Here is a 235,862-nt window from a genome sequence, read left to right as displayed (position 1 = left end):
TACATGCCGAATCTCATTATTTTGAGAGAAATCAAGATCTGCAAACAAACAAATCATTCTTTTGAGCGAAGTCTTTTACATGGACTGGATTACAAATCGCATTGACTGATTCATTAGTGAATTTGACAGCAGCAGCACTAATTTAATGACCCAGGTGAAGCGAGTCAACAAATAACTGAATTGGGTCTTGTCCAACTCAAAATCAGTACAAATACGATCCTCAAAGCTCAAAATCTCATCTCTGATGACATGTGCACTGGCGCAAGGGCGGTACAATTTTCACATTTCCGGGGTTCTCGGAAGCAGAAGTCATCATAGTTGCGTAAACTTCTATAGTGGTGATCGGGAGACAACAGCAAATATATTTTTTGTGTTCCCATTTGCTCCAATAGCAAAAGAAAAAAATCCACAATAGAGTTTCCACGACCAAATAAAGGAAAAATATAGTGATTGATTACAGCAGTCAGAAAAGAGAAAGATGTGAAATTTACCATAGTTGTGCCGAATTCCGACACCTATTCGATTATAACCCCCATTTACACGACATATATATATATATATATATATATATATAAAAATAATAATAAAAAAATGGAAAAGTTTTTTTCTTTGTATAGATTAAGCTGTCAAAACAATCCCCTTCCACACAGATCCGCTACACCACACAAAAAAAAAAAAAAAAAAAAAAACTGTATTATGCTGCCAGGCCAGTAGTTGGCGATGTCACTTTGTAAAGAAAAACTATGCGCCTGCGCACATGTGCATTCTTTTACAGAGCACTCACGGCAAACGTGCACATTTATAAACTGAACACATTTAAACACGTACATGCCGTCACATTTTCAATGATCCGAGTTTTTATTGTTTACATGGAGACGATAACGGTATCGTTTTCAAAAACTTGCACTTTGAAACCTGTTTTCGAAAGTTTGTGTTTTCAGGCCCCCAAAATGCCGTTGTCGTGTAAATGAACGGCCAAAGTGTATAAAAAGTTTTTAGTTGAAAACAGTGATGTGTAAATAGCCCCCAGATACAGCTAGGTTTAGGATTAGGTTTGGGGGCGGGGTTAGGATTAGGCAATCAAGTAATTTGGCAGGGAGTTAAAATTTGGCACAACACCGTCACACCCTCAGCTGATTGGATGGTTGTGGTTTGCTATTGCTGTGATCTCCTGTTATTGACAGGTTGTCCCGCCCTCATGCCAGTAAACACATTATCAGAGAAGTGATATCAGGGAAGACATTTTGATTAAAGATTACGAGGACACATAAATTAAAAAAAAAAAAAAAATGAGATTCATGGATAATTTGATAAATACTGCATTATTCCATAAAAAATGCCCCTAAAATTGACAATGTCACTTCATATCAGAGATGAATGGACACATTTACAATAACGTACCACCCTTATTTGTCTTTCGCTAAATATAAGATTTTAAGAACAGAAATGAATCAAAAAGATAAATCATAATACCCGAGTCATGTGGTGTAGAAAGACTTTTCACATACTTTTATTTCCACAGTTCTCCTCTAACATTTTTTACATTATTTAAGAACAGACTGTTATACACAGATACTGAAGCAGGTCAAGGGAGGGGAGGTGAACAGAACAGAACCCAATACAAAATGGTCTACTCAAAGCACAACAAAATGTATGTGTATAAAATAACGTGGGAGTGTCGCGTGTGCGACGCCACCAACTCGATTTCTTGTTATTCTTTGTCTTTTAAATAGATTAATAAAAATACAATCTTTTCATGGACCGTGAGGAAACTGCGGAAATTAGAGGGATCTAAAGGCGTGATGATGGTTGGGCAGTTTTTCACAGAGGGCAAACGTGCCACAAGTTCTTTATTTTCTTCTTCTAAAACAAGTGGCCAGGTTTGAATCAACTGGACAGGGAAGAAAAAAAAATGGCACACGGCAACTACCACTGGCTACTTTTCACCATATATTTGAATACTCCACATGATCAACAACAGTACACATTGAGAGAAAAGAAAAGAAAGCTCTCTGCGAGCGCAGAGAGCGTGAGAACGCCTTCCGGATCTCAGCTGGTCTTCTCCTTGCTGTAGTGCTTTGAGGTTTGGGAACCTAGCGGGTTAAGTGGAGTGGGTTTTTCAAATCGGCGTTTAAAAAACAGGAAATGAACGTAAATAAAGTGACAACATCATGTAATGGTCGTAAGAGGAAACAAAGAGCAGCTTCTAGTGAAAATGGTAGCCCATGGCAAGAGACACGTATGGGGTCTGTCAGCTGGGATTTTTCCCCCCAGTTTAGAACGTCGGAGTTGTGAGCGAACTTCCTTGATTGGTTAAAAACCTGGTATGAATCAAAGACAACAGTCTCAGCACCAAGTTCCATTCCTTGTATTCCCACCTCACGAAAAGAGCTCACACACAAAGCTTCACTTATAAATATTTCAACTACAGACAACATTTTGCACTTTAACGCGAGTCCGCCCTCCGCCGATGATTCCAGAGCCGTACGCTCCTCTGAGAGGTGCGTCACTGACACCCGTCACTCAAACGGCGGAACAAAGGGAGACGTCGAGTTGCCTTCTAAATGTCCTGGGATTGGGAATGTCGGTGCGCCTTTTCTTTCTTTCATTCTTTCCTCTCGTTTCTTTTGATTTGAGATAGTGTTACTTGACGAGACCTGGTAAGGTTTGACAACCGCGGCAGGGTGTTGACCCCTCCCTCCCACGAACCCTCCCCCACCCCACCCCCCTCCAGCAGCGGGTCGGGGCGAGGTGCAGCACATCTGCGGTACCCTCTCGCCCAGACTTAAGCATTTCTTTGACTTGGATGATGGAGCCATGCACAGAATGCCCTGGGGGCTGCTGCCCAGCCCTGAATACTAGCGCTGGAGCACGTCCCTGTCATCTGTTGGCAGGGAAGTAGTTGGGGTCCAGGTAGTTGTAGCCTGTGCTCTGCGGTAAGCAGTAGTCTTTGTCCAGGAAGGTTTCGGCCTGGCAGACTGGCTCCAGTCTGTGTGTGGGCTTGTGGGTCTCGGTTTTGAACAAACTGAAGGGGCAAACAGAATGGTGTGTGGTTAGGACAAGACTGCTGTGCCAACATTCTAGTTAAAACTGAATAGGAACTTTTTGTGCACAAACTAAAAGAACTGTGCAAAGCCACCTTTGATTCTCCAATGGAATCGTAAATGGAAGAGATTTCCTGTGTCAAGAATTTCAAATAAAACATTCCTGAAAACAAGTCATTAAATAGATGAAGGACGAATAGTACCATCACTGCAGCACTGACCAGAACTCAATGGAGTCTTTCTTTCTTAAATGCTTAAATATCAGTTCACAACATTTTCAACACTCAGGTTTCACAAGTAAGACATTTTTTTCCATAGAGTATTGATTTTTAACATTAACTTACAAACCTTTAAAAAACAGTTTACTGTGAGTTCCAAGGTATATCGATGGTATGTGCTTTTGTTGAAGCCATACACTTGCATTATTTCAGCTTATTTTTAAAATAATCATGTTTGGAAAAACTACATTACCCATGAAGCTGTACAGAAAATTCCACCAATCATGAGTTGAGGCGAACAAATTGCGCCAAAAGAGCGAAACTGTAATCGAGTCTGTCCCTCTGTAGTCAATAAATTTACCCCTTAAAACTCATCTTTGATCACCAAAATTACATATTTAAGCATTTTGTCCTGTGAAAAAAAAATTCTTAATGCCTTAAAATAGCTTAAATGTAACTCTACACCCTTGCCTCATTTAATACACGCGGATCTATGAATATGATAATTAGCCCCGCCTCCACACATTCACACAAGCTCAGACGAGATCCACTTGGTCAACTTACTGAGGTAAACGCTGCACAATGGTATCGCTTTTTACAACGTCGGACACATAATGGTGATTAATATGATTAACGTTTTGCTTGACTATGTTATCAAACAGCTAATAATGTGTTGCTAACGTTACACAAACCATGTTCATATTCATGAGTCAGACAGCTGCCTTCTAACAATCAGTATCCTTAGAAACAATTTGAACTACTCAGAACGTCAGTGGAGAAAGGTATATAGTTCATCCTATCATCGTAATATGCATCATACACCCACCATAATGCTAAATCTAGCCACTTTTTCATATCAACAGAAAAATATGACGGGATAACCTTCATTTGAGACTCCCTTGCGCGGTCAATTAATGATATGCTAAAGCCCACCAGCACATTGACGTGATTGGTTACAAGGTAGTTTGTGACGTCAGAAACACCAGCAATTTCAAACCACGGGTTTGAGACTGTCTTTGGTTTACCGCAGTTTTAAAGAGAAAATACTGAGCAATGGTGTTGACTGATGAATTTGCACATGGTTTGTCTTAAATCATGTTAGAAACACCAGATAGACATATGAACAACATTAAAAACTTGATTTTCACCACAGGGGGACTTTAAGTTTATTGTAATATATACACAGATTTGCAATGCTTCATGGGATTGTAGTTTTTCCTCAATAAAGCCGTTAAGTACACAGACTTGTACCTTTGTCTTTTTGTCTGATTTTCAAATACTTTTTGCTTCAACTAAAAGTTTGTAATATTGTGATTCACCTTGTAGCTGGTTTGTTTGGTTCATGGCTTAAAACATTTTAATACTTCTGAAAACAATACCACTGAAAAAGTGGGAGGGCACTAATGCAATTTATAAGGCCCAAAAAATTCATAATCAGAATGATTAATAATTCTGTTCATTGAAAAAGCATATGCAGGCCAAAATGACTATTTACATGCACATCAAATTACGTTCAGGGTCTATATTTGGGTTGCAGCCATATTTCCAATACAATGTTTATACACATACGGGCACAGAGTCAACATAATTCTGAGAATGTGTGTTCCTCCTTAGCTATCGCATTGTGACTTTATACATTTAAATCCAATCCCACTGTGAGGTGCCTAAAGATCCCCAGCTCCATGTTTATTTAGTTAGGCTGTGACTTACCAGTCGGAGCAGGTACTGCAGAAGTCTATGGCGTTGTCCTGCGGGCAGTCCTGACAGTGCCACCGTACACCCTGGATGGGCTCCATGCCACACATGTCACACTGAGAAAGAATTACATGCAAACATGAAAAAAAAAAAAAAAAAAAAAAGTGCTGAACATGACAAAGAGTGACATTATGTTATTTTACAGTTAACTAACAGTCATAAAAGCCCTTGTTCTTCACGGCTCAGACTTGCATAAAAGAGAGATGGCTTTTACCGCTTGAAATAGTTCACTCATAAAAGAAATTTACTCATCCTCATGTTGTTTCCAAACCTGTACAACTTTCTTTCTCCGGTGGAACACAAGACAAGATATTGATTTTTTTTTTTTTGTCCAATGTTTCAGTATTCTTCAAAATATCTTTTGTTTTCCGCACAAGAAAGTAAGCCATGCAGGTTTGTAGGGCTGGGCAGTATGACAATATATATCGTTACCATGGTATAAAATGTCTATCGTTATAGATTTGGCTATATTGTGTATATCACCGTATGTAAATATATAGCATTATTGACACTTCAGAGTGATGAAATGCATGAATGAGAATATAAAGAGCGGGATGTGCTTGATGTTAAAAAGAGTTAAGCACAATATATCTTGAAAAGGAACTCTGGGCGGCGTTCTTGCTGACAGGCACACTGCCAAAGCACGTGCACTGCCTCTCTCAGAAGGCGATTGTGAATTTGGGACATGCTCGATGTTAGAAAGTGTTATTAAGCACAATAAGCAGTGAAAAAGAACTCAATGCAGTGCACGCACTGGCTGACACATTCATACAGTGAAGACTGCTATATTTTATTTTTTACATTTGATTATTACATTTCTGTACTAATTCTAACTAAATGTCAAACCTATTGTACCTAATTTTTTTTTTTTTTTAATTCATTTAATTCATATTCAGTCTATTGTTTGTAATTTGCTCCTTTTTTCTTATTTTTTAAAAACAGAAATGAGATAAAATAACACAAAATAACTATATCGTGACATTTTACCGTGAAATAAAATTTCTCATATTGTGAAATTTTGGTTATATCGCCCACCCCTACAGGTTTGTAACGACATGAGGGTGAAGTAAAAGAAAAAAATTCAACAGAAATTATATATAGACAGACTACTAAGTGTTATGTGTACCTTATAGCCAACGTGCTGCGTGAGAGCGCTCTCAGCCTGGATCTCCTGTAGTTTCTGTTTCTTGAGTTTCTTCAGCTCCATCAGCTCCTTGTACTCCGGCAGGTGTCTCAGCTCCATTGGCACCCCGTCCTCATCCTGAAACATCACAGCAGGGTCAGAATGGTACAACACTCTTCACCACATCAGCTGTCACTACTTCAAAAGCCTATTCACACAAAGAATTTTTAGCACAAAATCTAATCTCTACAAACTACTTCTCATAGAGTCTGAAATATAATAATGGATAACATTATATTTCGATGGTCCACTTTAGACATTCTACTAACTATAAATAACTTTGCGATTACATGTCAGCTAACATCTTAGGTGTTAGGGTTCGGGTTAGTAGAATACGCTGACATGTAGTTGCAAAGTTCCTTACTTATAGTCAGTAGAATGTCTGTTGGGGGACCATCAAAATAAAGTGTTAGCAGATATTAAGCAGACAGTCTAATAAAGTCCACAACTTAGTTGACATGTAGTTGCAAAGTTGGTTACAGTTAGTAGAATGTCTAAAGTGGACAATTGAAATAAAGTGTTACCTAATACTGTATGACACATTGTTTTTGTTATTTTTTAGGTCAGGTCGAGACTACATTTCCTGATCCTGTTTTCCCCTCATTTCTGGCTCTTATTAGAAACTTCTTTTGAACATTCTGACAAATCATTTGAAAATATTTACACTTCACTGTCAGTTAGTCACAACAGAGATAGTGTAAAATGAACTAGCATAAATAAAAATAGATATTGTATATAGACTACGAATATAGACTATGGTTCAAAAGTTTGGTGTCTGTGATATTTTTTTATGTTTTTGAAAGAAATCTTTTATTCTTATCAAGGCTGCATTTAATTAATCAAAAATGCATTAAAACAGTAATATTGTATTAAAAAAAAAATAGAGAAAAATGTTTTCTATTTTAATATATTTTAAAATGTAATTTATATCTGTGATACAAAGCTGAATTTTCAGCATCATTACTACAGTCTTCAATGTCACATTCTAACATTATGATTTGGGGCTCTAGAAATATTTCTTATCATAAATGTTGAAAACAGTTGCGCTGCTTAATATTTTTGTGGAAACTGACATTTCTTTGATGAATATAAAGTTTCAAAGAACATTTATTTAAATATATATATATATATATATATATATAAGTATCATAAATGTCTTTACTTTCACTTTTGATCCGTTTAATACGTCCTTGCTAAATTAAAAAAATAATAATAATAATAATTTGTGTCATTTTATTACTGCAGGTATGATCACTCTCTGTATAATCACCACAGTATACTAGGGGTGACCCTGAATAGTCGACGATTCGAAGCTTCGATAGGAGGAGCCTGATTCGACTACCAATCTCATAGTCGAATCTTCGTAGAGGTGTTATAAGACGAGATATGGGGGTGTTCAATATCTGATTTTACCAGTTTTCTCCCAATAAGTTAATATACAGCCTATTATGATAACGCTATAAATAAAAAATGTGAAAAGAAAGAATCTGTTAATAAATATTTTTTAATGTGTGTGAATAAATCCAACCACCCCTGTGACAGATTTAAGTTTCACTTTCCATGATCCGTGACCGACAGAGGAGCATCTTGGCGGCAGGGATTAAATCTTTAACAATGTCTGGGATAAGAAAATCTGAAGTGTAGAATTGGATGCACTTTGAAATGGTAAAAGATGATCCAAAAAAGTGCGGCGCGCTTCTGCTGGCCAACGTCAACGAGCTGACTAGCGCACTATTTGAAAAGACTCAAACGGACACAGGCAGATCGCGTGAAAGACTGGACTTTTTTTCCGATCAGGTAGGAGAAAAGTGATTTCAAAACATTTCAGCCGGTTCTAATTTGATTTTTGGATGCATGTTTAGCTAAAAAGACTGCCACTCCAGTTTAGCGTTTATTGTCTCTGCAGTTAAAAAGACAAAGTTGACAATTCTGGCCATACTTTCGTTATTTTAATAATTTCTTTAATTAAATTTTTTTTTATTGATCACTCTGGGTTATCTAATTTAACTATTTGTGGCTTGTGTTTTGAATATATGTTCCCCTGCACTTTAGGCATTTTGCCCTTGTGACTTGATTATGACTATTTCATTTTTTATTATTAATTTTATTTATTAGAACGGTATATTCTGTTCTAATTCAATTCTGTAAATAAATTTTTTATTGTTTTTCGGTGCATCAATGTTGCGCTGTAGAGTTAAAGCTTGCTCGCACAAGCAATTTAGCTGATTTAATTTGATTTGCCAACATGTGAAATTCATAGGCCTACATATCTGCAGTTATTTATATAGGCCTATATATTTTTAGGTTTATTAATCCAAAATGTTTTGAGTCATCCAAAATGACACCCCTACAGTATACAAATCAACATTTCAATGTGATAATGACAATTTAAATGGGTTTAGATTATTGAAAGGAAAAGCTTAATTCCCAGACTTTCCATGCAGCCTTCAGGGCTTGTGATGTCATGATTTGTAGTAAGTCTATATTTGGTGCATGGTGCAAGGTTCACGGATGCTTGGCAACACTCGACTGGTTATGTTTTCTGCAGGGTCCGCTGACCGGTGTCCGTAAAGGTTACATATCAGAGACAGAAAATGTCAAGCCACTGCAGTCAGTTCACAGTCGCTCAACACACAGTTCAGCCGAGGAGACGCAAACATCGAGTCGTCTCTAATGATTTTGGCAGCGGTGCTTGTCAAAAGCCAGCACATCATTATCAAATGATCAAACATCAAGCAAATCCCATCTGTGGAAATGCCAGTTTGCGGTCTTTAATGGATTTCCTGTTTGAAAAGGCCATCAAATGTTTGCCAGTGGGGGAGAAAGGAAGTCACTATGATGAAACAAATGGCTATAAACATGAAACATGGCTTTCAAAAAGCAAAAACCATTTTTCATTCATCGGTTTCTGGTATTTATTTTTACATTTTCAGCTTCTAAATCAATTTGCTTGAATATGATTAATAAAATGCTGACTTTTACTTGTTAAATCACACATGCATTTCTCTGATGATTAGTAACCCCATCAATAACAGCCCACCCTGAAGTGGGAGCTCTCAGATTTAGTTGGGAGTTGAACTGGGAGATCTTAACCAGGACTGACCGAATCATCCGCGCCATTATCCTGGAGGCTGTTGAAGAAGTGAGAACGTTCGTCCTCATCATCCATGTAGACGGGCGGCTCGTATGAGGTGAGGAACGTTGAGGGCCTGTACAGGTGTTTATTGAGGTGGTGCTGTCGCTTACTGGAGGCCTGCAATTACAGACAACATGCCGTGTCATTAAATAGGAACTAATAAAGCATTTTAAAATACACACACACACTACTGTTCAAAAGATTGGGATCAGAAGGATTTTTTTAATACTTATGTTCTGCAGCGATGCTTTAAATTGATCAAAAGTGACAGTTAAGACATCTTTAATGTCAAAAGATTGTTCTTTTAAACTTTATATTGATAAAAATTCTGAAAAAATGCATACATTGATAAGAAGAGAGGTTTCTTGAGCATGATGATTTTACAATAGACAATATTACTGTTTTTACTGTATTTTTGATCAAATAATTGCTGTGTTGCGCATAACAGACTTAAAAAAAAAAAAAAAAAAAAAAACCTTACTGAAGGTAGTGTATATATTATATTATATTATATTATATTATATTATATTATATATAAAAAGAACAATTTACCTTTTTGCTGTACATGCACACATTGGGTGTTCTGCCTGGTACTGGAATACCAGCTTTTGTCAGTTTTATGAAATATTTCTGTACCCTGCTAGCAACCTGTGAAGAAGAGGAACAAAGATTAGTGAAAAAGACAACTGGGTAAAAATCAAATTTAAGTCTTTTTAAGCCTGCAAAAATAAAATTAATACCGAATGAGCGTGGCAGGGCAATGTCTATGCTAAGATATTAAACCGTAAAATGATGGTAAAAACATGATTTACAGTTCAAATACAAATGATAAAACACATTTCAGCATTTAAACCATGATTTATGAAAAGGGATGAGTAAAAAGTATAAATTAAGATAGTAAGTTATTATATATTTTAAAGTAATATAATAATTGTTTCGATTTTTAGAATGCACATTAGCTGCTTGTCGATCCACCAGTTCAACTGTGTTTATGCTGCGTAAAAATATGGGTCGATTTTCGCTTTGGTCTGAACAAAAACAGCAGACAGGCTGATTGAAAATGCAAATCCATTCTCTGACAGTAAGGTGGCGCTTATGGAATTGCAGATATACAGTGTTGTGCTCATAAACGCTAATATTAAGCATTATACGGTGGTAAAATGAAATGAAAATTTCATCAAACTTGTCATTTGGAGACAGTCAGTTCAGAGATACATTCATATAAAAACACCTGCGCGGTGTTTTCATTTTGAAATGTGCAGCGCTCATATTTATTTAATGAAATCATAGCTTTTAATCATCACATTAAGCCATATCGCGATTCCTGTTATTCGTCCCCAAATTTAAGACCTCTTGAAATTATAACAAAGACTATAGAATAACACAAGATGCGTCACTCGATTATTATGAATGGGAGAAAGTGCAACGCGCAATATGGTGGAATAAGTCCCGCCTTCTAAATAAGAGCCAATCGCCAATTGGTAAAGTCATCACGTCACTGCAGCGGCCGTTAGAAGCTCCGGTTCCTATAGAAACAATTAGACACGCGCCTCCGAAATGAGACACAAGAGACGCGCATTTAGGATTGCGCATGCGCATTAGCTTTATCCAGCCTGGAAAATACCAGTTTTTGTCATGATTCGAGCGTTTAGAAACAAAATGTATGAGACAGTTGTTGTCAGATTTCATTGGTGATTTCAAATATGAAATTTAATCGAAAGCTTGGCAAAAAGCTTTGGAGAATTTGATGTTCCCCCATTCAAAGAGATAGGAGCTGCACTTGCATGCCCAAGAGGCGTTTCAAAGATGGCCACCAAGTGAAATGACTTGTCTTAAAGGGACTTTGATTTTAATTAAGACTTTTGTTATACCATTTAAGATATTTAAGACATTATGACCTTAAATTTGATAAAACTGAATTTAAGATGTTTTAAGACTTGTTAAAGACCCGCAGGAACACCATCACCATTAAATGGAGCTGTAAGGATATTTATTAGATGACTGCTTTACTGAGCAGTGAAAAGGTGACTAGAGACTAGAATGCCCATCAAAGCCAAGAGAAGATCATCTTCAGAGAGGATGACGGTGTAGAGCAGGTCCTGAAGACGCACCTGTTTGGCGGTTCTGTTGCCAAGTTCATCTGCGATCTTCTGCCAGCGTTTAGACTCAACCTCCTCTGGTGGGAACTTCAAAAGCAGCTGCTCCAACTTTTTCTACAAGATGTGAAGCCAAACTTTACAGCTCAAGAGCTACACAAAACTATATAGTAAAATGTACAATCTAGTATACAACAATTAGCTTCAGTCCACTAATTTGAATGGACGTAGCTTTCCAAGAGTGCTACAACTGTTGGGACACTACACTTTTCTCAGTTGTTTGTTCATTAAAGTTCATGTCCACTAAGAGCTCTTGGGTAGTTTCATACCTGCTCCTCAACGGTCCACAGCTGGTTGAAGGTGTCGGGTTTGTTCTGGTTGCACAGCCTCCCTCTGATCAACTGTACAAACACCATCAGTCAGAAAAGTTCAAAGCATTACATGAACATTCATGTTTTGATTTTAGGTTAAAATAAAACAGGATTTAAAAAAAAAAAAAAAAAAAAAAATGCACATTTTGCAATAAACTAGTTCTTAAATGAATAGTTTTATATTTCTTCATCATTTTTAAATCAATGATGTCATTCACAATGCTTCATGGGATTGTAGTTCTTTCCCCTCACTAAAACTGGCAAGTATTTGGTCTTGTACCTTTGTCTTTTTGTCTGATTTTCAAATACTTTTGTTTCAAATCAAAATTTGTAATGTTGTCATTCACCTCACAGCTGCTTGGTTTGGTTCACGGCTTATAACACTTTAATAATGACTTTTTTTAAAAAATCCCTATGGGAAAAATGAATGAAAAATACTTCCAGAACCAATGCTGCTGAAAAAGTGAGCGGGCACTGATGCACCTTATTGGCTTTTGGATTAGATAAGATGAGATCTGTTAAGAGACACTAATGGAAGTGCTTTATTCATAAAGTTAACATATATACACTTTCTATATCAAAGGGAAGAGAAAATGTATCCTACTGGTTTCCATAGATACCATCTTTTCTCTACATGGGCTGCATACATGAACATGGCCATACTGAACAAGAGATATGGAAAGAAATGACTGGTGTGAACCTGCAGACAAAGCTAGTTTGTCTGAATGCAGCACCACCATAAAGCAGACCAAGAAAAAAAAACAAAAAAAAAACATTGCGATACACTGTGTTTTTACAGTCATTTGTCATCAGCATGCTTGCGGTGCATTTAATGTTGAAATGTTAAAGCAGAATGAATATGGATGGAGATATTGTGCTCTCAGGGAAGATGTGCATGCAGAGCACATCCGAGTTCATGTCCTAAGGCTCAAGCACATATATAACAAGAAACAACGTCAAGTTAAATGTTAGGTCTTGATCTTATTATGTATCGGATGCAGCAGTGTGTGATGAAACATGGTGAAATTGTAGGTCATGGGGAAAAATGAGCAAAGCATAAAAGTGAATCTGTAAACCCATGTTTTCCTCTACAAAACACAACATGCAGGTTCATAGAGTCAAGACGGAAGTAAATGGTGACAGAATACAAATGACAGTAAGTACGAAGACTTAATCTGAGATTACCTGAGTTCTGCTACTGGACATGCTGTGTTCTGGACCGTCACTTGACGGCAGGGAGGAGGAGTAGACGGATGAGGAATCTCCCTCCTTCTTGGAATCCACAGGACTTTTTGGTCGAGCAGGCAACCCAACTACAGAAATACAATGAGCGTTTTAACTTTAGCACACTTCCTTGCATTTGCCATTGAACAGACAAACCCATATGTGATTACATTTTTGAGAAGTCGACAACAACCTTCATTTCCCTTACCAAATTACCAAAATCTCTATGACCTTATTTGCTGTTTTACATTTTTTTTTTTTTTTGAATGTTTCTATTTGTTGTACACAATGGAGGAAGGGGAAAATGTTTTTCATATATTAATCCAATAAAAAAAATAAATAAAAATAAAGCAGTTTTGATAAATATCAATCACCCTGACATTTACACTATCACCCGACAAAAATATAATATATGAACTTTATTATTTAATATTATTCAAGTCATTGTAGGTGTGAATTAGGGCTGCACGATCTAATTACGATTTATTATTTAGGGCTATTTAAAATTTTGGGGAAAAAAACTTCTTTGCTTCTTTGTAGGGCTGCACAATTTGGCCCAAAAAAGGTCTATTTCAATATGACTAAAATAATAATAAAAATAATAATAATAATAATAATAATGGTTTTATCATTATTATTAGTAGGGGTGTAACAGTACACAGAACTCTGATAAATTGACCAATGCTGCATGGTAAAATACAACGGCTGTTTTCAAACTTATTGGTTTGATTAACGCTGTCATTTTCTTTGCGTGTGAGAGTTCATTAACATGCGGTGACAATGAGATGCACAAAGCTCAATATTACGCTTTTCAAGAAATCATGGAAAGATGAGCGAGAAGGAGAAAAAGAGCCATCTACATCTGAGCCTACTTCACCTTTCCACAAGGAGACAGTGAGTGAAGCGGCACCTGAGGATTCCCATTTCCAGGACACTCATATTTCATCACTGCACTGAGACTAGTGAGGTAGTGAGACTTCCACAACACAAATCGGCACAATGCCAAATGATTTTGTCTTATAACAGATTAGACATCATTCAAAACTGTAAAGGGTCTGTTTTTATTTGTGTACACTCTACACTCACAATAAAAGCAAACCATTGTGCTTTTGTAAAATAAAGAAAACAAACCGAGGATGCCTGTTTTTGCCGTCCCGGTTTCCTTTCCGTGAAGCTTGTGGAGCGTGTCACAAAAATTAATCGAAACTCAGCGTATAGGCTACTAGCAAGCTCTTGCGTGCCATCTGAACTCTTGTTTCAGGTTGGTGCATAGATCGTCTCTTCTGCTCTTTTTCCTGTTGTGGTGGTTAGCAAACAGCGTTGCATTACTGCACGCGCCCCCTTCTGGATTGGAGTGTGGATCACCTGTGACTGACTGTATTAGTCGTCTGACTGTATGCACCGAACCGTGACGGTTCGGGACGAATGCATGTACGCTACACCCCTAATTACTACTAAATTATAATATTAAGAAATATTACTAGTGTAATATTTCACTGTAAAAATAGTGTATTTAAGAAAAACAATTATAGTTTTATTTTACAGTATATTCAATAATTTCACAATAAAACATTACTATAAAATTACAAAATTAATTTATAAAGTTTTAATTTCTTCATTTTCAAATGTTAAACCTTTCAACTTTTATGCTGGGAATTGTAAAGGATTTGATTATCACATTAATCCATATTACAATTTTGTTTTATTTTATTTTGATTAATCGTGCAGCCCATTTTTAATGTATTTTTGGGCCCACTAAGGTCTTCTATTACACATCCTACTCAATGGACCCGGGGCCCATCCATAAAAACAAAACAAAACAACAACAAAAAAAACGTGTACGCACAAAATCTTTTACAACTGGTACACACCTTTGTCAAAGATTAACTGCAACTGCCGTGTTTTACGCTTCTTGTCACAGAACTCCCTTTCAAAGTCGCCGCGGCCTGAGGTGTATTGGTCCCACGCAATGTCCGGGAGCTGGACCACTCTCTGGGGGCGGGGCAAACCCATTTCCACCTGTAACGAAAAAGATGATATAAAGCATTACATACCAGGATACAGGACTAAGTATAACAGCCATTTCAGACAAGAGCAATGGAAGGCCTGGAGGAAACTTTTGTACCTGTTTCTGCAGCTGGTCCACAAAGGCGATAGGGTCTGACAAGGCTTCCTTCTGATGCCGTGCCAGTGTCTCTAGGTCCAGGATGGCTTGGGTTCGCTGGGCCTCCAGTACACTGATGGTCTGGAGCAACCTCTGATAACTAACGTGTAAGGACAGAGGAGAAGCTTTGTACATTATTAACAGCTGATGCTATGCATCTAGCCATCAAACTTTCAGCAGTTATTCATACATTATTGAATTTTAGTACAGCACAACCACAAGCTGTTCTAAAGAAAGTCCCCATAAACGGTTCCCATAGAAATATATATTCCATAAATAGAAATATTTCCTGTTCGCCATAGGGTGGGTGGGTGATGACTGACAGCTTCATGCAGGAACCAGGCTTTGTGCTTCCACGGGGAGATAGATGAACTAGTTGTGCATCATGGAAAGCTCATGTTTAATTGTTTAACACTTTTAGGGAAAGATTTTTAAAATTCAAATTCTGATGGCCAACTTCAGGAGATCAAACTAAATATGAGCAGTGCATATTCCCCCCAGAAATAAAAAAATTAAAAATTAAACAGATCATTAACAACAAAGAATAACGAAATACTTCAATTAAATAATACAAAAACACTAGAATGGGTAACAGGATTGCAGATTTAGCCTTAAAAAGCCCTTATTCAGTAGATGCTAGCTAGCCTTTTATATAGAGTTATTGCTAGTCATTAATATATATTGTTAAAAATGTTTATTTTTACCAAATATCTTTGCCAACACTGATGTATGATTGTAATTGTTGGATATAGAGGCAGAACAAGCCAACAATCACTATTCTTCTGCACTAGGTTCATGTTACATAATAGTTGCCAAACAGTTCAAACAAAAAAGAAAAAACATAGAATTCTGTGCCTCTAAATATATGATTTTGGATTCAGAAGCTCACATCTGAAAGAGCTTTTCTAGATTCATCTGGTTAGTTATAAAGATGACGCTGGCTGAGCGCTACAGAGCTTTGACCTTTTCCCTGTGCGCCCTCAGGAAAATGGGATCCACAAATAGGAACACGAAAAAAAAAGCAAAGAGGAAAAAAAAGCAAATTAGACAAAGATGCTCTTCTCAGCGGGAGATTCTGTCTACTGCTTAGAAGTAATCTTATTCAGAAGCTCAACAGACCTTGTATAATCAATCTAGCCTAACATAGCATGAATGAAAACCAATTGTTGACAGCAAGCATTTAATCTCAAAAAGAATTCATTTAGAGGACTTGCTCCATTTGATTTGCCTTACTTGAGGGCAGCTGACTAGTTTTTCTACAATTTCCTTGCCATCTATTAACTTAGACTGCAGAGAAGCTGTTAACAGCCTCTCGATTCAGATGCACAATAAAGATAGGCATGTAGCACTGCAGGTTGAGGAAGGCAGCCAAGGATGGCAATAAGCACAAAACTGACATATGGCTGGCATTTCACTGCCACCTATGGGTCAACCATCTGAAAAGCATACTAGATCACTAATAACAGACAAAAACTAAACAAACATATAGTGATATGAGCTTCGTACTGTGCTATTTAACCTGTACTAAATAAGACTGGGATTCTGTACTAAAACTACTCTCAATAAACTTCCACACATCGTTCCAGCTTAGGAGCTAATATGAGGCACATATGAGTTTATTGTGTGTTTTGTGTTATCATGTCCTTGTTAGTGGTGCTTTAAGGAAATCATCACATATTTAGATTAAGAACAAACCTCCACATCAATGGAGACCTCAAATCTGATGCTAGTTGCAGAGTGCTACTTTTCTAAACGATCACACGACCATTTCGCCATACACTTACACTAACCAACCACCTTGCGACCATCAACTCTTTAGCAATGCCCTAGGAATAAACCAGCTATGCTTTGAAAAAAAACTCTGAACACTTAAGCAACAGCCTGGGTACCGCAATTCCCTGCCATTGTGGTGACCAGTTTTGCACAGACAAGCAACAACAGCAACAACCCTTATTTGATTATTCAAAAAAGTAAAAATCTTCATAAATATATCTATAATTTGAATTTATGTCAAGCACACAATAAATCCTAATTAAGGATGGAGGAGAACAAGTATCCCATATAGGAAAAGAGAATGATTTAATGTAACAACAAGAAATAAATAATTCAGACAGGCCTCATAAACTGATGCCATTCTCTTTTAATTTCTATTGACCGACAAGCCAATCCAGTTGGCTGCTCCTGATCCCTGCACTCACACTGTGAGACGGGCACACGCTGAATGAGCACAACCCAGGACAACCTGTCCACCAGCAGCAGGCTTCCCCTCGCTTATTACCTACCACCGTCATGGAGATTACAGCAGCTGTTGCTCATTTTCTGCTAGCACAGTCGACTATTACGCTACAGAAAACAAGTATGCAGAGTTAAGCAGGACAACACTAAGATGCTTATCTGGGACAACATTCCTGTCTTCAAATTACAAAGCACACTTTGAAAACTAAAAAAATCTAAATAAAAAACCTGCTGGGTTTTCACAACCACAGAAGTTAAAGCACAGCAGCATGCTACTACTTTTAAAGCAAAGCTCTATATTATAATAAGGAATTTGATGTATGAAGCTACAAAACACAATGAATCTGGAAAATAATTATTAAGACCTGAAAAGTAAAAGTAGTACTTTCCCTCTCAAAACCCACCAGTATGCCGCTAATGTGCTGAGAATGGTTACCAGAACATTACTATGCATCAGCGGTTTTCTGATTGGCTCTGGAGCTTTGCTATGTGGTTGCTAGGGTGTTGTAGGAGATCTCTTATTGGCTAAAGTCAAAAGATCCCACCATCTATAGATGTATGAATACTCTGGTTTTTTTGTGTTTTTTAGAAAGGATGAACTTGAGCAGGTAAATCTAAAGGTGCGGTCACATTTGCCACTGTTCTGCGAATTTTCACAATCAAAATCCAGTCATTTCAATAGGAATTCATGTGGGAAATTTGCATAAAGGTGAAAGATTTCCCCACTGAGATTCTGCGATGGGTTTGAATTGGTCATGCGGATTCGCCACGAAGACCAACAGAAAGCTGCTTGGTTTGAAAATGACTTGTGCGTGAGCTGTGCTTTATACATTGTTACACTACTGACAATAGATAATAGACCTTTCTTACCCACAAAATTTAGGAAAATGTTTGCTAACATGACCGCACCTCAAGCCTACAGGATTTGCCCATCATCCAGTTGGCTCCACAAACTGCAAGATTCATGTCTGTTGTGAAAATATGTAGTTTTAATTCTTCAGATCTAAAAAGTTTAGTACTTTGGATTTGGGGTTTGCGGTTTGCTCAAATCAGGAACAGTATGAGGAACAATAAACAACGGTGCTTCCATAGCAAACACCATAAATTAATTAAAACAAAAGGGCATAAAGACAAAGCACATCTTTGTTGACCACAATTATGAAAACAATGACTTGAATAGCATAAACCATACTCTTTGTTGTGTTTGAGTGCCAGGTGATCAGACTCAAAATAGTAGACATCTGGATCCTCCTCTTCCTCCTCATCTTCCTCAGCCTGAGCGGCCAGCAGCTCTTTGGTGGATCTCGACACTCTACTATCCGACACTCCGACCTCTCCACTGACGCCTGCTTTCTCTGAGAGTTCACTGTCTGCCTCGCTAGAAAGCCCCAGTGCATCATGGGGGGGGTCTTTATGGCTGGTGTCCTCCGAAAAAAGAGGAACCGGCATGGCCTCCTCCTTCAGCGAACCATTGTCTATGTGCGGGGAACTGGGTTTGGGGGAGCTGGCTCTGAGCCCACTACCAAAGGCAGCGCGGCGCGGTGAAGTCCTCAGGGTATATCGGTGTTCTTGAGGCTCTGTGAAGGAGGGGGGCTCTGTGGGCAGCTGGGAGGCAGCCAGCATCGCCATTTCTCCTGAGATATTCGAGCAGTTGTCAGAAGGGTCCTGTGGCTCGGCCTGAAAGCCACCATTGGTGCTCTCCTCTCTCGTGAGCTCGTCCTGAGCCTGCCCGGCGTCCCCCACGACATCCACCTCTACCTCCATCTCGGGTTCCTGGGACAGCACAGCCTCGGCAGCGTCCTCGGGTGTGCAATTCCTCTCACAGTCAATCTGAGGGCTGTCGGACTCATTGGCTTGCTTGGGATGAGGGGATCTACAAGGCACAATAGGGTCAGGGGATGAGGGCGCAGCCTGGCTGCCATTTAACAGTGAAGGACTGTTGTTGAGAGTTGCAGGGGAGGCACAAAGCTCCACGGGTAAGGCTGCAACTTCTGAGTCCTCCTTATGGAGTTCGACGAGGCCATTGGTGGCCTTGACGTTCTCACCAGCTTGTGGCGGAAGGATGATCTCCTCCACCCGGTTGTCCTCTGTCTGCTCCGCCTCTTTGTCGAGGCTGAGCTGAGGGGCCGTGGACGCGTTCGATTTGGCGCCTTCATCATTTTCCTTCGGTGCAGCGGGATCAGGGCTCTCCGGTTTGAGAGAATGTTCCTCCTCTACCCCCTGCGATTCACCTGAGCGAGGGCAGCGTTTGGCCCTCTTCAGGGCGGGGGAGGCTTCCGGCCCACCCCCGGCCCTCGGACGCTCGCAGTAGTCCGATTTGTCCGACTCGTCCTTCTCGGAGCTTGGCAAGCCCCGTTTTCCGTAGGCGGGCAAGGGCTCACCCTCCGACTTGCTCTCGGCTACCTTTCCAACCTGTGCTCCGGTTTGCTGGTGCTGTTGACAGTCCTGCTTCTTCTTGGGTGAGCGGGCTCTGGGCACAGGAGGCGGAGAGCTCTCTTCCGGCTGGGCGATGCTGCGGTTCCTGAGGGTTCGACCACAAAAGTTCTCATCCAATCCATTTATCCCCACTGATGATCTTGTGACGCGCGAAGAGCGGGACGCGGCCATACTATGGTGGGTGCCTACTGTCTCCTCATCGTGGTGCTCTCTCCTCAGCAGCAGAATGTGGGCACCTGAGGGACACAACGAGAATATAATTACAGACCAATCAGATTCACAGTTAAATGGGTCTGAGACTATTCTTACAGTTTATAATTAGATTTTTAATTGCCCTGCCAATGATACATTTTATTTTTAAGATATTTGTGTGTCAAAAATAGATTTTTAAAGGGATAGTTCACCCAAATATGAAAATTTGATGTTTATCTGCTTACCCCAGGGCATCTAAGATGTAGGTGACTTTGTTTCTTCAGTAGAACACAAATGATGATTTTTAACTCCAACTGTTGCCGTCTGTCAGTCGTATAATGCATTTCAATGGCAACACAATCTATAAGAGTCAAAAAAAACATGCACAGACAAATCCAAATTAAACCCTGCGGCTCGTGACGACACACTGATGCCCTAAGACACGAAACGATCGGTTTGTGCGAGAAATCGAACAGTATTTATATCATTTTTAACCTCAAAAACACCACAATGTCCAACTGGCTTGCACATCCGGTTGGTGAGGTCTGAACATGCTCTGACAACGGAAGTGATGTCTCGCACTCATTGAAGTATACGCGCGAGACATCACTTCCGTGATCAGAACGTGTTTTCAGACCTTACTAACCGGATGCTGAACGCAGTTGGACATAGTGGTGTTTTAGAGGTAAACAATTATATAAATACTGTTCGGTTTCTTGCACAAACCGATCGTTTCATGTCTTAGGACATCAATGTGTCGTCACGAGCCGCAGGGTTTAATTTGGATTTGTCTGTGCATGTTTTTTTTACTCTTATAGATAGTGTTGCCATTGACATGTATTATACGACTGACAGACCACAACAGTTGGAGTTAAAAATTATCATTTGTGTTCTACTGAAGAAACAAAGTCACCTACATCTTGGATGCCCTGGGGGTAAGCAGATAAACATCAAATTTTTTAATTTTTGGGTGAACTATCCCTTTAAGTTAGTTTAAGAAAAAGAGAAAAAAGTTTACAACCATTTATTGTGTTTTTAAACAAAAATACCCGGAAGTGTCCCAGCTATAAACATAACTTATGACAGCTTTGAATTCATAAACACATTTTTGCTGCAAACAGTAATCTGATTATAATTTTCAACTCATCATAACTAATGCTTCGGGGATGAGCACAAATCATTCTTGGTATTTCGGTAAAAGCTTCCATTTGTTAGCCAGTTAGATAATTTTATTTCAGTGTCATATTAAAAAAAATAAAATAAAATAAAAAAAACACATTAAGATTACCAAAACGATAATGGACTTTATGGACTAAAGAGCCAAATATGGAAAAATAAAGTAAAAGAAACATTTTAGCTGCAGTTTAAAGATGTGAGCTAAACTGTTTGCTGGATGTTCCTCCACAGTGCATCAACAGATTGAGATGGAGCAGGAAGAGCATAACTGATATGTCAAGAATTAGAGTACATTCATGGATTATCTAGAATGTTTCCAAACAAAAGTTCCACAGGAAAAGGAGACAGACATCTTTATTTATAGCCTTTTATGCAAGAGAAAAATATTAACTAGATCTCTGAAGAAAATATGTATGATGTTTGCCTGTGCAAAAGTGCTGCTATGCGATTCTTTAGTAGTTAAAGTCAAAAAGATCCTGTTCATGTCTCAAATCCATCTTTCAATGAAACAGGTCTACAGGTTTTTTTTTTTTTTTTTTTTTTGCTTCTGTAAAAAAAACAGAAAGCAAACAAACACACACAATAAACTAATAGAACAACCCTCAACAAAATGCAAAATTTGAGGTAACATTCATGTCTGTAGCACAAACAGTGATCTCTCTCAACTTCAGCAAAGGAAAATAATGGTTCTTTATAGGAAAATAAGGGACAGTATAAGGACACTCAAAATATTTGTACTGTACCACAGTGTATGTCACTTCAGTGATCTTGTTGCGTATGTGTATATATTTTTTTAAATTTATTTATATGAATTCCGGACATAAACACATTTGTTTTGCTTAACCTACTAATGTACAATTTAATTCTAAAAAGAATTATATTATATAGAGCTACACCAATGTCCTAGGCAGATAAAAATATCAATAAAAAGTCAAAACCTAGTTTATATCCTTGTATTCATAAAAAAACGAATATTCAAATATTCATTTATTTAAATGAAAATTAAGCAGAAAAACTTTTTTTAATCATTGTTTTTGTCCATTTCTGAACAAGCTTATGATTATCAAATATAGGCCTACACAACAAGCTTACATTATAACTTGAGATTTTCTTTTACAAGAAAATATTAAACAATGTGTGTAAACAAAAAACATACGAAACAAAATCATTTAGGCTGAAGAAGAGTGAACGTAAAAAAACACTAATAAACATTAATAAATCACACTGTGCCAGTTATCATGCACAACGTACATATACATTCAAGTCAGCATATGGTTATCATGTTTATATAGTTTCACATGTTCATCTTGATTAAAAAAAAAAAAAAAAAAAAAAAGAATATCCACATGCTCGGGTGAAAGTTGGCTCCTCAGTCTAATATCAATAAGACTGGGTCCAGAGAATTTGCGCTCCACCAACAGACGTTGCAGGAGCACAGATAATGGTGTGCTAAGCTAAGTTTCTTACCAGGCTTTGTGTTTTCTGTTCTTAAACCTGTCTCCCTTGACGAAACTTACAGGAAGCATATGTCTTGAGATCATTTTATCAAGTTATCTTCTCGGCTCAGTTGGGGTACAGCTGCGCTTACCTTTGGTGAATGCAGTGAACTATCTAAAAAATGAGGGAGAAACATTTTACACTTACTGAGCTACTTTTCCATTGTTTTTCTATGTAAACATGCTAGACGGACATGTTTGACTGTTGCGCTTGCGTGTAGTGTTGTCAAAAGTACCGGTACTGAAGTCAGTACTGAAATTTTGAAAATGTGACGATACCAGCATTTCTGTAGTACCCGCGAGTACCGAGTATCCGGGTATATTCGGTACCCACTGATAGGACTGTGCCAGTATTTACGTGAATATGATACGAGTGAAGCACAAAGCTTTGTTTAGCCTACAGAAGTAATGGTTAGCAAATAAATGTGACATTGCAGCCATTGAAACTTTTTGGTTCATGCCGAATGAGAGAGGTACGTGAGCCCATAAATTTAAGCTTTGTCAGGTTTGTATTCTGTTTTGCGAATCGCGATCTGGTCACCCGATTATCAGAGAATTTAACAATATTCCATTAGTTATTCCACTGAACATGGAATCTCTGTTTATTTTCCCAAATCTTCACTAACGCAGGGGATTATAAACGTTTCTTCCTTTCGTTCGCTTTTAGGCCTATTATATTCGCATTCTTTACTGTGGTAAAGTAGAAAAAACACTTGCACATCAATTTCTATTTAACACAGTTTGCGACTGTTATTAGGCGCATCAAGTTTACTTGTATAGCGCGTTTCACACACGCTGGTGATTTTTAGTTTCGCTTTCTCTGGCAGCGCAAAATCAAAGAAAGCCTAAATGTCTTGCCCCTGCGGAGGATAAAACTCGCTCTTCAGACCTTTTACAACAAGTGTCAGTTGCTTGTAACATCAGGAGATAACATGAAGATATTATTAAAAAGAAATGGTCTCTTTCCTGCTCGTGTCCCTCATCCCTCTCAAAGCGCAGAGCGGTAGGCTATATGACGCATCTTTGTGTGGAAATAAAAAAAACGAATGTTTTTTTTAAATAATATTTAACTTTCTTATTATTAAGGTTACCATTATTTACTGATATTCATTTCATAGTTTTACAGGCTGCAGTGTGTCATTTCACTGACGGAATAGCTAAAATAAACGCATGTCTATTACAAAATGGATGTTTGAGCATTTGTTTATTTTTTTTATATATTTCATAATATTTTTTCATTGCGGTATATATACACACACAAGCTCCAAATATTTATATGTATGATTACCATCATATTTTGATATATTTTTAAAATAGGCTAGTTAAATAAAATAGTAAAATAGTTCCAACAGATTTTCCTGTGGTACCGAAATTGGTACCGAGAACCGTAAAAATTGAATGGTTTTGGTACAGACTACTGGAATTTTGGTACCGTGACAACACTACTTGCGTTTTTTGCAGCATCCCACGCGTGACACAGCATTCTAAAAACACGGCGCTCAAGTTAAAAGACATACTGTTTTTATTTTATTTTTTTTCTTCTCTATTTAGCCTAACTTACAACAGTGATAGATGACTTGATCACATCTCCTCTCAGGTAGATTGCATGTTTTCTTGCGTGGCTGGATGTTGGGCCTCATGAATAATAATAATCAAGTTGTCTGCTTTCGCTTAAAACCTTTTTGCTGAAATCATTACGCAGACGGTGAAAGGGAATTGCCACTAGCGCAAGTCCGGCTCACTAGAAGTGGGAGTGACCAGTCGGCAGAGGATTCTGCTCAGGGGAAGCGTTTACGTATGGCATTCAGACAAAACGGGAAATAAACAGCTCATGATCGTTAGTTCTGTTGCTTGGAAAACAATGACAAAATTTGTATTTAGAAGATATAAGCATTCAAAACTTAGTCTCTCACTTCCGCCAATATGAATCAACGATTTTGATGACATCACGCTGCACTTCTCATCAGATTTTCTGTCCAATCAAATGTTCTGTAGAATCTAAAGCGTCCCGCCCCTACTTTATAAATAGACACTGAAGCTACGGCTAAAATCGGTCACTTGTTCACACATTTACTATTTTCTACATTTATTTTTTCTTTTCCGGTCCAGAGACACGATAGCACAGATCGGATGATATGCGCGAGTCAGCGCAGACCATAAAATGTATCGGACCCATTTGAATTCTGCACAAAATGCTATATTTTAAAGCGATATGGAGAAAATTAGGAGGAAACTGAGGCTTTACCGAGCTGTGATATAAATAAAATGCTATTGGGTATTTTTTTTAAAAAGGGGAGGAGCTGTTTGATATGTCCTGCCCTGTCTTCCAGTTTCAGTGGCAATTACATCAACACATTGAATAATGCTGCGCGTTCCAAGGCACTTCAGTGGGCCTTTAATGTGTGCAATTTCAAAGGAACATCTTTATCGTAAGTTCCTCTCTTGCTCTCACAATCTTTGGGTTCGGTAAAACAGAATCAAACATACACCAAAGGAAGAATAACAACCTACGGGCTGGCTATGATCTACTGTTACCTAATAGTCTATAAATATGTTTGATATTCAGATGTTATCTGAGAGTTTCCCACAAGCTATCAATCTACTTATCACACATGTGCTGGCTAGGCTTTCCCTAGTGCATTGCTAAAGCTGCAGATGTGAAGGGGGATGGTCTGTATTTAAGCTGCCTCTTATGTGAGCTATAAAAGTGCTTTCCAACAATGGCCACTCCAACACAAACCTTCATTCTTGAAAGACTGATCATGGGTATCTCAAATGAAGTAGTCAGTGCTCCACAGAAACCTTTTACCAGGGTCCAAAATTAACATTCATAAAGCACCAAAATATAAGTTGAACAAATTTACATGATGCAAGCTTAATTATAACAATCTGACTCTCACTGACAAGGTATACTTCCATTGTCCGTGTTCCGCTCGAGGTTTTGCAAAGTCTGAGTCATGTAATTTTCATCAGCAAGCACAGTCTGCTGATTTCTGCACACACATTTTTGTACTGACAATTTGACAACATTTCGTACTGTCAACAGTGCATGTGCAAATGATTTGAGTGCTTAAAAAGAAAGGTCCAAGCACCAAATGCATTCATCAACAGAGTATACTTTGAAAGGCTTGCACGCTCAACTATGCGAGACGGAGCGGAACGCGGGAAAACAAAGTATACCTGGGCCTTAAGTGTAGTTTTCCTCGGATTAAATTTTCCTTTTAAACATTTATCTATTTTTATTTTTATCCAAAAGTTTCCAAGTAATGAAATTTGTAAAGAGAAGCTCAAACGTGCTTGCTTGATGTGTGAGAACAAGCTGCATTGGTTCAAACCTCATTGGTTCTCGCAAGCACATTTGAGCTTCTGTTTACCATATTTAACGTGTTCTATGTATGTGCATTATTCAATGTTTATATATGAATAAATGCTTAAATCTGTTCATCAAACAAAGTAATGGATTACTTTTTCAATCTAATGAACTCAACACACTGAAGTTTTGGTGGAATGAACTTTCAATGGAGGGACAGAAATCTCTCAGGTTTCATTTACAATATCTTCAAAGATGATAAAATGTGTTTCAAAGATGAACAAAAGTTTTATGGGTTTGGACTATCTGGGTGAACTATCCCTTTAACTGTTTTAAATCTTCAATGATTATAATTTTTTTATTAGGGAAAAAAAAAAATAATAAAAAAAAAAAAAAAAAAAAAATTTACTGGTAAATTCTCTCAATTCACCAGCCATTGGCAGGCGTGGCAAAAAAGTTAATTTTGGAGCCCGGGTATGACTAATAAAGCAGTCAGTCTAAAGACCAGCGCTTACAGAACATGATAAATTGATATGGGACCAGTGAACTCCACAAAATCTGCAAGGTAGCAGCAAAAACACACCTCATTTCAGCTGGGGGCTTCACAGAACACTGAAGGGAGTGCTGGCTAGTACTATCGTCTGCATTACTCAATAATTAGTGTAGTACTAAAGTCAAATATAAGCTTAAAGTGTGAAAAATTAGATTACACCATATCAAATTTCTCAATTGCCTCCATTATGCTAAGGCCATGCAAGAAGATACGTCTAGTACATAGGCAGGGGGGAAAGGCCGTAATTTTAGATTTATTATAGCCAGAACACTGCCAAAAAGCCTGTCCTTGAAGGAGAAAACACAATTTCTGTAAAAACAGTGACACTGAAAAGAAACTGGTGTAGGATTTACTTTGAAACAATTTTCACTCTAAAATTGCTAGTAAAATTTGATCAAAGTAAAGTAACACATTAATATTTTGTAGAAAGACTGAAAAAGAATTTTCTTGGAAAGCAAACTCCAATAATCTTTTTTATTTACTACATAAAAAAAAAGAAAAGTTTACAGTGTAGATATTCCAAATTAAAAAGACCACACCAGCTCCTCCAGTCCACACAATCACTGCCATGTACAATTAGTGTGATCTGAATGACGAGAGAGAATAAGATTTTGCACTGCTGACATTAGTTTTGCTTGAGAAATGAGAGGCACCTGAGGAGAGTCTTACACGCACCCCTTATTCACACTCCACTGAAGCCTCCTGGTGAGTGTCTAATGTGATTTGACCATGCATATAAAAGACGAGACAGAAAACAGACAGATGGGGTGGTGTCAGGTCTGAATAAAAGCACTAAAATGGTTAGAAAACATCATTTTCCATTAGTACCCTTGTCAGTTTAACTACCAGATTCTATTTTGCTCTCTCTAGAAAGACTATAAAAGACCTGTTTCTGTACACAGCAAATCCAGACCAGTGGTTTCAGCTGGCACAAACACATACAGTCTAATAGATTTTTTATTTTTTTTGAAGAATGTTCATAGTCATTATGATCATAAAATGAGAGGGAAAAGCTCTTGCTCATGGAGGAGTCACTCACCAGTAATGTCATCATACACACTACAACCCTTCTGACATGACTCATTTGTGCATAATGAGGTTATCTGGGAACTCAAATATAGTAAGTGCAGGTTAGGCTGGCTCCTCCTGATATGCCTAATAAAGGAGTAAAACCCTAAATAACAGAGTATGATAAGTAATGTAACAGAGCACACTTCAAAGCATTTCGTTGTGTTAACATTAGAAAATTCACTAGTGGTTCTCAATCAGCAGGCCCCCAGCAAACTTCCAAGTGGGCCACAGAATGACTTAAAAATATAAGGATTAACTTAATTCAAATGCTCAACATACAAATCAAGATGTAAACTGAATTCATGCTTCTTGTTCCTTTCCCCTCCCCCTCAATAAATACTGGTTATAAACATACAGATTTAGAACTGTTTTAATACATTATATTTTCATTCTCTACTTTTATTTCTGTTTTTATTTTTATGCATGCTACATTTAATCTGCTGTAATTATTTTTATACATTTCTTTTTATGTAAAGCACTTTGAATTACCATTGTGTATAGGGCTGGGTATTGACAATTTTCATGATTTGATTCGATTTCTCTTCACATGCTTGCGATTCGATTCGATTCCGATTTTGATTCAATTCGATATCGATTATTTTGGATGTAGTATATCAGTTACAGTACATGGCAAATTTTCTAGAGGAAAAAAATCTCTCAACTAATGCTGTAAACTACACATTTGAGTCACATTTATTCAAACATGCATTAAATATTGAAGAACATTATAATGAATATGTAACGGTGCATAGCTATTATCAGAATGCTGCTTTCTAGAGTTCACTTTTCTAGCTGACTAATGAGTTTATGGTCACTGAATATGTTTTTCTGAGGTAAATGTGACGTTACGTGACACTGTTTACAAGCTGTTTTATTGACATCTTTCCGAGATAAAACACTGATTGAGCTATTACACAAGACATGATACGGATTTCGGTAAGTTGTACTGTATATTTTAACATACCTTCAGATGTTTAGTCATGTTTATTTCACGCTGTAACTGGTATTAAAGCGGAGGAGAGGATGTTCACATGCGCTCCGTGCTGCCGCTTTTCTTTAACTGAGGCGCTAAAGCTATCTGTTACGGCACATTAAACAGCGCCAAAACGGTATTTATTTTTTGAATCTCATAATAAGATGGATGTCAATTGAAATCTGAGACTTTGCTTTATATCAAAAGTAACAAAGCACAAAGATTATTGCAATTTATTGGATGGGAGGCGCGCTACATGTTCTGAATGTATGAAATGTGCTATATAAATAAACTTGCCTTGCCTAGTAAAATTTCACGGTTCTCGGTGGCAATTTCGGTAGCATAGCAAATTAATTAATTAATTAAATCAGTTTATTATTTACGATGATAATAATTATAAGTAAATGATACATAAAAACAGCATATAGCCTTTAAATGTTTACAAGTAAACATTGCTAATAAAAAGATCAACTGAAAAATTTGAAAAAAAAAAAAAATAAAAATACAATGAAGGACAAATAAATACACATTACATAGAACAAGTGGCACATCTATTAGTTTGCATTTGCACTCCAATACTTAAAGCACAACTATTTTGACATACAGTATCAGATTTTTTCATTTTAATGCAGCTGTAAATCCAGAAACTTTGCCTTGTACAGAGCAACAGGAAAACAATATTTTTATTCAAATTGTATATGGGTCTCCATAATCACTGAAGCTGCCAATAATTTAGGCTACATTCAGTGCCTGCTCACTGAGATCTACACTCCTGTGAAAACTCTCGCTATAAAAAAGCCACCTACACTGCACAGCGCTCAATAAATCTCTTATTTAAACATTGTAAATATAAACCTTTGACGCTCTTCACAGAGCGCTTACACAGATACACAGCCACCTATCAGCGGGTAGCGAATATACCCGGTACTCTGTACTGCAGAAATGCAGTATTGCAGAGTATTGTCACATTTTTTAAATTTCAGTACCAACTTCACTACCGACCGAAGTACCGGTACTTTTGACAACTGTACCCCTTTGTTATTATTTTTTTTTTTTTTAAGCTTTTACTTGAAAAAGCTGGTTGCCAACAAATGGCTAAATGGGACTACAGAAGTCGTCTGGCTCATTAAAAATCATCAAACCACTACTTTCAGGGAAAATGTTTTTTAAATAAAGACTAAAAACAGTTGTCAGAAGCTTAGAGGTGGTAATGCTGAAGTCTTGCAACTGTGGCATAGTTCATTTATAGCCTACGTCTAGCCTTTTACTTCTGGCGATGGTATTTAGGCTTCAAAATTCATAAAAGTTGTGTTCATTTGTGAAGATTATCATGAACAAAATGTGTAAGAATCAAACTTTTGATGGTCACAGAGCTTATTTTCTCCAAAAATCCAAAAGCAAATCCTTTTGGGTTTTTGTCGAGGGAACCGGGGTGATGCCAACTTCCAGATTGACCTACAAAAATACGTCATCAATGCAGCACTCTACATGGGGGAGCCTTTGAATATTGTGTTGGACAATATGATCAACTGCAACGTGGCAGGTTTATATATGTGGAGGCCGAATTGAAATTTATAAAAGTCACTGGTCACTATATGTTTGTGTGTTTGAAACATGAGGATGACTAAATAATAAATTGAGTCCCTTCAAACAGCACTTTCAGGCAAAACTTATAAAACTCTTCTGAATAAAATCAGCTAATTACAAATGGAGATCTCAGTTCTGACCTTGCTTGGTTTAAACAGAACCAGACTCCCTGGATTACAGGCAGCATTAGTTAACACTAAAGATGCACTGAAGAAATCACTCAGACCACAGCAGCCCATCTGTGCAGCGGATCTTATTGTTCTTATGACAGCCATTGGAGACGCTTCATGTCGTCTGGCATTGTCCAAATACAAAACTGAACAGTTAAAAGTAGAAAGAGTAGGTCACGCATTATGTATTCATCCTCATATTGTTCCAAACCAGCTGTTCATCTTTTTAGTAGGACACCATACAAGCATCATCATATTATACAACTTGTGCACTATATTCCAAATCTTCTTGGTTTGGACTTAAATTTAAGTCTGTTTTAAACTGCTCTACCTGTCTATGACACATCAATGACTTCAATGCTGGCACGGCACATAAATGCACAATTTTTGAATATGTACATGATTGTGAAGGAGATTTAAGGTCTTAACTCTTTAGTGAACTTAAAATTCAGTCTGTTCATCTTTATAAGAATTGGAAAATACTGCACAAAGCATATGGACTAGTTTTATTTATTCTTTTTTGGAGCTTGACAGTTGTGTCTCTGAACTGTCACTGTGTGGGCTAAAAAAAAAAAAAAAAAAAAAAGTTTTGGTGAAAAATAACAACATATAGGTTTTGAACAAAATGAGGGTGATATTTTTGGATTTCTTTATTACTTTAATATCATTATAAGTGAGTCAAGCACATGGACATTAGCTAAAATTGTACTGTAACTCAGTAAGATACAGGTATGTATTATGCGTCAAGCATAAAGAACTGTACATGGAAATACATTGCAATTCAATTTATGAATAATTCAAATTCGCATTTTTAGGGCTGCAACAACTAATTGATAAAGATCAATAACGTGAAGGATGTGAAATAACAATTTAGGAAAGAATGTATTCAAATCAATTATTATTATTATTATTTTTATTAAAATTATTACTTTTTCCGATTAAATGAATAACCAACAGATTAGAATCGAGACATTTTTTCGTACATCACACCTTGCCTAAACAAGAACACACACTACCTCAGTCATTGACAGGTGACAACAGAAACTCAAAGAGCTGGAACATCCCAGAGGAGTGAGATAAACGCCAACTGCCCTCAAACTTACTCACAGTTTTTATAGACATGAAATATGCGGCTGTCATTCTGCTCGCGCTCTGCGCCGCACGCGTCAAGAATTTGAAACTTCCTGAATAATCTTTCAGCTCGCGCGCGTGGCGAAGAACTTTAAATTGACACGTGCTCGCCAATGAACTATCACAAAACACCCCAGCTCAGTCCAAATGACAACGCAGAGAAAAGCACTCGCCCTCTGTGCAGCTCAGCATGTTTTCTAAATTGCTCGTCGCAGTGGTTTCAGAGAACCCAGTTTGGCTCAGTGACTAAAAATTGATAAAACCCTCATTTAAAACCTGTTCTCAGAATGAGATGTTTTCCTCAGAAACGGGTTTGCCTTCATAAACCGGACACGCTAACAAACAGTGACTTAAGCACTACTGTAGATTATTAACTCACCATTATTTATCTAGAACAGCCGTAAGAAGAACACATTATCTCCTTCAACTGCTTTTAACGGGCCTCTCCGGCAACACCGCATCCGCGGCTCGGCATGATGTGCCGCCTGGCTGTGCCTCCCAAAGCCCTGTGCAAGTTTCTCCAGTTCTGCTGATTTCTGAGCGGATCTCAACTCCTGAATTAGTCTTTAATGCAGCACGTTTACTTCATGCACTTAATAAAATATTTTTTAAAAACATGATTTTTAGACATAACTAACCGTTTAACTGAACAAAACAAATGTGTCCGCAGGGTTTTATTAGCTCACCTGCTAACTACTGCATTCACAGGAAGCACAATTACTTTCATTTTGCGCTATAAATAATAAAACACATTTATCGTGTAAACGGCCACGCAACAGCGAGAACAAACAATTCAGATTTTTTTTCCACAACTCATCCACTAATTAGCATTTTGGCTAGGAGCGCTAATGAAGATAATACACACTTTAGCATGCTAATGCTAACGAATTTGGCGCACCCTTTCTAACGCACATTCAAAACACTTGTTAACGAACGGAAAATGTGTTATTTCCCCGTGTCATATAAACGCAACCCACAGAGCAGATGATTAAATGACTTTTGAGGACAAAAGGCCTAAATGTTGAAGCTAACAGGCTAGCGTGTAACAGTGCATAGGAGCGGGGGCAGCGTGCACATACACAACTGATCAGCCGCAACAACTTTGCCCATCAAATCCGCTCGAACTGCTACAATCGGAGCGGTTCCTGCACCAGAGTCTGCTTTAACTTCTAGATAAACTCAGGGAATTGGACTTGAGTGACGGATAATTCAATGTAAAAGGGTTTATGAAGCTACAGAATTACACTTACCTCACTTCCGCAAATCGTTTGCTGCACATTCGGCAGCCGCCATGTTTTTTTTCTCTTTCGGTGCTGCTGTGAATGTGAATCCCACAATCCCGCTCACTGCGATACTGTACAGGACAGCAGCCGCGGCCCACACGCTTGCTGCTTTCATAATGACCGGCTCTCAAGAGCTCTGCTGTCAGCACCGATCTTACCGACCATTTCAGCCTGATGATGAGCAGCATATTGTACTGAAGAATGCACTATTCCTATATGTTATTGATCTGTCTACGAGGGAAAATAATGGCTAGATTGCACCAATGCTATTTAGGGCTCAGTAAACTACTTTAATTTCATGTCTGGCTGATGTCAATGAATTAAGTTCACAGTCAAAAGAATGCCTTGACCTGTAATATTTTTAAAGCATTTTCTACAAAGGGATTTTCGAAGTCCTAGTGCTTGGAGGTCCATGGAAATGTTTAGAGAAAATTACTGAATATATATATATATATATATATATATATATATATATATATATATATATATATATATATATATATAATCAAAAACCCTTCTGAATAAAATAAACAATAAATGAGTAAACAAATTATACATTTAAAATTACAGCAATAAGAATAGAGAAAATGAAATAATGTAACTTAATAGAAACTTCAGGAGCCCCTAAAAGGACATGGTGATGGAAAAAAATATGAGATGGGAGGCAAAAATATATTTCAATGCTTTTGCGTCCCTCCAAGAAACTTAGCGTTCCCTTGCCAAACTTTTTTTGCGAGCGAATGCAAAATTTCTTTGGGAAATGCAAACATTTGCAAGAGAATGAAAAAGGAGGGGCTCCATAGTACCTAAATATTTTCCAAATAATATTTACATATTTGTTTTTTTTTTTTTGTTTTTGTTTTTTAATTCAAAGAATTACATAGATGCCTTTTATACTTTAGAATAAGGGTCCCTCACACAAAGACCATATTTGGGGGTCTGTATCTAAAATATTTAAAACTCCTGTACAATATTGTGTGAATCATGCAAAACCTGCCAAAACAAGGTTATATGTCTCCCCAAAACCAACAGAAGAAAATAAGAAATTATCATGAATTTTTATTTTCTTTAAAATAAAGCATGAAAATCTAATTCTCCTTACTGTAATGAAAACAACGAAACGGTGAGTTACTACAACATATTTCAGTAACGAGAATCATGAGATTAATGGGAATTCAGAAAACCGCACAAATAAAACATCTAAATGCATTGTGAACTTTGCCACAAATGTGCTTAACTGTCATGAAAACAATGTCACAATTCCAAAAAAAAGTCCTAAACAGGCTTTATTTTCTTTATGCATAATAATCATTTATTATTTTTTCTTTGATTTTGGGGTGAAATACTACCCAGACAGGTTTTGTGAAATTTATCCATTCACATAGCAAATTAATTCATATTAATTTCTCACATTTCAGCTCATACGAATGATGACAGATATTGACAGCATAAGTTTTGGGTTTAATAGTAGCCACTCAGATACAGCTTTCATCTCTGCGGACAATTAATATTGAAAAACATCACATCCTTCTATACATTAAATAATGCCTTGAATGTACATGTGCGGCAGCAGGATTTAATTGATCTTATTTTTGTCCTTTCACATAGCATTTTTAAACAAGACAGCCATTGATGTGTTCAAATGTGCGCCTTATTGTTTGCATCTCCATGCAACCCACTGGGCACAGCTATGCAACACAAATAAAAACGAGGAATTGATTTTCTTGCCAGCATAATGTGCCACATCATTCCTATTAGCGTGCATTCTGCTTTGATTTAGCTTGTCAAATCATTTTCAAACAAAGAAAACATCCATGAATGCCAGAATAATCATACCCCTCTGGAATAAATAACATTTAGTGCAGGAACATGTGTTCTTTAAGTACTATTACATTCAAATACATATCGAACATCAGAGCTGAAGCATGCACCTTTTGAATCTACAGTACAGTGCAAAACAAAAAAAAAAAAATGTTCTTTCCTGAGACTACGTAGCATTTTAGTATCCCTTCATACCCAAAACATGAAGTTTTCATCCACTAAGACAACATATTCTTTCATTTTCTTAAGTGAGGCAGTACCTCAAAAATATGTACAGATGCAATGGAATTTTTCGGTGTACACAAATTATGGTCTATTTGGTTTGGGTGAAGCAAAATCTGTCATGAATGCAGCTGCACACAGAAATCAAATGCATTAATGGACTGTGAAAATGTGTCTTAAGTCTAATTGGTTTCTAGTGTCAAGAGGATGTGGATATGCACGATATATACAAATTTAAAGCACACCGGAGGATGTTTAATCCATCCGTCTGCTATAAAGAACAGTCATAAAGGGTATAGAGAGTGTGTATGATGAGGTGAAGCTGTAAGGTCCTTTGCTAGAATCCTTGAAAACAAAAGTGAAGTGCAAAATAAGTGTTTGTCGGTCCCCTTGCGGCCCAGCAGCATCTCAGCACAACTACACAGAGCGCGTCTCCACTTCGATCTTTTCCTCTGCTTGAGAACTCTCTGACTCCTGATGGTTGACGCTGGGCCGCACGGTCACCACCGGCCCTCCTCCGTGGATGGAATGGAGGAAGTTCCAGGTCTCTTCTGATATCTGACCTGAATCGGCACCTGTTAAACCATAAAATAAGCATCACTTTTTTTTTCTTTTTTTTTTGAGCAAAGGTGTTTAGTACTTGACACAAGTAAAGTAAGCACACTATTGTAGGGCTGCACGAATAATCATATTTTAATCGTGATCACAATTTAAATTTTAATTCATTAATTGGTGTTAGTTCACTCAAAAATGAAGATTCTGTAAACAGTTACTCACCCTCATGTCGTTCCAAACCCATAAGTCTTTCATTCATCTTCGAAACACAAATGAGAGATTTCTGTCCCTCCATTTTAAGTCTATTCATCCAAAATTCTGATGGTTCAAAACATTCATAAAGAGTTCGTAAAAGAAATCCATATCAATCTAATGGTTTAATGCAAGTCTTCTTAAGAGACATGATCGCTTAATCTGATGTACATGGAGCACACTAATTTGGTAACATTTTACAATCTCTCTATGAATGTTTTGAACTGTAGAGTACTGTGTGAACAGACTTTCAATGCAGGGACAGAAATCTCTCAGATTTCATTAAAAAATATCTTACGGGTCTTACAGGTTTGGAACGACATGAGAGTGAGTAAATGATGACAGAATTTAGATTTTTGGGTGAACTAACCCTTTAAGCATAATAGTTTTAACTACTGGTTTACTGGTTATTTATCCAGATTTTTTTTTTTTCCCCTCATTTCACATTTCTGTTATCTTGCATTTGTAACGAGTGTTTATGCTTGGGGTTGCCAGATTGGGGTTAATTCCTCCAATCAGAGCTCGGACACATTTTCTGGCTAGAGCTGTGAAATATAATAGTTTTTACGATACATTGTGATGCTGATATGAACGACTCTGCATCGATGCATAAAAAGAAAAGAATCGCTTTTTAAAAAAAAAAAAAATTATATAGGCCTATCATACATGTAAATAAAGTACCCTTATTATATTTTAATAAAAAAAAAAGTTGTGCACGCCCTTTGGAAGGAAAGCCTATTTTGATTTTGGTTCACACGAAAAGAATATGCATGAATGAGAAAAAAGTGCAGGACGTGTTAAAAAGAGTATAGGCCACGAAAAAGATCTCAATGCATTACTTGCACTTATTGAAACACACCCTAAACACAGTCGATTATGTCTTAGTGTGTAACATATTAGATCTGTACATTAGGTCTTAATATAATAAACCTGCTGCTGTCTGTCATTAATGTTAGTCAAACAACAAAAGAGGGAATTACTCACTGCTCTTGACTGAACCACTTTTGTAGCTAATAATTTATTTGTAATTAATATACTAAAGATTATGCAGTGATTATTTTTACATTGATTATCCAATTTCTTATTCGCTTCAGAATCGTCAAAAATCGATTCCAATTCTGGAATCAGATACTTGAGTTCAGGAATCGCATACTTATTATAAAATTAAAAAAAAAAAAGATTCCACTTATTGATTCCTGTGTGCGCATTTTAATGTGGTTTTAAACCATTCAAGCACAAGAAGACACAAAAGAGAACTAAATTCAGCACTCACACACCGTTTTCTGTGCTGGGCAATTCCAGAGCGCACGCACAAAAAGCCACCTCTCATATAGTGCACAAATACTGAATTGAGTTCTCTTTCGCGTCTTCTTGTGCTTGAATGTACAACGCATGCAAAATGCATGTGTAACAGTATATTGGATCCATGGAATCAGTCTTAAAGTGACAGCACCTGCTGCTGTCTGTGTCATTACTATTAATCAAAGAACAAAAGAAAAAAGAAAATCACTCACGTCTCTTGACTGAATAAATTTTGAAACTTTAATAAGGACTAATCTATATTTTATTTATAAAAAGAAAACTATGCCATGTTATTTTACATTTGATTTCAATTTCTGAACTTATATATTTAAACTGTATTTGTGCTATTTCTAAATTACTGACTGTATACTTGTCTTTAATAATGTTTCAAATTTATATTAGTAAATCTAGTTTATTAGTTAGTTGTTCTTTAGGCTTTAGTTGTTCATGGTATTCAGCTGCAACAGAAGGTTTTGTAAAAAGACTAAATATGTAAATATGTAAAAAGAATAAATATGTTTGATATCTAAATGTTTGACTTCATATCGGAATCAAAACTGGGAATTGATAAGAATCGTAATCGATAAGCAGAATCAGAACCGCAAAAATTCCAACAATACCCAACCCTAGAGTTAAGCGACCTCCATTGTGATATTCTGCTCAAATGAAAGTGTAATACAGTCACACTGTGTTTCTTTACAAGGCCACTTGCTATTGTGGTTGCTGAATAAAAGCACTTAACACAACCTTTGTGTCTTTTTGATGTTTTAACAAAAAAGCTTTTGAGAGAAGCTTCCTAAGGTTTTGTACCGAGTATGTTAATGTTTATGATAAATAAGGCAATAAGGCATATGAATTCACATTCTTTTTAAAATGTGAAAAGAAATGTGTCAAATGAGAGCAATCGTGATTAATAATCGCAATCATAACTTTTTAATCAAAATAATCGTGATTATCAGTTTAATCATTATCGTTTTTGTTTCTTCTGAGAGTCACAAAAGATATTCTGAAGAATGTTGAGGTCCAAACAACTTTGGACAGCATTGTATGTTTCACAAAAGAAAGTCAAACAGGTTTGGAATGATTGTCATACTGAGGAAGTAAATGGGATATAAATGCCATTTCATGATTACTTAAAAGATCCTGTTTGTAAACATTACCTGGCTTTAATGTGATGTGTCCATTTTTATTTACAGCAATCTTGGAGTTATCAATTGGCCCTGGTGGATCTGAAAGACACAGGACTATCCATCATCAGAAACACACCAAATATCCCAACCAAAAGTGAAATGTGACCAAAAGCTATAATGAAGTTCTTCAAGAATTCCTTATTGATCAATAACCACAGAACATGATGCTAATATTCAGTTTCAAACTTTCAGATACTTTAGAAGTATCAGCAGCAGGGATGAGAAATGACTTACCAATGTCCTTGCCTTTGACAAAACCTTCCCATTCCCGGAACCACTGCATGCTGATACAGTATATCACCACAGGAGACTCCTCCTCCTGAAATGCCTTATTGAGCTACATGAAGGACAGAAGAGAGAGGGAAAGAGAAGAAAGCACATGAGACCATGAGATGTAGAAAAGAAAGAATCCATTACCTGAGCGTTTGTTCGTGAAATATCACGTTATTGTTCAACTGCTGTTAAACAGTAACAGGATAAACTGAGACAGAAGCTCTGTAAGCTACTTTGCTGTCTATGGCTTACATAAGTAACTGCTTTCTATAGGGCCGTTTTGCATGTTTGCATTCTACTCCACTGCTTTTCTATGCGAACATGCATTAGACCTAGACTTTCGCGCCAACCTTAATCAAACTCACCTGCCTATAACTTTATAGCAATCCTGAAGACCTTGATTTTGTTCAGGTGTGTTTGATTAAGGTTGAACGCTGCAGGAAAGCAGACCTCGAGGGCCAGAGTTAAAGGGTTAGTTCACCCAAAAATGAAATTTCTATCATTAAATACTCACACTCATGTCGTTCCAAACCCGTAAGACCTTCGTTCATCTTTGGAATACAAATTAAGATGTTTTTGATGAAATCCAAAAGGTTTTTTTATCGTCAATAGAAAACAATGAAATTACCACATTCAAGGTCCAGAAAAATAGTAAAAACATCATTAAAATAGTCAACATGACTACAGTGGTTCAACCCTAATGTTATGAAGCGACGAGAATACTTTTTGTGCGCAAAAACAAAACAAAAATAACGACTTTATTCAACAAATTCATCTCTACTCTGTCAGACTCGTACACAGTTGACGCATTGAACACAGTTCAACACTTCCGTGTTTACGTCCGAACGCTGGCTCAGTATTGGCCGGCTCCTGTGTCAGCATCACACACATGCGTTGTGCTTGCTCACGTGACCAGCATCGGCCAATACTGAGCCAGCGTTCGGACGTAGAACCTGGAAGCGCTGAACGTAAATAGCATAGGAGATTGACAGGGGAGAGACGAATTTGTTGAATAAAGTCGTTATTTTTGTTTTGTTTTTGCGCACAAAAAGTATTCTCGTCACTTCATAACATTAAGGTTGAACCACTGTAGTCACGCTGACTATTTTAACGATGCTTTTACTACTTTTCTAGACCTTGAATGTGGTAATTTCATTGCTTTCTATTGAGGATTAAAAAAAAACCTCTTGGGTTTCATTAAAAAAAATCTTAATTTGTGTTCTGAAGGTCTTACGGGTGTGGAACGACATGAGGGTGAGTAATTAATGACAGAAATTTCATTTTTGGGTGAACTAACTCTTTAAGAACCCCTGCACTAGACAGCTTTGACCATTGTGCTCATGTCTCACACACGCCTCAAACAGATGGAGCTAAGGGTGTAATAATTCACATTTTCTCGATGCATTGATTACAAATCCCGCCGATACATAATTGCGTATGACAGATTAACCAATGATCAAAATAATCAGCCCTAATCGGCTTAGCGTGTCGGATAGAATTTTAATATTGGTGCATCGCTAAACAAAAGTCCACATTATCTTTCCTTTGGCCTCCTTTGTTGAGTGTCTCTGGCTGAAATCAAGTACTTTTGTTCTCATGCATTAATAATGACTACCACTTTGGAGGAGAGCGGTGGGGGTCACACTTCTGATCTCAGGCTGAGAGGGAGGTGTTGGGGTCGTGGGCGTGTTCACAGATAACAGTCCAGGCGTTAGATTAACTGAAAAGGCCAGACACTCTTCACTGTACATGTCCCTTTAATCTACATTGACACTGTGGCTCCTACCCGAACAAACATGTCCAGCTCATTCTTGCGGCGTTTCTCCAGCTTCTCGATCTCAGTCTGGCAGGTGTGGCAGACATACAAGTGATTGACAGCGGGGCCGCCTCCGTACCTAAACAAAAGCATGCCGGCAATTAGCATTTAATAACAACTTGAACTTCTGTAGGAAGTCAAAAAAAGAGCAGTGACAAATGCATACCTGCTATACAGATGATCCCATACACTTTGAGGAAGCATCATAACAAGATCATCAATGGACGTGGCTTTATTTGGAGGAATACCTGTTGGAGAAGAAGAAAAACAAGAAGTCTCATTAATTTTTTTTCTACTCGTATGACCAAAAAAAAGGGTATCTCTCCTCTAAAAGTCAACACGAAACTGCATTCAAGAAGATTTATAAATAATTCATCTCCTCTATCAGATCTTTTCCTTTAAATTTATTTGAATCATTTCAAACAAATCAGATCAAGGGGAGGAAAAGGCCTTTGAAATGCTTTCTGAAGAGATTCGTATCTATTCGTTGAGCTTATACTGCACTCTCATGTTTAGTAGAGTAAAAAGGAGAGGAGAAAAGAGGAAAAACAAACATAATCAGTGAAAATGATGTGGTGGCACGATGCTGGTAGAATCTGTAATTATATCTGGTGTATAAAAAAAAATTTACAATGGGAAAAGTAGGAAAAGCCCAGATCTTAAAGGGGTCATGACATGGATTTTTAAAAATTATTTTAGTATGTTCCTTGAGGTTCACTTATAATGTTAATAGGTTTTTTTTTGTTTTTGTTTTTTTTTGCACAAAAAAACCCCAAAAAAACAACAACAACAACAAAAAAACATATGCAGACACACACATATATATATATATATATATATATATATTATATTATATTATATTTATTGGGGTAATAAACCTTGAATTGAAATACAATAAAATAAACATACAAATGAAATAAAGAGAAAAAATAAGGTTTTCAGGTAGGTCTAACAGTACTAGGAACACTACAGAAATTGAATAAATCTAATATTTCATTGTATAAATTAAATACAGATTAATTCTTCTTGTCATCTTTTGTTGTCTGATTAACATTAATGACACAGACAGCAGCAGGAATATTAGACCGCTGTCACTTTAAGAGCTAATGCACAGATCCAATATACTGATACACATGCGTTTTCTTTTTCAACCGTTTACATTCACTTAAGACATCACTGACAGTGTTTATAATTGAGTACTCGCCAAGAGGGGCATTTTGAGATAATTTTGTGCGTTTCTGACTGTTCAAGTGCTAAAGCACTCAGTTTGGTACTCGCAAGCTGATTGAGAGGCGGATTTGTGTGTGTCCGCCCTGGGTATGAGTGCACAGAAAACATCTCTCAGAGAGCATGCGAGAACTATTAAATGTACTGCTGAATGCTTTAAAATTGCTTGAATGTTTAAATTGACAAGTTGTCATATGATAAACTTTAGTAATGATGCAACACTGGCAGATTAGGCAAGTAAAGATTCTGTCCCAAAATGCGAGCTAAAGTCTTGCATCATAGCAGGCAGAAAATTTGCAGCTTGTTTTAATGGTACAAAGACTTCTTATATGTCAAAAGATAAAGGCAAATTTGATTTCTCATGTTATGAGCCTTTTAATAAGAGTGGTCCTCACCTCCATGGGCACACAGGAAGTCATGGTTTGAGATGGGTCCTGGCTCAGCAAAGGTTTTGAACTTGTTCAGCCACTGGCGGGAGATGTAGAACTGCAGGAGGCTTGGCTCCATCATGTTGAGCAGACTGGTCACCTTCCGCCTCTCCTTCTGAGACTCGTCGTTACTCTTCCTGTTACACACACACACACACGAATTACATCAGCGCCATTTAGCAACTGTCAACACACACACAATTCACCATAGCACAGAGATTTACAGTCAAACTCAAGGCCATTTGTCCTGCTCAACACAACCTTGAGCTTTTCTGCCTAAAAGACAGCTGTAGATTAAAATATTGTCTGTTCATCACAAAACCATGAAATACTGGAAAAAGAATCAATAAACTGATAATTAACAGGATACTAAGCAGAATCACATTATTTAGTTTTAACACATTCTATTTAGTAAGTAATGCAAACTAAATTTTAAAATAAAGCAACATTTAAAAAATAAATAAATAAAATTTAGATTATTAGCCACTTTGCATGTTCTCATTCATTGCCATTAAATGTTAATAGGTTGTATAGGTCAGGGGTTTTCAAGCTTTTAGATGCAACGGTAGCCCAAATACGATGATCCGCATACAAAGGACCCCCCATCGTAAAATTTAAAAGGAATCTATATAGTTTGTATGTACGTACGTACTTGCTTACTTTTGTACTCATTTGCTCACTGATTAATCTGATATACTAGATATTACTCTGTTACTTATTCAAATTCAATTCAATTGAATAAGCTTATTAATAATAAACGTACTGTGATGTGATGGGGTTGAAATAATGTAGTTCTGAAATATGACGGGGGTTAGTAGCATTATGGTTAGGGCTGATTAATAAATAAAAGCTGTAACCACATAATTAGGATTGAGGATAATAGTTTAAAAAGTGAACAAGTGAAGAAAAAAATCTTTTTTTGTCTATTAATCTGAATATTGGCGGCCAGATTTGAGAAAATATTTTTAACCTTTTAAAAATGAGAATAAAAATAAATAAATAAATAAAATCAAGGCTTGGGCTTTATATGTTTGTGTAGTGTAGGTTCTTACTTGTAAAAGAGCACATATGCCTCCGCATTTTGAACACAGGACTCAGACACCTCAGTAACGCTCTGGTCATCGAACTCGTACCACTGCTGGTTCAGTTCATTCCGACAATAGGCAATATAGTGACCACCTTGAACAAAACAAAAAGCAAATTAAATATATTAGTCCTGTCAGAGCCGTAGCCTGGAGATTAGCTGACATGAACTGACACACTGAGCTGTGGTGCTCATGTATGCACTGCTAGTTTGAATCAGACTGGTGATATTTCCTGATCCTATTGTCCCCTCTTTGCCTCACCGTTTCCTCGTTTTCTGGATGAAAGAGTGTCTTCCGAGTGTCGCACAGCAATAAGCAATAAGGATGTGATCTAAAAATTGTGGGTTTGATTTCTGCCTGGTACAACTTTATAAAAGTGATGTTGTGTCACTTTATATATGGTGACAATTTGCTTCCTTTAAGCATTGTACTAATCTTTCTTCCTCATTGATTAGAAATGTTTTTTGTTTGTATTTTTTTTTTTTTCATTCTGTGTTTATTCTCATCTGTACTTCTGAACCTATCTTTTCTTACATGTACATTCTATTTTGCTGTTTTTGCTCTTCTGGCTCTGCACTGCTGTTGCTGCCCATTCGGAACTTAGCCCTGTATCGCTGCTTGCAGCTATATTTTCTCTATTATTGAATCAATATAAAGGCTAGAATACACTACACAACTCTTATAATCTGAATAGATTTTACTAGGCATCATACACTTGTCGACTTTGTAATTGATTACAGAGAGTCGCCCAGACTGCAAATCAGGGCAAAAATCTAGGCAAAAGTCATGTAATGTATTCCAGTTTTAAATGAACACAACTTTCACCACCTGAAACCACTAATATCTCACAATTCTGACATTTTCTCGAATTCTAAACTCAATCTAAACTCATAATTGCGAGAAAAAAGTGTGAACTGTGCGTTATAAACTCTGAATTTTGAGAAATAAAGTCAGAATTACATGAAAGACACTCACAATTGCAAGAAAAAAGTTTTTTTTTTTTTTATAAACTCACAATTTGCAAATTACATGAACAACTCACAATTGCCTATTTTTATTATTTTTCTTTTTATTCCATGGTGGAAACAAGCCTCCCTAATTTATAAATAATAATAATAATAATAATATGAATAATAAAAATGAATATTACTTTGTATAACTGCTGTAAATGACAATAATATTTTTATGACCATCTCCCTCGTCGAAAAGCTCTGACTTACTGCTGGCAGTGCCGTGGTGACAGATGACTGACAGCAGGTCGTAGGTGGTGGTCTGGGCGGAGCTGTCCTTGGCCAGGAAGGGCTGCATTTCGAGGCCTTCCAAAGGGAAGGACACATGAGTGCCGATTTTGGTGGAGAACATAAGTTCATGTCTGAAGCGCTTGAGGTGAATGCACAAAATCTGTTGGGGAGACAGAAAAGAGAATTTTAACAAAGCAGGAAAGTCTGTTGTCAGTTTCCTACAATAAAAACAGCAAGAATGTACCATACCTGTTCATATAAAAATATAACTACCTGGGCAATTTTTACAGTAGTGTTGTAGTCAAGACCACCTAAACCGAGACCAAGTCAAGACCAAGACCAGTGTGTGTTGAGATCAAGACAAGACCAAGACTTTGAGGGGTTGAGACCAAGACAAGACCAAGACCAGACCAGCACTCCTCAAATTCATCTGAAAGATCCATATCTACTGCCTGAGAAATGTAGAAATGTAGCAGCACTCTTGCGGATATTACTTAATTACACCATGTTATAATATATATATAAAAAAAGCACTCATTGAAGTACTGTTTTGCAATCATATCTTGGATTTTTGTTGGCATTTGTATTAATTTTGGTGACATTTTTGACACAATCCCCTGTTAATTTTTGACCTGGCACAACAGTAAGAAAATAAATCAAACTAGAAATAAGTTATTGATTGCATTTGAAGCAGGAAGATTTACATCCAACCACGTAAACGATGTAACAAATAAATCAGACAATGTGTCTGTAATTTAGTGAAGTCCTCACAGTTGTGGTCTTGACCGGTCTTGAAATAAAATCCCGAGTCCTCTTAGTCTGAGACCGAGACAAGACCGAATACAAACGAGGTCAAGGTCGAGACCGAGACAAGACCAAGACCTTCAAAAAATGGTCTCGAGGCCGGTCTCGCATACTACAACACTATTTTACAGCATGACTGTTTAGTACTAGCAGTTCAGGGTTTCCATCATGGTCCAGCAATGGCCATTCAACAGATGTACTGAACAATCATCAGATCTAATGAAGATGGCTGCTCTTGCCATTACAGATCCCTGAGCATATTTACCAGATGGCAGCAGATATTGTGGGTTAAAGGCATCCTTAGACTCTCTCCAAACATAAATCCACTGGATGTAGGAAACAGATGACTCAGACCTTATTTCCCATTACATTACTATTATTTCTCAAGGGTCCAGATTTTTCAGGCAGCCTTGATATAAGGCCAAGACCTAGTGGACTTCATCTGTGGTGTGTTTGCTATTCTGTGTTTGTTTTTTCAAGCTCTGGATTTAAATAATATGGTGCCTGAACCTGTATAGTAACCATAATAGCGCATCTGTTCGCTTACCTCTGGCAAACTCTGAACTTTGCAGAATTTGACCCCATTCCGTAACCTGAAACAACCAGAGAGTCAGTATTAACTCTTTAATTTCTGCAACCATCACATTCAAGAAGATCGACAACAAGTTCATACTCACTTTTTGCATTTTTCACAGCTGTACATGTTGTCTCCTGAAAAAAAAAAAAAAAAAAAACCCAAACAAACAGTCAGACAGTAAGTAAAGTAAATTGCACCACTGATGTGCTAAATATGAACAAAGTTCTATAAAGTGAAAGATTGCCATATTTATCTTCTTTATTTTAGATTTCAGACTCAAAACAGCAGCTATTGGTTAGTTTGGGCAACATTTCAGCTTTAAGAGAGAGAGAGAAATGTCAAACCTTTTAGTTCATCCCTGGCAAAAAAGGCAGCCAGACAGTCCTGCAGCGTGACCACAGGCCCCCAGAACCAACTAAAATCAATGAACAAAAATAAACAATTAGGGTCAATCATTTAAAATGAACAGGTTAAGTCATTTTCCTTGGTCAACAATGTTATACATGTTTATATACTTGCAAATGAATGAATGGTATTTTATGGACAAAAAGACTGAAGCCAGCACCCAATATACACTTGTGAAAAATAAGTGTGCTTAATTGTATTTAATGTGCATTTGTAGTGTACATCAAATATTAAAAATATATATAAAAACTTTACTTGCAGATAATATAATATAAATGAAATAAAAGGCCACTTTAGTGTTCTTAAAGAGAGTACACTTTCATGAATGTTTAAGTACACACTTCAGTACACTTTTAAAAAGAGCACTTTGTAATGTAAAATGAAAAGTTTTACATTAAAGTACTTTGTAAATTATTGTTTTAATAATCTTTTGTCATGCTTTAAAGTACACTTATTTTGATGTGTTGACTAAAGCATACTACACTAAAGCACGTAAAGTATTTTATTAAAATTATAATTGTTTTTAATGTGTTATTCGATATTACTTTTAAAGTTAATACATTTTTCATTGACTAAATTGCAACTTCATTACAAATGTGTTATTACAAATATGTTTAAATACATGACATACATGTTAAATCATCAATGCAGTACATTCAGCAGTAAACTTTAACCAAATTTCAATAGAAGACAATAGAGGTAATTATGAAACTATATATAAAGATGCAATTAAGTCCAACTTAAGTGGGTAAAAAAAACACTTAAGTTTAACTAATTGCATTTAATACAATGTAAATATATATATGATTTATACATTTTTACTTTTAATTAACATTCAGTTCACACTATACCCATAAGAAGTGCTGTTTTTAAAAGTATTCTAAAGTGTACTTTTTTTTTTTTTTTTTTCTTCCCACAAGGCTACACCAGTCCCTCACATAAGATAAATGTGCGCACAATACCTCTTGATATATTCCATGACGAAAGCAATCCAGCCTTGAGGGGCATAGGCTTCTCCACAGGAACCAGCCTTGACAAGAGCCGTCTGGTGGGAGGAAGAGTGCAGCTTGGCAAGGTCCTCTTTCCCTGGGATGGGCAAAGAGATGTCCTGGAAGTTCTCCAAAGTCACCGAAACCTAATACATAAGGGGCAAGTAAAAGAGCAGCCTAATTTAAAATGCTAATCTGTAACTGCAACTACTGACAGGAACAAAAGCTATTAAAACAACCGTGATGAAAATAGCTCTATTGTATAAAAAAAATGTCATCATGATGTCAAGCTTTGTCCAATTTCCTCTCTTATCACTGATCATTTTTCATATGCAAGCGGTGTTGATTTAATTAACAAAATTACTGATGTTGGAGATTGAACTACTTAAGATGAATGAGCTGAAAACTGCTAAACTCAACTGAACCATTTTGCTTAATGGGATAATTAGTACTCAGACATCTCCTGAACATATTAATATGAGATTAATCAGCTATATCCACAACATAAATGTAATATTACTCGCATCTGCACAGACAATGAAGTGAATACTAAAAAATGTTGATAATTTTTTCAAATGATCAAAAAAAAAAAAAAATTCAAATTATTTTGAACATCATCAAAAAAAAAAAAAAAAAAAAAAAAATTATATTATATTATATTATATATATATATATATATATATATATATTTATTCGACACTATCGTTCAAAAGTTTGTGGGTAAGTCTCTTATGCTCCCCAAAGCTGCATTTATTTGATCAAAAATACAGTAAAACAGTAGTACTGTTATTATTTTAATTTAATTTTAATTTAATTGTTAATATATTACAATTCAAAATAACCTTTCTATTTAATATATTTAAAAATATAATTTAATCCTGTGATGACAAAGCTGAATTTTCAGCATCATTACTCCAGTATTCAGTGTCACGTGATCCTTCAGAAATCATTCTAATATGCTGATTTGCTGCTCAATAAACATTTCTTATTATTATCAATGTTGAAAACAGTTGTGTTGCTTAATATTTTTGTGGGAACTGATTTATTTATTTATTTATTTATTTATTTTTTCAGGATTCTTTGGTGAATAGAAAGTTCAAAAGAGCAGCATTATTTGAAATAGAAAGCTTTTGTAACATTAAATTGATCAAAAGAGATAGTAAAGGCATTTTTAACGTGTCCTTGATGAATAAAAATATTAAATTTCTTATCTGATGTGTTTAAGGTTTCTTAAGACTCCAAGAATAGTTTGCTTTAATGGTAGCATATTCATACACTACACTTGCTACAAAATTACATTACACTTATATTTACACAATATTTACGCAAAATTCTTAGAGTTTTCTGACAATATACAATGTAAGTTTCTGTTTATCAGCCATGCGGGCCCAAAACTCAAGACCTTGGTTTTTCTAGTGTCACACTAATGATAAAGTCATGCTAAATTAAAGCGTAGCAGCTAATCTGCAGGAACTCCATATATCAGTCTATCACAAGTACTTAGTCCTCTGTTATTTTTAAAATGCCTTTCTCTGCTAACTGACGAATCAAATGCTTGTGTTCACTTTTTAAAAAAAATAAAAAATAAAACAGGTTGTTTGGGTGCATGTTTGGGAGAAAAAAAAACAGGTCACTCACCCGGTCACAGGTCAGACACTGAACTGAGCTGACAATGGTGCCGTCGAAAACTTCAGAGATGATGCTGCGATATTTCCTCTGCCGCTTGCTCTTAGGTGGGGTGAACGAGGGTACTGTCAAAACAACATACCACAACCATTTAGGATCAATGTCAAATCTGTTTCAGTTCAGGTTATGGAATTAAGCTAACAGCAATAAAAATGATACATTTAACCACCTACTCTCTGCCTACTAACATGTAAACGCTAGCACGCTAGCCAGACGGGATTTAAACTTTGTAGACTAAAGCCCCAAGTTTGGAAAAATGCACCAAGCACAATGTTCTCTCACCATTCCTGACTGTGTGGTATTGCGGCTATCAGAGCAAAAACGAAAGCTAATGCTCTCCGTATGTTTTTCCGTCATCTCCGGGCGCATTCATATGTAAATTGCACAAGCTTATTTTGTCCATTAGATCGAAAGTTCTGAAAAACCCATACATTTACCCACCCATAGACCCTCCCCTCAAAGAAATCAGGACAGAAGTGGTTGAAAGTGGACAAAAGAGATGGTTTAATATACCAGGTGGAAACGGGTATGTGTCTACCTCGTCCACTTGTGATCCGATCGACCAAATCGCATCTTAATACCAGGTGGAAACAGGGCCAAAGTGATTCAGACTCAAATTCTGGTACCTTTCTTGTGAGTAGAGCTCAGGTTTGGCCACATTGAAGATTTGGGGGGACTGCTGGACAGTCTAGATGTGATTCCCTCATTTCCATTAGGACTCTGTGGTCTGACGCTACTGCTGACATGGATTTCAGGGTTTGAATCTGAACAAAGAGGAAATACAGAATTCAGTCAAGAAAACCACAATTTATTCCAAGTAAGGCCCTGATATATATTAGTCGAAATCAAAAAATGAATGCACGTGATGTCATTTTGAACAAAATCTGACAAAATTCTTCATTCCATTGAGGTTAGACACAAGTAAAATCATGAAAACATTGAGTGCCGAATTGTAGAGCTGTTGCAAACATATCCACATCCCTGAGATCAGATGCTTTCAGAACGGTTAACAAACAGCTACTTTTTTACCTCTGAGCAAAGAACGAAACAGAACTTTTTAGTGAGTTTATCTGGGCCTTTAGGGATGTCAGTTTAACATGTTCAAATAATTAACTGCATTTAATTAATGGCCTTGTGTTCACCTGAAGTTCGGCCCTGAGCTTTAATGGCTCCTTGGCTGCTGATAATTGGCCTCGACTCGGTGGTCGTGTCCACATCTTTGTCCAGGTCGCAATGGGAACCGGCACGGTACAGGTTGTTGATGAGATTTTTCTCTTTCTGCCAATCCCGGTTGTTTTGGTTGTGCTCTGGCATCAACATCTCAGCTTCGTTGATGTCTTCTGGGACTCTGGGGCCTTCGCTTTCAGCACGATCGCTGCTGCCGCACGACTCGCAGGACTGGAAGTCGTCTGATTGGCTGTGGTTCTCCTCGTCGGGACTGTCATCCATGGCCACAGCCTGATTTGGGTCCTCGGGTTCAGGAATGGGCTCCTTGAGCTCCTCGTGGAGTTGGTCCATCAGACAACGCAGGAACTCCTGAGAGTCCTTAGGATGGAGAAAAATTTTAATGTTTTACAAAACAAGAACAAAACAGAATGTTTAACAACTCTGTGTTAAGGCCCGTTCACATAAAGTTGCAATAATTGTTCTAATTCTGCAAGAATAGGGAAGTTCACACCACAGCTATAACGATAACACAGAGGAACAATTATTCATTAGAATCACTTTCAGAATGCTTTTTTTCCAGCTGATGAATGATAAAAACAAACAATCAGAATCTACCCAGCTCGAGTGTTTAAAGCAGCAGAGGTAACAATGATTTAACTATAGTTATTGTTCTTGGTGTTAAAGGTGCAATATGTGAGAATTTTGCAGTAAAATATCCAAAAACCACTAGGCCAGTGTTATATATTTTGTTCACTTGAGTACTTACAATATCCCACATGTTTGCATCTATTTGTAAATCGTGAGAAAATTGCAATTTTAACCAAGGCTCTGGGACGTGTGAGGAGTCGCCCTTCAACTGCGTCATACGCGTTACCCTCGGTTTCTGGTTTTATTTTGTAGAAACCGTGGAAACACCAAAGACACTTTAATATTTACATGTTTTAATAGACAAGGGAACAACTGTTTTGATATATTTATAGACAGAAAACTAATTATTGTTATATAGCTCAACACGTTTAGTCTTATTGTTTAAATCTAATTTTCTTCTTTTTTTTTGCGAGTACCATGCTTTACCATGCCTCAGAGAAAAACACTATTTTGTGAAGTAGCTAACATAGCATAAACAGATGCAAGATTTATTTTTAGTAACAGTAATACAGCATTTTCTCCATCATACAATACGTTTTAAAATGAATTGCATGCCATTTATCAACACAAGCCATCCAGCATTTAATATGATATTCTAAAATCGATCTAGCTTACTGCAGTGTGCAACAAGTGTCTCACAGCAGCCACTGAGCGAACGCACAGAGTAACGTTATAACATTTTCAACACACTCAAATGCGTCTAATTTGATAAACAGAGCTGTGTTACCTCATTCTCATGACCGGAAAAGCGGAAGCGGCGCCAGCGACTGTGGTATATTAAAAGTTCTGCTGCTCGCGGTTTGTGTTGCGTAATCGCTCCAGCGGCCTCATTCAGCTCCAACAACACTTGGTCCTGCTCTGCTTCATACTACAGTAACGTTAATAATCGCATCCATGAACATGATTTCTTCCCGAGTCCTATCCCAATTCTTTTCCACCGGCTGTGAGGTGAAGACCACATGTCCCAAGATTCTGCGCTCAAACTTGGTGTCCTCAAGCTAGAGGTCTGCGCGGGACTGTTTTTTTCGTCCCGCTCCCGCAATGGTTCTATTCCGCAAGCACCCGCTCCCGCCTAAAATTCACTCTGTGTTCACCCGCTATCCACATATATTTCTTCCCGACCCGACGGGTCCCGCTAAAGATTGTTTACAGAATCTCGCGTTTAAACTTTCCCTAAAGAAAGAGTGATTGGGGATAAGAAATATAAAATGTTGCATATACAAGATTTGTATTTGTTATTTGTCTATGATGCTGTCAACACCCTAAAAAATGTCAGAGAAAAAAATGTCACAAAGAATAATAGGCTAAATATCACAGAGAAAAATAGGCTAAATTAAATAGCCTACAACATGTCCCTCAAAACTATAGGCTAAGCCAAAATTATAAATGAAAACTGTTGGCTTACGAGCTATAGGCCTACTGCAAAATGAAATCTTTTTTAACTTCCACGCAAGAACAGAATGACGCTGCCTGACGACCGTTTCAGAACCTCTCTCCTCCAAAATCCGACAACAAAGGTTGAATGTTCTCTGAAGGTGCACTCGCGCAGATCTCTAATGCAAAGAACATATCTTGCCAGGTTTCTCAGGACAGGGAACTGGGGACTGTGTGAACGCCACCACTGCAGAAAGTTTTGTTCACTTCAAGTTCAAGCACAAATGCGCTGATGTCAAAGCATCTCGGGAGCGACCGGGTTATTGTCAGACCGCCCGCTCCCGCCTAAAGTACACTATAGTTACCGACCGCAATCCGCCTTTCATTCAAAATTGAATCCCGCGCAGCAAGAAATCTTATCGGGTCCCGTGGTTCCAATCACATACATATATATATATATATATATATATATATATATATGTTTTTTTTTTTTTTGTTTATGTTGTGCTGCCCTGCAGTATCTTGGACTGCCATCTAGTGGTGTGGATGAAGCATCACATAAAATCAAACATTTCCAGTTCTTAAGGAAAAAAACCTTTTACGTAGCCCCACACATGGCACTTGGAAATACAAATAGATATTGTGGAGACAAATTAAAATGTGTTCGTGACATCACAAACCCTGAAATTTACATAAACCCTGCCCCCCAGAACACGCAACAAAGGGGTGAGGCCATGTTTTTTCAATACAGTACACAACACAAATGCAATAGCATGTCATAAAAGCAAGATGACAACATGACAAATTATAACCATAATTAAACTAAACTATACCTGTTCGATCTTCATGCAGCATATATTCTCTGGCTCTGTAGGATCTGACAACAGTTCCTACACAAGTGATTTATAGATTATCATGACAGAATATGCTAATCAATGATTTTAAGACAGTTAACCCCACATCAGCTACATAAATTCATCAACTAACCATTCAGAAATGGCCTGTTGCATTCTACATATTGTCACTTCTTCTTAAGTCTCTCCATCATTGTCCGACTCCGATTTGAACATAAAAGGCTGAACAGTTTCTAACATTTTAAGTCTGCGTAAGGTAATCAGAGCTGCTAACATGAGCTCCTGAAACTCCGCCCTCATCTTGGGAGCAGCAGCTCATTTGCATTTAAAGGGACACACACAAAGCGCTTTTAAGGAGCGCTTTTGCTTACCCTCAATAAGTGTCAAATTTAACATGCTATAAAAAATGATCTGTGGGGTATTGTGAGCTAAAACTTCACATACACACTCTGGGGACACCAGAGACTTATATTACATCTTATAAAAGTGGCATTGTATGACCCCTTTAAATTACATTTGTCTTGTAGATTTGTCCATTAAATTTGGCGGCCAAATCCTGGCATGTGTACTGACACATTGACAGTCACGCATTCTTTGACCAAAAATTTTCAGGCATTATCAAAAGAATGCAAGATTCATGAAGCATCACTTTGTATACCACAGATTAGCTAGGGACCCACAGGGACCCCATCGCCATATGAACAGCTGAAGCTTATGAGAACATTAGTCATTAACTGGCTCATCCACAAAGCAACATGGCCAACTGCCATTCTAACGTCCTGGTATTAAGAATCCTGGTAGGCAAACAAGTTTCTAACAACAGCACACAGCACATCAGGCCAGAAGGGCATCGCTGTATAATGTCAATGCAGTACAAGGACAAAAGGTTCCCTGGCTTTATGATGATGCTAAACAATGGATATTTCCCTTCATGCTTAGTAGAGGGGATGACTTTTAAAACAAGACATTCATTGAATTTGACTGAATGTCCCCTCTACAGGAGTCCACAGTCTATCTGAGCTTAAAAAAAAAGTGAGCCTGAAAATGAGGCTAATGCTTCCTACGGTCTCTGAAATGCCTGTGATGGCCCATTCATGTCAATGCTAATTCTCCAAACGGCCTTCCTCTCCAGCCAGGCATGACAATGGATGTACGCCACTGTTTGGAGGTGATCTAACATATAGAGAGACTCTGAATCAGTTTGTGCTCCATACAAGAGAACAAAATCTCTCATAATCAAGACTAAAACTGGGTCTTTTCTTTTTAAATGCAGCTAGAGGACTGTGTATGGCAAGAGAAAGGGTGAAAAAGAAAAAACAGAGGCTCTAACAGATGAAATTCCCTCTACTAGCAGGATCATTTGAGTTTGACTTAATTTGTCATTGTTTGAAATGAAAGGATAGTCCTGCCACAAACCATGCCATCAGTTGACTAAGCTGGGCTGGTCGGTATGAGGCTAGTCCTCACAAAAAATATTTATATAGGAATTCTAGGGCCCTGTAAAACATGAATAACTGAATAAATCTTTTAAAATGTAATCAAATGAACAACGAAAATTGTGAAATACAATAAAACATAGCCTTTTAGTTAAATAATGTGCTGCACAACAGTTTTACTATATAAATTAAAACACTGATAAAAATATCTTGTGTGATATTCCTTAAATTGCCAAATTCCAAAACATTTTGGCTTATAAATTACATTTTAATGACTGGATTCCAGGATTCCATCCACATTTTTCCACATTGTGGAAGTCATAGGGCCATACGCCAGGTTCGCACATACTCTATTTGCAGTGCGTATGCAGTAAGTATTGCAGAGCAGAAGCAGCACAGGCTCATAATGCGTTTGCAGAGCGCAACTGATCCACAACTGTATATGACAAACACAACATTTATTAATTACTTTTATCTCAAATCCAAAAGTTGTTACTGAAAACACTTTTTTCAGCATTGGGATTTTCTTTGTACACAGTACAGTTATAGCCTACAATCATTTACAGATTGTAAACACACTATTTAAACAATGTATTATTCCATTCATTACTTCTATATAGATTTATATGTTAAGTTGCTCAAAACATTTAAACATAGCCTATACTTTTCTTATGTTAACAGACTTACAATTGACAAAAACGCCAACTCTCATATCTTTTCTTTGGTATTTAAACCTTTAAACAAGAAATCCTGCAGGTCATAAAGAACTTTGTTTTTCCACCTCCATGATGAGATGAGTGCCATCCATTATGTCACCTTGTTTATCTAAATGTGAGGTAAGGTGCAGTTTTCCTTGCTTTACCCTGGGCAAAAAGCCATGTGTTGACTAAAACACAGTAAAGGTTAATTATGGGTGTTTATGGTGAAATTACTACATTTTCATGTCAATCTATGTTTATTTTTATACGAACAATGTGCTGTCACTTTAATTCAGTGTGTGCAGCACAGAAAAATAGACCATTTCTATCATCTACTCGATAAAAACACTAATTTAAACACTAAAAACACTTAGATCTTTAGCAAATCTCAAACTGGTCGCCTTTCATACTGTACATTATAATGTTGTGATGCCTAAATTCACTTGTAGCATTTAAAGAAAATGCAAAATAGCATCAATATTTCAATTTACACTAAAGTTCAAAAAGTTGGAGTCAGTATACTTTATGTTGAACATTATAAATGTCTTTACTAAAACGTTTGATCAATTTAATGTATACTTGCTGAATAAAAGTTAAAAAATAAATAAATATAAGTATAAATAAAACTGATCTCACTGACCCCAAAAGTTGGAACGATAGTGTATTAGACAACATAGGACAGTATTTTAACAATGGTGCATCACTAATTTTTTAAACAAATCACTGTAACAAAACATACCTGTTGGGAATAACCACGAAACATTGGGTTTACAGCCTTAATGCCCTGGAATAGATTTGTGGGAACAACATAGGAGTTCCTGCAACCACACAAAACAAAAACAATGAAAGTTATAATGAAAACTTGTTTCTTGAGGAAAATGCCTGAAAAATGAGAATGAAATAGGAAATAGCACAAGAGGAATGTACCTGTTTTTGTGCCACAGGTCTGTGATGAGTTTCTGATAGCTCTTGCATAGTGCTGGCTTCTTGTCTGTCTTCACCAGACCACCACAGTCCAGGAAAAACTGAGTCAGTGGAGGACTAGAAGAAAAACCAGAAAGAGAGAGTGGAAGAGACTAGAAGAGAACCATTGGAACACATTAGCGATTTTCGGTGTTCTTACCAGTTAGAGAGTGCCTGGAGCGCTGCGTTCATGTAGCAGGTATTGCCAATGTTCTTCAGTCCAGTCAGACCTGTGAGGAAAACAGATGACCATGTTCAGACTAACAGCGTTTACTATGCAGAGCAAATGCAAAGAACTCTAGACATGAGAGATAAAGGACCTCTGGTCCTCAGTTCATCCTCCTCCTCAGTTTCCATGTCCAGGTCATCACAGGTTCCCGTTGGAGGAATTCTCAGGGAGGTGGGGCTCCCGGGAGCTTTTGGATCCTGAGAGAACAGAGATGATCAGCAACAGCACACCTTGTGCAAAACAGCAAATAAGAGTACTTGTTTGCCCCTAACGATGTTCAGAAAATCTGTGATCTCAAAATTACCAGGTGTGTTATCTTTTTTTTTTTTTTTTTTTTTTTTTTATTTAAATAAAAGACAGAACTTTCCATTGACACTGATAATGTTCAGTATTCAAAACATAACATCTGTCTTACACCTATTTGCATACCGAGACTGTGATTGGTCTTCCTTTCAAAGATTTATATCCAAGTTTACACTGCAGTTCACATGTATTCAAAGCAAGCTGCATAAGAGCTCTGACCTGACTGGGGGTCTGTACTGGAGAGATGGGTTTGGCAGCGCTGGGCAAGTGTGTGTGTGGACCCAGTTTTCTTTCCAGGAAAACCTCCTTGGTGCAGGCATAACACCACACTCTTAAAGTGGTCAGATTCACTGTCAGGTTGTGCCGCGTCTCCTGGAAGATGAAGACATGGTGCTTAGGTGGACATGTGAATGAAAATAAAATGTACCTGTGGGTTTAATGGTCAAAATGCAAATAAAATAAATAAATAAATAAATAAATAAATAAATAAAATCACAAATTTAAACTACATCTAAAAAAATTGCATTAACTACAGATGCACAATATACTGATGTATTGGTGACCGTATCAATATCAGCTTTTAGAAGGAGTAGAATTAAAAGAGAAGGAGGAAAAAAGGGAGGAGGAAAAAGAAAAAGAGAAGAAGAAGGAGGAGGAAAAGGAGAAGAAGGAGGAGGAGGAGGAGGAGGAGGAGGAGGAGAAGAAGAAGGAAAAGGTGGACAAGGAGGAGGAGGAGGAGGACAACGAGAAGAAGGAGAAGAGGAAGGAAAGTACGAGAATAAGAGGGAGGGGAAGGAGGAAGAGGAGAAGGAGGAAAAGGACGACAAAGAGGGAAAGGATAAGGAAGAGGAGACACATGAGGAAAACGAGAAGAAGGAGAAGAGGAAGGAAAAGGACAAGAAGAAGAAGAAGAAGAAGGAAAAGGAGGAGGAGGAGGAGGAGAAGGAGTAAAACAACAAAAAGAAAAAGAATGAGAAGAAGAAGAAAAAGATGAAGATATGAAGATAGCATTGTCTGAATTGAAAGATAAAAGTTTGCTAGTAGATTTTGGGGAAAAAAATCCTAATTTTTCTAATATCCATTTTTGTTGACTGATTTCATTTAAAGACTGCAAGTCATGATAATCTAGTGGTGTAAATTTATACACACGTATGCATGGGGACTGAGTTCAAATCCTTCTATTATATGCATTTTTATAATAAACCAAGCAAAATTGCAACTGATCTCGACTGCCAGTGATCTGATCACACTGCAATTTTAACACCTTTACTGTTGCTATTCCAAAATATTAAGAATATCACAAGTTCAGCATCAAATCAGTCTTCCATGCATTTGGTAGATTATAGAAACAAATGAATTTAAACCATCAGCATTGGACACTGCAAGGCTAAACTGCATTTTATCTCTGCATTTGACAGCACATTTTGTGACAAAAGCTGTCATGACATTTAAATGGATATGTAACAAAAATGTTATTAAGTGCTGAAACTCTGGTTGTGGTTTGTTGACAAAGCAATATTTTGTAAAAAATTTGGACAGACTCCCCCAACCACCCACACACAAAAACTCATTGGTTGTGCACAAATTAAATAGGCTAAATGCCATATTTCAGCTTGAAAATGGCAAAGTTCACCAAAAGGTGTGACTATATAAACTCTGGGGCATATATATATATATATATATATAGTCTTGGAAGTTTCATTCAAAATATATTGGGATTAAATAATCACAGCCATTTATTCGGCTACTGGTTTCAGCCAAAATTATATCAGACTATCAGCCAAAACTATATCAATGCCTTTCTGCTTCCCAAATAAAGGCAGCACTGATGTCCTTCTCTACATTCTCTACATATAATGCAACAGAAAGACTCTTCAAAATGTAGGGCAAAACAAAAGTGTGTTGCTACAGGAATGAAAACGTAGTAGAGGAAATGGGGAGTGGTGATGTTAGGCCAGGGTGTGTGCATGCAGCGGTGGCTAAGGGGTCCCTGCATTATTCATGTGTCTGGATTGGCTTTCACTGCGGCACTACAACTGGTGCAACTGCAGCCAGACAGGGGCGGATAAAACATTTATGAGAGCTGCGCCAAAATACAAGCCCTGCCAACATCTGCCACTCCGACCATTACAGAGACGGACAGGAGGTAATACACGCCCACGTCAATTTTAACTCACAGCACAGCAAGGCTAACATAAAAGAAAACTCATCTACATTATAAATCCTGGTACGCACAGTACACTCATGAGCCTGGGAATTTTCACAATTGAACAAACTAATAAAATTATTTTTGTGTCTCTAAAAAGACACATGATGTTTACATGGGCAGTGCAGGATGTGACTAATTACTGGCATTAGGATCAATTAAGACTATCAGGGCATTCTTCATTAATATAATGCTGCAGGGATGATGTATTTTTGTAGACCAAAACCTGGAAACGAGTTAACATTTTAGCACTGGTTAAATGCCAGAAATGAGGTCTGTGCATGGTTAAAAAAACAAAAAACAAACAAAAAACAAGCTCATTACATTTTCTCATTTTGCAAGGTCTCGTCTAAAGCATTTCTGTCACAGCCCCTGTGCTGTGGAATGAGTTGCCTTTGTTTTAAAAATTTTAAAATCGGTCCAAAGGCTTTCTTATTCTCCTTTGCTTTTGGCATTTAACTAGGTCTGTTCATTGTGAGTGATATGTAGCATGATATTTAGCCCTTTGTGATTACTTTAAAGCTTTTACTCTTGAAAAAGGTATTGCTAACAAGTGTCTAAATCTGACTACAGAGGTTGTAAGGGACATTAAAGGGGACATGAAAAGGGCTTTTTCCGTGTTTAAGTGCTATAATCAGGTCCACAGTGCAATGCATCTACCAATGAGAAAATGTGAAAAAGGACAACCCAGTAACTTTGTTTTCGTAAGCCTTTCTCTGCAAGCACGTGAAAAAAGAGCTGCTCAGTTTCCGCTCCCCTTGTGAAGGGGATCGATATTATAATATTACTTCTGTATGTTTCCACCCACAGTGCCGCCATTTTGTTTTCGCAAGGCGACAACGGTGTACCAGTAACACTGGTCCTGGAGTGCAGCTGCAGAGTTTAGCTACAACCCTGATCAGACACACTTGAATGTCTTCAGGATTACTAAAGCTACGTGAAGGAAGGCGAGTTGGGTCGGAGCAAAACTCTGTAGGACAACAGCACTCAAGAACGACCGTCCCTGAACTCATGATATGTCTCAGCTTATCACTGATCTGTTAATGGCTATGAGAGTAAACATATCCACAAACTCCTGGCATCTAAGCCACTAAGGATGCAGTGGTGTAATTTTATTTATGAAGGGAATGTGTCCAGATAAATTCATATACCAGTATGTGCAAGTCATTTTACACCAGACTGCTTTGCACATGAGGGTCAGTAAAACACAGGATTTGCACAGAAGTTGATTCTCAAAAATGGATCGATACCAACTGTTCATGATCCAATTTCATATATATTTCATGATGTTTCCAAATGTGTTTCGTTAACACTTTTTTAATGTACTGTTGAATGTGGCTAATGTTTCCATTGTGTCTTACTGTATTCATGGAGACCAGAGCCATGTTATTTTCATTTTTAACCTCAAAACGCTTGCAGTCTGTATAATGCATAAACGCATTTCCATTCTTATTGAGTCTCTCCAACAGTGTGTAGCTTTAGCCATGTTAGCCATGCAGCACGTTCTCAAACTCATTCAGAATCGAATTATAGCAAATCATCAAAATACATGCCATACGTACATGATCTGATATACTGCATCACAAACAGTTTGTAATGATCCATTTAGAGCAGTGGTTCCCAAACCTGTCCTGGAGGACCTCCAGCCCTGCACATTTTGTATGTCTCCCTATTTCTGACACACCCATTTCAGGTCTTGCAGTTTCTACTAATGAGCATATGAGTTGAATCAGGTGTGATATATGAGGGAGACATACAAAATGTGCAGGGCTGGGGGTCCTCCAGGACAGGTTTGGGAACCACTGATTTAGAGAATTATATTTGCTGTGTGAGCTTCGCCTGTATTGTTTATGCCTCAGTGTATTGGAAAGCACAAGCTCATTTGCATTTAAAGCTACACACACCAAATCAGCGCTTTTTTTTCCCTCCCACCCAAAAATAGTAGTTAAAACATGGTATAATAAAAACATCCATGGGGTATTTTGAGCTGAAACTTCACAGACACATTCTGGGGACACCTGAGACTCGCATAACATCTTGTAAAAAGGGGCATAAGTCGTCACATCATTAGCCGAATAGAAAAACTCATCTACTCACTAGTCCGCTTTCACAGTTTAAAATCGTGTGCTCTTGTGAACTATCTGAACTCGGGGAAAATGTTTCTTTAAATAAAGATTGAAAGAGTTGTCGGAGGATGGTGGTGATGGTGACGTTGAAGTCATGTGACCATAATGTAGTTTGTTTATAGTCTAGGTTTAGCTTTTTACTTCTGCCGATTACATTTAGGCTTCAAAATTCATAAAAGTTGTGATCATTTGTGAAGATTATTATAACCAAACATGTAAGAATCAAAAACTTTTGTTGGTCACAGAGCTTTTTTTCTGCAATAATCCAAAAGCCAACAGAAAAATCCTATTGGGTTTTTGTTGAGGGAACCAGGGTGATGCTATTCAGAGTTGGTCTACAAAAATACATCATCACTGCAGTACTCTATACCCCCAAGCCCCCTGCTAGAGGAAAACCATTTAGTGGAAGAAAAAAACATGGGCTACATTTTGTTTACTGCAAAAATGCAGGTTATTGTGAGGAAGTATGTCTGATGGCTGTCTTCTCTCAGTGGATTTCACAAAGACATAGGGTGTTTTGAGAGCATTGTGGGGTTTTGGTAATGGGTAATCAGAGTGGCCTTTAGTGGGAAGGGAGATCCCCACTGGAGTGCTGATTAATAATGGATGAGTTCAGCCACAGGCCAGGCTGGGATTCAAAACACACTTCATTCAGGCGTCCGGTCACATTCAGAATAACAGACGTGAAATCAACACAGAATGACACGTGTGATCAGGGATTAGATCCACCTGTCTAAATGCACATACAAATGTAATCCTAGAGCTGTAATGCTATGAGGGTCACACATCATGTCTGAAATGTACAATGACAGCTCACCATGGGTGAAAACATCACAAGCTTTAAGTACATGTATTAAACACAATAAAATACACTAAATACACTATATTAAGGTGTCTTTGTTACACTGTAATTATACATTTAACTACTGAGTAATATTAAGTAACTACATGTACTTACTATAGGTTTAGGATTCAGGTTTGGTTTGGTTTAGGGTTAGTTGCATGTAATTATGCATAATTTGTAGTTATTGCTATAGTAACTACATGTAACAAATTATATTTATATTTTTTATAATTATATTTATTTATTTAAAAACAATAATTATTATTTTATTAAATAAAATATTTTGTAAAACACTATAAATAAAATAGTATTAATACACAAAATGTTTAGACATTTTCAAAATATGAATTTGAATAACTAATGCACACCTAAGAAATGGTAAAAACAGAGAATACGATGACTAACCTGAGAGTGGACAGTGCTGTGATCCGCATGTGACTCTCCACAGCCAACATATGAACAGCCGTTCTGAACAAGTGATAAACATGAAAAGAAATTATACTCTGCAGGCTGCAATAAAAACTAGCTTTCAGTAATTAAGAATTTCACGTCACCATTCATAAGAGATTTTTTTTTTTTGACTCAATAATTTTAACATCAGACATTTATTGGTGAGGTTTATAAGGTATAACATCAAAATACTTTACTAATCACTGTAGCTGCAGTATTTTAATATTGGTGCATCCATATTAAACAAAATTAATAGAAAAATTACCTCTAGACAGGCCCAAAGGTTTGGTCCCCCAACTTTACAGTCCTGACACTGACCCTGTAAACAAACACATTTATACTTTACTCAGGGATGCTTTATTTGGCAGTAAAAACATTTATAATGTTACAAAAGACCTTTCTATTCAACAAAGAATCCTGAAAAAAATCTATCACCATTTCCACAAAAATATTAAATCAAAACAACCCTTTTCAACATTTATTTTTACTTGAGCAGCAGATCAGCCTATTAGAATGATTTCTTGTAATATATACATATATATATATCAGTCAGATTGCTGTATCAGTCAGAAGCATCAATTTTAAAATTAGAGATCAACCGATATTGACTTTTTATAACCGATACCAATTATTTGCATGTTTATGTGCCCGATAAACGATATACAGAGTTTTATTTCTGTTTTTAACAACAGTAGAACAACAGCACTGAACTGAACAAACTGTTTTATTTAACACTTTTTAAATACTGAAATTTCTGCAATGTCTCTCTCTCCTTGCATACAAAACAATTCTTCATCGATAGAGTCTGAAAGCGTGCACAAAAAAAAAAAAAAATAATAATAATAATATATATATATATATATATATATATGGTGCACTGTCACTAAAGTGTCTTTTTTAAAATCTTTGAAAAAACAAAAAAAACAACGAATATGGCATTTAAAAATAATTCAAGTTTTTTTGCAAAAAGCATAAAACATTTTAAACCACATGAATAATACTTTAAATTAACTTTAGTGTATCTTAATAATCCCAGTTACATATTTTTATTTAGAACAACAGCTTAAATATTAACAATAGGCAAAGTAAATTTAGACTTTGTTAATTTATCTGTGAATCTGATATTACAAAACCGACACCCAATTACAGGAAAATGCTTAAATATCTGGAAGAATATCTGTAAAACCGATTATCGGTCGATCTCTATTTAAAACATTACAAAATAGAAAACAGTCATTTGAAATTATAAATTTTATTTCATAATGTTTTTCATAGTGTTTTTATTGTATTTTGATCAAATAAATGCAGCCTTGATGTGGATAAAAGACTTCTTTCAAAAACAAACAAAAAAAAATCTGTCTGACCTCAAACTTTTTAACGTTAGTACATATGCGCTGTAGCTCACAGCTCTGCAACATCAAAGGTATGGAAAAACTACTGAAAACAAGTATCCTATTAAAAGGTACAATCTGCTTTCGCCAGCAAGCAATTAGTGATGCAGCAGCCTCAGATGCTTTTAAACAACAATAATGTATAATTGCACATTGATTCCACTCGACGCTTTTCAACAGCACGCACTGTTTATTGCCTAAGCTCTTGTTTGTAAGAAAGCCACACATTATTAGTGCCTAGGGCAACTTCGCAAACTCCAAAAAGGGGTCATTGCTTTCTTAATAATGCACAATACAATTGAGCTATAAGAAATGGGTGGAAGCAATGATATGATGAATGTTACGACTGGGTCTTGGTGGGGACTCACGTGAGACTTCTGGATGAGTTCTTCCTTGGTAATCTCCCCCACACATTCCAAGTGTGGGCAGTCATTGCCTGACGCTCCAGACATCACTCTTTTGGAAAAGGAGAGAAAGGTGAACACATTAGTAAACTTTTATTTCAACATCAGCTGGGATTTGATTATAATAAAAAAACATCAGAAGTTGTTAGAAACACACTGAATTTGTAGTGTAAACAATAAGCCATCTTGGTGTGTCTCAAATGAAATCAGAGACCATTCCCTTAAAACCCGAACACAAGTGGCCAAAGGAGGCAAATGTTACTACCCGGTAAAAACAGCAATGTGTCTTTAATGACCAAGACATACATACTCCTGGGCAAACAAAATGGGCCAAGCCAAAATTGGCAAATTATTTAGTGGTCTTTTAATGGTCTTAACCAATTTAAATCACGAATCACTGGGCAGGAAATTAGCAAGAACTGCACAAATATTGTAGATAAAGTAACTTAGCACAGAAGAGCCTTCCCTAACTTGCAGACAGCTTTTTATAGGAAGAAGAGTCAGTGTTGTTACACTCAATGTTAATGGCTTTAAACAGTTTACGAGTAGCTGAAAAATCTCTCCCAGTTCGTTCGAGTTTAATGTGAGACCAAATATTCACTATATGGTTCAAATCTGGACCCTGACCAGGCCAAAACATGAGCCTGATGGACTTGCTCTCAGGCCACTTCTTGGTTTGTCTTTGCAATTTGGGCAGGAGCATAACATCTGATTATTCCTCTTTAGAGAACAACTTTTCATTTGTGGGAAGCAAGCAATTCTGCAATATTCTCCTGTAGTCCAAAGCATTAAATGACTTTTCACAGTGAAGTAGCTCACCAATAGCAGCGGGTAAAAAGGCTCCCCACACAATGACAGCTCTTCCTCCATGCTTTACTGTGCTAGAGATGGATTTATTATTATATTTCTCAGGAGATTTTCAGAGACACCACTCTGGAGCATCACCATGCAACTCGTGTTGTGATTCACTCCACACACAACTTCCCATATCCTGCCAAAAACTTTACTCTGATGCTTTTCTGCGACAGCAATGGCTTTTTAAGTAGTGCATTTGCTTAAATTTTGCTAATTTATTTGCCAAATAACTTGTGGTGAAGACAAAGTTTAGTTTAGCCATTTTGGGCTTGGCTCATAATGACTCATTACTCAGTAAATAACGATTCACATGGCCCAAGTCCCAAAAAAATGTCACTTTTGGTGGAAATATTTCTTTAATATTGCTTATGTAAAGCAATATAGCTTTTTAAATGTACATGTTAAAACCCATTTTTAATCACTGAAACATTTTATAGTTTTGCAACACAAAGTTCACCAAAAATAAAAATGTCATACTGACAAAAGTTAATCGTTTTGTTCTTTTTCTAACACAACCATAACACGAAATGCTTTTTTTTTCCAACAAGGTTTTTAATAAATGTTTAATTCTTTAACAGAATAAAGGAAGGGAAAAGCAATAAGAGGTTTTGTGCATCTCTGCACATGTGATCTGTCACTTTACACAACAGAGACATCTTGTATCAGGGTTAAACACACTGGACAGATGCCATGTTGGCCAAACGGACTAAATGAACAGACTATATTACACACACTTGGGTAGAATAAGTATTACGCCAGAAGCAAGTTAGATCAGGACTACACTGAGTGAATATCAATAGCAAATCATCAATCACTCTCTGATCATGTGTCAAACTTTATATATCATGAACACATCTCACTGCTAACATAAACTATTGATAACGTTTACCATAAAAACAATATGAAGCACAAAGATGTGTCGTTTTATTAACAATGAATGCAATAAACTCTTGCCAATTTGCATAGTGTGGAACAAGAACGTGTTTATAAAGTGTACACATATTGAGTCTTATATATGGAAATAATACTATATATAAGATATATATAGTACTATATATAATAATATAAGAATACGTTGGTGTAAAACGAATGTAATGTTTTCAGAAACTTGGATTTGCAATTAACAGAAAATGAATTCTAGTTTAAATTTTAATTAAATGCAAATAGTTGAACTTTTTGAGAGTGCATTTTGACAAGACTTAAAGGGTTAGTTCACCCAAAAATGAAAATTCTGTCATTAATTACTCACCCTCGTGCCGTTTTACACCCGTAAGACCTTCGTTGATCTTCGGAACACAAATTAAGATATTTTTGTTTAAATCCGATGGCTCCGTGAGGCCTACATAGGGAGCAATGACATTTCCTCTCTCAAGATCCATAAAGGTACTAAAAACATATTTAAATCAGTTCACGTGAGTACAGCGGTTCAATATTAATATTATAAAACGATGAGAATATTTTTGGTGTGCCAAAAAAAACAAAATAACGACTTATTTAGTGATGGCAGATTTCAAAACACTGCTTCAGGAAGATTCTGAGCATAATGAATCAGCGTGTCGAATCATTATTCGGATCGCGTGTCAAACTGCCAAACTGCTGAAATCACGTGACTTTGGCGCTCCGTACTGCGGATTCGACACGCTGATTCATTATGCTCCGAAGCTTCCTGAAGCAGTGTTTTGAAATCGGCCATCACTAAATAATTCGTTATTTTGTTTTTTTTTTGGCGCACCAAAAATATTCTTGTCGCTTTATAATAATATTAATATTGAACCACTGTACTCACATGAACTGATTTAAATGTTTTTAGTACCTTTATGGATCTTGAGAGAGGAAATATCATTGCTCCCTATGTAGGCCTCACGGAGCCATCGGATTTAAACAAAAATATCTCAATTTGCGTTCCGAAGATTAACGAAGGTCTTACGGGTCTGGAACGGCATGAGCATGAGTAATCAATGACAGAATTTTCATTTTTGGGTGAACTAACCCTTTAAGTACATATGTAATTTCATACTTCTATTGTCTTTGAAATATGGTTATAGTGTACTGCTGAATGCACTGACCAACAATTGTGGTAAATTAAAAATGTAATGTCATTTCTATTGAAATCTATGAAATTTGTCATGTATTAAAATATATAGAGTATGTAATTAAATAATGATGCAGTTGCAATTTAGTACATTTAAAATATATTAACTTTAAATATTTCAAATTATAATCAAGCAGGCTATTTTACATGTGCTTTAATATGTTAGTAAACACTTCAAAATAAATGTACTTTAAAGCATGACAAAAGATTATTAAACCATATTGACTGAAAATGTACTTTAAAGTAAAACTTTTATTTTGACAGTGCAAAACCAAACCACAGTGTATAAGTGTGTTAAGAAACAGTAATGAAAGTGTACATGATCGTGTATTCACTTTAAGTGCACTATAAGTGCCATTTTATTTCATTAATATTATATTATCTGAATCTACATTTTTTTTTTTTTTTAATATACTTTTTTACATTCAATATACTTACCACACTTCTTCACAAGGGTAGTGAAGCGCTCAGTGGTATAAACTCAAATTTTCCATTTAATAATTACAATAATTTATCTCAATTCCTGTTTTATTTTCTGTAAATGTTACATAAATAAGATTAGTCGTTTATCGTTTATCATTAATTTTCCTTGCACAAAAAGCTTCAGTGGTTACTGAGTGTAAATCCAGGGCGAAGGTCAAGACATGTTTTGCAACACACAAAAACACTGCCATGTCTTGAACTTTTGACATAACTACACTACAGCACTAAAAAAAAAAAAAATTAAATAAACAAAAGAAACAAAGAAAAGAAAGAAAGTTATCTGAGCCTTTAGTACTCAATCTATAACCTGTAGCCCAGTGCATATCTGTGAGAGCATGTGCATGTATAGTATGGCCTGCACATACTTTACAATCTCATAGCATTTTTACCCTATATAAACTGAAAGCAAAAGAAATAATCATAATCATAAAATTGTATCTACTGACTAACCAGTTTTGCAGAAGAGGCTGTTTACAAGACTACTAAGATACATGGATGCTAAGAGCAGATGGGAGTTTCAATAAGGCCAAATAGCTCAACTGTTAGAAGAAATAGCAACCTAGAAAACATTATTAAATATACTGTAAGCAATAAGCATAAGACAATAAGTCCATGAGCATTGTATTGTATAGCACTGCTACATTATCTATGACTGGATTTCACAAACTGGCGTTCGCAAGGGAACTGCAGGGGGTTAGTGAGCTTAAAAAAAAAGCTAAAAATTAATTAAATCATGTTTTTTTTTTATTATTATTTTTTTTTTATCTTTAAGCTGCCAAGGATCCCTAAATATGTTCACCCTTGGGTGAGGGACCCCCATTCTATTATGTAAAAAACATCAAGACCCAATTTATTATGTGAGCAATTAATAATATTAATTATTATTTGGAAAATATTTAGTTTCAGCTAAGTTACATTGTTACGTTTTTTTTTTCTATTTATTATAATATTGTTATACTGTATTTATTATTTACTCAACAGCTTATTTACTTATTTTAATCTAATTTTTATTATTTATTTAAATTTAATTATTAAGATTATTTATTTTAATCTTATGTTATCTTCTTTTTTAATTTATATCATTATGATTTTTTTTTAACAGTTCTGCTCTAAACGTTTCCACAGATTCCCTAACATTACCTTGCGGCCTCTGGGGCCTCAGTTTGAATTAAATCATAAATATGTAAATAATAAATAATAAAATTTAATAATAAAAACAAAAAAATTAAAAACATTTACCAGGAAATATTTTTATTTGTTTACCTGCATGACCATTAACCCACATCAGAGAACTGCTAACATGCAAAAGTGTTTTTAAATTAGTTTGGAAATTCCAGATACTGAGTAATTATTAGTACCAACAATTATTCAAGTTGACAATAATAATAATAATTAATTATTATTATTATTATTATTATTATTATTATTATTATTATATGTTCAGTATACTCACATAGCATTGTACAGTAATGTACAGTCACGTATATTAATGTACAGTAATGGGCCTCTACAGCTGTGTGTGACGTCACTCCAGCAACGCGTCAGCATAAGCCAGAATATTCGCTAGGCTAGTTAGCAACTAGCTCCTTGCTGCCTGTCACGCACATACTTCCCCGCAGTTATACATACGATTACAAATCGTTCTATCGTTACAACCACAAGAACAGCTGAAATCCCTGCAGACTGTCACTGAAAGAGGTGTTTAATGTGAATGAAGAGCAGACAGAAGGCGTTTGAATGCAGCGGGCTAAAGCTAAAGTCAGCGCTCTGCACATCATCTGACAGCTCTGCCTCTGCATCAGCTCATATCACAGTTATCACAGTTATAACAGCACAGAATCGATGCGCCGGTTAATATTAACTCAGCTGAATGGAAAGCTGGATTAAATACGCCATATTTCAGTTCGCACACAACCGCTGATATAATAGTTACTCACCTCTAGGGAAATGGACGGTGGTTTAAATATGGATCGATTATCGCTTCTGATCAGCTGACGAAGATACTGGCGGTTGAAAGATGGCTTTCGGCTTGTCAGCTACATATCTGTAGTATTCCTCCGTTTGCAGACAGCGGGTTTTCAAACGCCTGGCATCGGACTCTTTAACTTCAGACTGGAGCTACATGGTATGACACATTCAAACAGCTTCTTCCGGTTGTTCGGAGCTGAAAGTGAATGGCGAAGCAGGCAGCGGCGGTGCCTCCTAGTGTGAACGAGCGGAACGACTCACAGATGCGTTGCATTGATTCCCTGAAGACCGAGGGGGATCTATCCCAGCCCAGACGCCTCCGTGCGGTCATAGAGCGATTTACACCAGGACTTTTCAATCTTTTAGATGCCACAGACTCCCAAATCTCATTATCCTCGTGCAAGGGACACCCATCCTATGTATTTCCATATATAAAGACTCAATTAATACTGTGAAATTAGTATTATAGTATTAATATGTGTGAAATATTTAGTTTTGTTTTCTAATCACACTGTACTGTTAGATTTAAGTTAGATTTATTTCATTAATTAATTTATTTTTTTTTCTAATTGTTTAAATCAAGTGTATTCATTTCTCATTTATTTAAATCATATTTCATTTATTTTATTCAATTTTAATTTAATTTATTTAGCTACATAGTTTAAAAATCTTATGTTTATTTATTATTTTTTACATTTTACACTGCTTTTCTTATTGTTTTATTTATTTAAAACAAGTATTATTTATTTAGTTTTATCAAATGTTTTTATTTTATTTAATTAAATCAAGTTTTATTTATTTTATTTATTTATATCAAATTGTATTTATTTATTTAATATTTATTTATTATTATTTATTTGTTTTATTTTTATTACATTTTATTCACTTATTTTAATCCAATGTATTAATTTATTATTTTAAATAAAATGTTATTTATTTTAATATTTTTTTATCTATCTATCTATCTATCTATATATATATATATATATATATATATATATATATATATACATATCTATATATATATATATAATCAAATTGATCTATTAATTTAGTTAGTTTGGTTTATTTATTTATTATTTATTTTTTACCCCGCTTTTCTCTAAACTTTTCTAGGGACCCTCTAGCACTCCTTTGCGGCTCCCTGGACCCCAATTTGAAAACTTTTATTTTGAAACCTCACAGTGGCACCGGAAGTGAGTCCTAGATTTGCGGTGTCTGTTCACCTCCACATGAGCTCACACCGGCGCAGTTATCGCACGGAGTGATAGAGGACAGATGGTGTTCCCCCGAGATAAGTCATAAACGTAAGCATTACCGTATGTTTGTTATGTTGTTTTAAGATTATAACCCATGTTCGGTGCCCTTACTGTCAGAATGTATGATGTTGCTTGTTATTCACTTGTTTTTATATAAATGGTTTAACACAGAGTTCACCGTTATGAGCGACGATCAAAATATAAAACAATGATAAATGTGGGTCATTTTTATAAAGGTCATACTTTTTTATGGCCATGATCGTTGGTGTTTTTAACAGTGAATGACACCATGGATGTTACTTAACCTCTATTGGTTTAAAAGTCTTGATTCACGTGTCATATAATGGCACAATACAAGCTTGTTTTTTTTTTTTTTATTCTCAAGGGGTAAGATTGCATGCTTTGGGTTGTTACGTATAAGAAGAGTTCATAATACAAATAATTTTTTATTTGAAATTCTTTAAAACAATTGTTTTATATTGTGTGTGTGTTAGACTTAATTCCCCCCTTAAAGGGTTAGTTCACCTAAAAATTAAATTTCTGTCACTAATTACTCACCTTCACGTCGTTCCAATCCCGTAAGACCTTGGTTCATCTTCAGAACACAAATTAAGATATTTTCAATTAATATCTGAGAGGTTTTTTTTTTTTTTTTTTAGCCCCCATAGAAAGCAATGCAATTGCCACATTCGAGGTCCAGAGAAGTAGTAAAGACATCGTTAAAAAAGTCCATGTGACTACAGTGGTTCAAACTTAATGTTAAGAACAAAACAAAATTCATTTATTCAACAATTTCTTCTCTCCCCTGTAATTTTCCTACGCTGTTTACATTGTATAGACAGTTGAGCGATTCCGGGTTCTACATCAGAACGGCGACTCAGTATTGGCCGACACTGTATACATGAGCAGCATGACGCATGCATGTGATGCTGATGCAGGAGCTGGCCAACAATGAGTCGGTGTTCTGACGTAGAACCCAGAAGCGCTGCACTGTTTTTACAATGTCAACAGCGTAGGAGACTGACAGGGAAGAGAAGAAATTGTTGAATAAAGTCATTATTTTTGTTTTGTTTTTTGCAAGTATTCTTGTCGCTTCATAACATCAAGATTGAACCACTGTAGTCACGTGGACTATTTTAACAACATCTTTACTATTTTTCTGGACCTTGAATGTGGCAATTACGTTGCTTTCATTTTTTTTTTTTTTTTTTTTTCTTTCATTTTTGGGTGAACTAATCCTTTAATCAGTGTCAGTTGAGGTTTGGCAGGGCAGGGTCGATAAATGCTGATTTACATATAACATAGGCTATACATGTAGATATAACACAAATGTGTGTTTTTATAGGTTGTATTGGTGATGTGAAGAATGAGCTGCAGTTGAGATTCATCCAGATGGATTAAGGCATCATGACGGAGGACGTGTTCAGAATCTCACACGTGTCCATGAAGGTGGCCGCTTTGCACTTTGTGGACCTGCCACTGTCCGTCTATTACTCCCTTCCACAGGTAAACTGACCAACAGTCACAGTGGACAGAAATAAAGCCAGGAACTCCTGATTTACAAGCTTACTGGCTCTTGCATTGTCATCCAAAAATTGATTTTAAATCCAGGGTTTTCAACCTAGGCTCATATATATATATATATATATATATATATATATATATAATTTATTTTTTGTTTTTATACAACATACAACACACACAAATGAAAAAAAAATCTAACAAGAAAAATGAAGGGCAGGACTTGATTATGTCCATGGGGAATTGATTGGATGGTTGCATGGTTGTGGTTTGCTATTGGTTGATGGTGACAGGTTGTCTCGCCCTTGCGCCAGTAAACAAGTCATCAGAGAAGAGATGAGCTGCAAGAGGGAGGGGAAGTTATTTTGATTAAAGATTATGAGGACAAATGTATTTAAAAAAAAAAAAAATATGATGTGCACGGATAAATAGTTTATTATAAATGCTGCAATATAAAACTAAACACTGTGACACTCGGTGCTATCAAAAATAAGTGCTTTGTTCAACATTGGCTCATCCATTGGTGTGAATTTGTGGCAGAAGTATCTGTTTGTCTTGAGAGGAGGAGTGTTTGGGAAACCTGTGTGAAAACATTACTGTTTGCAGTCCCGTGGTGCAGCAAGTACATACTTTCACTTCAGTGTTACTGCTTTTTATATAAGGGGATATTTTATATTAGGGAAAGTTTTTATTATTATTATTATTATTATTTATTTATTTATTTTGCTGATTTGCTGCTCAGGAAATGTTTCTTCTTCATATTATTATTATTATCATCAATGTTGAAAGTTGTGCTGCTTATCATTTTTGTGGAAACGGTGATACTTTTTTCATCGTTCTTTGATGAATAGAAATTTTAATGAACAACATTTATTACATTTATTTATTACATTTATTAAATAGAAATGTTTTGTAACATTATTATTATTTCCACAAAAAATGTTAAGCAGCAAAAACTGGTTTCAACATTGATTATAATAAGAAATGTTTCTTGATCGGCAAAACAGCATATTAGAATGATTTCTAAAGGATCATGTGACACTGAAGACTGGGGTGATGATGCTGAAAATTCAGCTTTGACATCACAGGAACAAATTACATTTTTAAATGTATTAAAATAGAAAATTATTTTAAATTGTAATATTTCACAATATTACTGTTTTTACTGTATTTTTGATTAAATAAATGCAGCCTTGGTGAGCATAAGAGACTTCTTTCAAAAACAGTAAAAAATTGTAATGTTTCCAAACATTAACAGGTACTAAAAAATTGAGGTAAAAATGGCATTCAGTTGGATAGGTTTATTAAAGGTTTTACTTATTTTAATAATATATGTGAAAATGCATAGCTTAGTTTATACGCTTTAATACTTGGCTTTCGCCAGATTGCCATGGTTTTGATCTCCTTTTTGAGAAAGCGAAAGCATGTTTAGCATATCATTGGGTGGATTTTGCAGCTGTGCCTGAGTGATCTGTGAGTGTTGGGATACGCGAGTTGCTTGCAATGAGCTCACTGTCGCGGATAAGCTGTCAAGCTCTAAAAAGGACAAAAAAAAGCACATGAAGGTGGCACTATATTTCAGTCAAGCACTGTATTTGAAGTGTCCTGAAGCCATATGATAGCTTTGTGTGACAAATAGACCAAAATGTTTGTTTAAATAATTTGCTGAAAATCTCTGACATAGCTCAATCTCATTTAGGCTTGCAGTTTGTGTGATCAGGTTCTCTATTGTATACCTTCAGAAAATGTAAATGGAACTTCTATGGAACTTGATCCCCTGGTCACCATATTGTTTCATTTTCTGGCTAAGAGAAGTTTAATTTTTCAGTGACAGTGCCAAAGTAAAGCTGTGGGAGTTATGGGGAATATGTGCTTCATATAGCAGCCAGGATACATAAGACAACTTTGTTTGCTAATAATAGGTCATTTTACATGTTACATGCTTTTGACAGTTCCTCTTGGTTTTCTAATGGAGGCCATGAATTGAGGAAAGTGTTTTATTTTGCTCTTTAGCAATCTTTAGGTCATATTTGACACTATTTGATAGTACTATGTGTCTGTGCCTGTGATTAGCTTAAACTTGCTCAGTAGATCAGATCCCGCAGGCCAATCAACGCATGTCCAGCCAAATGCCAGCCAGTCATTTCCAGTCATGTAATCCTTGTTGTCACCCAGTCTGACTGTCTCACCCTCTTGCTGTCTGCATTTCTCACTCTGATCTCTGTGTGCCTTGAGCTGAGCGCTTGATCCAAAGTTAAACGTTGCCTTATGTCTCTCCATTTCCTCATTGAGCAGGTGAGTCTGAGCACCGGCACCAAGAAGCTCTTTGCAGCCACTGCCTTTGGCGCAGTCTCCCTCATCTTCCTCGCACGACGCTTCAGGAGGAGGAAGGGCAAGAAAAAAGCCAGTTCGCCTGTAGAGCAGGAAACGTTTGAGTTCTTCACCACTGTCCCCCTGAAAAAAGGTAAAAACATAATATATATGAGATGACAAGGAGAGTTTTTAAAGCTATCATTGTCCAATTTTTTTGTCTTAATGCAAATATATAAATCAGAAAAATCTATATTTTAAGAAGTTAATATTGTTATTTTAGACACAATACTTCACTCCAGAATGAATCAGCTGTTTCAATGTATGGAATGAATTAGACATTTACCGCCACCAAATAATATCATATTTCCATATTAATAAAAAAATAATGATATAGTTCACCTAAAAAATTAAAATTCAGTCATCATTTACTCAACCTCATGGTTCAAAAGTGTGTGTAATAAATTCTATGTTGAATAAAATATAATATTTCTTTCTGAATCTACTTTTTGTAATGTTTATTTGATGCTTTACACAATAATGACTTCAAATAATCTTTTGGGGGTAATTTCTCAGCCAAATTTGACGTGTGATTAATTTGCGATTAATTAGATGAATTAATCAGCAAATCACGTAATTAGATTAAAAATTGTAATCGCTTCACAGCACTAATATATATTAATTAAATAAATGCTATTCTTTGGAACTTTCTATTAATCAACACTCCAGAAGAAGTAAGACTGGAGTAATGATGCACAGGAATAAATTACATGTTAAAATATATTAAAATATAATGTAATAATATTTCTCTTTTCACTGTATTTCACTGTTCTCTCTTTTATTTCAGAGACTGACTGTCAAAATCTGCCTCTGACCTCAAAGAACTGCTACTCATGTAATGTGGTGTCCAGTGGCGGCCTGTACTGCAAGCTTTCGGGCTCACTGCAAAGCCTGGCCTCTGTAAGCAACATTTTTATTGTCATCTTTGGATAGTGGTGTAATATACCTGTGATTTCAGCAGCACAGGCTGCACCAGAAAAAGCCATTGACAAAAAGGTAGTCTTGTAAAATGTGTGCCTTTTGACATTAGTGCAAAATTGAGATGTTGAAGTGCCACATCTTCTCTCAGGTGAGGAGCAGGCACTCTTCCAGTAGCTCCACCTGTGCTAATGGATCCAGCTGCTGGGACGGAGCAGGAGATGATGGTGATGTCTGTAATCTGCTCAACATCCCCGTTGCTACTCCAGAGAATCTTTACCTGATGGGTAAAAAGCACACAGAACACAGCAGGATTGATGCATCTTCTTTACTCTCATAAAGGCCTCAATATACTCAAGGCAGAGTTCTTTCTCAATCTCCGCTCAGGGGTAAAAAAAATACCTTTGCAGCAATATACTGTTAGTGAACATACCAATCGTCATGAAAGTTTAAGCCTTGACAATTTAAATATTCAAGCGCAAGAAGACGCAAAAGGGAGCTCATTACTTTACTTGCAGAAAGCCACGTCTCAGACATCGAGCGAATACTAAACCGAGGTCTCTTTCACGTCTTTTTGCACTTGAGTGGACACACAAAATTGTAAAAAAAAAAAAAAAAAAAGTGAATATCCTAGTAAACAGTTGAGAAAGTAATGTACATATGTACATTATCAGTATATTAGTTCTGTGCATTAGCTCTTAAAGTGACAGCAGTCTAATATTCCTGCTGCTGTCTGTGTTTTTAATGTTAATCAAACAACAAAGGACAAAGAAAAAATCAATCACTGCTCTTGACTGAATAATTAGTAATCATTTAATAAGGATTAATTAAGGATGTTTGATTTATACAGTGCAGACTATGTAGTTATGTAGTTATTTTACATTTGCTTACTTTATTACATTTCTGTACCTGAAAACTACTGTCAGACCTACCTGAAAAGCACAGTTTATTTCATTTGTATCTTTGTTATATTGTATTTATTTGTGCTTTTGCTTGTAATTTGATTATTTTTTTCTTATTTCATTACTGACTGTTTACTTGTCTTTTAATAATGTTTTAATTTTATATTAGTTAGGCTAGTAGTTTTAGCTGTGGTATCGAAATTGGAATAGAGAATTGTGAATTTTCACATGTATCTAAAATTTTGGTGTCATTACTGCCTGTTTTTGCAAAAACATGGCCTGTAAAAAATATTTATTGCCGGTACATTTTCTTAAAGGGTTAGTTCACCCAAAAATGAAAATAATATCATTAATTACTCACCCTCATGTCGTTCCACACCTGACCTTCATTCATCTTCGGAACACAAATTAAGATAATTCTGATGAAATCCGATGGCTCAGTGAGGCTTGCATAGACAACAATGCCACCGAACTTCTCAAGATCCAGAAAGGTACTCAAAACATATTCAAAACAGTTCATGTGAGTACAGTGGTTCAACCCTAATATTATAAAGTGACGAGAATATTTTGTGCAGCAAAAAAAACAAAGTAACGACTTTTCAACTATATAGTGATGGCTGATTTCAAAACTCTGCTTCGAATCTTTTGTTTCGAATCAGTGATTCAAAGTCACGTGATTTTTTTTTTTTTTTTTTTTTCGCAGTTTGACACGTCATCCGAACCGTTGATTCAAAACAAAAGATTTGAAGCAGTGTTTTGAAAAGCGGGCCATCACTAGATATTGTTGAAAAGTCGCTATTTTGTTTTTTTGGTGCACAAAAAGTATTCTCGTTGCTTTATAATATTAACGTTTAACCACTGTAGTCACATGAAATTAAATATGTCTTTAGTACTTTCTGTATCTTGAAGTTCGGTGGCATTGCTGTCTATGCAGGCCTCACTGAGCCATCGGATTTCATCAGAATTATCTTAACTTGTGTTCCGAAGGTCTTACGGGTGTGGAACGACATGAGGGTGAGTAATAAATGACATTATTTTCATTTTTGGGTGAACTAACCCTTTAAGTCACCGGCCATTGGCAGGTATGGCAAAAAGTTTGGCCCTGGATGTGGATATGTTTGCATTAGCTCTGCAATTCAGCACTCCAGTCAAGCCACGCCATGTCACTATTATTTATGTACTAATTTATACAAAATATTGCTTTAAAGAAAGCAGCTTTACAGTATTTACAGTAACTATTCTTACAATTTTTACTATGAAGCACCTCTCCAGTGTGTTCATGTTTTTACTCACAAGTGACAATGACAGACTGAAAAGGAAAAATAAACTGGAGAAGATTTATGTCAAAGAAGGCGGAGCCTAAGAGCCACACCTACCTATTACATAACTGCCACAAACCAATGGTAGCTTAAAAGTGTTTACCAGCCGGAGAGAACTGTTCAGGAAAGTTTGCTTTGGCAAGCTGTTTAGAACTCCTGAAATTAACTAATTTTGTTCAGAAGACATCACACCAGTTTGTTCTTTGATTTTGCTTGAAGTATATAAGGGCCTTAAGACACCATATATGTTCACAATCGTAAATGTTGTTCTAAATCTGATGTGGAAGTTTTTGCAGATGAATACACGGGTTGAATAGTTGAGTCATGTATTTTTGTTCTCCCACAGGAATGGAGTTGTTCGAGGAGGCCCTGCGGGGCTGGGAGCAGGCACTAACTTTCCGCAGCAGGCAAGCAGAAGATGAGGCGAGCTGTGCATCTGTGAAGCTGGGAGCTGGAGATGCCATTGCAGAAGAAAGCATGGAGGTATTAATCAACAATCACTAGTCCTTAGTAGGGATGCATAATAACAATTTTATTTTCCAATGCGGAATTAATCTATTTTCTGTGAATGTGTGAGACATCCGATTCATTAGCAGCTATAGGTAAATAACTAGAAGAATAACAGTGCAGTAAAAGGTAAAACTATTTGCGTTACAAACTAATGTGTTTATGATTACAATAATGATTAAATTAATATGATAATATGATACAAAATTCAGTTCACAGTATCAAGCAGCACATTGGACTATTTCTGTACAGCTAAAATGACAGGAAGTGGATGACACTGGAAGCCTCGCACATACAAGTTACAAATGCTTTTATGTTAAAAATAAGCTGGATATTGGTACCATATTGGTTGTCAGCCAGTACTAGGTGTTTTTGTAATTTATTGGGATTGGAAATTTAATTGTTCACACTCATTGCCCCAGTTTTGCATTTAGGTTACCTTTGCTACTAATGCTCATTTAAAAACACTAATAATGTAAAAACACTGTTAATGTTAATGTGTATGCCTAGTTTACTCGGGACGTGTTTCCTTAGCTGAACTCTGTTCATAAAACATACACTGTAAAATTCGATAAGTTCAGAGTACTCAAAATTATTGTAGACACTGATTACCTCAAAAAATGTAAGCAAAGCAACTAAAATCTTTTAAGTAAAGAATAATTATAAATAACAATTAAGTCAAACTGATTTTTTTAAATTTGAGTTTTATTTAATGTTTAAGTCCACTGTACTTAAAACTATTGTAACCTTCTTATTTTTCAATTATTTTGATGCAGTGGTTGTGAAACCCAATATGTTCAGAATACTCAAAACATTTAAGTAAACAACTCCAAGATTATTTTAGTAGAACTAGTAAAATTCTATAGAAAATTATTTTATACTACCCAAATTCAGTAATTATAATTTAATTGAAATATTGAATAAACTAACACCTAATCTTTACGGTTAAGTGTTAGTAAGCAACAGCACACCAGCATGCGCTAATGTAACCATCAAAGAGACTATCACTATTTACTTGCATGAACTGTTAATCAACATGCAGTATATATAGCCTTGATGTTTCACAGCCCATTCTTGACCTAACCACAGGCACTACTCTTCACCACGATGGTAACCCTAAAAACTTCAACATCACAGAAACACCTTTAAATACCAAAATAACAGAACATTAATTCATATAACACATCTTCCCCTGTATTAATCTTGTGAAAAAACACACAAAATAACACTCATTTTCAACATTTATTCTCCCTTACAGAGTGTGATGCAAAGCCTGCTGGGAACTTGAAATCTGCTGCAACTCAGTTTAATGTAGAATGGACTCTTCTGATAATGTCGGTTACGTCAGTAACATCGGTAACGATGTGACCTGGATGACGTCACTTTATATCGCTCAGTAAACTTAAAAATAATCATTTAAGTATAAGGGTTTACTCAAAAATGTTGAGCTACACAAAAATAAAACTAAACTCCTCGTTCAGAAAATGTAATTGTTTTAAGTTGCATCAATGATTTAACAGACTTTAATTGCAGCGTACTCAATCCTTATAAGTTAGTAGTACTGTTCAGGTTTACAGCGTAATATGCTAATGATTTTGCGCTTTATTAGGACATCATCAGTGCAGATTTCATCCGAAAGCTGGAGTCTCTGCTACAGAGAGCCTATCGGCTCCAGGAGGAGTTTGAGGGAGCGCTGGGAATGACAGACCCTTCAACACATCCTAGTAACGGTGAGTGTTAAACTAAAGTCAGCCATGTAAAGTCAGTAGGTGACTGTGTGAATGTGAATGAATGGTCTTATGTAGCATTTGTTACTTGGCTTGGCTCTTCTTACTATGACTGTACTCTAAAAATTTTTTTTTTTTTTTTTTTTTTTAATTGGTGTGTGACAATTTGATCCATTGCATAAGCAGTGCAGCATTTGTTGTCCAAGTGAGTCATAATGTGTATATTTTTATGAAACCATAACTTCATATGGATTCATATACTTACCAGCCACTTTATTTGGTACACCTTGCGTGTACCGGGTTGGGCCCCCTTTTGCCTTCAGAAATGCCATATTTCTTTGTGGCATAGATACAACAAGGAAACATTCCTCATACCCCTTTTCCACCAGAATGGTTCGTGTTCTGGATCCAGAGCCTGTTCTTGGCCAGGCGAACTGGAGCCTGTTGCTAACCAGCTGCATGTTTCTACAGACTTGAGGAACAAATGGTGACATAACGCTGCTACATGTTGTTCACCTGACTATAACCAGCCTAAAATACAGTGCATGTTCTCTGTATTTTTGCAGGCAGTGCGGCACTTATGTTTTGCTGTTCACAATACCGGGAGTGATTCTAGCGTACCAGCAGCTCGTATAATCTCCCAGTACTCTTATTTGTCCTTTTTGCTGATGTATTGAAACTGAAACCATTGATTCACTTGCTCTTTCGCATGCTGGGTCTCTCTTACACACACAGTTTTATATATTTTGATATAAAGAGCAATGTAGTGCAACGTTATTACACTGCTCAACAAGACTGCCATAGACAGTGACAGCATTTCTCCACTCCTCTGCTCCGTTCGAGACCAACAAGTCTTTAGGGCCAAAGTTAAACTGATCCTTCCGGCCTGGAACCAACTTTTCTGCAGTTGAAATGCACAAAACGGTTCAAGAACGAACAAAGGCCTGGAACTCGCGCCGGAACCATGTCGATTGAAAAGCGGTATGAGATTTTGGTCCATATTGACATGATAGAATCACGCAGTTGCTGCAGATTTGTCGGCTGCACATCCATTATGCGAATCTTCTGTTCTGTCACATCTCAAAGGTGCTCTATTGGATTAAGATCTGGTGACTGTGGAGGCCATTTGAGTATACTGAACTCATTGTCATGTTCAAAAAAACAGTTTGAGATGATTTGAGTTTTGTGACATGGTGTATTATTCTGCTGGAAGTAGACATCAGAAGATGGAAACACTGTGGTCATAGACATAGTCAGCAACAATTCTCAGGTAGGCTGTGGCATTTAATTGATGCTCAATTGGAACTAAGGGGCCCAAATGTGCCAAGAAAACTGTTGCCTAAACTGTTGATACAAGCCAGGATGGATCCATGCTGTCATGTTGTTTGCGCCAAATTCTGACCCTATCATCTCAATGTCGCAGCAGAAATTGAAACTCATCAGACTAGGCAATGTTCCCAATCTTCTATTGTCCAATTTTGGTAAGCCTGTGTGAATTGTTGCCTCAGTTTCCTGTTCTTAGTTGACAGGAGTGTCACCCGGTGTGGTCTTCTGCTGCTGTAGCCAATCTGCTTCAAGGTTTGATGTTTTATCCGTTCAGAGACGTTCTTCTGCAGACCTTGGTTGTAACAAGTGGTTATTTGAGTTACTGTTGCCTTTCTATCAGCTTGAACCAGACTGGCCATTCTCTTCTGACCTCTGGAATAAAGACATTTTGTACAGCAAGAATGTTGTGACAGTTGGTCGGTGTTGTATTTGTCCCGCCCCTTCTCTACTCTGATTGGTCGGCTGGCTAAAAAGTGACAGTGATGAGCGCAGCGTTTTACTCAAAGTTGAACATTCTTCAACTCGAGGCGACCGGTAAAAAAACGCTGCGCTGCCATTGAAAACAATTGGAAAAGTACACTAGCCGCTGGAAAAAACGCTTTGGTGGACACACAGCCTAACTGTTACTTATTTTACTGTTACAAGATTGTCCTTTATTTTCCATTGCTGAAGTTGGCAACCCTAGCCGCAAGTGGACTGTGGCCGATGACTTGGTTTTCCTCATGTTGATGCAAACCTGTGACATTCTTTCCTCTGTGGAACGCAAAAGATGATTTGAAGGATGTTTCAATCATTTTAATCCATACAATGAATGTCAGTGGCATCTAAAACAATACAGTGTTGTCACACAGTGACTTTTATTGTATTATCAAAGATACAGTTTCAAAATATCATTTGTATTCTGCAGAAGAAAGTAAGTCATACAGGTTTGGAACAACAGAATTTTCTTTTTTTAGTAAGCTATGCCTTAAGTTCTTCATCAAAGAAAGAACTGGACACAGTAGATGTGCAAATGTGCACTTTCTGCTTAATGCTGCTGTGTATTACTGAGGATCATCTCATGTTCAGTATCTAAATAAAGAAGCTGGTCATGGTCCAAAGTTCTTTCCTTACAACTGTTTACAGGTCTACCTCTTACCCACTCCCAAGCACTCAAGGCATTATGCACTCAATTCACACCCTTCCACATGCAAACCCACAGGCACGTTTGTCCTTCAGTTCCATTGAATCTTTCCACGTGACTTTCTTGTTTATGCTGTCTGCTGTTTTGGAATTAGACCAAGTTTGCTGACCCATGTAAGATAAGGGCACTTCAGTCTAATCTTCCTTCATTTCCTCTGGCAGACAAGCACATGGATCTCTCCGTGTGTGAGGACTTGGAGGACACATGTCTCAGAGATTCAGTCAGCATCGCCTCGACAGATTCTTTCGTGTCTGCCGCAGAGGTGAGAGGGAAGTCTGTGTGCCAGTCAGCTCGTGTGGCGCACACTGGACAGTTTGAACAGGGTGCTTTATATCAGTCACATCTCACAGACTTTCATTGGTTATGGGATTCAACATGAATGTTTTATTTTGGGCTGTTTGGCACTCAGGGTTGCCAGCACATGCTTCAGATCACTTTCGCCATCAACATCCCATCATTTGTAGTCTACAATAAAAAAAATTAAAAAAAAGTATAATGACATTGACCTATATCATGGTATTCTTCATGTGTCATACTAAATACATCTTTTATGTAGTCCTGGGTTTTACCATCTGCTACCACATCTTTACACTGGTACTGCAAGAGTATTTAAGGGTAATAATGCTAGGTAATTTAAATCTGCCCCCCTTTTCCACATTCATCGGTCACCCTGTGAGACACTGTCATCTATGGACACTAGGGATATGCGAGACTAGTCGGCATGGGAAATACTAGTAGTTTACCAATTTTTGCACATTTGTTTTGATTTATATTTGGTTTATAAATCATTATATTGCATTGTATGGTATATTTTGGTTTAAAGGGGGATATTATAAATTAAACATATATAAATAAAATACCTCTAACCCAGGTGTGATTTTCTTTTTCCTGAAAATGTTAATGTTATCGCATTGGACTAAAACTTTCTGACCTGCTCACACAGGGTATAACTATTTCTCAATTTTTTTTGGATAATTTTTGTACTTTTTTGGAAAGTTAAGCTCAGATCAATGAGGCCTATGCTCAATCAGTTGCAAAAAGAAATACAAAACCTTTCCTAAGTGAAAGAAAACAATTTGACCAAAAGATTAAATCCAATATTTGGTGATAAATTTTTTAACGAGCGATTTACAAACTATTTTTTAAAAGGCTGGTCATTTTTGACCGGGAACACCGAAGGTGTTTACAGGGTTTTCAAAACGGCGTAAGAGTTAAATAATTTGTTACACATCACATGTATATGAGCTATTTTTTTTTAGCAACATTCAGTATGGGATTTTACTGTTTGATTCATAGATAAGTGGGCTATTTGCTTATACACATTGTCTTTTGACTTTCTTTTGGGGGTTTGACTAGCCTCTTAGACTAGTCAGTTACAAAATGTTCATTTAAACTTTAATGAAATTAGTTGTGGTGCACATTCCTAGTCAACACACAATCTGGTTGGTGACAGGCACCAACTTATATATAAGAAATAGAATATATTAGACATAAAATATATAAAATTTGAAATAATTGTGCAAAAAACATCTTAAATCTTGCAATCTTTTGCAGTTATCTGAGCACAGAGAGATGAGGAGTGCCCATGCACTCTGTCATCACCCCTTCTATGAGGACGCCCTGCATATGGCTGAGGAGGGAAAGATCTCCTGTCGAGTGCTACGGTGAGTCGAGTATGTCAAGTATGGGGTAGTATGTCAAGTATGTTCTTTTTCATTCTTCGCTTATGGGTAAAAAGTTTTTGAAGCAGTATACTGTTAATGAAAATCCCTACACTGCACATGCTGATGAGAGCGATGTTTAGATATGTACTGCACTCAAAATAACAAAATAAACACAACAAAAATGACAGTGGTGAGAAAACAGCATGTAAGGAAGCATATAATTGTAGTGATGTGGATATGTTTGCACCAGCTCTGCAATTTGGCACTCTACTCAAGTCACATGTTTATTTATACAGCACTTTTTACTATATATTGCTTTAAACGGGGGGTATCACACACAGTTTCTGCCAATCTCCTGTTAATCTTGAGTACATCTAGAGTAACAATGCATCCTTCATATCTCCGAAAAGTCTTTAGTTTTATAATATTTATAATAGATAGATACGCTAAACCGAGTCTTTCCGAGAAAAGCCGAGCTTCTGGAGGCGTGCCTGCCGTCAGTGCCGTAGGCGGAGCTAAAGAGTCACGAGCGCGTGCAGCTTTTGTGTAGAGATCGTCTGCTAGCTGCAACATCATTATAAATAAACTCCGTTGCTGCCCCAGAAAAACAAACTTCATCCAGTTCCCTTGACGCTGGGTTCTTTGGGAAGCTGAAAAAGGTAATCTTTCCCTCACAACCAAAAACACTCCTTTGGTGACAGGAGCTGCATCTCATTTCGGAGGCTGTGTCCTTCGGAGATCGCATTTGAAGGCTGAATACTTCATCAAGGATGTCATATTTAAGAAAAGTAACCGTAATAAAATTGACTGACATTCATTGTGAGGTGTAAAATACTGTAATTTCTTTCTTTCGTTGCAATCTAATGGTTATTTTCCTTAAATGAGACTGCCTCGATGATGTATACAGCCTTCAAAGGGTGCAGCACCTGAATTGGGACACAGCCATTGTTGAAAAATCTCTCGGCTTCCGTATCCCGAACGAAACGCGTTGATGGGCGTGCGCTTGCTCTTGCTCTGGGTGATGTGTGTGTGCATGCTTATCAGGGAGAAGTGCCTATACAAGGAATTCCGCTCTCTTTTGACGTCATACAGGCCATGCTTGAAAAAAACTCTCCGAAATCCAGTCCGAAACCGGAAGTAGTGGATTTGACACAGAAATACTCCATCATACGTCCAACTCGTGTTTTGAAACTTTGGCCATGTTTAGCATGAATATGCAACTCTTTAACAGCGTAAATAAGTCAGAATGCATGAAATAGCATTACACCCTCCCTTTAAGTTCACTAAAGACAATACCCCATTGTGTTTATGTGAATACTTGCCATGATGTGCATTTTGACATATTTCTGACCATTCAAGTGCAATAATCCACAAATGAGAACTGAATCTGCAATCGCAGGTCTGAGCCCAGCAGCGTGAGTAGCACATAGAGTTCTTTTTCAAGCCTCATTGCGTTTAATAAATATTTTTAACATCAAACACGTCCCACACTTTATTTTCTCATGCACGTTTTACACCTAAGGCATGTTTCTTTGTTGTTCTAAGATGTCTAGTCTGTGAGGCGCTGTGTGGATATATTTTACTCCCTGCTGCAGGGAGTGGAAGCAGAGCTCTGCACACGTCTGTACTCCAGCTGTCACACATTGACGCAAATTAAGGAATACAACTCTTATTAAAATGCTGTATTCTTAAAGTACTGGTACTAATAAAATGTTATATCATACCATTTTTAATAGAAGGGTATCGCGATACCTTTCTAGTACTGGTATATCGTGCAACACTACCTACCAACACATAAGGAAACTTGTCTGTTAAAAGCATTTCACATGTACACACACAAAACGAGCATGAGAGCGTTTTCTGCACTGAACACCGCGTTCATATCCGGACCATGAGCCGTGTTTCAAATTTTTAATGGACACATTTCGTATACCCATATATTTTTCATAAATCATAAATTTTAGTATTGAAAATTTACATTGTACTATAAAATAAAATTATTTTATTAAAGCTGCAGCAGTCCATAACTTTTTTTGTGTTCACAATTTACAAAATGTATATACTGAGCGAATCATCATAGACGCATTAAAAACAAAAAAATCTGCATTTGTTTGTGAATATTTCTGAAAATAATGATTGTTTTATGCAGACTGTGTTGTTTATTTGTAATCTTCTTTTAAAATCAGAACAGAAATGCTGGAATGCCTTGGAGACACTGACTTTCTGGCAAAGCTGCACTGTATACGGCAGGCGTGTCAGGTAAAATATTTCTCATATCCTGAATGCAAAATTCAGTTTTGTGGGTTTTAGTCCATTGAATACTAAGCACTATTTTTCTGGACTACCTGTTTGTAATGTTACTAGGCAGTGGTTCTGTTCAGAAATTTGAATTAATACATGTTAATAGACTAAATAGTTTTGGAAAATTTTAGAATTTCTATCAAATATCAAACTGAAAGACGGTATGTACTGGTAGTTTTTATTGTAATGTTGCAATGTTTAATTCTATATTGTAATTCTTTTTTTTTTTTTTTTTTTTTCATGAATATAGCCTTTGATTCTGAGGGGTTTATTGCATTCGTTTGTTTCATTGTGTTAAATTGACAGCCCTAAGTATTAAATTCATTTCATGTTAACAGTTTTTCACAATTGCTAACACATATTTATAGAAACTTTCAACCGTTTTCTCACAACATTAAACACAAAACCAAATCTTCAAACTACATTCACAAAACCACTGACTCTTCTGACAAAATCAAACAATTGCTTCAATACCATTTTAGCTGTTCTCAAAATCAAACAAAGCTTTCAGATCATACACACATCAGGCAATATATAAACACTACAGAGCATTCATTAGACACTACATCAGAGCATGTAGTTACAGAAAAAAATATTGCATACAGTAAACAAATTTAGCAGTTACATAAAAAATATTGTAATCTCAACTTAGCAAGGTGAATAAATTGGATACTGTATGCACTGCAGATATAATATTGTATTGAATATTGTATAGTATTGAACTTCTTTATATTCAGCACTTGCAGTAGTCAAACTGCAAAAGGTCAAAGAAAACGAAAGAGTTATAATAAATAAAAAACATATTACAGTACACTCAAAAAAGTAGTACAATTGCAAAATCAAAGTCAATGAGAGATTCATTCTGCCTCAGCACCACATCTTCGTGCTGGGTCCAGGCCTGAGGACTTTGTCCACATCACAGGCAATGATGGCAAAAGGAAAAATCCTCTGGTGTGCCGGATCCAGCCTTGACAACGCTCTCCACACCTTGCTCTTTCTTGTCCTCATCCTCTTCCTCCTTGTCCACCACCTCTTACACATGCTCTTCCTCCTCTGCCTCTTAAGATTGTTTCCATCCTTTGTTGGTATCAACTAGGGGTGAAACGGTTCTCTGTAAAAAATCGAACCGTACCGTTCTGCACACTCGGTTCGGAACGCACTCGCACTGCGGTTCATCTCATATCTGACGACGCATGCGCATCTATAATATGGTTTGTATAAAATAAATAAAACAGACAGATTTAGGCTAATGTATGTTTCTGTAGATGGATACACATTCTGGCTTCCCCTAAACTTTGTTCAGTGCGAGTGCCGTATGCTCATATGAGCAGTCATTAATAATGATGAATCATGTTTAATCTTTATTTAATTCATACAGTGAAGATTACATGCAATGTTGTTTTACATTTTATTAGCTACTTTATTCAAATTCTGTACCTGAAAACTGGATCCATGAAAAACCTGAAAAGCTTTTATTTGTATCTTTGCTTTACTGTATTTATTTGTGCTGTTTGATTATTTATTCTTACTTTCTTTATTTTTATTTGACAGTCTTATTTGACATTTTTTTACCTGAAAATAGCACATACCAAACCGTACCGAAACCGTGAGCCTAAACCCGTGATACAAACCGAACCGTGAGAAATCTGAACCGTTGCACCCCTAGTACAGTTGGTTTGATCACATCATTAGAAACAAGTGTGAACAATTTTGAGCCATTGTGTGTGTACACACAACACAATGGTAGTCGCGAGTGTCTAGTTCGTTTTCATAGAAAACACGTTTTTGCATTCCACTGCGCCGTTTTTCCATGGAAACGTGTTTGTTTGTCTGTTGACTGCAGCATCTCGTGCATGACGCGGCGCTAAAACGCGGTGCTCAAGTTAAAAGAAGTTTTTCAAACACGCCTCTACAAAAACAGATACCGCAACAGGCCAAATCTGACTGCTAAATCTGTGTCTTTCTTTGTTCATATGGGCATCTGACAATAGCGTGCACCCTTACTTTACTGAGAAAATAAGGTCAGGGATATGACAATATTGCATATCGCGATTATTTCTGGGGCAATATATCACACAACAAAAATAATTATCGTGACAGGCCTAACTGAGTAGTTGTGTTGAACTTTTGCCACTTGTGTTTACCTTTTTGCAACAAAAGTGCAGACATTGTTAAGAATGCCAGCATACTCAAAGTGTGTGGGAAAACTTTTAAACTGTACCTAAACTGTAACTGTACCTATTTTAATTCAGGTCATCTTATGTGAAAGAGCAACTAGAGCATTTCTGGCTGACACGGGAAAGAGAATATTGTCTTCAATAATTGTTAAATCGAGGAAGGTGAGTGTCCTTTCTCTGTTCCATGTGATCACATATGAATAGTCCCCAGCCCAACAGACATGTGTTATGTGGTTTGCAGAGCCCAAATAGATTTGAGGAGGTGTTTGAAGAAATGATCTGCTTCATGGAGCAAACAGACCACTGGGAAAACACAGAAATGGAGCTTTCTGCAAGAGGGGTGAGAGATCTCATTTTATACTTTATACAGATACAAGACCTGTCCTGAAAATGTATTTTCAATCTAATTTTAAACACACTTAATCTTGATTAAGGTTTTTTTTTTTCTCCCTTCAGGTTAAGCATCTGAATTTCTATGACATTGTTCTTGACTTTATCCTTATGGATTCATTTGAGGATCTTGAGAATCCACCAGTCTCAATCCAAAATGTGGTTAACAATCGTTGGCTCAACAACTCCTTCAAAGAGACAGTGTGTACAGAATTTCTAGCATTTGATCATTTGACAAAATGACATTTCAATTACACAATGATATTTCATGAACATTATTTTACCTTCATAGGCTGTTGCATCAAGTTGTTGGTCCGTACTGAAGCAGAAGAGACAACATATGAAGGTATTGTTGGAGATGTGCAACCAGCATGTCAAGGCCTGCAGTTTGGCTTAAAATGTTCATACTTTTTTTTTTTTTTTAATTAATTCACACACCTTTTTAAATTTCATTTTGTTTGTGCAGGTTCAAGATGGCTTCATTGCACATTTCTATGCAGTGTGTGAACACATAAGTCCCGTCTTGGCCTGGGGGTTTCTAGGTCCAAAAAATTCCCTGCACGATTTCTGCTGCTTCTTCAAGGTAAAGTGTAATCTGATGACCTCTGTATCTTAAAGCAGTGGTTCTCAAATCTGTCCCGGAGTACCACCAGCCCTGCACATTTTGTATGTCTCCCTATATCTGACACACCCATTTCAGGTCTTGCAGTCTCTACTAATTAGCTCATAAGTTGAATCAGGTGTGATAGACGAGGGAGAAACACAAAATGTGCAGGGCTGGTGGTACTCCAGGACAGGTTTGAGAACCTTAAAGAAAAGAATGTCTTGAGAAAGTCTCAAAGCAGAGGTGCCCAATCCTGTTCCTGGAGATCTACCTACCTGCAGAGTTCAGCTCCAACCCTGAACGAACACACCTGTCTGTAATTATCGAGTGCCCCTGAAGATCTTAATTAGCTGCTTCAGCTGTGTTTGATCAGGGTTGGAGCTAAACTTTGCAGGAAGGTAGATCTCCAGGAACAGGATTGAGCAGCCCTGTCTTAAAGCATGTCAGTCTCAAATGGCATGCCTACATACACTGACCGTCTGATGTGTATGTCCCACCACTAGGGCTGGGCGATTATTATTATTTTTTTTTTTCGATTAATTCGAATTTAATGTTTTGCCTCGATTTTATTATTTTTAAATCGAAAAATCGTGATTTTGAATAAAAATGTTAGCAAGCGTTACAATTAGACATGTTGACAATACAGCAACGATAACTGTATTAGGAGAAGAAAACGATCCGATCTCATGATGGCGCCGGCGCGCCTGATTAACCGCTCTCATGTGACGCTCTATGAACGTAGAACACATCACTAGTCTTAAGCGGCTGTTCATTCAGTAATGCGTTATTGCGTTATACAAAATTGGACGCAGGTAGTGGAATGAGAAAAAAAGGCAAAGTTATTAAAGGCGAGTTTACATGTCTTTTTTTTTTTTTTTTTTTTTTTAATTGACCGCCGTGTTTTTAGAATGCCGTTTCATGGGTGAGACGCTGCAAAAGACGCGAGACCCAAGTGCAACACCTAAACATGTCCGTCAAACAAAAACAATAGGACAAAAGCGCAATGGAATGCAAAAACCTGTAAAGTTCTATTACTGTATGATTGATATTTCATGTTTGCATGATGGTGACAGGCTGAAAGCTGCTGCTGTTTTCTGTTTTTACAAAGCATTTGCTGTTAATAGTAGCCTATTACTGGTGTTATTTATTGCTATTACTTTTTGGCTAAGAAATCTTATATTATTTCTGAGTATATAGGATGTTTAAGGTAAGTTTGTACAACATTTGCTTTCATATTTCACATATTTCTGCAAAGATATTTAACAAATTGTTTTACATTTACACCATGTTGATCACTTCATGTGTGGTGCACTTGGAATGGAACTTTTTTTTAACCAGATTGTTAATAAATAGAATGTTACTTAAATCATATTGTAGTTAAGTTGACTAGTTAAACAGTAAAAATAAATAAATAAAAAAATCGAAATAGTGAATCGGTCAATCGTTCTGAAAAAAAATAAATAAATCGAGATTTTATTTTTTTTGCCATTTCGCCCAGCCCTACCCACCACATTTAAAAGCTTCATAACATTTATTTTTAATAAAATTTATAGAGCAGTTCAGTTCTGTTCACAGATTTGCTCCTGGAGAGATCCACTTTCCTACTAAGTTTAGCTCTAACCCTAATCAAACACAATTCAACTAGCTAATCAAAGTCATCCAGATTACTTAAGTTATAGGTAAGCGTGTTTCATCAATTTTGATCACTAAATTGGGAAGAACTGGTGAAAAAAAAAAAAAAAAAAAAAAATGCCAGATCGAGTTTGTTTGGCTGGCCTTCTATGCAACTAGCAGGAATCAGGATGCACAAGTTTTGCACTGCACACTTCCCAGCAAGAACTAGTTGATGGATTTGCCAAGTTTAATGGTACTGAATCTTTGACCCATCCAAGAGTTGCACTGGAGGAAACAACATGCACTTAGTTTGCTGACAGAATATAGAAAATAATGAATCTGCTAACAACTAGGCGGCTTTCCAAGTCAACCCATTTTAGCTGCTTCAGGTCTATCTAATTAGGGTTAGAGCTGAACTCTGCAGGAAGGTGGCAATCCAGGAGCAGGATTATACACCCTTGGTGCAGAGGGAGTGTCCCTAAGTCTCTTTGGGACACTCATAAATGCAGGGGTGTCCAATCCTGCTCCTGCAGGGCCACTTTCCTATAGTGTTTAGCTCAGTGGTCTCAAACTCAATTCCTGGAGGGCCACAGCTCTGCACAGTTTAGCCCCAACCAGCTCCAGTCCACACCTGTTTGGAAGTTTCTAGTAATCCTGAAGACCTTAATTAGCTGGATCAGGTGTGTTTGATTAGGGTTGGAGCAAAACTGTGCAGAGCTGTGGCCCTCCCAGAATTGAGTTTGAGACTACTGGTTTAGCTCTAACCTAGTTGCTAGTAACCCTGGGCTGTGTTTAAGTCCATTTTTTTTTTTTTTATGCCCTTCCCTCCATCTCGTTCACTCGGATGTGTCATTGCTTACGGTGTACAGGTGCCCACTACTGGCAGAACCCTTGAAACGTGTTTAAATGGAACGTCCTAAGCCCTTGATCACTTGGAATCTGCTATGGAGCTGATGTATTATTGAGTTTTTGTGGATCTGCCTGAAGTGTACATGTTGTGTAGACTTGCTCCCTGTCAAAATCGAGGGTTCGAAGGTCTGTCCAAATAAACTTCCCTCATCCACTTGAAGTTAAACACACTTCAAAATGGCGGTGGGAATTCCCTCGAGGGGAAGTTTGCAATTGTATTTCTGAAAGTGGAGTTAAATGCAGCCATGGTAGCACACACCAATGCTGCACATTTTCAAACTTTTCCTAATCAAACACACCTTATTCAACTCATCAGCTCATTATAAGAGACTTCAAGGCTGTGTTCGAAATCGTCCCCTATACAGCGGTCTGGAAAATGGATGGATGATTCTGCTGCGGGCACCATGTTCTGGCTAAACATGGGATTCTGATTAACCATGACCATCACAGTGCATTATGGATGTTCTTTAGCCGTTGAGCGTACATTGGTTGTACACTCATTATTGCAGTGCATTGTGCAATTAAATTAGTGTACTCGATAACGTGCACTCTATAACGTCCACTATGGTTTCGGACACCACTACAAATGGCTGTTCCCTCAAATAGTGTCCTATTTAAAGGTATAGGGGGCGATTTTAAACACAGCCCAAGACCTGAAATGAATGGGTCAGATAAGGGAGACATCCAAAATGTGTACTGTTGGTGTGCCTCCAGGAACAGGGTTGGGAAACGCTGAAGTAAACACACCAGAACCAGCTAAAGCTGAACTCTGCAGGACCTTGGCTCTCAAAGAGCAGGATTGGACACCCCTGCATAAAAGATTCTGTTAGCTCTTTGTCCAAGTAGGGTAGGGTTCCTCGAATCTGGCCCTGGAAGTCCACTGCCCTGCAGTTTAGCTCAAACCCACATCAAACTCAACTACCTGTAATTTTCTACTAAATTGAAATACCTTGATTAGCTTGCTCAGGTCTCTGTAATTAGGGATAGATTAAACTCTACAGGGCCAAATTTAATATTGATGCATAAGGGGGTCTGATGGTCATGTGAGACTACCAAGGTATAATCTTCACCAAATTCCTTCAACCAGTCTTGCGTGGGTCCTGTTTGCTAAACCCACACCCACCTTGCATCTGCAGTATTTAACAGAACACCCGACCCATTATCCGTCAGCAGAAATAATGCAATTCCATTTGACAAAGACCACGAACCAGACCAGCATTAAAGTGCCCCCATTATGCTATTTTCAAGGTTCCTAATTTTGTTTTGGAGGTCTCCTACAACAGGTTTACATGTATCAAAGGTAAAAAAAAAAAACAAAAAAAACACCTTTTCTCATAATATACAATGAACATCACTTAACAAGGATATGTTTAAATTTGTTACTGCGTTAAGTATGCAGGTCAAGGAAGTGATACTGGAAATCATGATTACTTGTTTAGGTGGTTCAGAGTCAATTCTTTCTTTTAGGAGACGATAACTTTATTGCACACGTTTGACTTATAATTTGCAGACCGTTTACATTCAGACAGCTATATTACACAATGCATGAAAGGTAATTTTCAAAAAAAGCGTAATGGGGCACTTTAAATCTACTATATCAGGTAGACAATTTTCTCATGTAACACGTAATTAAACTAACATTAGGCATTCTATTAAGCACTGCCTATCAGTCAGTACCAAACTGAGTCGAAATAGTCTTGGCTATTAGACCTGCATTCTGCCTGTGCCTAATGATTCCTGTGCAAATGACAACGTAAACATTATTCCTGTGGTTCACCCACGTGCAGGACTCTACCTTCAACTTCAGCTATGTTAATATATAGATTATCAGGAATGGTTTATCTTTTGTCCTATAGGAGCAGGTGCTGTTCTTTCTGAAGGACATCTTTGACCTGGATAAAGTGCGTTACTCTAGTCTAGACACACTGTCTGAAGATATCCTGCACCTGCTTCACCGACGCTCTGAGCTGCTTCTGGCCTACCTGGGCACCGACATGATCCGTCACCTAAATGGCTGTAGCGACACACCTTTGAACCTGGTACCCACTGCTTTGCTGGAGGCACAGGTTCAGTGAGCTACACCTGTATGTCACATCCTCTACATTTTCAGACGTGTACTTATTGCCTACAGTTGAGTCCAGCACACATCATGACTTGTCTTCCAAGTAATTATTAGTGCCATTTCAATGCAGTGTAATGTTTAAAATGAAGTGGATAAAAGGGACAGAAGTTTATTTTTTATGCCTTCAATGTGGTGTTCCAGTAGTCTGAATTTTTAATGTTTTGAGACTCGAAAGCTTTATTCTAAGTATTTTAATAGATAAAAGGATGTTATTCTTTGGCAATGAATTTATTTTAGACATTCTCAGTGATGCCATGAGAAGTACAGAGCAGGTGAATGTTGTGAATATGAGTCATTACATGATCTACTATAAGCCTTACAAATAGTACATGTATTGTGACCTGACATTTTGTACAGTACAACACAAGTTAAAGCTGCTTGTTTTAGTTAACGATTTACATGTTAAGCCAGTATAAATGTTATTGTATAAAGAAACACTGAAATCTCTGAGAAATAAAAACCTCAGCCATTTGTAATGATTACAATTTTATTGATGACAATGGCAACAACCTTCAACATTTCAGACCAACAGTTCTCAGCAAAAATCAGAAGTACATTCAACAGCTTTAACAGTTCATGATAGCTTGTTTTACCTCAAAGGCATGCTCCAAATTTCTCAGCTAGCCTCCGATTTTGTCTTCGTTTTTAGACCCCCACGAATTCTGTTGTGAACAATTTGCTCAAAGGAAAGCACATCTTGCATGCATACAAAAAGATATGCAGCAATGGACAAAGACTAAGTTTAAAGAAACTAACTAAAACCAGTCTGGCAAATGTCTACTAAAAAGAAAAAAAAAGTTCCTGGTCTGGTCATGGTCCACCTGTACAGCATTGATGTACATTAAATCCCTACGCTTATCAACAAAAGGCAAAGCATGTACTCGAACATTTCATAGAACCATTTGTCAACCAATAATACAGAAACATATGGCTACATTTCTATAATCAAATCTAACTGGCATCACCCTAAACTAACAGAAACATTGACTTTGCAATGACAGATTCCTCATGATATATTTTTACCTTATAATTGGAGCCCTTGAACAGTACGTTCTGCGGAGGGACAGACTCAAAGGATTCCTCCTTACGGACAAACTAGGACCTGATTCTACGAACTACGCCTGCAGCATCTTCAACACTGTGAGTGAGAATGAAGGCAGCAATGTGGGACAAACATTAGCACTACAGAGGGGCATCAAGAAAGCTTGCAAACCAATGAAACATGAGCATACACACAGTATACGTCAGTTATCAGTGAGTGCATTCATAGGACTAACTGGAGCATTTCGCATCTGCATGCATTGTAAAACAGTAGAACAGGACCACACTAAACAGACTTACCAGGAAGCTAACAAATTGGCAATCAAATTTTAATTAATTAAATCACATTGGGTTCATTTAGAAAAGCATAATCCTAGTTAAAGATGTCAACAGAGGAAAAACATTGTTTTGTGAGCTAAACGTCAATGCCATGCAATTCATATGGACAAAAACATACTTCCAGCAGACCTAAATTCCGACATTTGTGGCATACGCCAGTCTATTTTCTACAAGAGACATCCTTAATAGAAAAAGCGGCACATATTGACCCTTGTTTCAAAAGTGAAAAGCATTACACTAGATCACAGGTTCAATTGTTTTCATTTCTTAGGATACTCTTACCTGTGTTATTGCTGCAGAACCTAAGGTGCAAGGTCAGGGATGACACTGCAAAATTAGACATTGCACTGCTCACTAATGAACAGTCAAATCAAAAGAACTTGAATCAAATTGAAAGCCTCAATGACCTCAAATCACACAAACAGGTCAGGCACAGATTTAGAAATTGGACATTAATACCAATTAACATCTGAAAGAGGTCATTTGCTGAGGATCTTTATGGGTCTATGCAGTACAAAACACTTGGCAAGTCATAAAAATGTCTTAAGTGTTAAGTCAGATGGGAAAAAGATGCGGATTCTACAGACGTCCTGACTTAAACACAATGATACAGTTCACAGTTTCATATGGTAAGTCTGAGAGACAAGTCCTAAATGTCTAAAGCAGTGTCAACATGGAAAATGACTCAATTTGTAAATATTACACAATGCTGTTATGGCAAAAATAACAGTCCAATGTGAAAAAGGGTCATTATTTTGAATGCATGTAAAATCAAAATTACAGCCCTGACATACTTACCCAAAAAGGGCAACATTTAGATATTTAAATACATTGCGCTTCAATCAGTCAAAGACAATGCATTGACAGCAAAAAAAACAAATTGGGCCGCAAAGTCATGTACATTTTGTACTTACAGTGGAGAGCTCATTTCACTGGTGTGGAAGGCCAGAGTCTCCAAAAACCTACAGGCCTATATTGGAAAAATGCTAACAAACAATGGGCAGATAAAAAAAGTAGTCCACGTTCGCATTTGAGCTTTTTTTAATCGTATCAAAACGTTTTAGAAATGGCAGCAATATTAATATAAATATATACACAATTGGTGGATTTTAGACATTTAAAATATATGATGGGGACAAGTAATTTCGCAAGGCATGACTGTTGATCAGAACACTTGACCTGCCCTGTAAAAAAGCAGCAAACTTGGAGAACAAACTAAAATACTTGCAACATGATTGCAGTCACAATATAAAAGGAACAGTTTATGTAAAGACGCATACTTGCTTACCGCCTTCCTAATCTTGCCTGTGAGGGAGGAAATGTCTCGCATTAACAGTGCACACTACCTCAACAAACCAGGTGAAATGCAGTACAAGAATGAGCAACACTACAGCACTGAAGAGTTATTGAATTAATCACATACCTTGCCAACACCAAGCCACTTTGCCTTAGATAACCTGCCTACACCTACATCCACAGCAATGACCAGTTTAAAAAAAAAAAAAAAAAAAAAAAAAAAAAAAAAAAACAGCTGTCCATTTGTCAAACAAGCAATATCAAATGATCAATGATCTCTTAATTGTGTCTTTAAAATAGACCAGGAATCAAACTAAGGGTAATATAGACAGTTGGAGAAAAAACAAAAAAAACAAAAAAAAAAACAGGAGCAACATTTTCTTTCTGTAAATTTGCATATAAGACCCCCACCCCCCCCACCCTGTCCCAAAACAGGAAATTCAATTTTCACAACATTCCCCACCTTTGCACCCCACTTACCAACACAGGAGGTTTCATTGTTTTATTGCAAAACACAACAGGCATATCATATTAAAACTGAGATGATTTACATGGAAATGACTAAAGTTTAGTCTCAGAACTACATGAGATACAGGAGATACAGGAGCTGGAATGACCAATATTACCCGACTAAAAACAAACCGTTCATTTACAAGAGTGGCAAAACAAAAAGGAAAAAAAAAATATATATATATATATATCTTGACTTTGGAGCCGGTCTGCGATCTAGCTTAAACACTCAAACCAATGAAATTAAGATCTTCATCATGGCGTCTGCATCCAAACATTTAACAAAGGTTTTTTTCTGACAATGTAGCATTTACTTTATGTCCACTTCACATTACTGGCCCTGTGCAGAAGAAATACATAAGAAATACACAACATGTTAAGAGCAGAAACATTTATGCAACACCCTCCCAAAATAAAAAAAAATAAATAAAAAGAAAAGAAAAGATATAAAAGAAGCCTGTTTGAGGAGGAAAGTGTTTGGTTAAGTGTTGTATCGATGACTCATCTGGAAACCTGCTGAACCTGTGGAAGTAAATGTTAGAAAAAAAGGGGGGGACAAAAACAGTACACATGCACATCTGAAGAGAGCAAAAGGCAAAATGTTTTAGTGGAGGTGTACCTGCTGAGCCTGGGGTGCAGCTCCCATCGCCTGAGGGGCGCCTTGGCCGTAGTACGCTGCCTGTTGGCGGTAGTACTCTGCCCACGCTGCACTGTAATCTGGCTGACCTCCTGGCTGAGTTGTCGCTGCTGCTGCAGCCGCCTGAGGAGCAGCTTGACCTGAGATTAAATAAAACCCAAAGCATTAATGATAGATGAAGCAGAACAACAATGATCTGGCAGTGTTGTTAAATCACCAATTAGTACATGGTTAAATCTAATGTCCATGACAATGTTTGTAAGAGGGGGAACGACCCCGGCCACACTATCTCGGATAGCCGGGACAGAAACCCACTACTTTACTCTAGGGCAGCTGAGTCCACAGCAGCTCTACTGCAGAGGACTGTGAAAAGAGTTGCAGCTGCCCAAAACTTTTAAAAATTGAGGCATCGACATTCACATTCATGTCTCACCTTGCTTCTTATAGTACTCTTCCCATGCCTTCGTGTAGTCCTGCTGAGGCTGTCCTTGACCTGAAGAGACAAGATCAAACAGACGTTAATCATGAGCCTACACAGAACAATCACACTGAAGATAACTGAATTATCTACTGACAATTCTGTCATGCAACTATAAGTATACCACCAAATTCATTATGCAAAAATCTAAATTTGACTAACATGAGAATAATGGTTTGATTAAAACATTCATTGAAGATTAAGTTAGTATTAAGACCTTCAAATTTCACATTTAATATTTATAAGCAGGGCTGGGCGATATGGCCTAAAAAATAAATAAATAAATAAATAAAAAATAAAAAATAATCACAATAAAATTTTTCATATCAGTCGATATCGATAATTATCACGATAAATATCAATTCTTTATTTCTTTTAAGTTCAAAGTCACTCCAGAGTGAAAGTTGTAAAAAACCAGTTAATTGTGGTTGTAAACTACTTTGTCAGAATGACAAAAACTTGCCAAATAGGTGAACATTTCACAAATCTGAGGCAGAATATTCAAAACATTTAATAAAGTATTTTTTCTACATCAAAATATACATGAGTTAACTTAAGTGAAATCCTTTTCAGTCTTTTTTCTTAAATATCTTTAAGTGAAAGTTCACCCAAAAATGAAAATTCTGTCATTAATTACTCACCTTCATGTCGTTCCAAACCCGCAAGACTTTTGTTCATCTTCGGAACACGATGGAGATATTTTTTAATGAAATCTGACAGATTTCTATCTCTTTCATTTAAAGTCCTTACAACCACCACTTTGACGCTATAAAAAGTTCATGAGATCGTAAAAATAATCTATATGAATTAAGCAGTTTAGTCAAAATTCTGAAGAGACTCGATTGCTTTATATGATGAACAGACTGAATTTAGGCTATTATTTATATATAAACATTGATCAGCGAACAAACAGGAGCTCAACCGAACCTGCTTGCAAGAACAAACCTGTGCTGCGTAACACATGGGAATGAACCTCATTTGTTCTCTCTAGCAAGCCTGCTTGAGCTTCCGTTACCATGTGTAAGCAAACTGATGTGCGCATTGATGAATGTTTATATGTGAATAAAAGCCTAAATTAAATCTGTTCATCATATAAAGCGATCGAGTCTCTTCAGAAAATTTGGACTAAACAGCTCAATTTATATGGATTAGTTTTATGATCTCTTTATGATTTTTTTTTTTTTTGGAAGCGTCAAAGTGGTAGTCGCATAGCGGTCTATGAATGAACGGAAATCACTCAGATTTCATTAAAACTGCCTTCATGTGTGTCTTACGGGTTTGAAACAACATGAGGGTGAGTAAATGACAACTTTCATTTTTGGGTGAACTAATCCTTTAATAGAAAAAAAAATCTTATTTTCTGCATGTTCTAACAGGTGATAGTTTGTGTTGCCTGACTTTGACATCTTCAGCACAGTTTGCAGTGCAGGCTGCAATATTAATAATATGTGTTTTGTCTTCTAGAAATGCACATTTCATAGTAGCTTGAGCTGGGAGGTAGATTTAAATTTATGTTCATTAACAAAAATGGTAACATCTGTAAATTTGAAACCTCTTAGGGTAAATATTCTGACTGTTTGAGTTAGGAGTCTACTTTTATTGAAATTAACCATTGGTCATCCATAGTATCATACATCTGCATCATGATAACCATGGGTAAAACCACACATATAGCACCTTACTACCATGGTAAAATGTAACTATATGGTTTGTATGGTATTTGTTATAAAAACAGTAGCCTAAATACATTTTTACTATAAATACATGTGCACAAATGCTATAGCTTAATGGCAAAATTATTCCATTGCTTCTTTAATGCATGTCTACAATAATATAATAAAATTAAATAGGAATATACCATATTTCTGCCACATTACCATGTGGATACCTGGAGCACTGGAAGTTTTCCCAGTGGGCTGCTGTACAATGTGGGTCGGCCAGTTACTATTACAGTAAATCCATGTTAAGTGATGGTGGTTTGTAGATTAAAAGGCCTTCTAACTGGATCGGCCATGGCGAAATGTTTCTTGTGTTTGTCAGTGCTATTGAGAATGTCAGTGCTGTTTCTTCTAGTTTAAAATCTCTGAAACATTCGTGTTCTCAGATGAATTCAAGCGCTTCTCACTAGATCTCACAGCACTGTTTAGTGGTCGCGTGATCGAGACCGATCAGCGAGTAAATGCATCTGATCTAGTAAGCTTGCGCTGCCATTTGAGCCAAGCAGATAAATGGTCCGTGTGGCACAGTTCAAACAAATAGCGTTGCTTTGTTCCATTTTTGGCACATAAACATCATATCGAACTTTTGTTATAATTGTGTCAAGGAAAATTATCGTGATAATTATCGCCCAGCCCATTTATAAGTGCATCTGGCATTGAAATACAGTAATATCAGGCACAAATTTGGTAAAGTATATATCTATTATTAGGCATGTACAAAAATGAGCATGAGGTTTTCAATGTGTTAATCCTATTCTACCTGTTGAGACACTACAGCTCCTCATTCTGAACAGCAGGGTTTGAGACCAATATTTCTGTGGACAAGCACCCAAAAAAAAAAAAAAAAAAAAAAAAAAAAAAAAAATTCTCACGCCACTAATTTCCCTCCCAAGACTCCAAAAGTAAAACAGGACTGATTGGCTATTCAAGCCCTGCTGCTATTTAACCTGATCTCTCAAAGAAAATAACCTGAAGCTACATTTGGCAAAATATTTATACCCAATTTCTTGTAATATTCCTCCCAGGCCTTGGTGTAATCTGCCTGTCCACTTTGACCTGGAGCTTGCGGGTCACCTGTTAAAAATGGTACAATTTGAGAAATTGACAACCATTCTTTCAAAGGCTGCAGAAAGTCCTCCACCTGGCTAGGTGGCGCACTTTGCACAAACAGGTTGAGTGTCTCAGAAACTGCCCTGTCCATGAGTGCTAGTCGAAAAAGGCCACCCCAGATCAACGGATAAAGACTATTATATATATATTAAAAAAAAAAAAAAAAGATGGACATTGTACTGTGCAGTGATGGCTACACTGAAAGGCCACTAAGAACTACTGTACAACAGACTGTAGATCTACAGTGAAGGGAGGGTGGCAGTTTTGTGGAATGCAGGTTAAAACGTACCTTGTCCATTGGACTGGGTTGTGCCTGGGGCTGCTGAAGTGGGTGTCATGGGGCCCTGGGGCTGCTGCTGGTACTGAGAATAATAGGCTGCCCATGCGGCAGCATTAGCATCAGCTGCTGCTTTATCTGGAGAACAAACAACAGCTTAGCGAACTTCATTTTTCCTCCAACAGACAACTGAAGTGGCAATGACTAGCAATGAGGAAAAGAATTTGAATACTACCTCTCTAAACCAACCCTAATTAGCACAGCTATGGGCACTTACTGGGATCTGGCTGCCCTTGCTGCCAGTGGGGGTATCCGTTGCCCCAGCCTTGAGGCTGGTATGGTGCTGGAGGACCACTGAGAATAAAAATAATATTGAATTAACCCATTAAGAACAAGTGAAAACATTGACATATGCTAAACATCATGAAGCAGAAATTTCTTACTGTGGTCCAGGAGGGCCCTGGCCATAGGGCCCAGGGTTGTATGGGCCCATGGGAGCAGGAGGTCCTGGTGGACCAGGGGGGCCATGAGAAGGACCACCGTGGGGCCCAGGACCACCATGAGGGCCACCCATAGGGCTAACTGGACCCTATGACAAACCAAAATAAACATTTTAAAACCACAATGAAATCTGAAAATTGATTTTTTTTTTTTTTTTTTTTTTTAACAATGTTGCAGTACTTATAAATTCTTATGCCCTCGTAATCTTAATCAAAAACATTAACCTCCCATCACCCTCAAAACGACATCTGTTCTCTTCATTTCATGTTCACCCAAAAAATTTGCAAAATTTTGTTAGGCTTAGTAGAAATCAAGGCACTCAACTCCAATTTTCTCCTCAACCAGTTGCCTGGCGTAATCAATCTGTTGGGGTGACCCACGGACTGTAAAGATCTTTATATTAGGGTCTGAATTAGGTGGAGGGTTTCTTTGTAACTCTATCCTGGCTCCGGACTGCTGGCTGATGCTCTTAATTGTTTCACCCCCTAGAGAGAGATAGAGAGAGAAAGAAAGAAATGATCAAAATGTTCATTCATTAACCAATTAACATAAAACTGCATATCCTTTCAAAGGTAAAGTAATTATCAGCAACAACTAACCTTTGCCAATAATGAGGCCGGTCTTCATGGAAGGCACAGTGAAAGTGAATTCTTGCAGGCCTCCAGGAGGGCCCATGTTCCAGTTTCCCTGCCCACGGCCTCTCCCTCTGCCCCCACCGTGACCAGGGGGGCCTCCTGCCTGCACACTTCTCAGTAGGTCAGTTATGATATCTGCTGCATGCTGTGCCCGGTCTGGAGGCCCCATGATCTGAGCTATCCTCTCTGGTGTGGTACCATCATCTGAAGCAAAAAACATTTGTGTAAAAGATCTGAAACAGATTTAGATTTTGCTTTACACTGAAGTGCATATAAACTCATTCACCTGGTTTGAACTGAATCCTCACACCAGTATCATTCTGAATCTTCTTGATCATTTCACCATTCCTGCCAATCACAATTCCCACTGCAAACCTTGGCACAGGGACCTAAAGTGACAGCAAAATGATTTCAATAGAGTCAATTGACTTTTAAAATTCCATTTAAACGTATAAAAATCACACAGAGTCAAAATATTAGGTTCATCTCATCAAACAGTACTTACATCCAGACCACCTTCTCCACCGCTAACTCTAGAACCATATTCTCCTCTCTGTTCCCGGAAACCCTGATCTCTGATCAGATCCATCACCATGTCTTTTGCTTGCTGTACAGACCAAGACATACCATTTTAAAATGTTTAGACGAGTTTAATAATTTGGTAAAATCTCGATGTAGCAATGCAAATGCCTCAATGTACTCACCTGAACTTTAAAAGGATCGCCAGAGATCCTGAGTGGTTTATCAGCACCTGTGTTTTGGGGTCCATCTTGAATCATGACCATTTTGACTCCAGCACGTTCCTGTTAAACAAGTGTTGCACAATTACATTGTACATTTATTCATTTAGCCGATGCTTTTATGCAAAGCGACTCACAAAAGAGGAATACAACAAGTGATTCAGCTTAAAAAGGCAATAAATATGAAGCACTTAGTAATACTTAAATAGGGAGGAACTAAAGAATATTGAGAGCACAGATGAAGGAACAGTGAAAACAGAGGGTTTTTTTTTTCTTTTTCAGCAGGATTCAGTTAAATTAGTAAGTAAATGTCTGGAAAACATGTAAAGAGATCAAAGTCTTCATGGCTCGAAGTCAGAGAATAAGTAGGAATCGCAAACTAGCTTTGAATTAATGCTAAATAAACCATTCCGCTTTAACTACACCTGTGCACCTTACCTGTAACTGTTTAATTGTTTCTCCACCCTTTCCAATGACCAGACCCGCTTTAGAGGCTGGGATCATGATCTCCTGAACAGACATCCCTGGTCCTTCATTGTGGTGGAATGCTGGAGACGGTCTGCCTTTCTCTACGATCTCTGAGAGCAACCTCTTTGCAGTCCTATTATGGAAAACATACATTTATTTTCAACCACTTCTAAAATACTTATTTTAACCATAAACATTTCTAAATGTGTGTTGATACTCACTGGATTGCGTCAGGTGAGCCTGTTAATGTCACTGACCTCTCAGGCATGCCACCACTGTCTGTTGGGTATAGTGCAGAATAAGAGTTTTCATTTATGCTCCAAAGAACAGACAATAGTCAGACTCAGACACACAATGTCAGAGCACAGCAATTTTGACTCACCAGGAGCAATCTGTATTTTGCAGCCTGAGTCCTGCTGGATTCTTGATATCTGTTCTCCTCCTCTTCCAATAACTGCAAGTGAGTGTTTAATTAACACTGCATTATTAATGAGTTTTAAACAAGTCTTCAAAAGCATTTAGTCATGGACATGAATTCAGAACAAACAAACTGGTCAACGTACTGAAGCCAACCATGCCATCTGGAACCTTATACTCTTCTGATATAGACCTGCACATAGACATGATAGCATCATTAGAAGGTGCAAAGCAGAAATGTACATAATGTTAAAAAAAAAAAAGATACAGATTAACTGTGTTGCATTAAATACTGTTTAAAAGAAATAAATTTACCTTGGTGGGCCACCCATGCCTCCCATGGATGAAAAAGCTGTGGCAAATGAAAGCATGAACTTATGAGATGAGCAAACAACAAAGCCACATTTAATACGTAATCAGTTTAATGCTGGAAAAATCAATGCTTACGATCGCTTGGTGGAACCTTCTTGGTTTCTGGTTGATCTAAAGAAAGAAAGAAAAAGACCAAAGTTTAGACTAAAACAACTAAAACAATAACTTAGTAGTATTGGGGGAAAAAATGAATTTTATTTATTTTTTTATTTTTTTTACTTAATTGGAATGGCATGAAACTCTGACTTTTGCCACACAAAAAATGGACATGATTTGAAAAGTGGTATTGAAAAAAAAAAAAAAAAAAAAAGTCACAAATGTGACCATAGGAAATTAATGGAAAATATGAAAAAAAGAGAAAACATTTTTGGGGGTACAAATCAGCCTTTGAAAAAACCCTTAATTTATATCCAAATGCATAACTTATTAAATGTACATGAGTTTAATAACACTGTTCTCATCAACTAGGGATTGCACAACCCTGTATGTATATCTACATATGTTTTAGGGCACAGATACACAGAGAGTTAGCAGTGAATGTGGACATTTCACGATTAACCATGATTTAAAACATCACGGTGAATTAATCGTAAAATGTTTCCATTTCATGGAACTGTTGCAACTTTCACAAAATGAAAACAAAGTTACACTAGCGGTGCACCAGCTTAAAGTGCCGTGCTTAGAGACACTGAGGTTACTACTCTACACACTAGATTAACTATGCCAAAGGGACTAAACAGCGAAGCTTTATTGCCACCTAAGAACCCCCCCCAAAAGAAAGAAAAAAGAAATTCACAATTTCATAGACCCCACAATATTTTGTTGTATGAATTTCTGAACATGCAATATATCAAAAGAGAGAACAGAGCCTCTGCTTTTACATACACACACACAAAAAAAAAAAAAAAAAAAAAAAAAATCAGTTTTATTCTAGATTCATGTACATGTAAAACACAGATGGAGTAACGTTAGATCGAGTCCATCAACACCCCCAAAGCTTCACAGTCCTATAGCTCATCCTGGGTTGACATTTCATTCAGTAATGTTAGGCAGTTTTGATTTATATGCTGTTTAATGCTGTTGATCACGTTATTTTTCATATGCATCTGCTTACATGTGAGATCGCTCGATTCTGCTTCTTCGTCTGTGTTTTGATCTGGAGATAGTGAAAACATGGAAAGCCGGAAAAACTAGTCAATGGCAGGGAAGCGTTTTCTCAAAAGATGAGATAACTTGTCAATAGCAGGGAAAGAGTAAAAAGGGAAATACATAGCTAATATTTAGCTTATATTTAATTCCAAAGAAACAAAGATTTTGATTATTTCTATTTTCATTGTGATTTATTACCCCTGTTATAGTATTATTTGTTTAAATAAAAAAAAATATGTTTTTTCACCATGTTTCCAAGTTCACATGTCCAAAAGAAATGTAAAAAGAATGCACAAACTGAAAAAACTAAATCCTTTTGTGATTATTTCCATTTGTTATTTTCAAAAGAGAAATACTGACACGGATGTTTACAGAGCAGGGGTCACTTTTCTTTAATTCCAAAGGGAGAAATGGGCTTTTTTTTTTGTCTTTATTATTATTTTTGTGCTTTATTATTTGGTTAGTGAGAAATTTTTGTTTCAAAAGGTGGCAATAACTAACACTTTAAAGAGTGTTCATGTGATTTTATACATTAGTTGTGTTGTAAAATTAATGAATGCATAATCGTGAAACCGTGATTATTCCTCAGACTATAATCGTACCAACAAAATCTATAATCGTTCCATCCCTAGTGCTCACACATCAAATAAGGTACGAAAGGCACATCTACAAAGGTTTTTTGAAGCGAATCGAGATCATTCAAGCACCCTTCATCAGTCTGTAAAAATATACCTCAGATTTCTTGTCGAATCTATTTGTACAGTCAAATCACAAAGCTCTTTTCCGTTTTAGACGTTTTTCGCAGCATTCACACTGAAAACCACAAGTCTTTTTGCCACTCAGTGGGCGTAACTGCAGTCACTCCGGCCGACGGTGAAGTCACGTGCATACCCACTATATTTAAAACTCAAGTAATTCTAAGCAGTCCTCAAGATAATCTCAACGTTTGTTTCATGCCGGCTTTACAGCAAAAAAAGTATAAAATGTCTTTCTAAAATTTGTATAGTTTTATAAAAGTACAAGAGAAAAATTAAAGATGAAGGGTTCAGCTCAAAATATAAATTACAGAAAAATATATTATTTAACTAAAATATAGCACATTAATTTCATTAAAAATGTTACACTTATTTACTTCAATCAGCTGTGACCACCAGAATCACAAGTTAAGAACACAAGACGGTTAAGCAAATGAATAATAATGTGGTTTACACTGACAAATATCCACAATAATAAAACCACAACATGGCTCCTATGAACTTACCTCCATCTTCAAGGGGTCTCTTCTGTCCTCCATAACCAAACTCATTGGAGGCTGGAGAGGGGGGTACACCATCACCACCTATTTTTGCAGCAATCTAAAAAGACATTGTGAATTACAAAGTTTAAAAGGTTTTCGATTACTCTGTGCAATCACAACAACCCTGTAACAGTATGAGGCCTGTACAGAGTCTCTACCGTTGTCCTGAACAAAAATAGATCGACTCGGCGGCACCAAAAAAACGAAGTAGAAAGTTTCGATTTCCTGTAAATTAGTAGAAACTTCCCTTACTTATAGAAATGGCTGAAACGAAACTACGGACTCTATTGAGGCCATCCTATATCTAATGGCCTAATTCCAGCTATAAGCGTCTGGTTGTATGTAAATTACAGTTCGCGAAAATGTGTGATAATGTGGAGCTAAAACTACTCGTTTGCTCTTTAGTCTATAGTAACTTGTCCGAAACATACGTATTATCTATAAAACGCCATTCTTCTTCCGTTAATCCTTGAAATACGGGAATACAAAAGAAAAAAAAACGCGCAAAACTGAAACCTCTTTGTTGCAACGCATCAAGGCCTCACATTAGCACGTTAGCTAACGAGCTCGTTACGCTTCGTATTGGATTTTACGTTACACGGAAAGCTTGGACACACAAAATATTTTCAGACTACTTCGAAGCACTCACTTGTCTGGCCCTCTGAAGAGCGTCTTTAAAAGCATCATTCATCCCTCCACCGGAGTTTGAGGACGGCGGAGCCACGCTAGAATAGTCGGCCATGTCTGCAGGAACAGTCGTCTCGAACTGAAGGAAGATGGCCGTTAGGCGCGAGAGTGATGAAGAGAACTGACTGCAGCCCAGCCGATCCTCATCCAACTTCCGGTCGGCACACTATAGCGGAAATGGAATAAAAGTCCTTCCTTACTTCCTTCCTTCTAAACGTACCGTGGCTCCTACTGTTGTTTCTACTAAAATAACAATTACTACAGTTATCATATATGACAACTGAGATATGTGATTTAATGATGTACACTAGGGACGGGCAAATGAAGCCTCATGAAGCATTGAGGCTTTCCCCTTTTCCGAGAAAAGATTCAAAGCTTCGAGAGTGTCGAAAACAGCGTCATCTAGTGTGTAGTAAAAAATGAAGCAGCCAAAACTCTGAAAGAAGCGGACCAAGCAGCCAGACATTCCATAGGTTAAATAGATTTATGTTTAATGCACAAATAATGCCTCGCTTTCTCTCTCTCTCTCTCTCTCTCTCTCTCTCTCTCTCTCTCTCTCTCTCTCTCTCTCTGTGTATGTGTGTTGAATTTCTCTCTGTGATAAATTCATTTACCCATTAAACAGTGGCATTTAATGCCAGTATGAATATCAATATGATGTAATAGAAGAACAATGTACACATATTTGTACACATATATAATGTTCATATTTGCTTTTGCATATATACAATATTCCATATAGCCTATGGCAAATATTTTATTTTCCTGAAATAATCTGTATTATTCATTTGACTTGTATGGGTATTTGAACATTTAATTGAATAAGTCTGAATGAAAACTTACTTGTGTCTGACAGGGGTGAACTTAGTGATTTGGGGGCCCTAAGTGATTCCAGTATGGGGCCCCAACAGTCAAACTTCGAACTAAAAACACTCTTTTTCTATATATATATATATATATATATATATTTTTTTTTTTTATTATTGTTTTTTTTTTATATATATATTATCTATAACCTGGAACTTTTATTGTCTCAATGTAAAATTAAATACAATTGAATTCACAAATAAAAAAAAATAAATAAATAAATAAATTCACAAACAAACTATTTACAGTTAATTGTCCATTTTTGTGATTACACTTTAATAATTAATGCGTCAAAATTTGACAGTCACCGCACTGTCATTTTTTACACTGTAGGCCAGTAGCGGTTAGAATTGCCTTAAAGTCCCTGTAAAGTCATTTTAAAGGATGTGTTCTGAGTTAGTCACACCGCAGACAAATGTGTTATTAACCACCCAGCCAAATTTGAATGATTAAAAAAATCTGCAAGTAAATGAAATAAGTTATCAAAATCTCGAAAAATGAGCAGTATTCTCTGCTCTCAAACGCTGGGGGCGTGTCGGATTTCGGCGCTGAAACCACACCCACTCGCGAGAGCTGCCGTCTCAACTGACTTGTCTAATGAGTCAAAACCATAGACTGTATAAAAAAAAAAAAAAAAAAAAAAAAAAGTAGGTCAAAACAAACATACTAATTGTTCTGACAATTTGTGCTACCCTGTCAGATTTTGCTACCTCCCATTGAAACAGTGGGTAGCAAAATCTGACAGCGAAAAATGCTACCTATCAGATTGTGCTTCCAGCGTGATATTAACGTGGTTTATGGCTTTATTAACATCTACACCCCAACCCCAACCCTAAACCTACCCTTATAATAATGCAAGTACAGTAGTGGTAGCACAATATGATATAGCATTAATCGTTAGAACAAGTATAAATCGATAGCGAAAAATGCTACTTATCAGATTGTGCTTTATTAATGTCTACACCTACCCCAACACTAAACCTACCCTTACAATAATGCAAATACAGTAATTTTGTGTTATTTATCATGACAAAAATGATGTAATATTGATGTGCGCACGTGCAGTAAGCCAGGGTATAGGACAATCTGACGGGTAGGACGAAATGTCAGGACACCGGGACGGGAGAGACTCTGTCCGGCCCCATATCATCGGTTGTCGGTGGGACGATAGGAAGGCCGAGGCGGGAGAAATCATTTGTAGAACGATCACTTTAGAGACTAAATTAATCCACCCCTTCTTCATATCATCGTTTTAGGAAATTTAAATAAGGAGAACGAGCTGTATTGTATATTATAAAAACCATATAACCAAGGCATTACTAGCTAAATGTGCAAAGGGCTGTATAACTAACGGTAATGACCATAGACATTATAATGTCTATCTATGGTAATGACACTCTAGATTGAGCGAGTGAGCCGCTGTAGCGTTAGGGGCGGCGCCATGCTCGGGGGTTCCAGTGCGTCATCGGACCCCCGTTTTAGCTCCGCCCAAAAAAATCCTGAACAGAGAGAATTGGTGAAAAACTGTTTAACGCTCTAACTTCACAATTTAGCACTACACAATTCACAGTCTTTGTAATGTGTTTCAGCAATACATTTGTAACATTTATAACGTGTTTAGAAACAATTCTCAGAATTGACTTTACAGGGACTTTAATGTAGGATTTATTGCGTCCGAATGTTGTTTTAGAATGTTACAAGTTATGTAGGAATTCCGGAGAAGAAAAAGTCATGTCTATTCTCAGAAAAACATAACACAAACACAACAGAACTACTGTATATAAAATCCATTCACGTTTAAACTATACTCTCATTAATTTAATACGCTTCTCCACATAGGAAGAACAGACATGTCAACTAGTTACTGACCTGATGCAGACACATATTTGAAACGGACTGATATCGTCTTGGTCTGGAACGAGGTTTACGTGAGGCAGCCAGAAATCTGCCCATATGGCTCTCTTTGAGAGGGCGCTGCAGTTCCATTTCTCACCACAGATTTACATTGGAAATTTGTGGGGTGTTGTAGAGCTGGGGAGGGCTCCAAGACCGGCTTCCCCGCTTCATGAATACATGCCTGCCGAATCCATGCGCTACATTTTAATATATCCTGCTCACTTTACGACTTAAAATAGTCTAGTCCAAAATATATTTGTTGCAGAATGCTGAATAATTTATTAATAATTCAGTGTATAGAGGTCTATGTTTGGATGAATATTTTGGTGGGGCTCCCCCACCTGCCCATACAGACGAGCCACGGCTGCTGTAGATAGCCACGATCGGCTAATCTTTTCACTATTTTTCATATTAATGAAGTAATTGCTGTTTGTGAATCGTCAGCCATTATCACTGGGAATTTTTCTTTTATTTGAACGGGGTTAATAAAAAATAACAGCAGCATGTAATGCATTACATATAATGCAGCAAGATATTAATTTCAGTGTGAAATTAACAGTTTTGTAATATTCCCAAATATTGTATTCATAAAGAGTAGGCTAAATACCTGGGTGGTGTACTAATTCTCGTGAGATTCATACGTGTCGTGTGTATACTTAAAAGCACACTTGAATATGCCTACCTATATCGTAGGAGAAAACATACGTAAAAGGAGTAGTATGTCCAGAAACCACAGAGTATTCATAAAACAGTAGGTGAGAAATCCCTGGATGGCCTACTGCCTTCCGCCCAGATTCTGAAGTGTTTATCGATGGATCCTTTTCTATCCCAGCCTTCCTAGGAGGCCACGGGAGAGGATACGTCATGGAGGAGTTTGGCCAGTTCCCGTGAAATCCGGTTGTAGGGGAGCGTGTTGACGGTTGGTGAGTTACAGCAGCTATACTGTGAATGTAATTGAATGGCTTCAGGATCTGAGGAAGATGGATGGGTTATTGAAAGGGGACATGGAATGGCAAAAGGTTGCTAATTAGTATAAAAAGAAAAAGAGTAGTAATTCAGGATCATAAACAGATGATACAGCTTAAAAAGTAAGAGGTCTTTGATAACGCAACATCAGAACAACAATTCAAAGTTATTGTGACATTTGAGGATAATTTCCATCTGATATCGATAGCTAAGGCGATAGAAAAGAAGTTGGAAAGGTTAAGTTTGCTAAATATTTAAATAACAAATGAATATTGATTCATACCATCAACAAAGCACAATAAGAGAAGATTCTAAAGATGCAAACGATAGACTGGAAGAAAATGAAAGCACACATTCCTGGAGCAGCAGCAAGGCAATGAGGATGTTCCCCTATCGATAACCAAGGATGAAATCAAGAAAGAATTAAGAGGGGGGAAAGTCAAACACATAAAGAGGTTAATCAATAAAAATGATGGAAATAAAACTGAAACACTGTCAGTCATGATTGAATTTGAGGATTTGTTAGGATTTTTCAGCTTCCCAGTAAAGGAATATGTTCCTCCAGCGAAAAGATGTTTTAAATGCCAACATTTGGGACTCATTGCTAATCAATTTAAGGGTAAAGAAAGGTGTGCAAGGTGTGGAGGACAGCACGAAGTGTGGGAAAGATGTCAAATTCTGTAACTGTAGAGAACAGCATAGTGCAGCATACAAAGGATATCTTCTTTGGCCAAAAACAGGCCAAAGAAGCTCAGAAAGTCAAAATTACAAATAAAATCTAATTTGCAGAAGCTCTAAAGAAATTGTAAGGTAACCAAGAATAAACAAAGTCTTGGAAATAAACCTGTAAAAACAGAAAAAGAAAAAGAAATTGGAGGTCAAGGTTTTTTGAAAGAACCCTCTCATCAATGCAAAATAAAAAAAGAGATAATGTTAGTGGACAGAACAAACTTCATAGCATTCATATGCAAAGTAGTATACGTAGGAATTGAGCAGAACGATAGAGAAGAAAGAATTGACACAGTAATAGAAGCAGCAAAGAAGTATCTAGGAATTTCTAGTTCAGAAAGCAAGGCTATTTTAAAAATGATGCATTCATTAAACTAAACTAAACAAGCCTCTTGTCAGGGTGTTGTGTACACTTGACAGCCACAGCCGCAGCACTAGACATATTTCACCTTTTTCTATGACTAATCTACAACTGTCCTGTCTTTCTACAATTCAGTTTGCCTATAATTGTCTCCTAATTTTATTTACTAATTTTATTTAGGGTAAAAAAAAAAATCAACTAATACTTCCCCATACTTCCCCAGCTGATTGATTACATTAAGAATTGCAAACATTTTTTGTATTACAAGTTTTCTGAAATGTTATGTTTAATGATATGCAAAAGAGGCATTATCTAATTAAATATGCTAATTTGCATACATTTCTAGAACTGAATATTGGATGAAGTCAGGTAAAAATTCTCATTTACATTTTTTAACATATTAAATTCAAAGGTTTTTACAGAGGGAATTTTAGATATCTATTTTTATCACTCCATAAATCAGAAAATACTATGAACAGCCAGGAGAAAAAAACTCATTTTGAGAAAACGGCCTTTAAAGATATTTACTGTAATTGAAATCTACAGATGCAAATAGATGAAGTGCTATAAAATATACACTTATAAGTGTATTTTGGATGTTTTCTTTCCACCAGTCTGAAAAAAAAAAAAACACTTTATGAAAAGCCAAAAAGTGCAAAATCTCAAAATTGACAGGTGCATGAAAAAACAGTGTTTTTGCCTGTAGTGTCCCCCCTTAATAGAATTTAATTTTGTTCAAACATTTGTTTGTTTTTGTTTCAACAAAACCCCATGAAAACTGATTGAATAAAAATAAAAAGCAGAACCAAGTCACCAAATGCTATTGTACACTGCGACATAGTATTAGTTACAGAATCACAGTTGAAGTGTTATGAAGTGACAAATAAAGAGTCTGATGAGAAACACACACCCATTTATAAAGAAGAGCACCAACACTACAAAAAAAAAAAAAAAACAATTTGTGAATTGCCTTAGAGGAGGTCCAAATAGCAAAAATGATTGGAAATTTGATAAAGCCGATATCCAGCAGTTGCAAACAAGAAAATCAAGGAAAAATGCTAGCAATTATATATGGTACATTTATTCACTTACATAGAATTACCAGAATTAACGGAAAATTTTCAACCTGTTAAAACCAGAAGAAACTGAACTTGAAAGTGGGTCAGACCCCTGTTCAACCACAAACACCAGGCTGAAAAAAAACAACCCATTGTTTGTCATGAGAGAAACATTTACTGTACTTGCAGTGCCACTGCTGAACAAAGGATTTGTATCTCACTGTTATGTATGGTATACCTCTCAAAATACGATAATTTCATTTTAAATCATGTTTTAATTTTTTATATATGCATGCAATTTTATGTTTTGTGGAGTTTTTACCATTGGATTTATGATCTATAAATAAAATAATGAAATTTAACAGCAATAATGATTTTATTCCTTTATTTATTTATTTTTATTCTCTCTTCCCAGATACAATCAAATATGGAATTGTCAGGTGAGTGTGTTAAGGGTGGGGGTGTTTATCTATCCCCATTTGGTTTGTTGACTACAATGGGCACTGTGTGGATGCAGACTATGGCTGAGGAAAGATATATAAGAAGTGCACTCACTATCTAATAATAACATAGTTTAAAAGAATAAGACAATAGACAAGGGAACAACTGTTTTGATATATTTATAGACAGAAAACTAATTATTGTTATATAGCTCAACACGCTTAAGGTTAGTATTATTGTTTAAATCTTATTTTCCTTGATTTTTTGAAAGTACCATGCTTTACCATGACTCAGAGAAAAACACTATTTTGTGAAGTAGCTAACATAGCATAATCAGATGCAGCTTTATTTTTAGTAACAGTAATACAGAAACTCCATCATACAATAAGTTTTAAAATTAATTGTATTTATCAACACAAGCCATCCAGCATTTAATACGATATTCTAAAATCGATCTTACTGCAGTGTGTCTCAAACAAGTGTCTCACACCAGCCAATGAGCGAACGCACAGAGTAACGTTATAACATAATTTTCAACACACTCAAATGTATCTAATATGATAAACAGAGCTGCGTTACCTCATACTCATGACTGGAAAAGCGGAAGCAGCGCCGGCGACTGTGGCATAATAAAAGTTCCGCTGCTCGCTATGTGTGTTGCGCAATCACTCCAGCGGATTTGTTCAGCTCCCACAACACTCGGTCCTGCTCTGCTTCATACTACAGTAACGTTAATAATCGCATCCATGAACATGATTTCTTCCCGAGTCCTATCCCAATTCTTTTCCACCGGCCGTTGAGGTGAAGACCACATGTCCCAAGATTCCGCGCTCAAACTTTGCGTTATCAAGCTACGATTTTGTTTTGAATAGGCCTCTAGCGGACAGAAAATATTACATATTCCACCTTTAAGTGCTTCTTTTTGAAAGATAAATGTAAGTGCATTGAATCAAATAATTGAAGATTTTTTATAGATGTCTCTAGCATCAAAATATGCATCAGTGTATTATAGAATTTATAAGTGTAAACAATCTGCAGATATGAAGTTCATAAACCTGATCGAATGTTGCAGGAAGAATGACATCCATTCTCATTAATAATACACAATAGATTTCAGTGTGTAATATTGTTCAACAAAACTGTTTGATATATACATATGTCTGTTTATGCTTCACTAGAGAACACTGCAATGATACCTTGCCCAGACCCGTACCACTGTCCCTCTCATCTGGAGACCTTGACTTTGGTCAGATAAGACTGGATATGCTTATTAATATTAATAATTAGTTATGTTTAACATTATGTGTATGTTACTCTGATTTAGAAAAATGCATTTATTTTACAGTGTTTTTCACAGCAAGATGCCTGTAATTTTCATGTTTGTTTTAGACTGATCAATTGTTTGTCTACAAAGAAAAAACTCTGGAAGAAAGTCTTGTAGAAGGTTAGTTCATCAGCATTTCATGAATGAAATCAAAAGAGCAACATACTTATCTCCTACCTTTTAATTTCTTAAAGGTTGCTGTGGAATAAAGCCTAACAACAGATATGAGGTGAAGGATGACATCGGGAACAAAATTTTTACTATTCTTGAGGACAACGATTGTTGTAACAGGACTTACTGTGCTGCAGCACGTTCCTTCATAATGAATGTTTTTAACAACTCAAATCAAGAGATCATCAGACTGGTGCGACCATTTGTTTGCAACTGCTGCAAAAATGAGGTATGAACATTATCCTTGTCTTGTTCATCCCTTAATTATGTTGTTTTGTATGATATGATGTATGTTAGGGGTGTCTAAACTCAGTCCTAGAGGGCCAGTGTCCTACAGAGTTTAGCTCCAACACCAATTAAATACACCTAACTAGGCATACTAGAAACTTTCTACAGGTGTTTTGGAGCTGGCTGGAGCTAAATTCTGCAGGACGGTGGCCCTCCAGGACCGAGTTTGAACACCCCTGGTGTATGTATATTTTAGCTGGAGGTTCAGTCTCCACCGGGCGTTACCATCGGATATGTTCAACAAAACTGCCATGTTTGCTTACCTAAATTCACAATTGAGAATGAACGAGGTGAACCAGCATTTAAGATTGCCGGACCATTTTTACCTTCCATTTCCTACTGCGCGGATGCAAACTTTGAGGTGATGCACACTCAGACACAAGTTTCAGCTTTACATTGACTTTTATTTCAAATAAAATACCTGCGTATAATTGTAGCTGTAATTAATTTCTGTAATTAGGGGCCAAGCACCGAAGGCATGACTTATCTTGCCTACTTTGCCTACTACTGACTCACACACATTTTTCTTTGGTTTTAAATGTCAGAGCTAACATGGCCTTATTGCTTTCTTAAACAGAATAAAGCTTAAGTTGTAAATCCAGTGCTGCTTTCTGAAAACATTTAGCTAGAAACCAAAATTGTTTATGTGTGTTGTAATTACCTGTCTTACTGTGACCACAGCTGGTGTCTTTGAATGGGGCAGCAATAGACAGATCATTTGGCAAGATCGTCAGACCTTTCTCATGCTGTGGACCAAATGCAGATGCAGATTTTGTGCTGAGGTTTCCAAGAAACTTGGAAGTCAAAATGAAAGCTACACTACTAGGGGCCTGCATACTTATTGTAAATACTGTTAAAAATGCTTTTTGTAAAAAAAGTGTTGTAATATATTAATCTACTATTTACTATTAATTTACTATGGCTATTTTTCTATTAATTATAACTCAATTCATTTTTAGGACTGCATTTATTATGAAGAGGTACAATAACATGAAACTGTGAGTGGCAAGCACACTGGTGTATTTTGATAATAGCGTGAAGAGGAGTATTCTATGGAAGCTGTTTTCCGCCATGAAATAAAAAAAAAATTGCAACTTTTTATCTCACAATTTTAACTGTTTTCTCGCAATTGCGACTTTATATCTCACAATTCTGACTTTTTTTCTTAGAATTGCGAGATAATAAAGTCAGAATTGTGTGATATAAACTTGCAATTGCGATAAAAAAAGAATTGTGAGTTTATATAATGATATAATGAGTTTATATTGTGAGTATAAACTCCAAATTGCGGAAAAAAGGCTTTTCTCAGAATTGCGAGTAGCCTATATATCTCACAATTCTGGCTTTATAACTTGCAGTTGCATGCTATAAAGTCAGAATTGCGAGATACAAACTCAAAATCCTGAGAAAAAAGTCAGAATTGCGAGATATAAACTCAATTGTGAGTTTATTTCATCCAGTTCTGACTTTATAATTTGTAAGTTTATATCTCGCAATTCTGAGAAAAAGTGGCAGAAACAAGCTTCCATAGTATTCTGGTATTTTTATATTTTTATTTGCACAAAAGATATGTAAGTGTATAGTTAAGGCCATTTTTTTTCTTTGTGTACATGTAACATCTTTTTTTTTTCTCTCTTTTTTTTTTTTTTTTGGGTTACAGTTGGCCTACTTCAGAAAGAAGGTGGAAGAGAAATGTCTACAGACTGCTTGCCAAAATATCCTACAATAAAGGCTGAAGAGAGAAGAATAGTTATTGTATATGGCCAATCTGGATTTTTTTGTATTGTATCTCTTTCTATAAAAAACATACTTTCACATTGCAAATGCTATTAAAGTCACTAACATTAAATCATCAATTTACAGTAGGTACGTGCACTTGCGTATGTACTTACGTATGTACTGGGTAATATAAGGTAACTACATGAGTTAAGGTTAGGTACGGGTAGGTTCAGAGTTAGTACCTACTTACTATTAATTACTTAGTACCTACTTAATACCCAGTTATTGTAATTTATATAATAAGTACATATGTACATGGGGAACAGGAGTGTAAAAAAGTGCTACCAATTTATCTCCTTTTCTGGGGAACATAAATCTGTTCTGTTTATTTATTTTCGAATCCTTCAATTCGAAAATGACAAATTACGCGTATTTGTTTCAGTTTGTGGCTCTCTTTTATAGGAAGGTGAGATTGAGGTTGCATGTTTTATCTTGAAGTGAAGCAAACACCACAGTAACCACAAACACCTACAGCTGAAGTTCTTAGTAATTCTTCTGATGTTGAAAAAAAACAACAAAAAAAAAACACCCCAACCAGCATTCTGGGTTGCTCGTCATGGAAAATCCAGACAGAATGCACCAGTTTAAAGCTTCTGTTGTCTTGATGGGTAAAACTTATTTTTTCAGACCATTGACCTAAATAAAGAGTTATATTTTTATTTTATCATATTCATTTAATTTTTGTTCATTTTCATTATGCAAGAATATCTGGAAATTGTGCATTTTATTGGACTTTTTGAGCATGAAACTTCCAGTGTCCCTGAAATGTTCCACTTTCTGTTTTACCTAAAATTAAAGATATAAAGAAATTATAAAGACCGTTATATAATATACTTTTCAGCGTGTGGTTGCATCAAGGTAAAATAAAAAGGCTGGATTTAAATACAGCAGTTCCCATGATATCCACAGACACACACAAAAAAAAGGTGTGACTGCACGGAAAATGGGGCAACCACAGAAACCAGGGAGGAGGCAACAGCGGGAGAATCCAGGGAGAAATCCATGGGACAAACAGCCGAGGTGAAGTGGTGCCGGAGGACTGAGGCAGAGCTGGTGCACCTGAGGCAGATAACTCAGGAACAGCTTCTCTGGTCGATGTGGGAAATTCAGATAAATCAGGAAGGGCCTCTCTGTCCGACATGGAACAGGCAGAAGAGGTGGGCGTGGGATGCAGGACAGTAACATCAAAAACATCATTAATTTGGTGCTGGCCAACAAAACAGGCTTGGCGCAGGCCAACAAAACAGGCAGGGTACTCTCTATCTCCTCAAATTGATTAGAGCTGTGGAGTTCAGTGCACTTACATTTTAATTTAGTTATTTTTCAGACGCTTTTATCCAAAGCGAGTTACAAATGAGGAGAGGAAAAGCCATCATTAAGCCATCATTATAGCCATCATTATCTTGTTATAACAATAGGGCAACAATAGTTCTGTGACCAGTCCCAGTCAGCCCAGCACAGTACACATAGCAAGGTTATTTTATTTATTTATTTATTTATTTATTTATTTTTTTAAGAGATATAATAGTGTAAGTATTAATGGGTCAAGTGTTGCTGAAAAACATGTGTCTTCAGCAGTTTCTTGAAAATGGCTAAAGACTCAGCAGCTCGGGTTGAGATAGGCAGGTCATTCCACCAGCAGGGAACAGTCCTGGTAAAGTCAAGTCAAGTCACCTTTATTTATACAGCACTTTTTACAATGCAGATTGTGTCAAAGCAGGTTTACAGTGATAACAGGAAAATAATTTTGGTTGCACATCAGCTCTAGAAGAAAATGGTGTCATTGTCCAGCTTAAGTAAGTTCAGTATTGATTCATTCCATTGTAAAATCGTTATTTAATAATTTAGTTCATTTATCTATAAGACAGCTCTGGAAAAAACAGTGATGTCATCATCCAGTTCAATACGCCTAGAATGGTGTCAATGCAGGCAGATCAAAAACATTGTTGAATATCAAGTGTCAAGTGAAAGTGGTTTTGTGCCTCTTTGTGATGGCACCACAAGGTGGCGTTCACCTGCAGAATGCAGGCTTCTGGATGGCACATAGTTCTGAATTAATGAGTTTAGGTATAGGGGTGCTGAGCCAGTGGTTGTTCTGTAGGCAAACGTCAGTGTCTTGAATTTGATGAATTTGAATTTAAATCCGCCTTGGCTGAAGGGACATGAAGGGACATGATGTAGCTGGCTTACACACCTGGTCAGACTTTTGTAGTGGGCTCTGGTTTCACATTCGCTGGAATGGTGGCTGTGGATGCAGGAAGTGCTGTGTGCATGGCTGGCGTGCTGAACTCCTCCTCTCTCTCGCAGATGGTAAAGGGGGATCCATTGTGTAACAGCACCCAGTCTAAAAATTCCATAAAGATCCCTCAAGGACCGTCTCTGGGCAGGCACGTGCTTGTCTCTGCATTGGAAAAACATGTACTGGCTGTCATCGTAATGGACTAGATGGTATAAATCCAAGAAGTTCTGTGTATGTCTCTTGAGGGAGCATTCCCCCCTGTGAGAGGAAGAGGATTTTTACTGCAGCTAAATCCATTTTTACGGTCCTTTCTTCTGTCAGTGTCCATGGTTGAAGTGAAGAGAAATAAAAACAGCAGAATAGCAGTAGTGTGGACTGCAAAAAAACAACATCCAAACAAACAAACAAACAAAAAAAACAGTAGTGTGGACACTGCTAATCTTTCATATTTAGAATGATTTTTAGACTTTATCGTTATCCTTATCTTTACAGTTATCATCCGCTGGTGTGAACTTTACTCATTTACTCATCTTGATGTTTTCTTCATTTTGTATTTTTGCAAGGTAAGTGAATACCCATAATTTCAAAACCATCTGAAGTCATGAAAAGTGCATAGCATATAACACATTGCATAATAAATGTAAGGCATAATGTAGTCTTCCAGGGTTCGAAAGTCAATTATACAAACGAGAGTTCTGATTCAGACAAGCAGCAACTGCTTCAATAAACTGGTTTAATACAACAGTTCAATAAGTAAGCATTATTTAGTAATCTACATTTTATTGCCAGGTACTTTTGTGTTTTTGCTCTGCAGAAACATCTCTAAAAATGAAGCCAAAGTAGAATCGAACTGTGGCACACCTCCAAGGATCACCCAGGCCCAGCAAATCGGTTGAGTGGATGACACAATTATGACTCACCCATAAAGATGTCACTCGTTGCCATGACTGTTTGTTATTGCTGTGTGTTATTGCTTGGTTCAATAAACATAAAGTTAATATTGAGTAACTTACAATGTTAGCAGTTACTGTTCGTTTTTGGTTTATCAAGGCCAAAAAAAATTTCAAAGCCAAAGCAGAACCAATGCAGCACACAGTGGCAGGGCATGATGATGACGAGACCCTGGCGGTGATGGTGGTAGACGTCTGAAGGCACAGACCCAGAGCCGACAACCCACGGTAGATTAGAGGGAGGGAGGAGCCAAAGTGTCGTGGAAGCTGACATCAACTGGGGGACGACAGACGGAGGCAGAGCCGATGGATCTCAGGGAGCAGATGTAGAGCCGATGGAGAAGAGCGACATTGCTGTCACAGGAGGACTGAGGCGACTCCGATGTGATGGAGGACCGAGACGACCCTGAAGGGAAAGCGGAGCCCACTGCAGCCATAGGGTTGGAAGAAAGGAGCGTAGCGGAAGGTCTGCAAGTCTGTAGCGAAGGTGGAGTGATGACTGACCAAGGGGGAGCCGGTGGGACGAGGGAATCCAGTGAAGTCAAAAGGCCGAGGGTGTCTGGTTGAGCTGAAGGTGGAAGGAGCCAAGGTGGAGCCAACAGGTCGACGGGCAGAGCGAGACAATCTGAGGCCAGAGGCGGAGCCACTGAATCTATCCACTCAGGCGCTGATGGTGGTTGCAGGACCTGAGGTTCGATGTGAATGCTTGGCATCGCAGGAGATGGTGAAGGGCTGACAACCTCCAGCAGAGATGGGGCTGGAGGACTGGCTGAGAAGGGCGGTGATGGAGGCAGAGGGAGACTTAACAGGGTTGGAGGTAATAATATATGATCCAAGCAGATCTCTGTGCTGTTTAGAAACAGTGATGAAGAACCAGAAATGGGGGGAGGGAGACAATACTTCCGTGCTGTAGTCCATCAGCCAGTCCTTAGTCTCAATTTCCACCAATATACCCTCTGCCACTGATGTCATGGGCTCACACCCCTGTCAGACTCACTGGAGGACTCCTCTTCTGGGGCAAGGGTCTGCACTGAGCTCTCCATCTGTGGGGGGCTCACACGTGGTCAATGGTGGTGGAACGGGTTAGGTAAAAATGGTTTAGTGGGTTTAAACCCTAATGGGTTTAAAGTGTACTGCCGTATATACTGACAAGCATTTATGGTAAACTAAAATATATTTCTATTGAACCTGTATGTCATGTATTTGAAGATATTTGTAATTAGGGCCCGAACAAAGATGGTGTGAGGACCCTAGTGTAATTGCTCGGTCAATTATTCTTCTTCTCCGAAATGAATTGCATTTTTGAGGGCCTAAACATGTTTGAAAACTCATGAAACTTTGCACAATTTCAATTAAGCTCCCTTTGCGCTACGTTTCACTACAGATATGAAATTCGGTAGACACATGGAACAGCCCAATACCTACAAAAAAGACTGTGGGTGCAAAATCTGAAAACCCAACAGGAAGTGAGATATTTTGAATTTTCTCAGCAAAATTTTTGCTGTTTTTGCCATTTCCAGATGTTGTACTTTAACGAACTCCTCCTATAGCTTTAATCAGATCAACATCATATTTGGTCAGTCTAATCTAAAGGCCTTTGTGACATTAAATTGCGAAGATCTTGAGTTTTCGCTGAAGGCCGTGTCCGTGGCGGCCTGACAAATTTCGATGTTTCACCATGAAACAGGAAGTTGTTGTAACTTGGGCATACAGTATCCAATCTGCCCCAAACTTCACATGTTTGATAAGAGTCCTGGCCTGAAGACATCTACGTGCCAGTATTCAGTTACAGTCATAGCACCACCTGCAGGTAACAGGAAAAGTCATGTTTTACACTGTGATTAACTCCTCGTTGAGATTTAACCAGAACATCATCATATGTGGTCAGTCTAATCTTAAGGCCTTAGCGATGTTAAATTGCAAAGATCTCGAGTTTTCGTTGAAGGGTGTGTCCATGGTGGCCTGATAAAGTCTGATGTTTCGCCATGAAACAGGAAGCTTTTGTAAGGCATAGAATGTCCAACCTGCCCCAAACTTCACATGTTTGATAAGAGTCCTGGCCTGAAGACATCTACATGCAAATATTCAGTTAGTCATAGTGCCACCTGTTGGCAACAGGAAATGGCATGCTTTACACTGTAATTCACTCTCTGAAACACATTTCAATATGCCATGAAGTACCAAACATGCTAGAAACACGTTAAATCATGCAACACTTGGCTAAGGGCTAATGTATGCGATTAACGCCACAAAACAGAAAGTTGTTGTAACTTAGGCATACAATGGGTGCTTCTCAATTCTTATTTGTGCATCCTCGTTTTCTTTCCTCACTTCCTTTCCTTGCGTCTTAGCTTCACCCCTTCAGGATGCGAGGGAAGGATGCAAGGAAAAGACTCGAGGATGGAGGAATTGAATCAAGTGTAATGATATCCTCGCTCCCTTTAGTGTCACTTCAAAGCGTCATCAGCTGCACTCGAGGGATCTACCCACATGTTGTTAAAGTTTGGTTATTTAAAAAAAATAAATAAATATATTAATAAAGCATGATGCCCCGTTGAAATTCGTGAGATGTAAAGTTTATTTAAACTGCAAAAGTAAAGCATACATTTAAATTATTGTGACAGATATGAAGGGGGAGGAGTATGTATACGTGCATCACATTTCTCGATGAGAAAGACTTCCGCAAAGGATACACCTGTGTATCCTCGCTCATGACTCTTCAGGAAGCTTCCTCACTCTTTGATCCTCGATCTTCGCCTCCTCGCGGTGCAATTAGAGAATTAAGATGTCCTTCAAGATGGCTGAGCTTGATCGGTTTTCCGGGTCATAGGATGGTGGACGGAGGAGCGAGGAAACGAGGAGGGATATTGAGAAGCACCCAATGTCCAATCTGCCCCAAACTTCACATGCTTGAGAAGAGTCCTGCCCTGAACACTTCTACATGACAATATTCATCTATAGTAATAGCGCCACCCACTGGCAACAGGAAGTGGCGTGTTTAACACTGTGATGCACTACTAGCAACATACTAAAATATGCAATTGAGTGCTAAACATGCTAGAAACATTCTAAAACATGCTAGCAACACTTAGCCGAGTGCTAAAGCATGCTATTATCTTCATGAAACAGGAAGTTGTTGTAACTCGAGCATACAATGTCCAATCTGCCACAAACTTCACATGTTTGATAAGTGCCCTGGCCTGAAGACATCTACATGCCAAAATGCAGTTATAGTCATAGCGCCACCAGCTGGTAGCAGGAAGTGTGGAAAATACAAATGACTGATGTTGTCCTCCTATATTTATATACTTAAATGCATTTTGCCCACCGTGCTCTGTTTTCCTAAAGCCACCGGGTGATGGTGGCAAGGGTGCGAGAGCCTTTTCATCGCTGCTTGCAGCTTTAATTACACATTTGTATTTATAAAGTTTTAATTTAGAACATTTAACATTTATATTACCTTTAAATGTGATTTCAAACAACACACTACAGTTAAAATTATAATCACGTACATTGCATGTCAACACGTCAAAATAAGTGTACTTCTTTATAGCATAACAAAAGATTATTAAAACATAATGGTTTAAAATCAACTTTAAAATAAAACATTAAATTAAATGTTTAAAATCAATGTTAAAATAAAACACAAAATTAGTTTTAAATGAATGTTTTAAATGAATGTTTTTTTTTTAACTGAATTTTTAACTGAAAGCAACTTTCAGCAACTTGCACTGACATATCTTAAAATCTGTCTGTGCCATTGTTTTGTTTTAAGATGCACACCACCAGTAATGTTTTTTTTTTTCCCCCAAGGCATGTTTATACCTGACTTAAATATATAATACTTTTTAAATATACTTGTGAAGATTTGAAGTACACTGCAAATGTGCCTTCAATACAATTATGCACACTTTTTGTTACAAGGGTACATACATGGGTCAGTTTTCCTAAGCTCAGCATGGCTCTAGACCTTGTGAGAAATATGTTTTCATTCTCTTCCAATTCATATCTGAACATGTACAGGTACAGATAGCCTATCTGATCATTTATATGATTTTCTGTTTCTCCCATAGTATACTGGCCTTCATCCAGGCAGAAATGAAGTTTATCCTACACAACCAGCAGGTAAAATGATAAAGAGTCTAAGAAAGTTTTTTGTTCTTTATGAATAATTTGTTTATAGAGTTCACATACTGCAAGCATTTTCTTTTCTGCTGCTACCACCTCAGGTCCTGATGGTCACGCCAGTCCCAGACAGAGCCCTGGGCTGTCCTCCAGGTCTGTACCTGACCCAGGTGAATAACAGCATAACTCTTTCAGTGAAGTGAGCATTTCCACTCTTATAATCAAACATTTACATTCACCAGAGAGGAAAATCATTGTTCATATATATGAACCTTTCTCTAGGATATGTGCTGACTTTACAGCATCTGCTATACCAGGGGTGTCTAAACTCGGTCCTGGAGGGCCACTGTCCTGCAGAGTTTATCTCCAACTTGCCTCAACGCACCTGCCTGGAAGTTTCTAGCAGAGATTGTATATTATAGGGAGATGAGAGGATCTGTATCTCTCAGCCTATTGTGTAATGGCAGTGACATCAGTGTCTGCCGTTCAAAACTTCTTCCCTGCATACCACCTATGCGTACCACCAGAGCTGGAGCGTTAGCATTAGCCATTACACTTTTTAACGGCTAATTAAGTGCTGCAGGGGTAACATATTTTTGCAGGCAAAACCTCAGAAATGAGTCTGTTCCATCATCCCCAAGTCAATGAGTTTTTTGTAATTGTGTTTTTGGTAAATGCCTGAAATAAGGTCTGTGGTTAACACAAGCTCAAGATATTTCCACGTTTTATTATTTTGGTTTTTTATTTATTTATTTATTTTTTTTACTATTTTTACTATTGGAAAAAGGCAGTTACACTAGTGGCTAAATGGGACTACAGAGGTTGTCAAGGACATTAAACTTTATCACGCTGAACAGGGGTCCATTTTTGTACCTGGCTTAATATATCTGAAATGATTTGACATTTGCCAGATCTTCTAATCGTGATAGCTAATTTGGTTCTTCAAACGAATCTGGGGATTGGGTTAAAATATCTGGATTAAGTTGTCTGAGATTAATGCGAGTTCTTGTGTTCATTGGAAAGAGCAGATATATCGATACTTAAAACCATGATCAGCAATGCAGTGATTGGCTGGCGGCAAGACAGCAACATAATGACATCATATTAAAAAAGAACATCACACACCTGACGAAAAAAAATTCTGGACCTTTATAATGAAACAGCCAAGCAACTAAAATGACATAAAAGTTATTATAGATAAATTAAATGTGTATACTGTTTGTGTTACGTACAGAAGGGGACGGAGACACAGATACGGGTTAACAGGTTTATTGACGGTAATGCAGAGCGTGAACAGGATGCAGGTAAGTGAATGCAGATGGACAGAGCAGAATGATGAAGAGCTGGCACTGATACTTGGCTGGATGTTTCTTACAGGGAGCGTGGAGATCAGGAGACGAGGGAGCGTAGACACACTGGAGAAACACTGGAGACGAGGAGACACAGGGAATCACGGAGAACGCTGGAGACAGGTAATCGGAGAGCAAGGGAGTCCAGGAGGTAGGTGAACACAAGGTAAGTGTCAACGAGACCGGACAGTGACTGTGTGAACTGGTGTGAATTGGTGTCAGGTGAGGCTTGTTAGTATTCAGGAGAGGGAGTGCGATGTGATTGGGTGACTGTGGAGCCTGGCGTGTCTGTGACATTACCCCCCCCTCCACGGTCCGCTCCTGAGGACCGTGGACCCCGATGTCGTGGTGGCCGACCTCTACCTCGGGGGGCAGGCTTACTGGGATGTCTGGCGTGGAAGTCGTCAAGGAGACTGGGGTCTAGAACATCATTTCTCGGGACCCATGAGCGTTCTTCGGGACCATACCCTTCCCAGTTGACTAAGTATTCCAGGGAACCACCACGACGCCGGGAGTCCAAGATGTCTTTCACTTGATAGGCCACTCCGTCTTCTACGATGAGTGGTGGAGGGGGATCTTCGGAATCGCCAGGCTCTGTGGAGGGAAGGACAGAGGGATGGTGAGGCTTTAAAAGTGACATGTGGAAAACTGGGTGAATGCGATACTCAGGAGGGAGTTGCAGGTGATAGGTGACGGGGTTGATCTGCCGGATGACGGTGAAGGGGCCAACGAACCTAGGACTCAGTTTCCTACAGGGCAGGCGCATCCTGATGTCCCTGGTTGACAGCCAGACCTTCTGCCCTGGTTGGTAGTTGGGTGCGTGGGAGCGTCGAAGGTCGGCTGTCAACCGGCGCCTGCGTAGGGCTCGTTGGAGTTGCAGATGTGCTGAGTCCCAGACCCTCTCGCTCTCCCGGAACCAGTAGTCCACTGCCGGAACGTCAGAGGGTTCCCCATCCCAGGGGAAGAGTGGGGGCTGGTAGCCGAGCACGCATTGGAAAGGTGTAAGGCCAGTAGTGGGTTGACGGAGGGAATTAAACGACAGGACTTGGAAAAGCGGTCAACAATGACCAGCACACAGGTGCAACCATCGGAGACAGGAAGGTCGGTGATGAAATCTACTCCTAGGTGTGACCATGGACGAGTGGGAACGGGCAGAGGTAGGAGTTTTCCGGAGGGAAGATGGCGTGGGCTTTTTGAGATGGCACATTCCCTGCACCCTTGTACGTACCTTCTGACGTTGGATAGCATGCTGGGCCACCAGAAGCGCTGTTTCAACAGCGAGAGGGTTTCGTTGACCCCGGGGTGGCCAGTGCCCAGTGAAGTATGTGTAGAGTGGATGAGGGGTGTGCGTCGTGACCGGGGTACATACTTCAATCCGGGGGGGCAACCCGGCGGAACGATGGTGGAGGCATTGGTCTTGGGGAGCTCACGATGAGTCGTTCGGGGATGATGGGCTCTGGATCTTCGTTGTTTTCTTCGACGCAATGGATACGGGAGAGAGCATCAGCTTTCACGTTCTTAGGAACGGGGCGGTAGGAAATGGTAAAATTGAACCTGGTGAAGAAAAGAGCCCATCTGGCCTGGCGGGGGTTGAGTCTCTTGGCATCACGGAGGTATCCTAGGTTCTTATGGTCTGTTAAGACCGTAAAAGGGTGTTTAGCTCCCTCAAGCCAGTGCCTCCACTCCTCTAGGGTGAGCTTGATGGCAAGGAGCTCGCGGTTGCCGATGTCATAGTTCATTTCCGCCGGGTTGAGTTTCCTGGAGAAGAAAGCACATGGATGGAGTTTGCTGGGATTCCCCTGCTGCTGGGATAACACCGCTCCCACTCCGGTGGTTGAAGCGTCAACTTCGACAACGAAGGGGAGTTCTGGGTCAGGGTGGACCAGGAGGGGAGCGGTCGTGAAGGGGATCTTGAGGGTCTCAAAGGCTTGGGTGGCGGCTGGGGTCCAGGACAGAGACTTGGGCTTACCACGGAGGAGGTTGGTGAGTGGACCGGTGATGGAGCTATAGTGCTGGATGAAACGACGGTAGAAGTTGGCAAATCCTAGGAATCTCTGAAGTTCTTTAATCGTGGAGGGAATGGGCCATTATTTGACTGCGGTGACCTTCCTCTCGTCCATGCGGACGCCACTGTGGTCGATGATGTAGCCGAGAAAGTGCACCGATGGCTGATGGAAGGTGCACTTCTCGGCTTTCAGGAAGAGGTGGTGGCTTCGTAGGCGTTGAAGGACCTCCGCAACGTGTCGGCGATGTTCGGCCAGGCTCCGGGAGTAAATCAGAATGTCATCAATGTAGACCAGGACAGACCGGTGCAGGAACTCCCGGAGCACCTCATGCATGAAGTCTTGGAATACGGAGGGGGCGTTGACCAGTCCATACGGCATGACGAGGTACTCATAATGGCCAGTAGGGGTCACGAAAGCTGTTTTCCACTCGTCCCCCTCACGTATTCTGATGAGGTTGTACGCGCTGCGGAGGTCCAGCTTGGTGAACACAGTGGCGCCGCGCAGATGTTCCAGGGCCGCTGGGACGAGAGGAAGGGGGTAACGGAACTTGATGGTGATTTGATTGAGTGCTCGATAATCTATGCAGGGCCGCAAGCTTCCGTCCTTTTTCGCCACGAAGAAGAAGCTGGAAGCAGCAGGGGAAGTGGACGGACGGCCTCCATGGCTTTCTCCTCCGGAATGGATAGGGAATAGATTTTCCCTCTGGGCACTGGCTCACCTGGGATGAGGTCAATGGCACAGTCCCATGGCCGATGGGGAGGCAGCTTGGAGGCTTGTTTGGGACAGAAGACATCCCTGAAGTGGGAGTAACAGGCGGGGATATCCGTGGAACGGTTCTCGAGGGGGCTTTCCACAGTAGTAGCCCCAACTTGGATTTTCGGGAACTCAGGATAACTGGACGCGGGGAGTTCAGGGAAACAGTCTTGGAAACAATGGTTACCCCACTTCAGGATCTCTCCTGTCCTCCAGGAGATGGTGGGGTTGTGCTGCTCAAGCCATGGGCGCCCTAAGATCACGTCAGTTGTAGACTCCTCCAGAACCAGCAGCTGAATCTCTTCTATGTGAAGCACTCCCACCTGGAGACGAAGAGGTCCCACGCTGTAACGCACCTTCCGTAGTGGTTTTCCTGTTATCGCGTGGACTTGGTAGATCTTCGGCGTGGGAGTGGTTTTGAGATGCAGCTGGCGACAGAGGGCTCCGGAGATGAAATTTCCAGCTGACCCAGAATCGAGGAGCGCGCAGGCTGAAAAACAAAGTTCGGCGGCAGTAAGTGTTACTTCAATTGTGAGTGGTTTCATTCTATTCAGGGCAGGCAGAATGGCACTCACCATGGGCCGAGCAGGACGTAGGGGGCATTCGGCGATGTAATGCCCGGCACCACCGCAATACAGGCAGAGATTCTGGGTCAGCCTCCTCTGTCGCTCAGCCGCTGAAAGACGTGAGTGCTCTACTTGCATGTTGTCATTAGCTGGTTCTGGAGGGGTGACGGACTCTGGCTGGCGGGAAAACGAGGGGAATAATGGCTGGCCCTGGTGCTCTTCTAAGCACAGCTGCATACGAGTGGCGAATCTGATGGATAGTTGAATGAATTTCTCGAGCCCGATGGAATCCTCGTATGCAGTGAGATGCAACCGCACACGTGGATCGAGGCCCTGACGATACGTCGTGATGAGGGCCTGCTCATTCCAGCCACTTGCAGCAGCGAGGGTACGAAACTGGAGGGCATAATCAGACACAGTTAGTGCACCTTGTTTTAAATTGCATAATCTCTCACCAATCGACGAGTCCCAGGCGGGTTTGCCAAAAACTTCCTTGAAATGAGTTGTGAAACTGGACAAGGATGATACTACAGGGTTATTTAAATTCCATAGAGGTTCAGCCCATCGCAGTGCTTTTCCGTGGAGTTGAGAGATTATGAAAGCAACTTTGGAACGATCGTCAGGGTACAAGTGCGGTTGCATCTCCAGGACCAGCGAACATTGCAGGAGAAAACCGTTGCAATCCTCCGCCAGACCAGAGAAGGGCGCCGGTTTGGCCATGGGACTGGCGAGCACGGGAGGTGAAGGAACTGCGGCGGTGGATGCGGAAGTGTTCGCTGGTGTTGTTGCCGTGGAGGTGCTGGCGAAAGTGCGACGAAGAGCAGTGACCAACTCTTGAATGGGATCCGGGGTGCTCATGCTGTCGGTGTAGGTCCGGTCTTCTGTTACGTACAGAAGGGGACGGAGACACAGATACGGGTTAACAGGTTGATTGACGGTAATGCAGAGCGTGAACAGGATGCAGGTAAGTGAATGCAGATGGACAGAGCAGAATGATGAAGAGCTGGCACTGATACTTGGCTGGATGTTTCTTACAGAGAGCGTGGAGATCAGGAGACGAGGGAGCGTAGACACACTGGAGAAACACTGGAGACGAGGAGACACAGGGAATCACGGAGAACGCTGGAGACAGGTAATCGGAGAGCAAGGGAGTCCAGGAGGTAGGTGAACACAAGGTAAGTGTCAACGAGACCGGACAGTGACTGTGTGAACTGGTGTGAATTGGTGTCAGGTGAGGCTTGTTAGTATTCAGGAGAGGGAGTGCGATGTGATTGGGTGACTGTGGAGCCTGGCGTGTCTGTGACAGTTTGTTACATGAGTCCCAATTAATTCCATTATTTCATGATCTCTAGTAGGCCTATTTGTACAGGCTTTACATTTTTATTTCAATGTAATTAGAAATTCATGTAATTTTACCTGTGAAGCAGATTTGTTAAGTGACAGCATTAAATAAAGTTTCTTAGGAGTCAAAGAACATTTTTATAATGGCACAGCAGACAGCATTTTTTTAATTTTATTTTTTTAAACGAAGTTATCTGCATCTCCTGCGCTGCATCAAACCACTCCCACAATAGTTGTTCAAATTGATGCACGCATGTGTGAATAATGTGTCATCATGTGTGAATAATGTGTGAATAAATCTCTCAATTAGTAAAACTGGCTGTATCTATATTATAGAATATTATATACTACACAACATTATAGTATTATTTTCAAATTAATCTACTCATTGGTCCACTTTCACAACCTTGTTGTCTTTTTTAATCACACTCTTGCAAACTTTTCTAACCCAAACTTTCAGGAAAAATGTTTAGTAAAGTCATGGTTTGGTTTTTTTTTTTTTTTTTTTTTTGGTGCCAAATATTGAAGCTTCAAAAAGCACAGCCATTGTGGCAGGCCATTACGGCCAGAGTGTAAGAATCAGTGTCTAAAAAAATGGAACCGATTCTTAATATGATCTTGGTTTCTCGGTTAGATGTGACAATACATTCTTTGTCTATTTTCATTACAGTCCTACAATGCTGCTTATCACAAGTTGACCAGCTTCTAGTTAATCAGAAAGTGGAACTAATGGAAGGTTTAGCCTTAGCCATTTAATGTTTAGCCACTGATTGCACTAGAAAAACTTTTCTAAACCTCTGTCACATGAACACAAATGCTCTCTTTTTCTTACAGTTCTCATTGGATGGGAGACCAATAATCAGTATGTGGTGAAAAAATAGTTTAGGTGTGTTTTTGCTGCAGAGGAGAGTGATTTCTGTACTCGTATATTCAGTAACACTTTACAATAAGGTTCATTAGTTAAACATTAGTTAATGTATTAATTAACATGAACTAACCATGAGCAATACATTTGATACTGTATTTATGTCAGGACACAGACGGAGGCAGACAGGTAAGTGTATAACAGGTAGTTTATTTAGAACAGAGGCACGGAAACTGGCAGACGGAGAATGCAGGTATGTATGAGTATGGGCACAAGCATGTTGGAACAGTCACTTAGCTGAAGTAGTAATTGATGAATGTTTTTTGCAGGAATGGAATCAACAAGGGATGGAGAACAGACGAAGGAAGACAGGAGGAAGAAGATCCGGATGGCTCAGGTAAGTAGCAGGTAAGTAGTCCAGGTACGTATAACAAGACCAGACACAGAAGTGCAGGGAATGTGAGTCTTTATAGCATGTCTGATGAGGTGCAGGTGCAGGTGATTAGGACTCAGGAGACTGTGAATGAATGGGTGGAGCGTGTTGATCTGGTGACGATGCCTTGGTGTTGGTGGGTGCTGGCTGTAACTGAGTAACAATTTACTAATCTTCATTAACATTAGTTAATGAAAATACTGTTGTTCATTGTTTGTTCATGTTAGTTCACAGTGCATTAACTAATGTTAGCAAGATTTTAATAATGTATTAGTAAAGGTTGAAATTAACATTAACAAAGATGAATAAATTCTGTATAAGTGCAGTTCATTATTAGTTCATGTTAACTAATGTAGTCAACAAATGTTAACTAATGAACCTTATTGTAAAGTGTTACCATATGTTCTGTGGATCGTTGAGTCCCTGCTTCATATAACATGGGACAAGAAGTGATGACATTATCCTGTCCCTTTAACTGCAGTTAAGTTGTTGCTTCCCTTGTTGACATGCAGGTAAACAAATAAAATATAAATAATTTAAGAGTTCAATTGTTTCATTTTGATTGTTTTTATTTTCATTTTATTATTATTCATTTTAATTTTACATTTTTATGATTTAATTACTCATTAGCTTTTCATCAAGTCACAATCTCCCTGCAGTTCTTACATCAACCCCAGTTTGGGAATCCCTGGGAAACCCTGTCATAATGTAAAGCTTAATGCATTTCATGTTGTTGATAACAAAAAATAGAAAATGTTTTCTTTCCCATGTGAATGGGACTATTGTGTACCATATGGTACAAATAGACAGATACAAATAGACAAATAGTCTTTATTAACGATGCAAATAGAGAGTCTTTATTAATGATGCTAAATACTCAAAGGAACAACATTTGAGAAGTGCTTATTACATAAATCATAAATGAGAATCGACAAGGGACTGAATATAACAGGGAGTATAAATACAAAGCAAATATAATGAAAGTCAGGTGCAAATATCAAGTGACTATAGAAACAAAAGAGGGCGTAATCAGTAACCCAGGAAACAGGAACTAAAGAAAGAAAGAAAAAAAAAAACAAATATCAAAATCCCTCTGGGATGATGTGGCAGGCTCTGGATTGTTTCAACAAAACCCATTAAAACATTTTGAAACTAGAAAAAATAAATTAAAATACAGAACACAGTCACCAAATGCGGTCCAGAGGAGCTTTTATTATGCTTATGCTGCAGTCGGCCACTTCCAGTTTTTTCTTTGCATTTGTGGGGTAATGCAGTGCTGTTTTAGATGGTTAGAACAAGCATAAATACTTGTTTTACTTTGCAGTAACCTAGATCGATATTAGAATGTCATATTAATAAAAACTGGATGACTTGTGTTGCTAAATGACATGCAATTAATTAAAAAATATATTACATGATGGAAAAAGCTCTCTCTACTTTTGCTATGTTAGCCACTTGACAAAATAGTGCTGTCTCTGAGGCATGGTAAAAATATGGTGCGCGTGGTAAATCAAGAAATCAAGTGATTCAAAAAATAAGACTATAACCGTATTGAGCTATATAACAATGATTCGTTTTCTGTTAATAAAAGTATTCAAACAGTTAAAGCATCTTTGGTGTTTCTATGAAAGTAAAACTGGAAATTAAAGGTAACGCGGATATGCCATCATTGACAGGTGAAAAAATTACATGGTCCATGTCCTGGTTAAAATTGCTGGTTTCTCTGGATTTACACATTGTTAGAAACGTTTGGGATAGTGTAAGTACACAAGTGAACAATATAACATTGTTCTAGTGGTTTTTTGATATTTTAATCTAAAGATCTTACATATTGTGCCTTTACTGTCATTTGTGAAGTGACAACAAACAGAGAGGCTGATGAAAAAAACACACCCACTTAAAAAATGAACATCTACAAAAAACTGAATTGCCGCATAGCCTTAGTGAGCCAAACGTCAAAAAATGCTTATAGAAAAGAAAAAAAATAAATTTCCAACAGTAGCAAACAGCTTGCAATTATGGCATATTTACTTCCATAAAGTTACCAGAATTAACAGAACTTTTTAAAGCTGTTAAAACTAGAAGTAACTAAATTTGAAAGTGTGTCAAACCCCTATTCAACCACAAATATCATGCTGGCAAAAAAAAAAAAAGGGTACTTAAAATTGTTTGTCATGAGAGAAACATTTCCTATACTAATATCAGTGCTACTGTCGAACAGACGATTTGATTCTCACTGGTATGGTATATCTCTCAATATATGATCATTTGAAATCATTTCATTTTAATACATGTTTTTATTTTTTATTTTATATATGAATGTGCAGTTTTATAAAGTCTTGTAGAGTTTATACCATTCATTTATTTACAATAAATAAAGAGAAGAAAAATGTAACACTAAACAATATTGATGTCATTATTTATATATGCATGTATTTATTCTCTCTTCCCAGATAAGAAAAAATGGAATTGTCAGGTGAGTTTGTTAAGGGTTTTTATCTATGCCTACTTTGTTTGTTTGGCTACAACAGGCACAGTGTGGATGAAGACTATGGCTGAGCCAGATATGGCCCCTTGTGAAAAAGAAGTGCACTTTAGCTTTAAAGTATTACAGAAATAACTCACTTCAAAAGAATAAATGCAAACTTAATGTAATGTTTTCTGACATTTAATTACATTTTATTTAGAACTTAAAAGTTTTTTTTTTTTTTTTTTTTTTTAACCACTTACGTACTTAAGTAGATTTTTATATGTAATTTCATAATTACTTTTATTGTCTTATTACTTTTATTGGCCTATTTTTAAAGTGTACTGCTAAATGTACTGACAAGCATTTAAGGTAAACTAAAATGCAATTTCTATTAAAAATTGTATCTCATGAATTTAAGTATATTTGTAATTACACTTTTGTAATGATGAAGTCGCAATTTAGCACATTTAAAATATCTTTAAATAAAAGTGTAATATAAGTGTTCTTTTTAAATGTACCTTAATGTGTTAAGAAACGGTGTACTCTCTTTAAGTACACTTAAGAGGCCTATTATTTCATTAATGTTATGTTATAGGTGCATTCATAATTACCGCAATTATGAGATTTCAACTTGAGAAAAGCGTTCACATCCTCGTAGAGCTCGTAATTACAACTTACAACAAGCTGGCAATTTTCTAAGAGCTCCTACTTGTACCACCTGACCGCTGCAGATTTATTTAGGCGTTGATAGTGTTGCCATAGAAACACATAATTCCCAGTCCGACATGAACAGCCATGAGTATAATGTCACATGTTGTCATCTCAAAATTACGGTAATTACGTATGGAGTACATTTTTTTTTAAAACTATACTTTTTAGATTTTAAGTACACTTCAAGTGCACATTCAATAGATTTAATTGCACTTCACTTCACAAGGAACTGCTTATAAAAGACAAATTTAAACCAGTGTATTGAATCAAGTAATTACATTTTTCAATGTTTCTAACATTAAAATATGCATCAGTGTACTATTATAGAACTTAAAGGTGTAAACAAGAAATTTGTGATCTGCAGATCTGAAGTTCATAAACCTGACTGAATGTTGTGTAGGAAGGATTACATCCATTTTCATTATTAAAACAAAATTTCATTGAGTAATAATTTCTTTAACAAAACTGTTTGATATATAGGCTACACGGCTGTTTATGCTCCACTAGAGGACACCGCAATGATACCTTCCCCAGACCCGTACCACTGTCCTTCTCATCTGGAGACCTTGACTTTGGTCAGATAAGACTGGATATGTTTATTATTATTAGTAATGTTTAGGCTATACTTGCTTGTTTGCATAACATTACAATGTCCATAAATCAACAATTTCAATAGTGCATTTAATTTATCGATATAGAACTCATGTTGAATGTGATCGTTTCATCTACTATAATACAATAGTAGGCTATGTTATATTAGTCCTGAGATTTTGTTTATTCACTGACATTAAGTGTGCCAGAGGTTCTGGGTTCTAATCCTCTCTCCAATCGTTTAATTAAAGGGTAGGCCATTTGTTTTATAAACATTGTTTGTTATACTGGTTGAAACTCTTCACATCCTGAATAGCAATCAATAATAGAAGTGGTGTAAATATTAAAACACGTACATATAGTTTCTATGAAAGTCTCAGGACCAAAAAATGTTTGTCCAATAAGCATTCGGTCCGACCTGCCTGTCAACATATGTATTTCTATGCATATGGACGTTGGGCAAACATTTTACCCAACCGGTGGGTTAACCCAATTACAGGGTTTGTCCATTTTCCACTCAACTTGGGTTGTTTTTAACCCAGCATTTTTTAGAGCGTATGTTACTCTGATAAATGCATTTATTTAACAATGATTTTCACTGCAAGAAGCCTGTGATTTTCATGTTTATTTCAGATTGATCAATTGTTTGTCTACAAAGAACAAAATCTGGAAGAATGTTTTGCAGAAGGTTTGTTCATCAGCATTTCATGAATGAAATACAGTGAAACCAAACGAGCAACACCCTAATCTTCTTCCTTTTAATTTCTTAAAGTTTGCTGTGGAATAAAGTCTAACAACAGATATAAGGTGAAGGATGACATCGGGAGCAATGTTTTTAGTATCCTTGAGGACAACGATTGTTGTAACAGGCAGTGCTCTACAGGACGTTCCTTCATAATGAATGTAATTAATGACTCAAATCAAGAGATCATGAGACTGGTGCACCCGTTTACTTGCTGCTCCTGCTGCAAAAATGAGGTATGAACATTATCCTTGTCTTTTTTAGCCCTTGATTATGTTGCCCTGTATATTATATGTTGTATGTATATTTTAGCTGGAGGTTCAGTCTCCACCAGGCGTTGCCATCGGACATGTTCGACAAAACTGCCATGTTTGTCTATCTGAATTCACCGTGGAGAATGAACGAGGAGAACCGGCATTTAAGATTGCAGGACCATGTGTAGCTTGTACTTTCTGCACAGATGAGAACTTTGAGGTGATGCACATACACTCAAATACAAGTTTATTTTGAAAAAGATCAAAGTTGTTTTCTATTATTTAAACTTAAACATAACCTTCACATAAACCTTTTAGCATTACGTCACCTTGGAAAGGTTCTGTCTGACGTTTTTGTTATAATTGAGTTATTCACATATTCTTATTCTGTGACAACTTATTTACATTATGTGATGTTCCCTTTCGATACTTCACTCGTACTGCGTATGGGGAAAGGTCTCCTTTTTCCCCGCTGCTGAAGCCTTTTTCAATAGCGCAGTGTAACTGCACGGCCATTGGTTCAAACTTGAGAACTTTTTGAACCAGCGACGGCGCGGCGGAGCTGCGCGAGCCTATGGCGATGCAGCGCACCGATGCCCGCCAGAATGGGCGGGGCGTAAGACTATATCAGCGGGCATTTCGCGATGGGATTTCAGATCTCTCTTCTTCAGCGACGACATAATATCTCTTCGCTTATTTCTTAAGCTGAAAACCTTCGCCGCCTGGAACGAGCTCTCCCGCCGTAGAAGAGGCACCGCAGCGGACCAGCTGAGATCGACAAACGCCTGCAGCGCCGGCGCCCTCGCAGACTGCCACCTCGAGCGCCACTCTCAAGCCGCCTGCTTCCGGCCACCTTCTCAGCGAGTCTCCTGCCGCCATCCGGCAAACAATTTAAAGAGCTATTTCCAGCGGTTTTAACCGCTTAAAAGAGCAATTTCTCTGCCGTTTTCATGGCGTTCTCTCGCTCTGCGGATCTTTGCTCTTTAGCAGCTGTTTCCCGCGCCGCCCTCGTGCTGCCCTCAGCATCTGAGAGCATTCAGCTCATCCCCTGCCGTCTTCCGTCAGGTGAGTACAGAGCTTATTTTTCTACTTTCTCGCTGGCGTTTGCTTCAAATGCCGTTCCTCCGAACGTGTCATTTGCCGGGTCCGCCCCCGCAAACCGCGTTCGTCGAGGATGCGTGCTCTCATTCGGGAGCACAAGAGCGAGCTCTCACTCTCAGTTGAATTTGACATGATGCTCTCCCCTGACTTAGGCGAGACTCATGATACATTTTCTATCTGAGTGTATTTCTAAATATCTCTATGCGCATCGCTTGCCGGTCCCGCCCCCGCATGCCGCGTCAGTTGAGAAATATGACATGTCTTTCTTCCCCGACTCTGGTGAGAAACATGTTATATACTCAAGTTAATGGAGCATATTTCTGCTGTTTGCACTGAGCTTCTCTACGCGTTACTTGCCGGTTCTGCCCCACAAGCCGCGTTCATTGAGAAATAAAACATGTCGCTCTCCCCCCTCTTGGGTGAGACCTATGTTATGTATATTCAGTTGATATAGCAGGTTTTTTGCCAAGTTTTCTGAATCTCTTAGCGCGTTGCTTGCCGGTTCTGCCCCGCAAGCCGCGTCGATTGAGAAATATGACATAACGTTCTCCCCCGACTCGGGCGAGAAACATGTTATGTACTCTATTTAATGGAGCATATTTCTGTTGTTTGTGCTGAGTTTCTCTACGCGTTGCTTGCTGGTTCTGCCTTGTTAGTCTCACCCAAGACAGGGGAGAGTGACATGTTATATTGCTCAATGAACACGGCTTGTGGGGCAGAACCAGCAAGCAACGCGCTAAGAGATTCAGAAAACTTGGCAAAATTTCAGTTGATACAGCATATTTCTGCCGAGTTTGTTGAATTTCTCAGGGCGTTGCTTGCCAGTTCCGCCCTGCAAGCCGCGTTCTTTGAGAAATATAACATGACACTCTCCCCCGTCTCGGGTGAGACCTATGTTATTTATATTCAGTTGATATAGCATATTTATTCCAGTCTTCTGTGTGTCGCTCGCCGGCCCCGCCGTGCAAGCCATGTTCATGAGGACGTATGCGCTCACTGAAAGCGAGCTCAATGCTCACTCGTGCTCGGTAGAACCAACATATGCTCATTATGCTGGACATTTGTTCATGTTACTTGCTGGCTCTGCCCCGCAAGCCATGTTCATTAAGGAAGAGCGGTCTCACTTCCGACACCGCTCGGCTGAATATACCTTGATGCTCTCCCCTGACTCAGGTGGGACTCATGATGTATATTTTTTTCTAAGAAGCATATATCTGTTGCTGAGTTTCTCAGCATGTTGTTTGCTGGTTTCACCCTGCAAGCCACGTTCAATGAGAATGAGAGTCCTCACTGAGGACGCATGAGCATTTCTCTGGTGTTTTTATAAAATGCCGAGCCTCTCAGCGTGTCGCTTGCCGGCTCAGCCCCTCCAAGCCGCGTTCGTTGAGGACACACGCTCTCTATGAGAGCGCACTCAGTGCTAATTTTTGCTCAGCTGAACATGACAGATGCTCTCTGACTCAATCCCTTACACGCGGGCTGAGGCTGGTAGGCCATCCCCGGAGTGTCAAGCTGGAAGTTGGGGATAATAAATCAAGGCTACTCACTGCAGTTCGCCCGACGGCCCCCGTGCTTCAGCGGGGTGCTTCCCACTTCAGTTAATCCGGACGACGCTCATGTCCTCCACGCTGAAGTGATGACTCTGCTAGGGAAAGGAGGTATAGAAATAGTTCCCCCCTCAGAGCGAATCAGGGTTCTACAGCCGTTATTCTCTCGTACCCTAGAAAGATGGTGGTCTCAGACCCATCTTAGATCTCAGACTCCTGAACCTCTCCCTCATGAGACGGAAGTTCAAGATGATAACGCTGAAACAGATCCTCGCGCAGATTTGCCCCGAGGACTGGTTCTGCTCACTGGACCTGAAAGACGCTTACTTTCACATCCAGATAGCCCCCCACCACAGGCGATTCTTGAGATTTGCATTCGAGGGCGTGGCTTACCAGTATACAGTCCTCCCTTTGGGCTGTCCCTAGCTCCCCGCACTTTCACGACGTGAATGAACGCGGTGCTTTCCCCACTGAGACAGATGGGAATCCGGGTTCTAAATTATCTCGACGACTGGCTCATCCTGGCCCAGTCGCGAACCGATCTAGAACATCACAGATCCGTGCTCCTCAGCCACTTACAGTGCCCAGGACTCAGGGTCAACTTTGCCAAGAGCTCACTGCTCCCCAGCCAACGTATCACGTTCCTGGGGGCAGTTTTCGACTCAGTCCGCATGACGGCCGTAATCTCGCCAGAGCGCTCTGGCTATTCAGCAGCTCGCGGTTTCTGTCAGGAACAAAGCCTACCTCCCTCTGAAGTTCTTCCAGAGAATGCTAGGGCTGATGGCTTCCGCCTCCCCGGTTTTGCAGCTCGGTCTTCTACGGATGCGGCCTCTGCAATACTGATTGAAATTTTGGGTCCCTCCTCATGCTTGGCGGCACGGCCGCCTGCGTATCAAGGTCAATCAGGCCTGCCTAGCAGATCTGAAACCCTGGACAAACCCTAAATGGTTCAGTCATGGGGTACTCCTACAGGCGGTGTCCGGAAGGACGATGCTCTCGTCAGATGCGTCCAACTCGGGTGCTCTTTGCGAGGGCAGACCAGCCTTCGGCTCGTGGTCTCACGAGGAGAGCCATCTCCACATCAACTGCCTCGAGATGCTGGCAGTGATTCGAGCCCTTCACTCCTTTCAGGTCTTCCTGACAGGACGCCATGTCCTAGTCCAGTCGGACAGCATGACAGTGGTATCCTGCATAAATCACCAGGGCGGCCTCTCGTCCAGCCGCCTTTGTGCACTGGCGAAGCGCCTCCTGGAATGGGCACTGCCAAGGTTGCAGTCGTTCAAAGCGGCACACATACCAGGCAGAACGAATCTGGGAGCAGACATGCCATCTCGGAGCAATGTTCCCTCAGACGAGTGAATACTCCACCCCCACGCGGTTCTCACGATTGGGAGATCTTCGGGAAGGCAGAGGTAGACCTCTTCGCCTCAGAAGACAACTCTCATTGCCCAGTTTATTTCTCGAAGGACGTAGATGTGCTGGCCCACGACTGGCCCAGCCTCCTCCTTTATGCATTTTCCCCGATCGCTCTGATCCCTCAGGTCATCAGGTGAATCAGGGAAGACAAGCACAGAGTCCTCCTGGTGGCCCCACTCTGGAGGAGCCAAGTTTGGAGCTGTTCCTTGGCCAATTCCCCTGAGACGGAACCTCCTCTCTCAGGCAAACAGGACGATCTGGCACCCTCAGCCAGAACTCTGGGCTCTGCACCTATGGTCCCTCGATGGGAGCCTGTGAACCTCCCCGGGGACGTGCTAAACACCATTTCTCAGGCGAGAGCCCCGTCCACGAGACGCCTCTACGCTCAGAAATGGTCAGTCTTCGTTGGCTGGTGCTCAGCACGCAATGTTGATCCTGTGGAGAGTGACGTATCTCAGATACTGTTTTTCCTCAAAGAGCGGTTGGGCAGGGGCCTCACGCCCTCCACGCTCAAGGTGTACGTAGCAGCCATTGCAACGTTTCATGCTCCCATTGCTGGCCAATCAGTGGGTCGAAACAGCCTCATTGTGCGTTTCTTGAGATGTTCTAGGCGGTTAAACCCCCCACGTCCTCTCACTGTTCCCACTTGGGACCTTTCCACGGTCCTCAGAGCGCTCAAAGGGCTGCCCTTTGAGCCACTGCGGTCAGCTGACAAAAAAGGCCCCTGACACTCAAAATCTGCTCTGCTACTTGCATTAGCATCGGTTAAGCGTGTTGGCGACTTGCAGGCCTCTCTGTGAGCCCTGCTTGCCTCGAGTTCGGGCCCAACGACTCCAAGGTCGTTTTGAAACCCAGGCATGGCTACGTCCCTAAAGTGCTCTCGACTCCGTTCAGAGCACAGGTCATTTCCCTCTCAGCGCTCCTCCTTCATCGGATGAGCGAGAGCTGGAATTACTCTGCCCTGTTAGGGCGTTGAGGACCTACATTGAGCGGTCACAGCCATTCTGGCAGTCTGACCAGCTCTTTATCTGCTTTGGCGGCTGCACCTAAGGGTCTTTGGTCTCGAAGCAACGTCTCTCGCATTGTATAGTCAACACTATTGCTCTCTGTTACTCCTCTATGGGCCTTGATTGCCCCTTAGGAGTTAGAGCCCACTCCACAAGAGGGATGGCCTCCTCGTGGGCCTGGTCCAGTGGAGTCTTTATTAGAGACACCTGTGAGGCGGCCGGCTGGTCCTCCCCATCCACTTTTGTCAGATTTTATAACCTGGATATCCCGACCTTACAAGCTCGGGCCTCTTGGTATGATATGGTGGCCTCTGTCAAGCTCGGCCATCATGCCACTCTAGAGGGTTAGCTCCCTCCTTGCAAGTGTAACATAAAGGGTTCGACGGCCTCGGCCATCTCACTTGTCCGCTGGTTCCCCTGCAGTGTCCAAGACAAGTCTAGTCGTTCCCTGCAGTGGCACGGCGCGGTTGAATTCGTTCCCCATATGCAGTACGAGTGAAGTATCGAAAGGGAACGTACTCAGTTACTAACGTAACCTCGGTTCTCTGAGATACGGAACGAGTACTGCGTATGGGGAAAGGTCTCCTTTTTCCCCGCTGCTGAAGCCTTTTTCAATAGCGCAGTGTCACAATGGTGGTTGCAGAACAGGATCCAAATGCAGCAGTAAATGGTTTATTAACAAGAACTAGAAACAAAACACTTTTGACTAAGAAAAAACAAACATAACAACCGAGTAAACGCAACAGTTAAAAGACAACTAGACAGAACAAAATTCAGGGCTTAAATAGACAAGGACTAATCAAGGAAACAAGACACAGCTGACAAGATTAACGAGATAATAGCAGAACAGTTGACAGGAATAAGACAATCAGACACATAGAGGGTATGCATTGACATTACTTTCTCAGCTGGACTGAGTGGCAAAAGCCTGCTGCATGACTGGGAAACTGAGTAAAACAAACAATTACAATGAAAGTTGGGCTCGAAAGTGTTCCTTAAAACATGTCAAAGAAACCTAATCCATGGATATTGACATGCAGCCAGAAATCGTGTTTCCTGACATTTAGATGTACTTGATTTCAACGTCGGGGAAATACATAAAGCAAGTCTGCCTGTGAACGCTTTATATAACGACAATATAGGTAGGTCTAAATCGGAGTGATCACTTATATCAATATTATATATATATACTTATATTGTCCTGCTCTAAAACTTGTATAGTTTTTGTCAGTGTTTATTTAAAAACACCCAATTATGCAGAATATAAGATGGTAAATATTTAATTAATGAGTGGTCAACACAATATATAACAATATAATAAATACGGTATGATTTTATCCCAAAATCCAACATTTTGACACAAAATGATAACTGCAAATCCACGTTTATCTGCCTGGAGTCCAGTTGTTTCTGTGAATTGCAATGATCCATTTGCTTCTTTTTTCTGTAGCTTTCGGCAGACTGTAAAAATATACCTCAGATTTTGTGTCAAATCTATTTGTACAGTCAATCGCACAGCTTTTTCCCATTTTGGATGTGTTTTGTGTGTTTTTCACGGCATTCACGCAGAAAACCAATGCTGTCAGTCTTTTTGCCACTCAGTGGGCATAACCGCAGTCATAACGGTTGGCGGTGATGTCATGTGCATACCCTCTATTGGGAAAACTAGTTCAACTGAACGTGAACACAGGCAAACATGAGCTGAAAATGATAACTGATTACAAGGCTTAAACAAGACATGAACATAATGAAAACTAGAAACTAAACTGTGACAAAGTAACTTATTATAAAAATATTCACAGTAATTCACTGGCAGCAATTGTCAAGTATTGGAGAAGAATTAACTATATTATCGACAGTCACAGTTAAACAGTTAAAAAATAAATACAAAAAGCATTATTCATTCTTTACTTATTGCTAGATGTGTTGAAAACAATATAATCTCTGTGACTGTCACCATTATGGACTTTGTTGTCACTCCTGTCTCGTGTTCCCTGTTCCACTTTGCCGCCACTCATCAGTCACCATGGACACTAACAATCCTCACAGCTGTTCGTCATTTACCTTTGTGTATTTAAGTTCCTACCTGAGTTCAGTTCATTGTCCGGTATCGTCTATGTTATGTGTATGTGTTGCTACCCGTTTGCCTGTCTGTTGGATCTGTGATATATTAAACTACTTATTGGAGTATCTTCGTCTTCCTTGTCTGTTTGCCAGCAGCCATACGTGACAGAATTCCGGACCCAAAGATAATGGAATACGCAAAGAAGTTTGCAGCCACGATTTTGTTTGTTTTACCACAGAGTTTTTCCACCTCGCCGTCTCCTGCTCCTACGACGACGAGACCCTGAAGTCACTGTTCTGGATCGGGGTGAACTACCATCACCCTGTGGACCTCCCAGACACCTCTGGACTGAGCTGGAGAGAGGCTATCATCCGGAGCGTCGCCAGAACCCGAGACTATGAGGACAGAGGCGACCCTCGCCCCGGATGTGGAACTTCATCACACGTTTGACCAGGGGCGTGAGCCCACGACATCAGCGGACGAGGGAGAATCGACTACGGAGAGTGAGGACTGGTTGATCGACTTCAACGAGGAAATAACTCCCACCCTATCCCACCCGGTATCATCCTCTTCATTATGATCACTATCTATGGACTATACCATTGACCATATTAACTATGATTTCCTCCTTGGAGTGATCTGCATGAACTCTGTCATCCTTACCGTTGCTCTGTCGACATTGATGTTACCACAAAGCTCAGCCAATCCTCCAGCTCCACCGCTGCCAGATGTCTACAGCTCTGCGCCATCTCCGGGGAGTCCCTGTGACGTCAAACCATAGGTCGTGCATCCACCTGCAGCGCCCGTGCGAGAGGATCCTGGGGCTCCGCCTCCCACCTTTGACCTCTTCGCTCCATCTTGGCCTGTCGACCTGCCGGCTTTGTCTTGGCTCCTCCAACCTATGGCTCCACTGGAGACCCTCGGACTGACGGCTCCTCCAGGCTCCCTCATCCTGCGGGCCAGACTTGCAGGCCGTCCATTGCACTCCGTCCCTCCACCCCTACGGCTGCAGCGGGTTCCTCCTTCCCCTTGGCGTCACCTCTGTCCTCCATCACACCGGCTCCGCCTCAGCCCTCGGGTACTCTGGCTCCGCCTACGTCGATCGTCACCGCAACTTTGCCGAGGTCTCCAGAGCCAGCGATGTCACTGGAGTTCATCGGCTCTCCATCTGTGCCCTTGGATCCATCAGCCGAATCTGCGTCGGTCATCCCCCAGATGCCGTCAGTCATCTCTACACCATCTCGGCTCCTCCCCTCCTCGACTCTGCTGTGGGCTGTTGGTACTGGGGAGCTCTGGGTCTGCGCCACCATCATGCACACTATATCTGCGCTTCAGGGAGCTCTTCGTCATCCCTTCACCAACCCGTCACTCCAGCCTCTCACCATCACATCGCCATCGCCTCGTTCACCTCCTGAACCCCCTCCGGCCATCCCTCTGATGTTCTGTTACGGCGTGAGGATGCGCCTTGCTGGAGGGGGGTGTACTGTCACCATTATGTTCTGTTCATGAACTTTCAGTTTGTTGTCACTCCTGTCTCGTGTTCCCTGTTCCACTTTGCCGCCACTTATCAGTCACCATGGACACTAACAATCCTCACAGCTGTTTGTCATTTACCTTTGTATATTTAAGTTCCTACTTGAGTTCAGTTCATTGTCTGGTTTCGTCTATGTTATGTGTATGTGTTGCTACCCGTTCGCCTCTCTGTTTGCCAGCAGCCATACGTGACAGTGACCTTCTGGTGATTTTTGACTTTTTTTTTTTTTTTTGAAGTTTTATTAAAGATTTGCTTTCTGTATTCTCTATTCAGAGTGAAAACATAACTGAGTTACAGTGAGGTCAATTTAAATGCGGTAGTTGGCTAGCAACCCAGCTGCTAGTGTATTGTGTTTTCCTTCTCTATAAACACATAATAGGTTACTGTGATTTTCTACAGCACATGATTATTGTGCTTTCTACAGGACATTGCTGGTTACTGTGAATCTCACAGTACTTCTTTCGTTACTGCAATTTTTGACTGAATATTCACAAAATTCTACTGTGAGCGTGTGTACAGTAATTTCCTGTGCACAAACACAGTACATTACTGTAGATTCTACATGCATTTTTTTTTACAGTGTACAAAGGAGTATGGAATGCAAAAACTTTGAAGCTCAAGATCTCAGAATGCAGATATAACCTTATACAGTATCTCACAGAAGTGAGTACACCCCTCACATTTTTGTAAATATTTTATTATATCTTTTCATGTGACAACACTGAAGAAATGACACTTTGCTACAATGTAAAGTAGTGAGCGTACAGCTTGTATAATAGTATAAATTTGCTGTCCCCTCAAAATAACTCAACACACAGCCATGTCTAAACCGCTGACTACAAAAGTGAGTACACCCCTAAGTGAAAATGTCCAAATTGGGCCCAAAGTGTCAATATGGCCAGTCCATCACCTTTACCCTCAGCTTCTTTAGCAAGACAGTGGTTGTCTTGGAGGTGTGTTTGGGGTCGTTATCATGTTGGAATACTGCCCTGCGGCCCAGTCTCCGAAGGGAGGGGATCATGCTCTGCTCATTCATGGTTCCCTCAATGAACTGTAGCTCCCCAGTGCCAGCAGCACTCATGCAGCCCCAGACCATGACACTCCCACCACCATGCTTGACTGTAGGCAAGACACACTTTGTACTCCTCACCTGGTTGCCGCCACACACGCTTGACACCATCTGAACCAAATAAGTTTATCTTGGTCTCATCAGACCACAGGACATGGTTCCAGTAATCCATGTCCTTAGTCTGCTTGTCTTCAGCAAACTGTTTGCGGGCTTTCTTGTGCATCATCTTTAGAAGAGGCTTCCTTCTGGGATGACAGCCATGCAGACCAATTTGATGCAGCGTGCGGCGTATGGTCTGAGCACTGACAGGCTGACACCCCACCCCTTCAACATCTGCAGCAATGCTGGCAGCACTCATACGTCTATTTCCCAAACACAACATCTGGATATGACGCTGAGCACGTGCACTCAACATTTTGGGTCGACCATGGCGAGGCCTGTTCTGAGTGGAACCTGTCCTGTTAAACCGCTGTATGGTCTTGGCCACTGTGCTGCAGCTCAGTTTCAGGGTCTTGGCAATCTTCTTATACCCTACGCCATCCTTATGTAGAGCCACAATTCTTTTTTTTCAGATCCTCAGAGAGTTCTTTGCCATGAAGTGCCTTGTTGAACTTCCAGTTACCAGTGTGAGAGAGTGAGAGTAATAACACCAAATTTAACACACCTGCTCCCCATTCACACCTGAGACCTTGTGACACTAATGAGTCACATGACACCGGGGAGAGAAAATGGCTAATTGGGCCCAATTTGGACATTTTCACTTAGGGTTGTACTCACTTTTGTGGCCAGCGGTTTAGACATTAATGGCTGTGTGTTGAGTTATTTTGAGGGGACAGCAAATTTACACTGTTATACAAGCTGTACACTCACTACTTTACATTGTAGCAAAGTGTCATTTCTTCAGTGTTGTCACATGAAACGATATAATAAAATATTTACAAAAATGTGAGGGGTGTACTCACTTCTGTGAGATACTGCAATTCCAAGGTGGTGATTATTAGATTATAATTTTAACACTGCTAGTAAGCCTATTAAGCCATTTTCCTAATGTCCTGACCCACATTGGCTGTGAGTGATTTCAGGTTGTGCTATATTTCTAGGAAAATTTGATCTACACAATAAATAGAAAAACAAAACAACAACAACAACAACAACAAAACTAACTCTGTTAGTGATTCTTTGGGCAAAATAATACTGTAGATGAGGTCTAGCTAGTAACCAACTTTGCTTGAATGAGTGCATGTATGTTGTTATTACCTGTCTTATACTGTGACCACAGCTAGTGTCTTTGAATGGGGCAGCGATAGACAGACCATTTGGTAAGATCGTCAAACTCTTCTCAAGCAGTGGACCAAATGCAGGTGCAGATTTTGTGCTGAGATTTCCAAGCAACCTGGATGTCAAAATGAAAGCTACAGTTTTGGGGGCCTGCATACTTATTGTAAATATTGTTAAAAATGCTATTTTAAAACTTTTTTTCTATTTTGTAATATAAGATTTAATAAGACAATTATAACTCAATTTATTTTCAGGACAGCGTGCATTATGAAAATAAACAACAACCGTTACCATTTCTACTATGTCAGTGTTTCTTTTAGTTAACACACATGAAGAAGATAACGAGGTAAATCCACATTATTCACATTCTTTATTAATAAACCAAAACACGTAGGAGGTCGCAGGAGAAATTCAAAATAAACAAACTACACTAACACTCTAAAAAAAATGGTTCTATATAGTACTAATAGTGGTTCTTTGGCTAGGGGAACCACTTTAAGTGCTGTATAGCACCAAATCTTGGTGCTCCAGTGGTTCTTCAGCGGTTCTTCACTGGTTCTTTGGGATGACTGAGGTGCTATATAGCACTGCTACTGTATCAGAACCAGTTAAGCCCCTGTATGGTTCTTCACTGGTTCTTTGGGATGACTGAGGTGCTATATAGCACCACTGCTGTACAAAGAACCTGTTAAGCCCTTTTAAAGGTTCTTTACGAGCCAAAGAACCACTGTTAGTGCTGTTTAGCACCATTTATGTTGAAGAAATAAAATGCAATATGACACCTCTTATGGGTTCTACATAGCACCATTTGACAAAGTGCTGTAGAGCACCTTTAAAGATATGGTGCTACATAGCACCAAAAGTGGTTCCCTTATGATTACGAGCCAAGAATCACTTTTAGTGATATATAGCATACTAACAAGAAACGACAAAGACAACTGAAAACTCACGGAGATCCACCTTTTTCCTATAACGATATACTGCATTTTAGATTATGGGACGCACTTCCGGTTTAGGGAAGTTCCATTCAAAGTGACATGATGCGTAGCCAAGTATTGTGTCCCATACTCAGAAATTTTTTGCTCTGCATTACACCCATCCAAGTGCACACACACAGCAATGATTATTGAACACACACACACACACCATGAACATACACACCGAGCGGTGGGCAGCCATTTTTGCTGCGGCGCTTGGGGAGCCTAAAACAATTCTAAAACAACGTGCTATCTTCAAGTGCAAGGTGTCTTTTTTTTTTTTGGTAAATAGAATTTAAATAGAGAGGAATTAAAAAAAAAAAAACGGGGTTACTTTATTTTACAGTGCCATAGTTACATTGTAATTACTCAAATAAGTACTGACTTCTATTAATTAACTACATGTTAATTAACTACTAGTTACAGTTAGGGTTAGGTTTAGGGTTAGTTACTTGTAATTATGCATAATATACTGTTATTACTACAGTATGTACATGTAGTAACGTGTAACTACGGCACTGTAAAATAAAGTGTTACCGCTAGGAAGGAGGAATGTTACATATCCTCAGCGGTTTGATCGTTTGCTCTACTGAGCAGCTTCTTATTAATCATCCCTAGATCTTGCCTTCTCCTCTTAGCATCATGTCTCCTCTGTGCCCTAGTCCTTGGAGGAGTAGCATGAGTGGACACGATCTTCTTCTGGCCCTGTCTCCAGTTTTTAGTCTGTGACCAGAAACGGAGACATGGGGCCGTATTTTAACAATCTAAGCACATGGTCTAAAGCGCACGGCGCAGGTGCACTTAGGGTGTGTCCGAATCCACTTTTGCTAGTTAAATGATGGGAAAAATGGTCAGCGTGCCCGGCACATGGTTTAAAAGGGTTGATCCTATTCTCTTAATGAGTAATGGGTGTGTTTTGGGCATAACATGCAGTAAACCAATCAGAGTCTCATCTCCCATTCCCTTTAAAAGCCAGTTGCGCTCGCAGCATGGCGGATTCGCTATTTACTTGGTGGAATTTGCAAGCGGAAAAACTGAATGCTTCTCTAGTGAGGAAACAGATCTGCTCGTGCATGAGGTTAAAGCGCACGAGCAGACCTTCTACAGGACAAGCCGGATTCCACCAATGCATTTTTATCTTTATGCACACAATAATGATCTTTTACATTGTAATCCTTTTATTTTTTATATTTGGCATGTTTGTGTGCTGCTGCACATCCCTGTGTGTGTAATAAGCAGAGTGTACGTGTGTTGTGCACCTGCCTAGGATGTGAAAATGATAACTGCGTCGGGCTGAAAAAAGTTAAAAACACTTGCGTCGCGCCTGGCGTCACATTGCGCTAGGTGTATGATAAGGCCCTTAGGCAGAGACTTGTATTGGCGCGGGATGTATTTCCTGAACGCCACTGATTGCGCCCTCATCTCTCTAAACCTCCTCGGAATGTCTCAACAGACTTTCCGAAAAGTTCAGAGGGCGAGACCGGGGCATCGAGGAGAACATTTTTCTCTTTCTCCCTGATGTCAGCCAGGTTCAACCATAGATGGCTCTCCGTCACTATCATCTCTGCCATTGAATGACCGATAGCAGCATCTGTAGCTCGGAGGGCCAAGTCTGTAGTGCGGCTCAATTCAGATACCGCTTCAGGAGACATTCCCAGTCCCTGATCAAAATCTTTTAGCAGATCAGCCTGGTAGGCTTGCAACAAAGCCATTGTGTGCAAAGCATCATCAGCCTGAACTGGTGCCACATACGCCTTGCCAATCCCAGGTGAAAAAAAGTACACCTCCATAATGTACTTAACACGCTATGTTTTCGTGTGCTAATTTTGTACTTAATATACTAAAAATTTTTCTTTAGTACTTCTTTAGAACATCTAAATGTACTCAACTGTGCTATTTTGAGACACCACGAATATGAACTAAAATGTGTTTTTAACAAACTAGCTCTGTATTAAAAAATGTATTTATGCTGCCTTCATGTGCTATTGGAAATTTAATAATTCCCACTTCTGATTAAGAGATTAAGAGATTCATTCCCAGTTCTGATTAAGAGATTAAGAGTTCATCGCATTCGAAATGGGAGGGCGTTCATGTGCAATTTTTACCTAGGAAACTCATCTTTACGATAATTCCGAGAGCGCGTAAAAGCAGCTACCACCTGTAGTACACTTGAACCAAGTGTTACCTAAAATAAAAGGACTTGAACCATGTGTACAACAAGTGGTAACTAAATACACTTTTAAATTTCCTCTTAATGTTTGATAGTTGAAGGGTGAGTAGAATAATGTCTTCTCATTGTACCCATTTTTGAAAATGCTTTCGTTGATTGTTTACTGTAACGAGGTTAGTGTTTAGGGAGGAAGTAGGCGGGAACCGGCGAACATTTAACGAAACTTTAATATCAAAATATAAACAAACATAAAACAAAAGTTTTATGAAAGTTTTATAAAACGAATCCCCTCAAGAATGACTGCCACATAGAAACATAAACAAAACGTAAAGTCCAGTTCTGGTCCTTTCTCGTCTTGCACTGTCATCACTCCTCCTTTTATTCATCTGGATCTCCATCTGTGAGGCTTGAGGCTGGTGCGGTGCGCAGGTGCCGCTCATCAGCAACCGAGCCGCTGGCCTTGCTTGTTCCCACGGCTCTCGGCCTCGTCCTGCTTGCCACTTTTACAGTTTAACAGAAGTTACTCCCATAATTCACGCAAAGTGTCATGGGGCATAGGAAAAAGGTGGATACATACAAGGGGCAAACACAGGCGATTAAACACAGGTGACTAAACTGAAAGGAAATACAAAGAAACAGAAACACAAGAACAAAATGACTAACAAACTAACAAATGGTAAACTAAACTGAACTTAATACTGACATATTACTGTGAAGAGATCTGGTATTTTTATTTGTGCAAAATGGATATGTGTATTTGGTTAGTTCACCCAAAAATGAAATTTCAGTCATTGAGTACTCACCCTCATGTTGTCCCAAACCCGTAAGACCTTCGTTTGTCCTCAGAACACCAATTAAGATATTTTGATAAAATCCAAGGGTATCTGATCCACAAATAAGCAGCAATGACACTGCATCTTTTGAGGTCCAGGAGGATATTAAAAGACATCGATTAAACGGTCAACGTGACTACAGTGGTTCAACCTTAATGTTATAAAGCGACGAGAATACTTTTTGTGCGCAAAAACAAAACAATTTTTTTTTTGCGAATGTGATTTCAAAACACTTCTTCATGAAGCTTAGAAGCTTTATGAATCTTTTGTTTCTAATCAGTGGTTCAGAGCGCCAAAGTCACGTGATTTCAGTAAATGAGGCTTCATTACGTCATAAGTTTTGAAATTTCAGTGGTTCACGTGACTTTGGCAGTTTTTGGCATATTCACTCTTACCACAAGTGTGCTGTGGTTTTTGTGCAATAGCGTGGTGTATAGGAAAAGTTTGATTTATTTATTTTCTTTTTTTGGGTGGGGGTTATTGTATTGAGTCTTTCTTTTTTTGTGTGTGAAATCTCCCTTCACTAGATATTGTTGAATAAATGGGTTATTTTGTTTTGTTTTGTTTTTTGCGCACAAAAAGTATTCTCGTCGCTTCATAACATTAAGGTTAAACCACTGTAGTCACGTTGACCGTTTTATCGATGTCTTTTAATACTCTTCTGGACCTCAAAAGATGCAGTGTCATTGCTGCTTATGTGTGGATCAGATACCCTCGGATTTCATCAAAAATATCTTAATTTGTGTTCTGAGGACAAATGAAGGTCTTACGGGTTTGGGACAACATGAGGGTAAGTACTTAATGACAGAAATTTTATTTTTGGGTGAACTAACCCTTTAAGGTCTTTAAAATTGTGTGGAAAGTTACCAAGGTGGCAATTTTTTTCTTTGTGTGCATATAACCCATCATTTTTTTTTTTTTTTTTTTTGGGATACTATAGGCCTACTTCAGAAAGAAGACAGAAGAAAACAAATGTCTACAGACTGCTTGCCAAATTATCCTCCAATAAATGCTGGAGAGAGAGAGAGAGAGAGAGAGAAAAGTTACTGTCTATGGCCAAACATTGCTTTTTAATATTGTATCTCTTCATGAAAAAACAAAACAAAAAACATATGCTTTCACATTGCAAATGCTGTTTAAGTTGCTAACAAAATATTCTGTCTCTTTTTCTGGGGCACGTAAATCTCTTCTATTTATTTTGTAAAATCCTTCAATTCAAAAGTGACACATTACACGTTATCACATGTTGTTTCAGTTTGTGGCTCTCTCTTATAAAGGTGACACTGAGGTTGAATGTGTTATCTGAAAGTGAAGCAAACACAGCAGTTACCACAAACACGGACAGCTGAAGTGGTGGTGGTGATGTGAAAAACCACCCTAACTGGCACTTGGGTTGCTCGTCATGGAAAATCCACAGCGAATGCTATTACTTCAAATTTACAAATGATTCTCTGCCTTGATGGCCAAAATTCATTGCGCAGACATGCAGCCTATATTTTTGTCAATTTCATTTTGCAATAAAGATCTGGAAATTGTGCATTTCATCATTTTTGAGCATTTTCAGTGTCCCATAAACCCACAGACATGTTAATAAACCTGTTGTCTGAAATGTTCCGGTGCCTGTTTTTACCTAAAATAAAAGGACATTATAAAGACATTTATACAGTATAATGTTCTATAATGTACATGATGCATTTTGCTCATCCGGTCTTAGCCAAAGTAATCCAGCAACAATCATAAATGTTTAATTTTCCTATTTTAAGCAATTTTTAGTGCTTTAAACACCAACAAAGAGTGTTCTCCAGGGTTGTTAAGAATTGCTGGTGTCTTGATACTTCACAATATGTCAGACAAAAAAGTTTGCAAAGTCATTGCCTTTTTATGTAGGTGCAATTCCAATTAATGCAACAATGAAAACAAAGAAAAGTGACAGACAATAGTATGAATGAAGGAATTTAAAATTTCCATGCCAGACAAACATCCTTGAAATGATAGAACCTTTAATGTGCTTATGCTGTCATCATCTAATCTTGTAAGTAAACATACAGACAATGGTAGCTTTGGCATATTTACAAAGGCAGTTGTTTTCCTATGTGAACATGTTAGATGGATGGGTAACACTTTAGAATATTGTTCATTCATTAATGAATAACTACACAGGAACAAATGAGTAACACATTATTAACACTCTAAGAAACTCTGATTAACATATTAGCAGTGCTTAGTTGAATGTGGTAGTTCACTATTAGCTAATCAGTAACTACTATTTTTTTAATACCTCCCAGAGAACTACTATATAAAGATTCATAATTAACATGAATGATGCATAATGTATAATTAATTCTAAAGTAAAGGTCATGGTAACCCACTAGTAATGACTAATGTATTACCAAATCCTAAAGAAGGAATTACTAATTATTTGGATCAGTATTCTAAAGTGAGAAACATGATAACTCTAGTAACTACTGGAGTCATTGTAAACTTTTGAGGTTTTTGTACATTTTTGTACAGTTTTGTAGACTAATTCCTTCTGATGTATTTGGTAACTACCACCTTCAACTGAGCACTATTACTTACTAATTAATTAATCAGAGTTTCTTGTTAGTTAATAGTAGTTACTAGAGTGTTAATAATGCATTAATCATTTGTTCCTGTGTAGTTATTCATTAATGAAGGATCAGTGTTCTAAAGTGTTACCAAATCATTGTAATCTTTTGAGTTTTTTGTAAGGTTTTGGATAATGACTCAAGTGTTATCCTTCTAAAGGAACTACTAATTATTTGGATCAGTATTCTAAAGTGAAAAGCATGATTACTCCCTAGTAATTACTAAAGTCATTTTGAATTTTTTTGTAAGGTTTTGGATAGTAATTCCTTCCGATGGATTTGGTAACATTTATTATTAAATTAGTAGTTCCTTTAGTAGTTTCTTGTTAGTTAATATTAGTTACTAGAATGTTAATAGCGCGTTACTCATTTGTTCCTGTGTAGTTATTCATTAATGATAGGACAGTATTCTAAAGTGTTACCGATGGATGTCTTTGTCCATTTTGTTGGTTTTTGTCTTTTTTGGGTTTAAACATGTTTTAAACACAACACACCTTTGTTCTGCTCAGGTGTATTGTTGCTCTCACACGATCATTTGGTCTGAAGAGTCTCAAGTCTTATAGAAGTGCATAATAGTTAGGCTACATGAATGCTAGATATACTATTTAAAAAATGCCTTCTTTCAGTGATTTTAACATGAGTGTTTATTGATTTTTTAAAACTTTTTAGTGTTGTTTTTGCCATAAAAATGCCCTCTGTGTGTACCATCAGATGGAATCCTGCAGGCGCTCATGCTTCTATACTTAATAGGCTAACTGTGCACAGTTTACAGTGTGACCGAGTTTTAATTAGGACACTAAATGTAAACGAATATCTACTCTGACCCAGAGACCTTTGATTTTACATTTTTTTTCTTTTGTGGATGAGAATTCTGCGAGAGCCCCTGAATGCTTTATGGTCGATTGCAGCCTGAACAGACTGAGATGAATAACGTGCTGAGCCGAGTACCTTACAATCATCTGCCGAGCGATCATTTAAAACACAATAAAAATCTCGGGAGTCACTTGTGTATAGCTGCTATTTCCAAATCATACACAACTGCATGACCTCTCTCTCTCTTTTTCTTGAAAAATGGTAGATATAATGATTGTGGCACTTTGTGAAAACAGAATGTATTCACATTTTCAGCCAAGTATACTCACACCCTCAGCAACTTTACCCTAGTGAAAAAAATTATACTAAGTATACACATTTTTTTGGCATACTTCAGTGTACTTGCAGACAGACTAATGATTAGTATACTTCAAATGTGTTGAGCCCTGCACACTGTATGATTTATAATAATTCTTTACGACTCACAGTACGAACATGATCCCCGCTGTAAGCCATGTCACACTGTTGGATCTTAGTTGTCATTGATTGTCAGACTGTACAGCAGTCAAGACACATTAAAAATGGACGAACACAAGAAGACTTGTCTGGATTGATGATGTAAAACTCCAGAAGTTGTCTTCAGAGAGAGCATCTTTAATGATGCTGAATGAAGTGGCTCAAACAGGGAACCTGTCAAAGTGTTTCCATACTTGCTTACGTCATATACGATACAACTTTTTGTATGGAGGAAAACAAGAAGAAAAGCACTTTCTCTAAGATACTGCCTGACAGATTTATCATTTATGCCGCGCAGCAATTTTCACTTGCATGTATCAGAGCGTTATTAGGAAGGCAGCTGACGTTAATGGAGGAGTTTACAGCTTGACTCGCAGACTACAATTCACAGGACAATGTTGTGAAGCATTAATTTTACATTGCCTGGTAAAAAAAAAAAAGCAGTTTTTATACTTATCAGAAAAAGGCACACTGATCAGATTCAAATAACATCATGCAACTAAGAATACTCAGTAAACTCTATTCAATTATTTTACCATTAACTAATCACCTGCTTCCTGCTCTTCCTCTGTCTGCACCTCTTGTACTAGGTGCTGACTGCTTTAAATATCAGACCAAAATCTGATATGTCCTAACAGAGATAGAAGTCTAGAGATGACTGGATTGAACACATTTCATTTTTAACTTTTCACCTGATGTATTGCACTTATATTTATCATTTGGCCATAAATATTTATGTACTTTAAAAGAAAAGAAGACTCTTGGAACACTACCAACATCCCTAATCAGCCATGCAGTGGAAGAGTGTACATATAGTCAGCAGGATACAAATGAATACAGAAACAATGCATGACTTTCAACCTCTTGTCAAAATGGATGTCTTGAAACATGAATGTTTTGAAAGAATTACATTAGGAAAGGTGAGGTCTGTTGTAATTATTTAAATTCCTTTTATGTAAAGCACTTTGAATTACCGTTGTGTATGAAATGTGCTAAATAAACTTGCCTTGCCAAACTGCAAAAAATGTCTAGAAATTTGATAAAGCTGATATCCAACAGTTACAAACAAGGAAAAAATAAACGGAAAAATGCCTACAAGTATATGGCATATTTATTTATCTACATAAAGTTACCAGAACTAACAGAACATTTTCAAGCTGTTAAAATGAGAAGTTACTAAATTTTAAAGTGTGTCAAACCCCTGTTCAACCACACATTTCATGTTGGCAAAAAAAAAAAAAAAAAAAAAAAAAAAAAGGTCAACACCCTGTTCAACCACACATTTCATGCTGGCAACCATACAAACAAAACACACACACACACACACAAAAAACAGGTACTTAAAATTGTTTGTCATGAGAGAAACATTTCCTATACTTATCAGTGTTACTGCACAACAGACGATTTAATTCTCACTGGTATGTATGGTATATCTCTCAGTATGATAATTTAAATAATTTCATTTTAATTCATGTTTTAATTTTTATTTGATAAATGAATATGCAGTTTTATAGTCTTATGGAGGTTTTACCATTTATTTATTTACAGTGAATAAATAATGAAAGAGAAGAAAATGTATGTAAACGATAATGCTGTAATTATGTATGTATGCATGTAATTATGTATGTATGAATTCTCTCTTGCCAGATATACTAAGATATGGAATTATCAGGTGAGTTTGTTAAGGTGGGGGTGTTTATTTATGCCTGTTATGTTTGTTTGCCTATAACAGACACTGTGTGGATGCAGAATATGCCTGACCCCCTTGTGAAAAAGAAGTGCACTTTAGCATACTTTTAAAAAGAATACTTATTACAGAAATAACACAGTTTCAAAGAATAAATGCAAACTTTATGTAATATTTTCAGACATTTAATTACATGTTATTTACAATTAAAAGAAAAAGTATTAGTGTAACAATCAGTCCACTGAGGCAAGTGTAGTGTGGAATCTAAATGCAGTTTATTTAACCCAAAGTAAGCAAATGCAAAACAAGGACTTGACTGGAACATGAGCAGACTTGACCATGTCTTTTCGGCGCTCCGTGAAGTCAAACAAGCCTTATGACACATTCACAAGGGGAGCACATGGAAAGAACACATGAGGGAACAGGGAATCACATGACATGACAGGAACCATGACTATAAAAAAGACAAAATAAAAGACATGAAAACAAAGAACACCCAAAACCAACTGTGACATATACCCCCCTCTAAGGGTGGCTCCTGATGCACTAACAAACCACCCAAAACAAACAAAAAGTCAAAGAGGGAGGAGGACTGGAGGTGGTCCAGGGGGTGGGATGGAGGGCCAGGCCCATGCAGGGGAACTGGACCTGGACTGTGGAGCAGTGGTGGGCCTGGGCCATGGAGCAGTGGTGGACCTGGGCCGTGGAGCCATGGTGGACCTGGGCCATGAAGCAGTGGAAGGCTTGGACCATGGAGCAGAGAGTCGTGGTGCAGTAGACCTGGACCATGGAGCAATGGCGGACCTTGGTCATGGAGCAGAGGGCCATGGTGCAGTGGTGGACCTGGGCCATAGAGTAGCGGCAGACTGTGGAAAAATGGAGAACCAGGGCTGTGGAGCAATGATGGAAACCATGGACTGTGGAGCAGAAGTTGGTCTGGAAGGCCAGAGCGGGCATGGACAACCTCTGTAATCATGACATGGGACAAAGAGAGTTTGTGGATGGCCTCTGTGGCCATGACATGGAGCACAGAGAGTTCATGGACAGCCACCGGAGGAGCTGTGGTGGACCACCGGAGGAGCAGAAGTGTGTGCCACCTAAAAACACCAGATAGAGATCCCTTTTATGGGGAGTGCAGCTGACAGCAGCTATGTTTCCATCACCCTGTTTTTATGCACATTTTGAAGTATCACATCAGAAACGAGTGATGGAAACGACAAATTTCGGGGAAAAAAAATTCCTTAATTCGCTAAAAAGTGTTTACGCTCGCTTGAGGTGGTTTTTGACTTGTGCGAAAAAGAGTTAATGCGAATAATGGGAGAAGGAAACACATTTTCTGAATAAATTCTGACGTAGCGAACATTAAACCCACGCGACTAAATGGCTGTTTCCACTGATGGTAATTTATATACAATTGGTCACTAGGTTATCAATACCATAGGTGGCGATTTATGTTTTTGCTCATGGGTCCTGACATTCCATTGTGTCTTTCTCTCCATGCGTTTTTGCATCTGATGATTTCATTACACAAAAGTTATTCACATCTCGCGAAAAACACGGACTGCAAATACATTGAGACGAGACTAGAGTGGAATTTTCTCACTTAAACCACTGCCTGCTGCTGCTTCTAATTGCTTAGAGGAAAAAGCTGCCCATAACTGCAGGTCTAGGATCAGTTTTCTCTGTAATAATAGCATATTGGTTTGGCAAATGATACAGTGCATAAGGTTTCTATTTACAACGTGTTTGGATGAATAGAGAATAAGCTGTAAGATGGGAATTTTCTGAGAGCTCCTACTTGTACCACCTTAATAGTGTTGCCATAGAAACGCATAATTCCGAGTCCGAGGACGTGAACAGCTCTGAGTAGAACGTCACGTGTTGTCATCTCGAAATTACGGTAATTACAACATGGCGTGAACGCTGCATATCTGTAAATAAATTTTTTAAATATATTTTTTAGATTTTAAGTAGGCTACACTACAAGTGCACATTCAATACATTTAATTGCACTGCTATTCACTTCACAAGGGACTGCTTATGAAATACAAATTTAAACCAGTGTACTGAATCAAGTAATTATGTGTTTCAATATTTCTTGCATTAAAATATTTTTAGAACTTAAAAGTGTGAAAATGAAAGTTATGATCTGCATATATGAAGTACATAAACCTGATTGAATGTTGTGTAGGAAGGATGACATCCATTTTTATTAATAATAGGCCTACACAATAGATTTCAGTGTGTAATAATTTGTTTTAAAAAAACTGTTTGATTCATACACGTCTGTTTTTCCTCCACTAGATGACATAGCAACGATACCTTGCCCAGACCCATACCACTGTCCTTGTCATATGGAGACCTTGACCTGTGTCAGTTAAGACTGGATATGTTCATTATTAATAATAATGTTTATCATATAATAAGGTTTATCAGCTTACTTGCTCAATAGTGCATTTTTTTCACAGGCATTTGCAAAATAGCTAGCATAGTGAATGTAGCCTATATATCGTTATATCAAATGGGACGCTAGATATCAGTTTGGCTTTTTTCCAATAATTAGGCTAATAATTCAAAAAAAAATTTTTTTTTTCAATAATTAGGCTAAACCTGGTGTCCTCCATGATTCCTGTTCTTTCCGACAACAAAGCACTTGAATGCAATGAGCTGGTAATCACAACTTAAGAAGTGGGAAGTAGGAAATTTCCGATAGCACATTAATGCTGCCTTCACGTGCTATCGGAATTATTGTAAATATGAGTTTCCAAGTTAAAAATTGCACATTAACGCCCTCTGATGTCGTGTTTACCACTGGGATTTTCGGAAATAAATTTGATACCCAAATTCCCGAGATGGGCATGCCAGAAACTTTAAACATGGTGGGGGGAGACCTACTGCTGTGATGGGTATGATTTATTCGATTTTTACCCCACAACAGCTAGATCATCTTGTTTTGTCATTAATGTAGAGCATATTTACATATATGAATAATCATTTGAAGCATACAATATGTTTTATACACAGCAAAAATAGCCTCCATATGACTGAATTACAGAATCGTCAGCAAGCGGACAATCTAGATAGCATCGTGAATGTTTATATGGTTGTCAGTGGAACAGCAAATATATTTTTTGTTTTAATAAGATTATACCAATAAATAGACAAGAATAAACCTGGTGTACTCAATGGTTCCTGTTCATTCCGACAAGCACTTGAATGCAACAAGCTTGCAATCATGACTTCTGAAGTGGGAATTATGAAATTTCCGCTAGCATGTGAAGGCAGCATAAGGCAAGAGAGTGCATATTTTATTTCCATCAGACAAAAAAAGAAAATATAAAAAAACAACAACCTAAGTGCATTCCATTTGACCGTAAGTGGACTGTGAAGTGGACTTCACAGGGTATTGTGCCATCTTAAGTGAGATTCCAATCCGAACGGAGCAAACATGTTCAGTTTGAAAGGTACTGTGAATGGCATAGGGAATAAGGGAACGTTGATACATCACTTGTAAACTCAATTCGTATTTATTACTGGGAAACTCAGAGATAATTTTGATACCTGAGTTTCCGAGTTCCCTTTCGAGGGAACCCGCGCTGCGTCGGAACGACACTGTGGGGAACGCCTCCAGCGTGACAGCGTCTGAAGTACGTATTGAACAAGTACAATCTGGATTGGTGTTGCGTAATGACGTCACATGTGCCGGCGTCCCGGAAGCTACAAAGGTAAGCCAGCACACAAAAGTGTCAGCTTGCTGTCTTCAGCAAACGTTCTGTGTTGATCTTGTCTGTTTTATTTGGTGTTGTTTGCCACATATATATTATATATCTTTACTATGGTGACACAGAGGCAATTCAGGCAGTGTGCGTCTCCCTGTCCTCGATGTATTCCTGAGGCAGCGCATCGTCTTCATTCATGGCATTCGCAAATGGAGCTGGTGGAGGATGTTGAGACGGCTTCGGCCCTTTCCCAGCATTCAGAAGCAGCTCTGATGTTCTCATTCAGTTCGGAAGCCCGCTTTGCAGTTCCTTTCAACCTGGGTGAGGACCCGATGCTTGAAATGTCTGGTTCTGAGGAATTAGATGTTTTGAGTGTCGAGGCTGGAGAGATTGAAGATTCGCCACTTCAATCCCTTGCTTTTGAGGAGCTGCTGGAGGTTGTGACCCGAGCAGTGGCCAAATTAAATATTGAATGGCCAGCAGAGAAGCAGGAGGAGTTTAAGAAAAGCAAGCTCGATGAACGCTTCCTACAGACTCGGAGTTAGATGACGCTTGGGAGGTCACGCTCGACAATATCAAAGAGCTCCGTTGAGCTGCAGACCTGTCTCTCTGTGCTTCCAAGGAGATGGCCCGCGCCATCGGCCGCTCCATGTCAGGATTGGTAGCAACGGAAAGGCATTTATGGCTGAACCTCTTGGGCATCGGTGAGAAGGACAGGGTTTTCCTTATCGATGCCCCGCTATCGTCTTCTGACCTCTTCGGCGACGCAGTCAACACTGTCGTTGAGAGGTTTCAGGAGGCGAAGCGTCAGTCAGCTCCGTTCAAGTAGTTTCTCCCCCGTTGGCGCTTGAAATCTCGTGGGGCTGCTACCAGGGAGCAGCCTCACACATCAGCCGCCAACTCCTTAAACCTGCAGCTGCAGAAGGAAAGTGTTGCCTCTCAATTTACATCGATGATTGGCTTATCTTAGCTCAGTCAGAGGAGATGGCGATTCGACATCAAGATGTCGTTCTCCACAACATAGAGTGCTTGAGTTTAAGGCTGAATGCCAAGAAAAGTGCACTGTCTCCCCAGCAGAGAACTACGTTTCTGGGGGTAGTGTGGGATTCAGTTACGATGCAGGTACAGCTGTCTCCTACTCATATAGAAAGCATTCTGACTACTGTCAGCAACGTCAGGCTAGGCCAGGCTATTACTGTCAAGCACTTCCAAAGAGTGCTGGGGCTTCATAATACCTTTTGGCCTGCTGTACATGAGACCCCTGCAGTGGTGGCTCAGGACCAGAGGGTTCTCCCTGAGGGGAAACCCGTTTCGCATGATCAAGGTAATGCGCAGATGCCTTCGTTCTTTGATCATGTGAAAGAAACCGTGGTTCCTGTCCCAGGGTCCTGTGTTGGGAGTGCCCTGTCAGCATCTCATCGTGACGACAGACGTGTCCCTCACAGGCTGGGGAGAGGTCATGGAGGGCTGCTTTACCAGAGGTCTGTGGAGAGGGCATCATCTTTCGTGGCACATAAATTGCCTGGAGATGATGGCTGTGTTCTTAGCCCTAAGACACTTCCTTCCAGATCTCAGGGGCCATCATGTCCTGATACAGACAGACGTCAAGGGGGTTTGAGATTGCGCCCTCTGTGCAGACTGGTGCATCAAATCTTCTTGTGGTCCCAGGGGAAACTGCTCTCTCTCAGAGCTATGTACATCCGAGGAGACCAAAATTTGGGGGCAGACGTCCTGTCGAGGCAGAGGCTAAGGTCCGGGGAATGGAGACTCCACCCCGAGACGGTGGAGCAGATTTGGGAGGAGTTCGGCCAAGCGGAGGTGGATCTGTTCGGCTCTCACGAGAACACCCACTGCCCGCTCTGGTTCTCCCTCACACTTCCAGCTCCCTTGGGACTGGATGCTATGGTTCAGGCATGGCCGAGGCAGCGCATGTACGCTTTTCCCCCGATCACTCTACTCCCGGGCGTTCTAGAGAAGGTCTGCCAGCACGGGGTCAGCCTACTTCTAGTAGCTCCGTACTGGCCGGCCCGAGTGTGGTTTTCAGACATTATAGCTCTCCTAGCAGGCACTCCTTGGCAAATTCCTATCAGTCCGGACCTGCTGTCTCAAGCCGGGGGCCTGAATCATCACCCCCGGCCAAAGCTATGGAAACAATGGGTCTGGCCCTGAGGGGGACCAGCTTCTAAGCACTGGTCTCTCAACTGAGGTTGCTGAGACCATCCTAAACTCTAGAGCTCCCTCCACGAGGAAACTTTACGCCCTAAAGTGGAACATGTTCACTTTATGGTGCAGGGAACTTCAGTTGGACCCAGTTAACTGCCCAGTGGCTTCAGTGCTGGAGTTCCTCCAATGCCGTTTCTCTGATGGTCTTTCCACATTAAAGGTCTATGTGGTGGCTATAGCAGCCTTCCACACGCCTTTAAATGAGGGCCCCTTAGGGAAGCACCAGTTTATTACTCATCTCCTTCATGGTGCTCGGAGGATGAGGCCTGTCGTCCAGACCAGAGTTCCCGCATGGGACCTGGCAGTGGTTATCCCTGGCACCCTTCGAACCCATTGATGAGGTGGCGGAAAAGTTTCTCTCTTTCAAAGTGGCCTTCCTGCTCACTATTACGTCCCTCAAAAGAGTTGGGGACCTGCAGGCGCTTTCTGTTGCTCCCTCTTGCCTGGAGTTCGCCCCTGGCTATATGCCTAAGGTGCCTTCAAATGTGGCATGGTCTGTTATTTTGCAGGCCTTTCATGCTCCACCTCATGTGTCGGCTGAACAAGAAAGGCTACATTTATTATGCCTTGTCAGAGCCTTGGGGGCCTATGCGCATAGGTCCTCCGCCTGGAGGAAGTCGGACCAACTACTTGTGTGCTTTGGGTCACTTAAGAAGGGTTCCTCAGCCTCTAAGCAGACTATTAGCAGGTGGAACGTGGAGGCTATCTCTTCAGTGTACGAGGCGCGCAACTTGACTTCGCGTCTCCTGATTAAAGCCCACTCAACTAGAGGAGTGGCTTCGCCCTGCTATCAGGAGTTTCCCTTCAAGAGGTCTGTGATGCTGCGGGCTAGGCCTCCCCTCACACTTTTATAAAATATTATAGCTTGGATCTGCCCTCCACGCCAGGCTCTCAAGTTCTCATGTCCTGAGTTGTGCCTGACAAGCTTCACACCAGGGCAACTTCTTTGGCGTGGTGCAGTGGGTATTTCGTTCCCCAAAGTGTCGTTCCGACACAGCGAGTTCCCTCGAAAGGGAACGTCTCAGGTTACGTCTGTAACGTCTGTCACGCTGGAGGTGTTCCCAAAAGGCAGCTGAGGATCTGTCATTTTTTATTTTACTTTATTTACCTTAGGACTGTATACTATTCGGCTGCGCTTGGGAAAGATAGAGCACAAGATGAGACCGCTAGTGCAATTATTATGATCATGGATTAAAAACACATACAGCCCTACACATAGTTAACCAAATCAAAATTTATTTTCACATTGCATGACAGTAACAGTACAGCTTCAACTCTTCAAATCAAGTCAATTAATAGCTGAAATTAAATATAATAAACATGTAAAGTGTGGTTGCCAAGGAATCGTGTGACGATGGAGTAAGCAACAAAAATTAAATACTTATAATATTTAAAATTATTATTTTAATAATAATAATAATAATAATAATAATAAATTCAAAAAGGAAACATGCAGGAGATTACCAGGAATAAAGCATAATGCAACCACATAATACAAATGGCACCAAACAATGAACTGACAGAACTCAGGGTTTAAATACACAGGGGATAATTAACAGAAATAAGAACAGGTGTTGAACTAATGAGTAACTATAGAAATTAACAATGACTGGGAACATAGGTACAACGAGAACAGGGAAAATGAAACCAAAACACACTGACAGACCAGAGTGACAGAACCCTGACTCTAAGAACATTATTTAACATATGATTCAATATTTTAGTATTGGCACAACACTCTATTTATTACAGTTTAATAAATAAATTACCATTTTAAAATACAGTTTGAAGCAGGAATATTTACTTTTTTGTAATTTAAAGTCTTTTAATGTGTGTTTTTTTTTAACTTACAAGCACATGCTCCTTGGAAAAAAAAGTATGCATCAACCCCTGTTATGACAAATGCATTTATTTCACAGTGATTTTCACTGCAAGAAAACTGTGATTTTCATGTTTATTTTAGATTGATCAATTGTTTGTCTACAAAGAACAACATCTGGACGAATGTTTTGATGAAGGTTTGTTAATCAGCATTTTATGAATGAAATACAGCGAAATCAAATAAGCAACACCCTTATCTCCTTCTTTTTAATTTCTTAAAGTTTGCTGTGGAATAAACGCTAACAACAGATATAAGGTGAAGGATGACATCGGGAACAATGTTTTTAGTATTCTTGAAGACAGCGATTATTGTAGCAGGCATCTCACTGAAGGACGTTCCTTCATAATGAATGTTATTAATCACTCAAATCAAGAGATCATCAGACTGGTGCACCCGTTTGTTTGCAGCACCTGCAGTCATGAGGTATGTACGTTATCTCTGTCTTATTTAGCCCTTGATTATGTTGTACCCGTATATTATATGTTGTATGTATATTTTAGCTGGAGGTTCAGTCTCCACCAGGCATTGCCAGTGGACATGTTTGGCAAAACTGGCATGTTTGCCTACCTAAATTCACAGTTGAAAATGAACGAGGTGAACCAGCATTTAAGATTGTGGGACCATGTGTACCCTTTACCTTCTACACGGATGAGAACTTTGAGGTGATGCACATACACTCAGATACAAGTTTCAACTTTCCATCGACTTTTATTATTTCTTAAATTGGCCCAAGTTATTTTCTATTATTTACCTTTATGATAACCTTCACATGAACTTTCTAGCATTATCAGATTATAATTTTAATGCTTCTAGTTGCCTGACCCACATCGGCTGTAGATGATTTCAGGTTGTGCTGTATTTCTGGGGAAATTTGATCCCCACAATGAAGGAAAAACCTGACCCCACACGTTTCTTTGGTTTTAAATGTCAAAGCATTTGCTTTCTTAAACAGTAGCAGAATAAAGCTTAAATTGTAAATCCAGTGCTGTTTTCTGAAAGCATTTATCTTAGATCACCATAGGTCTATTTTTATAGGCTACTAAAATATTATAATGAAAATGTAATATTAAAAAAATACTGTAGATGAGGACTAGCTAGTAACCTTTGCTTGTGTTAATGTTTGTTGCTATTACCTGCCTTATACTGGGACCACAGCTGGTGTCTTTGAATGGGGCAGCAATAGACAGACCATTTGGCAAGATCTTCAAACCCTTCTCATGCTGTGGACTAAATGGAGGTGCAGATTTTGTGGTGAGGTTTCCAAGCAACCTGGATTTCAAAATGAAAGCTACACTATTAGGGGCCTGCATACTTATTGTAAATACTTTTTAAAAACATTTTATTTTCCTTTTTGTAATATAATACTTTCTTATATTTATTAATATTAATTATAATTCAATTCTTTTTCAGGACTTCATTTATTATGATAAGCCAAAAAGCCCTGTACGACGGGTGCTACATCTGTTCGGTTCCGCCGCGGCAATAAAGTTTGTGTAGGGCACCATCTCTGTTGCTCAAAAAAAAAAAAAATCTATATTAACATAAATATAAATATTTAAAAATGCCTTTTATGGTGAATGCAGTAAGCACACACGACACTCCATTCCTGCATCCGCCCAGCCCCCACCTCATGCTTGCAGCTGGCTGCAAATGATCATCAAAATAGAAGTTTAAACCCTCGCTCTGAGTTTGCATGTTTTGATATCCACATTTGGCTATAGCATATTGCAAAGTGGCCAAATATTACATTTGAATTAAATGTTGTTTGGCCAGTATTAAACAAGGATTTTATCATGCTGTGTGTAAACACCACAGACTGTAAAAAAAGAAAAAAAAAGAAAAGATGAACAGCGTGTCTACGCCAGTAACAGTTGTTGCCGATTATGTCATTTGGAGCCAGAGTCTGTGCAGTAGTGATCCTGAGATGGAGCCGCAGCATCAAGTTCCTGCCTAAACTCCCACTCCTGCAGACTCAGTTGCAAAGGCCAGCTGTCAATCATGATGTTACGCCCCATTTTTACAGCATCAACAAACTAACTAATACCAAACTTATTGGGAAAACTCTTAAACATACGTCTGTGTGATGAGAACTGCCTAAAATGACAGAAACCATCTCTGTAAAAAAATATTTGAAATGTAATTGGATTTTTTAGTTTTTTTTTAATTTGCTGTCCCATTCGATTACATGTAGAGGGTGGGGTTTAAGACCTATACTGCAGCCAGCCACCAGGGGGCTTCAGTTTTCAGGACTTGTGCGGCACACTTGAGGTGTTTTGACAGTTTTCCCTATGCAGTGTTCACTGCTCCCTACTCCCTGAGCATGGGATATCCGTTGAAGTGGACTTCGCTGACAATAATCGCTCATTTGCCCTGCAATGTCATCAAAGAAATAACGGGGTCACGAAAATTATGATATAATATAAATTAATATTGTATTTTACTTTACATTCAAATTTGAAATACATATAAAATAAATATACAGAACTCACATTATGTATCTAATAAATATAATCAAAACTTGTATGTTTACTTGTATGACTACTGCAGCTATTAATTGACTATTAACAGATTTGAAGCTGTACTGTAACTGTCATGCCATATGAAAATAAATTCTGATTTGGTTAACTATGTGCATATATGTTCTTAATCCACAGTCTTAATAATTGAATTGTAGTGGTCTCATCTCATGCGCATCTCATGCGTAAAAAAAAAATTAACGGTAAAAGACTGTAAAAATGCTACGGTAAAAAACAGTTAATTGGTTTACAGAAAGTTTCCGTACTATATACGGTGAATAACTGTAATAGATCTAATGGTACATTTAATGTAATTTTACAGTAAAATATTGTTAAATTTACAGTTTTTGGAAGTGAAAAATAACAAGTCATTGTATAATTTACTGTGAAAAAATGTAAATTGACCTTCCAACAATTCCCTGCATGACACTTCACATTTGATGTATTTTTGTTGAAATAACTTTATTCTTCTTAGTTTTTTCTAATCAGTTATGTACATTAGGGTTTTATTTTATATCTAATGTTAAATAAATTTTTATTGCATTTTTAAAATTTCATGTGTGCTACCATGATGGTGTTTAGTGTTTGTGTGAATGACACTGTGTGCACCTTCTATATATTAGCATTGTTCTTCTCTGCTTTTGGAAAAGCTGCTTGTGATGAACTTTCAGTCATCATGTGACTCTCATCACCACTTTGTTATTGGTGGTTGTCAGTGATTTACAAAGGTACAAAACAGATATTAGTACTTCAATAGGTTGGTAAATTAACATTATATCAGTTAATGAAATACGTTTTTTACAATGTGTAAAATAAACAGATATGAACCGTAATTATTACAATATAAACCTTTAAATTATGCGGTTTTGAATTTTAAAATAGACAGTAAACTGCTGTCCCGTAAAACCTAGAACGTTGCTACCATATTTTTTATGGTAAAGTTCTGGCAACCACAGCTACCGTTTTTTTACCGTAAATTTTACGGGGATTTTTTTACAGTGTAACATATGATGCCTTAATCGAAATGCTCATTAACTCTAGCATTGTGTGATAATATTTCAAAGTGATTTCCATCATATTGACAGAATAAAGTGTATTTACCTGCTTTAGAAGCATTCTAGTATACACTGCTAATACCGATTAGAAGTGAAAAGAGGAGACAGTTACATTTTAAAGCATCCATGTGAAAAACAATCCTGTAGAGTGAGGATTTGAGGAGAAAAACCTACATTACGTTATTTTCACGACATCTGAAAATAAAACAAAAAAGTCAATTTTACAGCTCATTCAGAAAAACTGAAGGACAAGCTTTATTTGTAGCGCAACCTTGTGGTTTTGAAATTATTCGTTTCAATCTTTTTGGAGTAGCATCTGCCTGCAAAACCAGAGGCTGCATTTTCAGGACCATAGTCCTAGGACCGCATTTCTAGGACCCTAGGTTTTTAGTGACAACGCCACCTACCAAATTAGAGGACCAGTGACCGCATGTTTTTCTGGAAGATGGACGACATTCAGAGTGTGAGTATAAAATGTGAATCAATTTTTATTTGTTTAACATTAAAAACAATTGTGATGCATTTAATTGGAAAGTTAACGTAGCCGAAGCGATTGTGAGTTGCTAAATAGTCTTGAATGCACTTTATAGCCGTCATATATTAGCTTCTAATGCTGTAAAATGAATTGTTAGCATATTTGTTTTTATAATTTTTATTGAGGCATTTAACATTTTTAATAGTCAGACATAACAGACATAACAGAGAGGCCATCATAATAATTGACTGTTAAGATACCAAGTGATAGATTGTGTCATGTACTGTGTACTCTAGTGATTTCAAGGACACAGCTCAGTGCAGGCAGTACATGGTCAAGTACTAGGCTTAGGCCTAATTTATGTCTATTTATTTATATGAAATGAACTTAAAATGTTTTATTTGACCAACTGGACTCTCTCTTTTTCAAGAAACACATAACAATCCAAGAAGGGAGATACTTTCCTGGACTAAAGAGATGTATCACATGCTGCAAGGAGTTCCACTGCCCGTTCTGCAGTTCTGCTTTGTTTCACCCAACAAAGTTGAGCAAAGTGAAATCCCATTTGAAGAGTTCTCCATGAAGGTAACATTTGCAAACATTCTTTTGGGAAATGCAATGTTATGATTAATTCAGTTTGACCTTAATTCCTAGATCTGTGTATATTTCAATGAACAATTTTCTTTTGATAGGCCATCATATATGGCCTGGCTGGGCTGCAGACTTTGTCTCTGCAGGATGCCAAGAAGGCCTTCTTCTCTGGTCTGGGTCATCATCACAGGTAAGAGTAGAAATTTTTTTTTTTTCACAGTGTCCAATGTATCATTTTTTAAACATTAACAGTATTTCTGTCAACCCAGCAGTCATTATGTTCTCGATTTACTATTTCAGTGAAGTGAAAGAATTTAATAGAGTGATAGAGAAACAATTGAGAAAAGAGGGGAGAACATCCAATTGGTAGGTAGTGCTGCTGCATACTTCACAATCTGTGCTTTAAATATTTAAAGGTCAGGAAAAGTCATGCCAATAACATGTTATTTCAATTCAGATTTCTTGCATCTCTCTCTATTTATTTATTTATTTTTCTCAGTTCAGATGGGCTTTATTGACATGAAAGTTTCAAGAACCTTTGTTCCCTCAGCAACAAAATAATTTTTTTCCAAATATTTGAACAATATGCAATAACAGTAATATGAACATTAATTGATATGAAGATTGATATAATTATTTTTGTATCATATATAATGTTTGTGCTCTGTGGTCACTAAGATCTTTTAAATATGAAATTTAAAATTAGAGAGTTGAACATGTTCAACTAAATGTTCCTTATTTCATTCACTTCTCTCCCTTTCTCTCTCCCTTAGAAGTCAGTGAAGATGTTGTTGCTTAAGTCTTATCTGTGTGGTTCACATCACGATCAAATTTGTTTTTGTGTGTGTTCAACTGTTGTAATATATTATTTTATAAAATATACACAATCTTAAATCTATCCCCAGAGTCATCCTTGTGTCTTCCCTCTGTATTTGAAAATGTGGTTGATCTAGTGACTGAAAAGGCTATACCATGATTCCTTGTTTATTTTACTTGATGAGTTATTATATTAAGCTAGTTAGTCACAATAATTACTCAACATTCAGCTCTTAGCAACCAAGTTTAATCGCAAGAATGAAAGTACTATTTGGGTGTTATAAACTTTAGTAGTTAGAATTGGGTGGAAATACTGCCTTGGTAGCACTTTTTTCGGTCCTCCAAAACTGGAAATACGATCCTGACACTGCGGTTCTCCGAATCGGTAGGTAGCGCTGTCATAAAAAACTAGGGTCCTAGGAATGCGGTCCTAGAACTGCGGTCCTGAAATTGGTATTTCCTCCGGTATTGCAGATGGATAATATTGTCTTTTTGAATAGAAGTTTCTCAAACCGAAAGTGCCACCCATAATTCAAAACACAGTACGCTTGTCAGGAAAAAGGTGGATAATAATAACAAATTTTTTGAAAACTTAAACGCATATGTAAACTCCTCCATCGCAGAGCTGTTGAACCCATTTGGCCAGTAGTGGCCCTGGTTCCCTTTCGATATGGTTCACTCACATTGCGTCAGTTTTTGCTGACGCTTATGGGGAAAACTCCTGTTTTCTCAGAATCGTGAAGCCTGACTGGTTCACGTCTGTGCAACTGCACAGACAAATAACATTTCCGCCCACCAAAAAGGGCTGGGTTGACTGCCTATATAAGTCATGTAGAAACACTGTCAGTCAGAATCTTTCTCCATCAGCATGAAGATCATATCGCTGCTCCGAAGAAGACTGAAGCCGCTCCTCTCACATCTTCTTGCCATTGAAATGAGCCTTGTGGCGGAACAACTACGCTTCAGCAAGCAAGCTGATTGAGCGATCTTCCCTGTGGCCATTCAGAGACTACAAAAAGAGCAAATTTAACCCTTAAATGCATACCTCGGGTCTTTAGTGACCCGGGACATCATTCACTACCCTCCTCCTCGTTCATTTTTTAAAGTTAGACATCAACCTTCTTGGTATTCCTCAATCAATTCATTATAAAGAATTTAACAAGAAAAAAAAATCATAAAATTATAAAAGAATGCCTATTTTTGTATTCATTTTTTGTAAAAATTGTATAGGGTCGCTAATGACCCGAGGTGTGTATGAGTGTACGTATATTTTTTCTTAACAATAATTGAATCTTAGATGACGGAATAAGTGCAATTTACCTTTATTCCACAAGGTGGCAATGTCTGATACACAATGCTGAAGTAACGACTCATTCAGACAGAAAACGAAATAAGAAAAACATGAAATGGCTCAGCGATTTACTGCAGAACAAGTACTGAACGCAATCAAATATGACTGTAACTGTTACTGGATGGATCTGGTGAAGCTGTTAGCAATCGAAATATTGATTTTAAAGATGTTGAAAATTATATAGTTTTGAGAATATGTTTGAGATCGCGAATGGGCTCATATTCGTGACCTCAAACATAAAACTAGCCTATTATTTGCTGAATTTACTGGGAAATGAGCTCTGATGAGGACAGTGGTGATGGCATAAAACATCTGCTCAAACGGAGCCATTTCAAGCTCCAAAAGGTAACAAAATATGATTTATTTTATTCTTCTGTAATTGTTACTCTAATATCAGAGGAGTTTTATATTATCGCGACAGGTAGAGATCCTTCCGTGTTAGATATAGATCTGGGTCGATAAAGACCCGAATATGTAAGAATGATTGGCGAAACAGTCATGCATTTAAGGGTTAAAAGCAAATTTCAGAGCATAATTCCTGTACTGTTGTTGCAAATGTTGTGCCGCAAATGCATCTTGTGCAGGGCCCATCTGCCCATGCCTGACGAGTACACTGAGTGCGTCTCCTGCCTGGGCCGTGGCCATGACGAGGCAACACTTCTGGACTCCAGCTGCCCGCACTGTGAGAAGCTAAGCATTGTGCGATGGAATCGCACTTTTCAGCGCGCTCACTCCCTTGTCTCCTTCCCCTCACAAGCCAAGGCAAAAGAAGCGGAGCTGCCAGCTGCCCGCACTGTGAGAAGCTAAGCATTGTGCGATGGAATCGCACTTTTCAGCGCGCTCACTCCCTTGTCTCCTTCCCCTCACAAGCCAAGGAAAAAGTAGCAGAGCTGCCAGCCTGAGCAGCAAGGCGGAAGCAAGCTCCCACTAGCCCAGCGCCCACATGCCTCGCTCTCCCCTCAGCGTGACAAGTCTCCTGTGCTCTTCACCAGCGAAGATCAGCACCCCTCATCTGCTGCAAGTGGCATGATCTTATTTGACGGGTCTAACAGGGTCTAACTAGATTCAGTGGCTGCATCTGAAAACCTAGGCAGTTGACTTGTTGCCTCGATGCCCTATCAGGCAATGACTTGTAAGGCAGCATTGTGCATGAAGGTACCTCACGAAACTGTTTTTAGACAGACTACTGAAGCAAAGTAACAGTTTAATGATGGCAAAATAGCGCGAGCTTTGGTGAGAACTAAACAAATATTTAATTACTACAGGAGTAATTTCTTGCTGGAAATGACATCTAAAGTGGAAAATGTTGGTCAGAAATGTACATTTACACAAAAACGTACCAGCAAACACAACTTTCGGATGCCATTCTTCATTTTGCTTCATTTTGCCACTCTCCATTAATAAATGGCTCTTAATATACATGTCACACTCACATACCAAAATAAAAACCCCAGTGCACACCAAAGACCACAGCACACAATGAAGAAACACCACCACCATCTAAAGAGGAAATCGTCGACCCTGGTCAATAAAGGCCAGCAGCTCCTAGAGAAACACTAACAAACAACAACAACAACAACAACAACACTCACTCACTCACTCACTCACTCACTCACACACACACACACACAGAGAGAGATTAATACAAATCGTTCTAGATCACCTACATAAATCTTAAACAATTCGCTTTAACTCAAAATATCAAATAACACAAAGAAATTAAAAATGACTCAATGAAGACGACAAAATTTCACAATATCAACAATCAAAGAAAATTAGATAACCCAATTCAAAAGAAAACAACTCAAATTTGGACACAAAGGAAACAAACTATATCAGGCAGATTAACAACAAAAGTAAATCCAACCAATTCAAAAAAATGAAAATAACCCAAACTCAAATACAAAAACTCACAATACAAAAAGAACAAACTGAATCAATACCAAAGGTTGACAAAACTACAAAAAAAGAGAAGCAAAATAGCTTATACACAAAAAAAATAAATCAAACTGATTCAAAAAGATGAATAGAAAATTCACAAAAACAAAAAAGCAAAAAAACAAAATAAAGACTCAATCTTCAGAAACAAAACAAACAAAACAAAATCCGTTGACATGGGTTCAACAACACGACCTTGACCCAACGCACACAGACTCAATGAAGTTCGACTAGAACGAGACAGCGGTGACGCCACTGCGAGGATATTATCCACCCTGCAATATGCGCAACAACAACAACAACAACAACAACAAAAGATACAATTACTTACAATAATCTACGAAAGAGAAAAAAATAAAACTGCCACTTACCAAACGATCACTGCAGGAACGGGATGAGGCCAGATGATTAAATACACAGCCTATATGCAACAGCCGACGCCCATACGCAAAACATTAACTGAAATAAAACACAAATTGCGATTCGCAGCGCTTCCACGGCTGATAAGTGTATAATAAAAATCAACCGCATACCTGGAGAAGGACATATGCAGTCACATTCATCAGCCGAACAGGGCAGCCGCGGCAAAACGCCAAACATGAAATCGACTGTACACACAGCCGCTCTCCTAACAAGAGCACAGACCACATGCAAACGTAAATAAACTAAAACACACCAAAGCCAGAATAAAGCAAGCAAATGCAATATATCAAAAGCTGCATTAACCCACCTTTACCGACCCACAGTCACGTTCAGCAGAACAACAAAAGCCAAACCACATCCGGGAAATGACACCTGCCCAGGTACATAAGCCAATGGCTTTTATAGACCATACCAATCAATGATGCAAAAATGCCCGCCCTAGCAATTAAATTCGGGAAATCATGCCCATCTTACCTGTAATGCCACATCAGGAAACAGGAAGTGAAGGTAACATTGGATTCGGACGTGTCTTGATGCCTTCCTATCTTGAAATGTGTCCTTCGAAGGCAGCATTTTCCAGTTTTCGGACACAGGCGATGTCTCTGGCCTCCTCTGAGTGTGGGGAGTGGGCAAAGTTCGGAGATGACTCCGCCCCTCCACTGCTAAAAGAGACAGATAATGTGCGGGTGGTGGACTCAGAGCTCATCCTCACTAATGCTGTTCAAGAGCTCGGTTTGGACTGGACGACCCCAGAAGAGCCTGCCCGCAGCAAACTCAACGAATGGTTCCTCCAGCCAGGACAAACACCGCAACTGGCACTTTGGATTGCTCATCATGGAAAATCCATACAGAATGCTCCTATTTAAATTTTTTAAATTGTTCTCTTGGTGGGTAAAATTAATTGCACAGACATGCATATTTTCTCCTTTTTTTAATGAGCTGTCAGTTTTTTCAGACCATTCACTAAAATAGATGATTTTATTTTGTCAGTTTCATTATGCAACAAACATCTGGGAATTATGCATTACATATCAGACATTTTTTGCATGACACTTGCAGTGTCCCATTGTCACAGTCAGTTTGTTTTAGTTTTCATGGACGTTCTGCTTGTTTTTCTTCATCACGTGTTCCTATGTTCTAGTTTCCCGCCACTCATCAGTTACCATGGACACTAACACTCATCATCACGGCTGTTCATCTTTTAGTTAATCATCTCTGTGTATTTAAGTTCCTGCATGTGTTCTGTTCTTTGTCTGGTCTTGTCTTAGCATGCTGTCAGCGTTCAGTTTGGATTATTCTAATAAACCCTGTGTGTAATATTACCATCTTCTTTGTCTTCCTTGGGATCTAAGAGTTACAGAATACTGGACCAAAATGGATTATGCAACTCAGTTTGCTGCTCTGGCTCATGAGAGCCAGAACTATTTCATTTTCATTGAGGGATTTTGCTGTCTTGCACTCACCTGCCTCTATGATGATGAGACCCTGCAGTCACTTTTCTGGATCGGGGCAAACTACTATCATCCCGTTGACCTCATAGACACCAAAGGACTTGACTGGAAGGAAGCCGTCATTAGGTGTTTGGAGAGCGTCGAACCCAGATCCAGAGAACAGCCAGTCCTAGATCAAACTTCAACACCATCAACCATGGAGGAATTGCGTGTGCCCCCCGCAAATGTTGAGTGAGCCAGAGCCTGAGGAAGAGAGGACAGGACAGGAGTCACCATCGCTCAGGAAGTGGAACCCCATAGTGAATCTGACCAGGTGAGTGAGCCCGAGACACCAACAGCTGAGGGAATGAAGATGGAGGACTGGCTGATGGACTTCTATAGGGATGTGTTGACTCCCACCCTATCCCACCTGGTATCTGAATTATCAGTATTGTCCAAAGAGAACTTTAATAACTGTGATTCGTCAGTCTGTTTGGAATTATCATTGTGTATGGACAGTATTGTCAACATTATGACCTGAGATCTATTCTTTGCTTTAACCTGTGTGGCCCTTATCATGATTACTGTCATCCTGTCAAGTTTCATTTCATCACCACCACCACAAAGTTCAACCAGTCCTCCAGCCCGCTGCTGCCTTATGTTTGCAGCCCTACACCATCTCCGGGAAAGCCCTGGCTCCACCGGAGACACTCGGCCTATTGGCTCCTCCAGGTTCCCTCGTCTCTCCGGCTTCCCCTTGGTCAGTTGTCACACCACTTCCGCCACGGACATACAGGCCATCCGCTGCACTCCGTCCTTCCACTACTACGGCTGCAGCGGGTTCCTCCTTCCCTGTCATGTTCAGCTTGTCCCTGTCATGTCACAGTCATGTTCAGTTTGTTTTAGTTTTCATGGACTTTCTGTTTGTTTTTTATTCATCAAATGCGTTCCTTATTTTAAGTTTCCCGCCACTCATCAGTTACCATGGACATTAACACTCATCATGACAACTGTTTGTCTTTTTAGTTAATCATCTCTGTGTATTTAAGTTCCTGCATGTGTTCTGTTCTTTGTCTTGTACTGTCTCATGTTAGCATGCTGTTTTGCACGTTGGCTTTCAATTTGGATTATTCTAATAAACCCTGTGTGTAATATTATCATCTTCTTCATCTTCCTTGGGAAATAAGAGTTACACCCATAAACCAACAGACATGGTAATAAACCTGTTTTACCTAAAGTGAGGAAAAAAAAACAAAAACAAAAAAACATTATAAAGACAATTATCTATATTAATGTACTGCAATGTACATGATGCATTTTGCTCATCCAATCTTAGCCAAAGTAATCCAGTAACAATCATAAATGTTTAACCAACAAAAAGCCATGCTTTTGCATAGAGGGGTATATTGTTGTCAGTCAGTATCCTGGCAACCTCCTTGCTAAACTGTGAAGTACGGTGTTCCCCAGGGGTATAGAGTATCACCGGTGTCTTGATACTTCAGGCAAAGGAGTTTGCAAAGTCATTGCCTTTTTATGTCCAGAGGTGCAATTCCTATTAACGCAACAAGGAAAACATACACTCAAATTGTTGTCTGTCAGGGAATAATAAATTTCCATGCCAGATAAATGAAATGTTGGACGGTTCAATGTACTTGAGTGCCATCATCATCTAATCTGGTAAGTAAACATACAGACAGCGGTACCTTTGGCATTTTTACAAAGGCAGTTGTTTTCCTATATGTGAACATGTGCTAGATGAATGTATTTGACCATTTTGTTGCTTTTTTCCCTTTTTGGATTTAAAATGTGAGACACCTTTGTTCTGTTATAGTGTACCATTGCTCTCACATGATCAGTTGGTCCAAAGAGTCTCAAGTTATAAAAGTGTGTAATAGTTAGGTTATGACATACTCAAGAAATTTAAAACTTTGAGTTTTTAACATGAGTATATATTGACTTTTCCCCCTACTTTTTAGTGTTAATCTCTTTTGTGCATACTGTCAGATGAAATTCCACAGGCATTCATGCTTCTATACTTAATAACTGTGCTCAGTTTATGTGACAGAATTTTAATTATGATGGCTAAATGTAAACAAATAACTGCTGTGACCCAGAGACCTTTGAATCCTGCACGCAGCCCTGAATGCACGTATGGTCGTTCCCTGAATAGACTGATGACATATTTTTATAGGCCAGCCCAGAAGTTAATATCACCCTGGTTCTCTAGACAAAAACCCAATAGGATTTTTGCCTTTGGCTTTTGGATTATTGCAGAAAATAAGCTCTGCTTCTAATAAAAGTTTATTTCTTATGTTTTGTTTATCATGATAATTTTCACAATTGCACACAAGTTTTATGAATTTTGAAACCTAAATACAATTGGCAGAAGTAAAAAACTAAACACAGGCAATAAACAAACTACACCACTGTCATACGACTTCAACATCACCATCATTTTCAGTCTTTCTTTAAAAACATTTTTTCCTGAAAGTTTGTGTTATAACATTTTGCAAGATCGTGATTAAACACAACAAGGCTGTGAAAGTGGACTAGTGAGTAGATGAGTTTACCTGTTTGGTGTAACGTTTAATGTCCCCGACAACCTCTGTAGTCCTATTTAGCCACTTGTTAGTGACCGCCTTTTTCAAGACAAGTAAAATATTTTTAAAAATCACGATATATTACTGATATATTTTATGTCATAGAATAAATCATGAAAATATCTTGAGCCATTAAAAAACCCTTTGACTTCAAGATGATGGAACCAGAAGTGTTATAATGCTAACTCGTTTCTGGCATTTGGCCTACAAAAAATACGTCATCCCTGCAGAACTCTATAGAGTGAGATGAATTATGAGCTGAGCCGAGTGCCTTACAAACATGTCCCGTGCTCTTGATCATTTAAAACACGTAATAAACAAACAAAAACAAAACAAAACACACACACACACACACACACACAGGGAGTCAGCTTGACTTTGGTCAGTGTGTGCATAGCCTCTGTATAGCCAAATACATAACTGCGTGATCTCTCTCTCTTTTTCTCTTTGAAAAAAGGTAGAGATGGTTATTGCTCTTTGTGAAACAGAATACGTTTACATCCTTCAGCCAACTGACACCCTCAGGAACTTTAGTAAAAGAAGACATGAATAATTTGTTACTTTAATTGTTGTGTAAACCCTCAGCAAATAGTTTAAATAATTATAGGCCTAACAGTCAACTTAGTACTTTTTGACATTTAGTGCATTATTAAATGTGAATGGACTGCATTTCTTTGCTATAGTGGTGGCTCAAACACATAGAGTTACTGAAGGGAACTCACAATGAAAACCTGTTTTTTTTCTCGCTATTGTGTTTCATTACAGAGAAACATTAATTTCTCATCATGTTTTTGCAAGGTAAGTGATTACCCTTAATTTCAAAACCATCTGAATTCATGAAAAGTGCATGGCATTGCAAAACAAACATAAGGGATAGTCATCCGGGGTCCATTGGTCAATTGTACAGTTTAGCGGTCATATTTTAGTAATATCAAACAAGTGAGAGCATGCTGATCCAGACCAACAGCACAGTTGCTTTTATACAAACAGTTCAATAAACTGCTTCAATAAACTGCTTTTATACAACAGTTCAATAAAACAAGAGGTTAATATTTAATAAAATACATTTTATTGCCAGTTACTTTTGTGTTTTTGCTCTGTGGAAACAGTTCTAAATTAATCCAATTCAAACGGAAAACAGATTAAGTCTGGTAATATACCTATTAGTGCCATCAGTGCATTTAAACAAATCAGTTGAGTGGACAATTCAGTGACTCACTAATAAAGATGTTGTATGTTGCCAGGACTGTGTTCCCTTTCAAGAATCTGAAATTACACAGATATGACTATAAATGTGAAAAATACTCTTAATTTTTGTATTTATTGTTTAAATTGTTATTTCACAGTTTTGATATCTTCCTGTAAAAGAACACTTTTTGTATTAAATTTTATTATAATGGATATTTAATATTACCTAAAACTTTGATAACTGGTAACATTGTGTCTAAAAAAAATGTAAGTTACTCAATTTTAACTTTATGCTTATCAAACCATTGTAAGCAATAAAACGTCTCGGTTATGACTGTAACCATGGTTCCGTGAAGAGGGAACGAGACGCTGCGTCAATCGAGCTCTGTGTGATTGCGTAGTGAAGCACATGTGAAATCAGTCCAATGGTGTGACGAGACGTCAGAGGCGGGTGACGTCATGACCAGGAAACTATAAAGTATGCCCAAACAGTGCAGCGCTGGCTTCTGTCTTCAGTAAGTGCTATGTGTGAAATTGTGTCTTATTTGGTGTCTCAGTACAAGCATTATTATGGCGAATAAGCAGCATTTCAGATTGTGTGTTCCTCCCTGTAACGCCCGGAGTAAGGAACTAATGCTGCAATTATTTAGCTCTGAGGAGGTGGATATTGTAAGCATTGATGCTGGAGATGTTGAGGATTCACCACCTCACTCTCCAGCATGCAAGGAGCTGGTGGAGGTTGTGACTCGCGCTGTTGCCAGATTAAATATTGACTGGCCACCTGAGAAGCAGGACGTTTGTCCTAAAAGCAAGCTAGACGAATGCTTCTTGTCCTTGCGGTTACAACCTTCTTGTCAGGGCTTGCCGTTTTTTTGGAGAAAACCAGTCTCTTATCGAGTGTATAGTGCACAAATATCCAACTATTCATCGGTATTAGCTATTTATCTCTCTCCTCAGTCTACATTGTTCCTAAAAGCCCTGATATTACCCGCCAAACTGGTAAGAACAATTTCGGCTTTGGTGGGTAAAGCTTATACAGCAGCTGGTCAGGCTGCAGCATGTTTGCATACAATGTCTCTGCTGCAAGCCTACCAGGCTGATCTGCTAGGAGACCTGGATAAGGGTGGGGATATTGGTGTAGATGCAGTCACTGAGTTATGTTGGGCCACTGATCTTTCTCTCTGGGCCACCAAGGAGATGGCCAAATCCATAAGTCGCTCTATGGCAGCCTTGGTGACCACTGAACATCATTTGGCGTAATCTCAGTGCTATAAAAAAAAAAGATAAGAGTTTTTTGATGGACGCACCGCTGTCTCTTTCTGGCCTATATGGCAACGCTGTAAATACAGTTGTCGATAGGTTTCAGCAGGCTAGCAAACAGGCAGTGGCGTTCCAAAAACTCCTACCCCGCTGCTCTCAGATCTCAGGGGCTGCTGAGCAGCCCCAAACTTCGAAAACCAGCTCCTCACACTGTGCCAACCAAAAGCAGAGCGTAGCTACCCCACAGAAAGCATGGGGACCGGGGATGTGCTCTCAACCCCAGTCTTTGAGGGGTAAGATGGATCAGAGGACCGTCATTATCGCCAAGAAGGCTACGGGAAAGAGGTCCAGATGCCAGTGGTAGGCTAGTCCTCTCCAAGGTGAAGTAGCCAACACTTCATTATACGGTGCCCATTACCCCTTGGTGCCCTCAGGGCATTGTTCTGCCAACCCTGCCACCTCATGTCAAGTCAAGTCAAGTCACCTTTATTTATATAGCGCTTTTTACAATGTAGATTGTGTCAAAGCAGCTTTACATTGATAACTGGTACATTATTTGGCTGCACAGCAGCTCTTAAAAGAATAGTGTCAATGCAGGCAGATCGAAGCACTGTTGAATATCAAATGTCAAATGTCAAGTGTCCCCAACTAATCAATGTGCTTCAGGGTGCAGTGGTCTCTGGCAAGTTCTTATCTTAGCATCCGCCTGGAAACTTAGCGGCGCTGGGATGCTCGCACCCTCTGAGAAGGGTCCCAGGACGACCAGTTCATCTGTTCCCTGCCAGTTCGCCTCTTCAGGGCATTGGAGTGGTTGTTCGAAAAACACCAGAGGCCTTAGTAGATTATCTGACAGCGTGGAAGCTACTGCCAAATATATCTCGTTTGGTCCTGCACACAGTCGAAAAGGGTAACGATATTCAGTTCAGGTCTCGCCCACCCACTCGCACGCTCACTGTGAAACAGTTTCAGAGACTGTTGGGTTTGATGGCAGCACTGTCTAACATGATACCCTTTGGCCTGTTGTACATGAGACCCCTGCAGTGGTGGCTCAAGACCTGGGGGTTTTCCCCGAGGGGAAATCCTTTTCACATGATCAAGGTCACATGCCGATGCTTACGTCCCTTGGTTATGTAGAAGAAACCCAGGTTCCTATCCTAAGGTTCTGTGTTGGGAGCTCCTTGTCGTCGCAAGATGCTAACGACAGATGCTTCCCTCACTGATTGGGGAGCGATTCTAGATGGTCGCTCAACTCAACTGTCTAATCTCCTGGCACATCAATCACCTGGAAATGTTGGCTGTCTTTCCTGCTCTCAAAAATTTCCTCCCAGACCTCAGGGGCAAAGATTTGCTCATCCACTCAGACAACACATCTGTGGTCTCTTACATAAATCACCAGGGGGGTTTGCGCTCACGTCCGCTCTGCAAACTGGCACAACAAATCCTTCTGTGGTCCCAGGGAAAACTGCTTTCACTCAGGCCAACTTACATCCCTGGGTGCCAAAATCAGGGAGCAGATGAGGCAGGGGCTGAGTTCAAGGGAATGGAGGCTTCACCCCGAGGTGGTGTAGGAGATATGGATGGTTTTCAGCCAGGCTCAGGTGGATCTTTTTGCATCTCAAGAGAGATCTCACTGTCCACTCTGGTTCTCCCTCACACATCCAGCTCCTCTCGGACTGGATGCTATGGTTCAGACGTGGCCGAGGCTACGTCTATACGCATTTTCCCCAATGGGTCTCCTTGGGAGATTCCGGTCAGGAGGGACCTACTGTCTCAGGCAAGGGGCTAAATACTTAACCCCCACCCAGAACTGTGGAAACTGTGGGCATGGCCTCTGAGGGGGCCCAGCTCCAGAGCTCCCTCCACAAGGAAATTGTATGCCCTGGAGTGGAGAGTTTTGACATGCAGTGGTCGTCAGCTGGACCCAGTTAACTGCCCTGTTGGTACAGTGCTGGAATTCCTGCAAGAGCGGTTCACTGCAGGGTTATCCCTGTCCACTTTAAAGGTTTATGTGGTGGCCATAGCTGCTTTCCACATTCCTTTGGGTGGAATGTCTTTAGGGAGAGACCCATTGGTTACACATTTCCTCCGTGGCACTTTGAGGCTGAGGCCTGCAGTATGCACTAAGGTGCCAGCTTGGGACTTGGCTTTGGTGCTCCAAGGCCTGTCCCTGGCTCCCTTTGAGCCTATTGAAGAGGTTCCAGTCAAGTTTTTGACTCTCAAGACATTGCTCCTCTTAGCTATCACGTCTCTGAAAAGGATAGGAGATCTGCAAGCTCTGTCAGTTGCCCCTTCGTGCTTGGAATTTGCACCCGGCATGGTAAAGGCGTTCCTTTACCCGAGGCCAGGATACGTTCCTAAGGTCCCCACTAATGTGGCTAGATCTATTGTACTGCAAGCTTTCTATCCTCCTCCCTTCAGGGATCCAGACCAGGAAAGAAAAAAATCAGCTGTGCCCAGTTCGGGCATTAGATGCTTATGTCCACAGAGCTGCCCTTTGCCATAAATCTGAACAACTGTTCATATGTATTTTGGGTTGTCCTAGAAAAGAGTCCCCAGCGTCAAAGCAGAGAATGAGCAAGTGGATAGTTGAGGCTATCTCTCTTGCTTATGAGTCAGCTGGAAACCTTCCCCTATGTCAGTTCGAGCCCACTCTACTAGGAGCCTCTAAGGCTCTCTTGTCAGGAGTTTCACTTCAAGATGTTTGTTATGCGGCAGGCTGGTCCTCACCGCACACATTTGTGAGGTTTTATGAACTGGACTTGAGCTCTACACCAGGGGCTCAGGTGCTCTTGTCCTAGTGCGTTTCATGATTTCACACTGGGCAGGCACTTGTCATTATGCCGGCATGGGTATAAACTTTCCCACAGTGTCAATCTACGCAGCGCAAGTTCCCTTGAAAGACTGTAATCTTGGTTCACTGAAAAGGAAATGAGATGCTTGTCAGTGACTTACTTCTGACTTCTAGAAGCTAGCACTGCACTGTTCGGGCATGCTTTATAGTTTCCTGGTCGTGACATCACCTGCCTCTGACATCTTGTTACACTATTAGACTGATTTCACATGTGTCACATTTCACATCAATCAATGCAGTGTCTCGTTCGCTCTTCAGGGAACCAAGGTTACAGTCATAACCGAGATGTTTTATTGCTTAAAATGATTCAATAAGCATAAAGTTAAAATTAAGTAACTTACTTTTTTAGACACAATGTTACCAGTTACTGCCAATCAAAGATTAGAGATAATATTAAATATCCATTATAATAAAATATAATATAGTAAGTGCTCATGTACAAAAAAAGATATAAAAACTCTGAAATAACAATTTGAACAATATTATATATTTTAATATAAGAATATTTTTCAACAATATTTTTCTTAAATTTAATAAATTCAATTGGAATAATAATACACTATATAGGTTGTTGATAATAAAACTAGTGTCAGCAAAAACTATTTACAGAGACTATTGTACTAACTTAGTGTCCTCATCAACCTCATTGTTAGCTATGTACAAGTGTTCATAATGTTATGTGATGACATTATTTTATGGCTAAAACTTGTTCAGGTCAAGATGTAGCTGCAATATGGTGTATGACTGCTTCTGCTGTCATAAACCATATTATTCTATGATAATGTGCCTGTTTGTATTACTCCATTACAGACTAGTGAGCAATTAAAATATCATATTTATTCAAGATGTTTTAGTGTGTTACATTAAGCTGTTCTTTTACACTTTTGATGACCTTTGGTTAATGATCTTGGAGATTACCAGGAAACAGTTTCAGTCCAGTGAAAATGTGCCCTATGAAATGGATTGTTACTGTGATGACATGATCCATTTCTGGTTTGATAACTTAATGATCTTATCTATTTTTTAAATGCATTCTTCTTAAATGTAGGTCAGACAGGAGGAGAAAATGTACCTGCAGCCAATGTTCCTGTGGCACCTGGTGAGAATTCATGTACCTTTTCTATACAGCAGCTATATAAAAATGTTCATGAGAAATCAAGACAATCTGCACTTGCATTTGACAATCTTGTAAAATTACCAACTCTTCATAGTCAAAACTAAATTTAGTGGGGTTACCCTTGTAACGGCTGAACCAATCAAACACACAAATTATTCATTATATTTAATGAACAATCTGGCAAACTCACACCCAACAAACTATGTGTTCAAACAGAGTTCTATGTGATAGACCATCCCCTGAAACTACAACAGTGGTTTATGACTTAAAAGAACAGTGTCTCTTGAATTGTATTTTGTTTTATGCATGCTTTATGAGTGAACTAACAGTTAATGTAACCCCACTTTTATCGTGTCTTCTATCAAATGAATGCTCATTTAACAACTCTGTAGTGTTTGCCTATAACTCCTGTTCCATGTTTTCTGTTCAACATCTGATTGTGACGTAAGCATGTAGGGTAATGGAAAAAGTGTACGTTTTTGTCATGTGGTGCAAGTTCCGCCCTCTCTCTTCCTGCTTCTACTGGTCCTTCTTCTGTTTGATGTGCGTGTGGGACCCGACTGCAGCCCATGGGCGTCGGCAGGCCTTGACCACAGCCTGCTATGTCTTCACTCTCCACTCAGGAGAAAGAACTCTCCCAACTACAGTCTCAGACTGTAATTTCTTTACTCCAACTTGGAAGGAAATTGCAACTTTCAACCATCCAACCAACCTGCAACCATCACTGAACTAACAACCATCAGCTCTTCCCTGCATCCTCTGCTTTCCATTCTGGGTAGCCTCTCCAGCCGGTACAGCCGCATTGGCAGGCCTCAATCTACAACCAGCCATGTGCTTACTCGAGAGAAAGAGAACTCTCTCTTTCTCAGCCATAGCAGAGTCAAACTAACCATGCAAGTTTGTCATAATTTCTTCATTCAACACAGAAGAAATCGATTGCAACTTCAGTGCCATCAACTCAAGGAACCATCAAAAACTTATTCAGAAACTTCACAGACTGCTTCAGCTGACAAGGGAATGCAAGTATTGCATATTTTAACTAAACAGAGGCTCAGGATAAGCAGTAAAATCCTCTTAACAAGGTGCTTTGAAAATGATAAGCTGATGGTTGCTTTTCATGGTTAAATGACTCTTTTCCATAGCTTCATTCCCTGTTTCAATTTCCGGTTTCATTGTGTCACTTTCCATTTAACCCATGTATGTGTTTGTTTAGATTAGTTGTGTTTGTGATTTAGTTAAACTTGTGCACAATACATATTTGTTTCTGATTCTCTGCTTGCAAAGTCAATTTAACGATTCCTGGTCTTTTTACACGGTCTAAGCGCTGTACATGCTCAGAAAAAAATATTCTTCTGTGGCCATGAAAAATACCCTTTTCTTAAAATTAATGAATAATCAAAAGTGTTCCCTGGACAAACTGAGTCATTGATTGTAATATTAATTTAGCTACATCAAGTTAATCATATTAACTGATCCAAGTATTCATAATTAATCATACCAAGTTATGATTAATTATTAATATTTACTCGTTGCTACACCCTTATGAAGAAAAAGTACACTTTTACAAAGCATCCTTTTAAAAAGAGCTCTTATAACTGAAATAATATAAAATAATATACTTCAGTGAATGTTGTGTTTTCAGACACTTAATTGCATGTTATTTACAATTAAATTAAACTGTATAGTTTAAATTAAATCCCTCACACCCAATTACTAATCACCTGCACATGTTCCTCATCAGCACTGCACTCAGACCAGTATCTTTAAACTCCAATGATCTGAGTTTCCTTCAGCAATATTCCCTGTAAAACTCACTCACCTGATACTTGCCATGCTCATCCAACATGAGGTGAGTAAATGATGACAAAATTGTAATTTTTGTTTGAACTATCCCTTTAAGTTTCACACTCTAGCAGCTTCCAGTAGATGGAATGAATGATCGATCCTCACTACTTACTATCAGGGACTGAAACCCACATTGTGGCTGCATCTCTCAGTGTATGATGACATCATCCTCCTGGTTCTGGAGAAGTCAACTGCCAGTGTGATACTAGGGTGCCCCTGGCTCATGAAACACAATCCTGTTCTGTCTGGGTATAATGGAGACATCTTGAAGTGGGGTTCCAGACTGCCCACTGCCTACTAGTTGTCATACCATCTCCATCAACTCCACATTCATTGAGAGTCCCGTAGAGCAACAGTCAGTGATATGCCATCCTGCTACCCCTGCTATCTGTCCCAAAAGAGCCTCACAATTACCCCCACAATGGCCATGGAACTGTCCCATAGACCTTATTCCAGGTGAGCCAGTGCCCCACAGAAAGATCTACCCACTCTCAATACCTGAACAGAAGGCCAAGGAGGAGTACACGGAGGAGGCCCTGCGACAAGGCTACATCCTTGTAGAAGTTTGTATCAGTGCTCTGTGCCCTATGTGGATGCAACTACCAGGTAACCCAAAACTACCTGGTAACACAAATTACCTGGTAACACAAAATGTCGCAGTTATGACTGTAACCTTGGTTCTCTGAAAAAGAAATGAGATGCTGCATTGAGAATTGATGTTGTGAGAAAGCCTCTTGGTGATTGAGTCTTGATGGTCCAATGGCATGACGGAACATCATAGGCAGGTGACGTCATGTCCAGGAAGCTATAAAGTGCACCCAGAACAATGTCAGCTTCTGATAGGCCGAAGCAAGTCGATCACAGGCACGCCTGAAGTATGGCAGGGCAATGCAGCATCTTGTTCCCTTTTTAGGGAACCAAGGTTACAGTCATAACCGAGACGTTCCCTTTCAAGGGAACTCATGTTGGTTCGAGAATTGATGCTGTGTGAACGTTTATACGAATACATGCAGATCTCCTGGAAGATCTCCAAGAGATCTTGGAATTTGCACCCGGCATGGTAAAGGCATTCCTTTACACAGGGCCAGGATACGTTCCTAAGGTCCCCGCTAATGTGGCTAGATCTAATGTGGCTAGATCTCTCACACTCTTTGGCTTCCTTCCCCAAAAGAGCTTTGACTTATCATTCCATTACCAGAGCCTGCAGGACCCACTGAGACACGTTTGGCAGAAGTTCCCAAGCTCCGGAGGGGACACCACTGGCTTCAGGACATCTTTGCCGAAGTCTTCTTCGAGATAACGATGGTCCTCAGATCCGTCTTACCCCAAGAAGACTTCGGCTGAGAGCGCTGCCCCGATGCCCAGTCTTTTTGTGGGTGGTGATGCTGCCAAAAAATCTACTAAGGGAACCAACCTCTCGAGACTGGTCTCTGACATCTCGAGTAGCCAATCCGGTGCCCTGAAGTGGAAGACCGGTAGAGAACAACCAAACTGACTCTGACTCTGAAGTCGCCCAGTGCAGCAACGTTTCCGAGCGGACACTGAGACTAGAGCTCGCTGGAGACCGCTGTGCCTCAAAGCACAAGAGGTGGCGGGTTGGCAGAACAGCCCCCTGTGAGAACCGAAGGGAGATGTATGATGAGGTGTTATCCATTTCCCCCCACAGGGGTTTACCCTCAAAGGCCTGGCCCATTTGGTGTCTTGAGAGGATGGTGGTCCTCAGATCCGTCAGCCCTGGGAGGGCTTCCAGCTGCAAGTGCCGCCTCGACTCCAAGTCTCTATAAGGGGGGCTCGAGTAGCAACATTCAGCTCTTAAATAGACATCCAGACTTTTCAATGCCAGATGCCTATTTTTTCACCATTTAATTCTTTAAAATTAAATGCAACCAAAGGTCAACCAGACAAGTAAACACGGTCTGGATAAAAGGCTGAATATAGTATATTATTACAGGCATCTAACTTCTTAAAGCCAGACAAATATTTCATTTAATTTCTCAAAATAAGTATACATGGTTTGAATGACAGGCTGAATAATCATATTAGAACAGTTTCAATATACCAGGGGTGGCAAACGTCGGTCCTGGAGAGCCTCAGTCCTGCAGAGTTTTGCTCCAACCCTGATAAAAACTCACCTGCTTATAGCTTTCTAGCAACCCTTCAGACCTTGATTAGCTTGTTCAGGTGTGTTTGATTAAGGTTAGAGCTGAACTCTGCAGGACTATGGCTCTCCAAGACCGATGTTAGCCACCCTTGCAATGTACAAAAAGAATCATAAAATCATAGCTTGCAAACACACGTAATTAGTTTGCACGCTATCATAGGAACAAGAGAGAAAAGGAATCTCCCATCTGCTCAGTTCCCTTTGCATTATAAATATATATTGGGTACCCTTAATCTACGCAATGCCCCAGCAACCGCAAGAGATTATTTTATTGCACAAGACTTTCTTCCCTCGAGAAGAAAGCCAACAGGATTGGAGCTAAAAATCCCGATAATGCATGCTTTTCTTTACACGTTGTGACAGTTTTAATGAACTGCACAGGTTTTAATGATCACAAATGCAAGAGCCAATTGGGTGATAGACAAAAAGCTGACAATAAGTGAATAAAAAAAATAAGTGGAAAGAGCAGCAAGAGGTAACAGTGACGTGTTGAGTTGTAGTGAGAGTGAGTGCCGACAACAGTAGAGGCTGCTGCTGAGTCGAGTCGCAGGCAGTTTGGATCAAATACACGCAGGTTTTGCTAGTACAGCACCAAAGGAGGGATTACTTGCCACACTTTTGGATCCTTCTGGCACAGACTGCAGAGCGCTTCTTCCTGACACAGACTACGAAGTGTTGCCTAGCACGGACAACGGAGAGTTGCTGGTCCCTAGCACTTCCAAGATTGTCTGCTGAGCGTGTCTGTTCATGTGTTTCCAAAGCCGCCTGAAGAGCAATGCCGGATCCACACATTGGCATTCTACCTCACGGCTTACTCCAGTTTCATCGGACAAAGAGGGCTTATTCACCACACTTTCGGATTTCCTCTCCGATGTCGATTGCAGGTGCTGATTCTTAAAGCTGTCAACTCACCTCAGGTACTCACTACCAACAAAGCACTTCTCTGCAAACTTCCAAAAGCTTCCCCAGGTAGCCATCATTCGCACCCAATACCACACACACATTCACACTTCTTTCCCTCAAAAGCTTTGCTTATTTGTTTTGTTTTCTTTTTGGGGTAACTGTCTGATGATTTTTAACTGTTGATTTTTGAATGTTTTGATTATTGAAACCGAGTGTTTTGCCAACATTTCTTTTCTTTCTTTCTTTTGATCTTTTGTTGAGAAACAAACTCTTAACTCTACAAACTAATAATTACACCAGGTACCCGATGCACCACATCAAAAGACTTTGATTTGTGTATTTTTTATGTATTTGCATTAATCCTTTGTGTGAAAATTGTTTTCTCCTATTTTGATATCGTACATTGCAATTTGACATTGAATCTTTTGTGTGGGATGTTTTTGTTGTTGTTGTTGTTGTGAATGAATTCCGTTACTTTACATTGATATCTATTTTTTGTAAGTGGTGGGTTGAGTTATCCTGGGTTAGTCTGATAATTTAAATTATTTTGGTGGATTAAGTTCTGCCTAGTGCCCGAATTAGCAAAGATTATTTTATGGAATTAATTTTCAATTAAACCATCGTTACAACGTCGGGACATTTTATGAATGAACACAGTCAGTCCCCTCGAGAGCTGAATGTGTATGCTCCGCTACCAAACAAACAACACATAAATCGATTGTATCCCCACTCACAATGTTGCCAGGGCAGGGAGGAACACACAATTCAAACTGCAGTTTTCTTGCTATTATACTCCTGCCTTATGACATATATATGCTTGAGACAAACAAACAATAAATAGACTGAGACAACTTCCTGCACAATAACACAAGGCTGTCTAATTCAAAACTTTTATTTATTTTTTTAATACTTTTTTTTTTTTTTTTTTTTTTAATTTATTTTAACTATAAATTTAAATGAAAATGTAAAAAATTATGAAAAAGAAATTTGTTACCTCACTGCCTTAAAGGCAATGACTCTGCAGGCAGCGTTTGCACATGACGGTACCTCACGAAACTGATTTCGGACAGAATTCTGAGGCAGCGTAACAGTTTATGATCTACAGCAAAATAGAGTGAGCTTTGGTGAGAACTAAACAAATGTTTTATTACTACAGTAGTAATTTCTCGCTAGAAATGACATCAGAAGTGGGAAACATTGGTCAAAAAAGTACATTTACACACAAACTGTCCAGAAACCGCAACTTTGAGATGCCATTTTTGTTTTTCTAGCTCAACTGTCACCCAATGGAACGCATAGGATTGTGGGATATCAAAGGTCAAAAAATCGAAAAACTCAAAAATCGATCAGATGAAGGTATCTCAGGAGACAGGAAGTGAAGCTAACATTGAATTCGGATGTGCCTTGATGCCTTCCTACCTTGGAATGCGTCCTCCGAAGGCAGCATTTTTAAGTTTTTGGATGCAGCCCATATGTGCAGTGTGTGTCAGAGTTGAGTGGCTGTGTGGAAAGTAACTGCGCATGCATCGTCCACTTAGTAGTCCTCTACTTTCTTCCTTCAACGAAATGAGTGAGCACCATTTAAAACAATAAAAATATAATATAGTGCGTTGTTCAGTTTTTAGTTATAGCTTCAGATGAATGATATTTAATTTGCTACAAGCAGGATACACAAGAAGCATGTTCAATGCAGACGTGCAGACAGTTGTTGTGGTAATGAACACTACAGCAACTACTTGCGTGTTTGTGCTGAACGTGCATCTCGTATATATAAAAAACATTTTTAGGAGGCCCTTGGCTTTTGGGGGCTCAAGGCGGTTGCCTACCTTTGCCTAATGGTAAGTCCGCCTCTGAAAGGGTACATACAGTATGGTTTGGTTTTCTTATATCAACATTGCAGGCCAATTTCTACAAACCCGATTCCAAAAAAGTTGGGACACTGTACAAATTGTGAATAAAAAAGGAATGCAATGGTGTGGAAGTTTCAAATTTCAATATTTTATTCAGAATACAACATAGGTGACATATCAAATGTTTAAACTGAGAAAATGTATAATTTTAAGGGAAAAATAAGTTGATTTTAAATTTCATGGCATCAACATATCTCAAAAAAGTTGGGACAAGGCCATGTTTACCACTGTGTGGCATCCCCTCTTCTTTCTGCAAATGTCTGGGGACTGAGGAGACAAGTTGCTCAAGTTTAGGAATAGGAATGTTGTCCCATTCTTGTTTAATACAGGCTTCTAGTTGCTCAACTGTCTTAGGTCTTCTTTGTCGCATCTTCCTCTTTATGATGCGCCAAATGTTTTCTATGGGTGAAAGATCTGGACTGCAGGCTGGCCAAATTTAGTACCCGGATCCTTCTTCTACGCAGCCATGATGTTGTAATTGATGCAGTATGTGGTCTGGCATTGTCATGTTGGAAAATGCAAGGTCTTCCCTGAAAGAGACAACGTCTGGATGGGAGCATATGGTGTTCTAGAACTTAGATATACCTTTCAGCATTGATGGTGCCTTTCCAGATGTGTAAGCTGCCCATGCCACACGCACTCATGCAACCCCATACCATCAGAGATGCAGGTTTCTGAACTGAGCGCTGATAACAACTTGGGTTGTCCTTGTCCTCTTTAGTCCGGATGACATGGCATCCCAGTTTTCCAAAAAGAACTTCAAATTTTGATTCGTCTGACCACAGAACAGTTTTCCACTTTGCCACAGTCCATTTTAAATGAGCCTTGGCCCAGAGAAAACACCTGCGCTTCTGGATCATGTTTAGATATGGCTTCTTTTTTGACCTATAGAGTTTTAGCCGGCAACGGCGAATGGCACAGTGGATTGTGTTCACCGACAATGTTTTCTGGAAGTATTCCTGAGCCCATGTTGTAATTTCCATTACAGGAGCATTCCTGTATGTGATGCAGTGCCGTCTAAGGGCCCGAAGATTACGGGCATCCAGTATGGTTTTCCGGCCTTGACCCTTACGCACAGAGATTGTTCCAGATTCTCTGAATCTTTGGATGATATTATGCACTGTAGATGATGATAACTTCAAACTCTTTGCAATTTTTCTCTGAGAAACTCCTTTCTGATATTGCTCCACTATTTTTCGCCGCAGCATTGGGGGAATTGGTGATCCTCTGCCCATCTTGACTTATGAGAGACACTGCCACTCTGAGAGGCTCTTTTTATACCCAATCATGTTGCCAATTGACCTAATAAGTTGCAAATTGGTTGCAAACTTTTCCGGCCTCTTATTGCTACCTGTCCCAACTTTTTTGGAATGTGTAGCTCTCATGAAATCCAAAATGAGCCAATATTTGGCATGACATTTCAAAATGTCTCACTTTCAACATTTGATATGTTATCTATATTCTATTGTGAATAAAATATAAGTTTATGAGATTTGTAAATTATTGCATTCCTTTTTTATTCACAATTTGTACAGTGTCCCAACTTTTTTGGAATCGGGTTTGTACCTCTAGTGAAATGTTTTCATTCTCTTTCACTTCATGTCTGAACATGTACAGGTACTGATATCTGATAGTTTATGAGATTTTCTGTTTTTCCCGTAGTACCTGTATATACCATTGGCCCTCATCCAGGCAGAAACGAAGTTTATCCTACACCACCAGCCGGTAAAATGATAAAGGGTTTTCTTACAAATAACGTGTTTATAGAGTTCAGATACTCTAAGCATTTTCTTTTCTGCTGCAGGTTATGTACCACCTCAGGTCCCGATGGTCATGCCAGTCCCAGACAGACCCCTGGGCTGTCCTCCGGGTCTAGAGTACCTGACCCAGGTGAATAACAGCATAAATTATGAAGTGAACATTTCAACTATATTAACTATATAACTATATGAACCTTTCTCTAGTATATGTGCTGACTTCACAGCATCTTCTATACAAACTGGAATCATAAAGAATTTAATGGTTCAGACTGGAGAGGGGATACGCAATGACAGTTGGGTGATTTTTACGCTCCACTTCCTGTGAAGTGATGTATCGATGCTCCCTTATTCCATATGCCATATGTAGTAACCTTCGAACTGAACATGCTCGCTCCCTTCGGATTGGAATCTCACATAAGATGGCAGGATACCCTATGAAATCCACTTCGCATTCCAATTGCGGTCTCACCTTATGACACACAAGTGCCCTGCTCCCTCCATAGTGCCCACTTCAAGGGCTCTGCCCTTCGAAATGAGTAGAGCATAGGGATGCTCACTTCCGATTGGAATTTGCCCAAAAGCACTACGCCAAACATTATTTGTAGTGCACCTCCCATCCGATAATTGCAAAGAGTGTTTTGCTTTGTTATTTCTGATAAGAAACAAAGTCTCATCTTTCAAATTCTATACATTTTATCACGAAATTCAAACAATAAATGGCGTTTTGATGCTCTTAAATGTGACGTGACAGATCGCTGTATCACTTTACTTCCACTTCAATACAAGTTATATCTCGAAAATCATGAATAAATATCAGAAGGTATGTTGAAAGTTTGTGATTGTGGGCCCGCATAATGAACGGCCGGTGTGAGGACCCTGTGCGACTCTGAGAACTGAATGAACGAGTACAATACGAGTAATGAGTTAAATAGAATAATCAAATGTCTAGATAAATTATCATACAAATGGTCAATAATCAATTGGCTTTCTAACCTAAATTCGAGGTCATAATAAAATGGAGTCAGATAAAATTTTAATTTGAATTAAACTACTTTGCCACACTGAACATGCAAGAAACCTTCACCCATTCTGTTGGAAACTGTCATTGGGCAGATTGGGTGGGCCTTACAGCTGTATGTATTTTATTCATTAAAATGAACCGACAAATTAGAGTCATTCATTTTAAAGTCAGACTACATGATCCACTAAAAGAATTGATTCATTAAAGTCATTTTTTGGAGGTGGTTAACACTCGTTGGACTTAGTGAGATGCTGTAAGCCAAGGGATAGTTCATCCAAAAACTCATGACATCTCCCCCATGACATTCCAGATGTATATAACTTTCTTTTTTCAGATAATGACAAATGAAGATTTTTAGAAAAACAACCTCTGTGATTGCATATAATGCAAGTGATTGGGTGCCAAAAATGTTGAAGCTCCAAAAAGCACATACAGCTATCGTGACAGTAATCCTAAATCAGTCTACTTATTTATTTATTTATTTATTTATTTTTACAAAAGGAAGCAATTTCGAATACAAGCCGTTTCTCGGTTTGCAACAAATGGATATATTTGCAAATATACTGTATATCTAGATGCATATTTTCATGACAGTTCTACAATGCTGCTTATCACAGGTTGACCAGCTTCTAGTTCATCAGAAAGTGGAACTAATGGAAGGTAATGTTTAGCTATTGATTGCACTAGAAACACTTTTCTAAACTTCTGTCACATAAACACAAATGCTCTCTTTCTCTCACAGTTCTCATGGGATGGGAGACCAATAATCAATATGTGGTGAAAAATAGTTTAGGGCAGCAGGTGTTTTTTGCTGCTGAGGAGAGTGATTTCTGTACTCGTATGTTCTGTGGATCGGTTCGCTCCTTCCTGCTCCATATCAAGGATAACATGGGACAGGAAGTGATGACTTTATCCCGTCCCCTTAACTGCAGTAGTTGTTGCTTCCCTTGCTGTCTACAAGAGGTATAGTATACCACACAACATGAACACTTCACTGTGTATACTGTTCTATGATTATTATCACACTGTTTTGCATCCTGCTTTGCATTCTGGTATACCCACATAAAATAAGAGGACAAATTATTTGAAATATTGCAAAATACCTATTTATGTTGCTATCTTAATGTCTGTACTGCCATATATTTCAGCTGGAGGTTCAGAGCCCTCCGGGCAGCCCTATTGGTTATGTAATGCAAAGTTGGCATCCTTTCCTGCCAAAGTTCACTGTTCAGAATGAGAGAAAAGAACCCGTTCTGAAGATTGTGGGACCGTTCTGTGACTGCAAATGTTGCTCTGATGTTATTTTTGAGGTATGGTGCATAAATTATAGCAAATATTATACTGTCATGTCCTATAATATAATATAATATAATATAATATAATATAATATACAACTGTATTCATCATTGATAATAATAAATGTTAAGCAACAAATCAGTATATTAGAATTTCTAAAAATATTTAATAAAAGCAGTTGTCTTGTTGTGAATGTCAGATGTTTTGTGAGTATTTATGTTTTGTGAATGTAATTGATGCTCATCAAATATTTATGTGATGCCAGGTGATGTCAATGGATGAGTCCTCAGTGATTGGTCGAATTAGCAAACAGTGGACAGGATTTGAGAGAGAAGCGTTTACTGATGCAGACAACTTTAGCTTACAATTTCCAATGGATTTGGATGTGAAAATAAAAGCAGTTCTATTAGGAGCCTGCTTTCTTATTGTAAGTAATATGTACACTTTATTAATACAAACCATAATATTGTTCAAGTGTTTTAAAATCATACAAACAGTTAAAAGAATAATAAAGGATGAGTGCACTTTTTAATTCTGAGATTTTTTTAAACTTTATTTATTAGCTTTCCCATCAAAATGAAATAATATTTCTTTGTATTTGGTTATAATGGTCATTTAATCACGGTGCAATCATACTTCTGCTTAATACAGTATTTAAAGTGTAATTGGATATATTATATTCACATAAATGCATAAATCATAGTAATTTACTTTCTTTTTCTCATTTTTAATATACAGGATTTCATGTATTTTGAGCACACTCAAAACCAAGAGTAAAACCATCCTGGAGCTTTGTTCCCCATTTGATTACATTGTGTATTTCTTTTGAAATACAAATGCTGTATAGTTTTCTCTTTGAAATTTTAACTCAAAATTATGTGGATCATAGTCATAATTTTCCCCAATTACAATACTATATAGTGTAAAAACATCCGGTTATCTCATCCTCACTAACAATTCTTCCAGTTTTCTTCACCCTCACCTTTTTTACATATTATTTATATATAAACAGTAGTAAAGTATTTTTTTTTTTACATTCTTTTCAGACACTTTTCTTCTCCACCTTTCACTTCACCTCCACCTTACATTGCTCCTTTCGTAAATTTGTCAAATAAAGAAAGGTGTGTCACCATAAGCCTGCTGTGAATACATGTCAGCCCTCTAGAACATGTAAATGTTTAATCTATGAAATGTGGATTTAAATCTTGCATTCTCATTTAGGTAATTCTTCAGCTGGGCTTTTTTGGTTTTTAAAACTACTAGTTCATAGGGTTGGGTATCGTTTGAATTTTAGCCATTCCAATTTTTTTTTTTTTTTTTTGATTCCCAGTTTTGATTCCAGTACGTTAAAAACATTTATATCAAACATATTTGTTCTGTATCTTTTGGCAAAACATTGTGTTGCAGCTGATTTCCATTAACAAAAATCAACATCCTACAAAAATATCAGAAGCCTCAAGAACACTTTAACATTTTTCCATGGTTTTAACAAAAATACCTCAGCAAAACATCTCGGTTACGTATGTAACCCTCGTTCTCCGAAGGAGGGAACGGAGACGTACGTCGGAACTGACCGACAAATTGGGGATTGCTTTGGGAGACCAATCTACTTCGAGTGTAAGAAAACGAGCCAATGCATATTGGCATGCGATGATTGCAACAGCTACTCTGTGCTGTGGCGTGAGTATTTAATGAGCAGCAGGTGTGTCGCATATTTGCTTTTCCGCTGAGGAGCCGAGCTAGTGACTTGGCCGTACAGCAGAGGTACAACGACTGTGGCGACGGGACGTATGTCTCCGTTCCCTCCTTTAGGGAATGAGGGTTACATACGGGTTACATACGTAACCGAGACGCTCCCTTTCAGTCGGTCACGTTCGACGTACGTCGGAACTGACCGACAAATTGGGGATATCTACCAACACGCCACTGTCGCTGGCCCTTCCTGCGCTCTGCTTGATAATCCTGGACCGCCCCCAACAATTAGGGTAGTACAACATATACAACATATGTAAGTCTCTGGGGTGGTTCCAGCCTAGTTCTAGGGGGGAAGATCACCAGCAAAGACGACAGAGCGGGCTCTGTCAAGGGAAAGACACGGGCTAGCCGGATTGAATAGCCTTATCGTGGAAGAATGCGCATATGGGATCGCCACAGGGAACACAACATATGGACACCCAGCCTAACACAGGTTCCACAATGGAAACAAGTGTAGGCCTGGCGTCAGACGCTCTGCCATGTCTGACTGCCGGGGGGTGACGGAGGAACTCACAGGATAGCCATTTCTAGGGAACTCTACCGGAGAATAGACGCACGTATCCGGCCCAGCGGGCGGGAGTGGCGTTGCAAGCCGACACTTAGAACGGGTCCTTCACGCTACTGGCCACTGGAGGCGAGTAAACGGGAAGATACCGGGTCTAAGGCTATAGAACCTAGCGAACGTGTTAGGTGTCGCCCAGCCTGCAGCTCTCTGAGGTCTCTGCAGTGCCGTGAGCACCAGAGACAGGTCCCAAGAGGGTACTGAAGTAGGACGAGGAGGGTTTAACCTCCTCGCCCCTCTAAGGAACATGACGACCAGGTTGTGCTTACCAAGAGACTTACCATCAACTGCATCGTGCTGTGCGGCAATTGTGGCAACATACACTTTCAGGGTGGAGGGAGACAGCCTTCGCTCCAACCCGTCTTGCAGGAAGAAAAGCACAACTCTAACCGGACATCTTCGGGGGTCTTCCTGGTGGAAAGAACGAACATTCAACGAACAGGTTCCACTTCAAAGCATAGAGATGCCTCATAGAGGGGGCTCTAGCGGAAGTGATGGTGTCTACCACTGATTGGGGTAGGTCACCTAGAATCTCTGCGTCCCGTCCAGGGACCAGACATGAAGTTTCCAGAGGTCTGGATGCGGGTGCCATAGGGTGCCCCGTCTCTGAGAAAGCAGGTCCTTCCTCAGAGGAATGGGCCAAGGAGGGGCTGTCGCGAGGAGCATAAGTTCCGAGAACCAAGTCTGTTTGGGCCAGTACGGCGCAACTAACAAGACCTGCTCCTCATCCTCCCTGACTTTACACAGTGTCTGTGCGAGGAGGCTTACTGGGGGAAACGCAAATTTGCGAAGGCCCTGGGCCCAGCTGTGCACCAGTGCATCCGTGCCGAGGGTGCCCTCGGTCAGGGAATGAAACAACTGACAATGGGTCGAGTCCAGAGAGGCAAACAGGTCTACCTGTGCAGCTCCGAAGAGGTCCCAAATCAGCTGGACCACCTGGGGATGGAGTCACCACTCTCCCGGAAGCGCAGGCTGTCGTGAGAGCTCGTCGGCTGCACAATCGAGCGCGCCAAGGATGTGAATGGCTCAAAGCGACCTCAGATGCTCCTGACTCCAGAGGAGGAGACCACATGCGGTGGGAGCGTAGACCACCCTGGCTGTTGATGTAGGCTTGCCGTGTAGCAGCCCTTCGAGGTGGCCCAGCGCAAGACGTACTGCTAGCAACTCGAGGTAGTTGATGTGCCAATGCAGTTGAGGCCCCGTCCACAGACCCGACACTGAATCCGTGAAAACCACAGCATGCCTGGTCACTTGTTCTAGAGGGACTCCCGCCCGTAGAAATGAAGGCTCTGACCACGGGCTGAAGGTTTGGCAATAGTACGGGGTGCCGCTCTGCCACGCCCATCTCAGGACTCAGCCGTGAAGCCAGTGCTGAAGAGGCCTCATATGAAGCAAGCCGAGTGACGTTACTGGGACTGCGGATGCCATATGCGCAAGGAGCCTCTGAAAGAGTTTCAGTGGGGCCGCTGCCTCTGAATGAGTTCAGGGAGTTCAACACTGACCGGTCGCACTCCTCTGTGAGTCGTGCTGTCCGGTTGACCGAGTCCAACTCCATACCGAGAAAAGAGGTCCTCTGCACTGGGGAGAGTTTGTTCTTTTCCCAGTTGACCAGAAGTCCCAACAGGCTGAGGTGATGGAGCACCATGTCCCTGTGTTCGCACAACTGGTCCCGAGACTGTGCCAGTATCAGCCAGTCGTCGAGATAGTTGAGAATGCGAACGCCGCATTCTAGGAGTGGAACAATGGCTGCCTCCGCGACCTTCGTAAAGACACTAGGCGACAGGGACAGCCCAAAAGGTAGCACCTTGTACTGATATGCCGACCCTCGAACGCAAACTGAAGGAATGCCTGTGTCGAGGGAGGATCGAGACATGAAAGTACGTGTCCTTCAGGTTGATCGCTGCAAACCAATCTCGGGGATGGATGCACTAAAAAATGCGTTTCTGCGTTAACATCTTGAACGGGAGCTTGTGCAGGGCCTGGTTCAAGGTTCGCAGGTCCAAGATTGGCCATAACCCACCCCCTTTCTTGGGTACAATGAAGTAGGGGCTGTAGAACTCTGTCTTCATATCGGCTGGAGGGACTGGCTCGATCGCATCTTTCGCCAGTAGGACGTCGATCTCTATGCATAAGACAGAAGCATCGCAGCTCCGCACAGAGGTGAAGTGGATGCCCCTTAACTTGCTGGTGAAGAGAGAGGGGGAAGGGAGTGGCAAGGTGTTTGTAACACAGCGCACACTGCCAACCGCGCCCTCTTGTGACCCAGAGGTAAAGGAAACTGCTCTTTTTTGGAAAATGTGGGTACCACTGGACTCCAAGGAGCCAGCGGTGGAACAAAAACAAAAGGAAACAAAGGATTCTCAATGAGTTCCTTGAGCACTTTGCCCTGATAGACCTGCAGGAGCACCATGGCATGCAGGGCAGAAGCGGCTTCTCCGTGTAAGCCGTGTAAGCCTTGCCCACCAGAGAGAACGAGAACTTACACGGTCAGGAGAGGGAAACGTGGGTTACCCCGCCAAGAGGTAGCGGTCTTGGGACACAGTTGCATCGCCACAGACCGCTCCACTGGGGGGAGCTCCACGTACCCCGTAGCTGCCCCGCCATCGAGGGTAGTGAGGGTGGAAGAGGGACCAGACCGGTTTTGGGCAGAAAAAGATGCCTTCCATGATTTAGCCACCTCTTCATGCACTTCCGGAAAGAAAGGTACTGAGGCGGGGCACTGAGAACCAGCACGAGGCGCCCCAAGAAACCAATCGTCCAGCCGCAAGGGTTCGGGACACGGTGGAGGATTCCACTCATATCTTTATCACCCTCCAATGCAGCGACCGACATCTGGTCCTCCGGGGGAGCCCCAAAAGTGATGACTGGTACCGCACTGGTTGCAGTGTCATGGAGGAGTTAGGAGCCCAAGGAGGTTGACTCGGCAGGGTATTCCTCAGGTCACCTGAGCTGGCCCAGAAGAAGGACTACGTCAGGGAATATACGAAGGGGCTCCAGTCCTTTACAGATACTAGAGTCTCGACCTTAACACTGAGATGGTCATGTTCCCACAATGAGAACATGTACCATCCATGAGTGCCACCTCAGCGTGTGCGAGGCCCAAACACGTGAGGCAGTAATCATGATCATCACCGGGGGCCAGGTAGCGACCGCATCCAGTAGCACACGATCTGAATGACATCTTAAAAAAGACGCAGGGTCAGACCGTGTGTGCTCTTTTAGGAATTTGCTCTCTCTGGTGCTGAAATGCACAAGGAAATGGCCGCGGCTACACAAACAGTACAATAGTGCAAGCCTGTTGTGAGCACTCACACACTCGTTGAAGACGCAGCTTTCAGCTGTATAAACAGCAAACTCATTGAAGGCGCCCTCTCCCGCGAGCTGTGAGAACAGCTGTTTTTGCTCCCTCGTGAGATCGCGACCAACACTGTGAGCGCTGTCACACCCGCACCAGACATGCAGAGGCTCCTTCCTAAAAGAACAACTCGTCTTCCACCACTCTTCAAAGAAACACAAACGCAGGAACAACACATGTGTTCGGCTCCGAAGCGAAAAGCAAGTATGCGACGCTCCTGCTGCTCATTAAATACTCGTGCCACAGCGCAGAGCAGCTGTTGCAATCATCGCATGCCAATATGCATTGGCTCATTTTCTTACACTCGAAGTAGACTGGTCTCCCAAAGCGATCCCCAATTCGTCGGTCAGTTCTGACGTACATCGAACGTGAACGTCGAATGACTGTACTAACTAATTTAAATTTCAAGTAAAGACAAGTAAACAGTAATAAAATAAGAACAAATAAACAAATTAGCAATAGCACAAATCAATACAACGTACAGAAATTGTAATCAAATGTAAAACAGCATAGTTTTATTTTTATAAATAAAATGAAGATTAATCCTTATTAAAGTTACAAAAGTTATTCAGTTAAGATCAGTGAGTGATTTTCTTTTTCTTTTGTTCTTTGATTAATGTTAAAGGCAGAGACTACAGCAGGTTTATTAGGCTGCTGTCACTTTAAGACCTCATGCAGAATTCAATATAGCCTACTAGGGATGCAACTAAATGAAAATTCAGGGCAGAGACTGAAAATTCAGGATGCACTTGGCCAAGAACTGAAACTAATAATAATAATAATAATAATAATAATAATAATAATAAATATTCAATTAATTATTCAAACTTATTTAATAATCAACACTCAAATAACTAAAACTGAGTTGTTCTACAAACATTATGTGTGCAGTATGTGCATTTACATTGTACATAAGGCATTTTTTATAATAACTTTTAATAACGGAACTGTTTCTACTCCAGTTTGTTGGTAAAATATACACTTTTAAAAGACAATAAACTGTAACAACTTGTTTTAATGACAAATTTATTCAAACACATTAAATAATGAAGACATCAATGATAGGTTAAGTAAAAATATAATTAATACAGTACATATATATAGCAAAATGCTCTTCTCAATGGATTTTTTTTTTCTAGTTAACTAATAGGCCTAAGTTTATGGACATTAAATAGCTTTCTTGAGGTAAATGTAACTTTAAGTGACATTATGAACAATGATTAAGCGATTACACGAGATAGGATTCATTTCGGTAAGTTGTAATGGACTTTTCAACATACCTTCTGGTGTTCACCCATGTTTATTTCGTGGTCTAATAGTAGTAAGAGGATATGAGATGATCAGTACACAGTCGCTTGATCCGTGCTGCTGCTTGAACTGTGCTACAGCGATCTGTCATGCCGTAGGCTATCTGAGCGCCAAAATGACATTTATTGTTTGAATTTTGTTGATAGTTGAAATTTTTAATTTTAAAGTTTAGACTTTGTTTCATACTAAAGGTCCACTGAAGTGTTTTGGAACGTGCAGCATTATTCAGTGTGTTGACGTAATTTCAACTGAAACAGGAAGACAGGGCAGGAAATATCGAATAACTCTGCCCCTTTTTTAAAATAGCCAATAGTCACAACTCGGCCAGAGCCGTTGAGTTTGGCTTTAGTTTCCTTCTAATCGCTAACCGTTTCTCCTCCTCCTCTTTATCATTTTAAAATACAGCATTCTGTGTAGAGTTTAAATGGGTCTGATATGTTTTGTGGTGCACCGACTGGCGCATTTAATCCGGTCTGTGCTCTCGTGTCTCTGGACCGGAGCAGACTGTGCTCGCGCTGTGGCGGTTCATGTGACACTAACGCGAAAACTTAATTTGCGTCAATGGAAAGTATATTTACACTGTCTGAATTGTTCTCTATCCTCTATATAGTGCACTATGTGCCATTCACCATATATAGAAACTAGCAAATGTGTGAACAAGTGACAGATTTCGGCCGCAGCTTCTGTTTATAGTGTAGGAGCGGCGGGACTTCAGACTCTACAGAACATTTGATTGGACAGGAGATTTGATGAGAAGATGAAGTACCGTGGTGATGTCATGAAAATCTGTAAAAGTAACAACACAAAGCTTTTTTTGCGATTGGATGATAGGCACGTTAATGTTTAGTGAAGTTTTGTTCACGCTGTGCATCAACAGAAAATAGCACAGACTAGTGTCCACACAGCGGACATGTTTAACTGTTTTAACGGTATCCACTTTGTGTGCATGAATCGGAGAAGTGCTAATTCCATGTTTCAGTAACTGATTTCGGCCCTCCAAAACCATTTCATCCCACCTGTTTCAATTTTCGATTCCCAACCCTACTTCAGAACGTCATGCTCGTTGTGCGTATCCTGTGCATTCCTGAAGGTCTCACTTTATCAGTGTGCTATTTTAAGTCACACATTCACTTCTGGACACAAGTTTTTGCAACAAGTCTTTGATTTATTCCAAAATATGATGCACAGAAAATGTGGAATTGCTGTTAATAAGTGCAGATGGCTGTAGGCCTACTTCAATACTGAATTAGAGTGCAATAGTAAATATGATGTAATACTGCAAGTTTGTGTCTGTCATTGTATTTCTGTGATTGCATGTGATTGTTTTTTGATCCATTTATGACTGTCATAAATCAGCTTGTTTGTCATAAATTCACAACATGTGTATTGTCTGTTATATTGTTAACACATGCTTGTGATGCATTAACATCCCTTAACTTTATTGACCAACAATTGTTTTGAGGTGACTTCACAAGAAGCTTTTAATATCGCTTATATTGATCTTTTTAGGATACTATGAACAATGGTCTAGGTAATACAACTCTTAGAGAACCGGTTGTAAAGTGATAGCCTACATAACCTGATGCAATTGTGTAGTCCTTTCTGATGAGAGATTATGATGAGGTGTTGTTAAATAGCCTAAAAATGTTATATTTTAAAACATTTTTAATAAAGCGTTAGTTACGTGATTAAGACAATAAAGGACAAAAAGCCATTTAGTTCTGTATTTTTACAATATAAAACTAACTTGAATTGCACTGTGCACTATTTGTTTTAATAAGGGTGTTATGTTAATATGTCATCTAATTTCGAAAAATAAAGGAAGTTATTTTTTTCTAAGGAAGTAAACGTGAAGGAAACCGAGAAGTTTATTAAAAGGCTATTTGAAAAAGCAGAAGCTTTAAAAACACCTGGAAAATGTAGGCTAGTTGCTTTCGAGATTGTGTAAAAGTGTAGCCTAATGTTCATTATTTCCATAGATATAAATAAGCCTTAACTGTCTAGGCTATATCCATGGAGACACTTCCGTCTTCACGCTATAATTCGACGTAACCTACCAGGATCTGAGAAATGTCAAGAGTTTTTACTGTAAAATAGTAATAATTATATATATATATATATATATATATATATATATATATATATATTTATTGTCAGTTTCGTTTTTCTGTAAGGGGTGTGTTCGTGACCAGTAGACTGTTTCCCGGGAAGGAAACACATGTACAGTGTGTGGGGAAGATAAAGAGCGAAGAGAAAAGAAGCTCTGTGGGATTGTCGCTCATTAAAAGATTTAAAAAGAGTGGATTTTAGGAAAAAAATAAGTTAGGAATAAAACACGACATCTACGGCGTCAACATCCACAGTACTTCTCTTTGATCATCAGGTGAGTTGGCACATAAAATAGGATGTAAAAACGTATTGTCAGGTAAGCTAACCTGTTTTATTCAAGTCAGAACTAATAAGACAATCAATCGCACTATGATAAACACTAACAAAAGTAGCATGTTTAACGGTTAAATCAGGTGGTAATAAATCCTTAAAGTAACAGTTGCATGCTTACATCTGTTAGCCTAGTTTCCATCCCTCTGGAATTACAGAATTGTCATGTCATTGTTATGTACGCTAATTATGCTATTTCACTACAACTATATTAAGCCAAAATACTGAAGACTTAGTATTAGAAAGTAGCACTGATACTAGAAAAAATAATAGCATAAATGGTAACACTTTATGATAAGGTCTCATTTGTTAACATTAGTTAATTCATTAACTAACATAAACTAACAATGAACAATATATGTTTACAACATTAACCTTGGTTAATGTTAATGAAATGTTCATGGTGATTCACAGTGCATTAACTAATGCTAACAGAAACAAATTTGATCTTAAAAAAGAAGTAAATATTGAGAGTAACATTAACTATGTTTAATAAATGCTGAAGATGAAGAAGTATTGTTCATTCTTAGGTTAACTAATTTTTGGTAACTGATGTCAACAATTGAGACCTTATTGTAAAGTGTTACCGCACAAATTATCAATAACAGTTTCTATTAATCACATAATTATAATTCTAAAAAAAAAAAATGAATTAAGACAGTGTTTCTCAACCAGGGGTCCGTGGACCTCTAGTGGTCTTTGACGTAATGCCAGGGGGTCCTTATAAAATATCTGAATATGAATATTTGTATATTTTGACATTTGACATGTCCATTATTCAGTCATATTGTCAGTTAGGCTATATTATACGTATATTATCTTCTTTTATGAAAACGTAGTAGTAAATTATACTTGATTTCATTTGGTCGTCACAAAGACAATAATGATACCAATGAGCCAATATTATTCTGGGGTTCTTGAGGATGGTTCTAAATATGACGGGGGTCCATTACTCAAAAAAGGCTGAGATTCACTGAATTAAGAGATTCTCAAAAGTAGATGATGTGGCTCATTTAGCAATCCAGTTATTAATTGATTGATTATTTGGCAATATTTTGTGTCCTTCAATGTTAACTATTTGTTTTTTCTGTATGAATGCATTATGCTGTAATGGTTATTTTATGTACAATAGCTGCAGTTCATAACAATTAATGCAATTTTAAAAGTGGTATAACAACTAATGTTACAAACCTCTTGAGTTTTGAGTGGATTATCACAAAATCTTTTTAAGATGATGACATGTGGTTTGCATTATGCACCTGCAGTCCAACTTCCCAGGTAATTCCTGGTAAATTCCTAGGTGTTCTCAACTTGAACGTTGTATATTAATGCCTTCACGTTTTACAGATTCATTGGCTATTCTAAACTCTGCCGAAATCCTATTCCATACAAAGCATGGAAAAAACATACAAGAAAATATTTGCTTAACTTGCTTTTCTGGTTTGCATGTTTGCAGAGAGTAATTTGCAGCTGTCCACCATGACAACAAATAATGGTGAGTGTGTCAAAACCTTATCATCAGCAACCTGATCCTGACAGCTTTGTGTTAAATGCTGTTATACAGTATATAACTCTAAGAAACACCCTGTTCTTTGATACTCTTTAAACCAGGTTACCCCATTGACTTCCAACCACAGAAAAATGCAATTAATTCTGCCCCTCCATATAACCAGGGACCAGCCCCACCTGGCCACGGTAAGGGATTCTAAGGAACGTTTGATTTTTCGAAATCATATCTCACTTTTTCAGATCCTGATAATTAATACGTCATGTTTTTCCTTTCACAAGTTCAAGTGCCCATGATGCCGGTTCCACAGAGACCCGATGGCTGTCCACCAGGACTGGAGTACCTGACCCAGGTAGAGCTTCACTGCTGCGTATGAACAGTTCTGTATGATGCCACTATAGACAATGGATTTTTTTTTGTCTTGCATGAGATGGTATCTTTTTAGGAAGTGGTGACTAAGCTTGTGTTAGTTTTGTGGCTTTGAAATAATTATATAAATGCCCCACTTCTTGGAAGAACTGTGTATTACTAGAGAACTACTTTCGAAACACTACCATCCATCCATGCCTTTCAAAGTCCTAAATATGATTTTCAACATTTATTCCCTTTTTACAACACAGATTGATCAACTTCTTGTCCACCAGAAAGTTGAGCTAGCTGAAGGTAATATTGTGATGTTATATCCACTGATATTACTTAATATTTTGAATGTGTTTAAATTTAAGGCATATTACCTTTTTATAAGTCCCGTCCCCATGGTAACTTTGCTTGATCATATAAGCTTTACACAACATCCCAAAGGATTGAACTGGAAATTTCCCAGCCACAATGTTTTACCTTATTTTTGCTTAGAAACTTCAGTAATATTAATCAGTACTATTACTTTTACAGTGATCTGTAATTTTAAACTATTCAAACACACAGGACTTCCATAGAATTATATCTGAAAGCAGCTTGTCTAATAATATGGCATATGGCTACAGTTGATAAGGTATGATTGGGTAGTAACTTTTTTAAAGGGAACCCCTGGTGTTAAGACTTGTATGGCTTAATATAACATAAATGATGTCTCTTACTGAAATAGGTAGTAGAAAACCCATGAAAGATTTACGTTATTTAAAAAATCCATGACATATTTGGACAATGGGCGGCGCCATTTTGTTTGCATTCTATGTTGGTGACGTCAAATGTTTGCACTTACTGCTCTACTTACACTATCCTGTTGCTATTTTTAATGCAACACAACTCGGAATATAATATACGATGCCACATTGTGCAGCTTTTGGTTGTAATTTTCAGTCGATGAGCCACAAGAGAAGCGATGCAAGTCTTTACTGCTTTACTAGCGATAAGAGGAGAAAAGAATAGGAAGTTGTGCAGAATGTGGATGAATAAAACTTCCTAACTGCGTTTTTGTTCTCTTCACTTTATCCCTGATGACTGAGGCTTTTTATCTGTATGTTTTGGTGCAACGGTAATCTAGTAATATCCATGGGGTTCCTTTTAAAACACGATCAGGATCAAGATGCTGCTGTTTTATGCAATCACAGATATCTCGTGCATCACAGCGCACGTGAGCTTTGAGGCAATCTGTCTCAATTCAGATGTGTTATAGGCTTACCTTCATCAGTCTCCACGACAGACGTGGCATTTGGTTAAAGCATACACTTATATCCATAGGCAACTGTAAGCTCTTTCAGCTTTGGTCTTCTAAAAGCCTCAAAGGCATCAGGGCATGTGAAGAGAACAAAAATGCGGATCTTTAGGAAGTTTTATTTGTCCACATTTTTCACAACTTCCCATTCTTTTCTCCTCTTATCGCTAGTAAAGCAGTAAAGACTTACATCGCTTCTCTTGTGGCTCATCGACTGAAAATTACAACCAAAAGCTGGACAATGTGGCATCGTATATTATATTCCGAGTTGTGTTGCGTTAAAAATAGCAATATGACAGTGTCAGTAGAGCAGTGAGTGCAACCATTTGACGTCATCGACATAGAACGCAAACAAAATGGCGCCACCCATTGTCCAAATCGGTCCAAATATGTCATGGATTTTTAAATAACGTAAATCTTTCATGGGTTTTCTACTATATATTTCAGTAAGAGACATCATTTACGTTATATTAAGCCATACAAGTCTTAACACCAGGGGTTCCCTTTAAGGCGGGGATTACAGATGGGACAGTTAATGCAGTGCACACAATTTGACAAATACACAGATCTTTATTTTATAATTTTGTTTTTACTGTGTTATTGTTTTATATTACAGTTATACTGGGCTGGGAGACCAATAATAAGTACATGGTGAAGAATAGTATGGGGCAACAGGTGTTTTATGTCGCTGAGGAAAACGACTGCTGTAACAGACAGTTCTGTGGACCATTGCGCTCATTCGTCCTCCATGTTCAGGATAACTTGGGACAGGAAGTGATGACACTCACACGCCCTTTGAAGTGTGGAAGCTGCTGCTTCCCCTGTTGCCTGCAAGAGGTAAAACATATTTCTGTTCATTACTTAATTAGTTTATTCAGGTTCCAAATCCTTTGATTTGAATGTCAGGCTTAGTGGATAAAGACAAGGCTGGTTGATGAAAGACTGTAGGTTCAAACCTCAGAAGCAGTGATTCAAGAACTATTATCATTATGATATTATTGTAGGAAGAAAATAAATAAAAAGGTTTTAGATGAAACCCTTTGTCATTCTACAACTTTTGGGGTTGGCAAGATTTTTTAGTGTTTAATGTTTACAAGTCTTTTATGCTCAATAAATAAATAACCAAGGTTATATTTATTCAAAAATATGAAGCATAAACAGCAATAGTGTCAAATAGTATTACAATTGAAAACTGTTGAAAAGAGAACTGTTATTATTAATTTATTATCAATGCTGTGCTGCTTAATTTTTGTGGAAACTGTGATACAATTTGTTGAGTTCAGAAGATTTGAAATAATTTTTTGTAACATAAATGTGGCACATTCACATTTTTGTCAGACCGTAAACAAACCTGCTGCTACTACTACTGTTAAACTAAAAGCTACTAAGCAAATACAGATGGCAGAGCATTGAATAATATTACATAAAACAAAAAGAAAAGAAAAAAATTGCCTAGGCCAAAATATTAGAAAATTCAACTCGTCAGTATCTATGAAATAAACATAGACCACCGGATATAAGTACATTTGGAAACACTTTATTTTACAGTGCCGTAGTTACACGTTACTATGTGTACTCACTATAGTAATAACAGTAAATTATGCGTAATTACAAGTAACTAACCCTAAACCAAACCCTAACTGTAACTCTGTAGTAAGTACATGTAGTTAATTAATAGTACTCCGTACTTACATGAGTAATTACAATGTAACTAAGGCACTGTAAAATAAAGTGTACCAGTACATTTTAGCAGGGCCATTACCACCATAGACATTGAGGGGGACAAGATATTTTAAATTCTTGCACTGCTCTGCTGCACTCCATTACGCAGCGCTCTGTATGTTGTTAGGATGACAAAAAGGTTTAAAAGTTACATTTTAGTCCAGGTCTGCCTCAGCGATCTAACTGCGCTCGTCAATGTCAAAACGACTGACAATCAAAATCAAAGTAATCAAATTAAAGAAGACGGTACACCGTTCACAGAAGCAGAGCGTGATTTCCAGCGCAGAGCATCTGTTTAACGATGAAAGAGAGTGAGGTAAAATATAAATAGTGAAACATTTAATACATTTCAACTGTTTTGCAGTCAATAACATTCAGTGATGCAAAACTACTCGACTTTTTTCTCAAATATGGCATTTACGTGATTCATGTAATTCCTAACTGAGTGTGAAAGACAAGAAACATTTTACATTTTCGACATATAAGGCATACAAAAAAAAAGTACACGTGCATATTTTATTCAAATATTATTCAAATATTATTTGCAAATAGGTCAAAAATTATTTCCCAAGTAGAATTAGACCTATAATTTCCTTCACTGTTCTGTTTCTGTATGCTTTATAAAAAAAAAATTGGTTCCATGGACTTTGTGAATCAGACTGTCCTTAACTAAAATGTTGCTATAGTAGCCTAATATTAAAGCTAGAAAGCCTATGCACTTGGTAATTATACATTCATCTTGACTGAGGGGGCAGGATAGTCCATATGAGGGGGTCCAGTCCTATATCAAAGTGATACAACTTAAGCCTCATTAAAAGAATGAAATGATCAAAATGTTGTATACGTTGTCCACCAAATAAAAATGTGGCGCGACCTATGTGCAGGGTGTACCGTCTTCTTTAATTTGATTACTTTGATTTTGATTGTCAGTCGTTTTGACATTGACAAGCGCTGTTAGACCGCTGAGGCAGACCGGACTAAAATGTAACTTTTAAACCTTTTTGTCATCCTAACAACATACAGAGCGCTGCGTAATGGAGTGCAGCAGAGCAGTGCAAGAATTTAAAATATCTTGTCCCCCTCAATGTCTATGGTGGTTACGGCCCTGCTAAAATGTACTGTTACACTTTATTTTACAGTGCTGTAGTTACATTGTAATTACTCATGTAAGTACTGAGTACTATTAATTAACTACATGTACTTACTATAGAGTTACAGTTAGGGTTTGGTTTAGGGTTAGTTACTTGTAATTACGCATACTTTACTGTTATTACTATAGTGAGTACATGTAGTAACGTGTAACTACGGCTGAATCAACAACCAGCCTATGAATGTCATGTTTGACTGTAAAATGAGGAAGTTATTTGTTACATTTTCAAATCAACTTGACTATTGCATGACTGATGTGTTGTATGATGGGTACACAACAATGCCACCATGTCATGCTTATGATTTAATTAATAGTTAAATGCCACCTATTAGTTGTGATTAATATTAAAGATCTACTATATTTTATGTAAAGTTATGCCTAAACTGCTCAAGTCGCTGCTGATGTATCTTTTGTCTGCCTCTTAGCTTGAAATCCAGTCTCCACCAGGCAACCCGATTGGATATGTGATCCAGAATTGGCATCCTTTTATTCCAAAGTTTACCATTCAGAATGAGAAAAAGGAAGCTGTTCTGAAGATCGTGGGGCCATTCTGTTCCTGCAGATGCTGCGCTGATGTGAACTTTGACGTATGAACCATATAAGACAGAAATATTGATGATAGTTTTGATCAGTTGACTTAAAATGTTCTTCTTTGAAATATTTCTCCATTTTGTCACCCATACTTCCTCTTTCAAATGATAAGAAAAAAAACAAAAACAACAAAAAAAAAAACATGTGATCCTATCACATTACGTACCACAAACATTTTGCATGACCATAAATAATTATTTATTTCCATCTAAACAGGTTTTGTCAATGGATGAGTCAACAAAGGTGGGCAGAATCTCTAAGCAATGGACAGGTCTGGTGAGAGAATCTTTCACTGATGCAGACAATTTTGGAATCTCCTTTCCTATGGATCTGGATGTGAAGATTAAAGCTGCTCTTTTTGGAGCATGTTTTCTCATAGTAAGCAAAAATGAGGCATTATCGTATGTCACCATATTCTTGTTAGACCCGTTTTCTAATCTTCCTCTATAGGCTCTGTTTGTTTCAGCGTAGTGAATAATCTGATATTCTTGTTCTCTTGTAGGACTTCATGTTCTTTGAACACAATAAATAAACGATACTTTTCTGGATGTCATGTAAGTACACAAATTGCATGATTTGTACATAACAACATGATTTGACGGAACATAGTTCTAACTATTGTCTTTCAATTAATATTTCAGGTAGAATTTTGAACTCCTTATTCTGAACATGGATTCAAATGTGGATCACTCTGATAAAAATATATTATACACATTACTGTACATGATATTATATAGTCTTTTATTAATGTTCTTGAGCCACCACTAGGTGACAGCAATTCCCTTTTAAATAATGTTGAGATGTTCTCAGTATCAACAAAGTACCTGCTCTATGGAATGTTTTGCTAAACAATTAACTACCTTCAAAACTGTAAGGCATTTTTACACAATATAAACAAACCTGTAACAAGCAAAATGACTGGTTAATTTTGCTCTCGATTTTTGTTTTTTTGGTCAGCAGTTTTTTGGCCATTGCTCTTTAAGATACAATTTCATCCATTCTACAGTGAAAAAAGAGTAATATCTAAATTAACTGTTTTTATTCATGTCAAAAATGTTATTTACCATTACTGAATCAACCTATAAATACATTAATGTATAGCAAGAAAAGTATTTTTATGGGTTAAATCAGGTAGAAGTAGCTATTTAAGTTAACAGTTGCAGGCTACTGCTTTTTACAGTCTATGCATAACTAATCACTGGTGGTGCATTGTATATTCAAACATTTCAGATTAAAATGCAGTTAACATAAACATATAATAAACATAACTGTGTAATTATTCTCATTATTCTAAATAACATCCACAGTTTTATTTAGCACTTACTGCCTTTTTCCCAGTTGAAGTGCTCTTCAACTCCTCATTATGCCTTCTTGGAAGTTAAGGAGGCATTAGATAATGAATAACACTTTTACTTTTTTACCTTTGCTTTCTTGTTATTCAAGTTTTAATGTTGCTCAGCAACAACACCTTATTTATACACCATAAGGATGCTGTTTGCTCCACTCAGGAGGAAACATTTGAAATGATCCTTGAAAAAAGTCTTTAGCCTTATCCTGGAAAATAGATGTTCATCTGTAGACTTTTCACTAAAATAAATTATTTTCAGAGTTAAAATATATTAAAAAAAAAAAAAAAATGCGAAGGAACCCTCAAAATTCACCTTTTAGTTTTAGAATAATACACTATACTCAGTAAACTACATTTTAATTGTACTATTTTTGCAGTAAATGCTGTGCACAGTATGCAAATTTTCTGCATGTATAGAATACCCCAAATGTGCCAAAATGCAAGTATACAACCCGAGCATACTATATGACACTGTATCCCACAATGCAATGCACTTGACTTTCTATTTCCAGTGTGGCGAATGAACCTGAATTTTTTTTTTTTTTTTTTTACTTCTGAGATAATAACTGGACACCACTGAAGTAATGTGGAAACAGCATCGCATTCTGCTCTGTGCAGTGGATGTAATTGCATAATATGTTCTATATCACATACTATTATAAGATTCAAGACAGACACACTGAGAGGGCTGAAATTCACTGATAATAAAATCAGTTAAATGCATTATTCCTGTCTGCCTGAATTACTCTAAACCTTTTGAAGACCGGAGCATGTCATCCTAAACTTCCTCCTCCACACTATTAAAGATGTCAGCATTTACAGTGCATACTGTGCAGTATGCAGTAAACAGTGAAATATTATTCTGTTTTGAACATCTGAATGGAAATGGAATGTCAAAATGTGTACATAGTCAAGATAAGAACTGTTTAACAGTGACGTAGACAAGAAAAACCGAACGTAGTTCATATTCTAAAAGTAAAAGGCGATTTGTCTTTCTAAACAGAGTTGTTATTTGTCACAATTTTATGTAAAAAGTCTATGGATGAATATATATTTCCTTCTTTGAAGTTCAATACAACTTAAAGTCAACAAATGAATTCAAAATTGACATTTTCTTTCTTAATGTATGTTTCTGTTTTAACACAGTTCATTGGTGCTTCTTGTGCCAAGTAAAATCAATCAATCAATCAAAAAAAAAAAAAAAAAAAAAGTTTTTTCCATCTCTGAAACAACTTTTGTTTTCTGGCTGCCATCAGAAATCCCTCTTACATTTTTAACCCCTGCCATCCAACCACTAGCTCTAAACTGTTAACTATTGAATGCTTCTCATATTTGTCTCGCATTGCTTTATATCTCACAATGCGACTTTATATCTCGCAATGTGACTATTTCTTGTATTTGTGACTTTATATCAGACATTGCGACTTTATATCCACAGTAGGGATGTGACTATTTCATGTATTTGCAACTTCATATGTCACAATGTGACTATTTCTCACAATGTGACTTTATTTCTTGTATTTGTGAGTTTATTTCTCACATTGCCAAATTTATATCTTGCGATGTGACTTTATTAAATTTGCAACTTTATATCTCACACTGCAATTTTATATCTCACAATGTGACTTTATTTCCATATAGCGATGTGACTTTTTTTTTTTTTTTTTTTTAGAGATGTGTTTCTTGTATGTGGAACACGATCTCTCACAAAATGACTATATCTCGCCATGTGACTATTTCTTGTATTTGTGACTTTATATCAGACATTGCGACTTTATATCCACAGTAGGGATGTGACTATTTCATGTATTTGCAACTTCATATGTCACAATGTGACTATTTCTCACAATGTGACTTTATTTCTTGTATTTGTGAGTTTATTTCTCACATTGCCAAATTTATATCTTGCGATGTGACTTTATTGAATTTGCAACTTTATATCTCACACTGCGATTTTATATCTCACAATGTGACTTTATTTCCATATAGCGATGTGACTTTTTTTTTTTTTTTTAGAGATGTGTTTCTTGTATGTGGAACACGATCTCTCACAAAATGACTATATCTCGCAATGTGACTATTTCTTGTATTTGTGACTTTATATCAGACATTGCGACTTTATATCCACAGTAGGGATGTGACTATTTCATGTATTTGCAACTTCATATGTCACAATGTGACTTTATTTCTTGTATTTGTGAGTTTATTTCTCACATTGCCAAATTTATATCTTGCGATGTGACTTTATTGAATTTGCAACTTTATATCTCACACTGCGATTTTATATCTCACAATGTGACTTTATTTCCATATAGCGATGTGACTTTTTTTTTTTTTTTTTTTAGAGATGTGTTTCTTGTATGTGGAACACGATCTCTCACAAAATGACTATATCTCGCCATGTGACTATTTCTTGTATTTGCAACTTATGTGAGAATGTGACATTATATCTCACTATATGACTTTGTTATATTTTTATACTTTATATCTTTATATCCTAATGCAAATTATAAACTTACTGTGTGACTTTAATTCTTATTTTGTGTTTTGCGAACTGTATTTAATTTCTGATGTCTCTAAAAATTCTATCAGTTAACACAATACATAATCCTGACTCATCCCTCAGTTTGTGAAAACAAAATATACATTGCACTAATGCACTTGAAATGCAAGTCAAGGCTGTCTCAGCAGTATATCCAAAGGTATTTTCAACCCTATATTCTTTTTTTGGCCTATTTGAGCTGATTAGTGCACTTTTGTAATTAATTAATTTATTTTTAGTCCAGTGTATAACACCAATGTAATTCAGTTCTGCATCTTTGAGGAAGAAACCCTCTTGCTCCTGTGGAGAAGGCTGCAAACTTCCAAGCTGGGAGAAATAGTGGTGGCAGGGCTGCTGGATGTATTTGGTTTGATCAATAATGGAGGACTCATCTGCTGATGGAGGCGCAGAGAGACCTAGACAGCCTCTAATGAAAGGGCTTGATTGATGTTGTGCTCTGATGTGTCTGTGACAGCAGCCAAAGGCCTCACCTCATGCAACTCCACCCACAACTCACCACCGTTCACACAGAGTTCACATACAGCCACAATCCACTGTTGTTCATAGGCACTTATCTTTGCCTCAACCTAGGTACACTGAGAGCATTTAGTCCCTTGAAGCTTATTAATAAAGCATTGGGTTGGTGCAGTAGTTTAATATGCTGGGCCTCATTATTAGGATCTTCAATTTGTGCTCTCAGTCCAAGGTGGGTGAATCAGAGTTGCATCTTCTGATTCAAATTATAGGCCTATTATTGACAGTGGTGTAGCCTAGTAGTCAACATTACTTGTAGCGCATGTTGACTACCACAAAAATGAGTTTGTACTCTTTCTTTTTTTTCAAAAAAAAAAAAAAAAACAGTGAGGCAATTACAGTGGAAGTCAAGTCAAGTCAAGTCACCTTTATTTATATAGCGCTTTTTACAATGTAGATTGTGTCAAAGCAGCTTTACATTGATAACTGGTACATTGTTTGGCTGCACAGCAGCTCTTAAAGAATAGTGTCAATGCAGGCAGATCAAAAGCACTGTTGAATATCAAATGTCAAGTCAAGTGTCCCCAACTAAGCAAGCCAGAGGCGACAGCGGCAAGGAACCCAAACTCCATCAGGTGACATCAGGTGGCAGACAAGTGGCAAATTGGTGTTAAAATGGAGAAAAAAACCTTGGGAGAAACCAGGCTTAGTCGGGGTGCCAGTTCTCCTCTGGCCAACAGTGCTTTGTTACAATTCAGGTTGCTATCATAAGTCCAATAGGATCGCAACATTAAAAGTATTTATTTCAGTTCCATCCAATTGAGGATCGTTTTCATCACGCCGGTATGGACGGTTGTTGAGGAACTGTGTCGTGGCTGTCGTGTCGATGAGGCCTTCACAGGGGATGATCTAGTTGACTCAATCTCTGCTGATACTTCAGGGCTGCGTTGTGGTCGTGTCAAGGTGCAGGTCCTTGGTCTCACCTGGATACGGCCCGGATCCGGTTGACTACGGTGAACCTCGGGATAAACAGAAAGACTAATATTAGCGTAGATGCCATTCTTCTTCTGATGTAACGAGTACATCAGGTGTTATAGGAAGTGTTCCCGGTTCCGGCTGACCTAATTTATGCAGCCTAATAATCCTTTAACGGATTTGGAAATATAAATTGGTAATGTGTTATGTGTATGCCAGGTTAAAGAGATGCGTTTTTAGTCTAGATTTAAACTGACAGAGTGTGTCTGCTTCCCGAACAATGCTAGGAAGATTGTTCCAGAGTTTAGGTGCCAAATAGGAGAAGGATCTACCACCTGCAGTTGATTTTGATATTCTAGGTATTATCAGCTGGCCTGAATTCTGAGATCGCAATAGACGTGAAGGACTATAATGAATTAGGAGCTCGCTCAGGTACTGGGGAGCTAAACCATTTAGTGCTTTGTAAGTAATTAGCAAGATTTTAAAATCTATACGATGTTTAACAGGAAGCCAATGCAGTGTTGACAGAACTGGGCTAATATGGTCATACTTCCTGGTTCTAGTAAGAACTCTAGCTGCTGCATTTTGTACGAGCTGTAGTTTATTTATCAGGCAAGCAGAACAACCACCCAGTAGAGCGTTACAGTAATCTAGCCTTGAGGTCATGAACGCATGAACTAACTGTTCTGCATTTTTCATTGAGAGCATATGTCGTAGTTTAGATATATTTTTAAGATGGAAGAATGCGGTTTTACAGATGCTAGTAACATGGCCTTCAAATGAAAGATTGGTATCAAAGAGCACACCCAGGTTCCTAACTGACGACGAAGACTTAACAGAGCAGCCATCAAGTGTTAGACAATATTCTAGGTTATTACGTGAAGAAGTTTTTGGTCCAAAAATTAGAATCTCTATTTTTTCTGAATTTAGTAGTAGGAAATTACTGGTCATCCAATTTTTTATATCAGCTATGCATTCCGTTAATTTTGTGAATTGGTAAGTTTCGTCAGGGCGCGAAGAAATATAGAGCTGAGTATCATCAGCGTAACAGTGAAAACTAACGCCATGCTTCCTAATGATATCTCCCAAGGGTAGCATGTACAGAGTGAACAGTAACGGTCCTAGTACTGAGCCTTGTGGTACTCCATATTGAACTTGTGATCGATATGACATGTCTTCGTTTACTACTACAAACTGATAACGGTCAGATAAGTATGATTTAAACCATGACAATGCAATTCCACTAATGCCAACATAATTTTCGAGTCTATTTAAAAGAATATTGTGATCAATAGTGTCAAATGCTGCACTAAGATCCAGTAACACTAATAGAGAGATACAACCACGATCTGATGATAAGAGCAAATCATTAGTAACTCTAATGAGAGCAGTCTCAGTACTATGGTACGGTCTAAATCCTGACTGGAAATCCTCACAGATACCATTTCTTTCTAAAAAGGAACATAGCTGTGATGATACTGCCTTTTCTAGTATTTTTGACAGAAAAGTGAGATTTGAGATCGGCCTGTAATTGACTAATTCTCTAGGATCAAGTTGTGGTTTTTTAATAAGAGGTTTAATAATAGCCAGCTTAAAAGTTTTTGGTACGTATCCTAATGATAAAGATGAATTGACGATATTGAGAAGAGGGTCTATGACCTCTGGAAGCATTTCTTTCAATAGCTTAGTCGGTATAGGGTCTAACATACATGTTGTTGATTTTGATGATTTAACAAGTTTAGACAATTCTTCCTCTCCTAAAGCAGTAAATGAATTCAATTTTTCCTCAGGGACACTACAATGCACTATCTGACACGATACTGTAGTAGACGGTTGCATGGTTATTATTTTTTCTCTAATATTATCGATCTTGCAAGTAAAGAAGTTCATAAAGTCATTACTGCTGTGCTCTTTGGAAACATCAGAAGTTGAAGCTTTATTTCTTGTTAATTTAGCCACTGTATCAAATAAATACCTAGGGTTGTGTTTATTTTCTTCTAAGAGTTTTGAAAAATAGGCAGATCTAGCAGATTTTAAGGCCTTTCTGTACTCAATCATTCTCTCTCTCCACGAAATACGAAATACTTCTAGTTTTGATTTCTTCCAGCTGCGCTCCATTTTTCTGGCTGCTAACTTTAGGGCCCGAGTGTGGTCATTGTACCATGGCATTGGATTAATTTCCTTAATCTTTTTTAAACGCAAAGGAGCAACTGAGTCTAATGTGCTGGAAAAGACAGAGGCAATAGTTTCTGTTGCAACATCGAGGTCTTCTAAGCTGTCTGGTATGCTAAGGCGATGAAAATGATCAGGAAGATTATTTATAAAGCAATCTTTAGTGGTAGAAGTGATGGTTCTACCATATTTATGGCATGGAGGCAGTTTAGCCGCCTTGACTAAATGTAGTATACACGAGACTAGATAATGATCTGAGATGTCGTCACTCTGCTGCAGAATTTCAACAGCATCAATATCGATTCCATGTGACAATATTAGATCTAAAGTATGATTACGACAATGAGTGGGTCCTGACACATGTTGTCTAACACCAATAGAGTTTAGAATATCTGCAAATGCCAATCCTAATGCGTCTTTTTTATTATCTACATGAATATTAAAATCACCAACAACAAGGACTTTATCTGCAGCTAGTACTAACTCTGATAGAAAGTCAGCAAATTCTTTGATAAAGTCTGTATTGTGTCCTGGTGGCCTGTATACAGTAGCCAGCACAAATGTCAACTTACATAATGTTACGTAAAGTACCATAGTTTCGAAGTGAATGAGGCCAATCCATAAACATTAAATAGTATAGCCATGAACCCAAAACAATGTGTTTTTACACAATTTTAGTGTTAAAAAAAAGAAAAAATACAGTTTTATGTAAGGTTTAAACTTTGTTGCCATGTGTCGAATATAACAAAGACTATGGCAACATTACAGTTCAAATAAGTTTTAGAATCAATATTTATTAAGAATTAATGTTGTAAGATTTTATAAAATAAGCTTCAAAATAAATATTTAAGCAATATCGCAGGAGCAAAAGTGCTATTTCTGAATATCAGCAAAATTGCAAAAGTGATTACAGAAATAATTTTATATAAGAAGTTAATATTGAGTACTTACATTTTAGACAAAGCATTGCTAGTTACTCTATCTGTTTTTATCTTCTGGAAACACAAACAGTTCAAAATGGAAGCCATTGCAGAACCATGTTTCATTCCTGAATGATTCCAACCCTGTCTCATGAGAAAACTCTATATTTTCATAAAACTCATATTAAAACTATATTTTACGATTTTGTATGAATTTATATGATGTGATTTGTTCGTATGTATGATTTTTAGAAAAAAAAAAAAAAAAGCAAGCAGGTTGGTCTACCCCTAACCCCAACCCTGAACCTAACTGTCAGTGCGTAAGAAGATTGTACAAAAACAAACAAATTAGATTGTACAAATTCATACGAATTAGCCATCAATTCACCAAAATGTTAAATGGTTAAGAACTGCCGTAAGAATTTGTTGAGTGACTTGTTTCATTCCTGAATGAATCACCATTTTGAATAAACTGTTTGAATGAATGATTCAATGACTTACTCATAAAGACAGCCACTTATCGCCACCTACTGGCAAAATCATATAAGAGTCAGTGAAAAATCCCCACCACTATTATACAATCATCATGATTTGTATCTTTTTGACTGGAGTCGTATTACTTTAATAAATGATGTTGAGATAGCATGGAATTTTTTCCACAGTAGTTTTATGCACCTGGTAAATAAGCATGCACCAATGCGTAAAATAAGAGTGAAAGCACAAAATAATCCTTGGTTCACATCGGAGCTAACTAGGCTTCTGCAGGACAGGAATGCAGCTTGGGCCAAAGCTAGAAGCACCAAAGTTGAATCGGACTGGCTTCATTTTAGAAAGTTGAGAAATCTTTGTACTTCCCAGACAAAAAAAGCCAAATCAGATTTCTATCTATTTGAAACATCACAAAATTTAAATAATCCAGTTAAATTTTGGAAAACAATCAAGTCATTGTCTCGAGCTGATAATATGGAGATTAATAAAATTATTACTAAAAATGATCACCTGACTACAGAGAAGTCAGTTAGCTTAGATAGCTTAAACGAGCATTTTATATCTTCAGGTTCTTTATTTGAATCTCAGTCTCTAAACTGTTCTATGACTAATTCTCTTAGCATACCCTCAATTGATGTTCCATGTAAATTAACTACACAAAAATTTGAACTTACCCAGTTCTCTGTTTCTCAGGTCCATAAAGTCCTGAGTCAGTTGGACCCAAATAAGTCTGCAGGGCCCGATAACCTAGAACCATTTTATTTAAAGCTAGCAGCTGATTTTATTGCTGAACCACTGACTTATTTATTTAATCTTTCTATTTCCCAATGCGAACTCCCAAAGATCTGAAAGTCTGCTTTTGTTTCTCCTCTTTTTAAAGGGGGGGGATTCATTGCAGTTAAACAATTATAGGCTAGTATCTAAACTGTGTGTTTGTATCTAAGCTTTTGGAGAAATTAGTGAATGAGCAATTAAAAACTTTTTTGGAAATAATATTCGATCCTCTTTTCAGTATGGTTTCAGAAAGCAGCATAGCACTGTTACTGCCGCCATGAAAGTGTTTAATGATTATTATAAATGCCTTAGACTGTAAACAAATTTGTTGAGCTCTTTTTCTTGATTTATCGAAGGCTTTTGACACAGTTGATCACGACATCCTTCTAAAAAGACTTGCCATTGTTGGTTTCTCAGATAATGCTATCAAATGGTTTGCAAACTACCTTTCAGCGAGAACATAGTGTGTGTTTTTAAAGGGTTGTACCTCATCTGTTCTGTCAGTCTCTAAAGGTGTCCCTCAGGGGTCTGTTCTGGGACCCATTTTATTTTCTTTGTATATAAATAATATTTGTGATAATATTCCCAATGCTATGTACCATCTTTATGCAGACGACACTGCTATTTATTGCTGTGCTTCATCAGCTTCACAAGGTCTTCATTATTTACAGTCAGCGTTTGATATTGTTCAGTCTCGTCTATGTCAACTTAAACTGGTTTTAAATATAGATAAAACTAAACTAATGATTTTTTCAAATTCTAAAGCTCTATCAAGTAATCTTCCTGATATATCTTCCCATGGAGCAAAAACAGAATGTGTTGTGAGTTATAAGTACCTGGGTATTTTATTTGATAGTCGATTAACCTTTAAGCCACACATTGATAAATTACTTTCTAAACATAAGCTTAAATTGGGTTTTTATTTCAGAAACAGAACTTTATTTTCTTTTAGTGCAAGGAAATATTTGGTATCTGCAACCTTTTTACCACTATTGGATTACGGAGATCTGCTTTATATGACTGCCCTAGTACATTATTTAAAAAAAACTTGACACTGTTTATCATAGTGCTTTACGTTTTATTACTGGTTATAGCTATCAAGCACATCATTGCACTTCATATGATAAGGCTGAGTTGCCATCTTTGTATACTCAAAGAACTTTTAATTGGTATTGTTTTATTTATAAATCTATTTGTGGTCTAGCTCCATCTTGTCTCTCAGCTTTTCAAACACAAATGTCTGTTACAATCTTCGTTCAAACAATTTGTTATATCTTAAAGTTCCTCGAGTTTGAACAGAGCTAGGTAAAAAAGGCTTTAAATACAATGCTTCTACATTACAAAACGTCTTAAAGCTGACTGTGCTTCCATCACTAAATGAGTTTAAGTTACTTTTAACAGATTATGTGTTTTATCCTTTGGTAAATTGCTGTTGTGATCCTTAATTGTATTTTTCTGTCTTGATGTGTATTTGTATGTTTACGTTATTGTTGCTGCTTTCTTGGCCAGGTCACTCTTGTAAAAGAGATTTAATCTCAATGAGTTTTTAACCTGGTTAAATAAAGGAAGAATAAATACAGAGTCTATCTGGAAAGGGCAAATACAGATAAGTGGTGTGATACAAGCACTCAGGCATCAGACACACACCTCTTATTAGTCACGGGTGAGTGACGTGACATACCTGTCATCCTAACACTACATAGAATTTTATAGAGAGTGGGAAACTTTTCTCTACCAGTGTGCAGCTTCCACCTGGATGATGCAATGGCTGTCATAGTGCACCACACACCAGCTGCCTGTAGAGAGGGACAGAATGATGTGATAGAGGCCTACTCGTTTAATGACCACAGAGTGAGCAGCAAGCTTAGCTTTCCCAATGAAGTCTCCCAACCAGGTACTGGACATGTTCGGCTCTACTAAGCTGCATTGGGTAAACACAGTAGAGAGCTGCAGGCTAATGGCTGCTAGCCAAACATTACATATAATGTATTGCCTGTGGTCAGTGAGTGAAAACCGAAGCTGATGGAAACCCATACTGATTTATAAACCCCTAAACCCATACTCCCCCTGCCCCTCCCTCAGTAAGTGAATTATACTTCTGTACATATTTTCCATCAGTTCTGGCTAACTCCAGCATTTTACTTTTCAGACAGTCTGCTGATTTGACATGCATTCAGCCAAACTACCCTTGTGAAAAAGTAGTGCACTTAATTGTATTGAATGTGCACTTGTAGTGTACTTCAAATCTTAAAATGATACTTATTCTACATGACCTTATTCTACTTTCTTAATCCTATCCAATATCTAAACTTAACAACTACCTTACTAAATATTAATGAGCAGTAAATTAGGAATTTATTGAGGGAAAAGTCGTGATTAATAGTAAATATGTGTTCCCTATACTAAACTTACCGTAATAAAAAAAAAAGCTACTTAATACCCAAAGTATGGCTGTAATTTTCGTCATCAGGAGGATCCGTGGACATCCACGTAAACTGTCCGTGTGCAGCCCAATTTTTGTGTCCGTGCAGACGGTGCGCGTACAACAGCGCATGTCTGAGTGACCTGAGCACTTGAAAACAAAGTCCACTGGACTTTGCGCTGAACACGTCTTTCCATGCTCACAGCCAAAGAAGTATACTTTGAAAGGCTCGCGCACTCAACTGTATGCGAGATGGAGCGGAACACGGAAAATGAAGTATAACTAAGCCTTAATTGCACTTAAAGAGAGTACACTTCATGACTAATTTTAAGTACACTTTTAAAAAGTGCACTTTGCAATAATGTTAAATAAACATTAAACGTTTTCTTTTAAAGAGAAATTTTAATTTTATGTTTTAAAAATCTTTTGTCAAGCTTTAAAGTATACTTATTTTGATGTGTTGACTAACATACTGAAGCACTTGATTTTAATAACTGTAGTGTGTCATTTTTATTATCATTCTTAAAGTCTCAAAAATTCTCCTTTTGTTTTATAGAAAAAGAAATTAAGAGGTTTGGACCAAAAATTGTTTTCATTAGAATCAAACTGTACAAATTCATGCAAAATGGCCAACTGGTAAAATAGCAATGTTTTTTCATGGGATCTTGTTGGAATCATGTCAGATTAATCGTACATTTTCATACAAACAAATTGTACAAATTCATATGGAATCGGCAACTTGTTGCAGTTTCACATTAGATTTGTGATCCATGTCAGATTAATCTTTTTTTTTTCCTTTTTTTTTTTTTGTACAAATCAAATCGTATGAGCTTATATAAAACCACCAACTCTTGAAGTAGTTACTGCACGTTTTCTCATGAAATCGAGTTGGAACCATGTCATATTATTCATACATTTTCATACAAATCAAACTGTACAAATTCATACTAAATCTCTTACAGTAAAATAGTTGTGTTTTCTCATTATACGGGGTTGGAACCATGCATGTTAGATTAATACTTACATAAAAACTTTGCTAAGAACTATCCACTGAAGAGGATTCCAAATTATTCACTTTAAGTGCCCTTCTCAGCACTGGGTTAGGAAAATTATTTTGGGTTTGTGTTAAAGAGTCTTTGATTAATGCACAGTGAGTGACATTTTATTTAAAATTCATACAGTTTGAGCATAAATATTTGAGGGCGAGAGTGTGTTTCAGCACACTATGTTAGGATAACTGCACTCAGGAAAGAGGACAGGATAATGAATGGACGTCCAGGATTCCGGTTGAGCTGGTTGTTTCACAGTCTGTGCCCAAGACCCCTTTAGTTTCTCCAGGACAGATTCCGGAACCAGAATGACACTTGTATTAGTTTGTTTTTAAAGGTTTTTGTCAGTCTCTTGAAATTTTGCCTTAAAATATTAATGCTGGTGTCAGCATACAAAGACAAAAACAATTGATCTCCTTCAGGAACACACACATACTTTCATCAGACAGTGTTCAGCTGACGTGACAATGAGGAGCAATGCGACTGTCGTAGATGCCTTCAAGGACACGAGCGTATAGAGGCACAGACTGGGCCGTCCAGGACGTGTCTGTTATGAAAGCAAATTTCGTACAGTAAATTAGATGTTCTGTCTTCAGGGTTTGACAGGGTTTGAAATCAACCTTGGTTCATCAAGCTTGAGATCCTTGAGGGTTTTTTTACATATCGTGACAAAAAGAAATGTACTGAAAAAATGCAATATTTTTTTCCACAGAAAAAGTTACTTCAGTTACGATTTTTTCTTGTTTCTTTTTGTTATATGAAGTTAGTTTTGTGTTCTGGACATCCGCTACATACCAGTACATTATTTACCAGGGAAAGCTCACAGAAAAGCTCACAGAAAAGTAAAAGTGGGAAAGAAGGAAACATCTTAAATTAAAATATGATATAGAGTTTGTGGCTGATTTTATCTCAGAGAAGCGGTGATCGCAGTAGAAATGAATGAGACATTTGACATGTTTTCTCACAGTGATCGTATTACACTGTGTTATTCTTTTGAAGATCATTCAAACTATGATGTTAAAACAATAAAACAAACTGATTAGCCAAATTCCTGAGAATGAGAGCTTTCTTGTGATATAAGATTTGTCTGTTTTGTAAAATATGTAAAAAAATTCATATTCATATTTCTTTGTCGTTATCAAGGGGAGGGGAATTTTGGGGATGAATGTATATTTAAGATTTATCTTCTTTATGTAACAAACAGCAAAGTCATGATATTTTGTGTAAAGTTAAGATTTTAGCTTTCAAATAGTACTTTTGAAAGAAACTTAAAAAAATTAAGTGTAAACATTATGATGTAGTCCTGGGCCCACAATTACATAACAAATGAAAATATAAAAGTGTATGTAGCTGGGAATGGCTAAGGATTGTAAGGTGCTAGTTGTCACAGAGGGGGTTGAGTTGATCTGGGTGTGTCGTTAGAACACCAAAGCAGGAGAAGGAATCAAGTTAAACATATATTTGTACAAGCATATGGAGAAGGAGAGCCGAGATATAGCTGGGTACACTAACCAGTATCCTCCATTCACACATAGGAGATGAACATGAATACTGGTGTAGAGTTGTATCGTCTTGTGACGATTTTTTCTTTATGTTCTTAGAGGTGTGTCAGCATATATTTGTGTGGTCTTGTAACAAAGAGGATAAAGAATACATCTCTGACAAAAAAATGCTTACTTCTTTATCACAATCCACAATATCTGTAGACTCACATTTATAACAACAACATAAGTACCACCACTAAGCTACTGGCTTCCCCCAAACATCAACAAAATGTAGCATTTAAATACAATAAAGCAGGGCTTTATTCAACATTATAAACCAGTATCAGTATCGGGAGGAAAGTGTTACTGCGCATCTGTGTCATAAACTATTATTATTGTCCATTAATAAAGGATTAGTTCACTTTCAATGAAAATTAGCCCAAGCTTTACTCACCCTCAAGCCATCCTAGGTGTGTATATGACTTTCTTCTTTCTGATAAACACAATCGGAGAAATTTTTAATAAATATCCTGATGCATACGAAGAAAGCCCTACGCCTTCCCTATTCAACTTATGGAAAAAGTGTAACTGACGCCACACCAGTTTACACTTTCTTTGTAACTTGAATACGGAAGGCGCTCTGGCGGAAGCTAGATATTTTACTTCATAATTTGTTAAATATGGATATTTTTTTACACCAACGCATCGCTTCACTTCAGAAGGCCTTTATTAACCCCCCGGAGCCGTGTGGAGTTCACATTTATGATGGATGGATGTGGATGGAGACACTTTCTTCAGCTCATACTCGTGACCCCTGTTCACTGCCATTATAAAGCTCAGATGTGTCAGGATATTTATTTAAATATCTCCGATTGTGTTCATCAGAAAGAAGAAAGTCATATAAACACCTAGGATGGCTTGAGGGTGAGTAAAGCTTGGGCTAATTTTCATTTGAAAGTGAACCAATCCTTTAACGGGTCTTTCGCACAGTGTTGATCTCTTTATATTCACTCAAAGACTCTGAATATGTAGAGATCTCTCATGATAAATGTAAATGAGTCACCATTTAAATAGAAAAAAAAAGGATTTCAGATTTTGTAAAAATATAGATCTCTTTGCACTTGCAACTTGAAGACAGTTTCAGTCTACAAGGATAGACTACCTTTAAAGTGCCCCATTATGCTTTTTCGTATATTACACTTCCATACACTTCCATGCAGTGTGTAATACAGATGTTTGTGAAGACTTTTTTTTTTTTTTTAGACTCTTAAAGAAATGTGGTGATGTGCAATGTGCATTGTAAGACAGTGAATGTGTTTTTTGACCTTGGTTGCATGTAAACCTATTGTAGGAGACCTCCAAAACAAAAGGAACCTTTAAAATAGCATAATAGGGGCACTTTAACAGCCATTTATTGCCAAAGCAAAGTGACTAAAGAGCCATGATTGCAGTAAAATTATTTTCAGGAAGGTCTGGCTGAGGAAACATCAAAACGTGCCTCATTGGCACAGTTAGGCAGTGCGTCATTCTTATAATCTAAAGGTCATGAGTTCAAGCCTCACACAGGGCAGGGTGTTGCCTTTTTTTTCAATTAAAAAAAAAAGAAAAAGAAAGGAAAGGAAAGGAAAGGAAAGGAAAGGAAAGGGGGCAGTTGTGACCTAATGGTTAGAGAGTTGGATTTGTAATCCCAAAGTCGCGGGTTCGAGTCTCAGTACAGGCAGGAAATGATCACAATCGCTCCCTCACTCCCTGGGGGCCACACAAAAACAGCTGCCCACTGCTCCAGGTGTGTGTATGTGTGTGTGTTCAATACTCACTGTGTGCACTAGGATGGGTGAGATGCAGAGCATATATTCTGAGTGTGGGACACCGTACTTGGCCTCACATCACTTATTTAAAGGATTACCCCTTGGCAAAAAATAACACAACTGAATTGTTGGGGGCAATGCATTACAAGTAACTTGAGTTACGTAATCAGATTACTTTTTCAAGTAACTAGTAAAGTATCGCATTACTTTTTTTAATTTACAACAAAATATCTAAGTTACTTTTTCAAATAAGTAATGCAAGTTACTTTTTCATATTTATTGACTGACAGCTCTCCTTTCTTCATGTTGAGAGAAATAAAGTGCAGAGGTGTTGTGTGCGCTGTGTGAACATGATGGTTATTGTAGTTCTAGACTAAATGTGAACATGCATTTACTCATCTCACTTGCACAAATACATTCAGTATTCCTCAAAATGAATAAAAACAGTGAAATGCAATCTCAGAATTTTACGCAAACCTATAATAATTAACTATATTAAATTATACAAATGTACTTTATGTATTTAATCTCACTTTATTAACCAATGTATTTGCTGCTGACCTTCAATGATCTAATTCAACCATACTAATAAGCAAAAATTACTTTAAATTAGATTTCAGAAATAAGAGTGTTGAACTTCCTTCTCCTGTATCCTATTCTTCTTTAATCCAGAATGGCAGCACAGCTGAAAGGTTTGTTTGAGCTGCGCCCTCTACTGTACAGGTAGACAGATAAATATGCATTTCCTTCAGCCTGAGGCTTATTCATTTCACGTTTGGTGTGAAAGGGCCTTTACATTTGCCAAAAATAGAACTTTTTTGTTGTTATTAAAAAACAAACAAGCAAGCCCAGCCCAGGAAAGAAAAAGTAACGCAAAAGTAATGTAACGCATTACTTTTCATAAAAGTAACTAAGAAACGCAATTAGTTACTTTTTTAGAAAGTAACACAATATTGTAATGCATTACTTTTAAAAGTAACTTTCCCCAATATTGAATATAATATACATATTATGTACTCTGTACCAGAGGTGTACAAAGATGTTCTGCTGTGCATTTCCCTAAGCTAACTATGGTCGCAAGTTCCGTCGTTACCACTAGAGTTCAATGGGACTTACGACCATAGTTTATTAATGATGCTTTCGGTAAACACACCCCAGGGTGGTTAACTAAAAAAAAAAAAAAAAAGATTTTTTTTATTTATTATTGTCTTGTTTCCAGTACAAATATCTAAACATTCTTAAATCAAGATATTTAGAAGCAAAATGACAATTTATTATGCCTTGAATGGTCAAAATTGAGTTTATGTATAGAGAAAAAAAAAATAAAATCTTCCAATGGGGAAAAACAAACTTAATTCAAAAGGAAAACAAGATTTTTTTCTGACCCCATTTGCAGATATTTTTTCTTGTTTTAAGCAATTAAATGATAATTTCAGAAGACTTAATATCTTATGTCACTTTGCTTCTCAAGTAAATGCATCTTGATTTAAAAATGTTTGGATATTTGTAATAGAAAACAAAAATGCTGAGTTAGACAATTCATTTGTTTCCAGTGTAGGGTGTGATATGATGTTCTAGAAGGTTGCTTACAGGCCCTAATCAAAAGAGCCCACCCTCAAGTCTCTATGATTTTCTGGTGCCAAGATCTGATTCGAAAAATCATGAAAAATACTATATTTATACACCTGGGATAAATATCTTCTTTCCTCTTCAGCCTGTACTGAAATGCCTAAAGTGTTTGTAATACATTCTCTCTAGCTCTGCTGTAATCTCCCATCAGTCAAGAGAACTTTTTTTCTTTTGCTCTCAACATTCAAAATCTCTCATCCTATTCTGTCCACGTAACTACGGAGTAACGAAGAACCTGAAGAACGAGAAAGGGGAAAAGTTGCTTGCCGTTTATTTATTAATCGCATTGTGCAAATACAAAGCAGTCAGGCATCCGTTCACTGTCCAATGTAGACATGCCAATGGTTGGAACTGAGCAATATAAAATATGTATAAGCAGTCAAAGTGAGACCTGCACTGCCAGTCTACCAACAAGATCTGGGTCCATCTCCACAAACCAACCACCCACACACAGCTGTCCGTCAAAACAGCCAAGCAGGTCAGCAACTGTAGACTCATAATCCACATCAATATGCAGATCGAGGGATGACCAATATGAACGAAGGATGTGTGAATTTATTTAGCGGCCTGTCAAATGGAGAGGTAAATATGAGGATGTTACCCACGGCTCACACTTTCCTCTGAGCTTGAAGAAATGCTGGGGGGCATATGGACAGGGTCAGAGCTTTAGCTTATGTAAACTGAGGAGAGCCAATTAAAACAGCTTGTTTGTCACTGCCTTTATTTAAGCATTCATAAATTTGTGTGTTCATGTATGATTCAACTCCATTATTCCTCAAAAGCTTATCTGTGGGAAATGTTGAACACAGTGAATGCATTTTCAACAGAGCTGCAACAGTATGTTTACAAATTTTTATTATTTCAGATTCTGAAAGTTCTGTTTATACAAACCAGTGTTATTTTAGTATCATTAATATACTATTAGTTTATTTTGAATAAGTTTTTATTTTTAAATATTCTTTTTTCATATTTATTTTTGTTAAAGTTTCAGTTATTTTTTATTTTTATTATGTTTTATTTTTTGAAAATATGTCTATACAGTTTATTCATTCAAAAAGTTGATTTATTTCACTAATTCCATTCAAAAAGTGAAACTTGTATATTATATTCATTCATTACACACAGACTGATATATTTCAAATGTTTATTTCTTTTAATTTTGATGATTATAACTGACAACTAAGGAAAATCCCAAATTCAGTATCTCAGAAAATTAGAATATTACTTAAGACCAGTACAAAGAAAGGATTTTTAGAAATCTTGGCCAACTGAAAGTATGAACATGAAAAGTATGAGCATGTACAGCACTCAATACTTAGTTGGGGCTCCTTTTGCCTGAATTACTGCAGCAATGCGGCGTGGCATGGAGTCGATCAGTCTGTGGCACTGCTCAGTTGTTATAAGAGCCCAGGTTGCTCTGATAGTGGCCTTCAGCTCTTCTGCATTGTTGGGTCTGGCATATCGCATCTTCCTCTTCACAATACCCCATAGATTTTCTATCGGGTTAAGGTCAGGCGAGTTTGCTGGCCAATTAAGAACAGGGATACCATGGTCCTTAAACCAGGTACTGGTAGCTTTGGCACTGTGTGCAGGTGCCAAGTCCTGTTGGATAATGAAATCTGCATCTCCATAAAGTTGGTCAGCAGCAGGAAGCATGAAGTGCTCTAAAATTTCCTGGTATACGGCTGCGTTGACCTTGGACCTCAGAAAACACAGTGGACCAACACCAGCAGATGACATGGCACCCCAAACCATCACTGACTGTGGAAACTTTACACTGGACCTCAAGCAATGTGGATTGTGTGCCTCTCCTCTCTTCCTCCAGACTCTGGGACCCTGATTTCCAAAGGAAATGCAAAATTTACTTTCATCAGAGAACATAACTTTGGACCACCCAGCAGCAGTCCAGTCCTTTTTGTCTTTAGCCCAGGCGAGACGCTTCTGACGCTGTCTGTTGTTCAAGAGTGGCTTGACACAAGGAATGCGACAGCTGAAACCCATGTCTTGCATACGTCTGTGCGTAGTGGTTCTTGAAGCACTGACTCCAGCTGCAGTCCACTCTTTGTGAATCTCCCCCACATTTTTGAATGGGTTTTGTTTCACAATCCTCTCCAGGGTGCGGTTATCCCTATTGCTTGTACACTTTTTTCTACCACATCTTTTCCTTCCCTTCACCTCTCTATTAATGTGCTTGGACACAGAGCTCTGTGAACAGCCAGCCTCTTTTGCAATGACCTTTTGTGTCTTGCCCTCCTTGTGCAAGGTGTCAATGGTCGTCTTTTGAACAACTGTCAAGTCAGCAGTCTTCCCCATGATTGTGTAGCCTACAGAACTAGACTGAGAGACCATTTAAAGGCCTTTGCAGGTGTTTTGAGTTAATTAGCTGATTAGAGTGTGGCACCAGGTGTCTTCAATATTGAACCTTTTCACAATATTCTAATTTTCTGAGATACTGAATTTGGGATTTTCTTTAGTTGTCAGTTATAATCATCAAAATTAAAAGAAATAAACATTTAAAATATATAAGTCTGTGTGTAATGAATGAATATAATATACAAGTTTCACTTTTTGAATGGAATTAGTGAAATAAATCAACTTTTTGATGATATTCTAATTATATGACCAGCACCTGTATATACACTGTATAGGTCTCCTCTCGTGCTGTTTGGATAGATCATTTGAACGTGTTCCTCTCAAACTTTGTTAATAACACATAATTTCATAAGACATAGCCTAAATAATAAACATACGTAAGTTCCTGAGATGTAAATCCTATTTAAATGTATACATCACACACTGTTCATGCGCACAAGCAGTAACTTGTGTTGAACCCAGAATATTCCTTTAAAGTAATAAATGCTCATCACTGCTGGTGCCTATTGACAGTTTTTTACCTCTGCTGATGTGATGTGAGTGTGAAATAAAGGTTTGATTGGAATAAAAGCTTTTTTCAGTTTATAGTTGGTGCTCATAAACAGCTCTTATGTTTTCAAACAATCATATGCCCCATGAATGTCCCTCAAGGTCCCTGCAGTCTGACAGACTCCATTTATCAGTGTCAACTTTCGTGGGCTTGTTGATCCTTTTTTTTTTTTCTTTCTTTTTTTGTGGTGTCGGGCATGGACACACTTAATTAACTCGATTATCAGAGGGGCTCGTGTTCTTTGAGCACACTGGGAAAAAAAGGCCAGACTTTCCTGGAAACCCTTCTGACTCTGTGCTCACCAGATGTTTCTCCTGCACTAGATATCTCAGCCTGTTTGATCCCTGTGAGTGTGAGAATTCAAGAGGGAGAATATGAAAGGCGCAGATGCTATGTTTGAAATATCAAAGTGTAAATATTATTAATGATCTGCTTTTAATGCCATTGCACATTCAGTTAAATCTGTGCTACCTGAACTTGCAAAAAGTGTTTAATTCCATGTTCTTCTAAAAGTACAAACGAGTGTGATATCGAAATCTCTTGATTACCAAGGAACATAATTTTGAGTGCTTATCAATTCTTCCATAAATCAGTGTGTTAATTTTGTATAAATTATAATATCTGTAAATTTTGAATAAACTTCTGGTTTTTAAAGTTTATAATCGTGTATGTGTAATGGAGGCAAGCTAAGAGCTGTGTGAGTAAACTTCATTCCCCTGGCCTCAAGAGGCACACTAGCGACTGATGTTAGCGCACCCGCTTTCCATCTCAGAGACGCTGGTTTGAATCAAATAGGACCAGTTACATAATAAATTAGTCTCCACATAGTGGTATTTAGTTTTTAATAACTCTTTCTGCAGGTTACATTACACCAGGAGTTGCTGATAAGTGGCTGTCTTGAGTGAGCCATTTGCTGTTTCATTCAACTGATTTGTTCATAAATACGTATTAATTCAGGAATGAAACATCACAGTACCCAAGTCCAAATATGCAAACTTTCCTTACTACATGGTATGTGAAAAACAATATGGCAAATAAACAGTATATCCAAATACACAAGTATTTGAACAACAGTATACAAAAAGTACCTTGATGACCTAGTTTCCCAGAGATTCCGAAGTGCGCATTTGATGGACACTTTACTTTCCCATGAGGCAGGGACAGAAGTCGTCAATGGCCTTTTTTTTTTTTTTTTTTTTTTTTAATGGTGGTGAAGTAGGTCCTTTATCAAATGTAGCACCTACTTTGCAGTACAGTACAATGAGGAAACAATTGTTCGTGGGAACACATTTGTTTTTGTTTGGGGTTCCTTCGGAACTATTTTCATTTGCAACCACTGTGAAAAGGAAGTGTGCTTGAATTGTACTGAATGTGCACTTGTAGTGTACTTCAAATTTGAAAGTATTTAAAAACTGTACTTGCAGAAAATATATTATTAATAAAATAAAAAGCCACAGTAAAGAGAGTACACTTTCATGACTGTTTCTTAACACGCATACTGTAATTATACATTGTAATAATGTCAAGTTTTACATTTTTAAATCATTATGTTTTAATAAACCTTTGTCATGCTTTACAGAAGTACACTTATTTTGCCTAACATACTAAAGCACATGTAAAGTACTTGACTATAATTTTAACTGTAGCCTATTATTCTAAATTACATATGAAGTTTATATAATTTTAGCTAAATTGCAACTACACATTACACAAGTCCTAAATAAGTGGGTCACAAAGCACTCTTAAGTTCAGCTAATTGCATTTAATATAAATTTAAACTAGAATTAAATGGATTTTCATTTAATTGTAAAAGTGTCTGAAAACATTACATTCAGTTCACACTGAAGTATATTATTTCCTTAATAAGTATGTGCACTTTCAATGTACTTACAGTGTACTTACCCACAAAAGTACTGAGTAGTGTAAGGTAACTACATAGGTTAAGTTAGATCCATTAATGTACTAAAAACAGTTCATGTGAGTACAGTGGTTCAATATTATTATTATAAAGAGACGAGAATATTTTTGGTGCGCCAAAAAAACAAAATAACGACTTATATAGTGATGGCTGATTTCAAAACACTGCTTCAGTAAGCTTCGGAGCGTTATGAATCAGCATGTCGAATCATGATTTGGATCGCGTGTCAAACCACCAAACTGCTGAAATCACGTGACTTCGTCATTTTTTTTGTTTTTTTGGCGCACCAAAAATATTCTCATCGCTTTATAATATTAATATTGAACCACTGTACTCACATGAACTGATTTAAATATGTTTTTAGTACATTAATGGATCTTGAGAGAGGAAATGTCATTGCTGGCTATACAGGCCTCACTGAGCCATCGGATTTCAACAAAAATATCTTAATTTGCGTTCCGAAGATTAACGAAGGTCTTACGGGTGTGGAACGGCATGAGGGTGAGTAATAAATGACATTATTTTCATTTTTGGGTGAACTAAGCCTTTAAGGTTAGGGGTAGGTTCAGGGTTAGTATCTAGTTATTACCCGTTAGTGTCATTAACAGTAGGTTCATAGTATATTCATGCGAAAGAGGATTGTAAAATAAAGTGCTACCAGTACTTCCATAATAAGTCCTTGCTACATTTATTTAAAAAACGTTTGAAAGTTTGAGCATCTCTAATCATGTTCTTCCATTTAGTAGACTTTCTTGAGATGTATACATGTCACAGTTTATAATTGGTTATGATGAGATATCAACAACCTGTCAACACAACACCTAACACCTCATTTCCATAATTATCCAGACAAGATGTTTAATTCACAAAGCAAGACAATGTATATTTTTACACATTTAGACTTTGAAATATCTGGTTTTCATAAAATGGCAAGTAATCAACAGTATTGGAAGTGTCTTCCTATGCCACACGCGTACACACTCACACTCCTATGAGTGGGGCTGTTAGTAATGC

At 38.4% G+C, this 235,862-nt stretch overlaps 9 protein-coding genes and 1 long non-coding RNA gene across 18 annotated transcripts; 6 read left to right on the top strand and 4 right to left on the bottom strand.

Annotated features, from left to right (window-relative positions):
• Positions 1–1,486: 1,486 nt before the first annotated feature.
• zzz3 (zinc finger, ZZ-type containing 3) lies at positions 1,487–32,938 on the bottom strand. Of its 2 annotated transcripts, none has more exons than XM_051914327.1 (12): positions 32,772–32,938; positions 18,619–20,098; positions 15,153–15,291; positions 14,899–15,046; positions 12,989–13,116; positions 11,762–11,833; positions 11,448–11,549; positions 9,889–9,984; positions 9,304–9,453; positions 6,144–6,278; positions 4,973–5,073; positions 1,487–3,025 (listed from the first exon to the last, which is right to left on the bottom strand). In XM_051914327.1, exons 2-12 carry the CDS (start codon positions 20,031–20,033, stop codon positions 2,881–2,883), a joined length of 2,631 nt encoding a protein of 876 aa, XP_051770287.1. In that variant the 5' UTR covers positions 20,034–20,098; positions 32,772–32,938; the 3' UTR covers positions 1,487–2,880. The 2 variants fall into 2 exon arrangements, with proteins under 2 accessions (XP_051770287.1, XP_051770297.1); XM_051914337.1 differs by lacking the exon at positions 32,772–32,938 and adding an exon at positions 31,901–32,105.
• Positions 32,939–34,244: 1,306 nt separating this feature from the next.
• usp33 (ubiquitin specific peptidase 33) lies at positions 34,245–69,476 on the bottom strand. 2 transcript variants are annotated; one of them, XM_051881846.1, is made up of 25 exons: positions 69,138–69,476; positions 63,735–63,822; positions 62,241–62,294; positions 61,931–61,993; positions 56,569–56,721; positions 56,138–56,243; positions 55,978–56,047; positions 55,782–55,895; positions 55,594–55,672; positions 52,700–52,756; positions 49,820–50,222; positions 49,304–49,441; positions 48,630–48,742; positions 46,965–47,137; positions 45,942–46,012; positions 45,698–45,731; positions 45,568–45,613; positions 44,196–44,376; positions 42,943–43,069; positions 41,858–42,027; positions 40,402–40,483; positions 40,206–40,314; positions 38,381–38,483; positions 38,117–38,185; positions 34,245–35,422 (listed from the first exon to the last, which is right to left on the bottom strand). In XM_051881846.1, exons 2-25 carry the CDS (start codon positions 63,816–63,818, stop codon positions 35,265–35,267), a joined length of 2,757 nt encoding a protein of 918 aa, XP_051737806.1. In that variant the 5' UTR covers positions 63,819–63,822; positions 69,138–69,476; the 3' UTR covers positions 34,245–35,264. The 2 variants fall into 2 exon arrangements, with proteins under 2 accessions (XP_051737806.1, XP_051737816.1); XM_051881856.1 differs by lacking the exon at positions 52,700–52,756 and having other exon boundaries at positions 69,138–69,472.
• An 843-nt stretch (positions 69,477–70,319) lies between these two features.
• On the top strand, positions 70,320–94,452 carry miga1 (mitoguardin 1). 2 transcript variants are annotated; one of them, XM_051881918.1, is made up of 16 exons: positions 70,320–70,475; positions 71,773–71,876; positions 74,244–74,412; positions 75,106–75,218; positions 75,388–75,523; positions 77,804–77,940; positions 79,574–79,694; positions 82,362–82,462; positions 83,755–83,864; positions 86,051–86,123; positions 88,418–88,504; positions 88,584–88,682; positions 88,799–88,933; positions 89,025–89,078; positions 89,199–89,315; positions 93,716–94,452. In XM_051881918.1, exons 2-16 carry the CDS (start codon positions 71,835–71,837, stop codon positions 93,932–93,934), a joined length of 1,713 nt encoding a protein of 570 aa, XP_051737878.1. In that variant the 5' UTR covers positions 70,320–70,475; positions 71,773–71,834; the 3' UTR covers positions 93,935–94,452. The 2 variants fall into 2 exon arrangements, with proteins under 2 accessions (XP_051737878.1, XP_051737870.1); XM_051881910.1 differs by having other exon boundaries at positions 71,773–71,933.
• Positions 94,453–97,144: 2,692 nt separating this feature from the next.
• Positions 97,145–107,861, bottom strand: fubp1 (far upstream element (FUSE) binding protein 1). 4 transcript variants are annotated; one of them, XM_051881877.1, is made up of 21 exons: positions 107,616–107,861; positions 106,931–107,024; positions 105,635–105,676; positions 104,596–104,631; positions 104,464–104,500; positions 104,295–104,341; positions 104,114–104,185; positions 103,953–104,010; positions 103,702–103,864; positions 103,228–103,326; positions 103,029–103,130; positions 102,810–102,912; positions 102,488–102,727; positions 102,213–102,373; positions 101,831–101,976; positions 101,665–101,741; positions 101,400–101,525; positions 101,000–101,074; positions 98,238–98,297; positions 97,787–97,944; positions 97,145–97,507 (listed from the first exon to the last, which is right to left on the bottom strand). In XM_051881877.1, exons 1-21 carry the CDS (start codon positions 107,706–107,708, stop codon positions 97,499–97,501), a joined length of 1,998 nt encoding a protein of 665 aa, XP_051737837.1. In that variant the 5' UTR covers positions 107,709–107,861; the 3' UTR covers positions 97,145–97,498. The 4 variants fall into 4 exon arrangements, with proteins under 4 accessions (XP_051737837.1, XP_051737856.1, XP_051737830.1 ...); XM_051881896.1 differs by lacking the exon at positions 101,000–101,074; XM_051881870.1 differs by having other exon boundaries at positions 97,451–97,944.
• A 3,269-nt stretch (positions 107,862–111,130) lies between these two features.
• LOC127498142 (phospholipid scramblase 2-like) lies at positions 111,131–117,512 on the top strand. 2 transcript variants are annotated; one of them, XM_051867136.1, is made up of 9 exons: positions 111,131–111,339; positions 113,946–113,970; positions 115,150–115,217; positions 115,361–115,415; positions 115,490–115,695; positions 115,951–116,115; positions 116,436–116,597; positions 116,714–116,752; positions 117,415–117,512. In XM_051867136.1, exons 2-8 carry the CDS (start codon positions 113,958–113,960, stop codon positions 116,741–116,743), a joined length of 699 nt encoding a protein of 232 aa, XP_051723096.1. In that variant the 5' UTR covers positions 111,131–111,339; positions 113,946–113,957; the 3' UTR covers positions 116,744–116,752; positions 117,415–117,512. The 2 variants fall into 2 exon arrangements, with proteins under 2 accessions (XP_051723096.1, XP_051723105.1); XM_051867145.1 differs by lacking the exons at positions 111,131–111,339; positions 113,946–113,970 and adding an exon at positions 114,043–114,906.
• A 16,855-nt stretch (positions 117,513–134,367) lies between these two features.
• LOC127504533 (phospholipid scramblase 2-like) lies at positions 134,368–153,469 on the top strand. Its single transcript, XM_051879270.1, has 9 exons — positions 134,368–134,399; positions 134,614–134,636; positions 135,822–135,916; positions 136,566–136,620; positions 136,705–136,910; positions 136,987–137,148; positions 147,947–148,108; positions 148,200–148,291; positions 152,866–153,469. The coding sequence occupies exons 2-8, from the start codon at positions 134,624–134,626 to the stop codon at positions 148,263–148,265; spliced, it is 759 nt and encodes a 252-aa protein (XP_051735230.1). The 5' UTR covers positions 134,368–134,399; positions 134,614–134,623; the 3' UTR covers positions 148,266–148,291; positions 152,866–153,469.
• A 3,247-nt stretch (positions 153,470–156,716) lies between these two features.
• Positions 156,717–167,996, top strand: LOC127505348 (phospholipid scramblase 2-like). 2 transcript variants are annotated; one of them, XM_051880833.1, is made up of 8 exons: positions 156,717–157,278; positions 157,508–157,532; positions 159,852–159,919; positions 165,453–165,507; positions 165,592–165,794; positions 165,872–166,033; positions 166,527–166,622; positions 166,782–167,996. In XM_051880833.1, the coding sequence occupies exons 2-8, from the start codon at positions 157,520–157,522 to the stop codon at positions 166,866–166,868; spliced, it is 684 nt and encodes a 227-aa protein (XP_051736793.1). In that variant the 5' UTR covers positions 156,717–157,278; positions 157,508–157,519; the 3' UTR covers positions 166,869–167,996. The 2 variants fall into 2 exon arrangements, 1 of the variants encoding a protein (XP_051736793.1); XR_007927693.1 differs by lacking the exons at positions 156,717–157,278; positions 157,508–157,532; positions 159,852–159,919; ... (1 more) ...; positions 166,527–166,622; positions 166,782–167,996 and having other exon boundaries at positions 159,926–165,507; positions 165,592–165,776.
• Positions 167,997–173,787: 5,791 nt separating this feature from the next.
• LOC127500523 (uncharacterized) lies at positions 173,788–177,447 on the bottom strand. Its single transcript, XR_007926352.1, has 4 exons — positions 174,844–177,447; positions 174,647–174,741; positions 174,485–174,572; positions 173,788–174,388 (listed from the first exon to the last, which is right to left on the bottom strand). It is a non-coding gene; the product is annotated as an uncharacterized LOC127500523 (long non-coding RNA).
• A 14,864-nt stretch (positions 177,448–192,311) lies between these two features.
• LOC127500520 (phospholipid scramblase 1) lies at positions 192,312–198,323 on the top strand. The gene is made up of 7 exons (XM_051871714.1): positions 192,312–193,526; positions 193,606–193,691; positions 195,200–195,242; positions 195,325–195,545; positions 195,731–195,892; positions 196,144–196,305; positions 196,617–198,323. Exons 1-7 carry the CDS (start codon positions 193,439–193,441, stop codon positions 196,653–196,655), a joined length of 801 nt encoding a protein of 266 aa, XP_051727674.1. The 5' UTR covers positions 192,312–193,438; the 3' UTR covers positions 196,656–198,323.
• Positions 198,324–205,023: 6,700 nt separating this feature from the next.
• On the top strand, positions 205,024–212,836 carry si:ch211-71m22.1 (uncharacterized protein LOC100149582 homolog). The gene is made up of 10 exons (XM_051871700.1): positions 205,024–205,241; positions 206,754–206,792; positions 206,909–206,992; positions 207,086–207,156; positions 207,425–207,467; positions 209,075–209,295; positions 211,756–211,917; positions 212,138–212,299; positions 212,424–212,475; positions 212,563–212,836. The coding sequence occupies exons 2-9, from the start codon at positions 206,777–206,779 to the stop codon at positions 212,451–212,453; spliced, it is 789 nt and encodes a 262-aa protein (XP_051727660.1). The 5' UTR covers positions 205,024–205,241; positions 206,754–206,776; the 3' UTR covers positions 212,454–212,475; positions 212,563–212,836.
• Positions 212,837–235,862: the final 23,026 nt, after the last annotated feature.

The sequence above is a fragment of the Ctenopharyngodon idella genome, chromosome 2 (assembly GCF_019924925.1).
Source record: "Ctenopharyngodon idella isolate HZGC_01 chromosome 2, HZGC01, whole genome shotgun sequence".
Taxonomy (NCBI): Eukaryota; Metazoa; Chordata; class Actinopteri; order Cypriniformes; family Xenocyprididae; genus Ctenopharyngodon; species Ctenopharyngodon idella.
Note: the sequence above shows the minus strand (reverse complement) of the source record. Positions and strands in the feature narration are given on the sequence as shown.

Excerpts from the sequence above, each read along its gene's own strand:
- miga1 (XM_051881910.1), top strand. The coding sequence starts at position 71,835 with ATGACGGAGGACGTGTTCAGAATCTCACACGTGTCCATGAAGGTGGCC. Across the intron at positions 86,124-88,417 it reads GTATACGGCAGGCGTGTCAG|GTCATCTTATGTGAAAGAGC; the intron begins GTAAAATATTTC and ends ATTTTAATTCAG. Across the intron at positions 88,683-88,798 it reads TGGAGCTTTCTGCAAGAGGG|GTTAAGCATCTGAATTTCTA; the intron begins GTGAGAGATCTC and ends TTCTCCCTTCAG.
- si:ch211-71m22.1 (XM_051871700.1), top strand. Across the intron at positions 211,918-212,137 it reads GCGCTGATGTGAACTTTGAC|GTTTTGTCAATGGATGAGTC; the intron begins GTATGAACCATA and ends CCATCTAAACAG. Across the intron at positions 212,300-212,423 it reads TTGGAGCATGTTTTCTCATA|GACTTCATGTTCTTTGAACA; the intron begins GTAAGCAAAAAT and ends GTTCTCTTGTAG.
- fubp1 (XM_051881870.1), bottom strand. The coding sequence starts at position 107,708 with ATGGCCGACTATTCTAGCGTGGCTCCGCCGTCCTCAAACTCCGGTGGA. Across the intron at positions 104,011-104,113 it reads CAAAATACAGATTGCTCCTG|ACAGTGGTGGCATGCCTGAG; the intron begins GTGAGTCAAAAT and ends TATACCCAACAG. Across the intron at positions 101,526-101,664 it reads GCAAGGGCAGCCAGATCCCA|ATAAAGCAGCAGCTGATGCT; the intron begins GTAAGTGCCCAT and ends TTTGTTCTCCAG.
- LOC127504533 (XM_051879270.1), top strand. Across the intron at positions 135,917-136,565 it reads ATCTGGAGACCTTGACTTTG|ATTGATCAATTGTTTGTCTA; the intron begins GTCAGATAAGAC and ends TGTTTATTTCAG. Across the intron at positions 136,621-136,704 it reads GGAAGAATGTTTTGCAGAAG|TTTGCTGTGGAATAAAGTCT; the intron begins GTTTGTTCATCA and ends AATTTCTTAAAG.
- LOC127505348 (XM_051880833.1), top strand. Across the intron at positions 165,795-165,871 it reads GCAGCACCTGCAGTCATGAG|CTGGAGGTTCAGTCTCCACC; the intron begins GTATGTACGTTA and ends TGTATATTTTAG. Across the intron at positions 166,034-166,526 it reads ACACGGATGAGAACTTTGAG|CTGGTGTCTTTGAATGGGGC; the intron begins GTGATGCACATA and ends CTGGGACCACAG.
- LOC127498142 (XM_051867136.1), top strand. Across the intron at positions 115,696-115,950 it reads GCAACTGCTGCAAAAATGAG|CTGGAGGTTCAGTCTCCACC; the intron begins GTATGAACATTA and ends TGTATATTTTAG. Across the intron at positions 116,598-116,713 it reads TAGGGGCCTGCATACTTATT|GACTGCATTTATTATGAAGA; the intron begins GTAAATACTGTT and ends ATTCATTTTTAG.
- LOC127500520 (XM_051871714.1), top strand. The coding sequence starts at position 193,439 with ATGAGATTTTCTGTTTTTCCCGTAGTACCTGTATATACCATTGGCCCT. Across the intron at positions 193,692-195,199 it reads GTCTAGAGTACCTGACCCAG|GTTGACCAGCTTCTAGTTCA; the intron begins GTGAATAACAGC and ends TGCTTATCACAG. Across the intron at positions 195,893-196,143 it reads GCTCTGATGTTATTTTTGAG|GTGATGTCAATGGATGAGTC; the intron begins GTATGGTGCATA and ends ATGTGATGCCAG.
- zzz3 (XM_051914327.1), bottom strand. The coding sequence starts at position 20,033 with ATGGCCGCGTCCCGCTCTTCGCGCGTCACAAGATCATCAGTGGGGATA. Across the intron at positions 15,292-18,618 it reads GCACTCAAACACAACAAAGA|TTATCAGAGGTTGCTCCAGA; the intron begins GTATGGTTTATG and ends CTTACACGTTAG. Across the intron at positions 9,985-11,447 it reads GCAACAGAACCGCCAAACAG|GTTGCTAGCAGGGTACAGAA; the intron begins GTGCGTCTTCAG and ends TCTTCTTCACAG.
- usp33 (XM_051881846.1), bottom strand. The coding sequence starts at position 63,818 with ATGTCTGGAGCGTCAGGCAATGACTGCCCACACTTGGAATGTGTGGGG. Across the intron at positions 48,743-49,303 it reads GAGCTCTACTCACAAGAAAG|TACCCTCGTTCACCCCACCT; the intron begins GTACCAGAATTT and ends TTGTTTTGACAG. Across the intron at positions 38,186-38,380 it reads TGTCAAAGGCAAGGACATTG|ATCCACCAGGGCCAATTGAT; the intron begins GTAAGTCATTTC and ends TGTGTCTTTCAG.